At 45.5% G+C, this 277891-nt stretch overlaps 14 protein-coding genes, 17 non-coding genes and 7 pseudogenes across 56 annotated transcripts in view; 22 read left to right on the forward strand and 16 right to left on the reverse strand.

Moving 5' to 3' along the window:
* Nucleotides 1-1316: 1316 nt before the first annotated feature.
* SLC25A35 (solute carrier family 25 member 35) lies at nucleotides 1317-4960 on the forward strand. 3 transcript variants are annotated; one of them, XM_016154716.2, is made up of 5 exons: nucleotides 1317-2249; nucleotides 3130-3195; nucleotides 3637-3789; nucleotides 4068-4202; nucleotides 4362-4960. In XM_016154716.2, the coding sequence occupies exons 1-5, from the start codon at nucleotides 1875-1877 to the stop codon at nucleotides 4533-4535; spliced, it is 903 nt and encodes a 300-aa protein (XP_016010202.1). In that variant the 5' UTR covers nucleotides 1317-1874; the 3' UTR covers nucleotides 4536-4960. The 3 variants fall into 3 exon arrangements, with proteins under 3 accessions (XP_016010202.1, XP_016010200.1, XP_016010201.1); XM_016154714.2 differs by having other exon boundaries at nucleotides 3649-3789; XM_016154715.2 differs by lacking the exon at nucleotides 3637-3789.
* On the reverse strand, nucleotides 4933-6381 carry RANGRF (RAN guanine nucleotide release factor). Of its 2 annotated transcripts, XM_016154717.2 has the most exons (5): nucleotides 6169-6381; nucleotides 5963-6079; nucleotides 5593-5749; nucleotides 5421-5506; nucleotides 4933-5200 (listed from the first exon to the last, which is right to left on the reverse strand). In XM_016154717.2, exons 1-5 carry the CDS (start codon nucleotides 6243-6245, stop codon nucleotides 5077-5079), a joined length of 561 nt encoding a protein of 186 aa, XP_016010203.2. In that variant the 5' UTR covers nucleotides 6246-6381; the 3' UTR covers nucleotides 4933-5076. The 2 variants fall into 2 exon arrangements, with proteins under 2 accessions (XP_016010203.2, XP_036078485.1); XM_036222592.1 differs by lacking the exon at nucleotides 5421-5506 and having other exon boundaries at nucleotides 5060-5200; nucleotides 6169-6378.
* Nucleotides 6382-9225: 2844 nt separating this feature from the next.
* Nucleotides 9226-31458, reverse strand: PFAS (phosphoribosylformylglycinamidine synthase). Of its 2 annotated transcripts, XM_016154710.2 has the most exons (29): nucleotides 31346-31458; nucleotides 27245-27504; nucleotides 24267-24445; nucleotides 23897-24032; nucleotides 23342-23447; nucleotides 22777-22966; nucleotides 22564-22669; nucleotides 22072-22212; nucleotides 21846-21970; nucleotides 21548-21676; nucleotides 20916-21047; nucleotides 20656-20784; nucleotides 16447-16520; nucleotides 16168-16324; nucleotides 15838-15899; nucleotides 15562-15723; nucleotides 15212-15337; nucleotides 14952-15083; nucleotides 14455-14685; nucleotides 14106-14286; nucleotides 13940-14023; nucleotides 13558-13713; nucleotides 13222-13341; nucleotides 12748-12893; nucleotides 12423-12630; nucleotides 12192-12283; nucleotides 11998-12112; nucleotides 11099-11422; nucleotides 9226-11001 (listed from the first exon to the last, which is right to left on the reverse strand). In XM_016154710.2, the coding sequence occupies exons 3-29, from the start codon at nucleotides 24406-24408 to the stop codon at nucleotides 10691-10693; spliced, it is 4017 nt and encodes a 1338-aa protein (XP_016010196.2). In that variant the 5' UTR covers nucleotides 24409-24445; nucleotides 27245-27504; nucleotides 31346-31458; the 3' UTR covers nucleotides 9226-10690. The 2 variants fall into 2 exon arrangements, with proteins under 2 accessions (XP_016010196.2, XP_036078483.1); XM_036222590.1 differs by lacking the exons at nucleotides 27245-27504; nucleotides 31346-31458 and adding an exon at nucleotides 27166-27189.
* Nucleotides 24110-24228, forward strand: LOC118604557 (annotated as a pseudogene).
* Nucleotides 28854-28972, reverse strand: LOC118604166 (annotated as a pseudogene).
* Nucleotides 31459-31526: 68 nt separating the features above from the next.
* On the forward strand, nucleotides 31527-50326 carry CTC1 (CST telomere replication complex component 1). Of its 2 annotated transcripts, XM_016154713.2 has the most exons (23): nucleotides 31527-31635; nucleotides 34083-34246; nucleotides 38561-38795; nucleotides 38943-39154; nucleotides 39394-39553; nucleotides 42545-42835; nucleotides 42936-43064; nucleotides 43626-43858; nucleotides 43981-44158; nucleotides 44251-44451; nucleotides 44913-45039; nucleotides 45637-45751; nucleotides 45890-46217; nucleotides 46351-46440; nucleotides 46693-46886; nucleotides 47679-47767; nucleotides 47863-48037; nucleotides 48334-48411; nucleotides 48644-48788; nucleotides 48881-48945; nucleotides 49195-49360; nucleotides 49465-49591; nucleotides 49745-50326. In XM_016154713.2, exons 1-23 carry the CDS (start codon nucleotides 31603-31605, stop codon nucleotides 49882-49884), a joined length of 3675 nt encoding a protein of 1224 aa, XP_016010199.2. In that variant the 5' UTR covers nucleotides 31527-31602; the 3' UTR covers nucleotides 49885-50326. The 2 variants fall into 2 exon arrangements, with proteins under 2 accessions (XP_016010199.2, XP_036078484.1); XM_036222591.1 differs by lacking the exons at nucleotides 49465-49591; nucleotides 49745-50326 and having other exon boundaries at nucleotides 48881-48958; nucleotides 49195-49310.
* Nucleotides 50327-51293: 967 nt separating this feature from the next.
* On the forward strand, nucleotides 51294-51367 carry TRNAI-AAU. Its single transcript has one exon. It is a non-coding gene; the product is annotated as a tRNA-Ile (tRNA).
* A 453-nt stretch (nucleotides 51368-51820) lies between these two features.
* Nucleotides 51821-51902, forward strand: TRNAS-AGA. The gene has a single exon. It is a non-coding gene; the product is annotated as a tRNA-Ser (tRNA).
* Nucleotides 51903-52228: 326 nt separating this feature from the next.
* On the forward strand, nucleotides 52229-52302 carry TRNAT-AGU. Its single transcript has one exon. It is a non-coding gene; the product is annotated as a tRNA-Thr (tRNA).
* A 3093-nt stretch (nucleotides 52303-55395) lies between these two features.
* Nucleotides 55396-55467, forward strand: TRNAP-CGG. The gene has a single exon. It is a non-coding gene; the product is annotated as a tRNA-Pro (tRNA).
* Nucleotides 55468-56083: 616 nt separating this feature from the next.
* TRNAD-GUC lies at nucleotides 56084-56155 on the forward strand. Its single transcript has one exon. It is a non-coding gene; the product is annotated as a tRNA-Asp (tRNA).
* A 751-nt stretch (nucleotides 56156-56906) lies between these two features.
* TRNAG-UCC lies at nucleotides 56907-56978 on the reverse strand. The gene has a single exon. It is a non-coding gene; the product is annotated as a tRNA-Gly (tRNA).
* Nucleotides 56979-64041: 7063 nt separating this feature from the next.
* On the forward strand, nucleotides 64042-64670 carry LOC118603922 (annotated as a pseudogene).
* Nucleotides 64671-68679: 4009 nt separating this feature from the next.
* Nucleotides 68680-73166, forward strand: AURKB (aurora kinase B). Of its 6 annotated transcripts, none has more exons than XM_016154776.2 (9): nucleotides 68716-68815; nucleotides 69132-69204; nucleotides 70544-70646; nucleotides 70754-70793; nucleotides 71037-71228; nucleotides 71528-71666; nucleotides 71776-71924; nucleotides 72502-72676; nucleotides 72849-73166. In XM_016154776.2, the coding sequence occupies exons 2-9, from the start codon at nucleotides 69157-69159 to the stop codon at nucleotides 73020-73022; spliced, it is 1020 nt and encodes a 339-aa protein (XP_016010262.1). In that variant the 5' UTR covers nucleotides 68716-68815; nucleotides 69132-69156; the 3' UTR covers nucleotides 73023-73166. The 6 variants fall into 6 exon arrangements, with proteins under 6 accessions (XP_036079297.1, XP_036079298.1, XP_016010262.1 ...); XM_016154777.2 differs by having other exon boundaries at nucleotides 68766-68859; XM_036223404.1 differs by lacking the exon at nucleotides 70544-70646 and having other exon boundaries at nucleotides 68680-68859.
* A 7013-nt stretch (nucleotides 73167-80179) lies between these two features.
* BORCS6 (BLOC-1 related complex subunit 6) lies at nucleotides 80180-82032 on the forward strand. The gene has a single exon (XM_016154647.2). It carries the CDS (start codon nucleotides 80253-80255, stop codon nucleotides 81306-81308), a length of 1056 nt encoding a protein of 351 aa, XP_016010133.1. The 5' UTR covers nucleotides 80180-80252; the 3' UTR covers nucleotides 81309-82032.
* A 656-nt stretch (nucleotides 82033-82688) lies between these two features.
* On the reverse strand, nucleotides 82689-82762 carry TRNAI-AAU. Its single transcript has one exon. It is a non-coding gene; the product is annotated as a tRNA-Ile (tRNA).
* Nucleotides 82763-83449: 687 nt separating this feature from the next.
* Nucleotides 83450-83531, reverse strand: TRNAS-GCU. The gene has a single exon. It is a non-coding gene; the product is annotated as a tRNA-Ser (tRNA).
* A 447-nt stretch (nucleotides 83532-83978) lies between these two features.
* Nucleotides 83979-84050, reverse strand: TRNAW-CCA. The gene has a single exon. It is a non-coding gene; the product is annotated as a tRNA-Trp (tRNA).
* A 9576-nt stretch (nucleotides 84051-93626) lies between these two features.
* Nucleotides 93627-103259, forward strand: TMEM107 (transmembrane protein 107). 4 transcript variants are annotated; one of them, XM_016154718.2, is made up of 6 exons: nucleotides 93627-94194; nucleotides 94341-94513; nucleotides 94656-94723; nucleotides 94826-94926; nucleotides 95664-95760; nucleotides 95987-97195. In XM_016154718.2, exons 2-6 carry the CDS (start codon nucleotides 94427-94429, stop codon nucleotides 96054-96056), a joined length of 423 nt encoding a protein of 140 aa, XP_016010204.2. In that variant the 5' UTR covers nucleotides 93627-94194; nucleotides 94341-94426; the 3' UTR covers nucleotides 96057-97195. The 4 variants fall into 4 exon arrangements, 3 of the variants coding, with proteins under 3 accessions (XP_016010204.2, XP_016010205.2, XP_036079117.1); XR_004951459.1 differs by lacking the exons at nucleotides 93627-94194; nucleotides 95987-97195 and adding exons at nucleotides 101117-101245; nucleotides 101436-103259 and having other exon boundaries at nucleotides 94224-94513; XM_016154719.2 differs by lacking the exon at nucleotides 93627-94194 and having other exon boundaries at nucleotides 94223-94513; nucleotides 95664-95739.
* Nucleotides 96641-96775, forward strand: LOC118604424. Its single transcript, XR_004951732.1, has one exon. It is a non-coding gene; the product is annotated as a U8 small nucleolar RNA (small nucleolar RNA).
* A 3131-nt stretch (nucleotides 103260-106390) lies between the features above and the next one.
* Nucleotides 106391-110231, forward strand: VAMP2 (vesicle associated membrane protein 2). 2 transcript variants are annotated; one of them, XM_016154723.2, is made up of 5 exons: nucleotides 106391-106518; nucleotides 106990-107110; nucleotides 107586-107744; nucleotides 107828-107879; nucleotides 108544-110231. In XM_016154723.2, coding segments are annotated over exons 1-5 (351 nt in total). In that variant the 5' UTR covers nucleotides 106391-106516; the 3' UTR covers nucleotides 108561-110231. The 2 variants fall into 2 exon arrangements, with proteins under 2 accessions (XP_016010209.1, XP_016010208.1); XM_016154722.2 differs by lacking the exons at nucleotides 106391-106518; nucleotides 106990-107110 and having other exon boundaries at nucleotides 107117-107744.
* A 1891-nt stretch (nucleotides 110232-112122) lies between these two features.
* Nucleotides 112123-127973, forward strand: PER1 (period circadian regulator 1). 6 transcript variants are annotated; one of them, XM_016154731.2, is made up of 23 exons: nucleotides 112123-112225; nucleotides 117531-117951; nucleotides 118071-118169; nucleotides 118261-118415; nucleotides 118511-118632; nucleotides 118725-118926; nucleotides 119080-119131; nucleotides 119268-119410; nucleotides 119803-119881; nucleotides 119959-120065; nucleotides 120239-120392; nucleotides 120474-120582; nucleotides 120672-120803; nucleotides 121001-121106; nucleotides 121207-121378; nucleotides 121466-121596; nucleotides 121827-122003; nucleotides 122599-122841; nucleotides 123742-124352; nucleotides 124785-124971; nucleotides 125192-125381; nucleotides 125707-125857; nucleotides 126261-127973. In XM_016154731.2, the coding sequence occupies exons 2-23, from the start codon at nucleotides 117677-117679 to the stop codon at nucleotides 126441-126443; spliced, it is 3780 nt and encodes a 1259-aa protein (XP_016010217.2). In that variant the 5' UTR covers nucleotides 112123-112225; nucleotides 117531-117676; the 3' UTR covers nucleotides 126444-127973. The 6 variants fall into 6 exon arrangements, with proteins under 6 accessions (XP_016010217.2, XP_016010218.2, XP_016010215.2 ...); XM_016154732.2 differs by lacking the exon at nucleotides 112123-112225 and adding an exon at nucleotides 112299-114459; XM_016154729.2 differs by lacking the exon at nucleotides 112123-112225 and adding an exon at nucleotides 114778-116022.
* Nucleotides 127720-127793, forward strand: TRNAT-AGU. The gene has a single exon. It is a non-coding gene; the product is annotated as a tRNA-Thr (tRNA).
* Nucleotides 127974-128167: 194 nt separating the features above from the next.
* Nucleotides 128168-128249, forward strand: TRNAS-CGA. Its single transcript has one exon. It is a non-coding gene; the product is annotated as a tRNA-Ser (tRNA).
* A 292-nt stretch (nucleotides 128250-128541) lies between these two features.
* LOC107515671 lies at nucleotides 128542-129130 on the reverse strand (annotated as a pseudogene).
* An 8791-nt stretch (nucleotides 129131-137921) lies between these two features.
* Nucleotides 137922-137992, reverse strand: TRNAG-GCC. Its single transcript has one exon. It is a non-coding gene; the product is annotated as a tRNA-Gly (tRNA).
* Nucleotides 137993-139680: 1688 nt separating this feature from the next.
* HES7 (hes family bHLH transcription factor 7) lies at nucleotides 139681-142581 on the forward strand. The gene is made up of 4 exons (XM_036223757.1): nucleotides 139681-139869; nucleotides 140734-140829; nucleotides 141405-141492; nucleotides 141810-142581. The coding sequence occupies exons 1-4, from the start codon at nucleotides 139828-139830 to the stop codon at nucleotides 142256-142258; spliced, it is 675 nt and encodes a 224-aa protein (XP_036079650.1). The 5' UTR covers nucleotides 139681-139827; the 3' UTR covers nucleotides 142259-142581.
* Nucleotides 142582-142815: 234 nt separating this feature from the next.
* On the reverse strand, nucleotides 142816-142902 carry TRNAR-UCU. Its single transcript is given in 2 exon segments — nucleotides 142816-142851; nucleotides 142866-142902. It is a non-coding gene; the product is annotated as a tRNA-Arg (tRNA).
* A 503-nt stretch (nucleotides 142903-143405) lies between these two features.
* Nucleotides 143406-143487, forward strand: TRNAL-UAG. The gene has a single exon. It is a non-coding gene; the product is annotated as a tRNA-Leu (tRNA).
* A 422-nt stretch (nucleotides 143488-143909) lies between these two features.
* TRNAQ-CUG lies at nucleotides 143910-143981 on the reverse strand. Its single transcript has one exon. It is a non-coding gene; the product is annotated as a tRNA-Gln (tRNA).
* A 573-nt stretch (nucleotides 143982-144554) lies between these two features.
* On the reverse strand, nucleotides 144555-144627 carry TRNAK-UUU. Its single transcript has one exon. It is a non-coding gene; the product is annotated as a tRNA-Lys (tRNA).
* A 694-nt stretch (nucleotides 144628-145321) lies between these two features.
* On the forward strand, nucleotides 145322-165202 carry ALOXE3 (arachidonate lipoxygenase 3). 2 transcript variants are annotated; one of them, XM_016154648.2, is made up of 15 exons: nucleotides 145322-145946; nucleotides 146550-146754; nucleotides 147840-147921; nucleotides 148454-148573; nucleotides 148892-149017; nucleotides 150921-151024; nucleotides 151594-151766; nucleotides 152504-152647; nucleotides 152737-152940; nucleotides 153034-153120; nucleotides 153657-153826; nucleotides 154440-154561; nucleotides 159052-159152; nucleotides 159734-159904; nucleotides 164288-165202. In XM_016154648.2, exons 1-15 carry the CDS (start codon nucleotides 145800-145802, stop codon nucleotides 164465-164467), a joined length of 2136 nt encoding a protein of 711 aa, XP_016010134.2. In that variant the 5' UTR covers nucleotides 145322-145799; the 3' UTR covers nucleotides 164468-165202. The 2 variants fall into 2 exon arrangements, with proteins under 2 accessions (XP_016010134.2, XP_036079444.1); XM_036223551.1 differs by lacking the exon at nucleotides 153034-153120.
* A 6146-nt stretch (nucleotides 165203-171348) lies between these two features.
* Nucleotides 171349-182561, forward strand: ALOX12B (arachidonate 12-lipoxygenase, 12R type). The gene is made up of 15 exons (XM_016154653.2): nucleotides 171349-171495; nucleotides 172809-173013; nucleotides 175629-175710; nucleotides 175826-175912; nucleotides 176022-176144; nucleotides 176469-176572; nucleotides 176898-177070; nucleotides 177307-177450; nucleotides 178459-178662; nucleotides 178912-178998; nucleotides 179318-179487; nucleotides 179746-179867; nucleotides 181605-181705; nucleotides 181909-182079; nucleotides 182269-182561. The coding sequence occupies exons 1-15, from the start codon at nucleotides 171349-171351 to the stop codon at nucleotides 182446-182448; spliced, it is 2100 nt and encodes a 699-aa protein (XP_016010139.1). The 3' UTR covers nucleotides 182449-182561.
* Nucleotides 182562-182598: 37 nt separating this feature from the next.
* LOC107515642 lies at nucleotides 182599-209572 on the reverse strand (annotated as a pseudogene).
* Nucleotides 209573-211909: 2337 nt separating this feature from the next.
* GUCY2D (guanylate cyclase 2D, retinal) lies at nucleotides 211910-228700 on the reverse strand. Of its 3 annotated transcripts, none has more exons than XM_016154734.2 (20): nucleotides 228601-228700; nucleotides 227038-227779; nucleotides 226647-226951; nucleotides 224251-224602; nucleotides 223805-223889; nucleotides 223426-223528; nucleotides 222929-223030; nucleotides 221301-221381; nucleotides 219750-219956; nucleotides 219498-219654; nucleotides 218799-218948; nucleotides 218028-218176; nucleotides 217342-217505; nucleotides 217054-217246; nucleotides 216620-216794; nucleotides 216233-216331; nucleotides 215995-216089; nucleotides 215765-215850; nucleotides 215469-215578; nucleotides 211910-214916 (listed from the first exon to the last, which is right to left on the reverse strand). In XM_016154734.2, exons 1-19 carry the CDS (start codon nucleotides 228646-228648, stop codon nucleotides 215485-215487), a joined length of 3387 nt encoding a protein of 1128 aa, XP_016010220.2. In that variant the 5' UTR covers nucleotides 228649-228700; the 3' UTR covers nucleotides 211910-214916; nucleotides 215469-215484. The 3 variants fall into 3 exon arrangements, with proteins under 3 accessions (XP_016010220.2, XP_016010221.2, XP_016010219.2); XM_016154735.2 differs by lacking the exon at nucleotides 228601-228700 and adding an exon at nucleotides 227960-228182 and having other exon boundaries at nucleotides 226647-226948; XM_016154733.2 differs by lacking the exon at nucleotides 228601-228700 and adding an exon at nucleotides 227960-228182.
* Nucleotides 228701-245078: 16378 nt separating this feature from the next.
* Nucleotides 245079-255091, reverse strand: LOC118603923 (annotated as a pseudogene).
* Nucleotides 255092-264025: 8934 nt separating this feature from the next.
* The window catches only part of CNTROB (centrobin, centriole duplication and spindle assembly protein), a 27954-nt gene continuing 14088 nt past the window's right edge, over nucleotides 264026-277891 (reverse strand). For all 4 annotated transcript variants that reach the window (XM_036223277.1, XM_016154737.2, XM_016154736.2 and 1 more), the window contains 10 exons: nucleotides 269185-269318; nucleotides 268438-268563; nucleotides 268055-268217; nucleotides 267181-267439; nucleotides 266004-266161; nucleotides 265636-265699; nucleotides 265282-265452; nucleotides 264994-265126; nucleotides 264470-264542; nucleotides 264026-264215 (listed from right to left, as the gene is read on the reverse strand). In XM_036223277.1, the coding sequence (XP_036079170.1) occupies nucleotides 264090-264215; nucleotides 264470-264542; nucleotides 264994-265126; nucleotides 265282-265452; nucleotides 265636-265699; nucleotides 266004-266161; nucleotides 267181-267439; nucleotides 268055-268217; nucleotides 268438-268563; nucleotides 269185-269318 (1407 nt within the window). In that variant the 3' untranslated portion in view covers nucleotides 264026-264089. The remainder of the gene's footprint in view (nucleotides 264216-264469; nucleotides 264543-264993; nucleotides 265127-265281; nucleotides 265453-265635; nucleotides 265700-266003; nucleotides 266162-267180; nucleotides 267440-268054; nucleotides 268218-268437; nucleotides 268564-269184; nucleotides 269319-277891) is intronic.
* On the forward strand, nucleotides 275989-276107 carry LOC118604257 (annotated as a pseudogene).

Here is a 277891-nt window from a genome sequence, read left to right on the forward strand (position 1 = left end):
AGTTACTAAGGAAACTAGACGTGGGGCATATGAAACATTCATAGTATCTTTACAATTTTTGTATGTCTAAAACGTCTAAAAATTAAGCTTATTTTTAAAAATAACACTTTAAAAGTGGTCTATCCCTAGGCCATCTAATGTTAAAGGTAGAAGACTTAAGCCAGTGATTCTAAAACTTTAGCACACATCAGAATAACCTACAGGGCTTGTTATGTTAAATAACATATTGTCAGGCCTCACTTCAGAGTTTCTGGTGCAGAAGATCTAGGGTGGAACTAGAAAATGGGTTTTTCCGATAAGAACCCAAGTGCTGCTGTTGCTGCTGCTGCTGCAGGGATCACACTTTGAAAATCACTGGTGTAAACTCAAGGATTAAAACAATGAGTAACTCTCCCATTCAGCAGGTGGAGGTATTTGGGGAGCACTCCCTGGAAATTTTCTGAGGACACTTCCAGAGCCCAGGAGAAGTCCCATTATCTACTTTATTCCCCATCCTCCTGCCTCATCCTAAGACTCAGTATATTGGTGAGATAGAAATAACTCAGACCAAGTTAGCAGGGTATCCAAGAATCCCCAGTGTAGTGAAGGAGTCAAAGAGTAAACAATTGCTAATTAAAATGAGACACGTGGGTAAATCCTGAGAAGCAAAGCGGGATGAAAGCGGCTCAAAGGAGAATTTGAAAAGTTTCAAGGGTCAGGAGAGATGAAACTGAAAATGCGTAATGATTTGGAGATCAACAAAAGAAGTGGGCAAGGATATTTAAATCTGGCAGGGAACAGAACACACAACAGGGGTCCAATAGCTCTAGATTTTTCAGAAAATCTGAAAACTGAACACTTGGTAGAAGTCCAATAGTTTCACTCAGGCATGTACAATAGATAATCATCATTCCCATCTTACAAAGAAGATTCTGAAATGTTAAGTAACAGGCTGAGCTGCAGCCTCCAGGCATTCCTGACGCCAGAACCCAGCAGAGTGTGGATCTATAGTTGCGCAATTTCATCCGGCAATGAGCCGAAATAGGAGCCCTCTGCGCCCGTCCAGTACCCAGGGTCCAACCCCTTCTCCCCGTCAATAATAAAACCTCTGCACCTGGCGCTCGTTCCAGTGACCGAGGCAGCGACTCTAGCCGTGAACCTGACCGTGCGCCTGAGCCGTGAGAGCTAATTCCAACTGCCTCTTAGCCGGTTCGCCTGACTGAGTCACGGAGAGCCCCTCCCACCGGTCGCGGAGCCGTCTCGGCACTGATTGGCCGAGGCTCTCGGCCACGACTCTCCAAGGCTCCCCATTGGGCACCGCGTGCCACTGACTGGAATACTGCGGCCCGGCCTCCGCAGGCCATCCTGGGGAAAGCTGCAGCCGACTCCCTCAGCTGCCTGGGGATGTTCTTTCTGGACGGAGTCCCGACTTACTGATCTCGTTGCTGTTTCAGAGACGTTACTCTTCTGGATCTTTTTCCTCCATAACTAGATGGTTTTCCTTTTCCTTCCTCCCCAGCTCTCATTTCCCAGCTTCGCCTTTCCCTTCCCGACTTCCGGCCCCCAGTAGCCGGCCGTTCTCAGCTTTCCAGCTGCTGTCTTCCACCTGCCGTCCTCCTGGCTTTAGCCCCTCTTTGACCTCAACTCCTTTGACCTGTCATAACCTTCTCGCCAGACTCTTCTAACCCCCTCTTTCTATTCTCTTTGCCAGCTCCTGACTCCCAAATTTCATCTAACCTTTGACCTCTTGATATCAGCCCCTGATACTGTTGACTCCCCAGCTATAAAATCCTACCTCCTAAAATCTGGACTGCTGAAACTGAGGTCTTCCCCGTTTCTGAAGCTTATTTTGATTTTCTTACTCCTGGACCAGTTCTTGCTAACGCTACCCCACCATGGACTTCTTGATGAGCGGCCTGGCAGCCTGTGGGGCCTGTTTGTTCACCAACCCCCTGGAGGTGGTGAAGACCAGGATGCAGTTGCAGGGAGAACTACAGTCCTCTGGCACCTACCGGCGACACTACAAAAATGTCTTCCATGCCTTCATTACCATAGGCAAGGTAGACGGCCTGGCTGCCCTACAGAAGGGCCTGGCCCCAGCCCTCCTATACCAGTTTCTGATGAATGGCATCCGGCTTGGCACCTATGGGCTGGTTGAGGCTAGGGGCTACCTACACACAGCTGAAGGCACCCTCAACCCTGCCCTCAGTGCAGCAACTGGAGCCCTGGCTGGGATCACTGGAGCCTACTTGGGGAGCCCTATCTACATGGTGAGAAGAAGGGTCTTGCCTGAGGCCTTCCTTGTGGACCATTGGTGTAGGGTGGGGGCCTAGGCCTTCATAACCTTATACTGAGGTTGGAATTGGATTTGTGTGTAGGAAATGAGGAATTTGAGTATACCTCAACAAGTATAGGGATCAGGGGAAGTCTTGGGCATCACAGAATTATAATCTCACAGTATGCCCCTTTGAGTTATCTGGTTTTGGTGAAAAGTCTGTAGTCTGAGCCTGAGAGGAGAAGTGACAGCTCAAGGTTACATAGCTGCTTATTGCTAGGACTAGGCCTTGCTTGCTGCAACTCCTAAAAAGACACCGAAAGGCAGTGAGTTCTATAGAACGAGAGGCAGTCTGGTCTCACTCCCAGGATATGAGATTCCAGGAGAGTGACATCTCCAAAGTCATCTCATGCTCCCATGAGATGCTCCCATGGGGCTTGGAGACCAGAGAGCAAGTTTTGCAGATGACTCCTCATAACCTACCCCAGAGTCAGATAGTCGTGCTGGTGGCTGGAGGTCCATTCTGGGAATAGGAGCTGGCACGAGAGGCTAGACACCTAGGTTTTGCCTAATGTGAACAGTCTTAGGAAATGATTCTATTCTCCAATGTCTTTATCCTCAACTCCTACCCACAAGGGAAGGGTGATGTAGAGGGAGTGGGGTGTCTTGCAGTGCTAGGAGATCCATCCCCTGGGACTGGAGCCATGGGACACAGAGTGGCACAACCAGTTTGTTAAGTGGGAACAATAATTATTAGATTAAAGGATATTCATTGCTGAACACCTTCAAAGAAGCACGAAGGGGTCAGATATTTGGGTCTCTGAGGTAGAAGGATGGCCACTGGGCTATAGGTTGTGGTAATCTCTCACTCCCAGGTGAAGACACACCTACAGGCACAGGCAGCCTCAGAAATTGCTGTAGGGCACCAGTATAAGCATCAGGTAAGGTGTTGCCATCCCCACCAGAGTCCCTGCCCATTTGCCCTCAGCTTTGTGCCTGCACCCAACAGCTCTAACCCAGCCATGGTTCTGCCTGACCCATCAATTCAGCCCTACTCTGCCCCTAAAATCCACCCAAACCCTCTCTTTTTCTCCCATGTTTCCCAGTTCCTATAGTCTTCTGCACCTATTTCTCCTGCCCTGTTCTCCTAACCTGCTAATGTTCTCACCTCTACACACCCTGACGATATTCTGGGATGGCGAAGGAGGGAACAACGGGGTGGTAGACAACTGAGGGGCCACAATCTGGCACTAAACCCCACACAGAAATGGTTATCTAGACATCGGATGTCTCTTAAGGACCCACCTTCGGCAGTGTTATGAGATGGCAGACCCTGATGCCAAGGTGACTGAGCCCCACCCCCACGGTCTTCCCCCAACCAGGGCATGTTTCAGGCACTAACCGAGATTGCCCAGAAACATGGTCTGATGGGGTTGTGGCGTGGGGCCGTGGGCAGCCTGCCCCGAGTTTTCGTCGGTTCCTCCACCCAGCTGTGCACCTTCTCAACCACAAAGGACTTCATGACCCAGTGGGAGGTACTGCCTGGGGAAAGGGGTGGGGCTACCCTGAGAATGTGGGCAGGGGGAGTGAAAGCTGATAGAGGGGTCAGTGCCAACCTTAGTGTGAGGGAGTAGCTGGAGGGCTCTCTTGTCATTTCCCCCCAGAAGGTGTATCTGAGTTCTTCACTGTGTTAAAACTGGTCAAGTGGAAGCTCCCTAAGTTACCAGCTCTCTGCTATCACCCCAGAGAAGAACCTATCCCTTCTTAGTATTGATTGGCTAATTGACAAAGCTCTTCCTCCCTACTCCCTTAGATATTTCCTCCTCAGAGCTGGAAGTTGACTCTGGCGGCCTCTATGGTGAGTGGCTTTGCAGTGGTCCTGACCATGACACCTTTTGATGTTGTCAGCACAAGGCTCTACAACCAGCCTACAGATGCTCAGGGCAAGGTAAGGAAGTGCTCTGGGTACAGGCAGACAAGGAAAGCTGGTGGGTGGGGAAAAGCAGATTGCTGGGTGCAGGTGGAACAGCCTAAAAGGCAGCCTGCAGAGGTGAGACCTCTGGTACACTCTGATTAACTCCTTCCCTATGCTCTCCCTTGCTCTCAGGGCCTCATGTACCGGGGGATCCTGGATGTTCTGCTGCAGACCATTCGGACAGAGGGCATTTTTGGCATATACAAGGGTATCGGAGCCTCCTACTTCCGACTTGGCCCCCACACTGTCCTTTCTCTCTTCTTCTGGGACCAGCTGCGCATCCTCTACTACACATACGCCAAATAATAGCCACTCTTCCACAATCCACCAAATTGGCATCCCTTGGACACTTCTGCCTCCATTACTATGTCCTGGTGACTTCTGATCAGGTGACCTTTCATCCCTCAGAGGGAGAGAGCCAATCCCATTCCTTATCTTTTTTCTCAGGGTTGAATCACTACAAGGGATAGTTTCCCTCTTTTCTTTGAGTGTTGCTTTAAACCTTCTCTTCCTGTCCTCCTGTACATTTCACACCCCTTCCTCAGGGCTAAACCAGTCACGCCAAAGTGTATTTCCTCCCCTTCTTCACTGCCAGCTTTGGGTCCCTTCTGATCCCATGTACAACTTTAAACTCCCCCTCTAAGACCAAAGGGAATTGGGGGGACCCAGGTTTCCATTTAGATTCAAAGGCACAGAGATTATATTGGTTATAAAGCAAGTTTATTTCTGCAGAGGTGTCTTATGTTTATGCACAGGGAAGAAATTCAGGGAATACATCCAACCCTTTGTTGCCCTTGCAGAATAGGGTCCAAAGTCTTTAGCAACATCATGCAGCATTTCGGCATCTTTACTGGGGACCAAAGATGTTGGGATCGTGAAGGGTCATACTGGTTACCAGCTGTTCAAAGTCACCCAGGCTCCAGGGTGGAAGTAACAGGTCATCAGCACCAAGAGATGACCTATTGTCAGGGCTTGGGAGTGGGGGAACAGATGTAGAGAGAACATCATTCAGGCCTCAAGTTTGGAAGTTCCCACTTCCTGACCCCTGGAGGACTTGAGTATCTGTGACTGCAGACCTCTGGCCCACTCCCACTTCCTTGGAGGACCCCACCTTTCAGTCTTCCTGCTCTCCCCCTCCCAGCTGATTCTTCTGGGGACCCCAGATATGAGCCACATGCCCTTTCTCCTTACGGGGGCTGATTAAAGGTGAGCAGGAGATCAGTCTGGTACTGGGGCAGCCTCAGCAAGGCCTGGTGCAGTGTCACATCCTTTGCTACCTAAAATGATCAGTCAGGATTCTTACCTAATCCCCTAGGGCCACCCCTTTTACCCCTCCAGGACATCTCATTCCACCCGTCCTTACCTGCTGGCACTCTTTAGCTACCTGCTGCTTGCCAGAGAGGACCCAGGCTTCTTCACAGCAGCCCCTCAAGGCCAGGCTCTCCAAAAGGATGGGCTGTACAGCGTCCACTTGCACAGCCCTAGCCTCCTGCACCCCGCCAACGTCCTCAAAGTGGTACCTATAGTTGGGGAAGTAGTGTCACGAAGGGGTTTCTCTCACCGCACCCCCGCCCCCCAGCAAAGCTTTTGCTCACGTCTGATGATTGATAGTTTTGCCCTTGGAGTTCTCTTTGCCCTGATTAACTGTCCAGCCAAGACCCCCCCCGCCCCCCCCCCCCCCACTTCCTCAGATCCAGCCTTCCATTGGTCAGCCTCTGGCCTGCCTTCCTCACCTGGCAGCAGCTTCTCCTCGCACGTGGGCCTGCAGCTCTAGAAGTTCCACAATCAGGCTCTGGTCGGTCACCCGATGGCAGAAAACTTCTTGATTGTCCGGGACGGGTCGGAGGTCGCTGGAGAGAGACAAAGCAAACCCTAGTTGACCCTGGCTTGGTTCCCCAACCAACCCGGTTAGCTTCCATAGGCGCCTGAGCTTTCTCACCTTATGTCAATGGCCCCGGGAGGGAGAGTGGCGGAGAAGGCGCCCCCGAACAGTGGATAGTCTCGTGTGGGTTCCATGGGCCTGAGACTAGGGTATGGGCATTAGTAAGGTTTAAAAGAAACCTACATGAGACCATGTGGCATCACCTTCCAACGTTCCGCGGCAGCTACGAACACTAGCGCGCTTCCTTAGCTCCTGGCCCTTTAAGACTTGGCCCCACCCTGACCCCGCGCTGGCCAATTGGCGCCTGCGCCTTCGGCCACCGCCCAAATAGTGCTGCTCTCGGAAGCCACGCTTTCAGGAGCGCGCGAGGCGGGACTGAAGCGTCGACTAGGAACTAAATCTTCGGTTTAGGGTTTGTGACGTTCTTGTGGTCGCTAACCCGCGCCCGGCAGTCTCCTCCTTTTAAAGGGGTCACACATTCTAAGAATGTTGCTTGAGACCTTTCTTGGTTAGGGGTCGTTGCTCGTCTAAGGAACCAATGTCCAGGTAGGGTCTCAGAGTTAGGGAATAACAGTTTCAAGGCCACCCAGCTCCCTTCCTCCTGGCTTCTTAACAGCGAATGAGCTGCCTGCCGACCAGGCCGCTAAATCCCGGATCGGATGCAGCGAATTAAGGGAACAATGGGGCCAGGTGTGGGACCAGATTAGGATTCAGGCCTCACACCTTCCTGAAATGTACACCCAGTCCCCGGATTTTATATCTAATCCTGCTCAAATCTTCGTTTTGAGAATACAGTGAGGGAGCGGGAAGAGGGGGGTGATGCATATTGCTCCCAGCACACCTGGACAAAAGCAAGGATTAAACTCTCTCTCTCTCTCTTTTTTTTTAATAGATTTTCAGTGGACTTAAAGTTTCTGCTCAATTATATCCTCCCTGCTAATTTCTCTATTCATCTTTGATCCCTAGCACCTGGCAGTGTTTAGAACATAATAGATCCGTTATGTATTGAGTGATTGAATAAACCTAATAGTGTGAATTCTGGGACCCAGGAGATAACCCACGCCCTCAGGGGTTCTAGATGTCACCTAATTCCTGGGTAAGAACTGAGCAAGAGGACTCTCATCTTAAGGCCTCCCTACCCACGGGGTTCCAAGTGCTGACTATACCTCTGGACCCTAATAATTTAGTAACACTGGGGGCAGGGGACACTGGGGAATATCAGGAGTAAAGACTTGGAAATTAAAGGGTGTTTGTGGAAATGCAAGTACAGACACCACCAACTTACTGATTTTTTTTTTTTTAATTTATGATGGTGCAAAAGCCATATGTATTTAATAGAAAATACTTCGAATTTTGAATTTTGGTCATTCACTGGACTAAAAGCGATACGCAATATGATATTCTACAGTATATTAATTGGATCATTTATTAGATGATTTTCCTCAATTGTGGGATAATATAAGTATTTGGAGCACATTTAAGGTAGGCTAGTCTAAGCTATGATGTTCAGTAGATTAGGTGTATTAAATGTATTTTTGACTTAGGATATTTTCAATTTACAATGAGTTTATGGGACATAAGTTGAAGAGCAGTTGTTTATCACTTTGGCAATGGTACAGTGGGGAATGGGTGACAGGCAGGAGTGAATGATGAGGGTGGAGAAGTGGCCACGTGCAGGATTTTTAAAGAGCATACTAAGGAATTTGGACTACTCACTTCTGATGGCTAGCATCAAACTTCTCAACCTCATTCATCTCTAAAACATTGTTAGGATTAAAAGAGATATGAATATAGCTGAACCTGTATCTGTTTCTGGGCAAAAACAGTGGACTAGATTTGATCCAGGATAAATTCTATTGAGTAGGGGACTGCTAAAGACCCCAGAGGGAGAGAAAGAGCCCAGACTTGCGGAACCAAGAGAGCCAGGTCAGAGAGGTCTTCCCCAAGCTGCCCCTCTTTCAGATGTGGAGTGATACACCTCTCTGTCTCCCTCCCCTTTTCTGCTGGCCTGCCATCTGCTCCTGCTCCCCACCTGGGGCAATACCAGTTCTGGCTGCTTTTTTGAGCAGTAAAGTAGATAGGGAACCCTTGGAAAGGGAACTGCAAGGACAAAGATGTTAACAAGAGTCTTGGCACTGGGCACAAGGGGCAGGGGTCTCTTCATGGGCCAAGAGAAGTTCACACTCGATTATGGAGACTAAGGAGACAGCCCCCCAGCTTTCTCATTTTGGATCTCTGGCATGCTAGGCATCATGTTCTGCTATGAGTCTTATACAGCTGGGGACTCCTGGCCCTCCACATTTCTTGAGCTCTTGGGGTATAGGTCAGTTAGGCTCTTCCAGGTGGTAGGAAGCAGACCTCCACAAAGTGACAGAGGTACAGGGCCAGACCTCCTCTGAAGAGTAGGGTTACCTAATATGGTAAATTCCTACTCTTGGCTCCACTCTTCTCTCACCCTTCATCTCTCTCTTTGTGTCTGACCCTTCTAGCCCTCCCAATTGCTGACTTCCCCTGCATGTTCAAATTCAAACTCTCCAAGAGACAGGATCAACTGGGCTGATTAGTTGACATTCAGGCTGAAAGTGCCTATTTGGCCAGCTCTCCTGCTTGGCTACTTCCCAGGCCACTAGCCAGACATGTGAGATACCTGGTCCGGCTAGCTGTAACTAGGATAAAGGGTATCATGGAACAAATCTCATTGGCCAAGATGGCCCACAGCCACTTTTCTCAGGAAGGTATGAGGGTTTGTCCAGCTCTCAGCTCGCTGGTTAAAGCAGGCCTGCAACTGATTGATTCTGTACCCCTGGGATATGCCCTTATCCAATACCCTGCATACAGTTGATGCAGTTGTTTGCTTTGGGGACAGGTGTCCCAGGGCCGCTTCCTCTTTGAGAGAACTAAGAGGTGGACCTCCTGAACTCAGACCAGAGAGCTGGCTCAGTACAAGTCAATACAAGCATCCCCTTGGGAAGAGGTAGGGCAACACATATTTTTATCAAGCAGGAATTTTTAACCTTTTTTTTTACTTCCATTCACTCCCTTGGCAGTTTGGTGAAGCCCTTGAACCCCCACTCAGAAAAATATTTTTAAATTAACAAAATAAACATACAGAAATACAAATGAAACAAAAATATTTAAATATAATTATCAAAATTAAAAACCCAGATTTTTGACATAGTAAAAATGTGCTCCTTTGTTACTACATTTACAAGATCTAACAGCTGGTCTAAAAAGTGTAATGTCAATCTAGTGATGCACATAAATCAGTTCAAGAGATCTGCAACAACTCTTACATGAGGGAGAAAATCTGTGATCGCTATTGTGACAGTCTGGTACAGTGGATACTACTGTGCTTTGTTATCTACAGTCACAATGAAAGGAAATGCTAAATTCCAGTTAAGAGGTCATTGAAAATAAATATAATTTTTCTTCATGCAAGCTGATTGACTGGAGTTTAAGAAACCTGGCTGTGAATTATGTGCCCTGGCTATGCACTAGGCTCAAGGGGAGGATCCGAAAGCAAGTGAAACAGTGATTCTTTCTGAGCCTCCACCCTGAGTGAGGCAAGCAAGGGCATATGGTTCACATCCTGTAATGTGACAGATGTTAGCACCCCCCCGCCTCCCCCCTCCCACACACAGGTCCACTTTACAGCTGAGGAAACTGCCCCAGAGACATGTTCAGGGTCCTGGGGCAATCACTGGTAGCCACAGCAATTTAACCTCAATTCTTCCTTCGTTTAAAAAAAAAAAAAAAAAGGCTATCATGTACCTTGCTGAATTCTGTGAGAAACGGTTTAGATATATACAAGCTGCCTAGCACATGCTTGGCTCCTGGTAGGTGCCATATACAGTTATTGTTTTAAATTCTATTAGATATAAACTCCCTGGGGCAGTGATAGTACTTAACATTGTAGCTAATCACTCAACATGAATAATGAATGAATGCATGCATGCATGTATGCTTAAGGTTCAGTTCTCAGGTGAGAATGCTTAACCACTTGGAAAGGAGTTGTTAAAACAGGAGAATCAAAAATCAGGAATTTGAATTCAGAGGCCCAGATACTTTCAGGGAAACTTCTGCAAACAACTGCTTACACTTAACACAATGCTACCTTTTTAATGAGGAATCCAAAAAGCTTCTGCTGATTTTGATAACACTGACATCCTGACTTGCATTCATTTGTATAGTCCCACCCCTTAAACTCCAATGATGATGAGGAAGGAGGGCAGAAAACATCCCTTTGAGCCCAGATGAGTGACATCAGGCACAAAGTGGGTGAAAGAAGTGGAGCAATGGAACCTTTCTATGAATCCTAACTTTATACTGCAGGTTCTTTTCTCTGCACTACATGCTGCTTCCTGGGCCCATAAAGGACAAAATATGTTACTGCAGAACCAAAAACAGATCAAATAGCATAAGGTAAAAGTGGACAGATTAATAACATTAGCTGAGGTTTCTTTTGGCATTTTGGTCCTTGTCTAAAGGATACATTTGGAAATAATATGGGTGCTTCTGAAGGTGATAAGGAAGAGGTCAGCAACAAACTATGAGGCCCAGATGAGCCTTCCTGACCTGCTCAGCAGCCTCCCTCCTGGGTCCAGTTTCGGGCATTGATGAAGAGTTGGAGCCAGGGGGAGGTGGTCAGAGTGTCAAATGGAGGGGGTCGCCATGCCCATTGCCAAGGCCTCACAGCCCGTTCAGGGTGAGGCATGAGAGCCAGGTGGCGGCCATCAGGAGAGCATACACCAGCTACTCCCCCTGGGGACCCATTGGGATTCAGAGGGTACTGTTCTGTGGGGTTCCCATCATCATCGGCCCAGTGCAGTGGAGCCAAACCCTTGGCCTCAATCTGGGCTTGGAGTTCCGGAGAAGAAAATGCCATGTAACCTGGGAGGAAAGGAGCAGGGGAGTGAGAGCAAAGCTCCTTCATGTCCTCGCCCACCCCCACCTTCAGACCATCCTCCCTGCCTTCCTGGAGCCTGACCTTCACCATGGGCGCTCCACACAGGTAGCACGGCACCCTCCATCCCTCGCAGCATCAGGGCTGGCCCAGGCCCAACACGCACAGTAGCCCAGCGAGACTCGAAACGCCCAGACAGGTTGTGGCGCAGCAGAAGACCAGGCCGGGCTGCCCAGGAATCATGGCCCATCTCCCCTGTCTCCTCATTGGGGCTGCCTCCCACCCAGCCCAGCAGAGCCAGCAGTTGACAGCCATTACACACGCCCAGGCTGAAGGTGTCTGGCCGCTTCCGGAAGCGCCTCAGCTCAGCCCCAGCCTGGGGATGAAAAGTCACAGCAGCTGCCCACCCTAGGAGAGAACAGGGAAGTTGGGGTAAGACTTGGACGGCTGATTTTCTATCCCACTGTTATACTGCCCCAGAACTGCCCCGTCTCAGGTATAAATGTAAGAGAAGAAATGGGTTTAACTGCTTAAATTTGATGTTGCCAACTCCTGGGCCGGATATAGCCCATGTTAAGTATTTTTGCTTGGTCAACAGAGCATTATCAAAAATTTTACTTCCATTGCCTAACATTTAAAAATAAAGTTACATAGAACACTCTGGATTTTTGACTTTTCTTGAAACACAGATCTAGCCATGCCGAGCCAGCTTTCCAACAGGACAATCTGCAGAAGCTGAGTAGCAGCTGCCTCTTTAGACAGATGTGTGCCCTCCAGGTTGGCACAGCCCGACCCAGCTACCAACCTCATTTTAAGTTACCAGCAGGCCTTCTGTTGGGACATGGCCCAGAATGAATGTGCTCACTCTCTACTGGCCTTATGGAGGTGAAAGGCCAATCAATGCCCAGTCAAGGAAGAAGAGGAGCTAAGGCACCTCTTCAAGAATATGTGGTGAGGGAGTGAGCAGAAGCCTGTATACCAACCTTTGGCAGAGCCCAGGACATCTGCGTAGCTGAAGCCACCCACAAAGGCCACACCATGGAATTTGTCCAGCTTGATTGCTCCTGAGCAGAGGTCTTGCATGGTTACATCCCACACCTGGCAGGATGGGGAGGGGAAGTATAAGAGGACACACAGTCCAAGGCCCAGTCCCAGCTCTGCCACCCACACTGCTCACCTCAAACCCAGCCAAGTGGAAGGCATCAGCCATCTCCCTGTCTCCATTACTGCCCTCTTCTCGCAAGATGGCAACTCGGGGGGTGAAACCACCTGAGGGGAGGAGTATCTCTGAACCAGAGGGCTACGTCCCCACGCCAACACCCAGATACCTTTTCCAGGGTGCACCCAGGCATCCAAGCCCAAAGTACCCAGGAACCCAAACCTCTGCATACACTCTACACTCCCTTACCAGGCTCATGGAGCAGGGAAGCTTTGGGGAAGGTGGGGGGCAGGTAGTAGCTGGGCCCTGTTCGTTCCTTCAATCCCTGTTCCTCCTCTGCCACACAGCTTGGCTCTGCCTGCAGCCGGTCCAGCTGGAAACTTGTCTCTTCCCAGAAGGCTCGTAGCTGCCCAACAGGCTCCTCCAGAACCACAGTCCCGTTCACTGATACCCGGACCTAGAGAGGGACAAATCCACAAGAGGCCAAGAGCAAAAATACCCAACCTGGGCCTCTATTAGGCTAGCAGATGAACCAGATCTCCCCACCACATGCCACTTTTCCTTACTTCCTTACCATGGCATGGGGCCCAGTGTGGCCCGTGCAGCCCATCTCCAGGCAGTGGAGGCCAGCATCCCAGTAGCGCTTCAGCACTTGGGCAAGGTATGGCTCCTGCACCTCTAGTACCAGGCCTGGCTCCTCGGCAAACAGCACAGGCAGCACTGGGAGAGCCAATGGGGTGTCAATGTGACTTGTATGCTGTTAGGAACTCAGAGGTAGAGTCAGGGGAGTATGGCCAAGGGTTGAGGAAGTGGAGGTAGGGATCAGGGTGAGATAACGCCTGGGAGAGTAGGACCAAGGATGTGGCATCAATGTATACAGGTCTCGGAGGGGTACAGTTGGGAACAATGGGTGCTATCCGGCTCAGTGGTCAGAGAAAACAGAAAGGGACTTGGGGGAAATGGAGTTGGGGGCACTCCATTCGTTAATAGGACATGAGGACTGCAGGGTAGGGCAGGCGGCCATAGGTCTAGACCCTGGGCTCCTCACCATCGACCCCAGGAGCAGACACATCCACCTCTATCCCACAATTCCCAGCAAAGGCCATCTCTAGTAGGCAGGTGATGAGACCCCCATCACTGACATCATGGCCTGAGCAGAGGAGGCGATCTGGAGGAAGAAGAACAAAGCTCAGCGACCTCAGGGTCCAAACCTGATGGTTCCATGCCCCCTTCTTGATTGGGCAGAGTGTGTGTGAGAATATGGGCACATAGAGAACCAGGGAGAAGGGCATCTCCTCCTTCTTGCCCCACCCTCTCATGCTCAGGTGCTGAATGTCTGCCATGTTCTATCCACATGCAACATCTCCCCTGGGGCCTCACTTACCTTTCAGTAGCCCCTGGGTGATGCTAAAGGCACGCACCAAGTTCTCAGGACAGTCCAGGTTGGGAGGCTGCTCACCAAGCTGGGAGAAGCATTGGGCCAGAGCTGTGCCGCCTAGCCGGTGCTGCCCAGGGCTGAGAGGCACATAGAGCAGATGGCCTGGAGAGACAGGGAAGGGGTAAAGGAAAAGATACGCGTGGTTGAGGAGGACTCCTTCCTGAGATGCCCGCAAGCACTGAAGTTCCCAACAGTAGGACACTCAGACCGCCAGTCCCAGAAAGCACTGCAGCCCTAGTGCAGAAACAAGGGGGCCCAGCACCCACAACACAGACTCCAAATAAAGGACCAGACTCTGAATACACAAAGCAGTGAGGAGAACCCATACCTCTCCCTCTAGGACACTTGAGATCTGGGGTCACAGTGGCTGTAATGTCTGGACAGACAGCATAAGCTGAGATGACCAGCGATCCTGAGAAGCAAGGAATAAGAGAGTAAGGTGCCAGCCCAAACCTACAGGTCCCACCCCTCTCCCTGCAGCTCTCAGATCTCACCAGGAGCCAACACAGTCTCAGAGCCAACTCGGGCTGCCATGCTGAGGGAGTCCTTGCCACCATCCACTGCCACACCCAGGGCCGCCATCAATGCAACCATAGCCTCACAGGCATCAGCCAGAGCTGCACCTTCCCCCGGGAGCTTGGCTGCCCACATCCAGTTCCCACTGCACTTCACATCCTGGGAAGTGGTGACTTGGCATTAGTGGAGAGGATAGATGGGGAGTCTGGGGTGGGGACAGAGGGCCTGGGAGGCCACATGCATGAGGACAAGAAGAATAACTGATTTGTGAATATAGGCATGTCTCAAAGGCCTGGGGCTCCGGGGCAGAAGCTGTGGGGGACTTACCCGCAGGTCAGTGACTAGAGCAAACACCAGGTTGGTGAGGGCCTCAGTCACAGCCAGCCGGGAGGCAATCTTGGGGTCCAGCAGGCTCTTGACTGGCTGCTCTCCCAGGGCCGTGGCAGCCCCTACGAGTTCCTGGTGACTCAGTGCCACAACTGCCACATCTGCTAGAGGGGTCTGCAGGGGCCCGACACACTGCTGTTGTGCCACCAGGCCACTCACGGAGCGGTCCACCTGCAGAACCAGGTGAGGTTGACAAGAGCACAAGAGACTAAGAACACAGGAGTGGTGGGAGGTCTGGCTCACACCAAACATGCAAACAAGAGCTTGACTCTGAGGGTGAGCAGCAGGAGACCCAGGCCACCAGGCTTTCTGCCCTGCCCCTGCCACTTCTCCCCTAGTAGACCCCCATGGCAGTCCCCAAGAGTGGGAGATCGAGGTGGGTAAGCTGAGGGGAGGGGACAGAGGTCTGAGGAGCAGGGCAAGGCTTCAGGGAGGACCTTGTTGGTGAGGTAGCGCTTGCTGGCCACAGCAGGCAGCCTCAGAACCCGTTCCAGGGCCTGGCCCACGCTCAGCCCCAGGGGTAAGGCCAGAGGCTGCAGCATGGGGACATTCCTCTTGAGGAAGTACTCCTGCAACACAGATGGCAATAGGGGTGTGAGCACCTGGGAAAGGGCTGAGCACAGGGGTGACAAAGCACAACTAAAGTAAATGGACCAGGAAAAGAACAAACACAGCCTCCCCTTCCACTTCGACATACCTTACGAGGCATCTTGCCCAGCACCCAATCCAGCTCCAGGTCCACAGGGGTTGGAAGAGGTGTTGGGGGGGCATCTCCCTGACCATTTCTCCCCACAGGATACTCTCGATCATCCACCAGCACTATCTATAGACCACAGGGACAGTACCCAGAGAGAATGAGTCTATGACCAGCAGCAGGGACTACTTTAGAAAGCAGGGAAGAAATGTCCTTTCCACTCTTTTTGCTTCTCCTTGTAAATCCCTAGCCCTTCCCACTTCATATAGCCTGTTTCCTACAACATGTTTGCTACCAACTGTACCCATGCGGCTCAAGCCCACCCACAGTGTCTGCTACTGGGGCCAACTCACTCTCCTATCTCCGGTGATGGTGCCCACAAAGCAAGCTGGGCAGCGTTCCCGGATGCTGACACGACTTAGGAAGTCCCGGTCTGGGGGCCTGAGCAGAAGTGCATTCGACTCCTGGTACTCAGCCCCCCAGATTTCCAGGGCATTCAGTGTCGGGTCCCCAAGCTGCACATCAATGAGGAAGGAAGGAAGGAAGAGAAAGGTTAGTAGGTACTCCTAAATTTCATGTTCTTGCTAGGAGTGGGGTAAGATGGGTGGGCCAGCTAGGGTAAGACCCACCTGGAACCGGCTGGTATAAATAATGGCTCCAGCTGGGTCACTCAGCTCCTTCAGGACGTTGCCTAGTGACAGGGTTCCAGGGAGAGGTGGCAATTTGGATCTGGTTAACACCAAGTGAACAAAGGGCAGTCCCTGGCCTCCAAATTCTGTGGGTCCCTGTGTGAATCGCTGCTGCACCCTCACCACCAACTATTCCATGGCAGCAGGCTTCTACCCCCCAAACTTGAGCCTGTCCAGAATGTGCAGCGGATCGAGAATGAGACCTAGAGCTGAGCAGTGTTGCAGATTCTTGATGCCTCTCCAGTCCCTTGTCCCAGCCTCTTCTCTCACCATTGCCACCGGCACCTTGATCATGGAGGCTGCAGATGGGATTTCCCCTAGGGGCCTCCACACAAGCCCGAATCACACGGTTCATCTTCTGTTCCATCTCTGGGTCTCCTCGCTGCACAGCCCCAAAGTCCAGGTCACTGGCATTGTCTCCTTGCACCTGGGGAATATATGGCATGGCTTAGCTCAGGGAGGTTGGGAGCTCTTATACCCCACCCACACAAGGGGCCTGGAGATATCAAAGATAATAACTTGGTGATACCTGCAACTATTCTTACTTACCTGTACAGATGAAGCAGCTCCACCCCCAACTCCAATTCTATAGACAGGACCTCCAACCTTTACAACATCCATGCCTGCAAAGGAGGACAGAATCAGAACACTGAGGAAGTAACCAGAAGAAATGAGTATAACAAAGTGTGAGGATAAGGGGAAGTAATATTAGGAGAGAGAGATCAAAATTACAAATGCACATATTCTTTGGGTAAACACACTTCGAAAAATTTATCCTCCAGATTTATTTGCACATTTATCCTCCAGATTTATTTGCAAAGGTACAAAATCATCTATGTCCAAAATTAAACACTGCAGCATTATATGTATTACCAAATTTAGGAAATAATCTAAATGTTAACAACAGAGAACTGATTAAATAAAGTTATGGAATTATCTATACAATGAAAAATTAAGGCACCAAAGAAGAGAATAATTACACATGAAGATGATGAAGCAATATAATTTTATCTGAATGAAATGATCTCCAAGATATATTGCTAAGTGAAAAAAGCAAGGTACAGAAGTATGCACACCCATTTACCATAGCATTAAAAAGAATACTTAGGAATAAATTTAATAGAAATATAAGATGTACATTGAAATTATAAAATATCTTAGCAGAGCTAAATAAATTCAAAGAGATCTCATGTTCATAGATTGTTTTGAAGGCACTACTCCCCAAATTGATCTATAGAATCAACATAATCAGCTACCTTTTTCACAGAAATCAATCACCTGAACCTCAAATTTCTATGGAAAGTTGAGCTTCCTTGACAGTCAAAACATTTCTGCTTTTAAAACTTATTGCCAAGCTACAGTAATCAAGATGGTGTGGTACTAGCACAAAGACAGATGTATATACAGATCGGTGTACTAGAATCATTGACTCCATAAATGAACCCACACATTTATGGCCAACTGAGTTTTGACAAGAGTCTCAAGACAATTTAACAGCTAAGGAAAGTCTTTCCAAAGGTGGTATTAGGACAACCAGATATCTACATATGAAAGAATGAAATTGGACCCCTATTTTCATACCATATATAAAAATTGACTCGAAATGTCAGAGACCTAAATAAAAGAGCTAAAAGTTAATAAAAGTATTACAAGAAAACATACAAGTAAACCTTTGTGACCTTGGGTTAGACAATGGTTTCTCAGTCATGACACTAAAACCACAGGCAACAAAAGAAAAAGTAGGCAAACTATACTTTACCAAAATTACAAACACTTGTGCTTCGGAGGCCATTATGAAAAGAGTATAAAGGCAACCCACAGAATGGGAGAAATTATTTGCAAATCATTTATCTATCTGATATGGGTCTAGTATCCAGAATATACACAGAATTCTCAAAACTCTATCAAAAAAAGACAAATAATCCCATGTAAATATTAAAAAAAGGTCTATGGCCATGCTACCCTGAACAAGCCCAATCCCGTCTGATCTCGGAAGCTAAGCAAGGGTCAAGCCTGGTTAGTACTTGGATGAGACTATCTAGGAAGACCAGGTGTTGTCAAAAAAATATTAAAAAATAATAAGGGATTATAAGACAACAAGGTCCTTGCAATCAGTGAAGTCAACCAAAGGTTGCCTCACCTAAAAAATAAAATTAAATAAATTAAAATTAAAATTAAAAAAGGGCAAATGGCATTCATAGAAAAGTGGGGGTAGCGGTACTAATATCAGACAAAATAGACTTCAAAATAAAAAAGGTAAAGAAAGATACTGAGGGACACTTTGTAATGATAAAGGGAATCATGCACCAAGAAGATAACACTTATTAATATCTATGCTCCCAATCGGGGAGCCCCGAAATATGTAAAGCAATTACTAACAGAACTGAAGGGAGAAACAGACTAAAACACTATCATAGTAGAGGACCTAAATACCCCACTGTTGAAAATGGACAGATCATCCAAACAGAAAATCAATAAGGAAATAACATCCTTAAATGACACATTAGGCCAACTGGACATAGTTGACGTTTACAGAGCCTTCCATTCCAAAACAGCTGCTTATACATTCTTCTTTAGTGCACATGGAACATTCTCAAGGATCGACCACAAACACACAGAGATAGCCTCAACAAATATAAGAGGGTTGAAATCATACCAACCATATTCTCTGGTCATAATGCCTTGAAGCTAGAGATCAACCAAAAAAAGAAAGCAGGAAGAACCACGAATACATGGAGATTAAACAACATGCTACTGAAGAATAACTGGGTCAGAGAAGAAATAAAAAGAGAGATCAAGAGATACATAGAAACGAATAATGATAGTACAACAAATCAAAAGTTTCGGGACACGGCTAAAACGGTCATAAGAGGAAAGTTCATATCAGTATAGGCCTATCTCAAAAAAAAAACAAGAACAAGCCAAAATAAATGACCTAACGCTTCATCATAAAAAACTAGAAAAGGAGGAACAAATGAAGCCTAAAGTCGGCAGAAGGAAAGAAATAATCAAAATTAGAGCAGAAATAAATGAAATTGAAAACAAAAACAAAAAAAAAAAAAAGAAAGAAAAAAAGAAAAGAAATGCAACAAAGAGCTGGTTCTTTGAGAAGGTCAATAAAATTGACAAAGTCCTGGCTAGACTCACTAAAGAAAAAAGAGAAAGAACACAAGTAAAAATTTAAAAAGGATCTGAATAGACATTGCTCCAAAGAAGATATACAAATTGTCAACAAGTGTATGAAACAATGCTCAACATCAGGCAAGCAAATCAAAAACATAATGAGCTACCATTTCATACACACTATGACTATAATCAAACAGAAAGCTAATAACAAGTGTTGGTGAGGATTTGGAGAAATTGGAATCCCCATATACTGTAAAATGGTGCACTGCTTTGGAAAACAGTCTGAGTTTTTTTAAAAGTTGAACATGGTTACCATGTGACCCAGCAATTCCACTCCTAGTCATATACTCAAGATAGTAAGAACGGAAATACATAAAAAAAACTTGTACACAAATGTTTATAGCAACATTATTTGTAAGTCAAAAAGTAGAAACAACCCAATTATCTATCAACTGATAGATAAGCAAAATGTAACATATCTATCTATACAATGAAATATGTTTCAGCCATAAAAAGGAATGAAGTACTGATACACTATAATATGGATGAACCTTGAAGAGATCATGCTAAGGGAAAGAATCCAGACACAAAAGCCAAGTATTAAACAATTCCATTTATGTGAAATGTCCACAACAGGCAAATCCATAGAGACAGAAAGTAGATTAGTGGTTGTCAGAGGCTGAGGGAAGGGGGATGGGGTGTGATTGCTAATGGATACAGGGTTTTTATCTGGGGTGATGAAAATGCTCTGGAATTAGTGGTGATCAATGTACAACATTGAGAATATACTAAAAACCACTAACTCATACACTTTAAAAGGGTAAACTTTATGGTACATGAACTACATCTCAATAAAGTAGTTAGTAAAAGAAAAAGAAGTGTGCACATATGCTATTTATTATTATTTTTAAAGGGTCAAATATACATGTGGGTCTGTTTACATATGTAAGAAATAACTCTGGTGGGGTACAAAAGTGATCGATTAACACTGGTTATCTCTAGGGAGGGAAACTGGGTAGCTGGCAGTCAAGGGAAAGAGTTTTTTGTTTTGTTTTGTTTTTATTAGTTTCAGGTATACAGCACAATGGTTAGGCATTTATATAATTTATGAATTGATCCCCTCAGTTACTCTAGTAACCATCTGGCACTATACATAGCCATTACAAGTTTTCACTGCATAACCTTTTTTATCTATGAAATTCTGAACCATGTGACTACGTCACCTATTCAATAAATGAGACCTGGCCTTTATCTTGATTCTACCATAGCACTGAGCACAGAACCTAGCACACAGTGAGTGGGTGCTCAATAAATGTTTGCCTGATTTAACTGAGCTAGCAAATAAAAGCCCATGCACACAGCACATTCTGAATAAACACTGGACGCCTTGACTTAGCAGGGTAGGCCTTTGCCATGCAGAAGTAAACCAGGAAGTAGACAGAGGCAACATAGACTAAGATGACCCCTCTGGCATAAAGCCCTGTCCTGCCTTGAAAACCTGCATCAAGGAGAAGAGATATGAGCCAGGATATTAAAAATAAAACACTGAAGTGTCTTCTAAATTCCCCTTCTGCAGCTGCCACACGCTGGGCAGAAAGCTGGCTGGATCTGGAGAAAGCTGGTGGCTCTTACCTGGCTCTGGAGGCTCCTTGCTCACGTGCTCAGCTTCCATGGACCCAATGCCCCCACTAAACATGATGGGCTTGATCCACTCACGCCGCTGGCCATCTGGGAGCTGGAGGCCCAAAGAGCGGGCAAAGCCTGGAATATGGACATCACAGAGAGAGGGGATGGATTCCAGTCACCCAGTATCTTCAGCACTCACTCAGTCACCCATCCCATCCCACCTCTGGTACTAGGTATCTATTATTCCCAATGACTCCCAGCCTCACCGGCCAGCACTGGTTCCCCAAACTTGTTGCCATAGTCGGAAGCCCCATTACTGGCCTCAATGGCAATCTTCAGGGGCCGGGCAAGGTTCCTAGGATACTGGAAGCTCAGATCCTCCCAGGGCAGACTGTATCCTGGGAGTGAAAGAGAAAGTTAGAAGATAGAAGACAGAGTAGTCAGTCCCTCATGAAGAGTTAAAGTTACCAAGGACTACCTATATAGTGGAAGTGCTATTTTAGGAAGGTATAGAACTTGCCATAAAGCACTGGTCTTGCTCCCTACCTTCCATACCAGACTTTCTTCTGACTTTTAGGACCAGAATGCTTAAGCCTGTCTAAGAAATTAGATTTAGAAGCAGGTGGTGGTCATAAGTTTTAGTCAGTATCATGCTTTCTTGCTCAGTGGACACCAGTTTATAAAGAAAATTGTGGTTCTACAAAGCTCGTCTGGCAACATGGACCTCCCCTGGCCTATAGTCCTTCTGACCATGGTCAGTGAAAGGCCAGCTACTCTAGAGACCTCCTCCCAAGAAAAGATGACACAGGATGACCTGTGACCTAAGAGATAAAAATCTTCAGTGCCTGCCAGGACAAGGAATTTGGAAGAGAAGATGGCTAGTGGAAAGAGATAGGACCTGGAATGTGCAGGTTTCCAAAGCAATAGCCAGCAGTGCCAGCCACCACGTGGGCCCCACGGCCCGTGCACTGGACATCTCGAATCCGGCCCCCTGTGCCCGTGGTTGCACCGCAGAAGGGGGCTACTCCTGTGAAGAGAGGGGAACATGGGTACTGAAGAAACAAACCCCAGCTTTGACCACCCCATGGAAAATGAGGACAACCTGCCTACCAGACTATTTTTCCTAGGCCCGGACTAGAGGCCCGGGACTTTCACCCTACCCTATACTGACTTATCCCTCCTGGGACTCAGCTCACCTGTAGGGAAGTTGTGGGTCTCTGCGGTGAAGACAACATGTCTCAGCCCCTGCTGTTGCCGGAAGCAGCTTGGCTGTGTGGGGTCCTCAGGCCGCAGGAATTGGACTTCCCTCCCCTGGATTGCACTGTAAAAACATCCACTCTGGACCTTGCTTCCTTCCTGGGATCTGTGCTTACCCCACCAGGGCCTGGGGCCTCCCTGCCTCCAGCCTAGAACACAGCCCACCTGCTGTTATCACAGAACTTGAGGACATTGTTGGGGTTCGAGGACGCCTGCGTGCTCATGATGGACTCAAACAGCGACTGTGCCAGCTCCTGCCCATCCAAGTGAAGTTGGCCCTTGAAGAACCAGTGTCGGCTGTGCTCACTGCAGAAGGTGACGGGGTAGGGGAAGGCAGGGTGGAAATATGGGGGTCATTTCTCAGGCCTTGCCATGTCTCCTCACTAACATTAACGGCAGAGTTACAACCAACTCATACTTAGATAATAAAGTATATTCCCATAATCTTCAAACATTCTGTCATTGTGGATTGTCCAGATCCAAAGTAAAGAGAAAACCAAGATTTGAAAGTAGACCAGAAGATAGATGGGGAGCCCAGGCCTCAAATAGACTCAGGAAGGTCCCTAAGGCAAGACAGAACCATAAAGGCAAGTCCCTGTGCTCTTTCCTTCCAACCTCCACAGGCTCAGACATCAGAATGTCCCCATCCCTCCTCACCTATTGGACTGAGCCAAGTCGAAGGCCTCCACGATGCTAGGGTTCCGCTGCAGCTCCTGGAAGCGCTTGGTGTAGAAATCCAGGTCCCAAGAGTCTAGAGCCAGACCTAGAAGACAAACCCAAGAAAAACTGTTACGATCAGGCTGCCATTTCACAGGTCTCAGTACCCCAACAAACCTAGCTTGGGCCTTCCTCCCAGGGACCTCTGCTTACCTAGCTCCTGGTTGGCTCTCTCTAGGGCAGGCCGGCCCTCAGCCAGTATATTGATTGGGCCATCAAGGGGTGTTGGGATCCTCCCAAGGGAGAAGCTCTGGATGGGACAGGGGAAGTGCTGCTCTGTCATCCGGTCATGCAGGGTAGCCAGAGCAATAGTCTCCATCTCAGCTGAAGGTGGGTGGGTAAACTAGGGGCAGAGACACACAGAGAGGACAAGGGGTAGAGAGCTGAAGAATAGAAAGAATGGCCCACTCACCATCCTCCAAGCCATACGGGTCCAGCCCACTGCTAGCCCATGAGGCATCTGTGTTCAGATTAGAAACAGATACCCCTCCCAGGCATGATGTCAGGCTACAGGGATTAGTAATGGGAGCACAGGCTGGATCCCATTCATTCTTCAACCAGGTGCCCTCAGGCAATGAATAACCTGCAAACAGGGCAGGCCTAAAGCCAAGAGCTCCTCCTTCTGCTTCTCCCATTATTTCCTCGTAGTTCAGAACCCAATTTCTTGTCTCTGGCCCATCTCCTCCTGATCTCCCACCCTGATTGCCTACTACCTCACCGAGAGCAGGTAGCGACGAGTAATCTCTACACGGTCCACAGTGCCTAGCCCAGCAGCCTGGCACACTGACACGATGTTGGTGGATGCTGGGGTGGAGAAGTTCAGCCTGAGGAGTGGACCAGATGGTTAGGACCTGAGAGCCCCAGCTGAGAAGGTAGATCCTGCCTACTGCTAACCAGCCATGGCCCATCTCTTACCCGCTACCAATGGACTCCAGCCTCAGACCTGGGAACCAAGAAACCCGCTTTCAAAGGTCATTCAAATCAACCCATAACTGTCCTAGCATAAAAATGCTTTGATTTCAACTTCTCAGAATGCAACCAGTTTTACTTCCAGAATATGTCTAGTTCAGTCTTCAAAGGCATCTTCTTATGTGAGGAAGGCATACACATGGCTTTCTAGGCAGGGAGTGGGATGCAAAGAAGGATCAACAAATCTCCCAAGGATCACAAGAGGAAGAAACGAAAGAATGGAAGTGGAAGAGGTGGGCAGTGTGTTTGGAAGAGATTATGTGCCTGGAACATGGAAGGAGCTTGCCCCGGGAGAGAAGCTTGCCTGGGTCCGACCTCTAGCAGTAGGTCACTGGAACCAGAAATGAGCCAGGACTCCTGAGCGACATCATCCAGTAACAAGGGGCAGCCAAAGAGCCACATCAGCTTCTTCATCTCCTCGGTACTTGGAAGGGACTCAGCTACAGGGAGACAGGACAAGGCTACCTTGAGACACTGCCAATGGCACTAGGATACCTCATTCAAGACTCCAAAATCTGTCTACAACCATGCCACCCTGAATGGTCCTAATCTCATCTGATCTTGGAAGCTAAGCAGGGTCAGGCCTGGTTAGTAGTTGGATGGGAGACCACCTAGAAATACCAGGTGCTGTAGGCATTGAAAAAAAAAAGAAAAGAAAAGAAACCTGTCCCAACCTGTCCAGTTCACATTGTAGCACAGCTCGGTCTTGAGACTCTGCAGCTCTGGCAGTTTCCCTTGCAGCTTCCTTTGAGTGTGGCCAGAGGCTGCACTCTCATGGCCAGAGGGACGAACATAGAAGTGAAGGACTGAGGACATCTCTTCAGGTGCCCCTTGCTGGAGACGAGTTAGGTTCCTAAGAAATAACATTAACTGTAACCTATCTGTTGAACCAAGTTCAAGTTTCAAGAACAGCTGAGGCTTTGGAGGCAATAGGAATCAGTGGAGAAAATAGTAGGGGCATTCAGAGAAACAAGGGATCCTAAAAATGTAATTAGTTTTAACTAATCCTGCAAAATGTAGGCATTAGTGATGTGGGACCAGGGAGCACAGATATATCCATGACATTTGGTCCTTGTACACCTGCACTTTGCTGGGCCCAAGCAAGTTCTTAGGAACACAACTGTGAACAAGACAAACACCACTTTTGCTCTTATAGAGCTTACATTTTACTGAGGAAGACAGGTAAGTACCCATACATTTCCGATTCCGTGTGGTTAAGGCCAAGGTACTGTGTGTACCAACCTCATACTTTAGGAGTCGGGAATGACCTCCTGGAAGAAACGGCATCTAATTGTAAACCTGTAGGATGAGCTGGACTGGGCCTGGCTGGTGAAGTCAAATGACAGTTCCTTTATTTCAGTGCTTCAAAATGTTATGTCCCTGCTCAAGGTCAATCCGAAGCCTTTAACCTGAAATTCAAAGGCCCTCCATACCTATCCCCAACTACCCTTCCAACTTCTGATGCCACTGCTTCTCAGTAGGACCCTGGCATTACTCACCAAACCCTGCCTGGTCTCTTCTCCACTCCTTTGCATCCTCCTAGAATTTCTATGCCTACTCCCATCCTATCCAAAATCTCCCATTCTTCAAGATCCGTACAGGTCTCACCAACTCTGGAAAGCTCTCCTTGCTGCCCCAGTGCTCAGGGCTTCACATCTGTGCCAATCATTCAGACCTGATCATGCACAGGGGCTCACAGGTATACATGGCCTCTTCCCAAGGAAGCAGAAGGAAGAAAAAGTCATTGCCTCACTTCTCCACTTGGACAACTAATTCATATGCATCTCAAACCTAACTTACTCAAAACTGAATTTGACTATGCTGTCAAGGTCACCAAGGATTGTAATGTTGCTAATCCAGAGGTCACTTATCTTACTCAATCTCTCAGAAGCATTTGACTTATTTATTTCCTACCTTTTAAAACATCAGCCTCTCTTGGCTTCAACGACACCACTCTCTTGATACTCCTCTACCTTTTGGTTGCTACTGCTCAGTCACCCGTGCTGGCTCATACTCTTCTGCTCTACCTCTAAATGTTGGGTGCTCAGGGCTCTGTCCTTTGTTCTCTTCCTTCTACATGCTCTTCGTAAGTGATTTTATCCAGATCTGTGGTTTTAAATACCATTTAATAAACTGAACCAATGAAATTGTCAGCATTCAACCATTTTTGACAAAAAATGGCAATTTCACATGATTCGAGTTATTATCTGCCAAGAGTCCATAACTTTATTCAACCCTGACTCTCCCTGAAACTCCACACTACGACATTCAAATGTTTACATAATATCTGCACATAAATGTCTCATAAACATAGATGATAGCCTATCTAGGCTAAAACAGAAATTTTGATTTATCTTCTCCCAGTCTTCTCCATCACCATCACCTATTCAGTTGCTCGAGCCAAAGCACAAAAGTTAACCTTATTCCTTTCTCTGAGCCTGCTCTATACCTGACCCATCAGCAGATTTATTTCCAGACATATCCGAAATCTGTACACATCCTTTCATCTTTGTTACCATCACTCTAGTGCAAGTCACCACCACCACTCATTGGGACTAATGCACTGGTCTCCTGACCAGTACCCCTGATTCCATTCTTGCCCCAACTATAATCCACTTACCATGTGTCAACATAAATGAGATAATGGCCTCTCAGTACACATGGTAAAACATTCCAAGTCAGTACATTGGCTTACTTGGTCTGGCCACTGCCTACCTCTCCAACACTATCTCATGCCACTCACCTTCTCACTCAGAATACATCACCACACTTGCTTCTTTTCTAGTCCTCTAACTTGCCAAATTCCCTTCCCATAGGCATTTTTATCACCCTGGTATTTGCATGGCTAGCTCTTTCTGGTTATTAGTTTTCAGGAGAAATTCACCTTGGACAGGATTTCCTTGACCAACCACTCTGAGTAGTCACTATCAGATGGCTCTATTTTAATTTCTTATATAGAAATTATCTGACGTTTTATTTTTAGAACTATCTTTCCAATTAGAACAAAATCTCCACGTGGTCATTGACTGTAGCTGTTTAATCTCCACTTGATTCCAAGGTTTAGAACAATACCTAAAATTTATCCAAAATTTATTGACTGAACTCTTGATTTCCATCACTCACCAGCCTCCCTTGCCCTTCCCCCTTTCAGGCCAGGCCTCATTTCATTAAACATTACTTCTGCCAGATCAGTCCTGATTCCTCCCTTCCACTCCAAGCTGATCACCTTTTCTAAGGTTAGGCCCCTCATAATTGTCCTCCATATTATAATTCCTTCACGAGAATTATCACATCCTTAAATCATTTTATTAAACCACTTGATTTTCTTCTCATTCCAAGTGAAATAGAAGCTCCAAAAACGCAGGAAGAGATGTCTACATCAGGGCTGTAGATCTAACCACTAGCATGGTGCCTGACATAAAATAGAGGGGTCGACAGATTTTCTTCGTTGGGAGAGAGGGGATGAGTTTAAGCCGGGTCTCCTCTGTCGCGCGTCAAATATACGCCTGCATTAAAGTAAACCGGCGAGCCCCCGACAGACGCAGCTCGGCTTGGTGGGGATATGGAAGCCACCTGGATCAGGCTTGAGATGGGTGTCGAAGGGGTGCAGCGAAGAAGGGGAACCCAACCACCGATCGCTAGCCATACGCACGTGGAAACGGCTCTTCCAGTCCCGGAGCTCCTTGAATCGTGGCGCGCTAAACGCGTAATCTGCGTGCGCCGCGGCCGGAGGCGGAGCCTGAGGGTACCTGGCTCTCTTACTCACGCCAGGGGAGGGACTGCCGCCGAGTCGTCGTTTGATTCTTAGAGAGGCTCCTCCCGCATGTGGTTTATCTCACAACTCTGTCTTGAATTGACGTCTGTGAAAATACAATCAGCTCCATATCCCCGCCTCACTTGTTCCTGTGCAAACTGTAACAGAGACAGATACTCTGAATGCAGAAAACTGAATGAGAAGTACCTACCGTATCCAGGACTCAGTTTCCCTATCCCTAATCTTTTAGCTTTTTTTCTTCCTTCCACTTTTTTCTTAATGAACAAAATTACTTAATTTCTAACAGAGTGGGAGGTATAATTTTTTAGCTTCCATATTCTTGCTCGTTATAGTAACAATAACAATGATAGGAAACATTTATTGAGCACCCATTAAGGCGTGTTCTCTTTTGATCTTCACAAAAAACCTATTTTACAGATGCAGAAGTTGAGGCTCATTACAGTGACTTGTTTCTTAGTTTTGTAACTCAAACACTTAGCACTTTCTACTATGTTCATATTTTTGTGCATTTTGAAACCTTCGTAATACATAAACGTATGGGTGTATTAGTCAATATCCTATCACAAAACAGATGGCACACTGAATAGGATGTAATCAATAATAATTTAATAATCTACTTAGAGATATGAGCATGATTAAGGGACCCAACAAACTACAGTGGGGCATCGAGAACCTTGAAACAGCAGAAAATGGTTACCACCTGTAGGCTTGAACCAACAAAGGGAGGAATGGTATTATCAGCCAAGAGAGATGTGGAGCCATGAAAGAAGAGCATCCAATAGGGTAGAGGAAGCCATTGCCACAAATACAGCATTGAGGGATAAAAGGAATAAACAGGATTCTCTCTCCTGTCCTTGTGTCTCTGCACAAACTATTTTGTTTTCTATCAGCCAAAGCTAGCTCAAAAGGATGAGGGAAAGAAAGCTGAGGTAGTGTGCCAGGGAAACACAATACCCAGTCCAATGGTCTTTCTAATGAATCAGGCAACACAGAAGTGTTTGGAGTAAAAAGTGAAAGTCGTTATCCCCATCCCTCTGCCCTTCCCATTCCCCTCTCCAGTACAGGGCCAAGATTAGAATAAGGCAAGTAAGGCACCTCAAGTGCAAAATTAATAAATTTTAGGTGCCTCACTTGCCTCACCTTAATTCTAGCTCTACCTCAGGCATAACAATTATTACATTTGGTGTGTACAATTCCAAGCTGTTGAAATAAGTACTCTCTGGTTCACTTCTGACAGAGGCCACATGTTGACCCCTGGTATCTGAGCACTCCTGGATTTCTTTTCCTCCAGGAACTCCCTAACTTCATCTCATACCTGCATTCCAGCTCCTTCTGAAAACCCTTGTTTGCTTAGCTCTCTGTCTATCTGGTTCTCTCTCCTCTACATTTTTTTTTTTTTATTTTTCAGGTGAGGCAACCCTTGTTTCACCTCACAGATTGCAAGAACCTTGTCAGCTTACAATCCCTTATTTTTTTTTATGTCTTACGTCTACAGCATCTGTTCTTCCTAGGTGGTCACCCATCCAAGTACTAACCAGGCCTGACTCTCTTTAGCTTCTAAGATCAGATGGGATTGGTCTTGTACAGGGTAGCATGGCCATAGACTCTCCTCTACATTTTAGCACTTCCAGTGTACCATAACATTTCAGCTTTCACTTCCATATAGTGACTTCCAGATTCATCCATTTGGCCCTGATCCCTCTCCTGACTTTGGTCCCATATGTCTAGCAGTCCCCTGGACAAGCATAACCTGTTCAAAATCACCAGGTTTGAAACAACTGCCAATTCTCCACACTTTTCTCCTTCTGAAACACACCAGCTACTCTTCTCCATGCTTCCCTAACATCTTTCCACCATCACTTTCCTTTAAGACACTTATTAAACTAAGCCTGATTTACTTTAGTGGACTCCTGTTCTCTAGTGCCCCTCTCATTTGGTCCTGTATGCTTCCACCAGGTTGAGCTCCTAACCTCACATTTAAATCACACCAACTGGGGAAGTGGGGGGTTCCAGTAAACTCTCTCTGATCACTGTAGCATAAACTCAGCTCTGTTTCCTATGAAGTATCAAAAGTAAATACCATAATGGGGCATCACTTCATAAATTATATAAATGTCTAACCACTATGCTGTACACCTGATACTACTATAAAATAATATTGAATGTCAACTCTAATTGAAAAATAAAAATTAAAAAAGTAAATATCAGGATATAGGGCACATCTCTATGGATTTAATAAATAGAGAGGGTCTTCCAGCGTTGAGAAAATACTGAAAGCAAAAGGAATAATTAGGTTTGGGACTTTAACTAAGATTTCATTAATGTTCTAATAAGGGAGCCGGTGTGGCTGGAGTGGAGGGAGTGAGACAGGTTTCAGTTTCTTCTGGGGATTTCTTCTTGTTTTGGTGGGAATGGAAGGAACACATCTCTGAAGAAATAATGAGAAATAATTGCAAACATTCACTTTATAAAGAACTGGGCACCACAAGTGCATAACAAGTTCATGCAATAAGGAATAGAGATGAGAAAAGATCGGGAATATATAAAATGGCATCACTTTAACCAAGCTGCTAAAATTATTAACATTATGAAGGTTGAAGCATGAAGACTTATTCTTGTGCTAACTAGCCTGAAAACTTAAATTTTTTGAAATTTCCAGTCCTATGGCAATGCCTGGATATACATCTGGATATACATCTGGACACACTCTAGACTCGAGGTAACCCTTTGATTACCCCCTGAAGGTCTCACATATCCAGACCACCTGACATCCGTTATTCATACTACTAGATGTGACCAGAACTCCTGGCACCCATCTTCCAGACCACTTGGCAACCATTATCTAGGCCATTTGATGTCTGGTAACTATCCTGGACCAATCCTAGGGCTAAGAATGGAGAACTGATATTTCTCAAGAATGTACTTTTTACCGTAAGAACTCTTGACTTTTGTTTCTTCTTTGGAACACTTCTAGGTTTTTTGGAACACTTTCTAGGTTTAGCTGTGTTTCCAGTTTGCAAACCCCAAATCTTTGTCATTTATTTCTAGACAAAGCCTCCTGACTCTTTTTGAGAACATTTGACAGACATCTTGCATCAAAAGTGAAATTGAATTAGGATACCATAACTTGTAAAATGAAAGTTTTTATTTTCCTGTTAAATGACTAGAGCATTCTTTTTGTCTACAATGTTTATATGTACAATATTATAATCAATGTCTATTCTATCTTGGTCCAAAAATGATGTGAAGCACCCATAAGTGTACAATGGCCTTAAATTAAATACCCCTCTTTCACTTTACAGCTTTGATCTCCTCTCCTCCCCTGCAGCCTCACTGACTTCATTGCAATTCTTTCCACCACAGGGCCTTTGTGTTTATTGTTCCCACTGGCCATTCTTTCTCTTTGATCCCCATCATATGAATCTTTCATGTTTTTCAATTATTTACTATAAAGTCAACTTTTCAGTAAAGCGTTCTCTACATAAAAGAGACAAACCACTACCTGCATTCCCTATTACTAATGTTCTGCACATTTTACTTTTTTTTTTTTCAGTCAGTCTCCTTGTTCTAGAATTTAAGCTCCATGCGAGCAGGGATTTTTGTCTTGTTCACTACTGTATGCCCAGAGGCTAGAACAGCGCCTGCCACATAGTTGCATAAATTCTGTACACTCCACTGCCTACTAAGCCATGATATGATTGGCTAGTTGACTAAATTAGGGAGAGCAATGGCTTTCGTTATTTGATCCACAAATATTTATCGCGTCTTATCTAGCAACAAACACTATTCTTGGCATCACAATTCAAAGATAAATAAAATAAGTGGGATAAAGATCCTAGGTACTCACACCCAAGTGGGGAAAAACAGTTAATAATTACAGTAATATAGGAATGATATATTCTGGCTGTGTTAAAGAGGAAACACTTCTCTCTGGTTGACTAGATCTGGGAGATCCAAAGATGCTTACGAGTTACCAACCAGGCCGGTTGTGTCTGAGGTCCTGAGCTCCTCCTCCCCGTCCCAGGGACTGCCAGACTGCAATCACTGTGGAATAGAAACAGAGGTGCCTGAGGGCGGGGCAGAGGTGGGAGTGGAACAGAGAGGTCTTAACGGAAGAGCCGGAGGTGGAGCCGAGAACGCGCCCGTTGATGACGTTGCAGACGGGCCCTCTAGTGATCATTCTCGCCAGTGGCGCTTTGCTCACCTCGCAGGAGGACTAAGTCCTCTGGTGCGTCATGACGGCTCACCGGGCACAAGCTACAGGCTCCGTGAGTGCCATTCTCAGATCCTCGTCCTTTTTTCTTGTCTGTCCTGGATTTTCTGTTCTGTTCCCTCCACCTTGCCTCTTCTCCCTGACTTTGCTGGCCGCGCCGGGGCGAGGGGGAGCCCGTGAGGCTTTTCGTCCTGCGCTCTCACTGGTTCTACGGATATATATGTTTATTACTGCGGCGACTACTGTGAACCTTAAACACGTCTCGTTCCACTCTCTAGACTTCAAGACCAGTAGGAAGCCAGGAGCAGACTAACGGCAAACTTTGGGCTGTGGGTTCTTGAGGGAGACCCCTGATTCAACTCTAATGGGTAATCAGGAAAAGCTTTTGAGACCCAAAGTACGTGTAGGAGTGAGCAAAGCAAAAACAAACAAACAAACAAACAAACAAAAACACCGAAAGAGGTCTCAAGGTGGAGGCAAAAACACGTTCAAAGGCGAGATAGAGAAGATGTCTTTGAAAAACTCAGGATGGTGGTAGAGGGGTCAAAGCTGACAGTCTTATAAGTCTTGTTAAGCAGCTACTTTAACCCTAGGACAATTGGGAGTTATTAAGGGTTTTAAGCAGAAAAGTGGGTGACATTTTAATTTCCGTTTCCTGAGGTATCAGTGTAGAGAATGGACTGGAGTACCAATTAGAAGGCTTTTGTTGAAATATAATGAGAGAGGGTGATGACCCTGACCGTGGCGGCAATGTTGAGGTACCAGAGATGAAGACAGCAAAAAAAAAAAAAAAAAAAATTCAAGGCGATAGAATCTAAAGGACTTGGGTCTTGTGTAGGGAAAAGAAAGATGTTAAGGAATCAAGATAGAACTATTTGGTTGAGGATGCTATTTGCTAAGTTAGTGAACACTGGAAGAGGAGTGGATTTTGTGAAAAGTTTAATGTTGGGCATCATTGGTGCATTGGTGCATGGCCAGGTGGGGAATCCAATTGCACATGGTTATAACTAGAGCTCTAGAGAGAGATCAGCTAAAGTAGAGATATAGGAACAATCAGCTAATAAAGCCATCCAGTGAATGAGGTCATTGGTAAGAAAATATATAGTGTTCGAAAACTTCAGCCTATACTAGTATCAATCTAGGGAGCTTATTTAAAATACAGACTCCACTCCCCCCCATTCTGATTCAGTAGTTGAGGTCACCCAAAAAGCACCTGCATTTTAAATAAAACTGATGATTCTGAGGTACCACTTTGAGAAACAGTAGTGTTCAATGTTCCAAGCAATGGACAACCTCTCAGAGAAATAGGAGTTAAAAAGATGACCAAGAGAGAAAGACAAATGTATGAGAGCCTGAGCTTAGATTATATTGGTGGGCAGTTCTGAATGATGACCTGGTCCAGTTTTGACAACCATGACATGAGTGGGAGTGTTTGGCTGAGGTGAAATGAAGGTGAAGGTCAGTGGTAGGACTGTCCATGAGGACACTGAAGTCATCTAGAACTTGAAGACTGATTTTTCGAGCTGTTTCTAAGATGCTAAATATTCACCGAATGTGGATTATTGACCAGAAGGCTAATAGAAGAGCATTGGAGGAACAGGGATAGAACTGTAATAGTTTAGAATTATCGCTGGAGATCAAGAAGGATAAAGGACCTAACTCTAAGTTTTGTTGAATTCTGTTGGAATTTAAAAATAAAACTGCCTAGCACCAGGAGTAGGCCAAGCTGGTCCCACGTGCTAGAGTTATCTACATATAGAGGGAACTATGTGTCCACAATCTGTGGTGAATATACAAAGATAGTTCATGTCCTCCTTAGGAAGCTCACATCTTAGCCGAAAAGAAAGAACAGGAAACATCCAGTGGGATTGATTGTATCATATATGTATTTAGCTTACGGGAACGCGAATGTATTGATGACTAAAAAAGTCGAATAATTAAAAATTATACTTTATCTTTGTTCTTTTAATGTACTGTTTATTATTAGGTACATTTCCATTTCCATGTAAGTTACTATATAGTACTATGTCCAATTCAAAGGATTTTTTTCAAGGGTGACTTTTGACCAATTTTTTATTCAACTTGCTGACTTTAGAACCAGACCCTACATAAAATGGGATACCACTATCTTTGGTGATCATTGCTTTTAATAGAGGTATGTGCGAGGTGCTGTGGGAGTTCCAAGGATGGAGCAGCATTCTGCCTGGGATGGTCATAGAAGGGTTCATAGAGGAATATATATTCTAGTTGAGCACTTTAAGGATTGGTATAGGTTTATTAAAGAAAAAGGCAAGACCAAAGCTGGATGGCCAACTCTCTGAGCTGATTGTATGGCTAGACTAAAGACTTCTAAGGTTTCTTTAAGCTCTAAACTCTTTTACTTTTCTTCTTCATTTACATGCCCTCTTGATCTTTCTTTTTTGTATTCCTTTATTCTTCCCAGAATTTCCTTGGTGGGCAGGATTGTCATGAAGATGTTCTTACTAGATTTACTTTCCTCAGGAGCAAGCCTGGCTTGAGGCTGCCCAGGCCTTCATCCAAGAGAGCCTGTGGCCAGCTGGCAAAGAGTCTAACGTCCAGTTGACTCAGTTGGTAATTGACTGTGTGAAGACTACCTGGTTGTCCCAGGGAAGGAACCAAGGTTTTACACTGCCCCTCAGCTACAGGTAAGGAGAGGTAAGGTTCAGTGGAAAGTTCAATTTGGAATTAAAAAGGAAGGAACTGAGAAGAGTGAGGGGAAACTTGCTAAGGGGAAGAAAAGGTGGTATAAATACAACCGCCTTCTGCCAGACTTTTCCATTCTCCATCAAGCTACTTTCCTTTTCCTATAGTTCTCCGAAATTGGCTCAAGTTTAGAGACAAGGAAAGGAAGGAAGAGGATGTGGAGAAGACTGAAAGAAAATTTGGAAAAAACTCTCAAAGTGGGAAGAGAGGCTGATAATATTTCATTTTGTATATTAGGTAACTAAGGTTCACCAGGTGCAAATAGTTGTGTTTAAGAAGATCTGAGTTTAAGATCTTCTGAAGGTTTTTTTTTTTTTTAAACTATGCTAGCATTTCCTAAACTGTTTTAGGCAATATTAATAAAGTACCACAAGAAAAGGGCTCCGTGGCTAAATAAATTTGAGAGAGATTGGATATGATAAGCTTCTCTAGGAGAGTCATGAGGCTCTTTAACATTAAAGGCTGAAAAGTACTTCACAAAGAAGCCTATTTACCTTGTCGTAGAAGTATCCACTATCTTGAGTATGTATATTATTCCTGTATATATCTTTATATTTTTACTACATGCGTATATCCCTAAGTAATATATAGTAGAGTTTAGACTTTATATAAATGGTACTATACCTTATATATCCTTTGTTATTTGCTGTTTGCACTTAACATTATGCTTCTAAGATTTATTCATATTGATAGCTCTAGCTCATTTATTTTAACTGCTGTATGGTATTCTATTATGTGAATATACATATCAATATTTATCTTTTTAAAAAATAAAAAATGTAGAAATCTGTTTAGCTTTGTTTAATTTGTCATTTCCCAGACTTATTTGAGCACAGGATACTTTTTCCCTGGCACTCCCTTAACTTGCTTATAGCACTTGGGGAAATGCTTCACTCAGCCTAGCAATCTATCATAGTCTGTAAAGGCAAGGGATCTTTGGTGAGAAGACGGCTTAATTGTACTCCATGTTATCCAAAAAAAAAAAAAAAAAAAAAAAAAACCATTTAAAAAATTCTGTCTAATTTTCTTATCCATGGACTTTATTATGAACCAATGGGAAATAAACAGAGTTGAAGAAATGAGAACCCTCATCCACTGTTGGTGGGAATGTAAATTAGTACAGCCATTATGGAAATGGTATGGAGGTTTCTCAAAAAAATTAAGAATAGAACTACCTAAATGATCCAGTAATTACTCTTCTGGTTATTTACCTGAAAAATATGAAAACATTTATATGTAAAAATATATGTATCCCTATGTTCATTGCAGCATTACTTAAAATAGTCAAGACATAGAAACAGTCTAAGTCCATTGATGGATGATTGGATAAAGAAGATGAAGTGTGTGTGTACACACACACACACACAGTAGAATACTACTCAATCATAAAAAAGATGGAATATTGCCATTTGCAACAACGTGATGGATCTTGAGAGTATTATGCTAAGTGAAATAAGTCATATGGAAAAGGACAAAAATTGATTGATTTCACTTGTGTAGAATATAAAACAAAACAAACAAATAAAACAAAAATGAACTCATAGATAAATCAGAGTGATGGTTACCTGAGGAGAAACAGGACGGGGGGAGGATGAAGTGGGTAAAGAGGGTCAAATATACAGTAATGGAAGGAAATTGGACTATATGAAGAGCACACAATAGAGTATAAATGTTGAATTATAATTTGTACACCTGAAAATTATGTCATTAACCAATGTTACTTCAATAAATTTAATTTTTAAAAATAATTAAATTCAGCAAGGATCGAGGGGAAATCCTAAGATGGAATTCTGAGGGAAACAAATGAATCTAACAATTAAAATGTTATTTACAACTACACAGAACAGGAAAATTATATTTCAACTATATATTCTCAGAATAAAGACAAAAAGAATCACAAATGAAATAAATAAACCAGTGATAACCAAAATTTCTGGTCTTCCAGAATGTAAATCAACACACTGCTTCCTTTACTGAGAAGTCTCGTCTATGAAAAAATGTCAGCTGAACTAAACTGTGTTGTTTGGCTTTGTATTTAGCCAGGTACTTAACTCTCAGTTTTGAAAACCATAACATTTTGCCGTATTTGCTTCAGTTCTTTTTTATAAGAAGTAAAGTGTTACAGATTTAGTAAAGTCCCCTAAGTGCTCTATCCTGATCCAGTTCTCTACCCCTTCTCATTAAGTAATCAGTGTCCTGAAGGAAGGTGCAGCCTCATCCAATAAGCACACCATCCACTTCCCTGGCTGTTTTCGCATTGCTCTCCAATGGAGTTGTACCAGTTGACACACATATCAGCATATGTCTGTATCCTGAACCTTTTTCGTATCTTGTTTTTGCCGTTTAAAAAAATTTTGGGGGGCCTATTTGATAGGATTAAATGATATCGTAATTCCAAATTAATTTCTGAGAGCCCTTTTACCTGGGGGCTTTTTTGTTTTCCTCCTGTGTAACTCATCTCCTTTGGACTCTGTTTTTTCTTTCTTTTCCTTTAATTCATGTCCATGTTCATAACTTTTAAGATTCCATTGTTTATTTAAATATAAAATGAGATCTCATCTGAAATGTCCTACTAGTATGGGAAAAGCCTTGGGACAGGAGAGCTGTTTGTCAACCAGTCATAGTTGAAGAAATTGTGATTTCCATAAAGTCTTAATTGCAATGTGGTTGAGGTCTCCCACTGGTGAGTTGAGTGTATGCCTAGTGCCCTCGGTGATCACAATCTGATTAAAGGAAGATCCAAATCTCTCCAAATTCTGATATTACTAGAATAATTGAAAAGTGGTAAGTCAGCAATTTTTAGGAAACTTAGACCTTTTTAAAGTTTCTTGTTATTCAACATAAATATAAAATTGATAGTATAATATATAGACGTGAGGAGTGCATAAAGAATGGTGGATAAGGGTAAAATAGAAATTATTTGACAGACATAAATATTTATTTCTTCATTCTCCTTCATTGAGTGCCTGTTGTATGCCAGGCATTGTGCTAGGCCTTGAAAGTTGGAGAGCAATGATAAATGCAAAGGATTTGAGGTTATCACCTTCAGTTCCCGACCCAAACCCTAAAGAATCTGGGAAAAGTGACCCCTATTTTTACTGTTTCCTGTCCTGAAGGTGTCTAAGAAACAACTCTCTCCCATTGCTTTCGCCTGGGCATTTAGAGAAGTAGAGAAACACAGACAGAACCTAGACTTTTGAGTGAGCTGCACCTGGCTTTGCCACCTGCGCCACTGTATACCTGAACCTCTCTGTTTCCTCATTGGTAGTCTTACAAGGGGTTTTAGTGAAATTCTATACAATATCGAGCGTGAATGGACCCAGTATAGTATGTGCATAAGGGACTCAACACATGTCAGTTTCTATCTTTGCCATTTATCTACTTCAAAGCCATTTGAGAAAGAATGAAGCAGATGTGGAAGGGTAGTGAGCCATCTAGAACATTATTCCCACTCTTCAGTACTCATACATAGTTGATCTTTATGAGTACAATCAGGATAAATTGTGATATTTTGTAACCTTATCCTATTTCTTTTCTACTCAAAAAATCATAGGAATGCAAGTGTGGAATAATGGTATTACAAAGATATGAATCTGTCACAACTTTGATAATTTAACTGTTATCACATAATCTATGATATATCTCACAATAGTGACTGCAGTGTTGCAATACTTTGCTTAAGAATGGCTGATCTCATACATCTCTTGAGATTTGGAAATTCTTGATATTAACTCCCATCTCAGCCTCAGCTTCCCAGCTTGTCTCTAGTACTGTGATCTTCTAGACTAGGAAGGAAACTTGGCTGGGTCTATTGAGGTTGAGCCATTAGGCAGATGACTAAGTGGCCCCATTGGAGTTTTCTGTTTAAGAGCTCTGAGATGCTATCAAAGGAGCTATTTGTAAAATATTCTATAAAATGTTCTCCCCACATTCATCTTCTTAGACTGCTTTCGCATTCCTACTTCATTTCTCTTAGTCGTCTCTGTGGCTCTATCTTGTTCAAGGTATTATTCAGCAGACTTTCTTTCTACTTTCTCCCTTGGTACTACCCAGTCTTTGAACCCAGATTCCATACTCATTTTCTTAGGCTTTTCACCCCAGCTTTCCCCCTCCTTCAGTTAATCACACAATCTCCTTTCTTAGTCCGCATTCCCCATTGACCTTTCTTTGGGATAGTGGGGGGATTTGTTGGGGTTGAGATTAACTTCTTAGGTTTGGATATAGCTTTGTAAGACTTTGCTTCCTTCACTCTGCAGCTTTGTCTCAGTACAGGACCTCAAGACCCACCAGCACCTCCCATGCTGCAGCCACCTGTCTTGGAGCAGTACTGCGTACCAGGCTTGGGCCCAAGAGGCTGGACTAAGTGGGGCCCTGCCCCGGGAGAGGCTGTTACTTTTAGGAACACTAACAGACCTATCAGGGGACTTGGAACAAAAGTGCAGGAATGGAAATCTTTATGTGAGAGATAACACTGGTATCCTGGACTGTGAGGTGAGTAGGAAGGGGAGGTTAGATGCTCAGATCTCAACAAGAATAGTGCCTAGGAGTGAGGCAGTTAAGTCTCTGAGGGAGCAAAGGTAGAGGGGATTAAATGTGATGTGAGGATCTTGATTAACCCTTTCTCTTGGTCTTTTTTAGCTCATAGATCTGGACCTTTCTTGGTTGAGCCATCTCTTTCTGTTCCCCAGTTGGAGTTACCTCCCTCCTGCCAGGGGTAATTCTTCAGAGGAAGGGCACTTGGAGCTCTGGGGTGCCCCTGTGCCGGTGTTTCCCTTGACCATCAGTGCTGGCCCTCTCACCCCTATATCTGTTCTCTACCCTGAGGCTGCTTCCCGCCTGCTCAGGCACAGGTGATTCTTCCCTCTCTAGGGGAGGAGGGAGCACTCTGAAACTGGGAGGACAATGATGGGTCGATGGCAAGGAGAGAGGGTATTGAGAGTAATATAGATGGAATGTTCCAAATCAAGGGAACGATAGAGCCTCTTTTACATCACAACTGGATTTGTCTTTATGTGGGAGGGGAGGCATTTGTTGGGTAAAAGAAAAGAAATAAAAATGACTTTTTCTCTTTTCTCTCTACCTTCCTTAGGAGCAAGCTCAAAGTCGTGCAACCAAACCTGGCTGGGAAGCTGGTTCGATTGAGTGCCCTGGTGAAAAGTCAAAAGAAAGCTTACTTCGTCCTGACTCTTGGTGAATCATCCCCAGCTGGCAGCCAAACTGGCAGCTATGTGTCGTCCATCATTGTTCAGGTGAGGAATGGGGTCAATTCAGAGGCATGGAGATAGGGAAGTGGTATTAGAACTCTTAATAGGAAAGATAAGATCTTAGGAAGAACCACAAAGGAAAGGAAGAAAGCTGGAGAGTTGTTTTCTGGAACAGCGATGTTGAGGGAAGATTCCAGGTATCGTCATTTCTGTGTACAGGAGGTGGGGAATGGACTCGCCTGCCATGAGTTCATTTGAGTAGACAACTTTTGTATTGTGTGTGATATTTTGTAAATCTGTCAGAATCACTTAATTTTTTTCCCCTGCATTAGAAGGATGACCAAGGAAATTATTTATCTGAACATTCTTAAGACATTAAATATATACACTTTTAAAAAGTGTATTGTTATGTGACTTATAACTTGGTACTTATTGTAGACTCTTATCAACTGGTAAAATTTTTAAATCATTAATTTATATACCAATTATTATATGGCTCATAAATTATCTGAACAGGGTTCCAAAAGCATTCAAAACAATTAAAGAATGAAAAGGCTTTCTAACATGCATATCAGAAAAAAAGGAAACTAAAATTTATTAGCACTATTAGAATTCTTAACTGTGTCTGTGTGTGTCGTGAGTTTAAATAACAGTGATTAGAGTATGAATGAGCTAAATATACTAAAACTAAAAATTCCTAGAAGCCACCCAAATTTCTGTTCTTGCTTTTTGCTTCTGAGTTAAAGAGGAGCTTTTGTATTTTTTCTACATTAGAATATTTTAAGTCCCCTAGAGACCATTCAAATGGTCTATGCAGAGTGGGATTGGCTCATTCATGTATTATATGTCAAGAGAAAAATCTCTGAATTTCTGCAGGGTGACCAAAGTATGGTAAACCCTTTGGGTAGTTTCTCTTATTGTAGATTTTATATGGTATCGATTTATGAAATAAGCAGAGAAATGCAAAACAGTATGTAAGTTCTAAGATGTGTGGTATAGTTTGTAACTGCTGTAGCAGGTTATCTGGAGTTTATTATGTTGAGGGAAGCCTTATGAGAGAGTTTAGACTTGATCTGAGGCTTGAGGAGTGGACAGGATTTAAATCACTAGAAGAGAGGACTAGAGAATCACCTGTATCAAGATTCAACTTTTATTGAGTAGGTAGTATAATGCTAGGCACTTTGTTCAGTTCAGAGGCACAAAATTGAAGCTCTCAGCCAGATAATTAAGTCAGCAGTTACTGTTCAGAATCATAAGTGCTGTAGTAAGTACATGTCCAAGCACGAGGTTGTGAGGGTGCAGAGGTGGGCTTTGGAATAAGCCTGGGAGGTGAGGAGAGTAGTGGTCTTGGTGTGTTTGTGGGCTGCTGAAGGGACATACTGTCTCTCTAGATGACCCCAGGAAATCTCTTGTATGGTAGAAGAGTGAGGTCATTTCTTGAAAGAGGAGGACTGGACTCAGTAAAGAGGAGTAAAGGTTCAGGGTAACTACTATTTAGGTGGTCAGGGATAAGAGATTGCTAAGCAGTAATGGGACGCAGCTGGAGAGGGTCACCATCATTATTTGGCACTGGGATGGCATGGGTCTGTCTTCCTCAAGTAGGTTTTTTGCCTTAGAAAAGGAGTTGAGGAATTAGCCATGGCGATGTGATATTAGAACAGAGGAAGGGAAGGACCTCAGTGTCTGAATAAAGGAGAAGGGGCTGCAGTGTTAGAGGTCCTAGTGAGAGGTTAATGAGCAAAGGAGGGTTGGGGGAGAGCAGAAGCACCAGTATGCATTTGTTTGTTCAGTCCAACCATTATTAACTACTTGTTTTGCACAGTCAATAAGCTTAAGTGAGGTCTTAGCAATACCTTACAGTGAATTGTGACATCCAAGGTCTGATCGGTGATAGTCAGGTGGTTTTAGAGTAGAATTGGAGGTCTGTGAAGTTGAGCACAGGGGACTGAAGTTCAAGTGTCGTGACCATCATTGTGTTTTGAAGGCCCTCAGAATGGCAATAGTACCATTGTGCCTGTGGGAGAAGTATGCCCTAGAAGAATGGTATACTTAAGAACAGTCTCTTTTTACTTTGTGCTTAAATTTCTTCAACAACCATCCTTCCCCAGTCCATATAATGCCCTGCTGTCAGATATTTATTTTTATTTTCCTGCTTTGATATGTCTTACTTTCTTATAAAGTCTTCAGTGTGTTTTTTTCCCCCTCAACTTGGCTGTCTCATCTTGTCTCCAGCAACTCCCAAGAACATTCCTTTTTCTTTGTCCTTGCCAGTGATTTCACTGCCTTGCTTGATTTTAGTTCTGCACATTTCCATGTTGTTGCCTCCTGCTTGAATCACCTTTCTTTCTCTCCACTTCAACAAACCAGAGATGTCCTTCAGGACCCTGTTCAAGTTTTACTTCTTTCACTTGGGCTTCCTGATCATTCCAACACATCCTAACCTTCTCCCTCTTTCTCAGAAACCTTAGCAAATGTGTATGCTTTTTGCCACTTGATCATACATGGCCCCATAATATGACTTGGGTTCGTGTCTGTGTTTCCCAGTGGTTTGAAATATGTTAGAAGAAATATGTTATAATACAATCTATTATATTTCCCGTAACATCCATTTGCACTGGGTTTATAGATACATACCTATAAACCCAGTGCATGTTGATTAAATAAGTGAAAGTAGTTTGTATGTTATGGGGTGGAATAGGGAAAATTCAAAAAGGATCTAATTTTCTAAATGGAATGTTTATGTGTTTTGGAGGAAGTTTTACAGATGGCGTGTATCTTGAGGGAGGGATTAGGAAACATTTGGCATCTCCTTTGAGAGGAGAGATCCTGAAAGTTCTATGGTTTAAGATTTAATTTATAAAAAAGGAAGATGAAGAAGCAAGGAAAGCTCACGATGAACAGATCTTTGAGATCAAATTATGATGGAAAGGGACTCTGGCAAAGGGACAGCATTGTGGGAAGCATCTAGGAGAGAGGGGAGGATATTTAGGACTAGAGAATCACCTGCACCATGTTGCCTGCTTCTGCACAAGCCAGGTCCCTGCCCAGCTGGTCTGGTACCAAGCCCTTTGGCCTGGTAGGGCCTATGTGCTGACAGAGCTTCGAGTATCCAAGATCCATGGTCACTGTTACCATGTTTGGACAACTAGTCCCTCCTCCCATCTGTTGCCGCTGAAACCAGAATGTGTGCGAGAGCTGGAACTAAAATTAGAGCCAGACGAACTCCTCTTAGAGGCTGACCCCAAGCCACACACTAGGCCCAGCAACTCCCAAGACAGGAAGGAACAACAAGGTCTTGTCCGGGACTCCAGACTCTTATCATATACGGTGAGTATAGGGGAGAGATCCTAGAGTGTGAGGGGCAGGAAATGTGTATCTTGAAAGGGGAAGGAAATAGAGATCAATTGGCTCTTTGACCTTTTTGCAGGGAACGGTCACAGGTGTGCTGAATCAGCCTGCTGGCCTCTATGAACTGGATGGGCAGCTGGGGCTTTGTCTTGCTTACCAGCAATTCCATGGCCTTAGACGGGTGGTGCGACCAGGAGTCTGTCTGGAGGTACATGAGGGATCAGGGCTGGTGATAAAGAGAGTCCTTCTCAGCAGCTTCCTTTACCTTTATAGGCTGGTCTTTTTTTTTTTTTTTTTTTTTTTTTTTTTTTTTTTTTTTTTTTTTGTGGAAGGGTGGGAACCTTTATAGCAAAAATATATAAAAATAATAAGTGTGTATTGGGGTTGAGCTCAGATCAGGAAGAAGTAGAGTCTGGGGCTCATGGAGAAGGGGTTGGGACCAGAATGTCTCCTTCATAGAAGGGCCTTCTAACTGGAGGAGTTATAGGAAGGGCCAGAATGATGTCATATGGCCTGGTGAGTAGGTAAGTCACACCAGCTAGGAGTCCTCTGGCCCTCTGAGTAGGTAAGCCACACCAGCTAGCTGAAGCCTTACCCTAAGGGCAGTGGGTTGTGATGGAAGGTAAGACATGGAGGCTGAAAGGAAATCGCCTGTATAGGAAAAATTGGGTTTCTTTTGGAACTCAGGCAGTGGGAAACTACAGTTAACTGCCTGGAGTCATCGATTTGGCTTCACCTCTCCTTTTTCACTTTTTCTGCTTTTCTCCAGCTCCAGGATGTTCACCTCCTACAGTCAGTGGGTGGAGGAACAAGAAGGCCAGTGCTAGCCCCTTGTCTCCGTGGTGCCATTCTACTTCGAGGATTCTCTCGTCAGAAGCCTGAGACTCAGACTTCCCCCCAAGCCCAGGGTGCCTCCCTGTATGAGCAGCTGGTATGGGAATATCAGCTAGGACTTCCCCTCTACCTGTGGGCTACCAAGGCCCTGGAGGAGCTGGCTCGCAAGTAAGGAGGATGAGGAATCTGGGCCGGCAGTGGGAGTAGGACACCACCTCTGTAAGGGAAGCAGGATCTTAAAAGAAGCAGGGTCTTTGGGGGAAGTGACTCACTTTTTTTCTCTGGCCAAGGCTGTGTCCCCATGTGCTGAGACACCACCAGTTCCTTCAGCATGTCTCTCCTGGGAACTCCAGCCTGGGACTACAACTGCTGGCTCCTACCCTGAATGTTCTAGCTCCACCATGCATCCCCAGTCGGAATGCACATAAAGAGATCCTTGAAGAGCCACATCTCTGTCCACTCCAGAAGGTATGAGGAAGTGAGGAAAGTTGGGTGACAAAGCTAATATATGGAAGGGACAAATGGGATACACAATCTGATTTTTCTTCTTTCCCTTACAGTACACTCGGCTGCAGACTCCCTGCTCTTTCCCCACTCTGGCTACCCTGAAAGAGGAAGGGAAGTGCAGGGCCTGGGCCTCCTTTGACCCTAAGACCCTTCTGTCCCTCCCAGAGGCTTCACACCTGACCAGTTACCAACTCAATCAGCGCCTTGCCTGGTCTTGGCTCTGTCTGTTGCCCTCCACCTTCCAACCAGCTCATGTAAGTGGGCCTCCAGCAGGGCTCAGGGCATTTTCTCTTTGTGCTATCCTTACTACCACTACTGTAGTCATTTCTTGCCATTTTTACTGACTAGCCTTCTAACTAAACTACTCTATCTCTTCTTGACCCCTAGCGACAGCAACTAGAAAGAGTGAGGCAAAATGTGACTTGAATTACAAAACAGTCTTGCTTTAAATCCCTGTTTCTCCCAGTGCACATAAAATAAAACCCAAACCTCTTATTACATCTGATGCTTATTCTCCTACCTCTAACCTCGATGTGAACGCATGTATGTTTTTTTCACATATGTCTTCCTCACTTGAAAATAAATTCTCTGAGGTCAGAGACCATGTCTCTTTTGTTCACTTTGTAGTTGACGTTTAACACAGTGCCTAGCACATAGTAGATGCTCAATATTTGCTTAATAAATACTTGATACCTTGGCTTTTGTCTCCCTTTAGGTTTTACTTGGGATCCTGGTGGCTTCATCTCATAAAGGTTGTCTACAACTTCGAGATCAAAGTGGTTCTCTCCCCTGCCTACTCCTGAACAAGCACTCACAACCCGTCACTGACCCCCGGCTCATAGGTTTGAAGTCTAAAGGTGGAGAGGTGGTGGTGGCAGAGTGGAGGGTCTTGGAATGGAGGGTTTGGGAGGAAGCACCTGCTGAGATTTTCTATAGATGCTGAAGTTACATAGGTTAATCAACAGGTTTTGGGAGAAGTTTAGAAGACCAGTATTGGCAGGTAGAGAAAGGGAGCAAGGGGTTTCCTAGCCAGAACTCCCAATTCCCAATATTCATTTCTCCTTCCATAGTGCCTAATATGCACACCAGGATGGCAGCTCCCATTTCTTGCATTCTTAGTTTGGAAGAATAATGATGGAAATAATGATGGTTTTAATTGGCCTTATGGAAATTTGTAGACAGGAAAAACCTGGAAAGCATCTTAGATCTAAGAATGGGCATTTTAGGGATTTATGAGAAAGTAAAATCAAGGCCTTTCAGCCTAAAAACCAGGGGCAGGATTGGACATGCAGATGGAGTGGTTTCTCCTTGGAGGTGTCATCCCTCTAAACTGGATGTCAGGTCAGGCTTGTGCTGGGCAGCAAGACCTGCAGGGCAGTCTGCTTCACTTCCCATTCCACAGTTCTCTCTTGTCAAAATAGAAAACTTCCTTCTTCTAGGCTGTTTGGTGCGGGCAGAGAGGTTCCAGTTGGTCATAGAGAGGGATGTCAGAAGCAACTTTCCTTCCTGGAAGGAACTGAGCATGACAGACTTCATCCAGAAGCAGCAGGCCAGGTTGGCTTCTTGGAATGGTGGCTGTACGCCAAGTCTATAAGGGGAAGGGGAAGGGCCTGGTGCAGATATTAGAATGCTGGGGCCTGCACACCCAGTATCTGCATCACTAAGACACCTATTCCTTGTCTCTCCCAACAGAGTGTATGTCCAGTTCCTCCTGGCTGATGCCCTGATCCTTCCTGTGCCCAGACCCTTCCTTCTCTCAGCCACCTCCTCAACACCTCCTCAGACAGAGCCCACCCTCCCCAAGGATCCCCACTTAGGACAGAGCCGGTTATTCTTGTTGTCCCACAAGGAGGCACTGATGAAGAGGAACTTTTGTGTTCCCCCAGGAGCTAGTCCAGAGGTGCACAAGCCTATGCTCAGTTTCTACGTATCAGGGAGCTGGCTTGGGAGCACCCAGAGGAAGGAGGGACCTGGATGGGGCCCACTTGAGCTCAAGGGAGATGAGAACAAGAATCAGAAGGTAAGCTGGGACTGCAGGAGTGGTTTCTCCTTGGAGGTGTCATCCCTCTAAACTGGATGTCAGGTCAGGCTTGTGTTGGGCAGCAAGACCTGACCAGTCTGGAACCCCAGCATCTTGTTCTCCTTCCTTACAGGTTCTCCTCATCTTTCTTGGCTCCTCAGTTCGCTGGTTCGATTTCTTGCACCCTGGGCAAGTGTACCGACTTGTGGCTCCTGGCCCTCCTGTGAGTGCTCAGTTTCATTTTACCCTTCCCCAGAAAGCTTTCTTTTTGGTTTAGAGTCCGGAGAGGAAATGCAAGTGCCTGGTCACTGTCTGGCTCTCCTAGCAGAGGGGTAGATCTAGATCAAATGGAAGACCTGTCTATTTCTAAATCACTTCCTTCACCAGGCTCCAGAGGGAACACAAAATTGGGTCATAGTATTTTGTGAACCTCCTTCTGGATCAGAGACTAAATTATCTTCCAATTTCCTGGCAGACACCAATATTGTTTGAGGAGGGTAGTTCATCCTGCATATCGCAGCGTCCTCTGGAGTTAGCTGGTTGTACATCCTGCCTCAGTATCCGGGATGAGTGGACCCTGGAACTTGAGAGCTCCCAGAACATCCCAGATCTGTTGGGTATCAACAAGGCACTGCCTCAGTCCTCACTGACCGACCTGCTCAGTGGCAAGTAAATGTCTTCCAGCTTCTCCAGCTTATTAGACTGCTCTCTTTTCCTCTGCCTTGGTTAGGTTTGGTGCACTGTCCTTTCTCTGTTTCTGTGTTTCTTTCATGTGATTTAGATGTCAGTATAAGATGGGAATTGTGTTTCATACCTGATTTCCCCTAGAACGTTACTATTTTGAAATGATCATGAGCAGCCTTAGCAACAAAAGGAAATATAAGAAATTTTTTAAAAATATAAAGACAAAAGCTGAAAATCTATAGAGCAGGGCCTTCTTTTAATACAAGAGGTACCTGGCTTATAGTTTCAGATACAGATATACTCTCTTCATATAAACTTTTTGGGGTACCTGCAAATGCAAATGAAGAAGCTGCAGAGATATTTCCCTCTGTGTTAAACCCTAGTGGATTGTATGTGTAATTTTTATGAAACTGGTCTCTACTATAAGTGAATGCTTTTAAGGATCTAATTTGAAGGCGGGATCTTGAGCTCCAGCATATTAAACTACAAATGATGGACTGACAGATTATAAGCATAAATACAAGTGCAGATTTAACTCTGCTGGTGTACTTCTTGTTAAAGCCTCTGGTTAGTTAAAAAGTTGTATAGGTTTTGAGTGGTCTGCCACAAGTCTATTTTTCCTATAAATCCTGTTACTTTTAGTGTGTGATTTGACACAGCATGAGAATTTTTGAGATCTTAGATGATGTTCTAACAGATACTTTAGCTCCTTTTTCTGTCCTTGGACCTGACTCTCCATTCTGTCTTCTTATGCCTTTATTCTCACTGACCCTTCAGCTTCACCGATTCCTTGGTGTCCTTCTCAGCTGAGATTTTGTCACGGACATTGTGTGAGCCACTTCCGGCCCCTATCTGGACAAAGCCTGGTAATGACACTTCCTTGAAGGGAAGGTATGAAATGGAGCGATGGGACTTTATGGTCCAGAAAGATACCACCGACTCCTCCCCTTTCCTTCTGTAGGGAGCACTGAGGCCAGAAGACGGTGTGTGAAGCTAACCGTAGCTCTGGAGACTGCTCATTGTGAATTCCCCCCTCACTTGGACATATATATTGAAGGTCCACACTTGCCTCCACCACTAGGACTCCTTCCAGGAGCCCGAGTCTACTTTAACCAGCTGGAGAAAAGAGTTTCCAGGTGAAGATCTGTGTAACTGGCCTTGCCACCTCTCCCTACTGATATGATTCTTTTGAATGTTCACCCCTACCTAACTATGCTACAATGACACCTTCTTTTTGATAATTACATTTGATATGTTACTCTGGAGTTTATGCCCTCTACCCTCATGAGATGTTCCAGACCAGTCCTTTCCTCATTCTTCCCTCTGATTTGATAGAGCCTGGGCTAGGGTACATCCTTCAGAGGAGTAGCCTAGTTTGTGATAGAGTCTCAACGTCAGCTTCAAATTGACTTCCTTCTCCTTCCTCTTGCAGATCCCACAATGTTTACTGTTGTTTCCGGTCATCTACTTATATGCAGGTCCTGAGTTTTCCCCCGGAGACCACAATTAGGTCAGTGCCCCTGGCTCTGATCCCCAAATCTCACAGCCTCACATCTATATTCCACACATGTTCCTGGCTCAGGAATTTTTGCCGTAACTACAGTATTCTCCAGTCCTAAAAGAATGTGTCGAGTCAGAGTGATTTCCTCTGCCCCAAATAAAGTCCTTCCAGAAACACCCTGCCTTCAGCACTCCTTTGGCTGTTTCTTGACACAGTTCCCTCCCCCATCTTTTTTTTTTAGTGCTCCACTGCCCCACATCTACCTGGCTGGACTGCTGCAGGGTGGGCGGTCCCCATTCCGTGCCACTGCCTCTTGCCATATTGTTTCTGTCTTCAGCCTTCAGCTCTTCTGGGTGTGTGCTCACTGTACCAGCATCTGCCACCAGGTATGGGAGGGGAGAGGCTAAGCTGGGTGTAGGGTGCCAGAGGAATGTGACGAGACCAAGAGGATTTTTCCAACCACTTTTTTTTATCCCAGGGGAGGTGTACTCAGCAGGGTTCCACTTGCCCCACTCAGACGTCTGTAAGCCAGGCCAGCATCAGGTGAGAGCACAAGGTGGGCACCCATCACACCATTTACTTCTCTATTACACAACTTCACCGGTGTGCTGTCCCTGTATTAACATAATTCTCAGCTTGTGGGAATTGTTTGATAAATATTTTTGAATGAACTAAGGGTAAACAAGTTAAAGATGAAACGGCGGGGATGGAGGCATATGAGTTCAGGTGACTCACTACGTGGGTTTGCTGTGAGAATTTATGTTTTTTACCCCTCCCCCCACCCCACCTTAGGCTTCTAGTGGAGGATGGGACTGCTGAAGCTGTGGTGACCTGTAGGAATCATCATGTGGCAGCAGCACTAGGACTGTGTCCTAGTGAGTGGACCGCCCTCCTAGAGTTTGTCAGAGGGCCAGGGAAAGTGGCCTTGCAATTTACAGGGCCTGGAGCCCAACATGAGGTGAGATGTGGCTACGAGGTAGGTATCGGATACCCATGTTCCTGAGGGTTTGGTAGAGGACGTAGGAGTTTGAGTTCTGCTTAATCCTGAGTTTCCCTTTCTAGTCTTCAGCCAAGATCGATGAGCCCTTAATCCTCTTCCTCCGGACACTTTGTACCAGCCTCTCTGTCCTCCGCCCTATTGTGCTTTCATTTGAGCTTGAGAGGAAACCCTCCAAGATCATCCCTTTAGGTAAGGATGGAAGGGTGACGGGGTAGATAGATGGGTCACAGGAGGAAGAGGGATGAGGGATTGATAGAGGATCTGGAGTTGGGGAAGAGAATGGTAGATGCGAACTAAAAACCACATGGATAGCACATGTGTTTTCCTCTCTTCCTATCTCAGAATCTCCTCGGCTACAGCGATTCCAATGTGGGGAGCTCCCTCTCCTGACTCGTGTGAATCCCAGGATCCAACTGTCATGCCTCTCTATCCAGGAGACTGAGCACTACAGCTCTCTAGGGGCATTTGCTTCTTCCTGCTAACCTGAACTGCAACAATGGCCTGAAAGTTCTTTCTGTCTGCTGGAACCCTTGAGGCCTAGGCTCCAGCTGTTCCTGCTTGTCGTAGCCCTTGCCTTCTTTATGATTGAACCAGGATCCCAGAGCCCTGTATTCATAAACTGCTACCCTACTATAATTTCTCCTTCATATTCTGGTACCAGCCCACCTTGGGGAAAGTGTGGAAATAGACAAATTATGGTGATGTTGATATTTTATCTCTGCTTGGGGTCAATGCACCTGCATTCACAGGTGACCCTGACCTTGAGTTCTGCCGTTGCGGCAGGGGCCAGAGGAACAGAACACTCGCCTTGTGTTATAGATAGTTTCATTTACTTTTAGCAAGTAGAGAAGATGGAAATTGCATCTAAAGCTGTCTCAGGAAGGGAGGCTTAGCCATTACTTATATATACTATTTGGTTAATTATGTGTTGATTTTTTTCTTTGTTGTTGGTTGCACTTAACCTGTTGAGTTCTTGTCAAGTTCATCCTGTTTACAGCTGCATCTGCAAAATATTGTGCTACATTTTAACATTTAACAAAATTTTAAAATAATAGCATTTAGTAAGAGCAGCCCAGACCTTGAGACCCTTGTCCTATCTAACACTTGCGACAGGTCCCTTGGCCTGTGATAAAGCTCTGGTGATGTTTTGTAGTTTGGGGTCCCAGACTTTCTGACCTGGCAGCTGGCCCATCATTTACCATCATTTCCACCCTTGTTTTTCACCAGTGCCAAAACTGGTTTGAAGAGCTGGTCCAGCAGAAGAATGATACCAAAAGTCAGTTTGGTTGTTATCTACCCTAAAGGGAGTAAATTGGGGTGGTGGGGGCAGGGTAGATGGTCTCAGTCAGCATTGTTGGGCTGAGGAAGAAGTCCATTATGCAAGCCTAGAGTTATTGGGAAGTACAAGATGCATATAAGGGAGTGGGAATGAGGGGAATGCCAACCATTAGGAGAGGCTTTTAAGAAAACTATTATGGAACACCAGTCAAGTGGTCAGTACTGTGGGTTTCCCATGGGCTAGGCATAAGGCAGATCCTTGATCCACACTATGAGACTGGAAGGGATTCTTAAGTCAGAACCCGTAGATATAAGGGTCGCACAATCAAATATATGTATTTGGTTGGTGTTCTCCCATTTTTTTCCTGGGAGCTGCTTGCTCAATGGAGAGGTAGAGCCTAGCCACACCCCTTAGAGCAAGAATAGCATAGTAAGAAAATTTTGTTCAGAGGTCATTCCTGGCCCTTTAAGACATTGTTTCCAGTTTGTATTCGGAAAGCTTTTGAGTCATGGTTAATTCCCACAAAAAAAAAAAAATCTCTCGAATGTAACGATTTTGTTGATATACCTCGTGATATAGGTATGTGCAGCTGAAGGTAACTCTCCCATCACTGGCCGGTTAGCTCAGTTGGTTAGAGCGTGGTGCTAATAACGCCAAGGTCGCGGGTTCGATCCCCGTACGGGCCAGGAGTAAGCTGTTTATTTTGCTTTCCCCCCGCCCCCCCCCCCCTTCCCATTTCCCATACATGCTGTTACCAGGAAGTTTCCGCCCGGAGCCACTTGGCCTCTGGATTGCAAACGACCCAAGGCTTTTCAAAACCTGAATTGTTGAACACTCTAAGCTTTGGAAGGACATTCCCTGGGCTAGGGCAAAAGGAATGGTTCCCGGCATCTGCCGCGTCTTCTCTTTACAACGCGAGCGCGTTGGAGGCCGGTGAATGGAAGGGAAGAAACGAGACGAGGACCCCAAAAAGGCGGAGTGTGGGGCGGGGTCGCTAGTGAAAGCGCCAATACGATTCTGTTCTTCGATGTTTACACCCACCAGTCTCCTAGCCCCGGAACCACGAAATCGTAAAGCCGGTGGTTTGCCCGACACAAAAACAAAGAAGACTTGTGGAGTAGAGAACTTGTTACAACCGTGTAGTCGTGGCCGAGTGGTTAAGGCGATGGACTAGAAATCCATTGGGGTCTCCCCGCGCAGGTTCGAATCCTGCCGACTACGCGTGCTCCTTTAAAATTTTCTCCCCCGTTCCTATTCTACTGCCTTTATGCTCAAGGTAAGACAAAAAAATTTATTTCCATAAGTGTTCCAAAAATTCCCGTCTCGGGACTCCTAGACTCTGGGATGCTCCCAAACCAATCATTTTTGGCTATAGTTGAGATATTTGATTTATTTCTTTCAATATCGGGAATCCATGGATGGATGTCCGACACCAAATCTAATTACTTTGTCAAAATTAATTTTAGGAAAATTTGGAAAATTAATGTGGCCAGGTTCCAGGTTTTACATTCATGTGGTGCACCACCTGGACCCGCTAGAGCAACGTTGGCGCCGTGGCTTAGTTGGTTAAAGCGCCTGTCTAGTAAACAGGAGATCCTGGGTTCGAATCCCAGCGGTGCCTTACGTTCTAATCGGAAGTTTGTGTTACTTTTTGTCTCTGAATCTACACTAAAAGACGCGAGCGTTATATAGTTCCACCCTCAGGGCATTCAGAATTCCTGCTAAGAAGAGCTGCCAGTCCCGTGAGACCAACGCTTTAAAAGCTCACTCTGTGACCAGGGCAGGAATCCTGAGACCTACACCTTCCTCTACCCAGTTGATGCCACACCCCGTTGGTGCTGGTGGGCTAGTCAGGTGGGCCGCTCTATGCCTCACAGGAGGGGCATCCCCAACTCCCATGCCCTATCCCAGAATGTCCCCTAGAACCTGAGTCGGTTTGTTTTGTTGGTTCTTCAATATATTTATTTTGGTTTGGGGCCTCAGAATTATACATGTATATATAATAAATTTTAAATTTTAAAAATGGAGTAGGGAGGGTGCATTTTCTATATGTAGCTCTTATACCAGGCCCTTTATATTCAGTTATCTTCATTCATCTCCACAAGCTGGCAATCAGGGTTAGGAGTTAGCAGAGATGTCTGGCCTGGCACCATCTGGTTTCTTGCAAAAGACCGCTGAAGGGCTGGGACCCTGTGGACAGGGTGGGAGTAGAAGAGTATGTATTCCCGGTGGGATCTCCAGACCCTATGGAAAGGCAGTGCCCGTTTGTGGAGCACTGAAGCCAAGCTGATTAGGGTAAAAGTAAATGCGGTGGCGAAGGAGGCAAAAAGTAGGATCTATAGATGGTTGGCAGGATCTAAACCTCCTTGGAAGATAAGCAGAAAGGTCTAGACACCATCCCTTGGCCCAAGAACCAATGTAAGATATCTGAGCAAAAGTGTTGGCTTGAAGAAATTGCCATCTAGAGGTGACAGAAAAGTAAGTGAGGCAGCAACACTGAGACTGATTTGTGCCAAGCGGCGGGCTGTATCCTGTGCATAACCAAATGAAGAAGGCACAGCCCCTTTTCTCAGAGAGCTCATTGGAAGGAAGACACAATCACACCGCAAGATGTTGTGAGAATACGGAGAACAGAAGTGGCATCTCATTGGGCCTAAGGATAAAGAGTGGTAAAGAGAGGCTTTCTGGACTAAGTTTGAAAGACCACGTGGAAATTTGCCTTATGTTCTCTTAAACAACTACTGTACCACATAACAACCATTGTTCTAGGTCTAGGAAATACAGCAGGGAACAAAAAAACACAACAGGAATGTTTTAAAAATTAAATTATATGACATTCTAGATAAATGCTACATAGAAGAATGACAAGGGATCAGAGAGTATGTGTGTGTGTGGGGGGGTGGGGTTAGTTATAAAAATGTCAAAGGCTTGCACTAGGTTAATTGTAGGAGAGATGGAGAGAAGGGGATGAATTTGAGACATGTTTAATATAAAAAAATATAGGACTCAGTAACTGATAGGATGTGTAGTCTGAAGAAGAGGGAGAAGAAATTCAGGATGTTGCCAGGGTTCTACTTCAGGGAAGTGCTGGGGGTGGGTGTGGGGGTTGGTACCATCTCATATTCACCAAGAATATCTTGTCACTCTTTCTCATCCAATCTCTTTCAAACAATTGTGACTGTCCAAAGTTATACCTTGTGTCAAGCTTTGGCTCCTGTTAAAATGCAAAATATTGCACCAAATCGTAAACCATAATCATCTGTTTACACTTTAGTTCTTGGATTCCAAAAGTGGGGCTCATGGATAGGAGCTTCAGGATACCTGTGAACTCCCTGATATTGCATGGATTTTTCCAGGAAAAAAGGTCATAGCTTTCATCATGATTTGTAAGGGATTTAGGCCTCCACCTCTGTGAAGGTTAAGAGTCTATGAGATAAGATAAGAGAGAGGTGACTGGAAGCTTAGGGGAAAGCTGGAGGGAGACAGGAATTGAGAAAGAGTAATGGGGGGAGGGGGAGATGCCAGATCAGCCCTGAGGGCTGCTTCCTCACAAACCTGAAAGGCTTGGGACACTGACAGGAAAGGCCAGGCTGTTCTCTGCTGCCCTCCCCCACTGTCTTGCCGGCGACACCTGGGAAAGAAAAAGCAAAAAGCTGAACCCTTCATTGAAGTCGCCGCGACCAAAGCATCTATGGGTTAGGAATTAGGAAGGGCCAGGCCCCACAAATCACACGACTAGGGTATGCAGCAAGATGGTTCAGCCCAGAGATGCTCGAGTGTCGTGACAGGTCAGAACCCTGCTAGGAAGACTCCCCAGAGTAGGTACTGAGCTGAAGGAAGGCAGAACACGTGGCCTGCAACTGTCCCACCAGGTCCTGCCAGGGCTCTTGGTGAGAGCATGGCGAGTGTGTATTAAGAGCATATAGGTTCACCGAACAGTCAGGGACTACTGGTCTTGGACCATACCAAGTGGGCGCTTGCCTCAGAGAACCTTACCTTCCGGGGGTCTTAGGCGGCAGGTAGGAGGGAACTGGAGACAGAAGGATAGACAGGAGGGTAAGGGTAACCTGATTTTACAAGCGGAGAGTGCTGCTAGGGGTGTTAAGCGTCAGGATATAGCCTGGCGCCCCGCCCCACTCACGAAGGTTGGAAAGCCGATTCCCCTACCCCACCCACCAGCCGCTCATCTCAATGTTGCCCCTTCGGTGGGCACTGCCACATGGTCTGGCGAGACCGTGGGCTACTAAAGGGTCTAGGATGGACAGAATCAAGAACAGAAATACGGGATGGTGTTCACCTAGGGATTTTTGGCTCATTAATTGTCCCCAATCAGGCAACTCCATTATTGTCTTTAAAGCTCTGAGCCAGGGCACTGAATCCGATGACCGCGGGAAGAGACGGTAAGTGTCGAGACTACAAGTTATGGTACGGCGTCGAGACAGTAATTGGAGGGAGTGGGAACTCGGATGCTCAAGGTAGTCCTGGAGGGGCGTGCGGGGGTGAGGCCGAGACCACTCCCTTCCACTTCCTTTACGTTATTTCCTGGGAGGAGTCGGAACTTGCGGACCCCAAGCAGAGAGATTTCCAGATCCCTGTATCAAAGTATTCAGCGTCGGGACAGAGGGTCCCTGAGCACGCGCCAAAACTCATAGTAGCAGAACTGTAGCAAGTCTGATAAGTCTTCTAAAGGAATGGGAAATCGAGTTTCCACGGTGGCTCGTTGGTCTAGGGGTATGATTCTCGCTTCGGGTGCGAGAGGTCCCGGGTTCAAATCCCGGACGAGCCCAGTCTCAGTTTTTGCGGAGTCTAAAGCACTCTTAAGGTACTTAGTATCTGAATGGATCTAAGGAGGCTTCCCCGCAAATTGATTAGGGTGAGCTGATCCACTGGAGCGGATATACTGAGATCAATTTTATTCTGAATGAATGTCTAGGTGTCAGGAAGAAACTCACGATGCGTAGTCCTTCCTGACGTGCTAGGAAGAGCTCAGACAGATCCGGACTTGGCAAGACACTTTCTGCTTCTGCTCCCCACCTCCCTGCTCAATGCCTCTTCACCGCCGCCGGAGCCTGCTTTCTGTTCGATTGATGCTGGTCAACATATAGCTGTGGATGACAGTGAAAAGGGGTGGGACCTATTCAGGAATATGTTTGGGAGAATCCAGGTTCTCCCAGAACTTAGGTCCCTGCAGTCTCGGAGGCGTCTATTTATTTCTCTCCGTGACTCTTGCTCGTTTCTGCCCTTCTGGGAACTCGCGCTTAGATGTGGTTAGGAATGTGCATAGGTCTGAGGTTACCATTTCTCAGTGGCCTAAATAACAAAATCCCCAGAAATCTCTAAGTTAGCACGCTGAATTCAGTGAAAAAATCAGGTGCCGGGTTCAGAAACACCTTATAGCTTATTCCTCGTTAGTATAGTGGTGAGTATCCCCGCCTGTCACGCGGGAGACCGGGGTTCGATTCCCCGACGGGGAGAAGTGTGCCGTTCCTTTTTAAACACTAATTATTTAGGAAGTACCTGTCCTCGGCTCGAGAACGGAGACAAAAAAAGACCTGGCGGGTGGGGGGGTAGGACGGTGGGGGGGGGTAGGACGGTGGGGCGGGGCGGAGAGGAATAATTTGTCCCGATTCTCAAGCTCACATTCTAAATGTCGAGTTACTGTTGTGCTTCGAATAACTTGCATTGTTGCTAAACTGGCCATTATTCTCTCCATTCGTTCTGTTTATTATTATTTTCACCGTTTTCACGTGTGCTTATTAGACGTGTTCGTTAACGATAATTTAAAAAACGCATACGGGCAACAGCACAAAACTGACACAGCCGGCGTAATCCCGCCGCCAGCCAGCCTTGGCCTCCTGCCGAGTGCTTTCTCCTTGACATAAATACGAGTTTCCAGTCTCAACTTGAAACTGAACAAGCCTCTTTCTCCCGCTGCAGTGCTGAGTCCTGGGCCGGCGCCCCGTATCAGCCAGGGTGCCGAGACTGGGATTTTTGGTTTCCTTTCGTCTCTCCTTTTTTGTGTCTGCGGATTGGCACGGCGCCCAACGCCGAGTCCGCAATATCGGGAACAGATTCCAACTCGCTTATTTTGATATGAGAAGGTGAGGGGTGCACCCCACCGAGGTCACGGAAAGCTGGTCACCTCAAGCGACCTTCTATGAAGGTGACGCTGGGGGGGGGGGGGAACCAGGGAATGAACATAGGAATAAAAGTTTTAAAAGCACATGCGTTGGCCGGGAATCGAACCCGGGTCAACTGCTTGGAAGGCAGCTATGCTCACCACTATACCACCAACGCTGCTTACGAATCTCTTTTCCAAAGTTTTTTAAGCCTTAGTTACGCCGTCAGCGTCGTGACTTAAATTACGTGATTCTGGGGTTAAACCAGGGATAACGACGGGTGAACATGAACGAGACCGAGACGAAAATAACGTCTGTCGTCTACGGAGCACGCACGTGTGAGCAGCTTGACTCCCACGCCGCCAGTGAGGTCCAACCACCCCACGAAAGACTGGGTGATTATACCCAGTCTACAAACGAGGAAACCTAGGTCCAGAGAGGCTAAGTAAAAGTTTTCTGAGTCACCGGCAGGGCCAGGATTATAGCTCAGATTTGTTTAAGGTACCAGAACTGCAGGTGCCAGAACCGTGATGGCTTTATGATCCCCAGAAATAAATCCTAAAGACATAAAATCGCTTCTATAATGAGTGAGCTCAATATATCCCAAGGTTAAAGAATTGGGTTTTAAATCAAATGTGCACAATTTGTCCAGGGAAGTTTAACTTCTATGTGCGAGCGCGTCTAGCTCACTTGTGGCTCACAGAATTACCCTGACAAGGTCTTGGTCTTACCTGCAGGGCGGAGGATAAACTCCGCCCCTTGTTGTTGACGTATGTTCCCGAGACCCTTCAAGGAATAACTCCTAGGAGGTTTTTTGGTGTACTTCTGAGTCCATGTTCAAAAGGCTACGCTTTCAAATTACTATGAAGTCACGAAGATTGGCTTTTATGTATTCAAATTACGGCGGGGTCTCGACGATTGGCCATTTCCAGCACCTAATGAACTCGAAATGACGCCTTTCAGAAAAAAAAAAAAAAAAGACTTGTTTTGTTATATGAGAAAAACAAAAAGTGTTTCTGTAATTTTTCCCCCTAAGTGTCTGAATTTTCTCCTAAAATTCAAATTTTGGAAATTTTATTTTCACCTTAACTATTTCTGTCAAATCAATCAATTAAAATAGTAACACCTTTACTCTCATAGATATTTTAGGTATTCTAACACAGAAATTGTTCATGAACAGTCTCCAATTCTTGTTCACGAAATGTATTTGGAGCAATAAATGTTCTTTATTAGTAAGAATATAGCAATAATGAATAATTTTAAAGTAATAGTAATTTATATTCCTCTTAAACCACTGTTTTAAATTTTGGCGGTTTAATTTCTACTTGCCATTAGTGTCCATAATCTTGTAATCCAGTATTTTGAATTATCATTGTCATAGAACTACAATTCCATAGTCCTTATAATTAAAATTTTAATGCCCACCTAAAATTCGAGGGTAACTCTGTAAATTGCAGTAGTCCCCCGTTATCCACAGTTTCACTTTCTGAAGTTTCAGATACCCACGGTCAGCGGAGGTCTGAAAATATTAAATGGAAAATTCCAGAAATAAAAATTTCATAGACTTGCCCACCGTTCTTAGTAGCTTAATGAAATCTGGTGTCACTCACTCTGTCCCGCTGGAATGTAAATCATCCCTTCGTCCAGCATATTCAAGCTGTACAGTCATCCCTTGGTATCTGAGGGGGATTGCTTCCAGAACCCCCTTGGATACCAAAATCCGCAGGTGCTCAAGTTCCTTATATAAAATGGTGCAGTATTTGCATGTGACCTACGCACATTCTCTTATACATTTTAAACCATCTCTAGCTCACTCATAATCCCTAATACGATGAAAATGCTATGTAAACAGTTGTCACACTGTATTGGTTAGAGACAAGAATAACGACAAGAAAAAAGTCTGTACATGTTCAGTGCAGAGGAAACCATGCAACCATCTTGGGCAAAACTACATGGTACACATCAGCAACAATGTAATGTTTTTTCTAATATTTTTTACAAAGGTGAACATTTATTTAATGAGAAAAGAAATTACAAACTTAAATTCTCAAACATCACAACATTCTGAAAAATAATATAATTATAATAATTTTTACCCTAAGATACATTTCCTATGTTGTTTTTTTAATAATTTCTTTTTATTTCTTAAATGCAGTTGGCATACAATATCATATTAGTTTCAAGTGTACAACATTGTGATTAGACATTTATATTGCAAAATGATCACCCTGGTAAATCTAGTACCCATCTAACACCATACATAGTTATTACGATATTATCGACTATATTCCTTATCCTATACTTTACATTCCATAACTATTTTGTAACTACTAATTTGTACTTTTTAATCCCTTCTCCTTTTTCACCCATCCCCCAACCCTCTTCCCTTCCGACAACCAACAAAATGTTCTCTGTATCTGTGAATTTGTTTCTGTTTTGTTTATTTGTTTTGTTTTTTAGATTCCACATGTAAGTGAAATCATATAACATTTGCCTTCCTCTGTCTGACTTATTCCACTCAGCATAATACCCTCTAGGTTCATCCATGTTGTTACAGATGGCAAGATTTTGTTCTTTTTTATGGCTGATTAATATTCCATTATATATATGTACCACCTCTTCTTTATCCATTCATCCATTGATAGATACTCAGATATCCTCTATAGCTTGAATATTGTAAATAATGCTGTAATGAACATATGGATTCATATGTCCCTTCATAGCCAGCTAGATTTTAGGTGATTCTCAATGACCATTGTTCTGTAGTTTAGTTGTAATTTAGATGTGTTCATGAGAGGAGGCTTGCACAGTGTTAACCTGCTCTGCCGCCATCTTGACTGGAAGCCCCCTCCCCCAAATTTTTCAGACCCTCTATTGGTTGAATCTGTGGATGAGAAAACTGTGGATATGGAGAGCCAACTGTATCTACTAAGTTTTTTCTTATACATACATACCTTTTCATTTAAAGAAAGCACTTTACAGCTTCTCTTTGGAATATTTGAATTGCTGGCATCACTAATCTTAAGCTTTGGGGCCATTATGAAGTCCAATAAGGGTTATTTGAACACAAGCACTGTGGTACCACAACAGTCAATCTGATCACCAACACGGCTACTAAGTTACTAATTGGTGGGTAGCATATACAGTTGGCCCTCTGTATCCAAGGAGTTTCACACTGTGGATTGACCAACTGCAGATGGAGAGGGAAAAAAAGCTACAATTTTGCTGACATGTACTACATAGTTAGGCCTACAATGGTTGCATGGCTCTGTCTGCACTGAACATGTACAGACTTTTTTTTCTTGTCATTATTCCTGCTGTATAGGGTTTGGTACTATTAAACTATCTTCTAAAGGTACACATTTTTGTTGTCTGACTGTCTGCACTTTTCTTCTCATTATTTAAAATGTTACCATGAGCATCTTTGTGCATCCTTATTTCTCTGCCTCTCCTGAATTAGATCCGTGACAAAAATTCCTGAAACTCTAGTTCCAAGGTTAAAGGCTCTCCTTAGTTATATATGTGGCTGAATATTCTACTATCAAAAGGGCTGTGCTACTTTTTCAAGCAAAAGCAATCTTTCTTTTTATTCATTATAGTTTCTATTATCTTGTATTCAGAATTTCTCTCCAAATTTTTTTTGTTTTAGTTATCTCAGATGTTTTTTCCATGTCAACTTAAGTAAAACACAAGGATATTAAACACAAATACTACCTTTCTCCAAAGTTCTCAGCAGCCACTAGAGGCCCAGAGTCATGTGTATTTTTGCTGCTTCCAGTATATTGAAAACAAAACCAAAATAATCCAGGCCAACCACCCCATAGACTTCGTCTTTCCCAGTGTGAAATTTCTTCCTTGTCATCTCTTTCCTTAACTAACAGCATCTTTGTTAGGATAATAGGCTTGAACTGCTGGTGAAGAAATGGGCAGCCACCTGTCCAGGCTGGAATCTGTGCCTTACCCTCCTCTCCACTCCCTGACCCATGACCCACCTTCTGCCAGAGTGGTCACTGTGTCACATACACCAAGATGGAGACAGACAATCCTCCAGCCCTTTTTGCAGAAGATGTGTGCCCAAATTGAGAACTGCTGATGATTTAGCAAGGCAACAGCCCAGAAGTTCTGGTGACCTAATGAAGAAGGTGTGTGAGGCCGGCAGTTGGCAGTCCTATACCCCCTCCCTCACTGCTTTGGCCCACCCAAAGCAGAGCATCTTACCTAAATTATTTTATAAGGAAATACAAAACAATAATTTTCTAATTCTATCTTTCCTTCTACATTTATTAGTTGACATTAGTTCACAAAGAAGATCCTTTTCTCATCTACTGGGAACAGCTGATTTATTAGTCATAATAATAGCTAACACTGAGGGCTTACTGTATGCCAGGGACTGCGCTGAGTGCTTTAGCCACCTTACTTCATGTAATTCTGACAGTAACCCCACAAGGCAATATAACTATGCCCACTGTAGAGTTGATATGCAGAAAAACATTTTCCCAAGTCACGCAGATTGCAAATGGCAAGCCCAGAGGCAACCCCTGTAACAAACACATGATCTTTCTGCTATCCCCTGCTGCATGCTATTCTCTAAAAGCTGTTATGAGTGACTAGGTAAGGATAGAGTTCCTGGGGAGGAAAGGATGGTTGTAAAGTATAGTTTATGGTCCAGAAGAGCTCTGGGTGTATTAAGGATTGAATATTGCCAGTCTGCAGACCAAATCCAGCCCACAGACTTGTTTGATGACTTATTTGCTAATACTTACAACTCAGTAAATGTCAGATGTAAATCTAGATATCTAGCTTCTCTTTAAAAAATTGGAAGATCTGTCCATACTTAAGCTATACTTTCACATATAATAATCCAATACTGCTGAGTATTGGTAATACTCACCCATTCAGGCACATACTTTGCCACACCTCCCACTACTCCCTGTTGTTTTTCCAACACTGAACCTGAGCTCCAGTTTTTTACTCATGCCTGTCTACATATGCCATCTTAGCATACTTTCTGAAAACCTGATATTCAGAAAAGATCTAGATTTTTACTAAAAACAGACACTAGCCCCTTTTATTTCAAATACAAAATACTGATAGATAAAATATTTTAAAAATAGTGAACTAGAAGGCCAAAACCAGGCTTAGAAAAAGACAATTCAGTACCACAAATGCAAAGCCTTGAATGGGGCTGATGATACAGATCTGTAGGGCTCAGAGTCTGCAGGTTGGCAGCCCAGTGGGTGCTAAGGTCCTGCAGGGAAATAGGGACTGATCAAGGCCAGGGAACCGGAGCCGGAGATGCAACAATATCCCTGTAAAGAAAAAGAGGCTGTAAAATCTGCCAGCTCCCTGCCTGGAGCAACAGGCCCCACAAGGCAGGAGGACTCGAATGTAGTATCAAGACCAGAAACAGAACCAACTTGCCCTCTCCTCAGGGACTTCATTTGAGATACCCTCAATATTACAGTGAGGCAGGAGCACCAAAATACCATTATCGGACCTGGTTTTTAACTGGGAACAAGAAAGTGAGGTGACACCAATGACTAAATTGTAGGTCAGGGAGGGGTGAACACAAAAGAAGAGAAAATAAAATAAAAACAAAAAGGTCTCCCACCCAAGATGGAGTTACAAACCCAAATCCCAAAACAAATGAATAAATCATGATTAGAGCAGCAATAATTGGAACATGGATTTACTCTAGAGGAAAAAAATTTTATAGAGCAGTCTTACTTTAAAGAATTTAAAGTAAGAATTTAAAGACTTTAAAGAATTTAAAGTAAGATGATTAGGATATGTAAAAAGATAAATGAAGGAATACGTCCACTTTTTTAAAAAATCATGAAATAAAACTAGAAATTAAATAAGATAAATGGATATACAAATAACAAATTAGAAATTTTACACATGCATGGCAAATATAATAAACTAAGTTTATTTTACATTCTAAACTGGTCACAATCTGAGAGCGATTTGGCTATTTCAAAAATAGAACTCAAGAATTTACCCAAAATGCAGAACAGAGAAACAAGAGATTTCAAAACTATGAAAAGGTACGCTAAAAAATGTAGAGAATAGTAAAGGCTTTGAGGCTATGATATACCTCTAAGAGGAGTTTCAGAAAAAAGATAATAGAGGGAAATGGTAGAGAAACAGTATACATAGACTTAATTCTTAAAATATTACGCTAGAACTTCACCTGTGTCTTTTATTTCATTTAAAAAATCAGAGGTAAATATGGAAAATCATGTTAAGATTTTAATAATCAAGTAATAGTTACACAAGAGCTTTTAAAGAGTATTCTTGATATTTGATATATCTTATAATTTTTGTGGTGAAATATACTTAACATAAAGTTTACAATTTTAACCATTTTATAGTATACAATTCATGGGTTTTTAGTATAGTCACACAGCTGTGCATCAATCACCACTATTTAATTCCAGAACATATCACCACTCCCAAAGAAACTTTATACTTATTGGTAGTCACTCCCCACTCCCCCATCATCCAGGTCCTTTGAAACCAGTAAACTACTTTCTGTCTGTATAAATTTGCTTATACCATATATTTCATATAAATGGATATTTTCTGTCTGGCATAACGTTTTCAAAATTTATTCATGCTGGTTGTAGCACGTATCAGTACTTCACCCCTTTTTATGGCTGAATAATATTCCATTGTATGGCTTTACCTTATTTTGTTTATCTGTTGATCAATAGATGAACATTGCCCATGTCTGCCTGTTCTCCTTTTCTATACAACAGAATCTAGATGGCAATAAAAATAAATGAAGTACATTTGACAGTGTTGATAAGGAAAAATGTCCAAGGTAAATTGATTGATTAAATATGAGAGAACAATGCATGTATAATTCCATTTGCAAAGTTTTTAAAGGAGAGACATAGACTAATACACCCATAGAAAAGTTCTGGAAGGGTATAAGAAAGTGTTAGTGGAGTTATCTGGTTGGGACTGAGGACTTTCAACTTTCTCTTTATAATCATTCTGAAATTATTTCTTTTCTTCTTTTATTTTCTTTTTTCTGCTGGTATGAATCATTTTGAGAACAAAATACAGAGAGAGACAGACAGACAGACAGACAGACAGAGGGAGGACTTGGGATTGACACATAAGAACCTGTAGTTGGTGATTGCTTCTAGGGATGGGAGTAAAGGACTAGACAATTAAAGTTGTTAGAGAGTACTCTTGCTGCCTGAAAAGCTCTTAGCCCGAGATCTAGCATAATGAAGGCCTTTGTAGAGTTAGGAAGACTCATTTTCCTTGATTTTAAAGTGCTCTGGGCAAGAACCTGTGTTGATGGAATGCAGCCATTTTAATTTTTGTGCTGTAGCTAAAAGAGCACTATTTTATCAAGATGAATTGGTAGGCTCTAACAAATTATTTCTGGGGACTGGCTGTCAGGCAATTTGAGTGCAACCAGATGAACTTGAATTGATTATCCTGTTAATCTCTGTGGAATTGTAACTAAGGTTTTCTCTTATGAAGCTGTCATTTAATATTTGCTTACCTATACACCAAAGAATCAGTTAACTTCTGTTGAACTTCATTTGGAGTATATGTTGCAAGCTTCTATGTCGCACTTAATAACACTGAATTGAGCAGTATCTTCATTTTACCCTCATTTATTCAACAATGGTTCTTGGTATAGGACAGATATTGTGCAAGATGTGGCCATACCCACTTTGGAGAACAGGAGTCGGTACCATTTTATAGACCATGCAATTACTCACTTTCAAGGAATTTCACCCAGCCTTTCATCCATAAAATCTAAAAGTTTGTGCTCTTGGAAATTGAGCAGCAACACAGAATTAACCCATTTAACAATATCATGTGGCATTTTATTTTTATATAGTTACATGATTTTAATTCATTTTAATCTATTGTAATCCCCTTAATAATGCCTTTGAGAAAAGGTAATTTGTGTTTTTAACTGTCAATGTGGACGCAAATCCATAAATAAAATTTGACATATTTTGCTGTAAAAAATAAAGCCGATAGAGAAACTTACTTTTAAGTTGCCTGTGTAAATTTTATCATGTTCATGTATATTTAAAAGTCAGTACATCAACAGTATGGATAAATCTGACAAATATAATGTCAAATGAAAGATGTCAGACACAAAAGAATATATACTGTGTGATTCCATGTGTATAGAGGTCAAACAGGCAACACTAGTATATGGAGCTAGAAGTCAGGATACTCTTGGGAAAGGGGATAGTGACTAGAAAAAGTGAGGTGGTATATCCTCCTGGGGTGCTGGGAAAGTTGTGTTTCTTCATTTGGGTGCTGGTTACACAGGGGTGTTTAGTTTATGAAAAATCATCCAACTATATATGTTCTGTATGTATACTTCAATAAAAAGTTTTAAAAATGTATCAGAAGTGTGGTATAGTGGTTTGTTGTCCAGCCACTGAGGGAAGGACATTGTCCCTGTTGATCCAAGCCTTGAGAACACATAAACGGACCTGGCCTCAGTTATTTTGGCAGAGGCGCATTTAGTCCAGGCCTGTGGTTTGTGCCAAAGGCGAACACTTGGGCTCTAATAGCCAAGAGCAAGCCCCAGCAATGAAGTCTGACCTGGGGATGATCAGAGGAGTCTGGATGGAGGAGGACAGCCATGTCTAGATGTGCCTACTTAACTCCGCATTGTTGCCTCAGGTTTACCTTAAGTAGGACACCTTAGTTGAGAGACATTGGGGATGTTGGCCAGGATCTCACAACGAGCCTCTTCAAGACCCTTCTGGGTCTATTACTCACTCCTGGAAGGGGTTTATTGGCTGGTGATGGGAATTCATGTTTTGAAATATTTTTTTGGCATATTCCATTATCAGAAATAAAAGGAACTGATATCTGCGCCTCACAAACATTACTGTGCCCCAGCCCCACTGCTCTGACCTTTGGAACACAACACAATTCTGACCCTTCTCATTCACATGAAAATTCAGCCCTGGAAGGAGACCAGTGGAAATTCCCTCGCCTACACTTCTCACTATTACTTGGCCAGAAACCAGAATCCACACCTAACATGAACTGGGAGGCAAAAAGCAAAGCAAGATGAAAGAAGAAAAGAATTACTTGGAGGAACTTGCTCAATTACATCATTAGAAACCTGAGGAGTATAGGCAGAAGAGTGAATTTTGAGTGTGCCTCACCAAAAAGAGCAGAGTGTAATTTTGGATGGGGCTGCATTTATTGCTATGAGTGCAGTTTGGTGGTATTCGAAGTGTGGCCCACAGACTGGTGCCACTTCATGAACTGTTTCTTTCAGGTCCAGGATGAGTATAGAATTTAAGAGTAAGCATTTAAAAAACTCATACAGCAGTTGTCGGAGAATTTTTATATATGTTGATTATAACCAGAAAAAAAAAAGCAGACTTGTAATTTTTATAATTTTTAGATTGCATTTTTCAAAGAACTCCTTTTTATTGTATTTTATAAAAGTATCATCTATGATAGATTGAAAATAATCAAGACTGGTTCTTCCCCATAGATGGTTTGAGAAGCACTGGAGTGTATAACTGAGCTTTTGTATACTAACTGGAACAGGATAGTTGCCTAACTAATAGAACAGTTTTTGTTTTGTTTTTATGAATAATGCAAATCCAGATTTTATACTGGCGCATCAAATATTCCTGAAAAGCCAAATAGCTTCTGATGTAATGTGCAAGCGGGTATTTAAAGACTTCCGGGAACAGAGGATCTTTCAGGCATATCCCGCCCATGCACTATGTCCCCTGATAGGTTCCAGAAAAAGTCTCCTTTCATTATGTCTTGAGAAATAAAGTATACTGCAAGTGATAGACTTTTTATAAAGCTCATTATTGGCTAGTCTTTCCATGCCGAGTATGTTGATAAAGGCACTGAAATTGAAATGAAGTCTCTGATCTTAGAAAGTGAAAACTGCCAGAAGCAAAATGATTTTTCACAAATGGCAGCAGGGTGGCCATGATCCTCAAATCTGTATAGATACCTCATCATGCATAGATCTCTTATTTTTTAAATTAATCATAGGCTCTTCAGAATGAAACTAAGTGACTGTAGCACACACCTGTTTCTCCTACCACACACCCCGTTGTTGCTTTAACTGCAGTGGCTGGAAGAGATACTCACTTTACCAGCCCCCTTTGCAGTAGTCATGTGACACAATTCTGGCCAATGAAAAATCTATTGGGTACTTCTAGAAAGACTTCTGCTTTTCCTAGTAAGAGACAGAGACAGTTGGCAGCTACCTAACAATCATAAGGAAAATGTTAAGAGAATCACAAATGGGCCAATTCCGATCATTAATATTGTTCAGTTCTTGAACCAACTACCTACTTTTTGATTTCCTGCTACGTATGAGAAAATAGATCCTTGTTGTTTATGCCATTGTTAACTGAATTTTCTGTCATTTGTAGCCAAAAGCATTATGAACTGATCTAGAAACCCATAAGAATTTATTTGATTTATATTTGATCGAACTGTATAAAATTGGCATTTTTTCGTAGGTCAAATGATTCACTATCAACAATTTTGTATCATTCAGCCTAAATAACTAGAACATTCTAGGTCTGTAATGTGTGCTAGCTAGTATGCTCTCGGCAGCAAATAACAGGACTCTTTAACTCAATGCATTAGGGAAAGAGACCTATTGCTTCATGTGAGTAAAGTGCTGAAATAGGCATCCAGAGGCTCAACAATATTATCAAGGTTTTGGGTTCTTCCCAGTCCTCTCTTCTGCCTTTTGCAATGTCAACTTCATTCTCGGGCTGATCCCTTTAGGAGCACCATCAGCAGCAGTGCAGGCCGTGTGCTTCCTTGTCCACTTCCAACAGGAGAAAAGGAATTTTTGCCCAGCATTCTGAAGAATTCTAAAATTCCCACTAAATGGTCTTCTTAGGTTACATGCTTATCCCTGAATCAGTGACCATGGTCCCAGATTAAAAGGTGTTGACTAATGTAAATCAAATAGGGTCCACTCCTGGACCTGGGATGGGGTCAGCTTCCCTCTCACAAAATTCTAGGTGCTTTCAGTAAGTGGGAATCACCCAGAGAATGGACGCTGGCTAGAAAACGCAATGCCCACAACGATAGATCTTCATCAAGTTAGGGATTTGGAGTTGGCAGCAACAGAAACCAACAGCACGGCATGGAGAGACAGGTCGTTCCCTAAAGCAAAGTTAGGGTGTTATTATTTGAAGAAAGAGGAATGGTGCTGGACAGGCAATACTACTTACAAATATCCATTAGTCACTTCATAGAAGATCCTAGGATGTGTTTATTTAACTCCATAATGAAATTTGGGATTGGAAAAGCAGAGAAGTAGGGAGCATGGCAGGAAATGGAAAATGAGTCGGTCGGAATAATATGGCCTTCTTCAGGAGACCTGCAGAGAAAGGTCTGCTATTGAAAAATTCATACTAGGAATGTGAGCGAAAAACTTTGAGGAAGAAAATAGTAATGACACAAGAATAAACACACGAGCAAACGAACAAACAATGTAACAGAATAAAGAGTCCGGAAATAGATCCCAGTATCTACAATGACTTCATATATAAAGAGTAGCCTTTAAATTCCACAGGGAAGTGCTCGCTTCGGCTGCACAAATATTAAATTCCACAGGGAATGGTGTAGTTTATTTAACAAATGGTCCTGGAGTAACTGGCTCTCCATCTGGCAGAAAACAGGCACCAAATCCCACATACACACGAGTAAATTCCAGCTATATTAAAGATTTAAACGTAAAAAAAAAAAAAAGATATGAGAATATTTGGCTGGGTCATAAGAGAAACTTTCCTAAACCAGAATCCACGAATGTTGCGACTCGCATTCCGCCTCTGTTATTGGACCCCCGTGGGCTACAGCATGGGCCATCCAGCCAATGAGGATTGGGCATGGGAGGCGCCCTCAGCCAATGGGGCCAGGGCGGGAGATTTGAAAGGACCTTGGCGTCGGCGCAGCCGCTCCTATTCAGTTGTTTGCGGGCAGTCGGGAAGGTGGCAGTACCACGGGCTCCAGGTGAGCTGACCTCATTTCGCAGGCCTTGCGCCGGGGAAAAGCAGGTAATCAGGCAGGTTGGGGGTCCGTTGGGCGGGCCCGCGCGCACTCCGGCTGCTGGGCGCCCAAGGGTAGAGAGGGTCCTGGAAAGGAGTGGAGCGGGTAGCAGGGCTGGAGAGGCGAGGCCAGGGCCCGGGTGCGCCCTCATGCGGTCAGCTTGTTACCTGCTCCCTTTCACCAGTCCCTGGCCGTCGCTTCTGGCTAGTCCAGTCCGACTCCTTCCTTTTTCACTCCGTGCTTTTTCTGCTACTAACGACTGTTTCTCTTCTTTGCTCAGCTCTCCTCTTCCTTTCCCTCTAAGGATGACCCAGAAAGAGAACGCCTACCCCTGGCCCTACTGCCGACAGATGGTAAGGGCTTTCCCACTTACCCTACCCCCACCCTCATGGCGAGTTCCCGCTTGGAGATTTGAGGTCCTGCAGAGGGCGATCTTCTAAGTACTTTTTTCTCCATTATGCTCCAAGAGTTTGCAGGCAGAACCTGATCTGGTCATTTGCAGCCACATCTTGTCTGGTGCTGCCGTCTTGAATCTGATCAACCTTTTGAGGACCTCTACAGGGCTAAACCTACCTGTCATATACAAATTATAACTGAGACAGAGCAGGCAGTCTGACCTTCAGGCCATGATTCCCGACCCTTGTCCTGAAAAAATAGGCTTAATAATCTAGAACTTATTTTAATGACTGGTGGGAGATAAGGATCTAAACAGATTTATTTTCCAGTTGTCCAAACACCTTTCATTGAAGAGTCTATTCTCTGATTTCAAATGCCACCTTTGTCATATATATTAAATTGTATAAACATATGTTATATATATATATATTAAGTATGTGTGGGTCTAGTACTCTATTTTGTTCAACTTGCTTATTTTTAAATTCTGTACTAATATCGCTGTTTGGGAACAGGTTTGTAGGGGCACTGAGGCTCTCTTTCTGTCTTGGCTAAAGAGGAAGGAAGGAGCCCACACAGGCTTTGCTCTCTGTTTGTGGCGCTTGGGTATCCTGGAGGATCCATCTGTCCTCTTGACCACCAGCTCCCTCCCACACAGAGCACTGAGTGAACCTGTCAAGAGTGAAGACTGAATGAGAAACCATTGTCACTTCTACATTGGTCACTCCCAAAATAAAGTTGTGTATATTACCCAGAAGTTAAAAGTGAGAAGTGGGCCAAGGCCATCAGAGTAGCCCTCAGTGTCCCTAAAGCCTGTTTTTGCAAGGGATAAATACTGATATTTGCCGAACACTCAAGGCCTCAAGGACCTTATCTAAGCCCTAGTGGACTGAGCCTTTTAGGGGACTGTGAGAATACCCCTGTGCTAAAACTCCTTGAATTGTGGGTGTTCAGGGGTGGGCAGCTGGGTGAATGAGTGGTCCTATGGGCAGGACTATGGAGGTTGGACAGCTTCATGCCTGAGAATATGGTGTAGGCCAGGACCAAAGAGGTAAAATGCTAGATGTTAGACAAAGTCCTTTACTCCTTATCTTAGGCCAACTTAGCTTGTTATTAATAACCATTAATATGGAGTTCTGAGAAGTCTTGGGGCTGAGTAGCAGTATTGTGGTCTCAGTGCTCCTCTTTGAACCGGCGGTGGGTGGCTGTATAAGCCAGTACTGAAATGCTGCTTTCAGCACATTCCAACCCGGTCGGTGGGACAAAGGCACCCTCAGAGGTCCCCATACTCCTTCTCAGGCTCATTCTGGCCTGAACACCCTGCCCCAGAGAGTCCTCCAGAAGGAGCCTACCACCCCATCTTCACTTGTCCTCATGAACCGCTCCAATGCGCAGCCCACAGGTAACTGGGACAAGGGGAATGGATTGACTCAAGGGGACTAGACCCTGGGGAGGATGCAGGGATGAAAATGTCAAAAGACGGCCTCAACTTAACTGTTCTTTCCTTAGCTGCCCCTGGCCAGAACAGCAGTGGGACACCCAACTTAACGTAAGTGCCCAAGCCTTAGGGTGGCAACAGTGGGATAGGAGAGTGAATAGATAGGAAATGAGGGAGGTAGAAGTGAGGGGCAGGAGGAGTAGAGATGCAGGCAAGAAAGTCTTGTCCATTTTCAACTTCCTTGGAAGAGAAATGTACCTGAGGGCAGAATGGGCTGAGGTACAGGGAGAAGGCAAACACCTCAAGTGATCCAAAAACCAGTACTCAGCTGCCTTCTCCCCACTCTCTAATCAGGCGGTCCTTCACAATTGACGACTTTGAGATTGGGCGCCCTCTGGGCAAAGGCAAGTTTGGAAACGTGTACTTGGCTCGGGAAAAGAAAAGCCATTTCATCGTGGCACTCAAGGTCCTCTTCAAGTCTCAGATAGAGAAAGAGGGTGTGGAGCACCAGCTGCGCAGGGAGATCGAAATCCAGGCCCATCTGCAGTAAGGGTCAAGGCCTTCTAGGCCAATACTCCCTATTCCCAACCCCCAGCTCCTCTTTCCAACCTTACCACCTCCAGGCTGTTTTCTCTACAGCTGTGGCCACTTAGCTATTGAGCTTATAATCTGGGCCAAAGTCTTGAATCCAGAGAGCTGCCTCCACCACCCCCTTACTGCTGCCAACCCTACTGTCCCTGGACTGGCCCAAGTCTGAGCCCAGTTTGCCCCACATGAGACCTGTCATTTTTCCTATTTTCTTATACCAGGATGCAGATTGAGGCTTTCTCTATTTCCTCTCCCAGGCATCCCAACATCTTGCGTCTCTACAACTATTTCTATGACCGTAGGAGGATCTACTTGATTCTGGAGTATGCCCCCCGTGGGGAGCTCTACAAGGAATTACAGAAAAGCCGCACTTTTGATGAGCAACGAACGGCCACGGTTGTGAAGGGATGGGCACCTGGGGCACCAGCAAGGGCCCAAGGTTGGGGGAATATCGCTTTCAGTTAAGGTCCATCCTTGTCTGACTCCCTGTCATTGGCCTTCCCAGATCATGGAGGAGCTGGCAGATGCTCTGATATACTGCCACGGGAAGAAGGTAATTCACAGAGACATAAAGCCAGAGAATCTGCTCTTGGGGCTCCAAGGGGAGCTAAAGATTGCTGACTTCGGCTGGTCTGTACACGCCCCCTCCCTGAGGTAAGGTGGACCAGGAGGCCAGCTTTGGGTGTGAAACTGGGACATTCAGAATAAATCCACTCCAGATTTTGTTACCCAGAGACATTTGGGTTTGTCCTTGTCTAAATATATAGACACAGTAATATCTTTACAAAAATAGGAGACTCACATTTTTTTTGTTGCCCAGATTTCTATGAAATATATAGGAATGCCATATCATTGAGACTATTCCTACATCATTTTTAGTGGCTTCATAGTATTGCATAGTAGAGATGTAACCTGAATTTTTTAAGCAGGACATTCTTGATGAACATTAGAGATGTCCCCAATTTTTCCTTTAATTCTAAGGTGAACATTGCCTTTCCAGCTGATTATTTTAAGACATATCTCAGTGTGGAAATGCTGAGGTAGTATGTAAGCCCACCTCTGGGGCTTTGGTTTATATCTTCACCCCACTCCTACCCCAAGGCCCTATCAGATCCTGGTTGGAACACCCTCCTGGTGCATCCTGGGATCTCTTGGTTCCTTGCCATAGGGCTTCAGGAAAAGGAGAAGCCATCTGACTCTGGGATCCCTGCCCTCTACTCTCCGCACCCAGGAGGAAGACAATGTGTGGCACCCTGGACTACCTTCCTCCAGAGATGATTGAGGGGCGCACACACAATGAGAAGGTGGATCTGTGGTGCATCGGAGTGCTCTGCTATGAGCTGCTGGTGGGAAACCCACCCTTTGAGAGCGCTTCACACAATGAGACTTATCGGCGCATCGTCAAGGTGGGAGGGCTAGGTGCCTGGCTGGGGTTTTGTGCTGACCATAGGTCAGGGGCTGGGAGTATGAAGAACATAGCTGTGGGGTCTACATAATCCTCCAAATAGAATGGTGGTCAAGGAAAAAGCAGCCACGATGAAACTAACAGGGTCCTTCCTTCACCTTTCTGTATTGCAGGTAGACCTGAAGTTCCCCACTTCTGTGCCCACAGGAGCCCAGGACCTCATCTCCAAGCTGCTCAAACATAATCCCTCGGAACGGCTGCCCCTGGCCCAGGTCTCAGCCCACCCTTGGGTCCGGGCTCACTCTCGGAGGGTGTTGCCTCCCTCAGCCCTTCAGTCTGTCCCCTAAATCATCCCTGTCATTTACTCAGTTGTGTCCATGTTTGTATGCCTGTACATGTTTAGTTGGAAGGAGGGGTCCCTGGCCTGTTCCCTTATCTGTCTTCTACCTCCTTTTTATTTAATAAAGGCTGAAGCTTTTTATACTGATAAATGTAGATGTTTACATGAGTGGAAACTTTGCTTGGAGGAAGCTGTTCCCTGTGTGGAGGAGGCTAGAGATTTGCCCATGCTGGGTGCCAGGGATGGGTACTGCATCACTGCCCCTGGTAGTACCCTGTCCTCAGCTCTGACACTGACCGATTCAGCCCCCAGCCACCCTGCCCCCACTGTCTTTTCTTTTTCCTGCTCCAGCTCCCAGGGTCTGAGGGTACTGGAGAACTCGACTCGACTCTGCTAAGCCTTATCTCTGCCCTCCCCTTCTCACTCTCAATTGTCTGACCTCTAGTCTTTCCCTCTCCTGGTTCACTCCCTGGAAACAACTGAAGAGTGCTGTTCCCTAGAAGTTGTCTTTTTGTGTTTACTGCTCTAGTCGGGATCTAGTATAGGAGTGAATAGAAGCAGTACAGATGGTGTCTCGTCCCTGACTTAAGGTTTTACTGTTAAGTATAATGCTTGCTGTAGATTTACCCCCATTTTACAGATAAGGCAAATGAAACACAGAAGGGTTACACAATCTGCCAAAAGTCACACAACTAGTAAATGCAGGAGCCCAGTTTTAAAACTCCATATTTAATACCATGCTGCAATGATATAAAACTGCCTTTCCATAGCACGCATGTTTATTTTACATGTATTTATATTGCAGAAACAAAACAAGAATTATAGTTTTTTCCGTTAGTCTAAAAGTCCTTTAACAGGTTAAAGTAAGCCTATTCTCTTCCTAGCTTGCCAAGGGTTTGGGTTTTTTTTTTATATCATTAATAGGTGTTGAGTTTCATCAAATGCTTTTTCTGTACCTATTATTTGCTCTTAAACAATGTGGCAAAGTAAATGAAATAAATTTTCTTATTTTTATTTTATATCAGTTATTCATTCTGTATTCAATTCCTAGAGCTGCAATAATAGAATACCACAAATTTGGTGGTTTAAAACAACAGAAATTTACTCTGGCAGTTCTGGAGGTCCGAAATCAAGATGTCTGCAGTGTCACACTCCCTTCAAAGGCTCTAGGGAAAAATCCTTGCCTCTTTCAGTTCCAGGTGGCTCCAGGCAGTTCTAGACTTGTGGCTGCATGCTTCCAATCTCTGCTTCCGTCTTCATATGGCCTTCCCCTCTTCTCTGTCTCTCCTCTGTGTCATAAGAACACTAGTCTTCTGATTTAGGGCCCACCCAGATAACCCAGGATGATCTCATCCCAAGATCCTTAATTACATCCGCAAAGACCCATTTCCAAAAAACTTCACATTCATAGGTTCATAGGACATAGACATATCTTTTGGCGGGGCACCATGCAATTCACTACACAGGCCTATTGATTAAAATAATTGAATGATGTTATAAAGCTTTTTTTTTTTTTAAAGCAGTCTGCTCATTTTTCTCAAAGACATCCAGTCTTTTTGATGTTTTGTTTCATTTTTAGTATTTACCATCTCTTTCTAAATCACATGCTTCCGTTGCTACTTCATAAGTCTTCAATTTTAGGCATTAACCTAGTGTTTTCCTGCTATAAAATTTAGGGATTTCACTCTTTCACCTCACTGCTACCATATGCGTGTACATTTTCTGTCCCTGTGTCCTGATGTAATTAAGTCATAATTTTGGTTGGATTTATTCATTTGACAATAGTATTGAACTATTGAACGCTTTTGACATTCCAAGTGCTATTCTAGAGACTGGAGGTAGGGAATGAAAGTAGTGAATAAAAGAGAAAAATCCTCTGTGCTCAAAGACCTTATAAATCTAGAGGATCAATGTTTATATGTTGACCATGAGGTGGTAGCCAAGCTGATTCATGTGGCTTTCTATTGTTTTCCTTTCTAGTATAACTTTTGAACATCCCTAAAGTGAATAGTTTTATGTCATTTGCTCAGTCTCTTATGTACAGATCACTAATCCATTTCTAAGTTCTCCCCAGCTCTGAGTACTTAAAGCTATCAACATCTATCAGAGTGTCGCTTCATTGAGTCATACAGGCCTGATATGGAATATATTTTGTATTTTTCAGCTCTCAATATCCTCTAATTACCATTATGATTTCTTCTTTGATCCAGGAGTATTTCAAAGATGTTTCAAAAAGTCCACATGGCTTTTTCCTGCATGTGGTCTGCCCCATTTCTCCTTTACTCTTACCACCGAGCCTGCTAGACAACTGCTGTCCAGTACCAGTTGCAGCCCAGGGGTTGGGGACCCATTTAACATGACTTCTACATTAATATCTCTCACCTGAACCATCTCACCAAGCTCAAGACTCATATATACTTGGCATCTCCATTTAATGTGTCTAACAGGCTTTTCTCAAAGTTAGTACGGTAAACGGTACTCTCGATTTTTTTTTTATTTTCCCCCTATCTCAGTCAATAGCACTATCATTCACTCGGTTGCTGAGGCAAAAAAAAAAAAAAAAAATCACCCCTGGTTTTCTCCCTCTCTGGCAGGCCTGCCCTTCCTACGTACAGTCAAATCCACTGAGTCCCAGCCCCACTCTCCTTACACACAAACTCCTTTGCTCTTATGCTAGTTCAAGCCAAACATCCTTTCCAGCTTAGATGATGGCAACAGCCTCCCAACTGTATTCACAGCATCTATTCCCAACCTCTGCAGTCCATGCTCCACACAGTGAAAATTAGAGAATGTCATTTCCCTGTTCAAAACTCTTCTTTGGTTTTTCAGTGTAATACTGGATTAAAACTCAAACATTGGCTTTCAACCCTAGCTACACATCAGAATCACCTAGAGGTCTTAAAAAGATAATAGAACTCTCAGACCCTTACCCTGAGAAATTCAGATTTAATTGACTGGGTTGCGACCTAGGCATCCAGAGATTTTAAAACCCCCCAGGTGATTCTGAGTTTTAAATCCCTGCTTAAAGGGATCTTTCCCCTCCCTCCTCCAAAGTCATCTCCCACTGCTCAACCCCTTCTATCACTGGTCTTGTTGTTCCTTGAACATGCCAAATTTGTTTCTACCTCAATGCCTTTGCACTTGCTCTTCCTGCTGTCTAGGACGCCATTCCCAGCTTATTTTGGGCCTAGTTCTTCAATGATTTCGATGAATTGCTAAGTTAACCAAGCCTGGCATCCTTGGCCATTTTTCCATTGTATGTGTCTTTTGCTGATTTACTTATAAAATCAAGGGATATTAACAATTTGTCACATAGTTTTACTTTGTCAACTTTTTTTTCCTTTCTGCAATTTGTCTTGTTTAGGGTAGTTATTCCATGCTGAACTTTTCCAGTTTTATGTTGTCAAGTCTATTATCTTTTTCCTTTACGGTATTTGACTTTTGGTCTTTCTTTAAAAAACCTTCATCACTCCAAGCTTATTATTAAAAAAAAAAAAAAAAAAATGGACCTCTGTTTTCTGTTAGTACTTTTTTTTTTTCATTTAAAATTGTGATCGAAATGGAATTTTTTTTTGGAGTAAGGAATAAAATAATTATTTTTTGTTTTTGTTTATGTTCAAATAGCTTGTCTCATACCATTTATATAAATTGATTCAAAATGTCATTTTCTTCATATACTAAATTTCCATGTACAGGAATTGCATAATTTGCAACAAAAAATATATGTACTCATGGGGTAGCTAAGGAAAACATGGGCCTTTAACAAAACACTCGTCCCTGATTGCAACAAAACTCATCTATCCCTAGCTCCCTGTACTATATAGTACAGGGCTCTTTGACCAAAAAACAACAACAACAAAAAAATTTATAAAGTATTGGAAAGAGTATTCCAAAGCCTAATGAACACAGTGAAAATTATGAGTCACATCATGCCTCCAGAAGTGACCAACAGTTGATAGGCAAATAGGAGAAGTAAGCACTCCCTGAGAAGTGAGCCACTACCCAGCAGCCTGCAGTACAAGAGATGGCAAACTTTATCTGTAAAAGTCTGGGAAATAATTATTTAAGGCTGCAGGCCACATGGCCTCTGTTGAAACTACTTAACTTTGCCATTATGGCACAAAAGCAACCATAGACAGACAGTACATAAATGAGTGAACATAGCTGTATCCCAATAAAACTGAACATTGAAATTTGAATTTCATATACTCATATAAAGTTTCATATTCTTTAGATTATTTTTCAACCATTTAAAAGTGTTAAAGCCATTCTTAGTTCACAGGCCATATAAAAACATGTGGAAAGCAGAATTTGGCCTATAGGCCAAACTTTACTGACTCCTAATATAGTAGACGCTATGGTAGTTCCCCCACAATTCCTCCTCCCACCTCCATCATGCTGAGTTTGGAGGGAACTCACTCAACCCTAGCTCCAGGAGGAGCATAATTGTTTTTAACCCAATCAATTATTACCACCTTGCTAGAGTGACTGCTTCCAGACCCAAGCCAAGGTCAATCAGATATGGTATTACCCTAGCCAAAGTGACTGCATTGGACATATGAACCAGCTCAGCCCAATAAGATGTGAGGAAAATTAACTGTGGCTTTGGGGAAAGAGGCATCCTTGTTCTTCTGTGAAGAGTAAATGGAAGATACTTCTATCTCCTCTTCTGGAAGAGGGTTCCTGGTTGCATGTGTGAAAATTAATAAACAGAAACTTCATTTAAAATGGAATTGGGAGATTAGAAGAGAGAACTCTCATGCACGTGTCTCTCAACAACTCTTACAGAAAGACATATTTTGTACCTCAGACAGCAAGTGATACTTTATTATCTTAGCTGGAGGAAGAAAAGATTTCTCCTTGCCCACTAACAGCTCAGTCAATGGAAGACTGCCATAACTCAGCCAAGGAAAAGTCACTGTACTTCGAACTTTGTTTCCTCCAATGGACTCTTTTTATAATAGCCCCTCCCACATCGATAAAAGAGCAATTACTCTCCTTTGTTTCTCTGGATTTGCATGTGGTTCGCCATTGTAATTCTTTATTGTTTCCAAATAAATCTATTTTGCTAAAGAAATATCTATTTGTTTAAGGTCAACACATGCAACAGAAAATATTTAGGCTTTTTTATGCAGAAAAGGACTTTATTATATGCATCAGGGTAATCCACAGAATCTCTGTGAGGACCAGGCTTGGAGTCTACAGTCAGGAAGAATTTCACTGCAGAAGTGGGCCAGCAGACCATGGTGAGTCTGAGCCATGTGCTAGGGAAGCTGGGGAAAGGACTGCTTGGTATCTATATGTTGAAGCCCTAACATCATGTGACATTTGGAGGTGGGGCCTTTGGAGGAAATTAGGTTGAGATAAGATCATGAGGCTGGGATCCTCATGATGAGATTAGAGTCCTTATAAGAGGAGTGCTAGCTTTCTCTCTCCACCAAGTAAGGGACATATTAAGAAAATGTCCGTCTGCAAGCCAGGAAGAGGGGTCTTACCAGGAACTGAATCAGTCGGCATGTTGGACTTCCCAGCCTCCAGAACTGGGAGAAATAAATATCTGTTGTTTAAGACACCCAGTTTATAGTATTTTGTTATAGCATCCCAAGAAGACTAATATAACGCCCAAAGGATGACAGGTGGCATTTGGCCACCATGAGGAAGCCGGCTTGGAATGAATCTGCCCCACAGACAGAAACCAAATCCTACATATGACACCGTTAGGGTACTGAATGCAGGCTTCTCTGACAGGTACTCTGTCTTGACACCATTGTTGCATGACATGATAAATTCCCTCCCCCCTCATTTTTCCTTGTTGGTTCAACTTGTGTTTTCTGACACTTGTTGAGTAAAAAGCATCTGCTGAGTGGTAAAAAGGAGATGAAGGGTCTCAATCTCAGACAAAGGGAGAAAAGCTTAGAGTAGACCATTGATCTCATGGTGTATTGGTCAGGACTTTGGGTGCAAGTGACAGATACATCTTGAATGAATTCAAGCCCAAAAAGGGAAATTAATGACTTGGGGTTATTTACTTAATAAGTATCTGTTGAGTACCTACTATATACTACGCATTCTTCTAAGCACTAGAGATACTGATGAACACAAAACAGACAAAATGTCTTACCTAATGCAGCTTACTTACACGAGCAAGTAAGCAAAATATATAGTATGTCAGATGGTGATAAGTGCTATAGAGAAAAGGCAGGAAAAGAAGATTGGGAATTGCTGGAGAAAGTAGTGCAATTTTACATAGATTGTAAGGGGAAGCCTCATTCAAAAGGAAACATTTGAATAAGAACCTGCGGGGGAGAAGGGAAGGAGAAATATTCAAGTTGAAATTTTTTCTTGGTAGGCTCAGCCTCGGAGGGCGGGGGAGGGGGGAAGAGCAAGTGTAAAGCCCTGGGGCTGGGGTGGGGAGGCAGGGGTGACCCGTCAGAGGAACAGTGAGAAGGAGGCCAGTGTGGCTCTAGCAGGACCAGTGAAGGGAAGGGAAGGAAGCAGTGAGATCAAAATAGTACCAGGGCTCTGATCTTCATTTATTGAATATTTCATCTAGTGGCAAAATCACATGCCATCCTCTCAAGGGGAGGGACTCTCAAACCTGTAGGGAGCAGGGGAAAGAGAACAGAGTGACAAAAGCACAGAAAAGCACGGTTAGTTGCTCTAGGCAGTTCATCTGCTAGGTCTGTGAGCCGAGGACGATGGAATGAACCATTCTTGTTCTGCTGAGAATTCTGGTTTCATCCTTCCCAATTAACTAGATGCGGTTCAGTCCTGATGGTCCAAGCAGGATATACTATTTTCATCCAAAGAACCTCTCTTAGGAATCCCAAGTCTAGTTCCTACCCGATCTATTTGCCAGGCAAGAATTGTGGGCGGGACGACTTTGGGCGGGACGACTTTGGGCGAAGAGTCTTACCCTGGCTCCAAGTGGACTCCGGCATTTCAAGACCTTCATCTTTAAGATCCGCCCCCTCAACTTTTTGAAAGGGCGGGGCGACCAGAGCAGCTGTCACCTCCTTCTCTCCACCCGCTGGCTCTCACGTGTGCCTGGCTGTTCAATAACAGCTCTCCTTTCGGGACTTCCTGGTCATTGCAACCAATCATAGCGTTGTTCCCGTCCTCGCCATTGTCAGCTCGCTGCCAATCGGCGCACCTTTACCAACGCCCCTTAAAGGCGCCGCCTACGCCTCTCGAGCTGCAGCGAACCAGTTCCTCGGTTACTGTCCTTAACTGCAGTATGGAGATGTCTCCGGGGCGGCCTGGGCCGGAGGCGGACCTTTTGGCTCTGAGGGGTCAGCAAGCTGTGGTCTTCGGCGGCAGGCCGGGCCGAACGCCCTCCGAGACGCCCTCAGGCCTCCGTGTGTCGGAGGAGGAAGAGGCCGAGAACGTTGGGGCTGCGAGCCGCCACCCCAGGGAGTCCCCGAACACTTCGAGCTGCAGCGTCGTCCACCCGTCGGAACGGGAGACCACAGAGAACGAGGCAGGCCGCGCAGGGACGCCGTCTGGGGTCGGGAGCCGCCGAGGGGCGCCGGGTCCCAAGCACACCCTGCACGGGTCCTCTCTGCGCAAGGACCCTGAGCCTCCCGAGGACAAGCCAGCATCCGAAAGGGTCCGTCGAGGCAGCCGGGGAGGCAGCGGGATGGATGTTGAGCAGGAGGTGGAAGAAGAGGAGGAAGAGGCGGCGGCCGGCAGGGCTGGCCGCTCGTTCTCCAGCCGCCTTCAGGACAGCCGCAGTCTAGACGGGCTGAGCGGGGCGTGCGGCGGCTCTGGGTCGGCAGGGAGTGCGGAGTCTGGCACAGGTGGTGGGCGTCGCGCCACCATCTCCAGTCCCCTGGAGCTCGAGGGCACGGTGAGCCGCCATGGAGACCTCACCCACTTTGTTGCCAACAACCTGCAACTCAAGATCCGTCTGAGCGGAGCCCCTCAACCACCGCCCCCTGCCCCGCCCTGTTCAGCGCCTGCCCCCACTCCAGCCATCCCCCCCATCGACCCCGACGTGCTGCGGGACCTGGAGCGGCTGAGTCGGGAGCTGGGCGGCAGGGTGGACCGTCTGCTTCGCGGGCTGGGTGGCGCGGTGCAGGAGCTGACAGCGCTGAGCGTGGGCTGTATCCAGACCTACCGAGACGCCGTGGACTCCCTAGGCGAAGCCGTGGACATGAGCATCAAGGGCATGTACACCCTGCTGGCACGCTGCGAGGAGCTGGAGCGGGCTCTGCAGCCGGTGCAGGGGCTCGCGCGCCAAGTCCGGGATATCCGACGTACCCTGGAGGTGTTGGAGGCCCTGTGCAAGTGACCGGGAGGGCAGGAGAGGCCAGGCCAGGCCAGAGCCCAGCAGGAGCCTAAGGACTCTTCAAAGAGCCCTGATGGGAACTACCGCTGAGGAGAGGCCTATATATTAGGGGCTCTTTTAGATGCATTTAGGAAGTCTGTGACCACTTCCTTGGCCTTATGCAGGTGTATATGGGGAAGTTCTAAAGTCTCTCCTGGTGGGAAGAGATGATGCTCTGCTTCTATTCAGTTGGCCATCTGTAGCTACCTTGTTCTCCCCAACTCTCTTTCCTAGCTAAAGCACCGTCCCTGGAAACTCAGGGCTTCAGGTCTTGGCTTGGGACACCTGACTGCCATCTGTGATCAAGAAAGGAGAACAGAGGAGGCCCCAGTCCCCCACTGTGGCCACCTTGACTCCAGTAGCCACATCTCAGGTGCCAGGGGCTGTGGGAGTTTGAGTGGTCCTTGGCTGCACACCATGCAGACAAGGATGCACACCTGCAGAAGGATAACCTCCTGTTTCTGCCCTCTGGCCCCCTACCATCCCACTTCTTCAGCCAGAACCAGGGTGAAGCTAGAAGGAATGCATTGCATGGTAGAGGGAGTGAGTTGGAAGGGGTCTCACTGCTCTCAGGATTCAGTAGAATTGTTGCTGGTTTTGAAGCCTACCTGTTGTAGAGTGTTCTAATCAGTTTTGGCTTTCTGAGTTTTTGTGGAATTAAAGCTGCTGCTGCTGCTGCTAAGGCTGAGGCTCTGTCTGTGTGGCATCACAGGGATTGATGAGCCAAAGGGATGGGGAGAAGGGTTTGTCTTTTTCATGAAGCTCCCTTGGGGTTGATGGTGGGGAGTGGCGTTGGGGGTCCCAGGCTACATAGGGAAGGATATGGTTCCTGCTCTTAGGCAGCAAGTCTGAGGGGAAAAGCAGAACACAGATATGGGCTCAGAGATTCAGTAAAAGCAAAACAAGGAAAAGGTACTGCAGAAGAGAAAGAGAAGGGATTGTGTTATCAGATCTTAAAGGGGACAGGCAGGGACTGGGCAAAGTGGACATCTCAGCTGTGGAGGAAGATGGGAAACACTTGTTAGCTCAATTCCTGGCCCCATTTCCTATACTGCACTGATCAGTGCCATATGTGTGGTTTGAGACACCATTTGAGTCAACCACTGGCAGCTGTTTATAGTTCCAGCATTTGACCCTATTATGGTCAAAAGATTTAGAAAAAAAGATCACAGAAAGAACATCAGTTTTCTTGAAAATTTTTCCTCTCCCTGAAAATACTAGCACTTTAGACTGAGTTTAAACACATTTCTCTTTTTTATGGGACGAGTCCCGGGATTGGAAATGGTGCTCCACAAACCTTTCCCAGTAAAAGAATACAAATATTCTCAAAAGGTTCCACATCACTGGCCCGTACGGGGATCGAACCCGCGACCTTGGCGTTATTAGCACCACGCTCTAACCAACTGAGCTAACCGGCCAGTTTGCTGAGTCCCTTAAATACAAATTAATGTAGAGTTCACCATACTGATTCGTTCTTTTGAAAGAATGTATATGATTGTTTTGGAAGGCATGAACGGAATACGAAAACTGAATCACTGAACATTTCTAGAAGTACTAGCCACGCCGCAAAACTGACAAGCACAAGTAATGTAACAATGGCGTTTGGCGGCAGGCCAAGGAACAAATCAAGTGCTCAGGACTGATGTATATGTAGCATTCAAGAACAGAAACAGAAATGAAAAACATTACCTGATAGCCCCCAGTGGATTCCCGGAAACAAGATGAATGGATTGTGAGAAATTATATAGGCCGGATGCCCTAAGAGTATTATCTCGTAAGGTCTTTGCACAGCTAATGAGAACTCAAGGAGGAACCGCTAGATTCAAAACTAGGGTCTCCTACTTATTAGGCAGGCGCTTTAACTAAGGCAAAGTAAGAAATGTTTGCACCATTTCCCTGGTCAGGAGAGCCCTGTGACAGGTTAGTAAATGTGCAGGGGCATTTTATAACCAATATTGGAAAAATAAGTAGAAAGAAATGGAAAGTACTACCGCAGGTGAGAGAGAATGAAGGTGTGATGCAGAAAATTAGTGCGAGTAGGCCAAAGTTCAGAGAGTAAAGTTTAGGTTTACAAAACCTGAGACAGGCAGCAGGAAACTGCAAACCGACGAGGATGGGATTCGAACCCACGCGTGCAGAGCACAATGGATTAGCAGTCCATCGCCTTAACCACTCGGCCACCTCGTCTTTGATTGCAACGTTCTCAGACACGATCTCTGTAGTCTCGATCCTACTCTTCAGTGAGAATAGGTCCAACTATGTCTCAAAGGAAATTCATTCCTTAAGATCCTCCTGCCCAGTACTACGAAAACAACTCTCGGGGCGCTGGCTGACCGAGCGAACTTCTCGCGCGTGCGAGCGCCCGACCTTTCTTGCTCTGAGTTGAGCGTGCGCCAGTCTTCAGGAGGACCGCAATAGGCCCAGATAGATCTACGGTATCTGATCGGCTGCAAAACACTACCGCGAGATTGCTGGCTTCCTCCCGCGGGTGGGCGCGGGACTTCGAGCTAGTAGCGCTCCCTTTCGGTGCCTACAAGATGCTTCGTTTTCTACCTGGGCGCTCGAGCTCGAGTATAGTTGAAAATAAGGGGAATAAATAAAGGCCACTGAAGTCGCCAAAGGAAAAGGTTGCGTTGACCCCGACGTGATTTGAACACGCAACCTTCTGATCTGGAGTCAGACGCGCTACCGTTGCGCCACGAGGTCAGCCGGCCAAGGCGGTGGTCAGGTCCACTCATGACCACTTGATGGCTACGCTTACCTTACTTTACAGTGTAGTGCATGCGCTTTCCCACCCTCTTCGCGAGACTAGCAGAGCTCACTGCACGCAGTTTGGGCGGTGGCTTTGCGGGTTCTTGGCTCAGTTGTCTCCACCGGCGTCCTGCTAACGACCAGGTGGCGCAGAGCTGGTTACTTGGGAGACCAGAGTTCACAGCCCAACAAAGTCGTCGGACTTGGTGCAGAAACGGATGGAAGGCCGAACGTGATGGAGTCGTGCCAGACCCCAGGGACCCTGAAGGGGTGAGAGATTAGCTCCTCCCGCGGTACGATCCTTCCTGGCTGCATGTTACAATCGCTGGCGGAGCCTTCCAAATAGCCACGCACAAGCCACAGGTTTGGAGAGTCTAATATTAAAGTTCAGGGTAGAGCCCCAGGATCGGGAATTCTGTCACATTTTACAATTTCGAGGAATAATTTACATACAATGAAATGCATAGATCTTAAGTATATATTTTGATGAGTTCTGACAAATGCAACCCACGGCCTTTTCAAGATATAGGACATTTCCTTCACCCTGGAAAGTTCTTTTATGTTCCTTCCCAATAGATCCCCGCCCTTCCCTTCCTAGGGGAAACCACTATTCCGATTTCGATCACCATAAACATCAGTATTTTTTGAAGTTCCCCAGGTGAGACAGAGCGGAAACCTCTAAAGAGTGATACCAGAAGCGGGCAGAGACCTCTCCCCCCGCCCCCGCCTTTGCTTCTTGAAGGTTAAGAAGAGTTCAACAGGCCAGTATGGCGAATGAGGTCGTGCTGTATCTCAGTCTTTCTCTTCCTAGCCAAATGTCTGAACTTACTGCACAGAGGCTCTCCTGAAAGATATCAAGGACCACAAGGCTGTCAAAGCCCGCGGCCATTTCTCAGGCCTGATCTTCATTGATTCAAGACAACATTTTCTTTAAGAGCTTTATCCTTTGGTTGTCCTGTCACTATCTGCTGGTCTTCCCCTAGCTGTTACCTACCTCCCCAACCACGCCATACACACAGGTTTTTTTGTTTGTTTGTTTTTTGGTTTTTTTCTGTCCTTTTCCTCAAAGTTCTGTCTTCTCTCCTCACTCACCTCCCCTGGAGTAAGCAAGCTATCACCTGTGGTGCTGAGAGCTCCCACCTCCGGTTTGGATGACCAGAACCTGCTGCATAGCTCTCCTTGACCCTGTCATTCTTCTTTCCAAGTATTTCTGCACTCCCAGTGATTGGCCTTAACTCTTCCCTCTCCCTCAGTGCCCATTTCCGGTTATCAAATCCTGTCAATTACATTTCCTTTATAATTTTTCCCTCAGCCCAAATTCCCCATTCCTATTGCTATCTCCTAAGTCTCTCTCACTGCCTTATTGTAACAAACGCCTCTGATCTCTCTGCCTCAGAATAGTTGAAGAGAATCATCTTTTAAAAATGCAAACATGATCCCATCACGCTGTGGCTTAAAATCGGGATTAAGTCCTAATATACTGTCTGGGCCCCCAGGGCCAACTATTCTTTAAGCATGTGGACTCTAAAACCAGTTTGCCAGGGTTCTCATGCAGGCTTTGCTACCTTACTAGCTGTGTAACTTGGGCTAGTTATTGAACCTCCCTGTGTCTCAATGTCCCCATCTGTAAAATAGTAAACATTATAATAGATCACTATTACTTTATTTACTATAGATAAAATGCTCAGAGCCTGGATGGTAATAATCACACGATTATTATGGTGGTTACTATTATTAACATCTGTTCCTTGCCTGCTTCTTCAGCCACTGCCTTGTCATTTCCCATGTACAACCATCCTGACTCATTTACAGTTGCCTAAACTCATCTTAGTACCAACTGTTTCTGTGCCAGTGTCCTTGGTAGTATTGCTTGATGGTCTTCCTAATCCTTCCCTACCTGGCTGACCCTTACATACCCTTCAAGACTCAATTTAGAAGCTTCCTCCTCCCCACGTCCCTGTCCATCTGGGGGAAGAGGCCCTGCCTGTGTCTCCTCCAAGATAACACTTAAAATACTACCTTTTAATTGTTTCTTGGTGGTTTCCCTTATTACACTCTAAGTTACTCAAGAGTAGAAAATATGTATTCCTAGCACTCAGTACAATTCCTGGAATATAGTATGTATTCAGTAAGTGTTCGTGAAATGAATGAGGGATAGATAGCTTTAGTAAAAATATTAGCGTGGGCAAGAGCCTGGCTTATAGAGGAAGGAGACATGCCTTGGTAGCTGAAGAGTGTGGGGTGAGGTGGAAAATTTTGCTAGAAAGGGTAGTTGGGTCAATGAATATGGTACCAAGGAATACGGACTTGATCTCTAGGCTTAGAGAGATTATGCAGCAGGCATGAGGTATGATCAGCCCAGTGTCATCATTCACAATATTCTCTGATGGTTAACTCCCCTCCATTCATCTCAATAGTTTCCAAATTTTAGAAACCAAAATATAATTCTTTCCAGAGCTGCATTGCTCACTAGGGTGGTGGCTATTCAATATGAGACTATTCAAATTACATTAAATTTCAAAAATTCAGTTCTTTAATCCCACTAGCCACATTTCAAGCCACATGAAGCTAGCTGGCTACCATACTGGACAGAGAGAATATGAAATATTTTCATCATCATAGGAAGTTCTGTTGCGCAGCTCTGATCCAGAGCCTGAAAGCTTGTAACCTGAGGCCTGTATGCTATTACCATAAGGGTTATTTTTTTCCTTCTCATTTTTTTCATTTTTAAGTAGAATACTAACATTTATCATTGGAATAAGAATCTGGATTTATGGTCTCTCTTTTAAAAAGCATACACACATACAGGAATCCTGCAACACTGGATTTTGATTCCCTCAAGACAATTTACCAAAGGTGAGTAGCTGCTGTACCACTCCACTCCCCTACTCCCCTCAACTCCTACCTAGACTTGAGAGAGGGCATGGGCTCTCCTGAGTTTTGTTTTGTACCCCCTTACTTCACCCCCCACCTCAAGGAACCTAATTTATATGTTGCATTCATTTGTTGTGATCTAGTAGAAGAGACAATACTGAGTAAAGTAATAAACCAAATGTTTACAGATTATAATGAAGACTAGTGAGAGGTCATAGACTGGTGTGAAGAGATCATATTCTTCTCAAGTCAGCCTGAGTTTGAAGTCTGGTGTCATCAATTACAGGATCTGTGACCTGGGGCAGGTATATATGTTGCTCTGTGCTTCGGTTTCCTTATCTGTGTCTCAGTACTACTGAATTGTATACTTTAAATGATTAATTTTATGTTATATAAATTTCACATAGAAAAGATAAGCAACACTAATGAGCCAACTCGAAGAGGTTCTCACTGGCCAAAACAGACACTTTGAGCATCAAAATGAATAACGACTGCCATGAACCAAAACATACAAAAGATGACAAAAATTACACGTTCACAATGATACTAAAAACAACTAATTTTTCACTTTTGGAGGGTGCTAGGGAACAAACCCATTATACTGAAAACTGGTAAATAATGGTGGTGGTGGGGGAATCATACATTTATCCAGTCTTTCTCTTATGACCTGTAAACAACAAGTTGATGAGGGCACATTCTTATTATAGGAGAATCCAACTGATAAATGCAGGAGAAATGATAGAATTAGGATATCCACATTTTGCAACCTTTCATGAAATAAGGGAGCTAGGCAGTGGTGATCAATTAAACCAGTAGGTAAAAAAGTGATGGGGCACTTTATAATGGCTGCCTCAGTCTGAACCTACTGCTCAAATTTTACCATAGTAAAAGAGAGGCAAATAGGCATTGAACCCTCTAGCTGTGGTGGAATAAGAACTACAAGCCACCACCCATGATGTATTTTTACCAGAAAACTGAATGTGAGACAGGGCATAGAGGAACATGTTAAATGACCCAACCAGAACATAGCCTATAAACAGCCCAGTGTCTTCAACAGATAAATTGCAAGAAAACAAGGAAGAAGGAGGAGGAAGGAAGAAGAACTTAAGATTAAAAGAGACTTAATAGACACGTTTACCAAGTATGATGTGTGGGCTTTACTTGGACCTCGATTCAAAGAAACTGTAAAAAATCTTATGAGTGGGCAATTTGAACTGTTCAGTGATGTCTAGGATTTACTTCAAAATAAACTAGTAGGGCTAAGAGGGAGAGTATAGAGGAAGCAAGGTTGGGCATGTGTTGTAATCACTGAAGCATAATGGTAGGCTTAGGGGATCATTATACTATTTAAAAAATTTTTTACATATGTTTTAAGTTTTCCATGATAAAAAAAAATTTTTCTAAGATTTTTTTTATGACCAGTTCAAATATTAGGACATGCGGATTCCAGCCCTAGAGTGAGTGAAGGACAACTGGTCACCAGCAGTACCTCCTATGACCACAGGCTGGCTCCAAAACTCAACGTTTTTGACACTTGTCTACCACTACCACAGGCTTCTGTGAACCAAGGTCATGGAAAATGACAGGACAGAACTAAATGCCTGCTCACTATTTATTAATTCACAGTATAAAATGTGACTACTCACTTCTTACTCTCTAGTTGTTCCCCCAGACAGGAAACCTACTATAAGCAGAATGCCCCAGACTTCCAGCTTCTGGAGCCCAAAATCTGTTATCCGTGACCCCTCCATTTTTCTCACCAACCCACAGCCCCATGTTCAGACCTTTTTATCTCCTAATGATCTCTTGTTTCCTTCTACTTTATTCTGCCTTCTTGAATACACCCTGGTTCCATCTCATCCTGTCCTTCCTGGACAACGCTATGGCTTCTTCACTGGCCTTCTGCTTAAAATCTTAAAATTTGTTTTCCATGTTGCAGCCAAAGTCATCTTCTAGAACAGGGGTCCCCAGTCCTCACACCATGAACCGTTACTGGTCCATGGCCTGTTAGGAACCGGGCCACACAGCAGGAAGTGAGTGGCAGGCCAGTGAGCAAGTCTTCATTTGTATCTGCAGGTTTTCCCCAGCACTAACATCACCACCTCAACTTCACCTCAGATCATTAGGCATTAGAATATTATAGGAGCATGAACCCTATTGTGAACTGTGCATGCAAAGGATCTAGATTGCATACTCCTTATGAGAATCCAATGCCTGATGATCTGAGGTGGAGCTGAAGGCGTGACGCTTCAGCTCCACCTCAGATCCAGGTGGAGAGCGGCTGCAAATACAGATTAACATTAGCAGAGAGCTTTGACTGCACAGAGACCATAATATATCAATTGCTTGCAGACTCATATCAAATCTTATCAGTGAGACCAAGCACCCTTCATTAAAAGACAAGCCTTTGGAGTTTTTCAGAAGAAAAAAAAAACGTGAACACAAAGAACAGAACCAATTATTGAAGGCCACCACTTCATCAAATGTGTGTGCACTGAGAGCATCATTCTTAGTGGCTAACAGCATTGCTAAAGCTAAGGAGCCCTTTACTATTGGAGAAAAGTTGATCCTGCCTGCTGCTAAGGACATCATTTGTCATGAACTTTTAGGAGAGGTTGAAGTTCAAAAGGTAGCACATACTCCTTTTTCGGCTAGCACCATAACTAGATGAATTGATGAAATAGAAGAGGATTTTGAGGTGTAATTATTAGGATGAATGAATCACCATGGTATGCAATCCAGGTTGATGAGTCTACTAATATTGACAACAAGGCAACAATGCTTATTTTTGTGTGATATATTTTTCAGGAAGATGTGCATGAGGATATGTTACGTGCACTTTTGTTGCCAAACAACACCACAGCAGAACTATCCAAGTCTTTGATTACATATCAAGAAAACTGAATTCGTTATTTTGTGTCAGTATATGCATGGATGGAGTGGCTGCCATTACTGGACGGCTTTCTGGTTTCACTATTTGGGTCAAAGAGGTCATTTCTGAAAGTCAGTCTACATACTGTCATCCATAGAGAAATGCTGGCTAGCTGAAAAATGTCACCTGAACTTTACAACATTTTGCAGGATGTGATTAAAATCATCTGCCACATTAAAGTACATGCCCTTAACACACATCAATTTGTGTAGCTCTCTGAGGAGATGGACACAGAACACACACATCTTCTCTTATACACAGAAGTGAGATAGCTTTCTAGAGGTAGATCACTGGCCAGAGGTTTTTCTTTTTTTAAGGTGAGGCAACCCTTGGTTAATCTCACAGATTGAACGGAACTTGTCAGTTTACATCCCTTACTTTTTTATGCCTACAGCACCTGGTCTCCCTAGGTGGTCTCCCATCAAAGTACTAACCAGGCTCAATCCTGCAGTTTTTGAGTTATGAGAGCTGCTCCAGTAATTTCTTTTACAAAAACAGTCGCCACTGGCAGCACATTTCAGTGATGCAGAATGGGATGCAAAACTTGCTTACTTGTGTGACCTATTCAACCTGCTTAACCAACTCAATCTTTCACTTCAGGGGAGAATGACAACTGTATTCAAGTTAGCAGATAAAGTGGCTGCATTCAAAGCCAAAGTGGAATTATGGGGGCAATGAGTAAACATTGAGATTTTTGACATGTTTCAAACATTAGCAGAGATTTTGAAAGAGACTGAGCCAAGGCCTTCTTTCTCCCAGCTGGTGAATGATCACTTATCTCAGCTTTCAAGTGTTTGAACATTACTTCCCAACCACAAAAGACTCCCAAACTTGGAAAGAATGGATCTATGACCTATTTGTGAATAAGCCAGGTGAATCAACTTTGTCCATGCTAGAAGAGGATCAACTGCTTGAGATGGCAAATGATAATGGCCTTAAAAGTAAGTTTGAGACAACTTCAAACCTCTATACATTCTGGATTAAAGTGAAGGCTGAATAGCCTGAGATTGCCACAAAAGCACTGAAAAGCCTGCTTCCATTTCCAATGTCCTATCTTTGTGAAGCAGGGTTTTCTGCAGTGACAGCAGCCAAAACTAGATTACAGAGTAGACTGTACATAGTAATACAGTTAGGGTGTCACTGTCTCCCATCGCCCCCGGATGGGACTATCTAGTTGCAGGAAAACAAGCTCAGGGCTCCCATTGATTCTGCATTATGGTGAGTTGTATTAATTATTTCATTATATATCACAATGTAATAATAATAAAGTGCACAATAAATGTAATGCACTTGAATCATTCTGAAACCACCCACTCCCCTACCCCCCACCCCAATCTATGGAAAATTTGTCTTCCACAAAACTGGTCCCTGGTGCCAAAAAGGTTGGGGACCATTATTCTAGGATATAAACCTGACCATGTCCCTCCCCATAGCTGCAAGGCCTTACATGATTTGACTCTTGTCTATATATCCCATCTCACCTTGATCTTTTCTCCCTCTTCTATTGCTATACTTCAGACACACTTAGCTTCTGTTCTGTTCAACAAGCATACCAGGCTTGTTCCTACCTAAAGACTTTTGCACTTGCTGTTCCTCCACCTGGAATGCTCTTCTCCCAAACTTTCACATGATTGACTCCTCTTCATTCTCTTTATTCCGGGGACCTCCCTTTTAAAAAAGCAGGGCCCACTATATGACAGTACTTCCTTTGTGTGCGAACAGTCAAGACTTGATAAACTGTTGCTGGGGAAATTTGGCTCTGAAGGCCTGGGCTTTCTATTCTCAGGAGAAAAGGCATGTATGTAAGTTATAGGAAGAAAGAAGAAAAGAATGGGCAGCCTTCAGTCCTTGGATCTTGACTATGTGCTAAGAATGCTTCTATGCTTGCTGTGCTGTAATTTCCATGTTGGAGAGTCAGAAATCCCACCTCTCACTGTTCTTTAGCTATCATCACTGTTACTCATTTTAAGGATCTCATAGCGATGAGGTTCACCTCAAGGGAGAGGAGCATTTGAGTCCACTATATTGATGAGTTTGCCTGTCTGGCCTGAGATGGGGGAGGTTTGAAAATATTTTCAGAACTTTGAAATGGTCCAGCAATTAAAAGAGAGAAACTCCCCTACACACCTGAGCCCTGAGAAACCTGTGTGGGTAATATTTGATTATAACCTGATATTTTCCGAGTAGAAAATAAAGAACCTTACCCTTTATAAAAATAATTCCTCTGAAAAGTCTAAATGATTGCAGTTTTTATGTGTTTTGGAGATCACATTGTCTCCATTATGAGGAAAAGGCTGTGCCGTCCTCCAAAGAGATGGTTTTATCTGAAAATGTCATTACATGGTTTCAATATATAGTAGTCCAACATTTAGGGATCTTCAATCTTAGAAATCATTCCTTCATTTTATAAAGCAACTTAATGTCTCAATGATAATACTGGATAAGACCTAGAAGGAAAATTTTAAAAGGGCTTATCATATGACACTTTATTTTTAAATAATTTTATTTATAGAAAAGTTGCAAAAATACAAAGAATTCTCATGTACCTTCTTCAAGGCCATGTTTGCTTTATCAGTCTATCTCTACAGACACACATTTTTTATAAACCATTTAAAAGTAAATTGCAGCCATACCACTTTATCTCTAAACACTTTAGTATTTTCTAACAAGGAAAACCTCTTCCACAAAGGCAGTAGAATTATAAAAAATCAGGAAATTAACACTTACTATTATCTTAGCTAGAAATCTTATTCAAATTTTGTCAGTTGTTCCACTAATGTCCTTTATAATAAAATAAATAAAGTTGTTTTTTTGTTTTCTGGTCCAGGATCCATTATAATAATACATTAAAAATATCATGTTAAATTTGTCATTTCTCTTTAGTCTCTCTTACCTGGAAGTGTTCCTGTCTTTGTCTTTCATGACCTGTGAAACATCTTTTGACTATCTCTTTGAGTTTTGAATTTTTTCACCCACTGGTTTAGAAAACGGAAATCCATTTATTACACTTGGATCCTGGAAGAGAGAAATGGGTTTCCTCTTAATTTTTTTACCACATTTCCTAACACAAAGGTTAACATACAATCCATTTTCGAAGAGCTTTTCCCTTATCAATATTGTCTCCCTTTAAAAAATTTATTTATAGCCCATATTACCCTGTAGATTTATTATCTGTTTGCATGTTTGTTGTCTATCTTCCTGACTAGAATATAAACTCCACGAAGGTAAATATTTCTTGTCTGTTCCTCAAGAACAGGAGCCCAGCTCAGTGCCTGGCGCTTAACTAGCTGGTCAATGAATATTTGTTGAATGAACAAATAAATCAGAAATGCCTCTTAGACTCGAAGTTCAGACAGGCTTAAAAGCACGGAGACAGGGAGTGAGGAGAGAGCTGGTTCTTCTGGGATGTAAGCAGGGAGGTTCCCGTTAGGATAGGATTGGACTCTGAGCAATAATCGCAGAACTTTCAGTTCTTCAGGGATCCCCTTGAGATCCAAAGGTCAATGAATTCGCCGATAGTAAGAAGTTCTTGGGCCGTGGCTGGGCAAAGTTAGATGTCCACACCTTGAAATCGGAGCAGAGTCTGCGTCGCCGCCCGCTCCTTGCCTCCCAGAGACGCTGGGTACCATTCCTTTCCTCCACTCCCGGTTTTCCAGGCCCACGTGGTTCACTCCCTTCCCAAAACACATCCACATCCTAGTTCTAGAGAGCTGGCCATTTTCTCTGCACTTTGCAAATCCTGCACAGAACTGAACAAAGCTATCTGGGCAGTCGGGTTGGGCAGAACCAGAATCAAGGCAGGCTCAGGTCTGAGGTCCTCGAACAATCAGGGGCTCCGTGACAATAAGTAACTGCTGGACAATCTAGGGACATCCACCTCTCCACGTTCCGTTCCTTTCGTCTCCTCTGGCCTAGGGCAGTGGGAAGTTAGACGCGGAGGGAAGGGGAGAGACCATGCATGCCTTGGGTATGACGGTGCCCTAAGTCTGGGGAGGTGGTGACAATGGTCTGTGGCGAGCGACTCTTAGGCGGAGGGTCATCCTGGAAAACGTAGTGCGGGATGGGGCCCGCCCGCTCTGGGCGTGGACATGGGGGAAGAAGGGGTGTCCCTGGGTTAGGACAGAGCGGATTTCCGTTCGTAGGCTCTGAGTGGGCAGATTCTGCGGTGCCGGGCCCCGTCACACCGCACAGTCTCAGTTGCCGACAGACAGCTCCGCTGCGCGAGGGGACGTAGCTACCGTTAGGAATCCTGCCGGGACCACCCCCAGCGGACTAGAGACTAGCGTTCACCAGGTAGTCCCTCGCGGCACGAGAACTTCCTGCGATCGCGAGATTTTCAGGGATCCGGTTCGAGCTCCCCCTTACGCGGTTGCTAAGGCAACTGGGCGGTGCCAGCGCGAGCGCGAAAGGCGTATGTTGAATTTTTGTTTGCTATCCAGGGCTACTTCAGGAGTGGCCATCCCTGAGCTTCTAGCCCTAGAGACCACGGCTTCTGCTCCAGGAGGTGCTTCCATCCCTGGGGGCCATGGGCCGGATCACGGGACTCGTGCCCTCTCGCTTCCTGACGCTCCTGGCGCATCTGGTGGTCGTCATCACCTTATTCTGGTCCCGGGTAAGACCCTCCTGTCTCCATTCCCACCTAGGGGTAGTTCCAACTCAACCCCGCTCCTCCCCCAGGGCCTGACCCGGTAGGATCCTCCCATCCCCCGCCGCCCACCCCTTTCACTTCTTTTTCTTTGTGACCTGCTCTCCAGGACAGCAACATCCAGGCCTGCCTTCCTCTCAAGTTCACCCGCCAGGAATATGAGAAACAGGACGTTCAGTGAGCACTTGGGGCCGGGTGGTCAGAATTAAGTAGTAGTGGGAATCGAGGGGTCTTAGAAGAAGTCCAGAATGTCAGAGCCAACCCCCTTCCTCTCTGCAGGCTGGTGACAGCACTCTCTGTCACCCTGGGCCTCTTTGCAGTGGAGCTGGCCGGTTTCTTCTCAGGAGTTTCCATGTTCAACAGTACCCAGAGCCTCATCTGTATCCTTTCTGCCTGCGTACCTATCCTACAGGGCCTATTTCCATCACGACTCCCTTCAGCCACCTGACTAGCCCTTTTTGGAACAATAGTGTTTGCCCTAGCAGGCAAACATCTCTCTAGTTGAGAGAACTTATTAGATAATGCAGAAAATTTAATACAGTCTGCAATCATTTGTTAAGCCCCAGCTATGCACCAGGCACTGGAGATCCCAAAATGGTATTAAACACAATTTTGTCCCTTGAGGAGGAACCTGTAATTCAGTGTGATAAACACTGTGCTATCAGAGTGTGTAAAAATATAAAGCAGTGTGGGAACTCAGAAGAGACAAAGTGAGGAAGATGGATCAGGGAAAGCTCTTGACAATTAAAATGTGGACCGGGAGGACCAGGGCACTGGAGAATGATTCTAGCAAGTGTATCAAGTCACTGTGAGCATTCTTGTGTTTCCTGGAGTAGATAGGGAGCCTACTCCTACTCCTACTTATCTGAAGGGTTCAGGCTTGCCCCTAGATTTGGCATGCGGGTAGCCTGAGGCCTCAGCTTTGCAGGCTCAGCTCTGGCCTCTACTCATAGCTGTCCTGAAACTCAGAAGGCAGGTCTGCTGGCACTGTGCCTTTGCAATTGGCAAGGGAGCAAGAAGTGAATTTTATGTAGATGCCAACCCCACCACTGGCCTTTTCTGGCTCATCATTACCTGTGGATCCCAAGGCTTTCCTTGACTCAGGTGTGTTCTCAAGCCATCGGGGCTCACTGTAGTGCGTCTGTGGCCCTATCCTTTTTCATCTTTGAGCGTTGGGAGTGCACCACGTACTGGTACATTTTTGTCTTCTGCAGGTATAGTAACATCCAATGCTTAGGCATGGGAGAGGAAAGTCTACTCTAAATCCAAAGGTTTTCCCCATCCAGCCCTTTACTCCATGTGTAAGATGTCAGATCTACTTCGCATCCTGTAGTCTTTTGAAGTCCTGCCCCACCTGAACTTTGGGGTGGAGTCTCTGGTTTGGGGATTTGGATATTTTTATTGGAAGGGGCCCTGAACCCAGCACTTTACTTTCCACAGTGCCCTCCCAGCTGTCACTGAAATGGCATTATTCGTCAGCGTCTTTGGGCTGAAAAAGAAACCTCTCTGATCACCTTCATGGGAGCGTAGGGAGGAAGGCTAGAGGAACGAGGGACCTTTCACTGTTCCTGGAAGGAGGAAAGCAAAGTCTTGGGCCTTCCCCCTAAAACTTCATTTGGTGGAGAATTTTAGTGTTAATTATCTGTCGAGTTTGGGATTATCAGCGTTTTATTTAGTGCTTTGTAATAAAATCAATTTTAGAGTAAGATTAAGTCCTACAAAAATTTCAGGGGAGAATTGGGGTAGCCAAACTACTAGGGAAATGGGAGGCTGTTTTCCATCCTTGCAGACTGTATCGCTTTTATTTTGGTTATTACGGTAGGTGTGGGGCGGAAGGGAGTGGGCGGAGATATGTAAATAAGAAATGCTAACGCGCGTAAGCTCATGGAGTGGAGCATTCTGGGAAGAACTAGTTTATTTACCATTTTGGCAGGCAAATGGTAAAAAATGTGTTAAAAGAGCTGCAAATAAATGGAACAACAAAAATGGAAGAGACTAAGTACTTTAGATTGCTTAGGCTACGCGTTGTAAACTCACCCTAACTATTAGCGGAATCTTTTCCCCTGAGTTTGGAATGCCCCTGGCTTTCTGGTATCGTCAGGTAGGATAATCCTTACCTGTTCCTCCATTGGAGGGCAGATTAGAATATGATGATTGGAGTTTGCATGAATCGTGATTATCGTTTCTGCGTGATCAGGGCTTGCAACACTCTGATTACTCCTATCTGATTCTTCCTGACGATCATCTTATTGTGAATTAACTGGAGTGAGTGTGTGTAGTTTTTTGTCCTGTACGATGTGAAGCTTTCCTTAGTGAGAGTTGTCAGTTATTATCTGGGCTGTCTTGAGCGGCGTTTAGTGGGGTTACGTTTCATATTCAAGTGGTGGTTTTTCTATTACATGTTAATAGTATCCTTTAACGTCAAAAAAAAAAAAAAAAAAGCTTAGATGAGCAAACAATGTTTTGAGTATCTCCAAATTGCTACCCATAAGGTGGTAATTAGTGTTGGTAATACTTGGTGTTAGAGATGGTTTATTATCCTCACCATAGCAAGAAGGGCCACCTCCCCCAGAGAGTGTCTCCTTGGTGGGTGGAACTCCCACCAGAAACGTGACAAACCAGTTTTTCTCAGAATACCCCCCACCTCTGTCAGCTAGCACATGAAAAGAACATATTTAACAGAAAGTTATTAAAACACACTATTAGGCATTATACGCACAAAGTACAAGAGTTTAAAGTTCTAACATGTCACAGGATGAATGTTCTTGGGGTCATGTTTCCTGGTTAAGTGTATGTTGGGAAGGTTATCTGTATACTTTTTAGGCCTAAATGGTGGAAGCCAGGCTGTTCTAAATAAGCTAAAGTCATCCAAGGAAATACTTTCTGGTGATGTATCCCAGGTGATGCCTCACACATGTATAACTTTTCTCTGATTATGTTTATTCTCCTGGCAGCCCTTCATCTTGAGCATTCATTAAGTACTGCTGAGCATTCATTCAATACTTATTGAACACTTACTATAACCAAAGCACTGTAGTAGGTACTGAGGGGAGTAGATGTGAATATGATCCATCACAGATATTATGGCTCACAGAGACAGAAAAGAAACTATCTGGTACTACCAGAGTAATTTAATAGCAACTTGTGATAAGTGCTACAAAGGAGACTTATAGATGCTATAGAGTAGGGATTAATTTGCCCAAGATGGCAGAAATGTTGCTTCTACAGGAGCAGTTTGAGTAGCTGAAGCAGAGAGATAGGTAGGGAAGCAGATTATGAAGAAAGGCAAAGAAGGTGGACATTGCTGGCAGTGGTTAGGAGGCCTGATCAGGAAAGTCATACCCACTGCAGTCTGTTTTACCAATTTAGTGTATTCTACCAATTTGTGAAAGCCGACTTTTCGTTCTACAGGAACATCGTGGATTGGTTGTTAAATACAGCTATTATCAAAAAGTAAATTATGTAAATTTATAACTAAATTTTATTTTAAAACAGAGGTAGTAAATACTCAAAATTCATTAGTTCCTGCTTATTTTACCGTTACCTGCTCTTCAGGTTATTTACATTTTTTGTATCTGTGTGATAGAAATACTGTGTATCTCTTCTGAACTCATTTAGTGACATGTAGTTGATAGTTTGAAATTGGCCTTGGTGGGAGTATTTACACCACAGAAATTGGCAAACACAACATACCAGGCTTTGATGATTGTCTAAATTTTAAAAAATGATAGAGAAAATGTCTGTACTGTTGCATTGTGAATAGTACAAAAAGTCAGGGAAATATTCTCCCAGGGTTTGTAAACTATTATCAGATTTGACCAGTGCTTTCCTATGATTAGGTTGAGATTATGCATTTTGGGCAAAAATACCAAAGAAGTCACTCAAGTCATTGAGGAACTGGAAGTTTTGCTGTATCTTCATTCATTTTCTTTTGTCTTACTTTAAAATATAAATTAAAATATCGACCAGCATTTATGTTGGAACTATTCCTGTAGTCAGGATACTCCATTTATGAAATCATGGATACAAGAGTAGAATTTACAATAAAGAATATTATATATATTATTTGTGCATTTTGTGTTATGTATGCTTTATATCAGCAAAATTTGTAAAAAAAAAAAAAACTTATGTACATAAATAAATGGATACTTTTTTTTTGAGAGTTGGTTGTTAAACATTTGCAAGCATGTCCTGCCCTTAAAATCCCAAGAAACTGCTCCCTTGTTCCTAAATCCAGAGATTACTTCTCAGACTTTAGCTCGACCTTTTTTCAGCATATATGTTGACCACTCCCCTCTTTAGAAGATTTTTTCCCTTGGCTTCTAAAAAATGGTTCTCTTCGTTTACCTCCCACTGTTCTGGCTATTCTTTCTCAGCCTCAACCAATAAATAACTGATTGAGCACCTACAATGTGTCAGTCCCTGAGGACATAACTGCTTGGTTGTCTCCTCCACTTGCCCCTTAAATGTAGATGATCGCTACTCTTTTGGTGTCTTCAAACACCAACCAGATGCTGCTGGTTTCCAGGTCTTGGCTCTCTTCTGTGAGCCCTAGCCTAGAGCAAAGGCTATGGGAGCAAGCTGTAGAGTCAATTCTGGGATCAAAGTGTACCTTCTACCTTTGGCTGTGTGATCTGAAACAGGTCCTTAACCTCTCTGTGCCTAAATTCCCTCATCCACATTCCATAAATAGCTACCACAAGCACTATTTGTTTCTTGGTCAACATCAGAGGCTTTGTCAGTTAGCTGCAAAGTAGGTTTTCATTTTATTGTGAAATGAGTGGCTTGTTAATCAGCATAAACCAGTCACAAAAAGTAATGTTACTGTTTGCACTTACACGCGATACCAAAGGTAGTCAAATTGTACGGACTGAGAGTAGTAGAGCAGAGGCTAGGGGAGGAGAGGATGGGGAATAATTGTCTAAGAGGTACAGAACTTCAGTTTTGCAAGGTGAAAAGAGTTCTGGAGATTGATTGCACAACAGAGTGAATATATTTAAGACTACTGAACCATATACTTAAAAATGGTTAAGGTAGTAAATTTCATTATGTATTTTTTTTACCTTATTTAAAAAATGTAAATTGATTTTAAAAATTAAAATATATGTGGGGAAAAGAGGGATTGATCAGTAAAAGTACTCAAAGAAGGCTTGATATTTTTAACCTTTTTATTTTAAATCATTTTAGAACTACAGAAAAACTGCAGAAATGGTACAGAATTCCTGCGTACCCTTCACCCAGCTTCTCCAAATGTTAATATCTTGCATAGCCATGCTATAATTACTGAAACCAGGAAATTGGCATTGATACAATACTATTAACTAATCTACAGGTCTTATTTGAATTTTGCCAGTTTTCCAGCTAAGCCCCTTTTCTGATTCAGGATCTAATCCAGGGTTTCACATTGCATTTAGTTATCATGTCTCTTTAGGCTTCTCCAATTTGAGACATTTTCTCGGTCTTTTTTTTTTTTACCCCCGCTGACACACGTAAAAAGTATTGGTGAGTTATTTTGCAGAATAACCCTCTATTTGGATTTGTCCAATGTTTTCTCATGATTAGGTTGAGGCTTTGCATTTTGAGTGAGAATACCACAGAAGTAGTTTGGAATGGGGAAGACATTTCTAAGTATGATAACAAAACAGAAGTCATAGAAGAATGATACATTTAAATACATATTTAAAATGTTAAAAGTGTGCATGGCCAAAAAGTCATTAGCAAAAATTAAAAGGTGACAATCTAGGGAAAATATTTATAATTCATATTGCAGAGAAAGTACTAATTTTGACATATAAAAATCTACATATCTATAAGAAAAATACCAACAACCCAATAAAAAAAGTACAGAAAATTGTGTATGGACATTTTACAGAAAACATAAAGAACTCTCATATATATGAAAAGATGCCTAACTTCCTTTACTATTAGAAAAATGCAAATTGTGTTTAACTTATATTTGTAATGACCAAAAAGTTTCATATAGTTGGAGAGGGTATGGGTTTAAGCAAACAGGCCTTATCTGTTTGCTGGTGGGAGTAAAAATTGGTAACATATGCATAGAGAGCAATTTGGCAATATCCATTAAAATCAATAAAAGTCACAAAGACCCAAACCCTTTGAGCTAGGATTTTGTTTCTAGGAATTAGCCCTATACATTTGCACATAGGTGAAATGGAAATTGTAAGTTGTTTTTTGCAGCTTCGCTTTTGTTGGCAAAAGATTGGAAACAATCTAAATGACAATAGGGGGTTGGTTAAATTATGTTACAGGAAAATTGGGAAGAGGAAAAAAGCAAAACTTCATACACTATTATGGAATGATATCTAAGTTACATGACGAAAGTAAGGCACAGAACAGTTCGTATAATTTGCTTTCATTTGTGTAAAGAAGTGGAAAGCTATGTGCACAGAACATCTCTGAAGGAGGCATAGGGAACTGGGAGGACTGGTTGCTGAGGGGCAGAAGCTGGGTGGCTGGGAGAGTGGGAAAGAGACTTCCTACATATGCTCTTTTGGATGTTTGGAATTAGAACCACATACATTTTATTTAAAAAAAAAATTTTTTTTTAAGAATATAGGCCTGCAACTGCTTATGTTTCCTGTCTGGAAATGAAGCTAAGTCAAAGGCCAGCAGAGCTAGAAAAAGAGAAACACTCCTGCTGACATTCTGTGAACACCTGGATCTTGCTGCTCCAGTTATGTGAGCACTCAGATTCTCCTTTTATTTTAAATCTGTTTGAACTGTGTTGGCGAGTGTCTTGATTACCATGTCCATCAAAGATCTTAGTGTGTGTGTGTGTGTGTGTGTGTGTGTGTGTTTTTAAGGTTTATTGATATATACATGACAAACATGCTGTTTTAATTATCTCTTTTCTTGTGTGTTATTGCAGCTCCTGATGCCAGCAAAATGCTTAGCACTGTAGAATGAAAGAGCCCTCATTTAACAAATAAGGGAAATGAGGCCCAAGGAGGAAGCCATTTGCTTCAGGATATCATGCAAATAGGGAGAGCTGGGACTAGAACCCAAGTCTCCAGGCTATCAGATCAAATCAACTGACTTAATTACAGAAATATATTAAGCACCCACTACCAGCCAGGTTCTGAGCTTGACATATGATATGGATTAGGAAGATGTGGCTTCTTGCCAGCTACATTATCTGGAGTGGGACTCCCCCCTGCCCAATAGAGGAGCTTGTCAACCCTAGTGAATCTCTAATGAGTGGAGGAGAGTTGAAGAGTGAAGGTTTGGAACCACAAGGCATCCTGGTCTCCTAGTCCCAGAAGACTGACCTGCCTGTGTCTCGTCCTGCCCACACAGGGCTCTGGAATGTGGCTTCCCCACTGTCACTCCCATGCTACCTTGCTTCCCAGGGGCCTTGAGGACCACACCTATCCTGCTGCATTAACAGTTGGCTCCTGCTGCATTAACAGTTGGCTCCCTGGTCGAAATGGTAGCAAGTAATTGGGGCTTCACCAACCAAATCAGAGCTGTCTTCACAGAAGCATTGGGCACACAGGTCTTGCCCAGACCTGTCCTCTTCAAGCAGATATCTGGGAGTTCACCATTAGCACTCCATTTTGCAGGTTATGCTGGGCAAAAACACTCCTCATTGAGACTGTAATTCACCATCTTTCATTGTTCATTTGCCTGCCTTGTGTCTGGCATTGCTTGGTACTTGTACAGGGAGAATCATACAGATTAAAGAGGCACCTCTATGTATATATTATGTTTTATACAAAAACAAAACAAACAAAACTAAGAGATATTCTATATGTGAAAAAACAGTTTATTAGCTAATTTACAAAAAGACCCATCAAGGCATTTCTCTAAGCCTAGTTTTCCCCAAATGTAAAATCAAAATAATACCTGACTCATAGGATTGAGGGTCGATTGATCATGGCAGGTATTTACAATGATGTTCCTAATAGCACTGTTGTAATAGCAAAGAAAACAACAAAAACTCGAAACAAAAGGTTAGTCCTTGAGAAACTAGTTAAATAAACTGTGGTAAGACTTCTGTTTAAACATGAAAGATTGGTCATGAGCATTTGTCATCTCACCTTTCCAAAGATTATCTAAATAAGAGGAGAGGAGTCAAAAAGGTGTAAATCTACAAGGACAAGAGATCAGGAGCGAAGATAGCAGTGGACAAAAGATTTCATTTCAACAAGACTTTGGAGTTTGGACAGGGGCCAAAACGTACTGACAGACCAAGCAGGGCAGAGGTTGTCAGGACATGGTGTCCAAAGATCCTGTAGGTTCTTAGACCCTGGGTCCACCCTGGCTGAATGCAGGGGTAACAGTCTATGTTCAGTGTTAAGACTCCTGGGGCTCCCTCACCTCTCACACCTAGGTCACACACACTGCCTCTCCCTCCGCATGCTTATTTTTGAGGAGTCTTTGAACTTGGGGACACCAGGCCCAGTAGAGGTGAGGATTGAGGCCAGAAACAGGAGTAGTTCCAGATCTACTCCCCCTTTGAGAACAAGGGATGGAGAATGGAGGATATTGTTCTCTCAAAAAAATAAATAGCCCCAGAAAAAATCTGCTATCTATCAACACTTGGGAGAGTCCACCTAAAAAGGCTCCACTGCTCCACATCAAAGCTGACAGCCAATGAATGCCTCTGCACACACAACCTTCCAGTCATCCTCTTGGTAACTCCCTATTAAATACAGAGAGCCAAAGACCAGCCAACATTTGAGGAAAACCTTTAAAAAAAAAAAAAACATGTCCATATATATATATGTATATATATGTGTATATATATGTATATATATGTGTATATATACACGTGCGAATATATATTTAATAACATTTTTAAAAAGCCAATGGGAGGGGAAAAAGCCAATGAAATAAATTTGGAAGAGACATAGGAATACTAGGGAGAAAAAAAAAATTTAATTTATAATTGGAAAAATGGAAGGGGCAACAATACATAAGGCCTGTTAGCATTTGTATTTTAAAAAAGAGTCTACAAGTATTTACAAGACTAGAGACAGCTGTGTCAGGTAGGGGTCCTAGGCAGCTCAGAACCAGGGTTTGCTGTACACTCCTTTGTACCTCTTGAATTTCAATCGTGATACCTATTACCTAGTTTAAAATCTAATATTGAATTTTAAAAATAGTATCCATAGAGAGGATATTGCATTTTGGAAATTCAAACAAACAAACAAAAAAGACAAATGTAACAAAAGGTTTTTCTCCCCTGAAAAGAGGATACGTGAAAACTTCCAGAAAGAAAAGCAAAAAGACAAATGAGGTGCGGGAGGGGGGGTCCACTAAGGGAACCTCAGCTTAATGTGTAATGTTTTAATATTTTTCAAGGAGAATACAGTCACATTATTTGTGTAATTAAAAAACTGAGCACACATGGCAATCCCTGTAAAGCCTCTGGCACACAGTAGGTCCATACTACTTTCTTTTCTGTTCACGAGACCAGAGCTTGGCAGGCAGCCCCAGAGCCTTCCTTATTTGGAGGGCTCAGCCAGAGGTTTGAACTTGGTTGGGATGGTGGTGGGGCTATCCCCTTCAGCCCCCATCCCAGGCAACATTCCCAAGGGCATGTTTCTGTTCCTAATGAGAAGGCCTTGATTTACAAGCTGCCTTGGGGGGTAGACAGTCTAAATTTAATTACTAGTTTGGTAGGGTAGAACTGTGGATGGAGCAAGTTCATGACTCAGTGTGGAAGTGACATAGCCCTGTTCCATCCCAACTTCTCAGTCAGTTGTGTTAGAAAAAAAAAAAATGAGAAAACTTTAATAAAGGTTTTCTGTGCCATCTACACCAGAAGTGTGCTTGGGCCCCCTCCCACATCCTTTGAATGAGCCTTGGAAGTGGGGTCCAGAGATTCAGCTGCCAACTCCAAAGCAGATAAATGTAGAAGCCAGAACTCAGTTATGCACATATGTTACTTGGCTCCCCAAATTTATTCTGAGTTCTGTCCCTTCCATGTCCTGAATTTGGTCCTCTGGGGGAATGGGGATCACTCCTAAACCAGTGTCTCACATCTTGTCTGATCCTCTACTAGCTTCACCAACTAGTGCAGGGTGTTGGGGCAAGGGGCAGGGGCACTCTGCCTGTTTGTACTTCCTTCCAATCTTCCCAGTCTTAGACCCAGACACTGCTGGCTTTCGAACTTAAAAGCTTAGAATTTGGTATTTTTTGTCCTCTGGCTAGAGAGTAGTCTCAGCCACTAAAAGCAAGAGCTAGCACCCCACACTGTGATCTGAGGCCCTCATGGAAGCTGCTCTTTTCCTTCTTTTCACATAGGCTGAGCCACCAGACATTTCTGTGTCAGTGCACAAGGACCTGGGAAGTGGCTGCTTCTCGGAGGAGAGAGCTGAGAGCATCTTAGATCTGCTGAGTTCCCACACCCCACACACACACTCTCCCAGGCAGCTGGGAAAGGACACCTCTGGTGACACAGCCAGTACCCAGGCTCCTGCTAGGAGGGGGTGGGGTGCTGCATTGGGGAGGTTCTCACATCCGAAGGCCTGGGAAAGCTGGGAAGCCTGGATGGGGGAGGGAAGAAACTGGCTCTTGTTTGTCTCAGTGACCAAGACCAGAGCCTCCCCTCCTTCCCTTTCCAGGGATACAGTGAGCACCCCTAGTAGGGGTGCCCTAAGATGCCTCCTTCATTCTTGAAACTTGCCTTCACTCACCACAGCTGATAGGCAGCTCACCTAGTCCTGTCTTCTGGCTGCGATGCCAGGCATGCTAGGAATGAGCCGGGTGGGCATGTACAGCTGCTGCCTCTGTTTAGAGGAACTAAAGAGATCAGTCAGGGCCGGAAGGGGCCCTGGGTAATCTTAACCATGTTCCACATCAAGCCAATTAAGAAATATATATTTAGTGCCTACACAGCTAACGCATTTTGGGTCCAGAGGCAGGACAGGAACTGAGAAAGGTCACATCTATGAGGCTAATCCGCATGTAAAGTAGTACCATGTAACCTGGTGCTGCAGTCAGTCGCCTCCCTTGCCTACTGTTCTTGTTCTGCTTAAAAACAAACAAAACAAACCCCGTCCCTTTCAGCCCAGCCCCTGCACCTGGGAAAAAAGGCTGAGCCCCCTTCCTGAGGCCTGGGTAGCTAATTCAACTCTGAGCAAGAGCTAGGTTTTAGCCAGTCTGCAGCCACCACGTGAATCAGCCCCATGGGGCAGCTTCATGCCCTCCTGCCTAGAGTCCTAAGCTTGCCCTACGTCAGTACGGCCTGGCTTTCCAAATACCCCGGTCTGAACTCTACTTGTGAGGTGACGCTTTCACACCCACAGTGACATGTTTGGGGTGTGGAAGAAGAGCCTACCTTATCTCCTTTCCTTCCTAACCCCCTACTCAGCGGCCAGGCGCCTTCGACCTTTGAAACATCCACCTACGGGGTGACAGATTGGTTCCCAACTACCACCACGCCACTGCACCTCAGCAGCAGGGGTCCAGCTTTGTCCTGGGACCAGTACTTGCCTTTCTGATTTCCCACCTTTAGCGCATGCCAAGGGCTAACGGTGGGTCACCAGGCATTGGAAGCTGGGTGCAGTGTGAGATCTCGGGCTGTGTGGAGTCCAGACTGGTTTAGAGGTTTCACGATAGGAGGGAGAACGTGGTTTGTGGATGAGAGGTGCCATAATGAGAAAGTGACAGAGGCGTGGGGGTGGCTGTGCAGGCTCTGCTGAGACAGGCAGGCTGGCGGTGGGTGTGCGGAAGCCGCAGAAGTCAGGTTGCGGAAGATGCAGAAGGCTCCGCGGCGCCAGGCTCGCGGCCCCGCTGGCACGCCCCCCGCCCGCCGCGCCCCGCCCCGCCCCCGCGGCCGGGCTCCCGACCAGTCGCCACTGCGCCCCACCCCCGCCCGCAGTGCCCGGATGTGGGTGACGTGCAGCCGCCATCTTCCCGTCCCCGGTAGCCAGCGCCAGTCGGAGCCAGCGCGAGCCGCCATCCCTGTCGCTGCCAAGTCCTGCGCCCGCTACCCCCGCCATGTGAGTCGGCTGTCCTTGCCCGCCCCAGGCTACCCTGCGCCGGGCGGTCGCCCTGGGGCCGGGCTTGGCTCGCGCTCGGAGGCCAGGCCAGCGCCCGTGACTGCGCGCAGGCAACGGGAGAACCCTGCCACCCGGGCTGGTCGCGCGGGCGGTGGCTGCAGGAGGAAGCGGACCCGGCGTCCGCCCGCCCCTGCCATCACAGCTGCTGGTCAATTCGGGTCCACCCCTGACCATATCTGTTAGGTCGCCCTCATTCGACAAGCGGGGAAACTGAGGCCTGGAGGGGGGAGGGGGCCCGCACTCAAGGTCACACAGCGTGTCGGCATCGGACGGAACCCGGGGCTCCCGTCGGGTGGCCTTCCGAGAAGGAGGAAGGGGAGGGACGGATGGATGGACAGGCGAATGGGCGGAGTCCTGGCTGCGGGGCCGAAGGCTCCAGGCCCTGGGTCTTAATCTGTCCCTACCCCTCAGGTCGGCTACCGCTGCCACCGCCCCCCCCGCCGCCCCGGCTGGGGAGGGAGGCCCCCCTGGGCCCCCACCAAACCTCACCAGTAACAGAAGACTGCAGCAGACCCAGGCCCAGGTGGATGAGGTGAGTTGTGTTTGGGTGGGGGCAGCTAAAGACAGTCGGAAGGACACTGAGGGTTGGCAGACCAGTGCGGGTGTCCATCGTGGGCTGGAAGTGATCGCAGTTCACGCTTATGAGTTTTGGGACAAAGATATACTATGCCCTATCCCTGTCAGTGTGCACTTGAAAGGGTCTTGAGGTGTTAGCCTTTCTAGCCTGGGGTGTTTCAGCTTAGGCAGGTTAGTAGTACCGGGCAGGCAGCTTGAAACTTCATACATAGAGGGTGTTGCTATGACATTTGAGATATCTGACTATCCGCATGCCCCTGATGTGTGCTCCTTGCATGTCCCCAGGTGTGCTAGGTATGTTCTGTATGTGTCCTTGGCATGGTAGCCTGGCAACAGCGGGGTGCATGTTCTTTATGTGGGCACGTGGTCGAGGAGTGCCCTCATTGAGGTGGGCCTTGGCACACCCCCTGCTTCGTGGGCCCCTCCTCCAGGTGGTGGACATCATGAGGGTGAACGTGGACAAGGTCCTGGAGCGGGACCAGAAGCTTTCGGAGCTGGACGACCGTGCAGATGCACTCCAGGCGGGGGCCTCCCAGTTTGAAACAAGTGCAGCCAAGCTTAAGCGCAAATACTGGTGGAAAAACCTCAAGGTAAGTGGAAGCAGGTAGAACTGACTGGTGGATGAATGGGGGTTTCATGGTCTGTCTCACTGACCCTCCCCTCTTGCCCCCAGATGATGATCATCTTGGGAGTGATTTGCGCCATCATCCTCATCATCATCATCGGTGAGTAGGACGGGAGTGGCTAGGGCCCTTTCTTTGGAAAGGTTTCCCCTATGAGTTCTGGGTTTTGAAGGTCATTAAGCTAGTTTTTACTATTCAGCAAAAAGCATATATAGCCTCCCAAATGATGCAAAGAAGATTCACCTAGGGAGGCCTGGACAATTGCTTTTTGTCTTTTGATTCATTGGTAGTTTTGATTCATTTAGAGCCCAAAACCTTGATGTTATTTAGCCTGTCCTTTGCCTGGTTCAGGGCAATTCTGTTAAGTATTTGGAAACAGGAAAGCTGGTGGATTCCCACTGCTCCCTTGAGGACCCTTTAGGCCTAAGAGCCCAGTCTGGGAACCCTGGAATTGGGGGGTAGGAGAGCAGGAAAAGCCCAGGGGCCCGAAACATGGCTAGGAAGCTAACCACCCAATTGTTTAAGAGCTTGTGGTCCCAGACGATTAGGGGTCTGTGGCCCCAAGGCCGTACTGTGGGGTTGAGGAGACCTTGGAACTACCGTCCAGCCCCCTTGCTTTATAGGTAGAGAACCTGAGGCCCAGAGGGGTAGGGATGTCAGCCATCTGGGGAGTGGGGAGGATGGGAGCAGGGCCTGGCCTGACCCATAGCTTTCTCTCTCTCTTTCTCCCCTCTCCCTCTTCTTCCTTCTCTTCCCTTCTCTACAGTTTACTTCAGCTCTTAAACCCCTGAGGAGCCTGCCCTGCCCAGAGAAGGGCCTCTCCCCCCCATTCCCAGCTGCTCCTCCACCTCTCAGCCATATCTTCCAGCCTCCCATCCATGTGTGTGTTGTGTGTGTGCCCCTCTGTAAATAGCCAGCTGTTATTTATACATATATAATATTATATATATTTGGTCTGTTTGTAGTTTTATTACTAGAAGATTTTTCCGGTTGTCCTTAACACCCCTTCCTAAGGTTCCCATCACCTTTCTTTTTCCCTCCTTCCCCTTTCCTCCTTTTCCTGACCAGCCCCAAGTCCATTCATTTGCATCTGCTATGCAATAGTCCCTCTTCTTCCCATCTTTCCTTGGATTTAGCTGATCCTTCCTCCCATCCTGGCCTTCCCCATATCTGCACCCCCCTACAAAAAAGACAAAAAGCAATCGTCCAGGCCTCCCTAGGTGAATCTTCTTTGCATCATTTGGGAGGCTCTGAGACTCGCCCCACTTTGTCCTAAGAATCCCAAGGTCTGGGAGCTTCCAGCATGTTAATTAGTAACCATTTGCATATTGACATCCTTTTTGGTTTCCTTTTTTGTTCCATTGCTCCTCTGTTCATTCTTTCAACCAGTGTTTGTTTGTTTGTTTTTACACTAAGTAGTTAGTCTGCATTGGTCCTTGTATCACACTTTCATTTGCATGACATTACTTGTAGGTGGTGGGGAGCCTGGGCTTTTGGGGAGCCAGGCAGTTCTGGCCCCCAGAATCATCCCCTCCTAGCTCCTCTAGTCCAGTTTGCCTCCTCTATCCCCATTTTCCAAACCTCTTGTCCCCTCCTCTCCCTCCCCCCAGCTGGTGTGTAAGTGTCTTGGAGTTCAGTGTGTTATGGTGGAACAATAATTCTGCCACTTGGAGTTTCTCCCCACATTCCTGATCCCCAGTTTTCATGTGGGGCACTCAACTGACATTCCCATGAGGTTTCCCTCCCTCCCATCTGCCTGATCTTCGCCCTCCTCCTCCCACCAGAAGAGTTGGGGGTTGGCCACAATCTGATCTCTTTTGGGAGAGGTGGCTGCCAGTGTGTGAGGGGTCATCACTGCCTTGGAGAGGAGTGGAGCAGGACAGAGAATCTCCCCAATTTCTGCCTGAAGTCTCCTCTGGCCCCACCCCTGCTGGGGTTTGGACTGAAAACCCTCCTCCCCAGTTTGGGAGGTGTTGCCTCCTTCACTGCCCAGCTCCTCTGACTGCCCCCCGCCAAATTCAGGGCGGGGGTACTAGTCACTGCCAATGTGTGTGCGGGACTTGCTAGAAGATAGGGGTTCTCACCCCTCTTCAGGGTGGTCAAACCCAGAGAGAGCTGTCTCCTCCTTAGGTGAAGTGATAAAGGAAGGGTCTAATGTCCTTTTAAATGGCACAATTTTAGGGGTCTGAGGGTACATTCCCTTAAACTGTCGCTAGAGGGGACCCCCAAACTCTTTCCTCCCCCACACTCAAGGTGTCTGTGTGGAGGGGGAACAGAGAGATCTAAGCTGTGGTGTAAAAGGGTAGGGAGAGATGCTGGGGGTGGGGGTGTTGTGCTCTAGACCCCCCATATTTTCCCAGTGTCCCCTGCCCCCCCTTCCCTCACCCCATGCCCCCAATTCTGTGGCGCATCCAGATTGTGAAAATGTACAATAAATGTGTAATGAGTAACTAAGTGTTGTCTGTTTTAAGATCTTTTCTTAACCAGTGGAATGGTATTATATCTCCAGGTTTAACAGGAAAGTTGAGAAGATATATTAGGAAAGGACTGAGCTTTGCTGGAGGGCCTGACCTTTGGCAGGGCAAAGTGTGATTTCCAAGGTGGCCGTGGGGGAGGGGGTGGGCAGCAGCACGAAGGGTAGTTAGACTTGTTCATGATCCGGGTATTTCACCCCAATGAACTCTGAGGTCTAGGTTTCCCAGCATTCCTACCCTTCTCTCTTAGCCCTTGATTTAACTCCCAGACACTGTGCAGTTGCTCTTGCAGTCTTTTACTCATAGGCTTGAAGTAGCCAACTTCTGTGAAACATCTCTTCCCCTTTGTGCCTGACATAGTGCCAGCATCCAGAAGGGGGGTTAATAAATAGTTACTGAACAAATTGCCCCAGGCAGACCCAGCTGAGTGTGGTGTGGAGCTGGCTATAGATGGCCTGTTTTCCCCTGCACTCTGTTGTGGACAGATGACTCTAGTCCACAATATCCTTGATGTGGTACCCTAGCATTCCTGTCTGGAAGTGCTTCAACAGTGAATGGAGAGTGCTAGGAGAGCTCTGGAGGGCCCACTTCTCTGAGTTGCAGCATGAGGATTCAGCAGTATTGGCAACCTAGATAGTATTTCCCAAACTTGTGGGCTCCTAAGAACTACCAGGAATGCTGTTTATTATTATTACTATTTTTTACACCTACAGCACCTGATATTCCTATATGTTCTCCCATCCAAGTACTAACCAGGTTGGACCCTGCTTAGCTTTCAAGATCAGTGAGATCAGGCACATTCAGGGTGGCATGGCTGTAGACCAGGAATGCTTTTTAAAATGGATCTTCAGGCACCTTCCCTGGAGATTTCAGCAGTACTAAGGGGCCAAGATGATTCTTAAAATTAGGTACACAATTGTTATGTCTCCCATTTATTGAAGGTTTACTGTATTCCAGTCAGTGCTCAAGGCTTTTTTTATATTTCATCTACTGAATACTTTCCAGGTAGGTTTAAGGTTCCCATAGGCTGTAGGACTTGCCTTTATAGTGTCAAATCTGGGGTTCAGATCGTGGCCCTGTTACTGACTAGTGTGTTAATCCTGATGGATTATGTAACCTTTCTGGATCCCGGTCTCATTTTTGAGATAGTATTATAGTAAATGAGCCGACCTCCTCCAGGTTTGTGAGGCAAAAAATAATTTAGCAGACTGCTACATCTTCATAGCCCTTATCCTCACCGGGGCACTGAGGTCTGAAGACCGCATCCCCCTAATGCTCGAACTTTCCCAGCTTCAGGGAGCTTCAGGGAACCACGGCCTAGGCCCCAGCGTCGGGGCGGGGCGGGGGGGGGGGGCGCTCTAGTCACACTTGGGACGGCTTGCCCAGGTCTTGCCACAAAACCCCTAACCGAGGCCACCGCGCTCACATCTGCGCTTGCGTGCACGTCACATTCGCTGCGCCTGCGCAGACTGCATCCTTGGGTATGAGTGTCGTCAAGGAAAATCCCCAGCTTCTAGGTAAACAAGTTGCCACGTGAGACCGCCGGCACGTGTCCTCTACAGCTCCGAAACCTCTCAGCCTATAAGAAGGTTTAGAGGGTTGGGCTGGCATTTGCGTCACTGATCTAGGCAGGTCCGGATGTTGCCACAGCCAATGTGAACTTCGTAAGTGGGTGTGGGCGTGGCTTTCTGCCATTTCCAATCAGTCCGCCAAGACAGCCCCTCCCGCACGTGGATATTGTCACTGTTGGTTGGCAAGCTGACCAATGAGATGATGGTGGCAGCAGGCGGCACCAATCGTGGCTGTCCTGGGGCGGGGCAACTGCACGAGGCGCGGGGCATGGACCCACGCCCTTAGGCCAATAAGCTTGAGGGGCGTGGCATCCCAGCTGGTAGGCTGCCCGGAGCAGCAAGTCCGAGTCTCTGGGGTCCTAATTGGGAAAAGATTGGATTCTGCATGCTTGCAGAGCAGTGAGTGAGTACTCAGGGATGGGGGGAAATGAGCGGGGGGTCGGTGTGAGTTTTTCCGGGTGGTGTTCTGTCAGGAGGGGTGTTAATGGAATGCGTGTGGGGGTGAAGAGGGAATCCTGCGACTGCGTGATCGCTGCGGCGGGAACCCTGATGATTGTGCGGAAAGGAGATCGAGAACTCAGCGGTAGAGGGACAGGGGACGGGAGTCGCTGACTTAGATCCTTCACCGCCCTAGGGTACCTGGGGGGAGGGGCTTGGAAGCCCTCAGCGACATGAGCGAGCTGAGACCCCTGGTCCCAAGAAGGTACAGGGATGGGATCCCTGAGAGCGGGTAGGCGACATTCCAGTGCGTGGCTGCTGTTTGGGTATGTGCCTTAAGCACCTGAAAGAGGCAGGGGTTCTGAGGCTGGAGGGACACCCTGGTAGGGCAGGTGGGAGGGTTCCAAAGGTTTGACATGGTGGTGTGGTTTGTGTGACTTTGAGCCAGTTACATCACTCTCAAGATGTCTTATGTGTAAAGAGTAGAAGTTGGGCCTCGGAGTTATCCTTGGACGTAAAGGTATTAGATCCTGAAAGGGAGGATGGGTTGATGCAGATTGGCTGTGCATGTGTTTTCCTGAGCCCTTGGAGGTGAAGAGGAACCAATAGGGTGCCCTGGTATCTGTCTGTACAAACAAACAGGCCTGTGGTAAAAGGACCTCTGGAGTAAGGTGGGAGAGTGAGGAAGTGGAGTTCCTAGGAAATCACTGGGGCTGGTAGCTGCTAGGATGAGCTCAAGGACTTCAAAAGCATATGAAAACTGGTCTATTATGATTCAAAGTGTGTGGGGAGTGCAAGAAGAGGGATTGGATGAAGTCTGTGTTCCAGGCACCAAACTCAGAATCAGCTGGATATTTGAGAGACCCAGATTCTCCAGTGCTGAGTAACACCTCATACATTCCAGAAGGCTAAGAAGCCAGAATGACAAGCCATTATCAAAGCCCAGATTTGAACCCTGGGTTCTATTTGTTAAGAGCCTGAGAACATATTATGAGGCAGTATAAAGTTTAGTAACTTATGAGCCTTAGTCAATCCTTGTGGAATAGGGATAATACCTATCTCACAGGATTGTTCTGGGGATTAAATAAGATAATGTACATAAAGTGCTTAGCATAATGCCTGGGTCATGTTTTAAAAATCATTTAGCTAAAAAAAAAATGCCTATAAGATGACAAAACAACAGCAATGGGGTGAGAGATTTATGTGAATGCTATTGTTGAGAACTATTCTCACATTCTCAAGCTTTTCGGTTTTGGTGGCTCCCTCCTCATTTCCCTCTTCCTGGTTCTGATCTTCAGGCACCAGCCCAAAACCCTCATTTCACTCTTTAATCCCTCTCCCAGGATCCAGGCCCTAGGATGGACCACTTGTTCCCTCCCAGTTCGATTTCCTCGTCCTAGACCTATTCTCCTCCCCCTCACTCCTCCCCTTCTCTGCTGCCATAGTAACAAGAGATTCAGGCTCTGAAGGGGGCCTCTGAAGGAGCAAAGGTGCAAGTTCTCTTACAGAACCTGGGCCTATAACTTCTTCGCCTTGGCTCTTTGGGATCCAGTCAGCAGATGTGTACAGTTTGGGAGAGGGGAAAAGCCAGTGCCAGGAGCTGTAGGCATAAGCTGAGGGGAGGGCAGATGCGAGTGTGGAAAGAGAACCAGGCATAGGGGCGGAGGAGGGGACCCTTTTCTTCTAATCCTCTCTCCAGGAATCCCTGGCTTTGGGACAGGACGGCTATCGTTGTGTTGGGGGGAGGCGCCTGAGCTGGGAGCATGTCCTGGGCCACCAGCCAAGAGAACATAATGTTCCCAAGCGCGCTGGCCACCGCCCTCTCGGGCTGGCCGCCTCCCAAACCGCTGCCTCTCCAGCCTCCCTGCCCCACATTCCCTGGCTGCCTTGTTCCGCCCCCTTCCTCCGCTTTGACGTCACCGCTGTCTCCCGCCCCCTCTTCTCCACTGACGGCAGCAGGCCTGGTTACTGTGGGGACCGTGAGGCAGGACAACCAGAGAGAGTCTTGGGAGCAGGCGAGAGCTGCTGGAGCGCTGGACCCCTTTGTCTATGCAAGAAATAGATATGGAGGTGGAGGTGGGACAGCAAAGACTGCCTATATCAGGGGAGATCACACCTCAATCCCTGAGGAGAGCTAAGGACGAAGAAAAGTGACGTTTCTGGAAAAGATATCTGAAAATGAGACGAGATGGGGCCATGGTATGTGAGTTGGGGGTGCATTTTCAGGGTGAGACTAAAATCCGGGCTCTGGAATCCTTTGTTTCCTGTATTTTCTTGCTTTGGTTTTTCTAGGTTATCATATCCCCCACCCCCAGCTTTTCCACAGAGTCTTCTCCCTGCCTCCTCCCCCCAACGGGGAACACCATGGTTAAAGAAAGCTTAGGCCATGTGACAGTGAGGGGAGTGCACCCATAACTGATTATGTCAGCATCAGCTTGGGGGCTTCTTCACTTGCCACCCACATCTCCAGGGAGCCCTGAGAGAAACTACTTCACAGTCCTGGATGCAGAGGTTTGTGTAACTGCAGCTCTCCTGGGCCCAGCTTGGCACTTTATCCCCCAAATCAGGCCCCTATCTTTTTTTTAGAGCTCAGTGATGTGCTCCCCCTTCTTTTAAAAAAGTTACAATTTCCAGTCCCTTTTCCAATGCTGAGGCCCCTTCCTCTCCCCTATTAATCCTTGTTAACGACAAAATCACCATTTTTATTAATCACCTACTATGTATCAGGTTCGATTCTGGGGGCTGGGGAATAGCGAAGGAGACAGATGATGTCCTTGGTTTTCTCTTTTCCTAGTGGTAGGGATCTGAAGCCCTTGCCACTCCACCTTTCTCTAAACTCCCAGTTGGTCTTTTCTCTCATCTACTCCTTTTGTTCCCCCGTATCCCTGACTTCCTAGCCCCCCACTTTTGGGGCAGCCTTAACTGTAGGTGGCTGCTACATAATCAGGAGAGAAGCACTAGTCATCCCCCGACACACCCCCAGACTGCTGGGAGACCTTTTCTCTGATTGGCCACAGAAGCACCTGCCATTGTTTCCTTTTACAGCCCGTATTGGCTCTTGCTGCCCCTTCTATTGTTTGTATCCCCCACTCCATCATATGTGAACCCTCAATTGCCCTCCTCCTAGCTGTCCACAGGATTTGAAGTGTCAGAGGAAGGAGATGGATAAAAGGGATTTATTATGATGACAGGCTGGGGAAAAGAACCCAGTAAACTCCAAGTCAGGTTTCTGCTGTTCCCCGCCTCCTAGGGACCAGCCATCTCACCCAGTTTGGCCCATCGCCCAGGGTCTGCATTCCTTTTCCCCATCCCGAGGAAGGCCAAATTGTCCTGTTCTGCAAGGCTGGTCAGTTCAGAACGTAGACATCTCTTAAGCACCTGCGGTGCCCTGGGCATTTTCCCCGGAAAAAGGGCAGCTTCCCTTCCCCTCCTTCCCCTCCCTACCCTTCACTGTACAAGGCGTCCTGCGCCCATTGGCTGGGCGGTGGTGTCTGGGGCCCTTCAGCTCAGTGCCAGCACCCAGATCCACGTGCGCCCGTGTGTGTGACACAGCCCTGACCTCAGTAGGGGCCAGTAGCCAATCAGGCGCCAGGACGAGATCCCCAGCCAATCCGGGGTGGGGCCTGTGGCTTCGCCGTCAGGAGGCCAATGAGGGGCAGTGCCCGGCATTATGCAACCCGCCTCCTGGCCCCGCAGAGCTTCCACTCCTTTGCGGGCTGCAACAGCAGCGGTCAGGCGGCCCGAGGGCGCTCGCGCGGACAGGTAGGCGTCTCCGTGGCCCCCGCCACTTCCACTCCGCGCCAGACTGCCGCCACTTAAAGCCTGATGTGCCGCTTTAGGTCCAGGCGCTCAGACGGCACACCAGTAATCTATCTTCCTTGCCGTTATCCTCCCTCTCCGTACCCCCGGGGACCCAGGTGTTCCTTGCAACCCTGCACCAGGTGTCTTCACTCCTGACCCGCTTATATTACCTCCCGCTTTGCCTCCCGCTCCCAGCTCTCCTGGCCCCACGCCCCAACCCTCAGCAAGCATGCCCCTTGCCGCCTTTCTTATCACTCTGGGGTCCCTGGCTTTGACTGCGTACCACGACCCCTCCAGGCTTTCCACGCTTCCCTCTCAAATTCCTGGCCCGGCGCCGGCCGTGATGTCAGCCTGTTTCGGGCTGGAACATCCCGTTCCCGGCGCTAGTTCCTGCTGTTGGCTACAGCCTTCCTTTTTCTCCTGGCGCTCAGAAAATGCTCGGGGGGTTGGAGGTGTGGTTGAACTGGGAGTAGGGGAGGAACTATATGCTGGCTGTTGTGCGTCCCTTGCTCAGAGCTGAGTGTGTCTGCTTCGGATGGGGGTGGGGTAGGGGTTGTCTGAAAAAGTAGAGGACTGAGGAGAGAGGATTCCTGTGTCCCTGACAATGGCAGGTACCAGCTTCGGTTCTGGGGATCGGGAGAGGGTGTAAGGGCCGGAGAAGGAAAGGCTGTGTCGTCTTGACCAGAATGACTGAGATCCAGGCGAGCGCCAGGCTGCTTTTGCGCGGAGGGCGGTGGCGATTGTGTTTTGCCCTAGGGAGCAAGGCCCGGGAGTTGGGGCCCAGTGGAAACCCTATGGGCCGCCCCTCTTGCGGCCACGGGCTCTCAGGGGACTAGGACTGTATTAGAGGTGGACGACCCCTGGCCACACCCGCCAGTGTGGGAGTGGGTCGATCCCCGCTTCCGCCGGGAAATGGGGGAGGGGTCGTGCCTCTCGCCCTCCTGTAGTCCCTCCAGCAACCGCTGAGCTCAGCTGATGACGTCGGTTTCCCTGGCGACTGCGACGGCGGCGGAAGCGCGTGGTGGGGCTGTGCATGTCCCCGCGCATGTGCGGCGGGGGCGGTGCCGTCCCCAGATAAAATTAGACCAGAGGCCTAAATATAGGAGGCGAGAGCCTCACTCCCTGCCTAGTGGCCTCAGAGTGCCCCGCAGAGTTGGCGGCCGATGGGAATTTGGGCATGGGACGTGTCTGGGCTTCGGCCCACAGCCATAGTTATAGTGGACTGTTCAGGCTCTACTTACCCAGGTCACGCTGGCAAGCGTTGTGGGGGATGGCCAAAAAGAGGCTCCTTCCTACCTACAACCCCCCATACGGGAACGGGAAACAGAACTTACCTAGGCTTCCTGTTGGAAGCCCGGTTCCCAGGAGTGTAGGAACAGGCAGAGGGGAGGGTCTGAGTGAAGCTGACAGGAACTGTGAAGTTAACAGCCAGTTTTCTTTAAGCCCTCCTTCCTTGTCTTCCTCTTTAGGTGCTGGCTGTGATCGAATTTCTCAATCCTCAGAGGCTTGGGTCTTCCACTTCATTCCCTCAGCCAGGCCTCCCGGCCCCCCTTGTGCATCCGTGGTGGCCTCTCCGCCATCCCTGTTCTCTGCTTGCCCTCCCCATGGACCAGACATGAGTAACCCCCTAGAAGGAATTGATGGGGGAGGGGATCCCAGGCCAGGGGAATCCTTTTGTTCTGGAGGGGCCCCATCTCCTGGGCCTCCACAGCATCGGCCTTGCCCTGGCCCCAGCTTGACTGATGACACGGATGCCAACAGCAATGGCTCAAGTGGGAATGAGTCCAATGGGCCTGAGTCCAGGGGTGCATCTCAGCGGAGCTCACATAGCTCTTCCTCTGGCAATGGCAAGGACTCAGCCCTGCTGGAGACTACTGAAAGCAGCAAGAGGTATGTATGGTTGTATGTTATAGGCTTGGGGAATCGTCTTGTGAGCAGGCTGAACTAGGAGATAGGCCCATGCTGCTGACCACTTTTTCCTCATCTTGGGCTTGTTGCTTCTCCCTTAGCACAAACTCTCAGAGCCCGTCCCCACCCAGCAGTTCCATTGCCTACAGCCTCCTGAGTGCCAGCTCAGAACAGGACAACCCATCTACTAGTGGCTGCAGGTTTGTGGGGTGAGGGCTGGGGGAGAAGCTGGGGACCTAGGCCATACTCTGGGGGCTAATGCTTATGCCCCCTTTTCCTTTGGTCCTGCAGCAGTGAACAGTCAGCTCGGGCAAGAACCCAGAAGGAACTCATGACGGCGCTTCGGGAGCTCAAGCTTCGGCTGCCACCAGAGCGTCGGGGCAAGGGCCGCTCTGGGACCCTGGCCACACTACAGTATGCTCTGGCCTGTGTCAAGCAGGTGCAGGGTGAGTGATGTTTCCTAGGAGGGCAGTGACCTGGTCCTGGGCTGCTATAGTGTGTCAGTCTCCTCATTGAATGCCCCACTGCCCTTTCCCTGCAGCCAACCAGGAATACTACCAGCAGTGGAGCTTGGAGGAGGGTGAACCTTGTGCCATGGACATGTCTACCTACACTTTGGAGGAGCTGGAGCACATCACATCTGAGTACACACTTCGAAACCAGGTCAGTCACAGCCTGGCCTCTCCATCCCAATGCACCTCTATTTCCACTCCCACGGCTCCTGAATCTGCTCTTGTCCTCACTCTCCTGCCCAGGATACCTTCTCCGTGGCCGTCTCCTTCCTGACAGGCCGAATCGTCTATATTTCGGAGCAGGCAGGTATCCTGCTGCGCTGCAAGCGGGATGTGTTCCGGGGTGCTCGCTTCTCAGAGCTCCTGGCTCCCCAGGATGTGGGCGTCTTCTATGGTTCCACTGCCCCATCTCGCCTGCCTACCTGGGGCTCTGGGGCCTCAGCAGGTGAGGTCCCCAAGTGCTGGGGGGAGGGATGAGTGGTCCCAGGAAGCTCCTGCTGTAAGGAGCCAGGGGACCCAAGATTTTCCTTGCTGGGTTCTCCTCAGCTTAGGGAGAATGTTGAGGGGCTGTGCTTACCTCTCTTCTGGTCTGTCCCAGGTTCAGGTTTTAAGGACTTCACCCAGGAAAAGTCTGTCTTCTGCCGTATCAGGTAGGTGGGGTACATGGGAGCAGACCCCTCCTACCTTCCATTCCCCCTTTCTTTACTGTGTGAATCGTGACCTTGAGGAGGAGGGTGGGTAGCCCTTCATCGATAGTTCCTAACTCCTCTTTTTCTCCCTTGCTAGAGGAGGTCCTGACCGGGAGCCAGGGCCTCGTTACCAGCCATTCCGCCTAACCCCATATTTGACCAAGATCAGGGTCTCAGATGGGGCTCCCACACAGCCATGCTGCCTGCTCATCGCAGAACGCGTCCACTCGGGTTATGAAGGTGCGCAGGCTAGGGCCTGGCCTGGTGGGAGTCGGAGGAAGGGTGCTTTATCCAGGCTAGGGGTGAGGCAGGACCTGAGTCTGGGAGGCATGATCCCGTTCCTCAGAATTTTGAAACAAAGAAGGTTTTATAAGGATAAGGGTTTGAGATCTCCTTTAGAGGTATAGTTGGATAAGAACCCTGAGCTAGAAAAGGGTAAAGAAGAGTTTCTTGTTCTCAGTTTCATTCCTAGTATGGGGCACAAAAATGGTCCAGACTATCTTTGTAGGCCAGAAGGCCCAGGATAGAGCTGTAGGGAGGACTACCAGCCAGCCTGGACCCCAGGCAGCATGGAGGGCTAAGGAACTGGACCATTCCAGATGAAACCCAGTGGCCACACTTTCTTTGCTCAGCTCCTCGGATCCCTCCTGACAAGAGAATCTTCACCACACGACACACACCCAGCTGCCTCTTCCAGGATGTGGACGAAAGGTGAGGTCAGGACCTGGAGGAAAAGTGAGTGGCCAGGACTTAGACCATGGTCAGACTGATGCTTCCTCCCATTTCAGGGCTGCCCCGCTGCTTGGCTACCTCCCCCAGGACCTCCTGGGTGCCCCAGTGCTCCTGTTCCTGCATCCCGAGGACCGACCCTTGATGCTGGCTATCCACAAGAAGAGTGAGTTCCTCTCACATTGCTCTTCTTTTCTGGCCATCTTCAGGGCTTCTTAATGGGTGCCATTGTAATTATGTCCCTCAGTGCCTTTGTTTCCTGGATCTCCAGTGGGGTAGCTCTCTATCTTATTCCGCTCTCCCTCCTGCTGATCCTTACCTCATTTCCACTCCCTTCAGTCCTGCAGCTGGCTGGCCAGCCCTTTGATCACTCCCCTATCCGTTTCTGTGCCCGTAATGGAGAGTATGTCACCATGGACACCAGCTGGGCAGGTTTCGTGCACCCCTGGAGCCGCAAAGTAGCCTTTGTGTTGGGCCGCCACAAAGTACGCACGTAAGTACCCCAGAGCTGGCATTGGGATGTGGGACAGTGTGGGAGGGGGCAGGGCTCGACTTAGTCTTCTCTACTCTGCAGGGCACCCCTGAATGAGGATGTGTTCACTCCACCAGCCCCCAACCCAGCTCTGTCCCTGGACCCTGATATCCAGGAGCTATCTGAGCAGATCCACCGACTGCTCTTGCAGGTGAGAGTTGAGGGGAGGAGGCTTGAGAGATGAGGAAGGGGTGGGGCGCAGGGCTATAGACACTTAACCCGTTTTTTTCTCCGCCTCAGCCAGTGCACAGCCCCACCCCAGCGGGGCTCTGTGGAGTCGGCCCTGTGACTTCCCCAGGTCCTCTTCTCAGCCCTGGCTCCTCCAGTGATAGCAATGGGGGTGATGCTGAGGGGCCTGGGCCTCCTGCCCCAGTGAGTGTCCTCCCGCTTCACCTTTCTATCTCCCCTTCCCCTGTCCTCAGAATCAGTATTGCCCATCCCAGAGGAGCTCTGCCTCTTCCCCACTCCTCTTCCTGCCTCCCCACTGGTACCTTCTTGTACTGTCCTTTGAGCTCCTGACACTGGCCAAGTCCCTCCAATGCTGCCCGCTGCCCTGCTTTGTCCCATAGGTGACCTTCCAGCAGATCTGTAAAGATGTACATCTGGTGAAGCATCAGGGGCAGCAGCTTTTTATTGAGTCCCGGGCTCGGCCTCTGCCCCGGCCCCACCTCCTTGGTAAGTTGGTGAAGGTGTGGTTGGGGAGTGAGACCTGGGGGGTCCCCTCACCTTCACCCCAACCCAGAGGAGCTTTCCTTTTTTTTTCTCCTTGGCACAGCTACAGACATATTCAGGGCCAAGACCCTTCCTTGCCATTCTCCAGACCCAGAGCTGGAGGCAGCCTCTGTTCCAGTCCAGGCCCCACTGGTCTTAGCCCCTGAGGAGACTGAGAGAAAAGAAGCCTCCAGTTGTTCTTACCAACAGATCAACTGCCTGGACAGCATCCTCAGGTAAGGCCAGTCCGGGACCTTTTCCCGCTTGGACCCTGGCCCCACCCACCCCAGATCCTGCTCTCATGTTCTCTGCTGTATCACCAGGTACCTGGAGAGCTGCAACATCCCTGGCACCACCAAGCGTAAATGTGCCTCCTCTTCCTCCTGCACCACTTCCTCAGCCTCTGATGATGACAAGCAGAGGACAGGTCCAGTCTCTGTGGGGACCAAGAAAGGTAAAGACCTGGTACAGTTCCTGCTCCTACTGCCCTGTCCTGGCCCACTGGCCCTGTGTCTCTACTGTTCTGTCTTTGGGACCCCCACCTTGCTCTGCCTTGTCCCCTTCTCAGCCTCTAGATCTTCAGACTCCTCCCTGCTGTCTGTCCTCCCTCTTTCTCCCTGGGGTTTCCTCTCCTGACCTCCTGGTTGGGGCGGCGGTGGTAACTGGTGCCATCTCTCTGCACAGATCCGTCGGCAGTGCTGTCTGGGGAGGGGGCCACCCCTCGGAAGGAGCCGGTGGTGGGAGGCTCCCTGAGCCCGCTCACCCTGGCCAATAAGGCGGAGAGCGTGGTGTCCATCACCAGTCAGTGTAGCTTCAGCTCTACCATCGTCCATGTAGGAGACAAGAAGCCCCCGGAGTCGGGTATGGGCATGGAGTGAGGGGGGCAGTGCCCAGGTTCCCCATGGTCCCCTAGCCAGAGCGCCCTCCTGCTTTTCCCCTCCCCCTCTGGCCCTAATGGGAGAGAAGGAGGCCTCCATCTTATGTGGGGGCTACCGCTTTTTGCCTCCACCTCCACCAGCCTTTGCTGCTTTCTTTCCCCCATTTTGCTTCCTATGTTGTTATTGTCAGTTCACACACAAAGTTTGGGGTGGGGGGTTCAACCCTGAGGTGCTGACCATAGAGGGTCTAAAGGCTAGGACTGTTGAAAACTCCTGAAGGGTACTGACTTGAAGAATGTGGGAGGGAAGGGCAAGGGGTAGGCTTCCCTTCCAATGAGAGTCATGGGTTATCCTAGGGTAGTGCCACTGGAGGGGATTAAGTATCCTCCGTATCCTGGGACAGCTTTGCCCAGAGCCATTCCTTATCAGGGAGGAGGTCAAGAGATGCACATGGCCCAGGCTTGGCACTGGGGCAGAGGCCAGGGGTTGGCTAAGCTGTTGTACGGGGCGGGTGTGGTATGGATGTGTTAACTCCTCAGGTGATTCTGATGACCTTTCCCCAATCTCGCCTTCCTCAGACATCATCATGATGGAGGACCTGCCTAGCCTGGCTCCAGGCCCAGCCCCCAGTCCAGCTCCCAGCCCCACAGTAGCCCCTGACCCAGCCCCAGATGCTTACCGCCCCGTGGGCCTGACCAAGGCTGTGCTGTCCCTGCACACACAGAAGGAGGAACAGGCCTTTCTCAGCCGCTTCCGTGACCTCAGCAGGCTGCGTGGACTTGATGGCTCCTCTGTGGCCCCCTTGGCCCCTGGTGAGCGAGGTAGCTACCTGTTACCTCCCAGAGCCTGCCCTCTGCCCAATCTAGGACCGGACTGTTGTGGGGAGGGGATTCTTGAGAGAGATGTTCCTGCTCCAGGGACCCAGGCTGGGCACTGCCTAGGGACAGGCAGGCCCCTTACTAGCCTCTCCCCATGAGGCTGGGGTTCCAGGCTGGAGCCAGAGGAGGGCAGCCTGGGGGTTTGGTACTGAGAAAGGTAGGCAGAGGTGCTCTGTTCCAGGTAAGCTATTTCAGGCCCAGCATGGGGGCCGGAGCATGAAGTATGCCCACTTAGGACTGACTCAGTTGTTGCTGATTAAGAGATCTATACAAATTCTGTGCCGAATACAGGCAAGGTGGGCTGGGATGACTTCAGGTGGGGTTGGGCTTCAAGGGCAGATGGCAGCCCAGCAGGTGCTTGAGGGGAGGCCCCCTGCAGGCAGAAGCAGGGCTCAAGACTGGGCTTTCTTGCCCATCTCTTCACTCCATCATGAGCTAGGCAGAGCACAGCCTTGACTGGCAGAAGGAACACCAAACCAAGGCTGGCAGTGCCTGCGGGAGTTTGGCAGATGGACCAGAGCCTCCTGCCTGTTCATCCATGGACCCACCCTGCCTCCTCCCATCTGCCAGCATGCCTCTCTCTTCTGCACATCCCCAGCTTGACCCCTCATGTAACCTGTGCCCAGCTCCTTTCTCAATAAATCCCCTGTCCTTGCCTCCTGTGATTCTTCCCTAAAGATTTCTATCTCCCCACAATCCCCTCTGTTCTGTGTGGGCGGGGAAGCCAAACTCTCTCCTTGGCCTTTGCCTGCCCTCTCCCTGGTCTGAGTGGCAGGACGTTGGGGTGACAGGGGCACTAACTTCCAGGTTGAGACCCTCGCTAATCCTGGTCTCTCCCCACAGGCTGCCACCATGGTTCTGTACCTCCCAGCCGCCGCCACCACTGCCGATCCAAAGCCAAGCGCTCACGTCACCACCAGACCCCACGAGTTGAAGCGCCCTGCTATATTTCCCATCCCTCACCTGTGCCACCTTCTGCCCCCTGGCCTCCACCATCAGCTACTACTCCCTTCCAGTCTGTGGTCCAGCCCTACCCACTCCCAGTGTTCTCCCCCCGAGGCAACCCCCAGCCTCTTCCCCCTGCTCCTACATCTGTGCCCCCTGCAGCTTTCCCAGCCCCCCTGGTGACCCCAATGGTGGCCTTAGTGTTCCCTAACTATCTGTTTCCTACCCCATCCAGCTATCCCTATGGGGTACCCCAGACCTCTATCGAGGGGCCTCCTACCCCTGCCTCCCACTCCCCTTCTCCATCCCTGCCCCCACTGCTCCCCAGCCCTCTCCACCACCCGGACTCTCCGCTATTCAACTCAAGATGCAGCTCCCCACTCCAGCTAAATCTACTGCAGCTTGAGGAGCCCCCCCGTGTTGATGGGGGTGCTGTTACAGGGGGCCCTGGGAGCAGTTCTGGGCCCCTGCCTCCCAGTGAGGAGGCTGCTGAGCCAGAGGCCAGACTGGTGAGCACTGACTCTCCTGCATCCTCTTACGGCCCCCACGAAGCCCCTATCCCCTCACCCCTCCTCCACTTTGCACTTCCTGTCCTCTGTCTACCTGGCATTGTCATCTCCAGAAGATAGTGTCATGGGGTGAGATCCCAGGGGAATTTCTGAATGAGGCAGAAATTAGCTGCTTCACCTGTGAAGTGGGGACAGTCCTGTCTGACAGGCAAGTGAGGACATCCCAATAACTTCTCAGTGTGCATCTGCCACTTGAAAATGGTCCAGTGTTATGTTTCTACTCTGCTAGGTCTCTGCTCTTTCATTCTGGCCTCACTGTCGTGGAGAGGGGATCAGAGTGGGTTGGGTGTGCCCTCCAATCAGTGGAAGAAGTTGAAGGGAAACCCAGGTGTTAATCCTTTAATCCCTCCCTGTCCTTCCAATTCTCTCCAGGTGGAGGTAACTGAGTCTTCCAATCAGGATGCGCTTTCGGGCTCCAGTGACCTCCTAGAGTTGCTGCTGCAAGAAGACTCTCGCTCTGGCACAGGCTCTGCTGCCTCAGGATCCTTGGGCTCTGGCTTGGGCTCTGGATCTGGTTCAGGCTCCCATGAAGGGGGCAGCACCTCGGCCAGCATCACACGTGAGTGCCCCCCACTACCACGTCCCAGGGTAGGACAGTGACTGGGGAGTTGGGAGGTCAGGCCCCACCTTGGCTGAACAGCCCGGGCCCACAATCTGCTTCCTAAGGCCAGTGGGCTGGACGTGTGGCATTGAGGAAGTCCTTGAGGGAGGCCTTGCGAGGTCCCAGGGGTGGAAACACCAGCCAGCCTGACTCTGTTGGCTGGCCCCTTGCTTCACAGGCAGCAGTCAGAGCAGCCACACAAGCAAGTACTTTGGCAGCATCGACTCTTCTGAGGCTGAGGCTGGGGCTGCCCAAGCCAGGGCTCAGCCTGGGGACCAGGTCATTAAGTACGTGCTCCAGGATCCCATCTGGCTGCTTATGGCCAATGCTGACCAGCGTGTCATGATGACCTACCAGGTGCCCTCCAGGTGAGGAGTTTGAGGCCTCCTCTGCCTCCCTTTCAGAGGGAAGGGGTAGGAGGCTGGCCCACCCTTATTCCCCAGGTAACTTGGGGTTTTCTTTTCTGGGGGTGGCTCTTTGGCTTCCTATTCTATCCTCTGCTTGTTGGAGCCCCTTTATTAGTTCCTCCCAGGCTCAAGGCAGCTTTCCTGGTCTTAGAATCCCTGAATTCCCAGAGCACTGGTTCAGGGGATGAGCATGAGACAGTGGATGAGGAGTTGTGGTAGAGGAAGAATGCCAGCCTCACGGGCCCTGGCCCCTACTTCCAGCCTTCTGAACCTTTTCTCCGGGCAGGGACATAGCCTCAGTGCTGAAGCAGGACCGGGAGCGGCTCCGGGCCATGCAGAAGCAGCAGCCTCGGTTTTCAGAGGACCAGCGGAGGGAACTAGGTGCTGTGCACTCCTGGGTCCGGAAGGGCCAGCTGCCTCGGGCTCTTGATGTGATGGTGAGAGAGAAGTCTGGGCCAGGAGGGAGAAGAAAGAATTGAGCTCAAGTTGAAAGGGTAGAGGCTAAGGGCTGATCCCTTTATTGTCCTTGGATCATTAATTCTGAAGGATGTTAATTCCACTAAGTTTGCTGCTGGGTTATATAACATTAAACCACATGAGTTTTCTTTTCTGGGCCAATTCTGTGCTAATGTACATTGTTACTGCCCCATAGTGGGATCTGGATACAGGGTACAGAGCATTTTCAAATCTTGTCGGCCCCATGTGCATCTGTGTGGACTATTGTTTCTTCAGAGTACATTTTGGGAAGTACTCTTGGGCTAGGGGATAAGGGAAGCTGGGCTAGGAGGTCAGCAATGAGAGAATTTTGCCTGACTCACTCATCCCTTTTCTCCCTCCAAGGCCTGTGTGGACTGCGGTAGTAACACCCAGGACCCTGGCCACCCTGATGACCCACTCTTCTCGGAACTGGATGGATTAGGGTTGGAGCCCATGGAGGAGGGCGAAAGCGGTGGTGGTGGTGGTGAGGTTGAGGGGGGAGATGAGGCCCAGGCCCAGTTTGGGACCAGGGTCTCAACCTCTTAGGACCTGGCCATGGAGGAAGAGGAACAAGGTGGGAGCTCATGCAGTCCAGCCATAATTGCCACAGATAATGGCACCAGCTAGACTGCATTTTGGGGCAACTTCCAGGAGTACATGAGAAGCTTCCTTCTCCCACGTCCCGACTCTCAGAATACAGATGTGGCTGGACCAACCAATAGCAAAACTGTCCCAGGTTCTCCCACTGTAGGGGGCTGGACCCCCATAACCAGCCCAGAATCCTGGGGCCGCCTCTAGCCTCTGAGAGAACAGAGAGCGAACTCTTCAGCCCAGCCTAGAAAAGCCTCACCTCCCACCCCTGGTGAGGAATCTTTTCTTCCTCTGGACAAGGCTGCTGAAGTGGTCTCTCCAAGTCTCAGCTGTGCTAGAGTCCTGTTCTGCCAGGGTTGCGAACTGTACTTTATTTATTGGGAGAGGCAGCTCTCTCTCCCACCTCCTCCTCAGATGGGAGGAGGAGGAGGGCCTGAGGCATAAGCAGAAGTGCGTGGTCCAAACCCTTAGCTGCTCCAAGGTGGGGAAAGTTGGTGGACCATGGAGTCCCTGGTGCTGCCCCTCAGGTGGGACCCAGGTGTTCTCAGCTGTACCTCTACTGATGATATTTGTGTTTTTGATATTGTGTCTGTTAATATTTTTTAATACAAAAAACAACAAAACAAAATACAGGACTTTGTGGAATGATATTTGGGGGTTGGGTGAGGGGAGATCTTTGTGGGGAGGTGTGGCTGACTTCCTAGAAGGTTGTAGTGAGTGAGCAATTTCCATCCCTCTTCTCCCCATACCCTTCCAGCTGAAGAGCTTTGCTGAGCCTGCTAAATCTCCACCTAATTCAAATCCTGCTCCCACCTCTAACATCACCTCAGCTACATTTGTCCTGGGAAGGAGTGATGAGAAGCAACTTGTGGCTAAGGGCTGTGTAACCTCCAACATGGGTCATAGTGCCTGAGGAGGGGAAAGGCTGACTTAACCTACTAGTGTCCTGAAGCAGTTGAGGGTATTTGACTTTGTCACCACACGGGAGAAGCCCTGAAGGTGTTAGGTGGCTAAGGGACTGGGAGTAACACACCCATGCATGGTTAAGTCGGCTTCCAAAGGTGTGGAAGAATGAAGGCACAGACCGTTAGCTCAGAACCTGGGAAGGGAAAGGAAGGGGGCAACCCTAGAAAGCATAAATCATTGAGGACTTGAGGCAACCATTGTCTTGCATTTGCCAATGGTGCCTGTAAACAGCATGATCTATGTATACAAAACTCAGCATACCAACGGCGCCGTGGCTTAGCTGGTTAAAGCACCTGTCTAGTAAACAGGAGATCCTGGGTTCGAATCCCAGCGGTGCCTAGGCCGGAAGCAGAGTGGTATTAATGTCACGAGGCAAACACATTTCCATGGGAAGGGTCTTTCTGTCGTGCCCTCGCCCCTTCCTTGGAACTTATATTCCGATCCTCTTTCAGTGTGCATTTCTGTTCTCACTGTCCTTTGCTTTCAAGGGTGTTATCCCCCCAGATTTAAGTTTATTTTGTTGTGGCCTTACTGTGCCTCAGGGCGAGGAGGGAGAAAAGTTGCTGAGCATCGCTGAGCTGGTAGGGCTGCTGATGACCAATACAAGGTAGGCGCGGCCTGCACTGCGGTGGCGCACGCGCACAGATATTTCAAGACAAGTACAGGCATTATTCATAGGCAGCTATAGTTGCACGGGACCCAGCATGCACGTGGCTGTGATGGCCGAGTGGTTAAGGCGTTGGACTCGAAATCCAATGGGGTCTTCCCGCGCAGGTTCGAATCCTGCTCACAGCGTTCGCGCTTTTGGATGTAGGTATTAGAAAGAAATAGTGTTTTTCTCTTGCTTTCTTCTCTTGGAAAAGATTCCTTCTTTAGTTTGGGATTCTCAGGGGCTCAGCCACGGCACTCCCTCCGCGAGCGCCCTCTTGCGGGGCTCAAACTCAACCTACACCTCGGAAAGCTGTGTCCTGCAGAAGCCTTCTCGCTCACAAAATCAACACACAATTTTTATTGCATCTTTAAAATAATCACAAAGTCTAAGGAATCATGTAACATCTTGCCGTTTCGGTAACTGATCAACTTAGACCTACTCATCATCCTGCTGAATTGTTCCTTTTCCAGAAACATAAATACTATCCCAAAATTTTCTAATATCCTTGTTTTTAACTGTTGTGGCTTGTAGAATCAAAGCAGCTGAATTTGATACAAGTTCAGTGTCGTTTCCTTCAAGAATTAACTCATCTTTTTGGGCTTGAGATACTGAACAAGCAATACCTGACCTCATCCGAACCCTGCGGTTGTAGTTTTCACCCAAGAAATTTCAAATTTCAAAAAGAGAACCATTCTCCTGAAAAACAATAGGAAATGAGCATACACAGACCTCATCTTGTAACGGAATCCCAGTGGAACACCCTTGATCATATTCTGTACACAACTACAGACAGTGAGAACAGTAGCCAGTTTCCTTCTAGTTCCCCACCATTTGTCAACCTGGAGCCTCTTCTGTTTCTTTCCAAGGAGACTGAGTTCTACATTGATGTGATTGAAGTCCCTCTACAGGGTGCCCTGGGGCCCTTCATAATTACTGTGTGTCCCTTCAGAGTGATATCCACATTTGCTGGAATGTCAACAGTCTGATTGCTGAGAATTGTCTTCATCCTTGCAGTAGATGCAGCAAAGAGCCCTTGCAGAAGACTTGTAACTGCCAATTTGAATTACTCAGGTGATTCTCAGTGCTATTTGGCGACCGTATTACATTTCCTTAATCCATTGGCCTGCTATTCTATACTATTTCATTCTTTCTCCTTTCTTCACCTCAAACCACAAATCATTTTGTCCTCCATCAGCTTTACTTCATTTCACAAAGAATAAGGCATTCTGAAGAGATTTTTCCATTGATATCCACATTTGCACCTACCTACCTACCTACCTGTCTGTGTCCACATACTCTTCCTTTCCCTCATTACTGTAGATGAACCCTTCCACCTAAAGCCTACACTTACTAGAGCTCCCATTCCTTCAGGCAGCCCACAAGGGCTCAAGGACATTGTTCACTTTCCCATGCCATCAAAATTTCCCTCTCTAACTGGATTATTCCCACCAGCCAAGAAACATTCTGAAATGCATTCCAATTTAGAACAACCAAAACAACAAAAGATATCTTGACCCCATTACCCCCTCCAGTTACCATTCCATTTCTGTTTTCCTCTTCTGCAAAACAAAGTATACCCACTAACTTTAATCCCATCTTCCCATTCTCCTTTGAGCCTTCTCTAATCAGTTGCCATTACGTTGCTAAATTCATTGATTACTACTTAGCAGCAGTTGCTTACTCTCCCCTCTTAGAAACACTCTTTGCTCGCCTTCTAGGACACTACACTCTTCTGATACTTCTATGTCATTAACAGTTCATTCACAGACTCCTTTGCTGGCTCATCATCTTCTGGATCTCTAACTGTTGGTGGGTTCTCAAGGCTCAATTTTCCAAACTCTTCTCTATCTGTACTCCTTTAGTTATTTCTAGTCTCAGGGCTTTACATAGCAACGAATAATATATTACTACATCCCAAATTTTCATCTCCAGCTCCAGAACTCTTCCCTGAATTATAGATGCCTATATCCTATTGCCTACATGTCATTTGCACTTGGATATTTAATAGACAATCATAAACTTAAAATGTCCAAACCAAACTCCTAGTTCTTCCCAGAACTTGCTTCACCTGTAATCCTTCTGTCTCAGTTAATGAAAATTCCATTTTTTCAATCGGTCCTAAAAACCCTAGGGCAATCATTGATATTCATCTTTCACGCAGTGAACATTGAACCAGTCTGCAATTTCTTATTAAAATATGTAAAAAAAAAAAAATTGACTACTTGTCACTATTTCACCACTTCACCCTGGTCCAAGCCACCCTTATTTTTCACACGGATAATTGCAATAGCCCCTAAATTATTTCCTTGCTTCTACTATTGTTCCTTGTTCCTTTACAGTCTACTCTGAACACACCGAGCAAAGTGATCCTTTAAAAAATAAATCAGATTAGACCATTCCTCTACTCTTTCAATGGAGTATCAATATGTATTCTTGGTTTTTAATGTGTATAGATATAGAAATAAATGTATGCACATACACAACATATACACACATACATATATTTTCTAGCTCTGTCCATAGAGAGAGCTTAAAAGGTATGATACACAAGTCATGATAAGTACACAAGTGTCCAGATCTTAGTTACTAAATATCATTTCCTACTAAGAGGAACCAGGGCTCCTTGGAAATAAGGTTAATTCCAGGGCTGCAGTTGGAGAATTACAGAATGATTTTGAAACATTTTGTTGCATTAGAAAGTACAGAGGTGAGCAAAGAATATTGGGTATATATCAAAAAGAAACAGCAACTAGAGGCTGCAGCCCGCCGAAAGGGTTCTCATTGGCTAAATCTGAAACAATTTGGGCATTAAATAAATAATGATCGTGGTGGATTATAATTCATTGAATCAAGTAAGAATCCAAAGTTCAAATCGGTATAAATAAATGGGAGGAAAAGCAAAAGCTCTGTTTATAGTAAACTGTCAACTAATAAATATGGGAGTATTGCAGTTAAAAATCATCAAAGGACACTAAACTAATGGGTAAATTTTTGATGAGATAGTAAAGAATCTCAAAGTATCTTCTCACAAATTATTAATTATTGCTAAGAGGAAATAATAACTTTACAGTGGAGAACTCTGGTGGACACCATTTTAACCATGTCATCAAAGTCAATATTGCAATATTGGGACAAATTGATATGGGTCTTCTGATGCGATGCAATGAGAAGGACACATCACTTCTGTGGTGACATTCCTGACAAAAATGCATAACCTGAATAATTTGATTCTACCCATGGAGAAACATCTGACAAACCAAACTGAAGGACATTCTACAAAATAACGATCCTGAACTCTTCAAAACCGTGAAGATCAAGAACAACAAAGCTGCTTCCAGATTAAAATTTAATAACTAAACTATCGATTAAATTAAGGAAAGACATTGTTCAGACATACAATGTTAAAAAAAAAAAATCCCATCCATTCCTTCTCAAAGCAGACTAGAGATTGCCCTGCACCAAAACAGGAAGTAAGCCAAGAGGACACGAATTTCAAGAAACCCAGGGTCCAACACAAAAAAGGCCTGAAGAGAATTCTCCAGATGATGATAAAGTCCCAGGAGCAGTGTAGCAAAGACAGGGAGAAACCAGTCCAGGTTGGAGCAATTAGAGTGCTCCAGAAGGAAGACTCTTTAAAAAAAAATTTTTTAAAGCTGAAATTGATGGATTAAGTGACCTGATTGCTCACACTTGAGAGCTTAAATTGAGTTTGGGTAAAGAATTATTAATACATCATAGAAAATATAAACCAAAAAATAAAGCAATTATTCACTCTAAAAAAAAATAAAACTACACAATAAAGGTGACTCAAATGCAAAAATATTTACCTTACCATAATAATAAAACACTAATTATTTGTTTAACCAAAAATTACAGAACACCTGAAACAAATACAATATTTATGTTAGCTATATTTTAATAAAAATATTTTTAAAAATTACAATTACAGAACTGGAAGAATGAAGGAGAAATAAAAACATCTGTGGACAGAGGTCTGGAGAAACAGAGTAGAAAGCCAGTAAAAGTGTCTGAACTGGGGGAAAGGAGATCAAGTAGACATGTACATTATTCAGAAGTATGAAGAATAGATGTAAATGGTAGAACAAACAACTATGAGCTGTTGAGTAGCCACTGAGGAGTAGGAATCAGGGTTGTGGAATGGGAAGACAACTAGAAAAAATCTAGGAAAACTAAATAGAAGCCATCTGGAAAAAGAAAAAAAATCAGAAGCGACATTTTCAATAAGAGCAAAAGTGGGTGTAGCGTCAAAAAATGGCAAAATAGGAGATGAAAGCACAATGGAAGGTTGGGAAATCATGAGATAATGGACCCGTCTCCAGAATTTGACATCCTAGAAAGCATGCATAATCAGTTTACACATGGCCAGTCTCTGCCAAACTGAGAGCCAAGTAAATACTAATCTTTTTCTACTTTTCACAGCCACTGTCTTTGTCTCACCCCCACCATCTCCTTTCCAAGCTATCAAAGCACCCTGTTTTGTTATTTCACTTAGACCTAAGCTGAGAGAATACCTTCACATGTTCCAAAGTTACTCACTTGCTAATCAATATCCCACTGAAATCTCCAGGTTCTAAAGTAAATGATTTCTCCTTGTTTGAAGAAAGCTATCTGATTAAAATAATATTCTTTAAATGCTAAAAAAAAAAAAAAAAAAAAATCAAAAAGATTCTTCCAGATTAAATGATGCTAAAGAGACATAAAAATTATATGCAACATGTGATCCTAGATTGGGCCTAAAGACCTATAAAGGACATTACTGAAACATTTGAGGAAATTTGAATATGGGCTAGGGATTAAATAATAGTATAATATTAACTTTAATATCCTGATATTGATCATTGTACTATATTATGTATCATTATGCTACAAATGTCCTTCTGCTTAGGAAACACGTACTGAGTAACTAGGGACAGAAGGGTCTGATGTTCCCAAATGGTTCAGAAAACATATTTTTTATTATATTTGGAGAGAAGTGATAAAGCAAACGAGGCAAATGTAAACAATTAATGGACTTGGGAAAAAAGTATGCAGGTCCTTGTATTATTCTTCTAACTTTCCTGAAAGTGTGAAATTACATAAAAATTAAAAGTGCCAAAAACTAAAATGAAAGAGCAAAGGGAAAAACAGTCTTCCAATGGCTTCTCATCTCACTCAAAACTGAGTGAATCCTGACAAAGTCCTTGCAGTGGACTAGGTAGTCCTACATTTTCAGGTTTCTTCTTTATAGCTCCCATTTCACCTTCTACAACTCCTACGCTGGCTACCTCCATCCCAGCCCCAACCACTCAAGCCCTTGCTGCTCTTTTCCTCTGACAGGCCAGGCATGTTGCCCCTCAGGGCCTTTCTGCCAGTCAGTCCCTCTGCCTGGAGTGTTCTTCCCCTAGGCTTCCATGTAGCTTGCACCATCACCTCTTACATTTCACCTTCTTAATGAGTCCTTCTCTAAGCATACCTCTAAAATTGCAGGTCCCACTCTCCACTTATCTGCTTCACATTCCTCCATAACATTTATCATCATTTAACAAATGATAAGTTTTGTATAATGTTCATTTGACTGTTTTTCCCACAAGAAGTGTATGACTCATAAGGACAAGGAATATTGTCTGTTTTGTTTTGGGATATACAGAGGACTTTTTCCTGATTCTTCCCTTGGCCCAGGGGTCTGGTCTTCCTACTTCCTAGCCCCCAAAACCCCAGGATCCAACCCTCCAGGCACTTCCCCTACCCAGGACCCAGGGGGTCCTAGGAAACCGCCTTCCCTTTGAAGAACAAAGAGGGAGGAGTTGAGCCTTGGAACCCAAGCTTGGGGAGACATCACAGCAGGGGAGAGGAAGCTCAGACAACTGGACCAGCTGTGTTGTCTCAGTTCCTTTCCAGCCCCCTGCCTCCCTAAGGGCCCAGCACGTGTGGGACACGAGTTCCCCTCCCTCGAGCCCAGATACAGCCTAGTGTTGAGAGCATGGCTAAGAAGAGGCTGGAAACCCAGACTTTCATACACACACTATGTACGCAGAGATGCACACAGGTCTACGCTGACACAGAGGCATGCCAACCACGCAGAGACCCCCATCTGATACCCCTAGAAATGTTGGGAGTGGGGGACGTTCTCACAACCACATCTGCACAAAAGCAGTGGCTGGAGAAAATCACCCAGCCCAACAACTGGTTTAGGGAGAATTTTTAAAGAAAATAATACAAAATTAGGAACAGAAAGTAATATTTAGAGTGAAAGAAGGGATCACAACAACTTATAAATCGAAAAAACTGGCAAATGCCACAAATGCCACAAAGTTCAGAAAAATAACTCATTTGTATTAATTAACTGCCTGCGCACCTCTTTTACAGATTAGCTCCTGGCTCTATATATTTCAAATCTTGTTTCTCCTCTACTATCCATGTACTTACAGTGACAGGAGCCACGGGACACATTCATATCACATGTGCCCTCTGGCTTTGCACAAAGCTTGGTGAGTGGGCATCACATGATAGGAGTACTCCTGGAAGACATTCCTACACTAAAATAGCTAGGCTAACTTAACCACATGTGGAGTGACTGGGAACTATATCAGCACATCCCATGAAACCTTAAATTTTATGTCTCTCTAACTCACTTTCTCCATAACCAGTTCTCCCAAAATGGTCACAACCACACCAACACCAGGGGGTAAGTGTGACAGAGGGAAAGCAAAGTGGAAAGTGACAGTGGCCTTTACCATTTACAGTTAAAATATTTTACATTTGCAAATTTTACAGAAGCATATATGGCTGTGTAAAGGTGTTGCTAGGACCCTCCCAGGGGCCTGTGTCAGTGAGGAGTCCTGAAGCATGAACTTCATTAGATTCACAGTGATTTGGCCTCTGAACTTGAAATGTTTTATCCCACATCTCAAATGGACTCTCGACCTGCCTAGAAATCCTATTCTCTTGCCTAGGTTTGTTTTTCTACTCTCAGAAATGAACATTTCACACTTTCTTTCTCCTCAAACGATCTGTAGCTCTCTCCTCTACAGCAACGAGCTTGATTCATTCTTCTTTGAGAAAATGAAAGAAATCTAGACAACTTGCCTCATCCTTTCTCTACCCAACTGACCCACGTCCTCTGTCTCCCCCAATCTCCCTGTGCTTGAAGAGCCTTCTCTACCAGCTGAGATTGATTTCTTTACCTTGCGGAGGTGAAGTCTACCCAATTCATTCCTGCCTTCCCCAAACCTCTCAGATTTTGAGGTCCTGGTTATTCCCATGAGCATCAAACCTGTTCTAGCAACCCTCATCTCTTGTGCTCCTACACGCCACATTGTTCTGCTCACCATTTACAGCAAAACTTGATGGAGTTGTCTATAAGCCACTTCTGCATACATTCCCATCCTATTTAAGCTCAACCCACTCAGTGAGACTGCACATAGTCACTCCCTGTAACTCAGGTCATCTGCGACTTCCAAGATGCTAAACTGAATAGTTGTTTTTCTCTTCTTACTTGATCTCCCAGCAATGTATCTAGAGCTTACTGCCCCTTCCTTCTTCATACACTCTCTTTTCTTGGTTTCCAGGACACCTCACTCCCATGGGTTTTCTGCTACTTCTCTGATGACTCTAGATCCCTTTGACAATCTTTCCTTCTCAACTTGACCTTGTGTTGGGGTGCCCCAGGGCTCCTTGCTCAGTGTCTTTTCTCTCTATCCTCTCTCCCACCCTTAGTCTTATAGCATTAAACACCATCTATCTTTCAATGACTCCCCTATATTTACCCTCCAGCTCTGACCCCTAAACTTGTATATCCCTGGCCTACCTGGATAAGATGTCTAAGGGAATCTCCACTAACCTGACTAAAGTATAATGGTTGATTGCTCTCCCCAAACCCCTTTTGTACCCTCCCCCTTTCCATCTCAGGAAAAGGCACCACCGACTCCGGGGTTACTTAAGCCAAAAACCTAGTTTACTTTCCCTCTTCACTTCAGTACAGGTTTCAATCACGTCTTGCCTAGATGACTACTCCAGCAAGCTAGATGATGTCCCTGCTTCCATCCTTTGCACAGCAGCCAAAGTGTTAATTTAAAGTATAGGTTAGTGAATATAACTTTCCTATTAAAATTATCCACCGGCTTCCCATTGCACTTAAAGTAAAATCCAAACTCCTTCAGGAGCCTCCAAGGCCGGATTTGAAGGGCCATACCTGACTCTCCATTTTATCTCTATCGTGCTCCAAATTCTCCGTCTAAGGGACACTAGCTCTCTTTCTCTAGCTCCCACCAGCAAAGCCTGTTCCTGCCTCAGAGCCTTTGCACTTGCTGTTCTTTTTGTTTGAACTCATGGCTAGCTGCTCTGGGCTGAAATATCACCTCCTGACAGAGGATGTCTCTGACAGCCCAGAGCAAAGTAACATTTCACTCTCAAGTCGTTGTGGTGCCCCGTTGTTCCTCATCTCGCCCCCAGTCTTATAACCATTTGAACTTATATTATTTTCTGCTATCTTAGTTATTGTGTGTCTCCTGCCCATCCCCAATGTACCATCGAAGCCTAACCATACTGAGCACACAGGAGGCACTTTGTAAATATCTGCTGAGTGGATAAATACAGCGGCTGTGCACACAGATACACAGATGCCCAGATTGCTGTACATTTTCCTTCTGGAGGTAAACTGTTCCTGCTTAGAGTTGAGGAGACAGCATTCCCAGTCACCGACACGATCAGGAGATAGGAAAGACCCAGACCTCAGCCCAGGTGAAACAGATAGTCTCAAAGAGACGGGAGACAAAAATCAGAGATGCAGAGACACAGACCCAGGGCGAGTTTCAGAGAGAGAGAGTGACCAAGATAGATCAAGATATCAAGATGGAGACCCAGACGCAGCGAACCTGAGACCCGGACAGCAGCAAGAGACAGTGCCGTGAGGAGCGGGGCGAGGGAGGCCGGCCTAACGCGCCCCGCGAAAGACCGCTGAAAACCTGTGCGGCAAGCCAGGGAGCCCAGCTGCCCCCGACGCTGCTCACAAGTGGCCGCGGCAGCTGGTGGGTGCGCCCCGCCGCCCGCCGGCCGGACGCGTGCGGGATCAAAGGGGTCGGGAAGGGGCGGGCGGGGAGGTGGCAGGAACCCGGAGGTGTGAGCGAGCTTCCTAGGGGATGGGAGGAACGTGGGAGCGCAAAGTGCCGCGAGGCGACAGAGACCCAGAGAGATCCTAGAGACCTGTAGACACCCAGAGACACGCAGAGACCGAGACACAGGCGCAGAGAGAGATGGAGAGGCCCGAGAGATCTGGAGTCAGATACAGAGACTACGAAAGGCCCAAAGAGACCAGCGCAGAAGTTGCTAAGAGATCTGGGAAGAACATGAATGATATAGACACAGAGACACCAAGAGGAATGCAGGGACACAGAAAGACCGCGAGACAAAAAAAGGCCGAGATCCCTGGACTTGAAAAAAGAAAGCGCGCTTCAGAGGAAACAAGAGGTAAGATAGAGAACAAGGCAGAGCCATGGAAGGAAGAGCAAAGGAGTCAGAGCCCCTCCCCGCGGAGGGCCAAGAGGACCCCTGGGGTAGGAATCTGAGCCCGGTGTCCTTTCTCAGGGTCACGCCTGCGGAGGTGCGGGGCCGAGGGCAGAGGGCGGGGTAAGGAAGGCGGCAGGACACCCAGGTTGGGAGGACGGGCTAGGGAGGATGTATGGATTCAAGGTCTCGATCCAGAGCCTCAAACTCTGCGATAGAGTAAAAAAGTTAAATATTAATACCTCGTGGAAACGTAAAAGAGCTCAGATACTTCAAGAGACTCTTTTTTAGGGGGGAGAAAAAAGACTGCACGTTGCATTGGCCGGGAATCGAACCCGGGCCTCCCGCGTGGCAGGCGAGAATTCTACCACTGAACCACCAATGCGTACGGCGAAAAAGCCCGATGATTCTACCAGAGCTTGTAAGAGGCTGAAGCGGCCGCTGTCAAGCCGACTCTGTAGGCAAGATGCCCAGCGAAGGGGTGGCCCCGAGTAGCTGACGTGTGTGGAGCACCAAGCAATCCTTCCTCTATCTGGGATCCGGCCATCCGACCATAAAGTCGCCCCATATGGCAAGGGGCGGCCCCACACCCGGGTGCGAACAGCCTGGGGCCCCCCAAGCCTCGCGTGCAGGTGAGAAAAACTCAGCCTGAGCCTAGGTTCCCAAGGAGGGGGGCAGTGGGGGCTGCTGGAGCCACACATCTGCACTCCCATTTGGCCCAGATAGAGGGAGGGCCCTGAACCCAAATGGGAGCACCCACCCGAAGGTCTCTGTCCGTTCGGGCTCGGGCCTTGGCAAGGCAGGTTTCATGGAGGCGGGGGCGGGGAATGAGTGAGAGAGAGAGAGAGAGAGAGAGAGAGAGAGAGAGAGAGAGAGAGAGAGAGAGAGAGAGAGAGAGAGAGAGAGAGAGAAGAGGAGAGAAAGTGTGGAAGGGCACTGGGTGGGCTAGGAGTAGCCCCATCCGTCTCCGACTCCGCACCTATCTTCTGACTCGTTCTGCAATCTTGTCTTTACGTCTTCTTGCCCCTGGTTCCCTTATAGTACCACCTGCTAAATCTCTGATTTTATCTTTATCTTCTCAGACATTTTGTCCTGAAGACTCCGAGTGCTCACGCATCATTCTGCAGAGGGTCATGGTCTTGGTTTGAGGTGGGTGTTTATCCGTTTTTGTCCCTTTAAGAAAACTGCCTGCTTCCTGCTCCTCTACAGTTACCAGGGATCTCTGGGAGCAAGCAAAGCGAGCACACTTGTGTCAGGTGTCCTGGCAGCCTTAATCTCCTATTGTTTTGATTTAAATACTAGTAAGTGAAAGATCTCTCCACCTCCTACCCGTGCTTCAAAGCTTTGCTTCCTCTTCCTTGAGGTTTCCCTCCCGCCCTCGCCCCCACCAGTCCAGCTATCCTTCAGGATGATCCTTTTCCCGAGCACGTACTGCACTCTGATTCTATAATAACTACTTGATAACACATCGGTTTTTCACTAGATTCTGCAGGGATGAGCTGGGCCTCTAGTGCATATCTCAATATAGACGGTACAAGCCTAGACCAGTGCCCAGTGATCACAAGCGCGAGTGACTAACGCTTCTTCCGATCCTGGTGTGGACCGAGTCCCTTTCCCTGTTGGAGGAATTGAATGTGACTGCCTTAGATAGAATAGAGCTTCTCTTCCACCTCCAGACAGAGCCTCAGTTAAATTAGACAGTTTCACCTCGCACACTCAGGTCGCTTTCTATTTCAAGTACGAGGTGAACTTTGGGGGAAGATGTATAAGCCCCAGCCTCGGGGCTGAGGGGTTGCTGACTTTTATTTTATGGTGAGTGGGGTACAGTGACCTCCCAAGAAAGCTGCGATTGTGAGGCGGGGAATTCTGAACTTCACTCCTGAGTTCTGTTCCCAGATTCCTCAAACTCCCTCTCCCGCCTCTAATAACCTCCTCTCTTCAACTGGGACCCGCCTCATTATACAGCCTTATGGTCCTTAAACCAGCTGGTGCTACATTGACCCCTCATTTCCCACACTCCCAGGCCAGTTCCACTCCCTCTCCTCCTCCTGGCGCTCCTCCCCTTTCCGGATGCCTCGTGCCCAGGGCCGCGCCCGGCGAGATCTGGGTGCCTAAGGGGGCGGGTCCGGGTCTGGGTCCCCCCCATCACACCTGGGAGCCTGAGGGATATAAGCCACAACCCGAGCAGGAACTCGGTCTACACTAGGGTCCGGAGGAGCGATGGTCACTCGGGATCGAGCCGAGAATAGGGACGGCCCCAAGGTGAGAGGCGGGAGAAGAGGGAGCAGAGGTCCCTGGGCCTGGGAAGAGGCTGGAGACGCTGGGCTGGAAGGGGGAGAATTGAATGGGGGACGCAAGGAGCCAGGAGCTGGGGAGGAAGTTGTTAACTATGAAGAAGGGGACGGGGTCAGAGCAGGACCTGAGTGGGCGGCAGGAGTAGAAGTCTGGGGTTTGGGTAATGGGAGTTGGCACCTTGCGGCCTGGAGGGCGTGGGAGGGGGCTGGAATTGAGTGAAATAAGCAAGGGGAGAGCAGAGCTAAGGGAGGAGGGTGGAAACAAAAAGCGGAGACATGCACTTGCTCCACGCGGGCTGGCCCAATGGGCATTGGTTCCAGAGGCCCAAGACTGGGTGGAGGATTTTAGAACCAGTTGAGAACCGTGACAGCTTAGACGGGTTAGAGGGAGAAGAGGAGGCGCGGTCGCGCTGGGTATCTCCCTTTTTACACTCAGGGCCGCCAACTCTGAGTCCGGCACCTTGCGGCCCACGTGTCTGGGCTCAAAGAGGGCCCCCAAAGTTCTCCACTGAGACAGAGAGTCTGCACGAGACGGAGACGTAGAGAGAAAAAGAGATGGAGAAGGAGAGACACAGAGTGGGGAGGAGGGAGGACAAGACTGAGAGAGGAGAATGCAGAAGACCCGGGAGAGAGAGGAGGCGAGCTACAGAAATTGACCCTAGGGGCGTTGGGAGGGGGAGCGGAGAGGGATCGAATGGGCTCGGCCCTAGGCTCTCAGGGGTCCTGGGAAGGGGTGGAGGCGGGCCTATCCCAGCGGCGGGATCCTGATGCCCGCGCGGCCGCGCTGAGTCTTGGTCCGGTCGGCCCGCTCTTCCTTTCCTGCTGGTCGCAGATGCTGAAACCGCTTGTGGAGAAGCGGCGCCGGGACCGCATCAATCGCAGCCTGGAAGAGCTGAGGCTGCTGCTCCTGGAACGAACCCGTGACCAGGTCAGTCCTTCTGCCATCCCTGCACTCCTCAAGCACCCCATTCTAGCGTCCCAGGGCTTCCCACTTGGGTGGGGACATATCCTCCACTGGCGACCCTGGCCCCAAGGCATCCTGACCTGATTCCCGTCCTTGGAATCCCATCCCAGACCCCCTCTTGCTCTCAGAACGCGATCTTCGTGGCCACCCTTCCTTCGGGTCTGTAAGTTTCATACCCGGGTTTGTAAATTTCACTCCCGGGTAGGTCAGTTTCAACCTTTGAGTCTAAATTCTTCCATCTCTCTCCATCCCACCCCAACCTCGAACAGCCAGCAGTGTGGTTAATTTCACTCCTGGGTTTGCTATTTCAATGCGGGGTTGGCGTCATCTCCTCGGATTGGACAGTTTCGTGTCCGGGTGGGCGAGGACTGTTCTTGGTCATCTCCACTCCGCATTCGGTAGCGCGCTCCGTGGTCAGAGCACAAACGTGATCCGGGGGCACCCCCAGCTCCCGCATTCCCCTCCCTTCTTCCCCCTGCCACTTTCCCCCCTCTCTCCCCACCCCTCTCTGTCTTTGCGCCCTCCCCTCCTGTCTGTAGAACCTCCGGAACCCGAAGCTGGAGAAAGCAGAGATACTGGAGTTCGCCGTGGGCTACTTGAGGGAACGAAGCCGGGTGGAGCCCCCGGGTACAGCGCGGGGGTGGGGCAGCTGAGGGAGGGAGGGGGGATTCACTGAGGCCCGGGCCGGGGTTGGTGGGGTGGACCCTGCGGTGGACGGTGGGCTTGGGGAGCAGCAGGCTCTGCTCCGAGGCGAGGTTAATAACACCCGCGCGTGTCTGTCTCTGTCTCCCTCATTTTCTCCCTCTGTGCGTCCATCTGGCTTTCTGCTTCTGTCTGTGCGCCTGTCCGGCCTTGGTATCTCCGCGCCCCTCCCCTTCCCTTACCCGCGTTGGGCTCCTGCCCTCCTGTCTTCCCGCCGGCCTTCCCCTCCACCGCGGCTCCAGGGGTCCCTCGGTTCCCAGCCCAGGACGCCGAGGCGCTCGCCAGCTGCTACTTGTCCGGCTTTCGCGAGTGCCTGCTTCGCCTGGCAGCCTTCGCGCACGACGCCAGTCCGGCGGCCCGTGCCCAGCTGTTTTCCGCTCTGCACGTCTACCTGCGCCCCAAGCCGCCCCGGCCAGAACCGGTAGATCCGAGGCCCCAAGCGTCGCGCCCACCGCTGGACCCCGCCGCCCCGCCGCCTGGCCCCGCGCTGCACCAGCGCCCCGCAGTGCAACAGGGCACCCCTAGTCCTCGCTGCGCCTGGTCCCCGTCCCCTTGCTCTCCCCGCATCGGGGATTCCGGCGAGCCGGCGCCCCTCACCGGACTGCTGCCGCCGCCGCCGCCTCACAGACAAGACGGGGCTCCCAAGGCCCCGCAGCCCCCACCGCCCGTTTTCTGGAGACCTTGGCCCTAAGCTTTGGGGGGTGGGGGCGGGGGCTGGGGGTAGGGTAGAGACTCCAGCCTGAGGGCGGCAGAGGGACCCGGGCGTCAGGGCGAGGAGGTATTGGGGAGGGCGGCGGGGCGCGCGGGCGCAGCGCGCGGGTGAGATGTGGTCTATATTAGAGTATCTATATAAATATATATTTCCCTGGTTCCTGTCCCTTTTCCCTGCCCCCATTGCATCTAGGATTGTACCCTCTCTACCCCTGGCCTAGCCCCAGTCCTTTCTCGAGTCCCTAGTGCATGGAATAAAGTGGTTATTAAATCCCGGTGTGTCCCCGAGCCAGGGGCCTGCCTTTATCTCGGCGTCCACGCCCACTTTCCCTCCCCTTCTGTCTCCCGCCCCCCAGTCCTGCTCTCCATGGCCCGAGCCCCGGGGCAGACAGGTAAGTAAAGAAGCAGCGGAGACTGAGGTTGGAACTGAAAACTGGTGGAAAACACAGAGATAGGGTAGAGGGAGAAGAAAGAACGGGAGCCTTTAAGAAAAAGCCAGATAAAAAGGAAAGGGAGGGGGGAAAATTTAAATAAAACCGACTCTGGTGGGATTCGAACCCACAACCTTTGAATCGCTCTCTCGTCACTAGAAGTCCAATGCGCTATCCATTGCGCCACAGAGCCACCTGGCGGGCGGAGGCATCTCACGGCTTACGGGTACTAGCATGGGAAAAAAGGGGTAGGGGAGGGGGAGGGGAAGCGGGGAGGGAATTGAGGGAATTGGGCGGGCGTGCCAAGAGCGTGTGGTTTGGATTTCAGAGGCCTGCCTCACAGAGGTAGGGGGCAGGTGAACCAGGTGGGAATGCGGGCGCTCATGGGTAAATGAAACAGGGAGAGAGTAACCGAATATGAGCGAAAGGGCGAGTACAGAGCTCCGGCTGCCCTCTTGGGAGATGTTTCCAGCCTAGGTGCACCCTCCTCCCAAATGTTGCCCCACCCATCCAAATAAACTCGTTCGTTGTAAATTTCTGTGTCTCTATTTTACTTTGTCTATTTGCTCTGCCGTCATTTGATCCACAATCCTGAGTCTCGATGGTTTCTAAAGACCAATTTAATACGGCTTTCCCCTACCTTACTTTTTCCTCGACTGTCTTAGGAGGACTGTGGAGAAAACACTCCTTCACGCAGGTAGCGTGGCCGAGCGGTCTAAGGCGCTGGATTTAGGCTCCAGTCTCTTCGGAGGCGTGGGTTCGAATCCCACCGCTGCCAGACCACAGTTTTCCTCGTCATCTAAGCACCCTGTAAAAATTCATAGAGGGACCTTTTAGAATATTTAGTTTTATGGGAACTGCTGTCATGGGTCTGAACACTGTCTTCCCTCTCTGGTATTCCAGAGATATCCCAGGTCTGCATCCCATCCACAAATCAAGACTTAATGGAAGCTACTGAGGTGCTCATTTCTTAAATTAGCTCCATTTAACACGTCCTCAAAATATTCTTATCTCAAATTTTACGCAATATGTTGTGTATTTAAATGATTTACTGTGCGTTCTCAGAGTGATACAAGCTCCAATTACCTAGTCTGCAAAACTCAAAAAATAGCATCTTAGTTTTTTTTCTTTTCACATCCTCTCGGATCATAAGGGAACCTCATATATGAAAATAATAAAGCATATTCAGTGAAAAGAAGAAGGTTCCACCGAGATTTGAACTCGGATCGCTGGATTCAGAGTCCAGAGTGCTAACCATTACACCATGGAACCTCAGTACCGGACCTCCTCTGAAACTTTGTACATTACCGAACTTCCTGTTTTGTGCATCTTCATACTGTATTATTCATAGAACTTGAAACAACGTAAAAACTGCTGTCGGATAAGGGAAACACCGCTGTCGAACACTTGAAATAGAAATTGAGATATAGACTAAGTGTAAAATAAAAACCATCCATAAAAGACAGTACAAAAAATTGTTATAATTTCATTAATACTGTAAAACAATTGATTATATGTTAACAGGCTAAGATTTCGGATATATTAGGTTAAATAAAATGTATTTTTAATATTAATTTTGACTTTTGAGTTTTACTGTTTATAATATGGCTACTAGAAAATTTAAATTAGCATAAATGGTTTGCATATAGACTGTTCTAAAACATCTCTACTTCCCTTCTACGTACTTGTTCTGCGTTCTGAAAACTAACACCCTGCCGCACTTTGTAAAACTTATTAAAACCAAGTAATAGTATACTTGTTATTCTCCTTTGTTTTGTTTGAAGGAATACTAATATTAATTGCACTCAAAAGCAAACAGTTATGTTCAGATTGGAAAAAGTGCGACGCCCGAACAGGGACTTGAACCCTGGACCCTCAGATTAAAAGTCTGATGCTCTACCGACTGAGCTATCCGGGCTCTTGTGTGTGTTTTTCTACCTAGTATTTAAGAGTATTGTTTTTGCGAAATTCCAAGCTAGCAGAACAGATAGGGAATTCTATATACGGGCGAAGAGGACTCAGGCATAGACCCGGAGGAAGCAGGAAAAGCCGGGCGACTGCTTATCGTGCTTCTTATCTGGCCTCTCTCGAAGACAGCTTCTGCTAAGTTTGAGACTCTGCGGTGCCAGGACTGGCCACGCGGGGCCGCTGCTGGCTGCGGGCTTCCATCATGGGGAGATTCCTTTCCCAACCTGGACCACCTAAATCTCTGGCATCCCGGTTCCCGCCCACCAGCCAGAAAGCTGAGCGCGGACCGGGAGTGGAAAGAAGGCCACTTTGGACCTTCAGGAGAAGTACTCCCGAGTCCACTTCGGTCCCCTGACTGTCCCCATTGAAAAGGAGAGATTGAGATAGGGCGTGCCAAAGACCAGGGACACAGTGGGCCGGGAGTGGAGATGGTGGTGCAGCGTACGGGGTAACAGGAGAGTTGTTTCTGACCCCTATACAGTGTTCAGGTTTGGGTGTGCGACCCTCCTGCGTGTGGCTATAGTCACGTGTGATTTATGGCTGAGTGTGACTCACTCGTATAAAATGATTCACATGGATGATTCACAAGTAGGAATGTGGGTGCTCTGTGCCGAGTTGTTGTTGAGAGAGGAAGAAAGGGTCTTGTGGGGAAGTTGGGAAGTGGGCAGATGAACAAGGGCCCCAGACCATCATAGGGCCCCTGAGCAGGAGGAGGGCAATGTACCAGTCATACGGTCGTCACTTACTCTGTTTCTTTCTCAGCACTTGGTTCCTCCCTTCCCAATGGGGCAAGGGCTCCTGATATCCATCTAGGCGAACCCTGTCCTGTCAGCCAGAGGGACTGGCTGTGCCAGAAGCAAGCAAGCAATTATTAGGGTGCAAGTGTGGGCGAGGGGAGGGAACTTGCAGTGAGCCAGGGCAGATACCGGGAGCTTCGGGAGAGGGAGATCATCCCAGAGAGAGCTTGGCCTTTCCTCAGACGTCTACCCAGCTCCCTATATCCCTTCCCCAGTGGCTCAGAGCCCAGCAACCCAGTCCTGCTCGGCCTGCGGCTCACCTCCAGGCCGGCTGCTGCTGGGGCTAACCTTGCCGGGGTGCGGGGCGTCCCTCCTTTCCTGCATCATGGCTGTTTACCGCGTGCGTGTGACCACTGGTTCGTACCTGAGGGCCGGCACCCTGGACAATATCTCCGTCACACTGGTGGGCACGTGTGGTGAGAGCCCCAAGCAGTTGCTGGATCGCATGGGCAGGGACTTCACTCCTGGATCGGTGAGTACAGAGAGGGAGGAGCGACCCCTGAAGTGCAGGGCGGGCAGAGGACCCTGAGGGAGGGGAGTATGTTCTCTTCAGGGCTCATCAAATCTGGATGCCGGCCCTGACCTCCTCACCATCCCTATTCTAGTCTCGTTCTTTCCTGCGTATGATAAACCGTATCTAGGCAGGGCTGTTAAGGAGCCCAGGGCAGGAGGTCAGAAGAATTTTGCTGGCTTCCTAGCTTCTCCTCTCATAACTGAAGGTAGGCTTTGGGCAAGTAGCTTGAACTCCCTGAATCTGGGTTTCCTCTTCTCTGGAGAGGATCTGCCTGCCTCTGCCAGGCCTCAGGATTGTTTGCTGGTGGGTCTTGAGGGGAGGTAGGAGTGGGCCCCCAAGCGGGCTAGTAAAATCCAGAACTCGCTCTGCCTGTGGTAGCTGTGGTTGCTTTTGCCTGGATGAGGAAGTGGCTTCTTCTAATTCACACAAAGGCACCACATGGGTTAGAGGTAGCTCAGGTTTCTATGCCAGAATAGATGTAGGTGTAGATGCACCTTGCAAAGTGCAAGGACAGTCTTGGCAGTTCTTTGCCTCTAACCTGCTTGTTCTCTTGGTCCTCAGGTGCAGAAGTACAAGGTGCGCTGCTCAGCGGAGCTGGGTGAGCTCTTGCTGCTGCGTCTGCATAAGGAACGCTATGCTTTCTTCCCCAAGGACTCTTGGTACTGTAGCCACATCTGTGTCACTGGCCCTGATGGTACCCTTTCCCACTTCCCCTGCTATCAGTGGCTCGAGGGCTACTGCACCGTAGAGCTACGACCGGGAACAGGTAGGCCAGAGGCAGGGACTGGCCTGTGCTGCAGAAAGTCTGTTGGGATTGGGGGTGATGTCTCCCAGAGCCCGAGGTATAGGGAACAGGGTTGTGGTTAGGGTAACTGGAATTCAGGGCACCCTAGTAGATGCTTTTTGAAAAAAAGTGAGCCTCTAAGACCCTGAAGTTCAGGAGCTTTCTGGGCAATATTTACCCCTCTGGAGACACAGAGACTAGACATGTACTCATATACACTCACACCATCCAGACACAGACACAAGCACACACAGATGGCCATTTGCTTTCCGCTGACTCCCCCTGTACTTCCCCAGAGTGAATTCCTCTGGGCCCCAGAGAGGAGCTAACCTGCAAGCTGAGTAATTGGATTTCAACAGCTGGAGAAACCCTGAATGTTGAGAGAATTTAGCTAAAAAGGCCCTGTCCACTACTACCGGCTTTTCTGATGTGGAAGAAATCCCAGTGAGGTGCTGTTAGGATTTCTTCTTGGATTTGAGGGCCTTTCAAGAACACTGGGCTTGAGCTTTTTCAGCCTCTGGACTTCATATCTATCTCCTGAGCTGTCTGATCTGAAGAGGCAAGACTAGAGTTACTCTAAGGTTTGAGATAAGTCTTAAGGGTGAGAGATGCTATTCTAGGTTAGGGTGAAGTGAACATTATCCCTCAGCCCATAGTGACTTATTCCTAGACCTCACTCTGAACCCTTATCTATCATAATAGTAATCCATCCATCACCTCAGAAATTAATTCATCAGTCATTTGTCAAGCGCATGCCACGTGCACAGTGCCAGGCACAATGCTAGATGCTGGGAATACAAAAAATGAATGATGAATGCAGTGTGACTTCTGCCTGGAAAGAATTTATAGTCTTGGGAAGGAGATATAGATGCAAACAATTAGGTAGATTGTTATAATTTGGAGGTAAGGTTGTCCTGAATCCCTTCTACTGATGAATGCACAGAGAATATGGGGCATCCATGTCACTGAGGGATTGAGTTCAAGGGTTAGAGGGTTCAAGCAAGCTTTGCTGGAGAAGATGTTATTTGAATGAAGACTTATATGATGGTATTTTTCATTCTCCACAGCAAGAACTATTTGTCAGGACTCCCTTCCCCTCCTTCTGGAGCACAGGAAACGGGAACTCCAGGCCCGTCAAGAATGCTACCGGTGAGGGTGACCTAATTTGACTTCTTTCTCCATTATTATTCTGACCTCAGACTTAATCACCCTGTTACTAACTCTGACCTCAGTTCCAACGTTGTGGGCCAAACTACGATCAGGACCATTATTCAAACCTCAATCTAATACTAACCTTGAGTTCAGACCCAGAACACCGGTACCAATAATTGTCCCAATATCATCAGTGAATCCATACTCATCCCTAGCTGCCCTTCATGTGACCCAGATGTCAGATATAACGTTAATATTGATGAATCCCAGCCCATCCTTAGCCTCACCCCCAAAATAGTTATGATCTTACTCTCAACACAAACTCTACTCTAAACCAGGCCTGGACATTTATGTCATCCTTAAATGCTACCCTGATCTGAAGCCTCAGGGAGAAGATTCTGATTCTTTGTTACCTACCCAGAAAGTCGGTGTTTTCTAGGAGTTTTATTTTCAAAGCATGTCTTTATAAGTTAAGGTTTCTGTATACCCTATGTTTGACTTGCCACCTCTAAACTCTTTCCCCTGAAAGTTGGAAAGTCTATGCCCCTGGCTACCCTGGCATCGTGGACGTCAGCTGCTTTGAGGAGATGGAGTCAGACAAAAAATTTGCCTTGACCAAGACAACGGCTCGTGCAAACCAAGATGACAAGTGAGGGAGGACCCAGGCTTGGGAAGAAGGTGGAGGGGTATGAAGTGAAGGGTCCATTGGGAGGATGGGACCCCAGGCCACCTGGAAAGAGAAGTTGGGTTCTATGATAAGTGCAATTTAATTTAAATGTCAGGAGCAAAATGGGCAAGGGTGGCCCAGGTCCCTAGTAGAGAGGAGGAGGACAGGGCAGTAAAAGAGCCCAGAGAAAGGGAGGCCTGGGGATTCTCCGGGAGGATAGAGGAAAGGAATTAAAGGGAATGAGCTTAAGGTCTCTGACTGTTCTCTGTTCTTCTGCCCCCACTCTCTCCCATCCCCCAGCAGTGGGAATCGGTACCTGCCTGGCTTCCCCATGAAAATTGACATCCCATCCCTGCTGCACATGGAGCCCAATATTCGATATTCAGCCACCAAGACTACCTCGCTGATCTTCAATGCCATCCCTGTGTGAGGCAACTGCCCTCTCTGCACTCCTGCTCTCTCTCCTGTCTGCATCTGTCCTTTTAATGCACAGCCGCATCTCTGCCTCAGTTTCCTCTCTCCCTGCCCCCAGTGTCCTCTCTCTCTGCCCCTCAGGATCTTCTCTCTCTCTCCTTAGACGCAATCTTTGAGCCAGGGAGAGGAGAGAGAAGGGGAGAGTGGGTGAGGTTTTGGCAAACCCAGGTCACCTTAGCAGGAGGAGTGGGAGGATCAGCTGGTCGTCTGTGCAGTGGCTGCATTAGAAGGCCCAGAGGAGGTCAGGGCAAGGAGGTGGCTTCTCATCTTCTGGACCTCTGTGCCGGAATGATTCTTTTGGAGAAGGACTAGTGGGAAGGGATGCAAAGGACGGGAGATACTCCAGAGTGTCTGCAGTAGCTTGGAGCAGGCAGGCAGCCACAGGTGGCTCAGGCTTCAGGACAAGGGCCCCGTGAGAGGCCCTGGCAGGGCTGAGGGTCCCTAGGAGCATCTCAGAAGGTAGAATCATCTGAGTAGGTCCCCAGATGGATATGTAGGTCTAGCCAGGGGAGGGCCTGGGAGACCACCAGGATAGCTGGCATGGGGCTCATAGAAGGGCCAGTGGTAAGAGAGAGCTGGCATTTTGCAGCTACTCATGGAGAGGAGGGGGCAGCAGTTGGGCTTTTGTGTGAGGCTACTACGGGGTGTTGTGAAGGATATTTGTGACAGGCCTTTGGAAAAAGGAAAGCCTTTTCTTTCTCCTTTATTGCCTCCTCCTACCCAGTTTTTCCCATCCCCTGGGTCCTGCTTGGGCAGGCACTCAGCAAATGCATGTGGAAGGAAAAGTGAATAGCTTAGTGAGAACACAAAAAGTTGTCCCTGGGCCTGTCACGTTGTTAATTCCCCTTTGCCCCCTGCCCTCTCCAGGTGCCCACACTCTTCACAGCACATCAGCATTCTTACACAGCCTACTTTGTTGACCAGTTGCCACAGACCTGCCTGCATTCCCTTCTGTTTGGCTTGGCCCAGTTAGTCAATGATTATTATGAACTAGGTATGTTGGGGCATACAGAGCCAAGTCATGGCCATAAGAGCCCATAGTATAATGGAAAATGATAGGAGTACATTGGTCTTATAATGTAACAAAGGGAGTAAAACGCATTTTGTGAAAGATACACAAGAGGTATGCATTTGAGAGTGATCAGACCATACTTCATGAAGGATGTTGCAAGTAAAATGCACACAGAACAGATAGATTTGATAGTAGGTGGAGATGTAGGAGATGGCTTTCTGGAAGAAGCATAGCTTGAGCAAATCTCTGGACAGGAGGGAAAGCAGGCTTCACTTTAAACATTTTTTTCTGATCATGAAATAATATCTGCTTCTTGTAAAAAAAATTCAAACCGTACAGACATCTGCAAAGTGAAAAGCGCATGTCCCTTGGGTTGCTAATCTCACCTTAATCAGTCCAGTGTATAGAGTATATCTATGGTTGTATTTAGCAAGGAGGTGCTGGTTAGCCTTATCTAGTGCACAGGGTGGGAGAAAAAGCTAGAAAGATCGATAGAAACTGGCTGGCAGGAAGCTTCCTAGCCAGCCTTAGCAGTTGGGGCTTTGTTTTGTAGGAAAAGCGGAGCCAGTGAAGGTCCATAACAAGATAGAAGCTTGAAGAAAGCAGCCCAAAACACCAATGGCTATTACTTTTCTGCACCACGTGGCTATGTGTGCCACCTTTGCATACACATGTGGAGTCACCCCTACAAAGCCTCAGCTGGCCACTAGACATTTTGTCCCATGTGGATTGTTAGACACTCTGCTCTGGGCATTGACCTTGTCAGTTTCCTCCAGGCCTTTAGGCTGGGGACACAGTGCCCTGGCAGCCTCAGGCCCCACCCTTATTCTTCCTCCTCCTCAGGTCCTTGGGCATGAAGCTTCGAGGACTGATAGACCGAAAAGGGTCCTGGAAGAAGCTGGATGACATCCGGAATATCTTCTGGTGCCACAAGACTTTCACTTCAGGTGTGCAGAGCAAGGCAGATGTTCATCCTCCACTCTATCCCATGCTCAGACCCTCTGCTTACCCTGGGAAAGCACCCTCCTCCAGCCCTCTCAGAGAGACTGCTGGGTTCTAGTGGGAGGGCCTCCTGGTTTCACTGGTGGCAGTTTCACAGATTGCCCTTAGGACCACACATCTCTCCTTCCTCTGGGAAGACACAAGAATAGGGGAGTGAGGATGGATAGATATTATATTTGCCCGGGAGAGGTCAAAGGTCATTTAGGGAGTCCTGATCCTGATCAGGGGTACAAACCTCTTTTCCTCTAACCATACCCCTCGCCCCACCCCGCCAATAGTTCTGGGCATTGAGGCCAGACTTAGGTCCAAATCCCTGTTCTGCCAGTCAACTGAGCAAGTTACTCCATCTCTTTGACTCTCAGTGTCCAGTGTTGAATTGAAGATGGAATTATACCTACTTCATAGGGTTGCTGTGAGGAAAACCTAAACCATAGTGATGAACAAAAGGCTGAGCAGGAGCAGGATCTAGGGAAGTAATTTCCAGACCAATCAACTCCTGTCTCTTGACCCCTAGAGTATGTAACAGAGCACTGGTGTGAGGACCACTTCTTTGGGTACCAGTACCTGAATGGCGTCAATCCTGTCATGCTCCATTGCCTCTCCAGCTTGCCCAGCAAGCTGCCTGTCACCAATGACATGGTGGCCCACTTGCTGGGACCTGGCACCTGCCTGCAGACTGAGCTAGAGGTGGGTGAATTGCTACTATGGACAAAGGATGGGTGCAAAGGGTAAAGATGGGAAGGCTGGTGCTGCATCCAGCCTGCAGGCCTAATCTTCTGTGCAGTCCTGACCCTGTACCTTTTAAGTATAGTAGATGTGAATGAGGGCTAATGGGGCTTGGGATGGCTTGAGGCCTGACATGGGGTCCAGTAAAAAGATATGAATGAACGGGACAATTTGGAGGAGGAGGCTCTGCCTCTGTTCTGGGGCTGCCAAAATCCTGAGTGCTGAGGCTGGAAGAAAACTCTTTTAGGACACCTCGAAGGCAGCGCCCCTAGATACAGCAGGAACGATCATGCAGAACTAGGAGCTTTGAGGGTGTGGGAAAAGTTGATGATCCAGTCTCTCTGGGGCAGCCAATCTCTCAGGTAGCCTCCAGAAGGTTGGAGGTGTGTTCGGTGATTTTGCTGTTGTTGGATACACTGAGGTCATCTATGTTGAGAATAGGAAGGACCAGATATGGGTAGAGGGGAAGAGGGTGCTGGCTTGTCCAAGCCGGGAAGCCAGGTGAGAGGTTGCACAAGAAGGGACTCTGCTGGACCTCATTCCGGACATTCTGGGAAGGGTGGGGTACCCAGTGTTGGCCATTAGTGCAGGCACCAAACTTTACTGAGGCCGGTGCTGGGGTAGGAGTGGGCAGAGAACAGGGAGGAAAGTGGAGCGCGAGTGGGAAGGGTACTCTGAAACTGTTGTGCCTTCCCCAGAGGGGGCACATCTTCCTAGCCGACTATTGGATCCTGGAGGAGGCCCCCGTCCACTGCTTAAACGGTCGCCAGCAGTACGTGGCCGCCCCGCTCTGCCTGTTGTGGCTCAACCCGGAGAGGTCGCTAATGCCCTTGGCCATCCAGGTGAGCCTGGGGCAGGACTTCTGGGGGCGGAGCCTCAGGGTGTACACAGGCTGTCTTGAGCCTCATTACTCCATTATTCTTGAATGCAGCTCAGCCAGACCCCGGGGCCCGATAGCCCCATCTTTTTTCCCACTGACTCGGACTGGGACTGGCTGCTGGCTAAGACGTGGGTGCGCAACTCTGAGTTCCTGGTGCACGAGAACAACACGCACTTCTTGTGCACGCATTTGTTGTGCGAGGCCTTCGCCATGGCCACGCTGCGTCAGCTGCCGCTCTGTCATCCTATCTTTAAGGTCTGTGTGACCCCCGGGAGGGGCCAGAGGGAGCGGTGTCAAGGTGGCTCTCTCCCCTGACCTTCGGCTCCTGTGAATTCATCCCACTCGCAGCTCCTGCTTCCCCACACTCGCTACACACTGCAGGTGAACACCATCGCCCGCGCCACGCTGCTCAACCCCGAGGGCCTGGTGGACAAGGTGCAGCCTCCCAGTTTCTGATGGCCCACCCCTGAATACTCTGCCCCGCCTTCAAGCCCTGTTGAACCTCCAATCCCATTCCACAGTTACTGTTAGCCAGTTCCCGCAAGCCCCGCCCCTCCCCGCAAATCTCCTATTTGTCCTGCCCACAAACCCTGTCCCCGCCCACCAATCACACCCAAAGGGCCCCACCCCCTCAGACCCTGTTCCAAATACTCTTTGAGGTGGTTGGGGCATCCTCCGCCTAAGCACTGCTCCTTGCTGACCCTGCGCCAAGCCCCGCTCTCGTCCCTCTGCCTCCCTAACATCAGTTCATTCTTTCAGTTACTAAATACTTAAGGATTTGATTACCTCCTATGCATGTAGGGCGGCAATCTGCGTAGCTCATGTCAGGCCCCTGTGGGTGTTTGATCCGTGGTCTTGGACTGCCCGATTAACTGAAAAATCCCCTCCTCTGAGTCACTTGTCCCATCTCGTCCCCAGGCAGTGGGTTGGGATTGGGAGGGCCTGGGAGTTGAGCTGTGATGTGTCCTCAGGTCACGTCCATAGGGAGACAAGGCCTCCTCTACCTCATGAGCACCGGTCTGGCTCACTTCACCTACACAAATTTCTGCCTTCCGGACAGCCTGCAGGCCCGCGGTGTCATGACCATCCCCAATTACCATTACCGAGATGATGGTCTGAAGATCTGGGCTGCGATTGAAAGGTACGGACCTGGGATGCTGTGGTCAATCTGGCTCCAAAAGGTCCTCCTTCTAGCCCAGGGGCAGTGTGACCTCTGTGCTCATGCAGACTGGGGTGGTTAGTGCTGGGGGTTCCCGGTGTTCTCCTGCTCAAGCATGGGGCACGCCCAAGGGTGAGAGTTGGGGTTGGGGTACCCTGTGAAATGGGAGCTTTGGGCTGGAAGGGTCGGGCTGTGTGTGAACACAGTGGAGGAAGGGACGGGAAGGACAGGGTGTCCAAAGAAGGTGAAACATCTAGGTGTAGACTGGGGCCTCCAGGCAGGCAGGTCTTCCTTTCTTTTGGGTGCTGAGTGGAGAGGGGATGCAGCATGCGTCGGGCTCTCCTCTGTGTACCCTCTTGCCCCTGTGCAAGAAGAAGGCCCAGAGCACCCATGACTCAGAAGTGGGGGTGAGACTTGAGAGAAGCATAGGCACTCATGTTCCAACTGCATTTGAGGGTCCTCACTGAACCCCTGTGAACTCTCAGTAGACTGTGACCAGCTGGCTCTTCCCAGCCTGAGTGGCGGTGGACTTTGGTTTTCTGGCCAGGCCTGAGCCTAAGGTCACCACCATGGCATGGGCATCTCTTTCCTGCAGCTTTGTCTCAGAAATCGTGGGCTACTATTATCCCAGTGATGCGTCTGTGCAGCAGGATTCGGAGCTGCAAGCCTGGGTCAACGAGATTTTTGTTCAGGCGTTCCTGGGCCGGGAAAGCTCAGGTATCCCCCGACCACAAGCTCCCAATGACCCAGTACTCCTGCTGGCCCTACCATTAATCAGTTCCTATTTATTGATCAACCTTTGAAGTATATCTTACTATTAGCCCCACTGAATAGATGAGGAATAGGCACAAAGAAGGCTATGCAGCAAGTGGCAGAGGCAGGATTCAGAGCCAGCTCCCATCGTCTCCAAAGTGCTTGCTTTCAACCACAGCCCCGTGCCCCTCTGGTCCCTTCTAGACTTTCACAAGCCCGAGCCCATCCATTCACTTCTGCTTGCTGAGCTCTCTCTATAGATGTGTCATATCATGTGATAGGAACCATCTTTGGCCTCAAACACAAAGGATTCTGGAACCCTCTCTCATACTATCTCATGACTATCCTGCCAGGTGGCCCCTCAAGCCATCAACCCCTCTCACTTCCTTTGGCTTCAAGGAGTGAGTTGGTTTTGCTGCTGCTTAATTCTTCCTTATTTACTCCTGTCACCTAACCCTGACTTTCTTCTCTCTTCTAACACTGGCTGAGAGGCTTTTATGGCTCACCAAACACCAGTGGCTCCCTCATAGACCTACTTTGCTAAACCTCAGTGCCAAGCAGACCACTCTACCTTTCTAAAAGTGTTTCCTTAGCTGCAGGGAGAATACATTCTTCTGAACCTCCCGCTTCTTCTCAGATCCCTGCCGTCTCCCCATCCCAGGTGTTGGCTTATATTGTATCACTGTCTCCTCTCTCTACCCCTCCATAATGGAATAATCCTTTCTCCTGTTTCTCCTTTGTAGATAATTCCAGGCTTGGAAACCCCCCACTCCCCATTCCCTGAAAGACTTTTCTTGTTAGCTGCCTCAAAGTCACTCTTCAGACCAGCACATTAAAACTATAAGTCATCCCACTACAGAAGGACTTTAGGCCTTGCTTGGTTTATACATCCCATTGCTACTCTTCATGGCCTACTTCCCTAGTGCATCTGTACTGCGGTCTGTACTGGAAAATGCAGAAGAAGCCTCTATCTCTGAGTGTAGTGGAAGAGAAGGAAAAGCTTAAAGTGGCACAAATGTCCACTTTCCAGTTCCCCCAACCCTGGCCCAAGGGCGAAAGACTCACTGCCTGGTACATCTCCTTTCAGCAGGGATGTGGCTTTTAGCTGACGTAGTGCTTCTGGTGGCCACCCAGAGGAGTTCCTGTCTAGGGAGTTCCTGGGAGGATGAATGGCTGCAGGTCACCCACAAATAGAATGAACAGCCCTACCTGTAATTGGTTCCAAGGCTTTTTTTTTTAACAAAAATATTTAAACACATAGAGAAATAGAGTATAATATAATGTATACCTATTTACTCACCACCCAGATTCAACAATTGCTAACGTCTTTGCCATATCTGATTAATCTGTTGCTTTTACTTACTGCCAGTCTTTTAAAGTAATTATATATATTTCATATAGGCATTGCAAAAAATGACATTTTTCTACACAACCACAATACTGTCATTACACTAACAAAATTGATAATAATCTCCAATATCGCCCTCTTTCCTAGTCTGTATTCAAATTTACTCATTTGTCCCATTTTCCCTCAGTCGATTCTGTTGATTCTGGAGTCATTCAAGGACGACATGATATATTTGTTTTGACTCTAAAGTCTCTTAATTTAGGACAGCATCCCCCTTCCCTTTTTAAATTACATGGCATCTGACAAGAACTATTAAACAGCCAGGACTAATTCCACAGAATGTCTTACCTTCTGAATTTATCTAATTGCTTCCTCATAATGTCATTCACCTTGTTCCTCTAGCTCCTATAATATCTAAAGGAAGTAATATCTAAAGGTTAAATACTTTTGGTGAGACTATTTCTCAGGTGATGCTGTGTTCTCCACATTGCATCATCTTGGGAGGCTCATATATCAGGTTGTCTCACTACTAGTGATACCAAGAGTGGTTTCTTGGTAAAGGTGGTGACAGACAGATCACTTTTGGATCTTTTAAAGGGTGGTCCCTCCCTATGCTTTGCAAGCCTACTGTTAATCATGGGCAGTTCTGATTCTGACTGCTCTCTTTCTAGAGACAGTTCTCTTTGGGGTTGTCTGTTTCCTATTTAAGACCCAGAAAGGGATATAATTACTCTTGGCTCAACTCTCCTATCTTACTTTATTAAACTTGTCTCTAATTTAACACATCAAAACATTCTTCAAACTGAGAAACATCTCTCCCAACCAATACAAACTTATCCTAGATTCATATGTTTTAAGGTAAAACTCATTCATTAACCTCAATCAGTATGCCTTTTGCTACATATTTTAAGGGGGGAAAATATCATGAGCTATAGAAAAATTCCCATAAATGATCTGACTGCTTTACTTTTTTATCCTTATTCTCAGCTCTCGAGGTTAGAATATCAACAATGAACAGAACATTCAGAAAATTCCTACATACCCCCAGTCAGATACCCAGTTCTTCCTCCAAACCTCTCCGTCTGCTCTGTTGCATCAGTCTCTGTCCAGTCTTCCTAACTCCAAACCTTGGAGCCATCTTTGACTCATATTCCCCTCTGTCTTCCTCTCTCCCTAAACCCAGTTGGGTGGCTAACCCTATTCCTGTTATTTTTCACTGCCACAACCCTAGTTTCAGTCCTCTATTTCCTGCATTGTGGCAGCTGCTTCTCAACCAGTCTCACCTCTCCTAGCCTTTTGTTGCTTGCCTGCCAAGCCTGTGGAGTGCTGCCTTGGTAATCCTCTGAAATAGTGCCCATAAACCACCTGGCTTGACACACTGCTGCAACTGCACCCCTAAGTACCCTCCTTGACCTTTCACCTTGTTTATGCCCCATTCCTTCTCACTGTGGCTTCTTACCCTCTCATGCATTCACTTCATTCAACCAGTCATTCTTGAACTCTTAATATGTATTAAGTGTTGTGCTAGGTGAACATGACAGACAAAAATTTCAGCCTTTATGGAGTTTAACATTCTTGTAGGGAGATACAGATCACAAACATATGTCAGGTGGTTATGAATGCTAAAAAGAATGATACAACATCAGAAATCACTAATGTGTCAAAGTGAGAGTGTAACTTCCAATAGGTGGTCAGAGAAGGCCTCTCGGAGGAGGCAATGTTTGAGTAGGGATGTGAAGGAAGTGAGAAAGCTGGTTCTGTGGCTAGCTGGCATAAGAGCATGAAGGGAGAGGTGGGAGAGCAATGCCCTGAGGGAGAGCATGCTGGTTGGCTTGAGGAATATCAGGAAGGCCTATGCGGCTAGACTAAAGTGAGAGGGAAAAAAGTCGAGAAGCGAATGAAGTTAGAGAAAAAGTCAGAGCCAGATCAAGTAGGGCCATGGTGAGGTAAGTGAGATGGGAAGCCTTTAGAGGATTTTAGCAAGGGGTGACATAATTGGATTTATGCTTCTAAAGGATCACTCACTCCAGCTGTCAGTGATAAGGGTGGAAGCAGTCAGATTCATCCAGGAGCAAGATGATGGAGACTGGGTAGTGGTGGAGTTTGGAGGTAGTGAGATGAAATCGACTTCTGGAAGTATTTGCTGATATTTGTGGTATGAAATAAAAAAAGTGAGTGCACAGGATAAAGAGTATCAAAATGGGACCACTGTGGGAGGGATGGGTGTGGGGAGTGGGTGGGGTTTAGCTAGTCAGGCATTAGGTTTTGCAGATGTTAAGTTTGAGATGCCTCGTAGACACTTGGGTGGAACTGTCAGGTAGCAGCTGCAGATTTAAGCCCACTGTTGAGTCTAGAGTTCAGGGGTCAGGGGAACCAGGGATGTGAACTTGTCAGCCAGTGGGAGGTGGTTAAAGCTGTAGACTTGAATGAGACCAGTGAGGTACAGAGAGAAGAGAGCCAAGAACTGAAATGCCTTCCTCTGTCATCTTTTTTTCCATTCAAAGCTCACTCATTCTTACTCAGGGAGGCCCCTTCTCCTCCTCTGGGAGAGTGCCCCCAAGTAGATTAGCCTCAGTGCTCTGCCTGCCTGCCTGTTCTCTCCTCAAAGAGCCAAGCCCTGGGCCTTAAAGCTTCCCTCTGCTTCCATCACTGTCAACTTATGAGTAGCACATTCTGGTTGACTATTCCTGCTGCTAAGTCCAGTAGCAGATGATCCACTATTGGGTGCTTGGACAATCTTGGTGAACTGAGTAGAATTAAATCATTAAGTGCCAATATGGGCTGCAGACAGAAGTGCTTTGATGGTCAGAGAGATGCAGCTTGGATATCAGCTTGAGTCTGACTCTTGCTGTGCGAGCTCTGCTGGCTGGGCATTTCTGGTCTGATCCCAGCACTCAGCTCTTATCCTTACCCCATGTAGAAACCATGAGCCTTGGTGATGACCATTTCTAACCTCAGCCCAACCCTAATCATAGTCTAATAACAGTGGTGGCCAATTGTTCAGCCCTCACTTCCTCACTCTCCCCCTGTGCTGAGCCCCAGCCCTGAGCTGCCCCTAGGAATCCAGTTCTCTCTATCCACACCCTTTCCTTCCTCCCACACCCAGGCTTCCCAAGCCGTCTGTGCACCTCAGGAGAGCTGGTGAAGTTCCTCACTGCAATCATCTTCAACTGCTCCGCCCAGCATGCTGCTGTCAACAGTGGGCAGGTAAGGCCTCAGAGGGCAGGCCTGGGGGGCATTGGGCCACACGAGATTAGGCTCAGCAATGCACGCGAGGCCAGAGTTTGGGTTGAAAGCATGGGTGGATCAGGGTTGGGATGGGTTTATAATTAGGGTTGGGGTTTGAGTAGCAACTTGGTGGAGTAAAAGTCTGCCGTTGAATGATGATTGAGGTGGAGCTGGATCCAAGGTTGTAATGGTACCTTGAGCTGGTGTTTTGTAGGGAGTAGGATTTATGGGCTCCTGTCAGGTTAGGACACAGCCAAGTGGAGCATCAGGTTGATCTGTGTGGTATGCCAGCCCAAGGCCCATTTCTAGGATTACCTCCTCTCTGGGTCCTCCTCTTTCCTTTGGTGATTCACCTCACCCAGTTCTGGAACATTGGGGTGGGGAGTGACAAAGGATGAGCCAGGCTTCTGCCCCACTTCTAGAACTTTCTACCCTATACCCCTCCCTCTCTTTCCACAATCCCCTAATTTCCCAAATGCAAAACCTGATGATGATGATGATGATGGAGCTGGTCCTTCCCCTCTGGCCAATTGACTCAACTGGGATGGGGGTCTCCACAGCATGACTTTGGGGCCTGGATGCCCAATGCCCCATCATCCATGAGGCAGCCCCCACCCCAGATCAAGGGGACGACCACCCTGAAGAGTTACCTAGAGACCCTCCCAGAAGTGAACGTCACCTGTAACAACCTTCTCCTCTTCTGGGTGGTCAGCCAAGAGCCCAAGGACCAGGTGTGTATATAGGGTGGGGTGAAGGGGTTGGGGTTTCCAGGGTCTAGGCAGTGGTGGTGGTAGCAGCTGTTTCAGGGGGGGCTTGGGGATTGACCATGGCATTTATGTGTATGCTGCTGAACTGCTCTATGTTCTTCAGTTTCTTCAGGAAATTATCCCAAGAGACATATATTGAAGCAAATACCAGTTTAGTAGCTAGGATACAACATTCATTCAATTCACCAGTTTATCCATCCATCCATCTATCCAACCATTTATTCATCCATCAGTCATTCATCCATCAACCACTCATCCATTCATCCAAACAGTCAACACACAATTTTTGTATACCTTCCATATGCCTACAGAATACTGGGCACCAGGCATATGAAGTTGAGTTAAGCATTTCCGCTTCCGAGAACTCTACTGTCTAGCTGAGGAGATATATACACAAGTGAAAAAGGATACTACAGTGCTGTAGGAATTATTAATGTACTTATTCTTCCATTTGAGCATGTACTTCTTGAACACCTGCAATGTGACAGACACTGATGGGAAGATGTGAACCCTGTCCTAATGAGGGTGGAAGGTTCCCTCCTCATGGGCCAGTGGTAGAGGTGAGGAACCTGACTGAGTCTGGATGAACCCAGTAAGGCTTCTTGAAAGAAGTAACATCTCAGCTGAAACCTGTAAGACAAGTAGGAGTTTGGAAGACAAAGGAGGGGCAGGGATAATTTTTTAGGCCGAGGGAAGGAAGATTGAACTGAAGTGAAATGAAGGCAAGAGTCCGTTGGTGTGTCTGTAGGATCAGAAATGGTTCAGTGAAGGCATAGTATTCATTCAGAGGACAACAAGAAGCCACAAAAGAGTTTTAAGCCTGGAGTGACATGGCTAAATTTGTGTTTTAGCAAAAGTGCTTCTTTGGCTGTGTAGATGAACAGGAGATGCAACTTTGGAGGCAGGAATGATAGGGAAGAGGCTGTTACATTGGCTGAGACTTATAGGGCAACAGCCATTTAATCACCAATTACCCTCATCTCAATTTATACATTGAGTTATCGGCCATGCTTCTGCCCTCCTAGTCTTATTTACAAGTTCTCTGATGTTATACGAATATCTTCATTTCTCATGCTTGACTTCATTTGCTGCAGATGTTTTATCTCCTTAACAAGTTTTAACTTACCATCTCATAGCCTGGGAATGCTAGGAACTCGTCCCTTGTATCCTGATCCTTTCCAGTTCCAGCTTCCAAGGATTTGGAGACATTCATTTCTGTTGTTATAAAGGAAAAATTCTGTTTTATGTCTTCTCACAGAATATTCTATTACTACTCTCAATATTCTCACTCAATATTCCTGGCCACTAAATGTGTGTGGGGGGGTGTTCCCACACCAATCAATTCTCAGACACTACCTGAGTGGCCTATAATTTAACTCAATTCTGACACTATGTACCTGGAAATAGTGTCAGATCCCACAGGTTAAGGGCTCAGTCCTACAAGACTTTTCAGATACAGTTGCCAATAGGAAGTCCCGGTTGTCACCAGTGCTTCTGACCAGCCAACTAGAAATCAGAGATTTCTACAGCCCCCTCCTCAGGTTTGATCTTTTACTGGAACAACTCCCAGAACTCAGGAAACTGTTTACTAGATAACTGGTTTATTATAAGACGATACAACTCAGGAACAGCCAGATGAGAGAAATGCACAGGGCAAAGTGTATGGGAAGGGGTGTGCCACGCTCTTACATGTTCGCCAACCTGGAAGCTCTCTCAACTTGTACTTAAGGGATTTTTTAATGCAGGCTTCATTACATAGCCATGGTTGTTTAAATCATTGGACCTTGGGGATTAATTTAACCTCCAGCCCTTCTCTTTTTCCCAGAGGTTGGGGGGTGGGACTATAAGTTCCAACCTTCTTATCTCGTGGTTGATTCCAGTGGCAACCAGCTCCCATCCTTAGGGGCTTTCCAGAAGTCACCTCAATAACTCAGGTTAAAAGGTGCTTATTTTGAATAGTAAAAGATACCTGTAACATTCTATCACAAAATTATAAGGGTTTTAAGAGCTCTGTGCCAGGAATGGGAGGAATATCAAATACGTATTTCTTGTTATAAACCACAATATCACGGTGGAGAGGGATGAGTAGGCAAGAGGATGAGGGTGGAGGGTTCCCTCCCCATGGGCCAGTGGGAAGTTTAACCTGGAAAATTGTAGTAACAACTACCAAATAATAGCAGCTCTCACTTCTTGAGGATCTATCATGTATTAGTCATTAAATCAAATATCACATGTCCACTATTTTAAAATACAAAATAAATTAGTAGCTATATTTAAAATGCTTAATAAAGTGCCTGGTAGATAAGTGTTCGGTAAATGGTAGTTCCATTTTATAGGGGAGAAAACAGGTTCAGAGATATTAAGCAATTTCCCCAAGGTCACACAGTCGGTAAGTAGGCTTTCAAATCAGTCTGTCATGTTTCTATGTTCTCCTCTTTTGACAGCTACACTATAGTTTCAGAAATTGCAGGTCAATTTGGTGAGACATAAGCCATAAAACTGATTCTTTGAAAAAACCAATAAAAGTAAGAAACCAGAGAAAATCATAATCATGAAAAAAGAACATAAATGTACATTAGGAATGAAAAAGGCAGGTAGCCATTAATACAGAGAAGATTGAAAAAATTAGAAGAAAATACTATTTACAATTTTAGGCAAACAAATGTGGAAATATAGATGAAATAAATGATTACATAAACAAAACAACACCAGAAGAGATGAAAATCATACATGAATAGAAAAGGTTGTAAAATATCTATTCTCTGTCTTTGCAAAGGATATTCTAATAAACCTTCAAGGAACAAATAATTTCTAAGTTGTTCAAACTGCTTGAAAGTATAGAAAAAGGTGGAAGCTTCACAAGTCATCTTACTGGGTTCTGTTTTACTGGGGACGCTGATACTAGCACTTGGCAAATGTAGTGCCTTTCGGAAAGGAGGTGAGTTCAGGTATAGGGTTCTCATCCTAGATCTACATGTCCCACATATATGACCTTGGGTATATAATTGGGCATCTCCAAGCCTCAGTTTCTTTGTCTATAAAGTGAGAATGATAAGAGTACCTGTCTTACAGGATTGTTGTGCCATTGTGATAATCCATGTAAAGTGCTTGCAACATGTTAGTTGTAATTAAGAAAATAAAATTATAAACTTGTTCCACTTAGCTACGACAATCTTAAAAATATATCAGCAACCAATGAAGGCCAACAGTAAATAATAAAACAATAATACACCATGACAAAATCTAGTTTATTCTAGGAATGAAAGGAATGAAAGGTTGATTCAACCTTATAAAATCTAACAATATTATTTGTTACATCAAAAAAGAAACACACCATATAATCATCTCGACATAGGCAGAAAAAGCATTCGAGAAGTATGAAAAACCATTACTAATAAAAAGTAAACTAAAACTCGTTTATAGAGTTTTGATAAAAAGTATATTTCAGAAAATAAAACACTGTACTTATGGTAGAACAATAGAAGTCTCCTCATTAAAGTCAGGGACAAGAAAACAATGCCACCGTTACTGCTGTTATTTAATACTGTTTTAGGAGGCTTTGCCAGCGAAATAAAACAAGATGAAGAATTTTTTAAACATCAGTGTTGTTGGCAACAGTTATATTGTATGAAGGTTATATTGGATGGGAAATGTGAGCTGGTTAGGAGGCCCACCCCATGAATTATGTGATTATGGAGAGGTGGCAGTCCTGTACTGTCACAAGATGGCATCGACTCAAGCTTATCGCAATATTTCTTGATTGTGGTTGGCCATGATATATAATGTGGCAATGTATGGTGATGGCGATTGTGTTGGCAAAAGTTTCATTATGTCTGGTGATGGGGAAGATACCTCAGACCTCGTTGTCTTCAGGGGTTGACTTTTGTGAAATTGTGAGGTAATGGGGCATATAATAGGGCTGAAACATGTTTACATTGATTTCAGTAGTGTTATGAATGTGATTGTGTTCTTTTAGTTCACAGAACAGTGGACCAGACACTGGAAGGGACCTTTAAAGATTTTCTAGTTCAATCCATGCATTTTCCCATGCAGAAACTGAGTCAGAGTAACAACAAGCAAAGGGTTCCCAGCAGAGGGAGCATGAACTTTAGGTTGACAGGCTTCTGGCCCTACACTCCTCGGGCTGTGGGTGTCAGGGCTGCTCTGTGCCGGTTGCTTGGAGTGATGATTAGATGCTGTGGTTTGAAGGGTTTGCGTTTATAGTAGCCGTGGCTGATTCATGTCCTTAGAAGCAACTGTGACTTTATTTGTTGGCACATGTGGTCTCTCATTATTTTCCATCCCGTCCTCAACATCATCCCGACCCCGCATCTGATTTTCTCCCAGCGGCACCTGGGCACTTATCCAGACCAGCACTTCACCGAAGAGGCTCCACAGCGGAGCATCGCAGCCTTCCAGAGCCGTCTGGCCCAGATCTCACGCGACATCCGGGAACGGAACCGGGGTCTGGCGCTGCCTTACACCTACCTAGATCCTCCCCTCATCGAGAACAGCGTTTCCATTTAATCCCCTTCTCCTACCACCCTGGAAGAAAGGCCCAAGCATGAGGAGAGCCAGCTTCTACGGATCCTCCAGGCTCTTTCACCCTCTCTGTTCTCCATCAGCCTGAACTGTCTCCTCTGCAGGTGGGGACTTTTTCCACCCAAGATGGCTCTAGCATCATATGAAGTAGACCCTTAGCTCTGAGAGACCAGTACAGCAGTGCCCAGGGTGAGAAACTGCTGACTAAAATGAAACGCACAATAAACACTCCAAAAGGAAGGAACCTCATTTACCCCTTTCCCTATTTTGGTCAGCTTCATACTTCCTTCTGTCAAAATCTACCTCCTCCCATTGGGATCCCCAGCTCAGGACTCTGAGCTCTCCTTGCCAATCCTCCCCCATTCCCAAACTCTTTCTCTTTTTTCTTCCCTTTTTGTTTCTATGGTCCTCCAAGCCTAAGACTAACCAATCCAACTTCCTTCTCTGGAAGAGCCTGGAAGCTGGGCAAGAAATGATGTATGCCCTAGATCTGCCATGTGGTCCTCTCTGACCCCAGCATCTTTAAGGAAAGAGTTAGAATTAGATCCTAGCTTACCTGGACCTCTAGCTGCAGTTCTCAGGACCAGGCTTCCTGGCTTGGGTGTGTACAGGGTCTCTCCCCAGCTCTTGTTCCATCCACACTTCCACCCACCCCTTCCTTTTTTTGTTGCTGTTCTTGAGCCCAGTGAGTTCAATAAAAACCAACATATTTGGCTCCCATCTTGTTTTTGTTTTAATATATGCATGTGTGTATGTATGTAGGCAGGTGGAGTACAAGGGGGTTGGAGAAGGATGGAGCAGCAGTGAGTTCCTGGATCACCTGTTCTGGAGACAGGAAACCCCTCCTCCGTTCAACCCACCACCTAGCCAGGCCCTACCTTCCTGCTCACTTCCTAGAGAGCGTCATTCATCAGGGAGTGAAAGAATATTCAGATTCAAGGGGCTGATAGGAAAAAGTAGGTATTTTACAAAGCCTGAGAATCCAACTTCTGAGTGAGGATTGTTAGTGTTGCCACTAAGATTCGGTTCCTCTTCTGGACTCATGGAAGACTCAACCTCTAGCTCTTTTATGGATGGGTGGAGTCACAGATGAGTTTTGGCTAATGAGCTATGAGCAGAAGTAATGCAGGTCATCTCCAGGCTGGAGCATTTAATTACTCTCATGACCCCTTCATAGTTTTCTTCTTTCTGCCTCTGCTGTTCTAGAACCATGTGTTGAGATGGCACTTCCAGCAACTTCTGCCTCTGAGGGACTGATCAGATCAGAGGTCCCTGCTGACCTGAGTTGGACATAGAGCTGAGAAATTTTTTTGGGTTAAATTATTGAGATTTTGGGATTGTTGTTGCAGCATAATCTAGCCTATCTCGACTGAAACAGATGGTAATCTGGGGAGTCTTACGTTCTCCCTTCTGGCCCTGTAACCCTTAAATATAGACTTGTGCAGCCCTCACGTCAGTTATCGGTATCTTTCTCTCTAGCCACTCAACACCTTCTTGTTTCCTACTTCCCAAGACTTCAGATCCAGCCCCCTTACCTCCTTTGCCTCTTGTGTCAAATTCTGTGACTGACCAAACTCTGCTCATAGGCTCTCTCTGGCCAGTCACATTACCTGGGATGGAAGTGGGGGCAGTTAAAGGTCCGATTTTACTTCTCGTACCTGCATCCTGGGAGAAGAGAATCCCCATGTCATGGTGCTTGAAGAGGTATGTTTAGTGACATCTCACTTGCAAATTCTAACCTAAGTATGTAGCCCAAATCACCAGATGTTGTCCATTTTAAAAGAAAATCAAAGGACTAAGTGCCCCCTAGTGCCCAGGAAGACTGCAGCAGAAGCTGGATTTGCGTACCTTTCAAATCTGAGCTTTAACTTAGACCAGTAGGACCTGCATATGCTGTAGGGATGTCAGGGCACACTTAGGCATCCCATGCCTCTAAGAGGATAAACATTCTTTGGCCTGCACCAAAGTGAGCATTAGGAGGCATGTCCATCTTAAAAACTCCCAAGAGCCGGAAAGGGAGGGCCCAGGATGGATCGCTGTAATCTGGTTTCCCAGAAAGCCAGCTTGGAAGGAGATTTATTGAGGAGACACACGCAGCAGCATGTAGGATTCTGCCCAGGCTCTGGGCACCTCTGGGAACGGATGTGGGGAAGGGGCTCATGTAAAGCTTGAGCCCTGTCAAATGGGGGTGCTTCCTCTAGCTTCTACTTTGACCTCTCTATGCTTTTTGGTTAGTCTGGAAGGCATAGTGAAAAGCACACCAGCCCTCTTTCTTCAGCTGGCCTTGAGCAAGTCCTTCAGCCTCAATGGCCCAAGTCTGTCAGATAAATGTGAGAGACAAGAAGACTTGAAAAGTCCCTCCGACATTTACATTCTAGGATCTGCTTGTCTCATGTCTCATGACACTGTTTTTGACATTGGGGAAGCAGCCATGAACTCCCTTGGCACTATGCCAACCTCCACTGGTTTATAGAGGGTCAGACAACAAATGCATAAAGAAACACACAAAGAAATAATTCCTTTCAGATTGTTGTAGTGCAGTCAGGAGATGAAACCAGTGAGTTAGCATGACTGGGGGTGGAAGATAGGGGGAAACTTTAGATCTGGTGGTCAGGGAAGGCCACTCTGAGGAGTGACAGTTGAGCTGAGACCTTGATTGCAAGAATAAAACACTTGGGACAGCTTGGGGGAAAGGTGTTACAGACCAAGGACAGGTAAGCACAAAGGCCCTGATGAGCATGTGTTTGAGGAATGCCGAAAAGGCCAGAGGGGCTAAAACAAGGAGACCAAGGGGGCTGGATAAAAGCTGGGTCATACATGGTCCTGTAGTCCACGGTAAGTCCTTGGACTTGATTCTAAGGGTAACATTTTATTAAGCTCTGGTGAGTTTTAAGCAGATAAGTGACCTGATTTGATTTTTTAATCTGTGTCCCAGGGGTGTGGGGCTTCAGGGGTTTCTCTTTGCTTTGCAGAGCTTGGGGTAGGGCAAGGTGTGTGTATGTGGATGCCCCAGCAGTGAAGACTCGACTTCCTGTGTGGGTGGCCCATTGTGAGCCAACCCTGAAAGTTCTCATCCTTTCCAGGGGCCTCCCCTGCTCTCTGGGTCCACCCCTGGTCCAGGAGAACCAGTTCTTCAGCCCAATGAGCACTTACCCGGAATCATGTGTCCACATTTTGGTTGTAATGGGGAATGCCCTATTGACATCCTCATGCCTAAACCCCTTCATGTCCCTAGCCACGTTCAAAACCCCACCATCCCCATTTCCATCCGTTTCCCTCAGGAATCTAATTCTCACTCCAGACTTAAGTATAGCCACCACTCCTCTTTGCTGGGAGAGAGGGACTGGCTGTGGGGAGACTTACTGACAGTGAGTTATGACTTGAAGAGGCAGCTTTTGGGGGGCGGTGGTAGATTCCCTTCCCACCATTCGTGGTGACACCTAAACTCTTCTACACCATCAGCTCCCTTTCCTGTTTTCTCAAGGTTCTCTCTCCCCCTACCCCCTGGTCACCTGTGTGTCCTTGCCTCTTCTCTATTCCTACAGAGTGATCTTACCACTAGAGTAGAAGGTTAAAGCTGGGCCTCTTACTCCTCTACCTCAGGACCCTGTGTCCCTGAGAAGCTTGGAGGTAAAGTTTATCAAGTCCCTGACCCTCTATTTCCACTCCACTCCATTCTGCTCCTCACCAAGCCTTAGCAGCTCCCTGGGGACACAGTCTCTAGGGAAGGAAAGTGGCTAGAAAGCAGGAGTCTGGAAGAGTTTGCAAAGAATTTGCATCATTAGGCTCCTAGCATTCCCTAAGAGTCATCAGGATAGCTGAGCAGAGCCCAGGAGGGTGGGCCTAACCATCTTGACAGCTTCATCCTCAGCGGGACCAGTACAGTGCCAAGCGGATGAGACAGCCTTGCCAGTCACCCAGAGTGGGGGCATGACCTTCATCCCTTTACCCTTCATCCCCAGCCTTCTCTCCTATCTTGCTGTCATCCCCCTTCACACACATACCACTCCCTGCCCCTCGACTCACCTTTGCCCCAATCTACCTCGCCTCTCTGAATCTTCACCCAAATTCCAACCCAATTGTTAATATAGTTCATAATCCTGACCTTGTCCTCATTACTAACCCATCTAATCATTAAGAATCATGTTTCAAGAGTCTCCCATGTGCCAGGTATTGTGCCAAGAGTTGTGGAGAAAACCAAACCAAACGACAAACTGTCTAATCTAATGGGGAAGACAGACATTAGTCAGACATGTTAGCTACGGTGCTGTGAGAGCCATTACTAGTTAAATTTGACCTTCCTTGATGAAGCAATTCTCAAGCTAAGATTAGAAGGAAGAGGAAACATTAATCAGGTCCAAGAAGTAGAGGAAGACAGCATATGCAAAGGCCCCGTGGTTGAATGGGGGTTGACCTCACTTCCTTCACATCTTAACTCAAAAGTCCTTTATCAAAAAGCTCCTCCCTGGCTCTAAAGTTTGCTTCCTTATACTTTATATTGTCGATCCCTGCTTTGTTTTTTCTCTTCAGCACTTATAACTATTTAATAAACATTTAATTTACTTGGTTATTAGGTAATATTGTCTGTTCCCACACTACAATGTAAGCTCTAGGAGGGAGGGCAGAGACTTGCTTTGGTTACATTGAATTCTTAGAGTCTGACACAGTGCTGTGCACATAGTAGGGGCTCCATTAGGATCTGCTTATAATGAATGAAAGGCACCTAGTCCCAGACAGAAGAGAGCAAAGGGGAACGTGGTGGGGGATGAGACCTATAAGGTAGGAGGCTATGGAGGAGTCATATGAAGGGATGATATCATTATCTCAAAAGCAAGAAGGAGCCACTGCCAGTCTTGAGTTAGGCTTGGAGGGGTTGAATGGGGGTGACACAGCTTTTGGTCGTAAGAGGGTGATTTCACTCACTCACTCCAACCATAACCCTATCCCTAAGCTCAACCTGAATTGCAATCTCATCCCTATTCCTTACTCAATCTGGAACCTACTGGAACATTCTCTCCATCTCAGAATCTGAGCTTCCATTGGCCCTGACTTGGCCCAGGCACTTTGTGACCTTCCTTTGATGGTGAAAGAAGGGTGCCAGCAGGGAGGAAACCTGGGTTGGTGCTTCCTGGTTGGCAGGAGCTGCCCCGGGAGGCAGAAGGAAAGAGGGCAGGTCTGGAAAAGGGGGATGGGAATGTGACTCTCTCCTTACTCTCCGTGGGTCCCAAACGTTATCTGCTGAGAGTAGAACTCTGAGCCTCTCTCATAATATAATCTTAGTCCAAACATCTCCCTAAACTCAGATCTATTCAGTCCTCATGGCTCTGGCTTCTGTGATTCTATCAGAAACTAACCCCCAATTTCGACCCCCTTTCCACTCCACATTTATTTTCTTTAGAACACTTAATATCCAAACAAATTATTATTTACTGTTTCTTGTCCTTCTCTCCCAGCTTCAGTAAGCACTGTGTGTATCTAGAACAGTGCCTAGAACAGTGCCTGAAATGCTGTCTCCTGAATGAATGAAGACATAGAGGAATGAATGTCCTGGTTCCTGACAAACCCAGTTCTATTGGAGCCCAACCCTGATTCCAACCCTTTTCCTAGCTTCATTCTTTTTGTTTCTTTCTTTGGAGATGAGGTGGTGGAGGTGAGTACTTTATAAAATTGAGGGATAACATAGAGTAAAATGCATATAGTTCCCTATATACTACCCATATCAAGATAGAGACCATTTCTAGCTCCCTACATGACACTCCCATTCCAGAACTACTCACTAGTCTTACTTCTATAAGAATCACTTGGTTTGGCCTGTTCTTAAACTTCATATCAATGGAATGATAGGGCAGGTACTCTATTATGTCAAGCTTCTTTCATGCAATATAATTTTTGTGAGATTCATCCGCATCATAGTTCATTTTTTTAATTGCTGAGTAGGATTCTATGTTATGATTATACCACAAATTACATATCCATTCTTTAGCTTAGTTCTTGTGTCCCGAATATATTCCAACTGTCTTTTCCTTTTGTTGTCAACTCCAACCTCAACTGATTCTGGCTCAGCAGGAAGCAACAAATCCCCCTACTTCCATCCTGATCACTTCTCTCTGGAGCCTCTCTGCTTCCTAGGGTCTCTGAGCTCTAGCTTCAACACGCACTACCTTTCACTTCATGGGCTTTGGGCCCTGGGGCAGAAGGATGGGCCACTCTTCCCACTGCTGCCACTACCTGCTCCATTTCCCATAGAGAAATGGCCAGGCAGCAGGCCGGCTGCAGAGCGAGTTTGTGCTGCACCCTCCCCCCTAGTCCCCGCCCACTGGGGGCCCCAGAACCAATGCAAGTAACCCACTGCCCATGGCTCTGCTTAGCAGAGGTACCCAGCTCTGCAGCTCATGGGGGCGGGCAGAAGGAAGGAGCTTATTAGACCAGATACAGATCTGGGGGCCCCACCCAGAACCCTCCCTCTACTTCCGTGGGGCCCTGACTCAGGCTGGATTGGCTTCCCCACCCTGAAGTCTCCTTCATCCAAGGCATCTTCCATCCGCCCTCTCAGAGGCAGGCCCAGCTCTTTGCCTCCTGTTCCTCCCTGCCAACTCCCAGAGGGCTTGTAGCCCAGAAGCCTGCTCACCCGCCAGGAGCACGGCCTTGCGCCAGCCTGCTTGGCTGCCATCAGACCCGCCAAGGGCAAAAGCTTCTCCACGCTCTGGGCTGCTGGGGGCCAGTCATCCTTGCCTCACCTTGCTACCTTGGGAGGCTGGCCCTTTCTACTCCTCTCTGTGTTTGGCTTCCTATACCTGACTCGGATCCCTGTGCAGCACCCCAGTGTTTGGGATTGAGCTCCCCCTCCTGCTTCCTGAAGAGCAGCCATGGCCACTTACAAAGTCAAGGTGGCCACAGGTACTGACTTATTTTCAGGAACTATGGATTCCATCTCACTGACCATCGTCGGGACCCAAGGAGAGAGCCATAAGCAGCTGCTGAACCACTTCGGGAGAGACTTTGCAACTGGGGCAGTGAGTGTGTATATGTGACTACATATGAACGTGGGTGGTGTACGTATGTGAGCATGTGTGTGTGTGTGTGGTCTATGTGTGTATATGTGTGAGTGTGGTATATGTGTGTGTGTTGTGTAAATGTGGTGTATGTGTGACTGTGTGTATATGTTAGTATGTGTGGTGTATGTGTGAGTGTGTGTGAGTGTATGAGCTGTGTGTGTATATATGTGTGAGTGTGTGTGTATGTGTCTGGGGAGCATGAGGAGGGATGGGCGTGTATAGAGGAGGGGGACACAGCTCGGCCAAGAAGGTCGGGGAGCTCTGGGAGACATCCGAAAGCAGTGGGGCTCCAATGATGGCTCTGGATGTCCCTCACCCTAGAGACCTGGCACCGCATCCTGTCTGTGGGTCATCCTTCTTCATCCCTGGTCTGTCATTTTTCACCCTTTTTTGGTTATTCCTCATCTCTCTCCCCTTTTCTTACTTCTCTCTTTCTCCCTCTTCCTCTCTCTCATCACTCAACCCACATCCCTCATCTCTCAACCTGCTCTCACTCCCTTTACTTCTCCTTCTTCCTCATCCCTTTTCCACTCCCACTTCCCTTATCCTTTCTCGTTTTCTCTCCCCCCCGCCAACCCAATTCTTCTCTCTCCTATTCTTACTCAGTCTTCCTAAGTAAAGGTGCATCATAACTGGATTAAATTCATATTGGAGTCTCTGTGATTTCAAATGACATCAGACCAGTCTGTCCAGTGGGAGCTTGCCTGTTCTATGATGGAAGGTGCCCTTTGCTGAGCCCTCAGCCCTCAGACCTGATTTTGAGTCAGGTCCAGTCATCTGTTGCTATGTGACCTCAATAAGTCACTCTGATTATGTGGCCATTTCTGAATCGTCGTATCTTTATTGATAAATGGTAGAAAAGAGCTAGCTGGACCACATCTGCCCACTCTAAGACTAGGAGTCTACAGGAGACCTCATCTTGCCTCTCACTTGCACACATTCACTTGGGCCCCGTTATACAACAGCCCCAGGGGGTCTGCATGGCTCCTGCAGCCTCAAATGGCTGGGGATGTGGGTGGGAAGATGGGACTTCAGGAGCTGAAGGTGAAGAGAGGGAGGTTCTGGGTCCTGCCTAACCCTGAGTAGATGGGTCCATTAGGGGACAGTCAGTTTAGAGGGGTGGGGGAGAAGCCAAAGATCAGGTCACCCCAGTCCAGGGAGGTGAGCATCTCCTAGCATGAGCAGGGCCTGGATCAGGGGCCAGACCAATAGGAGGCCTGAGAAGCTGAGGTCAAGTCCTGCATACTCAGTTGGCCCTGTGTCCTGCCCAGGTGGATGAGTACACTGTCCAGTGCCAGCAGGACCTGGGGGAGCTCATCATCATCCGCCTATACAAGGAGCGCTACTTCTTCTTTCCCAAGAACTCCTGGTACTGCAGCTACGTACAGATCTGTGCACCCAATGGCCGCATCTACCACTTCCCCGCCTACCAGTGGATGGATGGCTATGAGACTCTGGCACTCCGGGAGGCTACAGGCAAGCCCTCACCACCCCATTTCATGTCATTTCATGTCAGGCCTCTTGCCCTAGCTAAGCTACCCTAAGATGACCACTCTGGGCTCCCCACAAGCCAGCCAGGTACCAGCTCCACAGGGACTCCCAGGAACGCCTGCTACTCTTACACATCACTTTAGTCATTGCTGCCTTTCTGGGTCCAGCCCAAGCTGTACCCTGAGGAACAGAAATGGATGAGGCATGGGGCTACCCTTGGGATCTCAGGCCCCCAGGTTCTGCCTGAAGACAGGTGTGCTCTCCTTTACTTCTACCATCCTTCCCGGGACTCCCATGGGCTGCCCAGCTCTTCTAAAAAGACCCCTTGCTACTCTGGGTATAGGCCTCAGGACTCTGATAGGGTGCTCTATTTATGTCAAAAGTGTGTCCTCCTACTCCAAAAAGACTCCATGTTACTCCAGCAGGGGTCTGTTACCGTAATGAGATGCCTTGTTGCTCTAATCAATTGCCTGAGTACTCCAACTGCTTGCTGCCTTGTTGTTTCATTAAGAAAGCTGTTAGTTCAACAGTTCTTCACAGTACTATAACAGGAGGCCTTGTGACTTGTTATAATGCCCTGGGTTTCTAACTGAGCATCTTTTAGACTGATGGGATGTTCCATTGCTCCAAAGGATGCCCTGTTACCACAATAGGACACCTAATTTCCCTAACAGGACTCACTGCTCTCTCAGTCTCTTCTTTATCCAGTAAGGCTCCATCTCGCTCCAGTAGGAAACCTTGTTACTCATACAGACTGTTGGTGTTTTCCTTGGTGGCCCAGCTATTTTCCCAGTTGCTTGGTTCCTATGGAAGAAGGACAAGACCTGAGTGCCTGAGCTTCTTATGTCTAATTCTGCCAGAGCTCTTGTCTGGCAGGCTTGGCCAGCTTCCTAATATGTGGCTGCTATATGGGGGTGAAGGCCTGTCCTCTTTTGTCACTCTGGCTCCGCCACCCGAGCTTCTGCTGGCCTCCCATGAGGTGGGTGAGAGGGAAGGGCAGAGCTGCGGGGGGCCCAGGGTGCTAGAGCTCCATCCTCCCCACAGCTGACCACCCCTCTTCCAACTCTCATTTCCCTGTGGTGAGAGCCTTTCCTTGGGAGCAGGGGAATTGGGCCTGAGGTGGGGCAATGAGAGGCAAGAACAGAGGGCAGCAGGCTTGGGGGAGGGTGGGGAATCCAAGGAGAAGGTCTCACAAGGGATACTGAGCATCTTCCCACAGTGATAGGTCTGAGTGGTATTGAAGCAGGAGACAGACAGGCAGGGTGACACTGGGGTGGCTGGGCAAGAATGGGGTTGGGTGGGGCAGCTACCACGTAACACCAGGGCAGGGAGACTTGAGTCACCTGCTGGGTCCTTGGTAAAGTAAGGCTCCCATCCTGGGGATGAGGCTGAGCTGGTGTTCTGAGTTTCACAACTCCAGGGGGTACTGTTCACCTGGAATACTAAGGCAGCTGGAGGAAGGAGAGGCTGGCTAAAGAGGCCTTGAGGGAAAATAGCGGGGCTACAGTGATAGGCCCCTTCATCCTGGATTACCAACCAGGATGCTGAAGGAAGACAGGCCTGGGTTTGGATCTTAGCTCCCCCATGTACTAGCGGACATCTGGGTCCACTGCAAAATTCTTCTAAGCCTCAGTGTCCTCATCCCAATGGGGCTAATAACAGAAGCTACTTCTAGGGGTGATGTGAAAATCCAAAAAGACAACCTCTAAAAGGAGTTTTAAAAAGGCTTAACAACTATTGGTGGTTATTAGTGGGTGGGATCAGAAGTATATTGCCTTGGTTCAAATCCGAGTTCACTGCTTTCTATGTAATAGTAACTGTTTTCTCCTTGTAAAATGAGCATGACGATGTTGTCCCTTAGCTGAATCTGTGAGGGCGAGAGGTCTTTTGAAATTCAGATTTTATTTTGAAATCTGTGTAAACATGCATACATATAAATACGTACTTTATATATTAAGATACATACATATCTTTGTCTCTCTGTATCTTCTGTATATACTCACACACCACATATTATGTGATATATCTACCAGGGCACCCTTTAATCAAATATAATAATATCTTTGCAGCAAAAACTATGAATAGTTGCACCAAATGAGTTAAATACTGTCTATAGCCTCAACTAAATTTTGAGCAGGTTTTTCTGACCAGGGAATTTTTGCCTAACTTTGGAAAAAACCAATCAACCTGACATGCATAGCCTTTGGATTTTGGAATTGTGGAAAGCAGTTTGTGAGCCTATAACATTTGTCACCTGCCTCATAAGGCTGCTCTTGTGTGACATAAATTATTAACATAAGGAAAGTGTTTAGAAAGTGCTCCAGACCTAGTAAGTGCTAAATAACTGATATTTCAGTAGATATGGAAGAGGTACCTCCCTACAGCAGCAGGGCCCAGCTTGAGGGGTAGAGAGAGGGGGAAGAAGGTGGTACCTGATCCTTTCTTCTGAGTTTTGGGGAGGAGACTCACCCTCCCTCTCCCAAGGTGGACTTCCCAGACCCGACCTGGGAGACAGAAACGGAGTTCTGATGCCTGAAGTGGGCAGGGACAGGCAGAGGCCAGGGGTCTGACCTCGAGCCCCCTCTTTGGAATCCCCGCAGGGAAGACAACGGCAGATGACACACTCCCAATCCTTCTGGAGCACCGACAGGAGGAGATCAGAGCCAAGCAGGACCTCTACCAGTGAGGGGAGGGTGGCAGAGGCTGAGGGTGGTTGGGGGCCAGTGATGGCTTTGCCTTATGTCACTCAGTTTGGTTCATTGGCATTAGGGCCCATCGTCTTGGCTTCTCTTTGCAGCTGGAGAGTCTTTGTTCCCGGCCTGCCCAACTACGTGAACATCCCCAGTTACCACCCTCCTGTCCGGAGAAACCCCAACCGGCCTGAGTAAGGACCTGAGGCTGCCCTGGGGCTCCCTCCCATGACAGACTCCTGGGCTCTGCCCCCTTCTCAAGCCCTGGACCCCAGGTTCCCAGCTTGGCACTCTTTCTCCCAGGTGGAATGGCTATATCCCTGGATTCCCGATTCTCATCAACATTAAGGCCACCAGGTTCCTGAACTCAAATCTTCGCTACTCCTTCATCAAGACAGCCTCCTTTTTTTTTCGCCTGGGACCCATGTGAGTGTGTGCGGGGTGGGTAGGGAGCAGGGGTGAGGGCTTCTGTGAAGATTGCCCCTCTTCCTCTGCTCCAGGCTGGCATCTACCATAGCCCCAAAGGTTGGAATTAGCCAGGAAGGCAGAGGGAGCTGAAAAGATATGCCAGAGAACCTGAGAGGTAGAAAGACCTTGGGCTGAGGGCTTGGGAGACCCTGAGGCCCAGAGATGCAGAGAACAGTGACTTTGAGACTCAGAGACCTAGGTGGTATAGGGCACCTCTGCCGTGGTCCTAGTGGGCACTTGGCAACCTCTCTGATGGCCTTCCCATCGAATTCTATCTCCTAGGTCACTGAAGTTGAAACTCCAGGGCCTGTTGGACTGCAAACAGTCATGGAAGAGACTGAAGGACATTAAGAAAATTTTCCCTGCCTACAAGTCTGTCATCTCCGGTATGGGGTGGGACATCCCGAATGGAATATGGGGAGTCCAGTGATCTCTGGCGGAAGGAACTCAGAGCAGCATCCGAGAGGCAGGACCGTGACTTTGGGGGGCAGTAGGGTGGGAGTTGCAAGCAAACCTGAGGTAAGAGTCGCCCTCTGGCGGCTCCTTGGAAACTGTCACCCTGGGCCCCTCCGGCCGCTCAAGGGGAGGCTGGAGGCTTCATTTTCCTTGCAGGTGTCCACTGCCTTCCTCAGTCCCGGGCCTTGGCCCTATGCCTTTCTATCCCAGAGGGGGACCAGGTCGCATCATGACGCTCCCGTGCCATCTCTCTAGAGTATGTGGCGGAACACTGGAGAGAGGACAGCTTCTTTGGGTACCAGTACCTCAATGGCATCAACCCAGGCTTGATCCGCCGCTGTACACAGATTCCAGACAAGTTCCCGGTCACTGACGACATGGTGGCCCCATTCCTGGGCGAGGGAACTTGCCTCCAAGCAGAGTTGGAGGTGAGGCCTGGTTGGGGAGAGACCCCCACAGCCTCCTGGCTTTCTCCTTTTTCCCAGGTATCCCTGTTTCTCCCCACCTCTGCTGCCCACAGAGAGTTCCACTCCCACCTGCATACCCCACTTAGTTCCTAGCCAACCCCTGCATCTGGGGGGCCAGGGCACTCTGTACCCAAAGTGTGGGCCATGGGTGCCCTGTGTTGGTGCCTACCTGCCCACTCATCGTGGTTCTCCTCCAGAAGGGGAACATTTACCTGGCAGACTACCGCATTTTGGAGGGCATCCCCACCGTTGAGCTCAATGGCCAGAAGCAATACCAATGTGCCCCCCTATGCCTGCTGCACTTTGGCCCGGAAGGGAACATGATGCCCATTGCCATCCAGGTGCCTGGGGTGCAGGGGCCACCACTATGTGAACGTGTTGCCAGTGTGTGACCATCTGTATGTGCACGAATGTGTGTGCGTACTTATGTGAGTGTGTGGGCCTGTGTGTGTACATGTATGCCCCTATCTGTGTGTATGGTGACCAGGTCAGCCTGTGTATGTACGTGTGTGTGCGCATGTCAGCCTTATGTCCTTGTGTGTGCACCTATTTGTGAGAGTTTGTCCCTGTGTCTGCATCTGAGAATATACTTATACTTACGTATATCCCTATGCGCGTGTGTGGCTAGTGGTGAGCTTGGTGTGTGGCCCTGTGTGTAAGTCTTGGTTTGAGTCTCTGTGTGTCCCTACATGTGCACATCTGTGTGCTGCCCATGTGCTACCCATGTATAAACTTGGATTTCTATGGGTGCACCTATGTATAGAGTGTGCATACTGTATTTATAAGCACAGATTCACTGAGCTAATCAGACTTAGCTGCTGCTTTGAGAGTCGGGTCTGGCAGAACTGAGGTGCTTCCTTCCCAGAGGTCTCCATTAGGGCCATGTCCAAATTAGAAAAATCACTCTTCTGGAGGGGATCAGTCAAGCCCTGATGCTCCTGACTTGTTAGTAGAACAGCATAGGCTAGATTTCAGTGACTTCCCCTGCCCCCAGGGAGCTGGGTACCCTGTGCAACGTACAACCTGCACAGCTGAATGTGGCAGCTGTGGGGCTGAGATAAGAAAGGCTTCTCAGAGGAGGTGGCTCGTGCGCTGGTTCTTGAAGAATCAGTGGGAACTGCCAGGTAGAGAAAGGGATAGGGGAAGGTACGATAGGCAGTGGGAATAGCAAGAGCAAATGTGAAGAGGAAGAAAAGGTTCTGGTATGTTCAGGGGACCAGAGGGACTGGAGTATAGGGGGTGGAGATTTTTACCTCCTCAGAGTCCCCTTGGTCTCCCTCCTGTAGTGGGGGCCCTTGTATGTGTGTGTCTCTGCCCTCACCTAACCCTCCCTCCTTCCCCACCCCCAGCTTGGCCAGACCCCTGGGCCCAATTGCCCCATCTTCCTGCCCAGTGACTCCGAGTGGGACTGGCTGCTAGCCAAGACGTGGGTACGCAACGCTGAGTTCTTCTGCCACGAGGCCATCTCACACCTCTTGGGGACCCACCTTATTGCTGAGGCCTTCTGTCTGGCTGTGCTGAGGCAGCTGCCCATGTGCCACCCCCTCTACAAGGTATGGACTTGGGTCAAGGGACTTCTGTGAAGCATAATGCTGTCACCTGGCCACAGAAAGCCACTGCTTGCTCAGCAGTCTGAGGAATTCTAGTTAGACTTGGGGAGACAGCTGGGGGCCCACAAAAGAGGGCTTAGGGTAGGGACTTTTCAAAGTGAAAGGGTCTCATGTTGCAGAAATTGGGTTGCCGAGGTCCTTTTGAGGGTAACTTCAGTTTTCCCTCATTGTTCTCCTTACTTTCTCTCACAGCTCCTCATCCCCCACACCCGATACACCATCCAGATCAACAGCATTGGGCGGGCTCTCCTGCTCAATGATGAGGGCCTCACCGCCAGGGTAAGACTTCAGCTCCCAAGCCCAGCAAGATATTTGGTTTCCTTCTGGCCTTTATAGTTAGACTAAAACCTGGACTTCCCACTTGCCTTTAGATCATGCAGGGGCATGGACAGAGGGGACTGGTTAAAGTGGCTGCTACGTCCACAAGGGCACTGAGGCAGGGGCTGGGTCTGCGGGCTGGCATGTGAGGATTCCTGGGGCAGGGCAGGCTGGGAGGGGGTTAGAGGAGCACTCACTATGTGTGAGGCAGGTGTGAGCCTCAGCGGGGAGGACTTGCAGAGACCTCGCCGGCACCAGTGTCTGCTTCCTCCCTGACCAGGCTACATCCCTGGGCCTGAAAGGCTTTGCGGAGGTGATGGTTCGGTCTCTGTCAGAGGTTACCTATGACAGCTTCTACCTCCCCAATGACTTTGTGGAGCGAGGGGTTCAAGACCTGCCAGGATACTATTACCGCGACGACTGCTTAGCAGTATGGGATGCGCTGGAAAGGTAAGGTCGGGACAACAGTGGGTGGCACTCAGGGTGGATACCCTGGGATGTTGGAGGTGGCACAGGGACCCTTTAAGTACCTGAGCTTGGGTCTGGCGCCATCTTCTGATGTTGGCAAGCCACCGCTGCCACCTCTGCCCCACAGGACTTGTTTATGCACAGGCTTGGGGCAGCTCTGGGGCCAAGGCATTCTGGGGAAGGCGGGAGCAGCACAATCGGGGAGGTCAAGGTCCAGACTGAGGCCTGTCCTCTGGTCAGGTATGTGACAGAGATCATCACCTACTATTACCCATGTGACGCAGCCGTGGAGGGTGACCCAGAATTGCAGTCCTGGGTGCAGGAGATATTCAAGGAGTGCCTACTAGGGCGTGAAAGCTCAGGTATGGGCCTGGACACATAGGCATCCAGCAGGGGCCTGGGGCTATGGGGTGGGCCCACCTGGGCTGGGCTGAAGCATGTCTTATTGAGGGCTAAAAGAAGCCAATCACTACCTGAAAATTTTGACAAGGCCCTTCCTTGTCCCTTGGAGCAGCGCCATCTCAGAGAGTTTGGGAAAGAATGCATGGCTGGCTATTGGTTCCTGTCTGAGCTCAGAGGCTTTGGGTCATCTCTGTAGAGACTTACAGAGGTCCCAGTTCCCCACCTCAGAAACAAATCTTTGTGGACTGGGGAGCTGGTGGAGAGCTAGCAGGCTCTAGAAGGGAAGGAGAGCTCCTGAGGTCATGCCACTTGGGCACCCACTCAACAAGTATTTAGTGAGCATCTGTGATGTGATGAACACTGCTGGTTACTGGGGAGGCAAAAGGGAGCAAGACAGGTGAAGGTGTTGTCCTCAAGAACTTCAGTCTTGGGGAGGGTGGTCTGCTCAAGTAAAGGCATAGTTACACTATAGCAGGACTGGCGCAGTTTGTGGGGAGGACAAGAGCCCAGGGGAGGTACCTAACCGAGCTTGGGGAGGGGTGGTGGGTAGAGTGGAAGAGGGGTAGCAGTAAGCTAAGAGTTAGCTGAGATCATAGCTAAGATCTGCAAGATGAGGAGATTAACAGTGAGATGACAGAGGTGGGATTGGAGAGTTCTGGGAGCTGCTGATAGGTCCCTGCAACTAGAGCTGGGGAGCCCAGCAGCTCCCCAGTCCCAGTTGGGGCTAAGGCTGAACTCATGAGTAGTGGCTGGGTTGTAAAATGGTTAAGGAGTTTGGAATTACTCTGAGTGCCAGAGGGAGCTATGGAGGCGTTTGCAAGGAGATCAGATTTGTATTTTAGAGTATCAGGCTGCACCGGCAGTCAGGAGACAGTTTGGGGAGCTGCTGTAGTGTCCAAGGGGGAAGTGACAGGAACCCGGCAAGGGTGGGGATTGTGGGGACACAGAGAATCCCAGAAAGAGTTGGGAAATAAAAATGACAGGACTTGGTGACTGGTTTGAATTTGGCAATGGAGGCTAGATTGGGGGAGGGAGGGGCCAAAGGTGACTCCCAGGTTTAGAGTTTTTGCAATTGGGTAGATGGCACGTGTCACTCCTTGAGCTGGGGGCCTGAAAGGAGGAGCAGTTTGGGGATGAAGATAATGGGTCTGGTTTGACTGTGTTGGACTTTTAGATCCAGGAGTCACCATGGCAATCAGGGCTGGCTGCTTATGTAGGACAATAGGGAGAGAAGTTAGCAGCTTGGTTAGGTATCAAATCAAGAGTCAGGTTACTGAGAAATCTATATGAAGTGAGCAGAGTCTCAAAAGAAGTGTACATGTGACGGAGTGGATGAGGAGCTGTGCGGAGTCAGGGCAGGGAAGCTAGGATTCTTTCAAAGCCTTTCCCCTGCTGAGACCTGGGACCAGAGAGGTCCCCCTAAGGAGCTGGAGGAGAGATCTGAGGGTCTCATCTCAGGCAGGTGCCTTGAGTAGCCCTGTAGAACATCTGAACAAGGCCAGTTGAGGCCCCTCCCCAAAGCTTGTGTTTTGAACTGGGTTGTGGCCACAGGAGAGCCAAGCAGGCAGGATGGGGGCAGGGATGTAGCAGCTTGAAGTGTTGGCAAGACAATTTGAGCTGAGTTTGGTTGAGTCCTTTGCGGGTCAGCCAGAACCAGGGCAGGACTGATGCTGCCCAGGCCTTCTCTTTCCCCTCAGGCTTCCCCGTGTGCTTGCGAACAGTGCCTGAGCTGATCCGATATGTTACCATCGTCATCTACACTTGCTCTGCTAAGCACTCAGCTGTCAACGCAGGGCAGGTACCTGTGCTCGCCAGCGCCTGCCCCAATCCCTGCCCCAGACCTAACTTTAGTCCTAGTCCTAACCTCAAACCCAACCTCTGCCATGATCCCTAGCCTAACCTGTCTCAATCTGAGTCCTAGCATCAATCCCAACCTCAATTTAAACTCGAGAGACCCCGGGTGCTCTCTGACCCAGAACCCCTCCTCTACTGCACCTCCAGCTGGAGTTCACCTCCTGGATGCCCAATTTCCCATCAAGCATGCGGAACCCACCGGTGCAGGCCAAGGGGCTGACCACTCTGGAGACCTTCCTGGACACATTGCCAGATGTGAAGACCACGTGCATCATCCTATTAGTGCTCTGGACACTCAGCCGGGAGCCTGACGACAAGGTGACCTGTGGCCTCAGGGTGCAGATGGGGGTGGGGGAACCCTGAGCATAGGCAGGGGGCCAGAAGCTGGGGAGCCAACAAAAGAGGAGGGTGTCAAGGGAGAGAGACAGGGGCAAAGAGGCTCCTGAAGGGGAAGGGCAAAGGGGTGGGGGCCTGCTGTGTCCCAGTGGCTTGTTTCTTTGCCCGCAGAGGACCCTGGGCCACTTCCCCGACATTCACTTTGTGGAGGATGTCCCACGGAGGAGCATGGAGACCTTCCGCCAGCGCCTGGCCCAGATATCACACAACATCCGCCAACGCAACAAGTGCCTCCCCGTTCCCTACTACTACCTGGACCCCGTGCTGATCGAGAACAGCATTTCTATCTAGGATGGCCCTTCTCTCCTCACCTCTCCCTGTCCTGCACGCAACTATTTTCAAAAAAAAAAAAACAAAAAAAAAAACAAAAAAAAAAACAAACAAAACAATAACAAAAACACTTCAAGCAGAAGCCTTGGGTCTGTCAGTGGGCTTGGCTGTTTAGTGGATGGGAAGGTGAGGGTTAGGGGAGGGAAGGGGTGGCATCGCGGGACATGGGCAAGCTAACAAGGCAATGCTGTTCACCACTGCAGGGTCTAGGCAGGTGTAGGGCAACAACAGGCCCTGGTTCATTCCCTGATGTCCTGTGGGATTTGGGCCGGGTGGCTCTGGAAGGCAGTGATGCTCCACTGAGGGGCTTCCTCAGTGAAGCGCTTGTCAGGGTAGGTGCCCATGTGTTGCTGGGGTTGGCAAAGAGAAGGCTGGGACCTCCACTCCGCCGTGCCGTGACCCCATCTTTCACTCCAAAGTGATTCTTGTCGATCTTAAGTCCCCCTGCCTAGGCACCCAAACCACAGAGGACCCCAGTCCACCAGAAAATTCTCTCAATGAGACACAAACCACCGCTGGAGCCCCTATCCACCTAGGAACTTAGACCACTCAAGACATCCCCTACTTGAAACATAAACCACTTAGCCACCTAGGTAAAAGCCCACCCTAAGCCCAACCTATGACAAACCTAGACCCATCTGAGCTCCACCTACTAGGAACTCACATTACCCTAAATCACACCCTAGAAACCTACATTACTCAGGGCCCTGCTCAGGGATCCAGCATGCTAAATGCCCCTCCAAGTAACCCATTGTTTCCAGGACTCCTTCTTCACCCTACCCTCTCCTGGACCCTGAGACCCCCTCCCATCCCCACTCTGGGCCTTGCTTACAGTATCCTTGGTTTCATTGGAGATACCCCAGACTAGCATGGCAAGTGGTTTTGACCTCAGGAAGTGAGACCACCACGTCTATCTGGCCTTTGGCAGTGGGTGGAGGGAGTCACATGGTGGTAGGAATATTAGGCATCTAGGCACTGAATTCAAACTGACTCTTCACACTCAGTAAGCACAGGACTGCCAATGCTCCTGCTAGGTTCACTCCTCCCAGGTCTGGCACTGGCTCACCTGGCCACTCTTGATGGCAGCATGGGACCCCTAAATGAGGGTAGGGTGGAGAGAATGGGGCTGAAACCCATGGGGCTGCTGCCCTGGGGAAGTGGGGTCTAGAGGATGGAAGACTGGGATGGACACCTTACCTGAGCTCATGCAGCTTAGAAAACACTTCTGGAAGATCTCCCTGACCCAGACCTGCAGCTTTGAATCCCTGCTCACTGCACTGTTATCTAAGTAGTAGATGCCAACGATATCAGACATAAGCTGGGAATTCAGAAATACATGGTGACTAACTGTCGGGAGGCTATGCAGCCCATGATTGCAAGTGAGAAAAGCCACTAAGACCGGCTGCCCCAAAAGGAGGAAACTGAGGCCAGAGAAGGAAAACGGCCAGCCACACATTGTATAAACCACTGAGCTGAGCTTCAAACCTGGAGGCTTCCATATCCACCAGGAAGTGCCAACGAAAGGCCTGAGAGTCAGTGTTGGTTTGCAGGTGTGTTTTGATGGGCTGCCAAGTTTTTTCGTTTGTTTCTTTTTCAAATTGAGTCGACAGCCAACATTTAAATATTAGAAAATGCCTAGTTTATATTGGAAAATTTAAAGATCTGGCTATAGTCATAGCCGAGTCACCATTGTCTCCATCAGAAAAACATGAGTCCTCCATCAGCCACAGTCCCTGCGCATTCCTCTTCCTTAGCTTTTTACTGCTTGCTTGCCTTGCAGGCATTTATGTTTCAGCCTTTCAAGCTAGATCAAGCCACAGTGAAGGGTTAGACACTAGGCCCCTACTTGTTAGGACTGGTGCATTGGGTCCATCTCCCCCACTGGTTCCCAAAGGGCAAGGCTGGGTTTGTCTTGTTCACCATGGTATCTGCCCCCAGACATAGCAGGGCTCACAAAGGTGGGTGGATCCATCGCTAAGAAGGGTTTTGATACAGGCAGCTCCCGCTATGGGTGTTTATAGGGGAGAAGGGGCATGAGCTAGATTTGAAGAAGAGGCAGTGGTTGGATAAGGAGAAAGGGAGAAATGGGGTGCCTGGACTCCCTAGGCTTAGTGTGTGCTGAGGAGGAAGAATGGGGAGAGGCAGATTCCAGAAGGGCTGAGACACCATGGTAAACACTGCATTTCATGTGGCAAAAAATGGAGCCATGTGAATCTCATGAGCAGTGCTGCCATAAATCCCAGTGCCTGAGGAAGTTTGTTATGCAGGTTAATGGCAGGAGATAGGAACCCACATCAAGGAGTTGGGGAAGCTGACATTAAAAACACCTGGCCAACAGGATGGTGGCCAGAGGTACATCCCATGAGATGCATTTAAAGGGAGGAAGATTTAGAAGGAAAACTTGCAAACTTTATCTATGGGGTGAATACTAATAATAGCTAATGCTCAGAGAGCATTTCCTATACACCTGAGGGTTGTTCCTAGAGCTTTACATTTAATCCTAATAATAAGCTATGGGGTAGTTGTTATTATTCTCATTTTCAGATGAAGAAACAGACACAGAGGTTAAGGGACTTGCCCAGGGTTACACAGCTGGAAAGGAAGAAGAGGAGGCAGGAAGGGGCTTCGAGATGGTAGTGTGTTTAGGTAGAAGGTGAGAGGACGTGGGTGAACAAGTCAACAAACATGTAGCCAGGGGTGAAGCTCAGGGCCTCAGGCCCCAGAGGAGCTTCACCTCTCCATGGTCACCCAGACCTGGAGCACATCATCTCAGTAGTAGCAGTGGGCGAGGTCCTGAACCCCACAGTCAGCCAATTGGTGGGGCAGGCAGAGGGAGCAGTAGGTGACAGCCTCTAGCCCTTTGGTGATCAGCCCCAAGCAGCCCACCTTTCCAGCAATGCTGACTGCAATAAGCAGAGAAGCCACTGTTGACAGGAACAGGGGGCTCAGGCCCAAACCTCAGCCCACTCCTGGCTCCCTCTGCCAGGATCTCAGGCCTCCCAAGGCTCTGACCTAGTTGATGAGCTTTCCTGGTGCCAAGAGTCCAGTGTGGGTCTGGATGTTGATGTGGAAGGTGTAGCAGAAATGAGGAATGAGCAGCTGGGGAGAATTATTGTCAGAGGTTAGATGAGGCAGCCCCACATACCCCACAGCTCTGAGGCCTAAGAGAAGGGATCCTCCCTACCTTGAATATGAGGTGGCACATGGGCAACTGCCACAACATGAAGAGAAAAAAAGTCTCTATCACAAAGTGGGTTAAAAGCCGATGAGAGACTATCTTGTGCATCAGGAACTCTGAGTGGCCAACTCAGATCTCGCTTGGCCAGGAGGCAGTCCTCAGCCTTGTCTCTCTACCTATAAAAACCAGAGATGGGGATAGGAGCAAGATGCTGATGGCTGGATCTCACCTGTCAGGACTGGAAAGGGGAACAGCAGCTGGGTCCCTGGGCCTGTCTGTGCAGGAAGGGCTTTGGGAATGGGAGCTTATGAGGGAGCACTGTGCCAGGAGCTTGGGGCTCCTCACATGTCCGCTGTTCTTGCTAGATTTGATGCTTGGCTAACCTCAGCATGCAGGAGCAAGGAATTCCTTTGTGACCAGAAAACTAAGAAGTGGAGACTCTAGGGTCTACCAGCCCCAAGATCCCCTTAGCTGTTCACAGATATTTCTGCTGCCTCTCCTTAATCTCTGCCTGGCACTGGGCACAGAGGAGAGGGGGGCTGTTCTGCCAGATTACTTTGGTTGGAAGAAGGAAGGAGTGAGGGGGACCTGCCTCCAACCCTCAGTACCTCAGCAGTCCTCAGACATGGTATGGGGCATCTCTGGACTGGAATGTCAGCCAGCTGCTGGCCTCCTGGTCTATTTTACCTATTCTCCACTCCTCTCATTCAAGGCAGACTGCCTCAGCAGTACTCTCCTATTTGCTGACTCCCAACTCAGTAGCTGAGGCCAGAGAGGGCCAAAGAGCAAAGCTGTAGAGCAGAGAAAGGAGAGGCAGTAACCATAGCCTGCACCCTTACCAGATTTGCCTGCCTGCCTTCCCCTCCCCTCTGCTTCACAGTCCTGTCCTTTTTCCACCAGGTCCTTCCTCCTCCACTCATTGCTTCTCCCCAATGTCCACACCTGATCTTCAGGGCAGAACCATCCCTTCATCCTCACCATTGGCTCCTCCACCAGGTCTTCACCACTAAATACGATTCCTTCTAATCATTCCTCCTCCTTCTCTGTGTCCCTCTTGTCGTGCCCGGCTGGTCTCTCCGTCTCCACCTCCCCCTCCTCCCGCTCTGTAGGCACACCAGTTCGCCAGTGCGCTCCCCTGATCCATCACTGCACTAGCCTCCCTCTTTCTCTAGTTCCTTCCAGCCACCTATAGCAGCGGAAGAGGAGCCGGCGCCCCGCGAAGGTGGTGGGGGGATTGCAAGGATAGGCAGGGGACCGGAAGAGGACCAGCAAGAAGAGATTGGGGCTCTGGGCACTGCAAGGGTGGGACATGGAGCAAATTGAATTTCATGTTACATTCTTTGCCCTCTGTTCAACCTGTCAAAATATAATTTTCAAAAAAATTAAAAACATCATTTATACAAATTAGAATGAACAAGAGTCAAAGATTTAACTCTACTCAGCAACCAAGAATAGTTGAGGAGGTAGGTATTTATAGGCAATTTTATAAAGGAATGTACCTGCAATTGCCAGGTTAGATACAAAACTAGTTAATATCCTACAGAATAAGCTATAACCTTTCAGGTTATCTACACACACACACACACACACACACACACACACACACACACACACACACTTCCCTGAACAGAAAATTAAATATCCTTGAAATATCAAGCAGTTGTCCCCTTGCCTTTATCAATTTGGGATAATTTTTCTTAACAAGGCTGTCTTCAGGCAATCAAATAGATGTTTTTCCAGGTTCCTCCTCACTTTTTCTCTCAAACCCCCACTTCCTTATTCCTCACATGGACCTGCTGTACAATCCCACTTCATTTCTTAAACAACAGATGGATATGCATCCTTCCAGACCTTTTTCTTGATATTGGTATTGATTTACACACTTAGCTTATTTTTCTAAGTATAAGAGGGCTTATACCAGACATCACTGTGTGCTTTGTTTTCCACCTGTGGAAACAATACGTTGTGGGTGTTTTTTCCATGTTGACAATTAGAGATTGACTTCATTAATGGCTACATTATTTTTCACAGTATGACTATATCCTAATTTAAGGTTTCCTTTCTGATAGACATTCAAGAACATCATTATAAACTTGTCTTTGGGCAAATGTGGAAGTTTTCCGTTGGATACTTTCTTATATGTGGTTTACCGGATTACTTTTTTTTTTTTTTTAATTTAGATTGAGACTACCAAAGAGTTCTCCTTCAAAACAAGGGTAGCTTAACACCCTTGACAATTCTGAATACATTTAGTTTAACACACTCGACAATTCTGAATACACTTCTCTAAGGATTAGTGAAATTAAATATCTTTTTGCATATTTATTAGACATTTAGGTTTATTTTATGACCTGTCTCTTTTGAATTTCATGTAATATTCTTTGCCCTCTTTTCTTCTAGGTTTTGATTTGTAGGCACCTTTTATATATTTCAGATATTTCCTGTTCGTTGTAATAGTTTCTTTCACTGGTTGCTTGCCTTTCATTTTCATGTTTGGTAACGCTTGGCTTGGCATTGTCTCATCAATCCTTCAGCAGAAAGAGTTCATCGTCCTAATAGTTAATTGTTCTAACGTGTTAGCATCTCGTATCTCTGTTTCTATCCATTTTGCTGCTACCTACCCATACCCTAGTCTTCCTCTTTCTTTGTTGACTCACTCCACCTTGTTCTGGAACATTAGACAGGGAGTGGCAGTAAGCTGGGGTCCTGCTTACCTTCCACCTTCCACTCTACACTCCTTCCTCTTTTCTCTTTCTATGACTCTCTCATTCCCCAACTGAAATACCTGGGTTAGTAGAGGCAGAAGTCAGAGAGCTGGTTTTCCCACTCTGGTCAGCTCACCCAACTGGAGCAAGGGTAGCCACAGCATGACTTTGGGGCCTGGATGCCTAAAACCTCATTGTCCAATGAGAAAGTTCCCACCCTGGGCCAAAGGGACCACCATCCTGAGGAGTTAACTGGGTGTCCCTAGAGGTGAATGTTACCTGTAACAATCTTCTCTTTTTATGGCTGGAAGGCCAAAAACCCAAGGACTAGGAGTGTGTGTGTGTGTGTGTGTGTGTATGTGTGTGTGTGTGTGAAAGAGAGAGAGAGAGAGAGAGAGAGAGCGAGAGATAGAGATAGAGAGAGAGACAGAGACAGAGACAGAGAGACAGAGAGACAGAGAGAGAAATCAAAGGAATTCACGGAGCCTGGGTTTCAGAGGTGGTAGAGGCTTCCCCAAGGAAGTTTGGGGACTGACTGCTGTGATTTCCACTATTGCACTGCCTCGGGTTCTCCAATTCCTCCAGGAGATGATAGTTGATCCCAAAAGACATGCATTGAAACAAATATCAGTTTATTGATTGGGTAGAACTGCCCTCCAACTCACCAGTTCATCCATCCATTCATCCATCTATCCATCCATGCATACATACATACAATTATTTATTCTTCCCTCATCATCATTAAACATTTTTTGGTATCTTTCATGTGTCAGTACAGCGCTGAGCATCAGGCATATAAAATTGAACAAGACCCAGTTCCTGCCTTTAAGAAACTTGTGGTCTAGTTAGGGAGACACACAGGTAAATGGAAAAGGGCACAGAAAAATTTTAGCAATTACTCGTGTATGAATTCCTCTATTCAATACCTACTTACTGTGATTACGAACCCCGTCCTCATGAGCTTACAGTTTAGTGACAGGGGTAAGGACAGATATCATGCCTTCTGGAACATGCCTCCAAGGCAGCCTCAAAGGCAAGAGAACAATTAAAGAGGCTTACCAGTTCTTAACTGTCTTGGAGGTTATATACATCACTTCCTCTCACAGTATATCACCAGAATTGGTCAATTAGGCCCAACCTAACTGAAAGGTAGACTGAAAAATATTGGGAACACCTAAGATATTTGGTGAGCACAAATTCTTTCTGCCATAGCAGCCAATGGTTTCTGCCACTCCAAGGTAAGTCAAACAGCCTCTCCTTCATGGAATTTGAATATTAAGGCAAATAATTCAAGAACAATAAGAACTGTATGATTTCATTCACATGTGGGATATAAAACAGGAAACAACAAGCAAACAAACAAAGACTCAAGCTCAGACAATGGTATAGTGGTTGCCAGAGGGGAAGGAGTTTGGGGGGAGATACAAGAGGGTAGGAGTGGTCAAATAGATGGTGCTAAAAGGAGACTTGACTTTGAGTGATGCACACACAATGCAATACACAGATGATGCATTGTAGAATTGTATACTGGAAATTTATATAACCTTATTAACCAATGTCACTCCAATAACTTTAATAAAATTAAAAAACAATAATTCAAGGACAAAAATGGTAGGAGCTTCATCATTCCAATGGCAGTGCCTGAAGGGAATGCCCATTGGTTCCTATGCCCAGAACTTTCTAGGTCCCAGTCCTTCTTGAGGACTTTGTTGAACTCTTTTGTTGATTCCTCAAGGCTCTCAGTTTCTTTTTAATGCATTCTTTTATTGCTTGAGTTAGCAGACATTGTTTTCTGTTGCTTCAAACCAAATAAGTTTAACAGCTACATATTTCTAAATCATTTTTGGAACACTGAACCTCAATAAAAAATGAACAGTTCAAGTGCTGCCTACTGATCAACACTATCCTTTCTGAAGCATTGTTCTATTTATTTCAATAGTCATGTTTATGCAATTATTTGAACACGTATTTTGCATTTTGTCCACATTCTTACATAAAAATAAGTGAAACTAAAAACCCAAAGTATTGACACTTGCAATATGAGACAGAAATCATTAGGTGAATTCAGAGGGACACATCTTTGAATTTTTGGGCTTAATAGATGCCCACAGTATTGAAAAAAGGAAACAAAAAGGAATGTATGTGGAATGCTGTAATTTCATCATTAAGGATAACATCTAGAATTCAGCAATATGGTTAGTGATATAACATTCTCTAATTCTCTGGAAGTAAAAACTGCTTATAATACACAAGCCTTTTGTCCAACTTTGTGGCAAGTTTTTAAGAAAGTATATGTGGGCACTACCTACATGCCCTGAGCAGCATGTCCTCCTCCTTCTGCCCTTCTTCCAGTGGCTCTTTCTCAGTGGGTTGTTCATTTTAAAGCGAGGACCACTGGTCGCGATCAACCTCTGCCACAGTTTTTGGATGGGCAGCTTCTTGTGTTGCTGAGCAGCCTATGGGAGGGCTGCACTGTATCAGGTGACCATTAGGTCCAATGAGCTGTGGTCAGTGAGATTAGGGGCAAGATTATGTGTTTCCCATCCTCTCCTTTGGTAATATAATATAAAAATGTGAAGCAAAACAAAGTCGCAAAACCCGTCGAGGGGGCTGTAGGTGTGCAGGCACATTGAGGCCTGGAGTCTTTAAAAGGCATGAGGTGCTGTCCTGTGAGATTCTGTTCTTTGTGTTTCCATTTTATTGTGTGTGTGTGTGTGGGGGGGTGTTACAAGGAGACCTGGTTGTCCTAGGAGAGGCATATGGGAGCCCATTTTTCTGGGTGACAGTCAGCCTATAGCTATGCGGTCAAAATGTTATTGCTCAGGGTCCTGCTGTCCAGGGGATTTAGGTGGAGACACTGCTCTCCATGAAGGGAGGGTCCAGGTAGGTATAGGGCAATGGTAGGCTGCTGGGCTTCCTTGACAAAGTACCCATCTGGGTAGGTGCCCATGGGCCACTGGGGACCAACCACAAGGTTGGGTGAAGGGGCTACTGTCACCTGCCTTAGCTCTCTACCCAGAGGAACCTGAAGCAGCCCTGTCTGAGCCTCATTGAAGCCCCCTCCCCAGACCAGTGACGATTACTGTAGGCAGCTTATGGGAAATGAAAATTGAAGTCAGAGTTTTAAAAGGTGGCCAGTCACCTGGAACATGATCACACTTTGCCTTTGCAGCTAAGGGTGACTCTGTATCATCTCATTGGGCCATTTGACCCTCCTGGTGAGATATCCAAGGCTCATGTGTCCAAGGTTTAGTGAAGTGAGGGGACCTCACCTCTTGATGGAAGAGTGGGGCTTGGACCAGAAACGATACCCCTTCCCTTACTCCAGAGCTGGCCCAGCTCCCAGCTCCACAGTCACTCTCTCTCCAGGCTCATTATTTAGTAATCAGAGGGTAATGATGATATCATATATGGCATTGACAGGTGGGAGGGTAGCTATGAACCCCTCCAGCCTTGCCTGGCTTTTGAAAGTGGGTAGTGACAGCTGCATGGTGGACGGCAGGTTGGGCATCCAGGCATCAAAGTCAAATTGAAAGCCGTGAGGCCAGAGTGAGGCCTAGGAGCCAGGCCTCCTTCATCCCACCACCCCTGGCACTGACCCTTCTCACCTGCCTTGCACTGATACCAGAGCGCTTGGCTAAATATCACCATGGTGACACAGTGCACCAAGACTTCTCAGGTCTCCAGTGAGGAGGGCATACCTGCAGGGAAAGCTGGCTTGGGGTTGGGACTACCAGGGTTCTCAGGACCATGCTGCAGAGGCCTGAGGGTGAGGGCGAGGTGCCTGTACCTGCACTCTCCAGGCCTAGAAAGCCCTTAGAGAAGATCTCCCACACCCAGGCCTAGAGTTCGCTGTCATCATGGATGGACACATCACTAGGGTAATAGATGCTGGTTATTTTGGAGACAAAGCTTTAAAGTGCACTTGGTTTCTGTTCAGTCTCAGTCATCACTCGACCCTCTTTGAGGAGTACCCTGTCCAGTGTCGTTAATATTCAGCCCTCTTCATTAAGATTCTCCCTGGGCCCTCCCTCTCCTTTCCAGTCTTCTTGCCTCCCTCCAAGCCCCCACTTCTTTGCGGACAGCCCCCTCACCACTCCACCTTATCCCAGATCTGCATTCCTGTAGTAGTAGCCTGGGATGTCTTCGACAATTCGGTTTCTTGGGTAGACACATAATAGACTAGTTCAACTGTTCTATGTTCCTCTGTATCAGCTTGGAAAAGCCCCCAATTCCAAAGCCTGTGGACTAGGAGATGGGACTCCTGGGTACCAGAGCCCCTACCCCAGGAGCAGGAGGAGACAGGTCCACTCCCAACCCAGAACCCAATATTCTTCAAAATGAAGGACTTGCCACCCCATCTTCCCTAAGGCAGCTCCTACCCTGTCTACTACCTAGCCAGGGGCGATGAGCAGTTTGCAGGCAAGCACATTGATATGCAGGCTGTACTGTGTGTGTGGGATTAGCAGCTATAAAGGCTGGAAAGGACAAGCTAGGGGAGGTCTGTGTGTCTCTGGCTTCAGAGCAACCCCTAGAAAGGCATCTCATTATGTAAATCACTCATGAAAAGAGATGACAGGGACAAAAGGGGTAGACCAGGACAGAAAACAGGGCTCCAGACCCAGTGACAGAGCTTGGGCTTCACCAGCATCTTGTTCTGTGATCTTAGGCCTGAGCCTTCCTTTCTCTGGGCATCAGATCATTGAGAAAATGGTGGGGGTGGGAGGGGGGCTGCTGATTCAAATGAACACCAGGGGCCTTCTAGCTTTGGGACCCTGTGATTTCTTAACCCCAAGGCAGGCAAAGCATTGTGACAATCAGGGCCTGAGGGTCTGGCAATGTGGAACCGTTGTCGTGGAACTGTCCCGCAGAGCCTACCTCTGAGTGCCAGGCCCTGGGAGCTGCAGATGGTCAGAAAAAATCAGCCTGGGTTAAAAAGGGCAGAGTAGGTCCTACAGTTGGGATGCAGGCTAGCTAAGCAAGAATCAGAACTGAGCAGCCATGGACTCACTGTGGGGGAAACCCTGACCTTCACAGAGGAGATGCTTCAGGTACCTGGGGGAAATGACTCTGGGCCATTTGAAATTTGGCAGAGCCTACAAAGCTTACCTTCAAGACATGAGTCCTTCTCAGGGCTCCCTTAACCCTGCAGAACACCTGTTGGTCCCTCGAAGCCATATTCACTCCCTGGCATCTGCCAGCTCCTTTCTTAGAAGCTGGGCTTCTGTGATGGCTGTTAGCTATTGGTCTGATCTTCCATAAGATGGGAACCTCTCTGGGGCACGACCTACTTTCACAGGTGGTCCCCTCTCATGCCCCAGTCCCTGTTCACCTCAGCTCAGCTCAGAGCCTGCTAGACAGCAGGCTTCTAGGGGAATTGTGCATGGAGATGCAGCAGGAGCAGGATGGGGGCTCTGCAACCCAGCCTGGAAGGATAGGGCCATATGTGGACAGGCTGCTTAGAAAAGGCATTGCCGGGGCAGACTAAGCCTCAAAAACCTGAAAGCTTAGGGCATAGTGTAGGCCATCTTGCTGACCCACTGACCTTGAAGTGTAAGTGGCAGTAGGGCAGCTGGTGCAGCATAGCCATGGTAAAGACCTTGGGCAGCAAGCAGTCATGCAACAGTTGTGTGAGTGCCTCATGGACAGAGAACTCTGCATTGCACACCCATGTCTTGGCCAGCACCCAGTCCCACTTCTTGTCAGTGGGCAAGAAGATGGGGCTGTTGGGTCCATGGGTCTGGCTTAGCTGTAGGAGAGGTCAGTAGGAAGAGAGGCGTCCATGAGTGTCTGCCAACCACTCAGTTGGACTCTTCCCCACCCCTGCTATACCTCACTCCCTACCCAGCTGCTGACCTGATGGCAAGGAGCAGCAGGGATCCACCCATCCTGGGCATGGTATAGCAACATCATTGGGGCTGCAGAGAATGGAGGCTTTCCATTAATGACATTGGTATGGATACCAGAGAGGATGCTATGATCCACCAGGAATAGGGAGCCTCTCTGAGAATGTGAGAAAAGGAGCCGTGGTTGCCATTTGGCTTTCCAAAAGATGAGGTGGGGGAGTATTCAGGGCCAGGAGAGGAGTGTGCATGGGAAAGGGCACACGGCATATGATTGGTCCTTAGCAAATGTTAATGCTGTCCTTTCTAGCAGGGAATGGGCCTAAAGGCACTGAGGTGCGGGTGTGCAGAGCCTGGACCCCTGAACCCTTCATCCTAAGCTCAGCCTGCAAGACTGGTTCTGAGGCCCAGCATGGAGGCCACTATGGTATCAGTGATAGTGATAGGTCAGCATGGGGTTGAGACCATTCAGGAACTGGGAGGCAAAAAAAGTATCTTCCTACCAGTGCTCAAAAATGTACTCTGCAGGAGAGTAAGAGAGATGGGGACAGGGTCACCCCAGTCCCCAGGTCTCCCCCTGAGTTTCACAGCAGAATTGCTCCTGAGTTCATCCTGGGACCATTCTCTTCTCAGGGTGACCTCTTCTCACTCCTGGGCTTCAGGCACTGCCTAAGAGCAAATCTTAGCCCCCATCCCACCCATCACACCAAAAGTCAAGATGCCTAAGAGGTCAATCTGGATTTTGGTTTGGATCTTACTCACCTAGTAGAACATGAATTTTTTATTCTGGAAATTTTGAATAGTTTCTCCGGGAGAAAATTAAAGTCAATGGAAAAACTGGAAATCTTGGGAATGTTGTTCACATTGAATGCTTCAAAAATAAAATCACAATTGTTTCTGAGAAACAGTTCTCAAAAACATATTTGAAATATCTTACCAAGAAATACCTTAAGAAGGACAGTTTTCATGATTGGCTTTATGTAGTTGCATCTAACAAGGAGACTTATGAACTTGTTACTTCAGATTAGTCAAGATAAAGCTTGGATCTGAGTCTGAGGGCTAGGTAAAGCCCTTTTTAGGGTTTTGCTTACTAATAAAACAAAAAAGCATCTAGAAATAGATTTCTAGTGTATCGGTGAATAAACAACGCTCTACTCTGTAATGAATGAATGAATGAATGATTGAATCAGCATGTAGGGCGATTCTTCTTCAGAACCACTGTCCTTGAACATTTGTTTACATTCTGACCAACAGCCCAGGATGATCTGAGCTGACAGAGTCTTCTGAAAGTTGTCATCTAATCCTTCAAGATATAGTTGAAGAAATCAGAGCTCTGAGTGGGAAAGGAAATTACTTGATATTTAAAAATGTCAATCAGATCATCTGAACCCCTGAATGATTAGCTCTTGCCCATCTTTATTTTCCTCCCATCCTTCTTTCCTTTCTTCCTTTTTCCTTCCTTCCTTCCTTTCTTCCTTCTTTCCTTCCTTCCTTCCTTCCTTCCTTCCTTCCTTCCTTCCTTCCTCCCTCCCTCCCTCCCTCCCTCCTTCCCACCCTTCCTTCCCTTTTTCTTTCTTTTAAATTCTAAAATATTGATCAAAGCTATAGATACACATGATTTAAAGAGACAAATAGTTCTACAAATTTTTCATCGCCAACAGCTATCCCATGCACCATTCCTGACGTTTCCTCCTCATTGAAGACAATAACTTTTTCTCTTTTAGTTGATAATCTTGGTATTTACTGCTGAAGAGGAATTTTCACTCAAAAGGTTAACTTTATAATCAGCTCTTTGTTCTGCTTCTGTAGATATGCTTGCTACATAGGTCCTGGAGCAGGGTGACCTCGAAATTAACTAAAGACTCATCCTCCCTTCTGCTTGTTCTGTCTAAACAACAAATATAACTGCCTGTAACCCATAGCAATTCTCCTGCTTTGTAACTCTGTAACTGCCTGCAACACAAAGTAACTCCTGTGCTTTGTAACCATCTGAGGACAAATTAACCAATCATCCCATTCCAACTAAGCCCTATAAAAGCAAAGTTGCACCTGAGCTTGGAGGCCAGATCATCAGAGTGCTAGCTCCTCTGGGACTGCCGGTGCAATAAACCTGAGTTCTCCAACTCTTTGAGTTGTGCTTGGTTTCTCGCCAGTCTGATTTTTCTGCAACATTTCTGCAACACTGCTGCATCTCAAAATAGCATGAATGTATCATCTGTTAATTGACATTTCATTTTTAGTCAGATATTGGCTTCCTACTCTGAAAGACAGGATTGCATTCATTCTCTTTTCTAGCTTTGCTCCTGTTACACTTGGCAAACCTTTCACATCTCCTATCCTTCTACTCAAGTTTCATTAGGACTTTAGGCAAACCAGCACTCAGCGTTTGTGTGACTTTATGTACATGCTATTCATAGGGGAACTTTAGAGTATAATGTAATTATTTTTCCTTCTCTACAAAACCTTTTACTGTCTCTCTAGGTAATAATTACATATTTATTATCATGATTTGTCTAGTTTTCTATATATTTTTATTAATTAACCCAGAACTTCACCACTTGTCTAGATCCCTTCTCAGCATTTCAGACACATAGAATACTCCCAAACGATCTCCAGTCTTCACTGTTCCCCATCTAGCCTGCTTCTTGGCTGTCATCTGGGCTCTTGCTTCCTCACCACCCTGGAGGTTCCTTTTCCCTCTCTTCTGTGCTACAGCGCCTATGTCCTATACCCCATATTTTCTTCTTTCTTGGTTTATTTATTCATTTTTGTGGTGCATGTCCTTCAAAAGCTACTCCAGAAAGAGTACATGGAAAGGAGAAGTTTTTAAGAGTCTGCACGCCTGGAAATGCCTGTCATCTACCTACACACTTGAATGAAGGTTCGGAAATAATTTTTGTTCAGAATTTTGAATGCACTGCTTTACTAGAAGTAGTGTTGCTATAAAGAAGCATAAAGCCATTTGAATTCCTGATTGTTTCCACAGGACCTTATACTTGTCCAGTTTTTAGAATCTGTAACTTCACAGTTATGCACCATAGTAAAGTTTCTTTTTATTAACTGTGCAGTGCTCTCAGGAGGTCCTTTCAGTCTTGAAATTCTTGTCCTTCACTATTGGATTGTTTCATGATTGCTCCCTTCTTTTTATTTTAACTATTGTCTCTTCTTTGAAATCCTATGATTTAAATATTGGATCTCCTGAAGTGGTTCTCCATTTTCTTCTATTTTCTTTTCTATTTTCCATCACTTTGCCTTTTGTTTTGTTTTCTAGTAGTTTTCCTTGACTTTCTCTTATAATATTTTTATTGAATTTTTTATTTCTTCTATATATTTTTAATTTCAAGAGATATTTTTTCTGTGTATATTTTTTAAAATAGTGTTCTGTTTATATTTCATGGTTATAATATTTTCTCATATTTCTCTGAGGGTTTTATTTTTTAATTTTTATGTCTGAGATTATTAATGACAAAGTATTTTGGATTTTTATTTCTGATATTTATGGTATAGGCTGGTTTTGGTTATCTATTGCATAGTAAACCACCTCAAATCAGAGTAACACAAAGAATCACTTATTTTTTAAATAATTTTGCAACTTGGGTTGGGCTCTATGTAATGACCAAAATGTGTTTAAGCTATATTCACCTGAGAGGTAGGTTGGGACTAGAACATTTATACTGGCTCCACTCACGTGTCTGAAATGGTTGGCTTTGGTGGGCCTTTCTCTTTCCACATGGTCTCTCATCATTCACTAATCCTACCTCAGCTTCACTACATAGTGCCTGGATCTCAAGAAGTTCAAAGCTATAATTGCCAGGCCTCTTAATACCTAGGCTAAGAGCAGGCACAACATCAATTCTGATGCATTCCATTGGTCAAAGCAAGTAACAGGCCAGCTCAGGGTCAGTGTGGGAGGGAAAATGGACTCTTGATAGAAGGAAGAAGAAAGAATTTGTGGACATGTTTAATCTACCCCAACACCATTTAAAAAAATTTTTGTAGAGCCATTTTAATAGGGGTTGGGGAGGAGGCAAAATCAATCTTTGTGTTAAGTCTGGTTTTACCAAGAATAACTTAGAAGATCAATCTGTCGCTTTTCTCCATCTCCAGTTTCCCACTGGTTTCATTTATAGGCCCCCATTCTATTGCCTTTCATTGTTTTCTGTGTACTTCTGCTGAAGAAGGGTGTACTTTAAAGGAGCAATTTTGTGGGGAGTCATAAGAAGATAGAGCTATAGCAAAAAGAGGTGGGCCCTTGTAAAATATTTGCATTCATTTTTGTTTTATTTTTGTTCTTATTTTTGTTTAAAATTTTTTTTTTACTTATTTGTGTTTTTCATTTGTTCTTATTTGACTTTTATTGTTTGTCCTAGTTTTTTTTTTTTATTTGAAAAATTATAAAAAGAAGTAGTGACCAGAAGGTAAGGGAGAGGAAATAATAAGGGTGATATATTCTTTTGATAATTTTTTCTGGGAAGGGGAGCAGAGAAATGGGACAATAACAGGGAGTATGGGATCAAAGGAGAGTTTCTTCCAAGATGAGCAATTCTTATAATGCTGACTTCACATTATAATTTCTAGGGACATTTGAAAAAGCAAAGCCCAGGTCTCTCCTCAGAGTCTGGATATTGGGCCCAGGTAATTGGTATGTTTTAAAGACTCCTAAGTGATTCTAATGTGCAGCCACGGTTGGGACCCACTACCCCTAAAGCATGTTTATGTTGTTGGGAATGAGGGAGGGAAACTGATGCAGGAGAGACAGGTATTAATCTCAAGTAAAATCCTGAGAAAGTGAAAAGGGTAGGACCCAGGGCCCAAGCGGGAACACCGGCCTCTCATGGGTGCAACAAGTAGGACCATAATTATAATTCAAGTGTTTTTTAGCAATATACTTGGCTATTACAACTGAAGTATCCAGGGGAAGAGTGTGTGACAGACACAATGAATTATCCATCCAATATTTATTCTCCCTTCTCCTTTTTTCATATAATCCAAGTTTGTTCAGGGCAGGAAGATGGTCAGCCTTTGGTGTTAAATCCACACCACAACAACCAGGAGAAGAGAGGGACTTTTTGTTTTGTTTTGCTTTGCTTTATTTTCAGGTAGCACCTGTTGTCGAAGCCAAATATGACGATTTTATTCTCTGCCTCCTCAGCCTTGTGATTTCAATGTGGCTGCTCCAGATATGACTAAGACCTACTTACTATCTGTCCATTTCTTCTCTCTGCCTTCTGCAGAGTTGGCTTCATCCCTGGGATCCATGTGGTACTGCTATTCCAGACCTCACATCCTTACACCACACCAACCAGAAGAAGAGAGGGAGTTTTATTTATTTTTGTTTGTTTTATTTTCAGGTAGCATCTGTGAAAGAGAGTTGATACTTCTCTTTCCCCAAACCTTGGCAAATGTCTTCCCATTTCCTCCTTGTTCATCGCTCTAGATGGGTAACACTGCAATCCCTAACCAATCAATGTGACCTGTGGATAGGACACAGTGGGTGGCTTAAGCCAACCAAGGCATACTTGGAGTTGGGGATGGGGTCATTTCCACTCCAATGATACAGCTGACAATGGGAATGGGTGATTTCCTGAGGGAAACATGAGGGGCACGTACGGGAAGGAAAGGAAATGAAGGCTAGGCTGCAAAGCACAACACAGCGGGGACAGACCTTCTACCGTAAAAGACGGGGGTTAGGGCTGATGGGTGCAGTCACAGAAGGGTCTGTTGTCTGGGTAGAAGATAATATGGGAGCTCCTTCGTGGTTATTTCGCTTTGTCACTGAGGTAGGAATAAAGACATCAGTGAAGAGGGGTGTGGGAACTCTTTTGTATTAGGACCTGCACTGAGGGCTGGGGACAAAAAGATAAACAGGACAAAGTCCTTACTCTCCAGCAGTTCCTGATTTTATGGGAAAACCCCAGGGCCTAAAGAAGGGTGTGTGGATGGCAGCACCCGTGTCCCTTATTCTGGTAATAACATCCACATTTTCACGTAGAGAATAATCCCTTCCACATTCTCAGCTCACATGGATACAGTGGAACTGACTTTACCTTCTGGCTCCAGACGTAGGCATATGGTCCAGTTCTACCCAAACAGATTTGGGCGGAGTTTGGGAACTGATTCAGTAAAGAATAAGTCATCTTGTCCAGGCCAGTAAGAATCAGCCCTGGGATAAGGAATGTAGTCAGCAGTAATATAATGACTATGTGTAGAGCCAGAGGAGCATTTAGGTTGCTTCCATATCTTGGCTATTGTGAACAACACTGCTGTGAACATAGGGGTACATATATCTTTATGCATTCGTATTTTAGTTTTCTTTGAATAAATACCTAGAAGTGTAATTGCTGGGTTAAAAGGTATATTCATTTTTAACTTTTTGAGGAACCTCCAGACCGTTTTCCATAGTGGCTGTACCAATTTGCAATCCCACCAATAGTGTATGAGGGTCCCCTTCCCCCACATGTTTGTCAACACTTGTTTTTTGATTTACTAATGATAGCCATTTGGACAGGTGTGAAGTGATATCTTATTGTGGTTTTAATTTGCGTTTTTCTGATGACTGGTGACCTTGAGCATTTTTTCATATATCTATTTGCTAGCCATTTCTGTAACCATTTTGGGATAGCATACTTGAGAATGAAGACAATACAGATGAAACCATAGCTGAGTAATAGGGATAACTCATATGTGCACCTGCAGTGAGATGTAATACAGATGGCCTTTTTGGTTACATAAACCAAAAGATTTTTTTTAAAAAAAGAAAATTGAATTCTTAGTAGAAGAATCCTGATTAATACAGAGGTCCATCTCAAACACGGGAGTGGAACATGTCGGAGGAAGCTTCCTTCAGGCAAGAATGCTCATATTAAGTTTTGTAGGGTTAGCAAGAGTTAGTCAGATGGAGGTGAGGTAAGTGCTCTGTAAATCCTACTTGCCACCATACCTGTGGATTTGATTTGTGAACTGAGAACATCAGATTCCTCTCTCTCTTCTGTCCCACTCATCCTCACATCTTCCACTTCTTGCTCCCCTGTCACGCATCCCACTAAATGGATCTCTTAGGTACAATCATTCTTGTCAGGTATTTATTCAACAAGTATATTTTATGAGGCTACTCCAGGTGATGCACTAAGCTGGGCATCGCATAGGAAGGGAAGGATGAGTGACAAGTTTAGAGAGCAGACATGGCAAGCACTCAGTCCTTTTCCATTCCACACCCACAGCAGGCATTGTTAACTAATTAGTTAACTAATTGTTAACTAATGTGTTTTTCTTCTTGAGCCCAGATGTGGCCTCAAAATCTTTGTCATCATAGCATCCCAGACAGGCACAATCAATGGATTGGAGTTGGCATTTAAGATGAAACCTAGAGTGCTCCTTGGGGTAAGCTGTGGCCTAGGGCAATGTGGATCCAAAATAGAAGGGAGATAGGACCGAATTACTCTAGAGAATGGGGAGATTGGGTTAATTAGGACTCTTTTATTTGTAAGTAGCAGACACCCATGAGAGAGAACTTGAGCAAAAAGGAGAATGTATTATGAAGACACAAGGCCAGGGATACAATTTGGCCTCAGAGATAACCTCAGGGCAGAGACTGGAGCACTGCAGGAACTAAAGAAATTCTCAACCTCTCTTCTCTGTGTGTCTGTTTTGTCTCTCTCTCTCTCTCTCTTTTTTTTCTCTCTCTCTTTCTCCCTCAACCAGTTCTTCCTGTTTCCAAGTCTATATGCAGAGATAGCTGCCACAGAGTTCATAATGTCTATATATTCTTTATCTAAAAGAGTAAACAGGTTTCGGAGTGTCTCGGTTCAAATTCCAAGTTCCTCAGCAAAGGGTTTTCATTGACCCAGTTTGGGACAGGGACCCACTCCTGGTCCAATTACCCCTGTTCAGGAGGAAAGGGCCACACACAATGCCATGCTGGCTGTGTCCACAGAACCATGTTGGTGTCGCTGATGAGCTGTGGAGTAGTGAGGTTTTTTCAGAAGTGTCTACATTCCATTGGTCAAGCAAATCACTAAGTCCAGTGTTGATTCAAAGGAGGGAAATTAAATTCCACTTTTAGTGGGAGGAGTAGCAAATAATGTCATTTTTGTCTTCCGAAGTCCTTATAAACAGTCTGATATCACAGCATAATGACAAAATACTGGAAAATGGGAGTTAAGTGGGAAGAATCTGTCCATATTTATTTGTTCTGCCTACAGGATAGTGGTTATGTTAGGCAGGTTCTTTTGGGTGGTGCTAAAGAGACCTACACAGGCTATTTCAGATAAGTAAGGGTGTATGAACACAGGAACACAAGCAGAACAGGAGCTCAGGAGGAGTTTTTGGACTTTAGTCTCTGAATTCTGGCCAGTCCTGGGGTCTCAACATCCTGAAGGCATAGTTGTCTGTGTGACTTGTTCATTACAGTGACTCCGCTCCTCATTCCCTCCCCATCTGGATATCTTTTCCTGCCTCATATCTTTCCATTACTATGATCCCTTAGTGCCCTGATTCTAACCACTGACTCTTCTCAACTAGCCCTTTTAACTTCATTTCCTTGCTGCTGACCTGTGCTATGCACTCTGCATTTCCCTGTTTAGATTTCCAAAAGAGAATCCAACTGGCCCGGTTCATCTTTCTGGGACTAGGGACCATCACTGGTCACACATCGACCAATGGCTTAGTTGGGCTTCAGTTAGGTGGCAACCACTGATCCAGTCAGCTGAGGTTGGATGAAAGCAGGTGATGCCCCCACAGAACAGGACTTAAGCAGGGCTGTAGATGAGACATTTTCACTCGATTGTGGCCTGGAGATATGCTTGGTCAGTAGCATGTGAAATGTCTAGGACAGAGATGTTGACAGAAAACCTGGAAAAAATATTTCTTTCCCTCTGGTTCTAGCCATCAACCAACCCCTCACTAACATTTGAGGAGTCTGACCCCTATCACTGATGATGTGTAGAAGGTTGGGAGTGAGCAAGGGTGAAGGTAAACCTGATGAAAAAAGCCTCACTGCACACAGCTCATTAGTCTTTCCAAGACCCATTCCTTGTCCTCCTATCTGAGGTACCTCATAACGTTCCCCACAACACCCTGAATCTTCTGCCAGCCTGTCTTGTACCAGATGCTCTGCAAACATAAGTACTCCTATCCCTAATGAAAAGCTACGTCCTCTAAGCTGTCCGGTGATTCTTTTATACATCTTCTAACAGACAAATCCAAGTCATTCAAAATCTCAGTCACCTTTGGCTAGTGTGGGGTCTGTCCTGATGGGAGAGGAAGTGGGCCTTGTCCCTGCAAAAGCTGAACTGGCCGCAGCACTGATTGTAGGTCCCAGGCCTCTGGCCCACCCCTACCTTTCCTGAGCATTCACCTCCCCTCTGCCAGCCCTGTGACATCCCTCATCTCTGTGTGCTGTTTGGTTTCTTGGTCCCCTCTGGCACTGCATGCTAGGTCCTCGAGGTCTGAGAATGCCTGACACAGGGAGTGGCTCTTTCCTTGAGGACTCCATACTCAGGGAATCAAGGAGGCTGGAGACCTAGATGATCTGGGACTCCCTCCAAAGAGACTCCCTTCTTCCTGAGTTCCCTCTCTGATCCCACCCAACCTTTGCCAAAGCTATCTCAAATCTTCACCTGACTCCCCACCCACTCATCTTGCTATTAACAGACACATGACCATCCTTGTCCCTGGCAATACCAAGGACACAGGAAAGGAAGCTCTTTAGCAGTCTTTTTTTCCCACTAAACACCTGTGGGCTCCACTTCTCCTACTCTTGCTTCCTGCCTCAGAGGAAGAGGCTTCTGCTCTCTAAAGCTACTTCCATTTCTTCAGGAACTTAGTCCCATCCGTTTTTGCCTCTTTATTAATAGCATAGAGCTTAAGACCTTAGGAAAATTATAATCCTGACTATCATTTAGTAACCAGGTGACCTTAGCTAGGTAATACTACCTTGCTGAGCTTCAATGTTATTATCTTTAAAATGGAGTTATAATAGTATCTGACTCATAAGGTTGTTGAGGGTATTAAATGAACTCTCATAAGTAAAGTGCTTAGTACAATTTCTGGCACATAGGAAGCACTCATTAAAACAGTGCTCCTTCCTCTCTTCCCTCCCTCTTCAAGCTCTGAAGGTGACCTTACCTCCTATTTTACTGTGAAAACAGAAACCTCCAATGGAAACTCCTACTCCTTGGCCATCTGTCTTCCTTGAATCCTTATACAAGCCCCTACAATCCCACCCAAGGAATTCCGTTCTGCTGTGCCTGGACCTGCCCCACTGGACACAAAAATTCTGCTCTGGTCACTATTTCAGTGTCTCCCTCTCCACTCGCTCCTCCCCATCAGCTATTAATGGGCAAAAATCTCTCCCTTCTTAAAAAAAGAAAACACAGCACCTCTACCTCTCCTGTCTCCTTTCTGGTTCCTGAAGGAATGTCTTGTATAGCTGTTACATCACGGGGTATATCCTCTGGCCTTCTCTGGGAGGCACTGACTCCTGGAAAGATTGTTTTCTGCCACCAGCTTTGGTCTTGGGATGATCCACGATGGTCCAGTCCAGCTACCTCAGTGTGCTTGGGTGTTACCCTGTGCTCAGGCACCAGGGCCAAGGGAATCCACCCAGATGGAGACAAGATTGGGGGCCTATTCTCTAGGGGCCAGGAAGGCCTCTATGACTTAGGGGCAGTATAGAGGATGAAGTTCTCAGTACTGGTTCCTTCTCTTCCCCTTTCAGGGCCTGCTGAAGTTGTTCTGGGGGGTTTTGGTGCAAACTTCAACACTACTATGAAATCCTTCAAGTTTGTTTCAACTAGGGCTACCACCCTCCCTGGCAGTGTGGCAAAAACTCTGGGTGCCCATCCATCCTGAGATAAAAGCTAAGCCCTGTGGGAAGTAATTTCAGGGATCATGGTGGAGGATCTGCCAGTGACATGAGAAACCACGTGGCCCCAAATCAGACAGTCTGTGATGGTAGTAATAAAGAAGTGCTCGAGGAGGCACATTGCTTGGGAGTGAGTGGTTAAGACAAGGAGAGAGGCCTAAAGATGCTGTGCTGCCAGCTGTGCCAGCCAATGATAAAGAGAATAAAGGCTAGACAAGGCTATATATTAGGTAGTTGTGGACATTTATATGTGTGGTTTGGTGGTTTGGTAGAGTAGAAGGGAAAGTCCTCTGTTGAACTTGCAGTCAAGAGCACATTTTAATCAAATGAACCAACGTTTTGTCATAATAAAAAAATCATGAGAATTTTATGGTATAAAACAGAAGTTAATTTTGCCAACATTAAAAAACGGTGTGTGGTCTTCAAAAACGAGAAAAGGAAAAACAAATGAAGCCTAAAGTCAGCAGACGGAAAGAAATAATCAAAATTAGAGCAGACATAAATGAAATTGAAAACAAAACAAAAAAAATAGAAAAAATAAATGTAACAAAGAGCTGGTTCTTCGAGAAGGTTAATAAAATTGAAAACACACTGGCTAGACTCACTGAAGAAAAAAAAGAAAGGACACAAATAAATAACATGAGGGATGAAAGAGGGGAAATTATGATACACACTGCAGAAATACAAAGAATCATACAAGAATACTATGAAAAAGTATATAACATCAAATTTAGTAACCTAGAAGAAATGGACCAGTACTTAGAAAGACACAACCTTCTTAGACTGAATCAGGAAGAACTGGAATATCTAAATAGACCGATCAGCAGTATGGAAATCGAAACGATCATCAAAAACCCACCAAAAAGCAAAAGTTCGGGACCAGATGACTTCACCAGTGAATTCCACCAAACATTCAAAGAAGACTTAATACCTATTCTCCTCAAATTCTTCCAAAAAATCAAAGAGGAAGCAATACTTCCTAACTCATTTTATGAGGCCAATATTACTCTGATACCAAAACCTGGTAAAGATAACACAAAAAGAGACAACTACAGACCTATATCTATCTCTCCTGAACATGGACGGATGCAAAAATCCTAAATAAGGTACTAGTGAAGCGAATACAGCAACATATTAAAAAGATTATATGCCATGATCAAGTGGGCTTAATCCCAGAGGCACAGAGATGTTTCAACATACACAGATTGATTAATGTGATACACCGTGTAAACAAATTAAAAAATAAGAGTCATATGATCCTATCAGTAGATGCAGAAAAAGCCTTTGACAAGAATACAGCATCCATTTATGATCAAAATACTTAACAAAATTGGAATAGAAGCAAAGTATCTTAACATAATAAAGGCCATCTATGACAAACCCTCAGCCAACATTATACTGATTGGTGAAAAACTAAAAACCTTTCTTCTAAGACCAGGAACAAGACAAGGCTGTTTACTATCACCACTGTTATACAATATAACATTGGAGGTCCTAGCAAGTGCAATCTGGCAAGAGAAAGATATAAAATGCATCCAAACAGGAAATGAAGAAGTCAAACTGTCACTATTTGCAGATGACATGATTCTCTATATAGAAAACCCTGAAGACTCCAAAAAAAAAAAAAAAAAAACACTACTAGAAACAATAAGCAAATACAGTAAAGTTTCTGGATACAAAGTTAATGTTCAAAAATTCACAGCGTTCCTATACTAATAATGAATTGTCAGAAAAAGTGGAAAAAATAATTCCTTTTGCAATTGCAACAAAAAGAATAAAATACCTAGAAATAAATCTAATGAAACATGTGAAGAACCTATATAACAAAAACTACAAGACCCTATTAAAAGAAATTGAAGAAGATACAAAGAAATGGAAAGATATTCCATGTTCTTGGATTGGAAGAATCAACATAGTTAAAATGACCATATTACCTAAAGCATTATATAGATTTAATACAATCCCCATCAAAATCCCATCAACATTTTTTAAAGAAATAGAACAAAAAGTCATCAGATTTGTATAGGAGCACAAAAGACCCCAAACTGCCAAAGCCATCCTAAGAAAAAAGAACAAGGCTGGAGGCATCACTCTGCCTGATTTCAAATCATACTACAAAGTGACAGTAATCAAAATGGCATGGTATTGGCCCCAAAACAGATACATGGACCAGTGGAACAGAATTGAGAGTCCAGAAGTAAACCCATATTTACATGGGCAAATAATTTTTGACAAAAAAGTCAAAAACATACAACGGAGAAAGAAAAGCGTCTTCAATAAATAGTGCTGGGAAAACTGGAAAGCCACCTACAAAAGAATGAAACTAGACTGTTGTCTATCACCACACACCAAAATTAACTCAAAATGGATTAAGAACCTGACTATAAGACCTGAAACGTTAAAATGCATAGAAGAAAACAGGAACTAAACTCAAGGACTTTGGACTTAAAGAGGATTTTATGAATTTGACCTCAAAGGCAAGGGAAGTAAAAGCAAAAATAAGTGAATGGGACTACATCAAACTAAAAAGCTTCTGCACAGCAAAAGAGATCATCAACAAGGTAAGGAGACAACCATCCGATTGGGAAAATATATTTGCAAGCAATGCCTCCGATAAGGGCCTAATATTCAAAATATACAAAGAACTCATAAGTCTCAATAACAACAAAAAAACAAACAATCCTATCAAAAAATGGGCATACTACCTGAACAGACATTTCTTCCTAGAGGACATACAAATGGCCAACAAATATATGAAAAGATGCTCAACATCGCTAGCTATTAGGAAAATGCAAATCAAAACCACAATGAGATATCATCTCACATCTGTTAGAATGGCTATAATCAACAGGACAAGTAATAACAAATGTTAGAGAGAATATGGAAAAATAGAAACCCTCACACACTGCAAATTGGTATAGCCACTATGGAAAACAGTATGGAGTTTCCTCAAAAAACTAAGAATTGATCTACCATATGATCCAGCAATCCCTATACTGGGCATTTACCCCAAAGACTTGAAAACCCATACCTGAAAAGATATTTGCACACCAATGTTCATAGCAACGTTCATGGCCAGGACATGGAAGCAACCAAAGCGTCCTATGATAGATGATTGGCTAAAGAAGCTGTGGTACATATATACAATGGAATATTACTCAACCATAAGAAGAGATGGAATACTGCCTTTTACGACAACATGGATGGACCTTGAGATAATCATGCTAAGCAAAATAAGCCAGACAAAGTTAAAAATCACATGTTATCAGTTATATGTGGAATATAAACCTTAAAGCAACAAATGAAAAGGACAAACAGAGACTCATGGACATAGTCAATAGACTAGTGGCTACCAGAGGGGAGAGGGTAAAGGGGGTCAAATATGTGGGGACAGAAAGAAATTTAACTATGGGAGGTAAACACACAGGGTAATTATATATATGCCTTACTGTTAAAGTGTACAGCTGAAACTTATTGGATTTTGTTAACCAATGTTGCCATAAAAATTAATTAGTTAATTAATTATTTTTAAAAACCTCAAAAAGAAAAAAAAATGGTGTGTGGTAGCAACCTATGTACCTGATTGTGTAACCCATTCATGAAATCCGTGTTAATTCTATAATAAGGTGTTAAGTGAAACTTTTCCTGTGGCCGCAGAATTATAACTAGCTAAAACTATTAACTACTAAGTAGTCCACATTATAAAGAAGTCAATAAATGGCTCGGCTACTACCACCTGACCCCTATCCCAATGCTTTTCTGAGAGTTTGTGCAACTGTCTCTGCCATAATCTAAACTCCCACCTGCCACTCCTCAGGTCACCTAACAGATGACTGGTGGGAGAAGGAGAGAGTAGATGTTGGTGGGATACAGCATCTGGCATGGGGGCTACTCACTAGAAATGTCAAGTTCTCTAGAAAAATCATTTATGGAGACTGGAGGTGCCTTCGGAGGTGGGAAGCGGGCATCTCATTGCTGGCTGGGTGGAGCTGGGCTGCAGAACACAGAAAGGAGTCACAGTGCAGCAACCTGGGAAGAAAGCAGGTAGCCCCTGGCCCAGTCCCCTGTGGCCTGAGTATGAAAAAGATGGTAGTTCCTGTGGCTCCTCTTGAAGGAGGCTGGAGGTCAATGGATGAACTAAACCTAGTTGCTGCCCGGGCTTCCCAGGCAACCACGGGATACACAGGGGCTGTAGTACCCAGAGAAGCACATAAGGGTGCCTACCACTGTGGGGCTAAAGAAAAGCATGGCTGCTGCTTTCAGAGGGGTCTAGTGATGAAGTAGGCTGGGTGGGAACTGAACGCCAACCCCCAGGGGATCACACCGATTCATCCAAATGTTGTGGGAACCTGAAGTTTTCTAATTTTGAAGCCCTTCTCTAAGAAAAAGCAAACAAAATTGGCTAGAGGGGCTCGGAAGGGGATTGCATGAGTGAGGGGCAGTGAAATTTCAGCTTTATTTGCTTCATAGTGAACTCACCTTTGTATATGGCCATGTGGGCAGGGACCCCCTCCTCAGTCCCCATCCTTAGCTAATGTCAGAGAGATGAGGAAAGCTTTCCCAATGGAGACCAGTTAAGCTTTTGCTGTGTTCTCCACCTGAAGAGTAAGGGGACAGGTTTCCCAAGATTAAATTATGCGCCCTTGTTCCTCCTTTCCTGACTATGGAGCCAGAGTTGGGGGAGGAGGAAAGAAGTAGACATGCAGTCCTGCTGCCCTCAGGTCCCTGAAAGATGTGGTGAGGAGCAGTCATTTAGAGAAGATTGGAGATTGGATTTTTCAACTGGACTAGAATTTTAAGGGCACTGTTTGGCGAAATATAAAATGTGTTCATGTTCATATTCCGCCAAGTCAAAACTCTTTAATAATCTGATTACACAGATGTTGATTTGGAGTTTAAATTGCACTCTTGCAGAAAAGAATCAAGGCAGCATGAAGCAGGACTGCCTGTAAGGTAAACATCTCCTGAACACCGTTGAAAGGCACCAAGCCCAGAGTCTGAACTCCTGGGTTTTCTTCTTGATCTCAAGATTGACCAGATATGGAGTCTTTGACAAGTCCTTTCACTACTAGGACCTCAGTTTCCCTGTGTGCAAAATGGTTGTATGAGGATTAGAGGATTAGAGGCGTGTGAGAATGTGCATTTCAAATGGCAGGATCAATGTTCCCTGTGAGCAGAATGGGGAAATGCTTGAACACCACGCCCTTCTCTGGGTCCAGAGCCAAAGACCTAGGCTCAGGGATGGGTGGTGAGGTGGAATGTCCCTGGTGGAGGTGACAAATGAATAGGCAAGTCTCTAGAGGTGACAAACAACCCCCGCCCTGCAGGAACCTAGGTTTCCCAGACATCATAGCATTCTCAATTTCTCTACTCCCTCCCCCCACACCCCTCAGAGAGCAGAGAGAATCACCCTTAAGCTCCCTGTCAGAGTCTAGTCACTTAACTCATAAAGATGTTGACAGATAGTGCCATGCTGAACTCAGAGAACAACCACACTCTCATTTGCATCATCTCCTCTGAGGCAGGACCTGATTCCTCCCCCTTCTAAATGCTGAGCACAAGAGCCCTGACAAGCCTACGAGACTGTGTGCATTTTCTCATCCCAGATCCTAAACTTTCCCTGAGTTAGGTTCCCCATAAATGGACTTTTCAGGAACAGTCATACCTGAGGGGAAGGGTCCAGGCTGACTCTCTGGGGAGTCGTATCTTGGAAACTATTGTCCTCTCTCTCATTCATTTTCTACTGTCTTCCTCCCTCCCAAGCCAGTCTAACCCCACTGCACTCCATAAAATTGTCTATCAGGACAATTTTGACTATTAACAATAAAAAACACAATTTAATCTTGCTTAATCAAAGAAAACAACTTGCTAGTCCATGGCACGACTTAGTCTCTGCCTATCAGTCTGTTCTGCTCCTTGTCTTTGTGGTGGCAAAACCATTCACTGTCCCATCTTCTCAGCAACCCCCAAGAAAAAAGACTTTTTCATTTGGCTTCCAGCAACATCTCTGCACTGAGTCTCTTTTGGCTGGCCCAGGTCACTTGCCTGTTCTTGAAGAATCCCTGCTGCCAGAGGGATGGAATGATTGTTCAGATCTGGAAGGGGAGGTTTGGGGTTAGTTCTACCCAGTTCCACAGCGACTAAGAATGGGGCAGGGATGGTTGCCCACTATTGAGCAGGATGGATTCTGGGAAGGCAGAACAACCAATGTCCATTATGAGCCATCATATCAGAAACATTGGGCTTAGAGCAGGAACAGCTGGGCTCAAAGAAAATGAATGACTAATGAACTGGTCACCCGTTGGTGGCTTTGGGATGATCTGTCCTGCTCTAATGCCCCTGTGGCTGGCTGACTCTTGAAGGGTCAGAGGTGGAATGTGGGTTGTTGGTGAGGTCCTAACCAGAGACCAATGGACCTTAACTCCTCTATTTGGGGACCCTGCTCCTTTAGTCTTGGCCTCTGGCTTCCATGGGTCATGGGTCATGGCCATAAAAATTTCTGTCCTTCTCTTCCTTTTTCTCTCCTGCCTACTCTTGAGGGATGAAGCCATACCACCCATTTCTAGAGCCTCAGAGTCCCTGGTGTTTTTTAGAAGCCTAAAAGGCCTGAGGCTTCCCTGCTTGGTCCCCACAGGTAGACCCCTGAGCAAGGGAGTTTCTAGGAGGGAGTTGGCACAAGCTCACCTCCCCCTGTATAGGTCATCTCTAAGATTCACCCCTATCTGAAGCCTTCCTTGGCAATGCCAGGTTTAAACACTCCAGGAATGGGGTGTTTGGACCTCCCAGGCCACAAGGAGCACACCCCATGAAACAGAAGCAAGTATGTATTTATATTTATTTCAGCCCCCATCCTCCCAGGACCTAACACCACAGCACATGGCCTGGTGTACATAGTGCACAGTCCAGAAGACCCTGTTGAACACAGCCTCACAATTCAGCATCACAGATCCCCCAAAAGGCAGAGCCTGGGGTCCACTACAGGTGGGATGGGGAGCAGGGTCCAGACTCTAAGGAGCAGCACAGAGAAAAGGTGCCATGTGAGCCCCGGGACACGATGTGGAGTCCTGGATATGGGATTGAAGCAGCAGGTGTGGGAGATGCCTGCTTTGGCCATCACTGGTCCCAGCTACAGAGCCATCCCAAAGGCCAGGACAGCCCCAACTGTGGACTCCTGGCACTGGCCAGCTGGCGGAGGTAGTATAAACACATCTGAAAGTGGGGAGTGCCTAGTGACCAAGCCAGGTGCTCTCTGGGCTGGGGGCTGCCCAAGTCCCAGGAACAATAGGGGGTAGTAGGTAGAGAGGACTCTAATCAGAGGTTAGCAGGGATCTAGGATATTGACTGAGCCCAGGAAAAATGGATCTACAGAAAAGGAGGAAATACAGAGAAAGGCAGGAAGAAACTGCCGGGCATAGAGAGGACCCTAAGGACAGAGAAAGAGACCAGTGGTAGAGAGATGGGGAGAGTGCAAGGGGGAGAGACAGGGAGAGAGAAAGGGGGAGCCTGAGGGACAAAGAAGAGACTGAGGCTTAGTTTTTCCCCTTCTCTTCTCTCACACACTCTGTGAGCTCTGGGGTGGGTGGTCTCTGAGATGTCCTATCTGGGGAGGAAGACAGGACTATCCTCTAGCAGGCTCCTTCCCCAGTCACGCCTGCTCATTTGAGACTGAGGCCAGGTAGCAAGGCTGAGCTAAGGGTGGGAAGGGACCTGCTCAGCCCTGCCCGCCCCACTTCTACCCCCAATTGGGTTTGGGCCCCAGCTCACCTTCATCCTCCTCTGGGCAGTGCCCTACTTCAGCCTGCTCATACTAACCCCATTGCACCCCAGGTCGACTCTTCCCAGAGACTGAATCACAGGCCATTAACTACCTCAGGCCCCTCACAGGCAGGAAGAAGGGAAGGAGAGGGAAGGGATGAAGTGGAAGGGAAGAGGCTGGGGAGTGAGAGCGACATCCACACTGTCAGGTTGAGCACCAGCAATGCAGAGTCCGCCCTCAATCCCTGGGACCTAAGTACAGAGAAAATCTGAAGAGAGTAGTTTAAAGATGTACATAATATAAAATATTGTGTGTACATCAGGGTTAAAAAAAAATCTTTAATTCATCATTTCCAAATTCAGTTAAAATGTTTTTTTAATTGCACTAAATTACTCACTATAGCAGCACCACCTTAAATAACCAGGACCTACAAGTGCTGAATTTTAGATTTCTCATACATTCTTTCTCTACCTTTAGGAAGAAGGGAAAACCACTAAGCTTGTGAATTTTACAAATCAGGTAAAGCAACTTCTAGGAGCACTTGCAAGCCTAATATCAGTTACTCCAGGAATCCTAAGTTCAAATGCCTGCAGGTGCTGTACAGGTACAGAGATGTTTAGAAAATTTGGTGTCTTGGAGTCCATGGGGAATGGTGAAGACGATGAGAAGTGAAGAGTGAGGCCCTGGAGAGGGAACAACCGCTCTTTTGCTCCTGCAGAAAGTCAGCAGTTGCGCCTGTGCGGTGCTTTTGATTTCAGAGAAGAGGGAAATTTGGTATACATTTTTAAAATATGGTATCCCTTGATTTTTAAATGTTAGCTCAAAATAAAATCACCCTATAGGCCAAAGAGAACAAGTCTCAGGGCAAGTTTCTGGCATAGTTTTTATGAAATCTTAGAGATTCTGAGATTTTAGGGATATAGGATCATTTAGTTCCATAATTCAAGAACTTTAATGGGCATATAAGCACTCTGAGGGAACTTGTTAAAGTGTAGATTCCGAGTTAATAGGTCTAGGCCTGAGATTCTGCATTTCTAACAAGCTTCCAGGTGATGTCCCACTGCCGCTGGCCCACCAACCACACATGGCATAGTGTGGATTTAGTTAATCATCATTCCACCTAAGAATTCCCTCTGACGGTTATATCCTTAGTTAAGGATGTCTCTGGTTTTACTTGTATACCTCCAGAGACTGGACGCTCATTACCTGTAGAAGCTGCCTGCATGGATACAGCTGCTGCTAACTTCTACCCCAGTCTGCAGCAATAGGGATGGACACCCAGTCAAACATGCCAAGGCTCAGGCTCTGGAACATCAGAGTTCCACCAAAGAAACTTCAGCTGGGGACTTACAAAGATGGGGGTTGACACTCGCTGCAAAGATCTAAGCTGAGAGGATATTCTGTCCAACGGCATGCTCAGCAGCACCCACTTAAACAGAGGATACTACTATTCTTTGGCTGTTCTGGTTAGTAAAGGTTTGGTGCAATTTGTTTACCTTCCTTTTGCCAAAGCCCTCGAAGCAAGCTTTTCTCTGCACTTGGGCAAGTTACGTGGTTATCACAGATGAAGTAGCCAGTTTATATCTGGTGGGGGATAAAGAAGGGATGGACACTTGAGGCTAAACCAAAGCCCTTGCATCCTCAGGCCACGTGACAACCCCTGTTCTGGTGGAACAGGAGGTCTCAACCTCTGGGAGTGTGTCCGATCCCAGATCTTCCTTCCTGGGGTCTTGAGAGGCCCTGGAAAGTGGAGAATTCCCACTTCAACATGATGGGCTCAGAGTCACTGGAGCTGAAGGTCACAAGCCCAGTGCCCCATATTCCAAGGCAAACCATTCTGAAGCCCAGCTGTCAGTGTCGGGTGTTGTGGAAATCACCTAGGCCACTGTTCGTTTCACCATAGAAAGGAACCCAAGCCCAGAGAGCACATGAAGCTTTCCCCAGATCACATGATTGGTTTGCAACCATCTCTTGTAAAGGCCTTGGATCTTTTGAAGCAGAACTGCACAGAATCCACTGGTATTAGCCAGATTATGGTCACCTATAGCAGCAACTTCCAGGAAGAGGACCTTCCGGAATAATCCTGAGGGAAAGAGAGAAAGTTTCTGTTCTAAAAGAACTCTAAAAAAATTTAAATAAATAGATGATAGATAGATAGATAGATAGATAGATAGATAGATAGATAGATAGATAGATAGAAAAGAAAAGAAAAGAACTCTAGGGGCAGCAGTCATCTTATCCTCTGATGAATGTTGCTCCCTAGACTTCTCTCTTGTGCAGTGCACTGCCTGAGGAGGGGGGGATAATGAAGTAGGTGTTAGAGGAGAGGTCAGAGAAGGTCATGGTTACAGGGGTTCCCCGGTCTGAATTCCTGGACCATTCCTGACCTATCAAACCAGAATCTGAGCTTCTGGTGCTTCCCAATCAGGGAAAATCTCTGGAACCAGCCTGGGCTCACTAAGTCTGAGAGAAACCAGGACACCTGGCTTGGGTGGGAAGTTCTGCAGGCAAGGCTAGCCCTTAGGCTGGGGAAGAGGCGCCTGTCCCCAAAGAAGCACCTCCCAGAAGTGTGTAGTCCCCAGAGTCTGAGGGGGAGATTGGCAGCTGGGCTTGTGATCTGAGAGCCAGACAGCACCTGTCCCAGTCGGGCCTCACTTCCCAGAGAACTGGCCGGGCCTCGCCTTCTCCAGTTTCCTGCGCCTTTCGGGAGGGATTTCCTGCAGGTCGATGCCATGATTGCTGGCCCTGTGGGGAAAGAGTGGTGGCCTCAGGGATCCGGAATCGGGGGTGGGAGGGTTGGGTCCAGTTTATTGCTACTTTGCAGCTAACAGCATCTGGCACAGGACAGAAGGCTGGGAGTAGGGCCCATCCGGCCTGTGCCCATCCCTCGTAACTCGCCCCACCCACCGATGCCCGTTGCCAGCTCCTCACCCCAGTTGCAAGTCAGGCGGCTTGGGGATGGGCTTGTCGAAGCCTCGTCTGCCCACCAGCCAGTACGTGTCCTCTGCGCCCTTGCCCTGAGAAGACATGAGGAAGGGGAAGACTTAAGTAGGCTGGAGTGAGGGAGAGTGGATCTGGAGGTCTAAGTGGAATTGGAGTCAGGAGTGGCAAGCTGTGACTCCCAGCCTAAGCCCAGGACACGGCGTGCCCTGCCTCCTCACCTTTAGCTCCGTGAGGCCTCGCACCTCAGTCTGGAAGCCCTCATTGAGAGCGTGGAGGATCCGTATGGTGCTCACGTTCACGTGGATGCGGTAAGCTGGGACAACAGGGGATGCATTAGCTTAGCACACTCACCTCTCACGCTCCCCTCCCCGCTGTTCCCCCCCACACACACACACACACCAGGCCCCGCGACGTTGCCTTACCTTCCCCAGCCCCTACCAACCCCATTGCACTCACGCAGCCCTGTGGATTCCATGCGCGAGGCTGTGTTGACCGTGTCCCCAAACAGGCAGTACCGCGGCATGGTGAGGCCCACTACACCCGCCACGCATGGGCCTGTGGAGATGCGTAGGGTTGACGGGAGGGCCAGGCTTGGGCTGAAGTTGGTGGCTGGTTAGCACCTAGGGCCTCGGGAGACTTTAGCACCTCATAATCTCCACCAACTTCCCAAAGAAACACTCTCAAGCATATCCTCTCAATTACAACGGTGTGCCTGGTATGCAAAGATGGCTTCAAGACAAGCCACCCTACCTCCCACTCCCCAAGTCTGCCTACTGTCTGGGAAATTTGGAGCTGGGGCCTGGGGTGGGAGCGGGACTCGAGAGACCAGAGCTGGAGAATTACCCGAATGCAGGCCAATACGGATGCGCACAGGCACCTCGGGCATGTGGCGCATGCGGAAGGAGCCCACTGCGCTGAGGATATCCAGTGCCATATTGGCGATTTCTGCTGCGTGTCGCTGCCCATTTCGCTGGGGCAGCCCAGAGGCCACCATATAGGCGTCCCCAATTGTCTCCACCTGAGGGAAGGGGTTGTACGAATTCAGCACTGAGCACACCTCTCCTCCAAGGTGATTGATTACTCCTTGTCAAAATGCCTAAACTGGGTTTAGTGAAGAGATTCTGGGGAACTCTCCAGCTGGAGGACTGAGCTGAGGACTGGCAAATGAGATAAGGAATCGGAGGGCGTGGACAGGGCTGATGGCCTGAGGGCTGAGCAGGAAGGGCTGGGCTGGAGGCTGGTGAACCTGAGGGAGGGCTTGTTTCCACACAGCCCACCTTGTAGACATCATGAGAGCCGATGATGGCATCGAAGAGTGTATAGAGGTCGTTAAGCAGGTCCACTACTTCGATGGGCTCACTCATGGCTGAGATTGTGGTAAAGCCCACTATGTCACTGAAGTACAATGTCACCTCCTCAAAATATTCAGGCTCCACAGGTGTCCCCATCTTTAGAGCCTCAGCCACAGACCTAGGGATGGCAGGTAGTGAGGTTATCTGGAGGTCACCCTAGTCTGGCTAGATTCCAGCTGCCCTTCCTACCCACCTCTCCCCATTGGCACTCACGGAGGGAGCATCTGTGTGAGCAGCTGGTCTGTTTTCTGCTTTTCCAGCTCTAGCTCCTCCGTGCGCTCTCTGATCAGGTCTTCCAGGTTACTGGAATACTGCTCTAGCATCCGCAGCATTGAGTCAATGATGTTGGTCTTCCGGCCCTTGTTGATGCTCTTGAACTAGTAGGAGGAGAAAGCTGATGGGACTCCTGAGGACCTAGGCTGCCATGCCCCTCTTGTGTTTGTATTATGCCCGTTTCTCTCCACAAACCATTCATCTTCAATTCATCCAGCCACATCACCCACTCTACCCCTCAGGTTCTGGACACTGTGTTTTCACACATTAGTAGCAGGCACACAGGAAATTGGGGCTCCAAAAAATCAGCTGTTCTTAGCTAGTAATAGACAACCCAGCCTTTGTACTCCCAGACCAAGGTCTTTCTGCCACACTAGGCCAGGCCCATACTTGGTTCTCAATAAATGTTGAGTTGAATTAAATATTTCTCTTGCCCAGAATTCCACTCTTGCTCCAAAGGCCTCCATAGCGCCTGTTCTAACTCTGCCCTCACTAAACTGCCAACTTGAGGCTACTTCTTAGCAAGTAACCTGGCAGTCAGAAATCCTGCCAACCTGCCTTCCTGCAGCCTCCCTAGGTTGCTGAGAAGTGGCCAGCCCAGCCCTTGCCCAATCCCAGCCCCTAACCAGGTCGAAGGTGCGGTCCATGGAAGGCCGAAGGTCCGGCTGTTCTGCCCAGCACTGTTTCATCAGCTGGATGCACTCCATGGGCGCCTGGTCCATGGAAACCAAAGGCCGACACAGTGGAGGAGGGCTCTGCACTTTCTGCACCACTTCTGGAGGCATGAGGGGACCATGAGAGGGAGTTTGCCAGAACAGAAGCCACCTCTGACTCTGGCCTGATTATTGAAGCCCAAGATGGGGGGACTGGAAGGGGGTCTTTTTAAATCAGAGCTTTGGTAGGCGAGAAAGTGTAGTGTGGAAGGGGTTGCTGGGAGACCCTGAATCCTGGGAGGCAGGGGTCAGTAACAGGTGACAGGCAGAGACTAACATTTATTACACATGAGAAAAGTGAGAATTAGGGTGATCAAGTAGTTTGTTGAATCCTATAGATAAGTACTATGGATTTGAACCATATCCAATTGTTCTATTCCTCCCTTCCCCTCACCCTGCTGCCTCCTTGAGGCTCCTAAGAACCAGAGAAGAGCCTGTTCCATCAGTTGGGGGAGCAGGTTGAAGTCCAAGACCAGAAGAAACCACTGAGGTCTGAGGCTCCTAAGAGCCTCCTCCTCCTATCCTGATGCTTGGCTTTCTACTGCCCTGACCCTTCAGATCCCATCTTTAAGGGAGGACCACATATTTAAGTCTCAGCCCTGGACTTTAGGGAAAAGAGGGAGACCGGGCCGGGCTCTGCCTAACAGCAGGCAAGCCCAAACGCCAGGCAAGGAGCGGCCGTACCCTCGGGAGTCAGCTCCAGCATGGCATAGGGGGCGCTGCGGCACACGACCTCCTGCATGATGATGCCCAGACTGAAGACGTCGCCGGCCAGCGTTCCCCGGCGCTCCAGGGCCGGGTCTCGAAGCAGTTCTGGGGCTGTCCATAGTTGGTCTGGGGTTGGGGAAGAGGGCGTGGGCACTCAGAGGGCCTTGGGGGCTCTGGGGACAAACTTTCACCCCTCACAAGAAAGCCCAGGCTCGCACCCTCTCACCAATCTCCCAGCCTGAGTGTGGCCCTGCTGCCTGCAGCTGTCTCCAGAGGAAAGTACCAGAAATCCAAAGGGGATCTCAGAAAAAGCCCAGCCTTCACAAACAGGCCCCGCCCTTTAGACAATGCGATGGCCAGAGAAGACTCCACCCCTTGGGCACAAGCCCCGCACTCAGGCGAAGCTCCGCCTAGAGCAGACCCAGTTGAAAGGGCAGGAGCTCCGCCTCTCAGGCACAAGTCCCGCTCACTAACGTGCCTTCACCTTCCCAGTCATACAGTGCACCCTCGTTTCAGAGGTCACAAGACCTTTTCAGTAGCAGAAGTCGTGTCCAGTGGTTGCAGGATAGAGAGAATGCGAGGTCAGAGGGAAGAAGGGAAGGAAGGAAGGGCCCTTGAAATAATAGAGATCCCGGGGGATGCTCGTCTGCGACAAAGACAGCGGAGGAATCATACCTTCTGCGCTGGGAGGCTCTGGTAACACCTTCTGGGCTTCCAGCAGTCGCCCGTGGCCATGGTCGGTGACTTTGAGCACGAACCTCCCGTCCACCACGCAGTTCCGCGACTTAAGTCGCCCATGGGCCACACCTCGATGATGCAGATATCTCATTCCCTGGAAGGGGTGAGGTACGAGGCAACCTCAGCCGGCGACTGCCCTGCCCTATCCACCCTGCATCCTACCTGCTCCACCCCCTACCCCACAAGCACCTTGATAAGATCCAGTAAGAGGGAGGACTTAAACATCCAGTCCAGCTTTATATCTCTCTGGGCGAGTAGGTCATGGAGGGAGCCCCTGGCACAGTGCTCTGAGACCACAGCCAGCATGCCTTCCCCGGGGGCCGCGGTGCTGTCTGCTCCTCCTGCCAGGAAGAGCCCCAGGTAGAGGGCCACGTTCTCGTGCCGGAGCTCTCTGAGCTGAAATGGGGAAGTTAACAGGCATTTTCTGCCCTGGGAGCAAGATGGGAAGGAGGCTATTATTCAGGTCTATTTTTGAGTATCCAGACTTTGAAGATGGGATGAAAATGGTGAATGGAAGGTCTATAGGGCAAGCAGTGGGGCTTTCTTCTACAGATAACTTCTCTCTCTGGAAGACAGCATCCTCAAAGGCCACTGCTCAGATACTGAGTATGGTTTAGTTTAAAGTAATGAATGAAAAGATACCCTTGCACTAGTCTTCAGGATCCAAGCAGGTCCTGATTTATTAACCACCAGACTTCGAATTGCCCTGGTCTTAAGGAAAAATACCTCATGTAGAAGAAAGCCCTAGCATCGCCACCCTCCCATTCTGATGTAACAGCTTTTGAGGGGAGAAACAGGGAGAAGTTGCACTGCTTCTAAAAAACAATGTCGTGTGCTGGTTACTTGGTCCAAGGCTGCTTCACTTATTACATCATTGCATCAGCTATGTCTGAGACTCCCACTCTCCCCAGGCTTGGGAAGTAGGCACCGAATAGTCAAGCTCTCGTCCTAGAGAGCCATCAACAAGGCCATGCCCATTCCACCGGACAGAGACCTTCACTATCTGGGCATGCTGGGAAAACAGGGGCTAGAAGGCGACTGGTGCCTTTTCTTGCTTTCCTTTAGTTCAAGAAGAGGCTTCTTTTCATTTTAAATGCCTGCTGGTACATGATGATTTAGTCTATTAACTCATCCAGGTAGTCACTTAAGTTATTCTGAAGCTATGACCAAGAGTTTCCATGGAGGCTTCAGAGAAGGAGGGCAGGCCAAGGCTGCATGGTGTTGGGGGTAAGGGTCGGAAGAACTAAAATGAGCCAGTTTATAGCCTCTTTGCCAACTTTTCACTTCATTCAGTATGCATCAATTAGGCCATTCTGCACGAATCGCCTGACAGAACTGGAAACCCATTTTTTCTTTTCTATCATTCACTCACCAAACATTCAATGGGTCTTTCTAATGTTCCAGACACTGTGCGGGGTACTGGAAATACAATGGACGGGGCAGGAGGACGGGGCAGGGGGAAGACCTCAGTCAGCTTACAGTCTAGTTAGGGAGGCAGATAAGAAATAATCAAGCACACAGATGAACATACAATTATAAATTATGACAGGTACATCAAAGGAAAGAACTAGTGTTATGAGAAAGCATAATAGGAAACCTGCTTTAGAGGGAAGGGGACACTTCACTGAGTCCTTTTGATTTCTCCCATGTTGGTACCTACCTCTGTACCCAGCTGCAAAGAGAAGGCAAGGAGGGAGAAATGATGGCCACCCCACACCCCATCACTGGCTCAACTCTCACCTTGGAAAAGGCTGTCTTGGTTGCTGGGCGGATGGCTATGTGCTGATCCCCTGGGAATTTCTTCAGCCAAACCCAGTCTCCCTAAAGCAGAGATGGGAGTAGTGAACTCAGTTTCTTAATACACCATGATGCAAAGAGCCCTAGAGGCCCCATTTCCACTGGCCCACTGCCCTAGAACACATCTTCCATGTGACAGAGGGCATCAGGAGCCAGGGGTTTGATGTCTGTCAGTCCACTTCACAGCTAGCTGGGTGAGAGTGTACTCCTGGGTAAGAGATACAGAAAGCCCGAATGGCTATCCTCCCACCCAAGATGTGCTCACCAACAGTTAAGCAAGACATGACCACCACAAATGCCATCATCGTCGTCTGTTGCAAAGAGAGAACGCTATGCTGGGAGTCAGCAGTTTGAGTACATCAGGCTTTATTACAGACTAACTGAAGTATAGGCAGCTCCCCTCCAGGCTCTGAGCCTCATTGTTCTCAGCTGTTGGCAGGGTCGGTTCATGGGCATGCAATCTGTGCAGTCACACAGGGCACCAAAGGCTCAGAGAGACCTGAGTTTGGTTCAAAGATCCAAACAAGGGAAACTTCATTTTTATTTTGTCTTAGACCTTGTAGCTGGCCTTGTTTGTTGATAAGGGATTTGGATGAGAAAAGAATTTTGGGGGTTTGATCCTGACCCCTAAAAAGCATTTGGAAATAAATGTGAAGAATTTTTTTTGTCACAAAAGCTGAGAGCTATGTTTAGTAAACAGAGCCAGAGACAGGGGATATTAACACTCTTCAAGGCACAGGGTAGTCACATACAGGGAAAAACAATCTGCCCCAAATGACAATAGTGCTCCTCTGAGAAATGGCTGTGCTGGCCGCTAGGTGACATACTAGGAGTCTCTGCATTTTCGCTGTGACCTGACACACAGGAGCTCTAAATCTTCCCTCCCCTCTTGATTAGCAAAGCTCTCTCTCAGCTCTCCCTGAATTTGTTCTCATTATCTCCCCTCTATCCCACCACATTCAGATTTGCTAACCCCCTAGTTAAAGTCCTCATGCCCTTTTATGACTTTCTTTTTCCCCTCTAAGGTTTGTTCTCCCTGAATCTGGTTGGAATTGGGTGGAACTGCTGGGTGGGGCCAAGATGTGGGTCTGGCTTGAGTGCGGGGTAGCCCCTCCTTGAAACTCCCCATGCTGAACAAATCATGTCCTGGAAATATCCTTTTTGTGACCAGGAGGCCACATCCCAGATGCTCCTCTGTCCCAACCTTTCTAGGGAGGCCTATGCCCTTCAGTAATCTGAAGGCTTATCACTGAGAGGGCAGGGCCAGGGGCTCCCAACATGGTGGGGGATGGTCTCAGTGGCCACACCAGGATGCATGCCTCTCCCAGTAGGCTCCCCACCAGTCAGACCTCCAGCCTCTGGGCCAATGTGATCAGCCTTTGAGGAGCCCTCACCTGGATAATGGCTAAGGGAAAACCTTGGGGCAGGAAGGATTACCAGATGTTCCTCATTGAGAAATCCATGACCTCTCCCTAGATCCTGTTCTGGGCTCCTATCCCCATCTCCTGGAGCCTGCAGGATATGCCACGACTCCAGGAATAGAGCTCAGTCTAGTTAGGGGTCAAGCTCACCTCATAGAGGCCAATGGTGGAGCTCTCCGGGACCTGGCTGGGGACGCTGCGAATGTCTGACACACTGCGAGCAGTCAGACTCGACCGACTACCCTGGGCCACCTGGAGGGTAGAGGTCAACGCAAGGGGTCAAAATATACTCAAGAGTCCTATGTGGTCAGGCAGAGTTCTGGGGATTAAAGAGGGAAGGGGAAGAAATTTTAATTAAAGAAAGTGATAATGACATTACTTCGCAAATGCACAGCACTTTGCATTTTACAAAACATTCGTTTTCTTGTTGGAGCTTCACACTGCCCCAGGAAAGCAGTCGGGACAGGGACTGTTAACCTCATTGCCCACGTGATGGTGCTGATCTCCAGAACTCAGACCTGGGACAGGGTTAGGGCAGAAATAAGACCCCCTTCCCAGGTGAGTCTGGAGTGAGGGCTGGTCCAGGCAGAGGACCAGATAGATATACGGGGGAGGACAGCTGGATCCTGGCTCCCTGCCTCCCCTACCTTTCGAGAGCTGCCCCCTTGCGGGTGGAGGAAGGTGATGTCGTCCAAAGTCAGGATGATCTTGTTGGGGCCGGAAACCATTTGAATGTGAAGTAGCCGGTGCCTGGTAGAGGAAGGAGGTTGTCTCTGCAAAGGGGACTGAGGTCCAGGAGAGGAGGCCAGCAGTGGATAATGTTGGCTCAGAGGAGGGCAGCCATCCCCAAACCAGACATCCCCATGGGGACTCTGCCTGCCCTCCTGGACCCCTTCCCTTCCCACCTTCCAAAGAAATCTCACTTCTATGTTGAGTAGACCCAGCCTGCTGTCTTTGCTCCACGGTTGCATTTCTGGCAGGTAGAGAGCCAAGTTCATTTCCTACTTACCTCAAATCCCTACTCACCTCACATAATGGGCCAGGAAGGCCCCTGTCAGCCCCATCCCAACCACAAGGAGGAAGCCGATAAAGACAAGGCCAGGCTCCACTCCTGGAGGGGCAGTGAGAAAAAGGAAGCTAAGGATAGACCGTGGAGGAGAGGAGGCACCCTCCCTAGGGAGATATGCAGTCATGTCAATTCCTGGAATCTCCAGGAAAGGGAATGGGAGCTGAGAAATGGAACTAGAGAAAGGTCATGGGTTTTGCAAAGGGGAGCATCTGGGAATGCTAGCAAAGTTTTAAGAGAGCTTTGGGGGCTCAGCAAGAGAGGGATCCTGCACAAGTCTTGGGTCTGAGGAGGACCTGAAAGGGCCTCAAAGGAGAGTTATAGGAAGAGAGTTCACCCTCTTTCACCACTTTGTGGAGGGGCCATGGTGACTGTTCCAGTGGGGGATGGGGTGTTTTGGCCTTACCTCCATTGCAGATGATGTTTGGGTCAAACCAGCAAGAGGGGTCAGGCCCAGGTCCCCGTCCCCCTCTGGGGAAATGCACCGGGTTCCCAGCAGAGCGGAAGGAGCCCCGGGTGGGGTCGAGCACGTATGTAGCAAATAGCCGGTCCCCCGCCTCATCTGTGTCCAGCACCACAAATGGGGCCTCTTCAGCTCCTCCCAGGACGCCACAAAAGCCTGAGACCTGGGCATTCTGGACGTGGTGGGCCACGGCTGCTCCGGACACCCAGCTGCCACCTACAGCTGCCCGAGCTCGTGCCACACCACCGGCCAACAAGAAGACCGCATCATAGATGGTGCCAAAGAGTGGGGATACCTGCGGAAGGAGAGAAGAGAGCCCAGGGTTTGAGGTCACAGCCCATAAATAGACAGAGATTTACCGGCCTTCCTATTCTTTTACTGGGCTCTTCAAGCCCTTCAAGCCCTAGGATATTGACTGATCACAGCACCAGGTCCCCTGTATTCCTCCCCATTGGCTCTCTCTTCCTCTCTCCCATAGGCTATCCTACCCCTTTCTCCACTGGCCTTCCCTCTTTTTAGGATTCTTAGGCTCTTCTTCCCATTGGTTAATTCTAACTCTTTATTACCTGCAGATCCTCTCTTCTCTTTCCTGTTGGTTACCACTGAGTTACATTTTTAATATTACCTACCATTCACCTAAAAAACCTTCTTTCCCATCTTTTGGTTAGCTTCTATTTTCTCTTTTTTCTTCTTGTTGTTCCCCAAAGCCTCATTGAGCCTATTAGTCCCAGTTCCCATCTCTCACAGTGCCAGGCACTATGTAAAGCACTAAGGATATATCAGTATAAAGACAGAGTCCTTGTTTGGGAGAATCTTTCATCTAATGGGAGAAACAGACAGGGATATTAAGGCAATGCAATGTGTAAGAGTGGAGGTAACTGAGGGAGCTACAGATACAGGAAAGAGGGACCCAACCCAGGCTGGGGGAAAAGGAGACTTCCAGAAGAAGGGACCACTCCTCAAGGGATGAGTCAGAATTATCTGGGGGAGAGTTGGCTCAAGAGAGAGGGAACAGTATGCCTGCATCTATCTAGGGAAAGAGAAGCCGCTGGGATCCTTTGAACAGAGGTGTGACACAATCAGATTTCTGAAGTTCGATCTGATTGTTGGGTGAAGAAAGGCCGAGGGCAGGTACATGTTGGAACAGGGACCATTTGGGAAATTCTGTTTTGAGATTTGGGCCAGGATGCTGTGGCCTGAATGAGGGCAGTGACAGTGAGAATGGAGAAAGCAGGTGGATCCCAATGACTTTTAGGAAGTTAAAGTGACAGGACTTGATGTCTGCATGTGGGGCAGGAGGGAGGGTTAGTGGATGTGGGGTAGGAGGGAGGGTTAGAGGAATCAAGGGTGACTCCAGGTCTCACTCGGACACAGAGGTGGAGAAAGGCTGTGCTGCTTACTGAAGAGTTTTTTTTTCACCACTTTCTCCACTCTCTTTCTCCACCTTCCATCCCACCACTGTTCCTAACTCTTGCTTTCCTCCTCTTGTTGACTATTCCTATCCTTTCTCCCCATTGGCTACCCCAGATCCTCTTGGAGGAGACCAGGGGCATTGGTGGGGAATATTTTACCTCCCCACAACTCAAAGCCCTCTCTCATGTACAACCCTTTGAGTAGGGCCTTTGTAGTCATTAGTTTACTGCCCACTGACATCTAAATTCCCTTCTAAGTGGTTTGTAGCCTCTCTTTTATGAATAGGGAGGAGCTAGATAGTCTGAACCGGGATTCTGGGTTCTTAGGAAATCCTGAATATTAGCTTACTGTTGGGAATAAGCTATGAATCTAAATGATTATGGAAGCTCCTGGCTCCACCTAGGGACCGTTCTCATCTAAAAGTTAAGACCACTAGATGAAGCCCCAGAGGGAACACCTCTGAACTGGGCATGGAGATTTGTTCTGCATGCCCCCTCCTTCCTACTCTCTTAAGAACATGAGTTGTTTATTATAGACTGTATGTTGTGGTGATGCTGGAAGGGAATTTCTTTGAAGTAAACTGCAAAAGATGTTGTTGCATAGAATTGATTAGAATTTGCTCCCTGGAGCTGGATGTGAGAGGTCTCATTGTAGTCTCTTTGGAAGCAATCCCAAGACACTAAGATGCCCCAAGCAAGACCAGAAAATCTACATTACCCAGGAAACTCCAAAACAGGTAATGCTGCTAGTTATTCTCTCCTTATTGGCATCCTCCTACTCTCTCCCATTGACCCCATCCTCCTCTCATTCCATTGACTTTATCAGCTTCTCTTCCCATTGCCTCCAGTCTCTTCTCTCCTTTTTGGCTATCCTCTGCTTTCTTCCCCTGCTTTCCTCCTCTCTTCTCTCCTCCCTAGTCCCTCTACCTGTTGCAGATTAAGGTCAGGGGGCAGCTCCTGATGCTCTTGGGCCCTGCGCAGGCTGTCCAGCACACTGCCCCCAGGGGGACAGTGGCGCGTAAGGGTGAGCACCGCATCGTGGGCCCTGCGAAGCTGTGAGCTGTTGGCTAGCACGGCCAAGGTCTCCGGGCCTGGGGACAAGGCGTAGTGAAGCGTGTCAAAGGGCAGGAAGACCAGGGAGCCGTCGACCAGGCCCAGCTCCTCTGCAGCCTCCAGCAGGCAGCGCTGCTCCTCGCCGCCCAGAAGCACCGAATGCATCACCATGATCACTGCTGCGGACGGACACAGAGACTCCGCTTGCTGCTCTGCCCTCTGCCGGCCGGATCTCCGACCTCCCCGTCCCCTTCCTGGAGCCTACCTCGGACTTTGGGCCCATCTTGGACCCTTCTCAGGGCCTCCCGAGCTCCAGACAAGTCCGAGGGCTCCATGGCGGTCACCAGGGCAACGGGCAGCCCCCGGGCCCTGAGTGCAGTGGCTAGGGAGCGTCCAGCTTCCACCCACAGGTCCTGGGGGGAGGTGATCAGGGCCACACGCGCCCAGCGGAAGCCGCGAAGGAGGGCGTAGAGGGCATCCGCCGCGGGCGTCACTGCGGGGGCGGTGGTGCCCGCCGCTCGTGTCCCCGGGCAGCCCCAGGGCACCAGCGCAACCCCCGCCTCTTGGGCTAGTAGTTCAGCCGGCCGACAGGCTGCAGGGTTCACCGGACCCACGAGACCAGAGACATGGGCCAGAGCAGACGACACTGCCCCCAGCGAGCCAGGGGTCCGGCACGGCTCCGGCAGGAGTGCGACCTCGAAGCGGGGGCCGCCTTTCAGGGCTGGGTCTTGGTTCAGGCGGGAGGCGGCCAGGCGGGCAGCCAGGTCTGGGCGGGCACGAGCGAAGATGGGGTCGCAGGCCCAGGGTCCTAGCACCCCCACTGTGAATACAGCAGAGAGGGCAGAGGGCGGCAGGAGCAGCAGCAGCAGCAGTAGCCGAAGCCTAGGCCGGGGCCAGGGCAACGCCTGGAGGAGGCGGGGCGGGAATGGAGCCCACCGCTCCCGGGCGCAGAGCCGGGGGTTCCGAAAGCCATCCGCAAGGAAGATGCAGACGGTCATCGCCAGCGTCTGTGAGCATAAACGCAGCAGGGAGAGTGGATGAACCGACCCTTCCGCCTCGCTCAGCAATCTCTGCAAGCCCCAGTTTCTCAAAACCCAGTTAACCCATGGAGTAACTCCACTTATACAGCCCCCTCCTCAGGCTTGGAAGACTAGATGGGGGGTCAGGGGCATGACCTGGAAGCCTACCGCATCCCCGTCTTTGTCCTGCTTCCTGTTACTCCCTTTTCTGTCCATCCCCTCTCGTCAGAGCCGTTGCGGGTGAGTGGGTACACGTCCACGCCCTCCTTAGACGCATTTCAGGCAGAAGGGACCCGAATCCATGCAGAGGGGCATTTGCCACTCACCAAAAAGTCCGTGGCTCGGGCCCAAGGCCAGGGTGAGGGGTCACACGCCCTCCCACAGGTCTCTTTTGCAGTCAGGCCCAGGGTGGGGGGGTGGTGTGTGGGAACAGCTGGCGGGAGCCCTTAATCTCCCCAAGCTGATTAGGGCCCCATAATCAGTCAGGGAGGGGCTGGTGGAGGATGGGATGCCCTGGAGTGGCAGTGAACCGAATTCTTTTCCTCCCTTGCCTGCCAACCCATCCCCACCCCTACCATCCACAACCTCCAACAGAAAAGCAGCTGCAGGTTCCCCTTTCAGGCTGCTACAACACTACCCTGGTCAGTATGTAAAACCCATGGACACCTGAGGGTGGTCAGTCCTGGAGTGGGAATTCTTTCAGTCCCATTCCCTTCAATCTTCTGTTGCCAATTTTGCCAGCCAAGTCCAAGCCCTGTCTCTTGACAAGCAAAGTCTATACCCCAGAGACCAAACTCAAACCATTCTACCTGTCCATCTCCTGTCTGCACTTGATCCTCTGACCCCCACTTCTTCATGCCTAGAAAACCACTGGTTAGGCCTTGGGAAGGCAGAACCCCAGGAAGTAACAAAGAGCTCTGGCCTTGGGCAGACCTGGGTATAAAATCTTTGTCCCTGGCTTTGTGACCTTGGGAAAATTGCTTAAACTCCTGGATGTTTATGTGTAAGTTATTTGTAACAATGAAATATAATTGCCTGGATGACAAAAATGAAAGACAATTTTAAAGAAGAATATGATGGGCTACTTGTGCTATCATATATCAAACTTTATCCCAAAGCTATAATAAATACTAAGATACTATAGTATTGGTGCAGAGATAAACAAATAGACCAATGGAACAGAAGAAGAGGGCACTGAAACAAACCTAGCAAATTTGATGTATGGAGAACTGACCATTTCTCACCAGTGGGGCAAGAATGAGCTATTCCACAAATGGAACTAATTAGTTAGCCATGTGGGAGGGGGAGAAAGGAGATAGGATTAGATCCCCATCTCACACGATACAAAATCAATTCCAGGTTAAAGACATATAAAAACACAGCTCAAAAACTTTTAAGTGATTCACTTTTTAACCATTGTGGCAAAAATTGGATCAGGCAAGAATCATCGATAGATGCTGAAGCTGGGGAGAAATTTTGCTGAGGAGTAGATTATTTTCATGTTTTAAAGTGTCTCCCTACAGATTGCTTATGAGTTGGTAAGAGGGGGGAAAAAAGCATTGGAAAAATTGGACAACACTTTGACTAAATAATCAGAATTAACCACTGAGGGCAGATAGATATAGTGTGCCTCCAGATATGATACTCTACTACATCTTTATAATACTGCATAGGTGCAATACTGCACCATACTGCATCTATGCAGTGTTCCAGCCAAGAATACATTTCATCAATCTAATCATGAGGAAACATCAGATAAACACAAAATGAAGGAAATTCTACTAAAACAGGGACTGTTTTCTTCAAAAATGTAAATATCATAAAAGACAAATCAAGGTTGAGGAATTCAGATTAGAAGACACCAAAAAGACATGACAACTAAATGTAATACATACTCCTAGTTTGGATCCTGCACTATAGGGTTTAAAAAACTTCTATAACAATATAGGGTTTATAAGGTTATAAATATGCTATGAAGAACATCAACATCAAATCCGTCAACAGACAAAATAGGGATCTAAATGAGAGATTTGATAAAAGTGTTTCATCAATGTAAATTTATGAAGTTGATTACTGTAATTAGAGAATATCTTATTTATAGGAAATATACACTAAAGTGTTTAGCTGTAAAGCACGATAATGTATGTAACTTACCTTCAAATAGTTCAGAAAAAATATGTATATATTATATATATTACATATGATATATATAATACATATCGAATGATAAAAAAATGGGTTAAATGCTAACACTAGGTCAGTCTGGGTAAAGTGTATATGGGTGTTCTTTTTACTATTTTTATTTTTGCAATCTTTTGTAAGTTTGAAATTATTTCCAAATTACAAGTTAATTTAAAAACTTTTAGATAATAAAAGAGAATGTCTATATCAATTCAGGGTAGGAAATGATTTTTAAAACAAGACACATAAAATACAAATCATAAAGGAAAATACTGATAAATTTGGAAACATTAAAATGAAATTTTCTGGTCAAAAAAGCATACCATAAAGAGAAAATATATGCCAAAGACAAGAAGATATTTGTAAAATATTAACAAATGGTTAGTATTCAAGATATGAAAAAGATAATCCAGTAGATAAATGAGCAAAGGATATGCATATGCCAGTCAAAAAAGTCTAAAGAAAAATGTCCAACCTTACTAATAATCAAGGAAATGCAAAATAAAACTATGAAATACTATTAACATCCATCAGATGGCAAAAATAAAGTGACAATACCAAATGTTGGTGATAGGAGAAAACACAAACCCTACACACTGGTGAAGACAGCGTCAATTGGTAGGCTATTTAGTAAAGCTCAGTAGAGTTGAAGCAATTCCTTTTGTAGGAACTACCCTAGAGAAACTAACATTTATTTGTGAATGAAGAGACTTGAATAAGAAGTCAGTCATCCATTTAAAAGACACTGAATTTCTGCTGTTTAACAGGCACTGTTCTGGGCTCTGGGGATAACAACAGTGAAAAAATGTTAAAATCTCATGGGATTTTCTGTATATTTAAAATCTTTTATAATTTAAAGATTTTTTAAATTAAAAAAAAAATGTAATGTCTGACCTATAGTAGAGTCTCAAAATCTAGTAGGTGTCAATGTTCATTTATACAGACCTGGCATCTTACTTTTCATAAGGGTTATTTCCCTCAAATCTCTTCTCTACTGACACAACATTTCTATTTGGAATTACAAATGCTCTACTCAGTCCTTCTTGGGCAGGGTAGTTAGCCTAGAGAATTTCCTCCTCCCCTCCAAGATGAGGCTCCAGAATTTTTCCTCAGTCCCTTACTCAGTCTTTTCCCTGTGGCTCTAGAGTTCTCCCTTATCCCTTACTGAGCCCTCTCCCTGTTTTGATTTCCAGCTGAGACCCCAGCATGAGAAACAAGCCAAGGCCAAGCGACAAGATAGATGACCTTGGGCTACCTCCTCCCCTCCCCGTGGCACAGAAAACAAGCTAAGACCAGGAGGCAGGCTAGTAGCCTTGGGACACCCCCCACCCCCAAGAAAACAAAAGCCGGTAATTCAGACAGCTCAGGGCAGACTCCTTCTGAGCTGCCTGTGCTTTTCTCTTAAGTGTGTATTTTCACCTGAATAAAACTAGTGCTTTCCTGCTTGCTTTTTGTGGTGCCCTTGAATTCTTTCTCGTGGCATAAGAAAACAACCTGGTCAACAGAACTCCGGGTGGGGGTCCCTCTTTGGATTCCCACCACATCAAGCTCTGCAGCAACACTTCCATTTCACAGATGATGAGACTGAGGCCCAGAGACTGCTTTGGCTTAGTCCATAATCTCCTGATTTTCTTCTATGATTCATGAAGAGACAGGTAATGTAGATAGGAATGAGGAACAGAATTTTTCAAACTTTTATCTATTGTGGTAAATATATATAATATAAAATTTACCATTTTAGTCATTTTAAGTGTGCAATTCAATGGCATTAAGTATATTCACATTGTTTTGCTATCAGCGCCACTCTGCATCTCTAAAACTTTTTCATCATCCCAACCTGAAACTCCATACCCAATAAACAATAATTCCTCATCCCCTCTGCCCTTTGGTATCTACTATTCTACTTTCTGTATCTATGGATTTGTCTGCTCTAGAAACCTTGTATGAAAGGTATCATACAGTATTTGTCTTTTTGTGTCTTGCTTATTTTACTTAGCTGTAATGTCCTCAAGTTTCATCCATATTGTAGCATGTATCAGAATTTCTTCCCTTTTTAGGGCTGAATAATATCCCATTTTGTTTATCCATTCATCCAACAATGGAACTTGAGTTGCTTCTACCTTTTGGCTATTTTGAATAAAGCTTCTACGAACACAGGTGTACAAATATCTGTTCGAGTCCCTGCTTTCAATTCTTTTGGGTATATACCTAGAAGTGGAATTGCTAGATCACATAATAATTCTATATTTAATTTTTTGAAGAATTGCCATATTGTTTTCCGTAGCCACTGCACCATTTTATGTTCTAGGGGCTGAACATTTTCAATCCATCTTGGTCCTTGTGCCAAAGTTACACAGCCAGACTCCATCCACCATACTGCCCCTCCCTTCCAGTGACCCATACCAGAGCTTGTTTATGTTTCTTGCCTGTTGCCTGCTAAATTTGTATTTAGTCTGCAATGTACTGAAGCAAAAACAGCCCTCACATACAGGGCTGGCAGCTCCTAAAGTAGCAGTTCCTCTGGAGTTACCAGAGGGCAGATTTATATTTAAATCCAATTCCTATAAATAATCTCAACTACAGGTGGATGTCCCCTGCTAGAAGGTTTTGGTTTCTCACCTATGAGAGGAAGGGAAAAACATCTTTCTTTTGGGATTTTTAGTCCCTTTCTTGTCTTCCATAAGGTCATGAAATTGGGGTTGTCAGAAGGAATTAGAAGTTTCTATTTGTGGAATCACTGCAGCAGTAGGCAGGAAAAAAAATGTTGTCTTAAAGTTTAAATGAGGCAAAGGACTTTTTACCTTTTTTATCCAATCTGGCCTGAATCTGAGAGTAGCAAAGTCCTAGTGGCATCTGATTCTTAAAAAAAACATTTCAAGTTGAGTTACGAAAAAACAAACAGAAGGCAAAAGCCTTAAACTGCAGTTTGCGATAGTTAAAGAATAATGAGAAGGGAACAGAAACATATCATGTTTCCCTATTAAATTAGAAAATAAATCCTAAATCACCATTTTTGTTCTTTCTGGTTACAGAAACAATGCTTTTACAAATTAAAGCATACAAAAGTATGTAAGTAAAAAATTAGAGCCCTGCAATTATACCCATTGTTAATGGTTTCTTTTAATGCATATAATAGAAGATAAATCATTTTATGTACTGTTTTTCAATTTGCTTCCTTTGACAATATTTTCTTTTATATTAGTTTTATAAAAAGGTGATACATTTATGTGATTAAAGAATAAAAGAAATACAAAAGAATACAGGGAAAAGTCTCCCTCCCATCCTACCCTGTCACCTCAGTGCTCCCAAAATGGCAACCACTAATGATTCTTATGTATCCTCTGGAGATTCTTCTGGGTACACAAGCAAATTAGAACATGTTTTCTTACAGTAATCTTTTCACAGGTAACACCGTTCTGTACCTTTCCGCTTGATTTTAACAATGACCTTGGAAATCTTTCTATTTCTTGTTTCATAGTTGATTATAGCAGCACGGTATTCCATTAAATAGAAGTACTGTAACCTGGTTAACCTTAGAGAGGAGAGGAGGCATCTGAAAAAATGCAAAGGAAAGGGCCTGCAGAAATGACCAACTCGGTCAGTTAAAACTGCTCTCTCCCCCCATTCTGCCATATGCTCTCCAGCTAACATGTTTTTCCATAGCTACCTCCCCTACCTTGAGGACTCTCCAGCTCACATCTGTTGATTCATGGCTTGCCAACCAACTAATGTTCTTATCTCTGTAGCTGTGTAGGAATAGCAAGACTGTGTAAAACTGCTTGTGGTGTTATAATTAGAGTTTAGCCTTTGGATAGGAATTCGCTGAGCAGGAGCAAGCATCAATAAGTGCTGCTCCCTGCTTATAGCCTAGGAGTCCCATCTCTCAGTTCAAGAATCCTATAATTAGAACTTCTGAACCGAAATGGCATAGATGATAGAGGCTCTGTTCATCCCTCTGGCGACCAAATCGAAGTTGTGATAGAAATAAGGAACAGCAGCAAGGAAAAATCGCCTGGGATCTTGATGAGCAAGCCATACAACTAACTAGGGAGAAATCCAAGAAAGCACCATGCAATGGCAGAAGGTAGGTCAGGGTGAGGACGCAGGGCTGCCCAGTCTCCAGCGGCAGAGTGAGACTGAGGCTGCAGCTACAGCAGCGGCAGAAGCCTCTTATGGGGCCTCCTCTGCAAGCGGATTCGCAGTGATAGACTAGCTCGTTCTAAGCACCAGTACAGATTTGGCTGCGCACAGGGGGCACCAGGAACTTAAAGGGAGACATTGTCGGAATGAGAGCCAAAGCAAGACTCGCCAGGTACAGAAGTGCTGGAGGTATCCATTGTTCCCTGTTGAGCCCTCCGCTGTCAGAGTACACAGACACAGTGCATGGTGAGGTCATCAGACTGCCCAGAGGATTCCCAGAAACCCTGCCTCCCCCAACTCGGGGCTCCACCCAAGCCACATCCAGGTGTATCCTCAGCAAGTTAGGTGCTGTTTGCTGAGCAGCGCCTAGACTCACACTGGCCTCGGTTTCTGGCATGGCCTTTTGAAGCAATTGTAAGCACAGCATCTGTGGATTGCTTGCTGAATCTTAACAGGTGGCTCCGGAGGGGCAGAGGCTTGAGCTAAATTTGGCCTGTAGCTGAGCCCCTCTCAGGACGGTGGCACTGGACACCTACTTCACAAATCCACACTAATAAGACCAGGCGACTTAGGAGCTTTGCTTAGTACATAGACGCAGACACAGAAAGACAGCCAAAATGGGAAGACAAAGAAACAGAAACCATATGAGAGACCAGAACAGAGATCCAGATATAATGGAGTCAAGTAATCTAACAGATACAGAGTTCAAAACACTGGTTATAAAGATGCTCAATGAACTTTTGGTTAAATTCAGTGAGAACTTCAACAAAGAGATGAAAATCATAAAAATGGAAATGGAAATTATAAAAGAGAATCAGTCTGACATGAAGAACACATTATCTCAGATGAGAAGTAGATTAAAAGGAATAAACAAAGGCATAAACAGTGAATAAAGAAAAGGATCAAATGCCCTATCTAGAGTATGGGAAAGCCAAGGACACTCAATCAGAATGGCAAGAGATAAGATGCCAAGACTATAAAAATTATTTAAGGAGGATGTGGGACACTATTAAGGGTCCAAATATCCGTCTGATTGGCGTAACTGAAGAAAATCAAGATGTTGAACAGCTGTTTGAAGAAATAAAGATGGAAACTTCCCTAACCTGGTGAAGGAAATGGACATAAAACCCCAGGAAGCTCAGAAGATCTGTAGGAGACTGGGGGGAATTAAAAAAAAAAAAAAAAAAGAATATGACATTTATATTGATTTGTTCAAGTTTACTCTTATGTCTTCCAGTGTTTTAAACTTTGCTTTAAATAGGGTTAATTTGTTTTTTTGTTAAATTTATTAGAAAGCATTTTGTCTTTTAATTGCTCTTGTAAGGTTTTCTATTGTATCTTCTAAATGAAACAATGAATGTTGTTTAATTTCTATTTTTCTCTTTATAATATACTTTGGACATTTTTCCATGTTCTTAGATATAGATTCACCTCATTTTCCCATGTTCTTGAGTATAGATTTACCTCATTTCCTTAGTGCTCCTCTGTTTTAATATATAGAAAGGTAAGGATCTTGAGATGGGGAGATTCTTCTGGATTATCTGGATGGGCCCTAAATGCCATCATGAGTGTCCTTATAAAGAGGGAGGCAGAGTGATATTTTAGACAGAAGAAGGCAAAGTGAGGACTGAGCAAGATACTACATTGCTGACTTTGAAGCTGGATGAAACACCATGAATACCAGGAATACAGCTCTAAAAGCTGGAAATGTCCAGGAAATGAACTCTCTGGAGAGCCCTGGGAGAGTGTCCAGAGTGCAGCCTTGCCAACACTCTAATTTTGGCCCAGTGAAACTGCTTTTAGACTTCTGACTCCCAGAACTGTAAGAGAATAAATATGTATTGTTTTAAGCCACCAGGTTTATGATAATTTGTTACAGCAGCCACAGGAAAATTAAATATAGGCTTTTCTCTACTTTTGTATATATATGGCACACCTGGAAATGTAGACTCTGGTTCTAATGTGAGAAAGTTTGACTTACAGGCTATAAGGAACGTTCCCAAAAAGCAGAAGTATGTTATCAAATATATTTGATATCAAGTCTTAATAATGCATTTCATTTTAGACTCGATCTCCAATGATGTATTTCTAGACTCTTGTGTGTTCTGTTCCTTTTTATGATAACTGAATGCACAGTGCACCAGTTCCCCCAGCTTAAACATCCTCTGATAGGTAAAGATTTTCATTTCTGTCTCAACTGAAGAAGTTTATGAAAATTATATTCTCAACATTTCCATTTTCCCATTTCCCATAAGACAAATATCAAAAAATGATAAAAATGAGGATGTAGCCAAAATGGAAAGTGAGGTTGGCTGGCAGGACTGTGTGATTCCTCCAAATATTTATCAGCTGATATTAAAAAATCTGAATACAGCATGGAATCTAGCGATGAGGTTTGAAAGTTGAATGTACTAAAGTTAAGGAACCTGAAGGAGGTTCCCACAATTGGGGATGACATCCAAGCAGTGGAACCAGTTCACTCAATGGCAGCCACAGAGAAAAAGGCTAGACCATAAGCTTGCGTTGGCAGATTCTGAGCCTTTCTTACTCATTCAGGTTTTCCATAACTTAACACATGTAGAAAGTATTCATGGACAACCAGTAGAATGTTACCATGGTAGACTCCAAGGAGAATGGTTGCTCTCCACTCAGGGCTGAGGTGGTCTCATTTTAAATTCAGGACAGGTAACCTGAGAGCTGCAGAAAATGGAGCCTCATCTACGTCTGGGCCTGATTTTGTTGATAAAATCCAAGACTTTGAGTTGATGACAATAAGATGAGAACCAGGGTTACTTGTGAGAGAAAGGGAGTATATTTTCATGTGGGAGGAATGTGAATTGTTGTGGCTAGAGGGTGGGCTGTGGCAGATATTTCCTGAAGATGGTCAAAACAATATCCCTCATATTACGCAATGTGACTTTAACACTCCTTCTATTGAGAAGTAATATCTATGTTCCTTTGAATCTAGGTAAGCTTGTGATTATGGCAGAAGTGACATTATGTGCCTTCTTAGGCTAGGTCATAAAAGCCACCATGCAAGCAGTCTGATTGTCCCAAGGCTGCCATCCTGTAAGGAAGCTCAGACTAGCCAGCCCACAAGGAGAGACCACACAAAGATATCTGAGTCTACATGAACAGAGAGGGAGGGGAGAACTTCATGTTTTTTTCTTTTTAAATCATCAATATAGAGCTATAATTCACAAACAATAAATAAACCCATATAAAGGTACAGTTTGATGGGATTATGACAAACATATACAACTCTGTAACCACCACCCCAGTCAAGATATACAATATTGCCATCAACTCAGAAGGTTCTCTGTGGCCAGTCTGCAATCAGTTCTCTCTCACCCACCGCCCTGGGGAACCACTTGTTAGATTAGTTTGGTTTGGCTCTTTTAAAAAATTGATGTATAATTGACATATGACGTTGTAACAATTTTAGGTGCACAACATAATAATTTGACATGTATTGCAAAATGATTACTACAATAAGTTTAAATATCCATCACCACACATAGATACAGTATTGTTAACTATAGTCACTGTGCTGTCCATTAAATCCCTAGGACTTATTTATCTTATAACTAGAAATTAGTACCTTTTGCCCACCCTCACCCATTTAAATGCCCCCCTCCCTCCTCTGGCAACTACCAATCTATTCTCTGTGACCGTAAGTTTGGGGTTTTTTAGATTCCACATGTAAGTAAGGTCATATTTGTCTTTGTCTTTGTATTTGTCTTTCTCTGTTTGGCTTATTTCACTTAGCATAATGCCCTCAAGCCCCAACCATGTTGTCACAAATGGCAGGATTTCTTTTTCTTTTATGGCTGAATAATAGTCCATTGTGTGTACGTGTGTGCGTGTGTGTATGTGTGTATGTGTGTGTGTTTTCACATTTTTAAAAATCCACTCGTCTGTTGATGGACACTTAAGTTGTTTCCATATCGTGGCTGTTGTGATAATGCTATAATGAACATGGGGGTGCAGATATGGTTTCCAGAGAGTGATTTCATTTCCTTCAGATAAATACCAAGACATGTAATTACTGGATCATATGGTAGTTCTATTTTTAATCTTTTGAAGAACCTCCATACTGTTTCCATAAATGGCTGTACCAATTTACATTTCCAGCAATAATACACAGGGGCTCCCTTTTCTCCATATCCTCACCACTAGTTGTAATTTTTTATTTTATTGATAATAGTCATTCTAACATGTGTGAGGTGGTTATCTCATTGTGCATTTCGTTGTTTTTTTTTTTTAATTATTTTCTTCCTCTCCACTCACCTCACCCCCAATCAGAAAGTTGAAAATGATCTAGATTCTAGAATCTTAGTCTCAGATTTTGAAAAATTATTGTTTTTTATTTAAGAGTATGTCTTTTTTTATTTTTATGATTCTGTCTAATCAGTTATGTTGAGTTTCTCAAATATTTAGGAAATGCAGTTAAGATTTAACCACATGTTTCGCTAGTTTCCTTTCTCGCCATTATTTTTGTATCATTTGCTGTGTTCTTAATTCTGATTCATGTTTATGTAGCAAGGTTGTAAATTTATACCCACACAGTCAGATGTGCATATGATGTAGATACTTTATGTCTATGACTGGTCTTTTTTCCCTTTCTTTCTCATACTGGAAGTAGGAGAAAATACATTAATTCGATGGTTAATGGAATCTCTTGTTTCCTCAAGATCAGATGCTCTTTTTGAAGTACATATACAGTCATTTCCAAGTTCATCTTCTAAACAGGGCTGTCCTTCCCCTTATTGCTTTTTCCAAGGTAGCATCTGGGCATGGTGAAAGAGGTGGCTGTCTCTATGTTGTCCTCAGCTGGTTCCTGACCCAGACAAGGCTGGACTGGTCTCTGGACAGGTGTATGCTGGAAGCAACAGGTCCCACCCGGCCTTGGACATGTCATGGCATCCACTGTTGCCTGCTGACCCTCTATGCCCATGGCCTTCAATGATGTCTCTCTTCAACCCCAGACATTAGATGGCTGGGCCGGGGGACTAAGCAGATTGGCAACTCTGTACTGTGTCAGACTGGAAGTGCTGGACCTCCTGCATCTCACTACATCCATCATGAGACTCTTCTCCTTCCCCTTATTGCTCTGCCTCTTTTGTGCTCTTGCCCGAATCCCTGTTGGGTGCAGCTAAGGGACTTCTGGTTTGGAGCATCCCCTAGTCTATATCCATGAGCTCCTGCATACCAATCTGGATGCTCTTACCGCAACAAGACTTTCCAATTCCAAAACAAGAAGGGAACACAAGAACATGTGGGCCTGACTTCTTCCACACATCTCTTTTTTACCCCTTTTTCGTATCCTCCGGGGCCTGAAAAATTGGGCTTTGCTTTCTTAAGAGGAAAAGTTAAGCCCTCTTTCTCTTAGCGGGGGTTGCCCCTATGCCTCCCTTTTCTCCTCTTAGGGACCCTAAGCCTTGCCACTCAGTCTTGAGGTGAGGTGGAAGGGGCTGTCTGCTTTGTACTGTGGAATGAACACTGGGCTTTTGCATTGATAGCCCTGATTTTTGCTATTGGAACCACAGCTTGTTTGGAAAAAAGACTTATTAAGGATGAAAATAATTACAAACCCAAAGAGTCTTTAAAAGTGTTCCAAAAGAGTTCCTTGGCTGGCCTAAATCACAAGGTTTTTTCAAGCAGTGTTCATTACACTGTTTTCTGCTTCTAGACTTCTATTGAGTTTATCATTTTTGTCATTATATTCTGATTTTCTAAGAACTCTTTCTCTAATTGCTGCTTTTTCTATATGAGGTTTGTTTGGGGGGGTATTTTTATTGTTGTTAAATATACATAACCTAAAATTTACTATTTTAACCATTTTTAAGTGTACAGTGCAATGGGATTAAGTACATTTACAATTTTGCTTACCTATCACTGCTGTCTACTCAAATTTTTTCATCATTCTCAACAAAAACTCTATGCCTATGAAACAATAACTTCTCCCTTCCCTCTAGCCCCTAGTAATCTCCACCATTCTACACTCTGTCTCTATAAATTTGCCCATTCTAGGTACCTCATATAGGTGGAATCATACAATATCCATCCTTCTGTGTCTGGCTTATTTCTCTTAGCATACTATTTTCAGGGCCCATCCATGTTATAGCATAGCATATATGAAAATTTTATTACTACTTTTGACTGAACAATATCCTGTTGTATGCATATACCACATTTTGTATACCAGTTTATATATATATATATATATATATATATATATATATATGCTATATTCTGTCATAAATAGTTTTGAGGATGTTAACTTGAATATTTTAAAAATATTTGTATTTCCTCCATTTCACTAGGGACTGTTCTTTTCCAGATTGCACTTCCTGAAACACCTTTCTCAGGATGGTAATGGTCCTTACATGTGAAGTGATTCTCCTTTGTCCATTAACACTTAGGCGCGGTAGAAGGATAGAGGCTTGTGTGGGCTTCCTGGGTATTTGCACAAATCATCTTTTACTTCCTCCATCTGGCCCTCTCTGCTCCCCAGTACCACCTGAGCACAGCAGAGGGCTGGGACCTGGGCTTTCATCCTGCTGGGTACTATGTGACTGGAGACGATGTAACGGGCACTGTTCCCTACAGGGATGGACAAACTCGGTGTCCCCCAAATAAGTCAGGGACTGAAGCGGTTGCAGCAAGACAGACTCAAGAGCATCTGGGGCTACTCTGCTCACCTCTTTGTGGAGCCAAGGTGGAATAGGGCCATTGTCTCCCCAGCCTCCCTCCCCTGGCCTCAGCTGCAGACCCCAAAGTCATCCTTAAGTAACAGGATCTGATAACTGTGGAAGCAGCCGGTTTGGGTTGGTGGCTGCTATTTTCTGGAAAGCTGTGCCCGTTGCCTCTCTGGCTTCCCCACCCACTTCTTCACTGGCCTGGGCAAGTCCTCACTGGCTTAGTGATGGGAGAACAGTGCGATGGGCTACTGGGCACCAGCACAGCTCAAAAACCCTCTTACCTGGGCACGTAGGCCATGTGCTCAGCATCGAGTCTTTGCTATGCTCTGTGCACAATGTGCTCACCTTCTTCCCCGGAAGCTCTCATGTGTGGCAGGTTCTCGGCTCAGCACTGCCTGACCTCTCAATGGAAACAACACGTTCCCTCAAATCTCTCAAATAATCTCTTCTGTTGATGGCATTCTCTCCAGGTGTTTGCTTTGCTTAAACAGTTGTTTTTTTCTTTTTCTTGTTCCATTTCTCTCTGATCATTTCTGTGGGATGTAGAGAGAAAAGAGAGGTGGGTTTGTGGGATAGTCCTTGAAACCAGAAGCTAGTGGAGTTATACTTGACTGGATTTTAAAATTCTACCACATTATAGTTTTCCCTTCTGTCTTCTTTTTTACTTTTCCCTTTTTAGATAGTTATAAAAATTGGCTCCTAATGATCTGGCTCATTCTAAATTCACTGCATGATTTTGGGACATTTTATTCAGGATTATAGTTCTGAACTATAAAGTATTATGTGAAAGATTGTGATCGGGATTATACATATTAACAGTTATATATTTTTTGAACTAGGAAAGATGTTCTAAATCAATCTAGATATATGCAGACTATTGGGACATGTGGTGGATTGAAATAAAGACATACGATCAAGACTCTGAAAAATAATGTTTCCACAAGGGGGAGCTGTAGGCTACGGCTGACTTTTTTTTTTTTTTTTTTATGACAGGAATGTTTTTTGTGTCTTGTGCCACTTTGAAACATGATTCCCCTGATAGATTGACAGCCAAGAGGCGAAACAGGCTAAAGCATTCTTATTACTGAAATCTTGTGCAATAGGACTGACTTCGGGCACAGGGATTCAGGTGTAGACACCCCCTGGGTTCACTTACTCTTTGCTCTCTTTTGTGATTGGCTATATTGGCCAAAAGGCCCTTCTCTCTAGTGGCAATGTGGCTGCCTCTGTTCTGGCTTCCCATCCTTCCAGGCTTAAGTTCAGCAAAGACTCCACTTACCTAATGGCTTCCATGAAAGTATGACATTTGAGTCTCTTGACTCTGTTTACCACTCCTGAGTCTATCTCAGTCACTTGGCATCATGATAGATTGGCAAGGCTTTGGTCACATGAGGCTGAGGGTGGAGCCTGCCTAATCAGATGACATGGATAGAGGGTGAGGGCAGAGGTGTCTACAGACAAAATCAGGCTCAGCAGAAGCTGGAAGCTGGGTGAATGGGTGCTGGGCAGTCTTCAGAAAACATGATAAGGACACAAGGGAGATAGATGGAGTGAGGTCATGCAGAGCTGCAGGACAAAGGGTACAGAGCACAGCTTGCAGGAGCAGCTTTAGACAGGAAAAGAGACTCCCTGGTAATCCACTGTAATGGGCAGACCGTGCTGAACTAGTGACTACAGACGTGGGGTGGTTCAAGGGGATGACACAGTTGGCGTTTCGTCCTATGAAGGGGCAGCTGAGGCAGTATCCTCTACATGACACAAGGAGGTCAGGGAACTAAGAGGAAGAATGATGGATGGACTGATCATGGGGATGTCCAAGTCACCAAAATGAGATGAAAGAGAGGGTGTGCTTGCTGGCCAGTGGATGGTGGTATTCATCAAGGATGGGAATGAACAAATGTTCTGCTCCTTACAGAAGCATTGGGGAGTGAGGAGGACACCGAACTCAAACCTCCTAACTTTAGGGAAGAGCCTCTGAGCAGAGGACCTCTTAAGGAGAAAAGGAGAGGTAGAGGGAAAATTCTGTGACTATGTTAAAGATGCAGGGGAAACTTTGAATTAAACAGGATATATTAAACAGATCTATTTATTTTCTCTCCCTTCCAAGACCCCACTAAAATTACAATAAAGAAATAAAAAAAACATTAATCCATAAGGTCAATAAGAACAGGGGAGGAAGTAAGAGCAGACAAAGAAGTCAGCATTCTGGAACCTGGGGACGGATGATCTATGACTGACTCAACAGAGAAGGGAGAGCTCAAACCTAAGTGCTGGTGGGAACAGACATCAAAAAGGAAGAATCCTGGAAGCATCGGGAACTAGAAATAACAGGTGTTTTGTCTGTTGATTGCTAGGTAATAAAATACTCCCATATTTTGTGTCTTGAAGCAATAATCATTTGTAATTTCATGACTCCGTGCATTGATGAGGGTCACCGGGGCAGTTCTCTTACTTCACAAGATGCTGTTTGGGCACCCACAATGGCTTATAGGCATGACTAGCAGCCAGTGCTGCTGGCATCTACGTAAGGTAGTTAAATCTTAGCAATGAGTTGAGTGTTACACCATGTTGGTATGGCAGTAGGTATAACCTGAAAATAAAAGTCAAAAGTTACTAGCCCATCACTAAGTCCTACTCAGTCATTAACAATCAGTCCAGCCCATCATCACATGGTTTAACCACAGTGTCTCTCAGAGTGATGCAACTCAAATTTGCAGGCTTCCATTTGACATGTCGGGTTCCAAAGCAGCACCGGTCTTGGTAATATATGACTTCGCCGCTTCGAGCATCCTATATTATTGATCTAAGAGACAATGTGGTCTCTTACTCTGAGTTTCTCTTGAGGCATCATGTAATATTGGATTTCCCTCGCTGCATAGACCATTTAAAATTATTCCTTTATACACAGCTACCCTTTCTCCTCTCCATTTATATCCAAACTTTTCCACCTTTGGAAGGGATGTTAGATTTAACATTGTGCTGGTTCAGAATGCCATCAGCAATACTATTCTAGCAAATGCCTCCCTTCAGTCCACTCCCATTCATATAGGATAGGGTTATACAGATACAGGCTATCTTGACCCACTAGGCAATATGGCTGTATTCAGTGTTAATCCCTATTTTGCCAGATCAGTTAAAGACAAAAATCTATCCCATCAGGTCCTTATGGAATTCTGACATAAATATTTAAAGGTGTAGTTATAGTAGTTACAGTTTCCTGCTTTGGCATCATCCCTCCTTCTGGCACCCACAGTTGCAGCCCTGGTCCTGGGACCACGGCATCAGGTAGAGATAAAGAAAGTAAGGTGATATATAAGTTTGCCAGCATTCTCCCCCATCCTCTTTTCTCCAGATCCCCCCAGAAAAGTGGAGAAACCTACCTGGTGGCAACTCTCCCTTGGCCCTGCTCATAACAAATGTGAGCACACACTTATGAAGGTGTGTAAGCCAGCACTTCATGCCTTTGTCTCCCCATTTTAGACAACAAAGTCTCCATTGTCTGTTCCAATTTCTATCAAGCCATTATTCTGAAGATGAAAATTGTGTTCCTCGGTGTCAAGAAGTGTGACTCGGCAGTACAAATTGGTCTGATGTTTTCCATTTCAATCTTTTCTAGTATTTTTAGCACTTGCATCTACCACCAAGTACCCAAAACCCTGTCCAGTGTCCATTCATTTCAGGGTCCATTTATAACCATCTGTGGTCCCTGTCTCTCTTATTAGCAAAGAAAATAGTTCTTGTTGGCATTTTGTGCCTCAGAGGGTACAAGACGAACATGTCTAGACTCAGCCTATTTCTGCTTTGCTGTGGTACACCCATGTCCACTCATTTTGTGGACCTAGGCAGCTGCCTCAAACAAACACACCAGGATATGTACATACAAATTCCAATCACCTACCAGTCCTGGAAGGGAGCCCTTCTGGTAGGCATTGACACATCTTACTGTAATGCAGGCCTTACATTCTCGGAATGATTTCTATGGAGCCATGCTCCATATGGACATCCCTTCAATAGTCCAGTTTTCCATTACCCTTTTTGTTGTTGTTGATTTTCAAACATAACCTATTTTATTATAAAGGAACATAATTCTCTGAAAATTAATTCAAAATTCTGTTTGTTAGAGTTTTAAATTATTTTTAACAATTGGTCACTAATAGAAAAAAATAAAGGCAATTTTGTTATTATAATTGGAATATAAATCACATTTAAGCACAAATATGAAAACAAAGGACTTATTTTTTATCTTAACCTGTTTTCTTGTTTTAATTGGTTTCTTCCATATTGAAAGTGAATGGTTTGTCATAACCCATTAGATGGCATGGTCTACAGGGTTTGGAAAGAGACCTGGATTAACTAACAATTATTTTGTTTTAGCATAAAATGTGCTAAACATATGTGTGCTGTTTGGAATCTTCATATCACTCTGGTGAAACACCACTCGTTTCTGAAAGCACAACATAAGTAATGGCTTTATAACTGCTGAGGCCTCATGATAACCACCAAATGACATAGCCTTTTGTGACAAAGTGAAGCAGGGCTGGAGCGATCACTGTAAAGATTCCTATGATGCCTTAAAATAAGATTTGCAAAAGAGGACTTCCAAATATGATATTATTTTGTTCAAAAATATGTTGCAGAAATGCAAGTGTTGATCACACATGTAGGATACGAGAAACATTTCACATCAAATACTATTCAGGCCAGATTGCCAGTATAAATCAGCCTTCCGTCTTCTGATATTTCAACATTTGTCTGTATGTAAGCATCGATCACATCTTCCCAAACAGGTGCCTGCCTGCACTCGCACTGGCCGAACGCGGGAGAGGAGGCGCTGTTCCCGCAGTCCTGCCCTCTGGCTGGACTGCCAACAGGCCCTGAGGAACCTCCCTGCGGGAGGTTGCCTGCGAAATGAGAAGAGTGGGAAGAACACCACGGGACTTCCCAGCGCAGAGGCTGCCCTCTTTCCGCTGAGCCACGCTCTAGCCACCTACAGCCGTCCAAACCTAGGAGCACCCTATGCGTGACAGGGAGGGCTGACTGCACTGCGGAAGCAGCCAGGAATCCTGAGGGCCAGCTCCTCACCAGAAGGCCGGGAGGGGGGAGGGGGCGGTTAAGAGCTGCGCCCCTCACACCCACTGGCCCTTCCATTGCATTGCCCGTTTGCATACCTCTATGGCCAGGCCATTAGCCACTACCTGTGAGTTGGTAAAAACTCAAATAACATCAAACAGCATGCAGTTTGGCCTACTGAGCCGAATTGAGTTTGCCTTCTTCAGTCAGAGTGGTAGTCCTCCAAACAGGATGCTGTCTGTTCATCTTGGAACTGCCATCCATAAACCAAGACTCTTTGTTGGTCAATAGAGAGCTGTTGGTAGGGCAACTTCCAAGTGGCCCAAGTGGCCATAGGATCCACCAGCATTGCAGGTGGTTCCAAAGTTGCCCCTGGGAGGAGAGAGACTACTTCCTTGCATCCCCCTCTTGCATGTTCCTGTATAAATCATTTCCATTTTGTAATGGAATCCTTCTGGACACTGCCCTCCCCAGGATTAGAGTGTTTCTCCAACATTAACCAAAAAGACATTATGGATGTTTCGGGTTCAAAATAACTTTATATCCTCAGTCATAGGGGTAGTTTCAATTAATGTCCAATAACAAGCTAGTAATTATCTCTCAAATGAAATATTTTTAGTCCAAAATCCCCATGGTCATTGTTGAGTGTTGCTTTTGCCATAGCCCAAGTTTGCACTGCACAATCTGCCCCCGCCAGCACTCTAGCTTCTAATGGGCATTAATTACAGTAGTAATCTCCTTTTGTCCACCAACTATTCCATATTGTTTCAAATTAACAACCTACGTGGCCTCAGGCAATTTTACTGGTTCCCATTTAGCATGACCAATCAATATTGTCAGAGGGCAGATTTACATGCTTTGTTTTACAATAATAAATAAGGGAAGCAATCTTTCAGACACACTAGCCATCCTGTACAAGTAAAGGAGACAAAATCACTTTACATAAAGTCTGTTCAAACATAACAATATTCATTTCACTTTAATCCCATCCACTGTTGCATTCCCATATGCTTCCAATCTAACTGTAGCCCCCATTATGACTTACGAAAAGGTTTTGGAACCACTGTGTACAGAGCTTCAGTGTCAAGGAGTACCAGGAATGTTTCTTCTCTATCCCTTGAGAAGGGGCCAAGGGACTCAGGGCTTTTCAAAAGTCCTTATTTGACTAGATGTTGGGACAATGGTCTCAGGCTATTTGAAGTACGGTTTCTCATTGCCATCTTTGCCTCCTGGATTTTTAAAATCCTCTGAACTATGTTGACAAAGCAGATTTTTTTTTTAGGGTCCCTCGGTGTTGGTGGACCAGTTGGGGCTCTCATTGGTCCACCCAAATTCCTCATTTTGATCTGCCAAGATTCGCTCTACTTATCCCATTTCTTAATTACCATTTAAAGATTTCTACCTTGCTAGTCCAGTCCCTTAACTCTCTTCTTTCTCTTTCCCTATTCTCTTACAAATCAGTCTAACTTTTGTTGGTATTGGCTCTGAGCCTAGCAACTATAACCGAGACTGGCTGGAATTTAAGCTTGGCGCAGTAAGATCCACCCCAACACTCTTCCTTACTTACATTTTAGCTATTGTGGAAAAGAATAACCAAGAGGTTGTTTCTTGTTATTCTGCATTTTCTTATGCATCCAACAAGCAAGCTGTGGGGAAGTTAGATCCATCATTTCTAAATTCCATTGGTAACCTTTACTTCCAGTAACTGATCATAGTACAGCTGCAGTTTCATACTACGGGTGACTAGGTAGTCACCTAGGAATCAAAAGTTCAACCCCCATTCTTTCATCTTTCTTCTTTCCAAACCACATCTCAGTGAGTCAGGGTCATTCTGAAGAATGCCATTTCTGATGACAACTGTGTAGTAGAGAAAACGGTCCACACCACAGGACTGCTCTCACTAATAAAATTAATTGCAAGTTCAGGGGATTCCCCAGACTATCTTCAGTTTCAATAATTCACTAGTGAAACTCACAGAACTCAACTGAAAGCAGCTAAACTCATTGCTACAGTTCATTACAGGGCAAGAACACACATTAAAATCAACCAAAGGAAAAGATGCACAGGGCAGAGCCCAAGAATGGTCCAAACATAGAGCTTCCATTGTTCTCTCCCTGAAGAGTCACAGACAATGTTAGCTCCTTCCAGCCAAGATATATGACAATATACATGGAGTATTGCCAGCCAGAGAAGCTCACCCAAGCCTCGCTCCCCAGCGTTTTTACTAGTACCCAATCACATATTACCCACATATTAGCCCTTCTGGAGATCAGGCTGATACCTTTAGTCTCCAGTCCCTCCAGAGGCAGAACTGATACCACTACCTCTATCGAAAGGCCCCACCATAAATCACATTGTTAGACCATGCCTTTGCTACATATACAGGCAAAATTTTCTCAAATAGGACAACAACAAAAATGAACTGTAAAAACAACTGGTAAAATCTATTTTATCAAAATAAAAAATCATGCTCCTTGAAAGACACCATTAAGAAAATAAAAAGATAAACCAGGGACAGGAAGAAAATATTTTGAATCTGTATATCTGACAAAAGACTTATATCTAGAATATATAAAGAGCTCTCACAACTTAAAAAGAAGACAAACAATCCAAATAAACAACGGGCAAAAAATTTGAACAGACTCTTCACAAAAAGAGATATGAATGGCCAAAAAGTATATGGAAAAAATGTTCAGCATCATTAGTTACCAGGGTAATAAAAATTAAAACCACTCTCAGATACCACTGCACCCATTAGAATGGCTAAAATTTTAACATTTGACAACACCAAGTGTTGGAGAGGATATGGAACAACTGGAACTCTCATACATTGTTTGCAGAGGGAAAAAAATGGTCCAAAAACACCTTGGCAAGAAATTCGAAAAGTTTGATAGGTTCTTTAAAAGTTAAACATACACCTACCATAACTCCAGCCATTTAACTTCTATGTATTAACCCAAGAGAAGAGAAAATACATGTCCATTAAAAGACTTGAAAGAACATAGTGGCTTTATTTGTAAAAAGAATTTTCATAGCAAAAAAAAAAAATTGTTTATAGCAATTTAATTTGTAATAGCTAAAATTGGAAACAATCCAATGTTCATCAACACATGAATGGATAAACAATCTATGGTATAGCCATACAATGGAGTACTACTTATCAATAAAAAGTAATGAACTATTGATACATGTAACAACATTAATGAATCTCAGAATAATTATGCTGAGTGATAGTGATCACTCACTATCAGTTTTATGAATATGTATAAACTTATCAAATAATACACTTTAATTATATGCAGTTTATTGTCCATCAATTATATCTCGACTAAGATGTTTTAAAACATGAATAAACTATCGATACACATCAACATGAATGAATCTCAAAAACATTATGCTGAGTGAAAAAAGCCAGACACGAAAGACTACATACTGTTGGATTTCATTTATGTAAAACTCTAGGAAAGATCAGTTAGTCTATAAGAACAGAAAACAGAAAGGTTACCTGTAGCTGGGGATGGGGAGGGTGAGGATTGACAGGTGGAACACAAGGGAATTTTTCAGAGTGATGAAAAAGTTCCATATCTTTATGTGGCTGTTGTTACACAAGGGCATAAATTTATCAAAATCTATCAAAACATACACTTAAAATGAATGCATTATTGTAAATTATACACTGATAAAGTTTATTTTTAAAAATTATCTCCAAATATTCTTTCCCAGGTAGCTAGTGGAGGATTTCCTTTGCCAAAACAAGAGATTAAACCAAGAAAGAGTTAGAAGTGAAATTTTAAGGAGCAGGTGATACGGTCCAGAGAGAAGCTAAGAGAATTTCTGCAATGATGGTAAAACGAAGCCCTAAAATAATAAGTGCACAGCAGACCTAGAAAATAAAAAATCTCAGAATAGATGACAGAGGATCCCAGAAGAGAGATTATTGGAAAACAATATATAATCTGCTGTGTTTTATCATGTGTAAAAATTGAGACGTTGTAGGAAGATTAAGGAAAGATTTAATAATAAGCACATAGAAGACTAAGCAAAAGAAAATACAAAGCAATCACTAACTCTTGGAAAATTAAAATGATGAAAAACAAAAGAAATGAGACCATAGAACACTTAAATACTGAATATATTACCGCAATAATAAAAGTAGAAATATATAATATTAACTTGTCTAAAAATTAGATTAAACTAAAAAGAAAAAGAGAGGAAGATCAGTGTGTGTGTGTGTGTGTGTGTGTGTGTATAAAAGAAATAACTCATCACGTGCCATATTAGGAAATCAACAGATAATTTTTAAAAATAATAAAAAATAACATTTGCGTATTATTTCAAATTAAGAAAAAAATTCAGGAAGTAGCAGCCAGAAGACCTCTGTCTAAACAATGGGTCTGGGGCGTAGGAAGGGGTGTGATAGAGCAGTGCTGTTTATAATAAGCCTTTAAATACATTTGATCATTTTAGTTATGTATATGTATCACCTGGTAAATATGAAATTAATTTTTAAAATCTTTGCAGAGAAATATGTTTACTTTGGGCGGAATTCCTGAGACCACAGCATAAAGGTTTGGGAGAGAGGGAAGGCTGTGTGGGAAGCAAAGAACGAAGAGCAAGCGATAGAAGGAAAGTAGAATAGAGGAGTGATGACTAAATGGAGATTACATTTGCCCTGAACAAGGAGTGATGGCAGCCAAGCAAGGGAGCAGTGAAACCTGATCAAGGGGAATGGAGAAGATTTATGGAGGCTGGGACTCAGAAAGACCCTGAAAGAAGACCAAATTTTGCACAGAGCAGAGATTTTCTCACTCTCCAAACTTTCAGTGATTATAAGGAGGGATGACAAGAGGGGAGTGTTGGGAAAAGCCACCAGAGACTCAGGCATGGCCAGGCCAGGTGGATGGCAGCTGAAAGAAAAGACAGACACATCATAAAAAGCAAAGACAAGCTCACAGAAGGAAGAGCAATGTATTTCTTTAAGGGGCAGAGACCTTACCTTCATTCTGCAGGAGCCCCTTGCCAGTACCCAGGGTAATTTATTTATAATGATGGTCCTGCATCATTGGGAAAATTAAAATATGTTCAATAGGCTCTGTTTTTTAAGGAAAGGGTTTTAGGAATATTTCCATTAAAAATGATTTAAATTATCTAAAATGTGTAACCCCTGATGATCTGGAAAGTCTTCTTTCCTCTCCTTCCTTAACAAGTGATCTTGGCCCCTCTCCCCTTTCCATTAGTGAGTGAGCTGTCCCCTCTGCTCCTGTAGCCTCCCCAGGCTTGCCGGGTCTGGAGGAATCAGTCCCATGTCTGGCACCTCGAATGTGTGGCCATTCAGCAATGCCTACCTTCTGGCTCTGCAGGCCAAAGTGACCAAGATGCTGGAGTTATATCCCATATAGAACCTGTAACACAGACAGCTATGAGGTGACTAGTTGTGTGGCTTCTGGGCAGCTGTAATCACAAAAAGGAACCCATTTTACTCCCCTGATGTGTGCTGCCTCTTTCTTCAGTGAGATGACTTATTGATGAAGAGTTATTTCCTCAGAAATGGAATGATCTGGGCTCCAGACCTTAATTTCACACTATAAACTATGGATACTTAGGCAAGTGAATTCTCCACTCTGGACCTGAGTCTCCCCTACCTGTGCAAAAAATAAAAATACAGAACTAGATGATTTTTAAGATTGTGTCCTTCCCTAACATTGCCAAACTCTGCCATTCCAACCATGAATCCCTGAACTTGTCTTTCACCCAAAGGTTGGGCGATAGTTCCATGCTTCTCTCCTCTACTGACCATCTCCCAGTCTTGGGAATCTTCCCCGCACTCCCCCGCATGGGTAATACACTTACAGAATTAAAAGTCACAACAATATAAAAAGGCATCACTGGCAAACCCCGCTTCCACTCTTGCCCTCCATCCTGTAGAGATATCATTTTTACAAATATGTATTCTGATCCTCCTTTCTTTCCTCAGAGACAGCATACACATTATACTGTACATTGCTTTCTTCACTTAGCAATAACCCAGAAACTCTATATCAATACATAAAGATCTTCTTGTTTCTTTCTTATAGCTTATATTGTAAGTTGTCTATTATGTGGACCATTGTATCCAGTGTTTTGCTATGACTGTCTCAATGAAGATCCTGTGCTTATGTCCTTTCGCTTTTATGCGTGGATCAGTATCTTATGCACATAGCCTACATATGTATCTCAGAAGTGGCATTGCTGGGTGAAAGAGAAAATGCAGACAGAGTCTTGTTTCCCTAAAGTCTGACCAACAGAATGCTGTTCACCTTTTGGATATGGAGATTTTTGTGAGGTAGGAAAAAATGGTCTCACTATAGTTTTAGTTTGAATTTCTCTTTTGAGGAAGTTTGAGCTTCTTTTCATGTAAAGACATGATATCTCTTTTTTTGTGAACTATCACTTCATGTCTTTTGATTACTTTTTTAAAATTGGATTTGTGGTCTTTTTCTTCTAAATTTTTAGAAGTTCTTTGTATATTAGAGTTATCCCTTCGTTTGTGATATGAGTTGCAAATATTTACTCTAGCTTCTTATATGTCTTTTGACTTCATGTATAATTTAATTACACTTTTTATTTTGAGGTAAATGTAGATTCACATACAGCAGTAAAAAATAATACAGAGCCATCTTGTGTACCATTTACCCACCTTCCCCAATGGTAACATCTCGAAAAATTATATTGCAATATACTTCTGATCTTTTTCCACACAAAAATGTAAGGTTTTTGTTGTGGTGGTGGACTTTTTGTTTTGTTTTGTTTTGTTTTAAGTTAGTGGAATTTATCAATCTTTTTATGTACAGCTTCTGAATTTTGACTGTTACAAAGCCTCTTGTAATATTTATGTCACCACTAGAGAGAGCAGTTACTTCCATAAATCTCAAACTTTGCAGGGCAAAAAGGTATTCCTAGAGAGAGGCTCTTTTCCTCAGGAGTTGTCTCTGGTCTCAAATCGTGACTTTTGCTCTTCCCTACAGAGCCTGCTTCTCCCAGTCCCAGCCTCTGATTTTGGCCTGGGTAATACAGTTCCTGGCCACGTGCTACTGCGCTCAGCTGGAGACACTGCTGCTGAAGGCTCTTTATGGTGCCTGGAGATCTCACTCATGAGCCCCTCTGCCCTGTGAGTCTCCACAGTCAGGTCAGTAACTGGGCAGGCAGGTATGGGTGGCAGTACCATTTCCAGTGCCCTATCTGTCTGGTGTCCCCTTAGCTTGGGCAAACCTCTCAGTGGTTTATTCTTCAACTCAGGAGACTCTTCCTTTCTGTTGCTCTTCCATCTTTTTTTTTTCCCCACTATAGATTCAAGGGCTTTGAAGTCAAACTCTTCCCCAGGCTGCCATCAATCCCCTGTCATTTCTACTGCTTAAACCACAATTACTGGGCTTCCTACACTTGACCTGCAATTGAATTTTCCTGGGAACTCAGTGACAAGATTGATTCAGCCTAATTGAGTCAAAGATCAATTTTCCATGCCATTCATCTAGTCCCTATTTCTGCCAGGGGCTCTCTGAACTGAGGCTATGTGACTTTCACAGTTTTCATTTAAAAAGTCAAGACCAAACTGACACCTTTTAAGTACCATTTTTTTCAAATGATCCTAGGGAACATTGCCTTTGTTTGCCTTCCCTTGTCTTGGCCAGCTGAGAGTAGAGGAAAATTCTGCTTTTAAAGTTACTTGTGTTCTCATCACATGAATGCTAAAATGCAATTCTAAGAAAAAAAAAAGTCCAGTTTCATTCGAAAGCAGGTTTGGAAATGAGTAAGGAGTCAGCTTTTAGGTGGTTCAGTAAATTAGCAATTTGTTCTTTTGAATTTTCATGATATGACTCAAAAATAATAAAAAGACGAATAACCCAATTTTAAAATAAATAAGATATGTAAATGGCTAATAAGCACACGAAAAGATTCTCAACATTATTAGCCATCAGAGAAATGCAAAATCAAAACCATAATAAGGTATCACACCTACTAGGATGGCTATACTCAAAAAGATAGATAATAACAAGTGTTGGTGAGGTTGTTGAGAAACTGGAGCCCTTACACATTGCTAGTGGGAATGTAAAATTTTGTAGCTGCTTTGAAAACAGTCTGGCAGTTCCTCAAAAGGTTAAACATAGATTTACTATATAATCCAACAATGTCAATCCTAGACATATTCCCAAGTGAAATGAAAACATGTCACACAAAAACTTATACACAAATATCCATAGCAGCATTATTCATAATAGTGAAAATTGGAAATAACATTAATGTCCATTACTGATGAGTGAATAAACAAAATGTGGCATATACATATAATGGAATATTATTCAGCTATAAAAAGAAATGAAGTGCTGATACATGTTACAACATGGATGAACCTTGAAAATATTATGTTAAGTGAAAGCCAATCACAAAGACCATATATTGTATGATTCTATTTATATGAAGTGTCAAGAATAGTCAAATATACAGAGACAGAAAGTATATTAGTGGGTTTTTAGAGACGGAAGGGATGGAGAGTTGGGGATTGTGGGCTAAAAGGTACAGGGTGTCTTTGGGGGTGATAAAAATGTCCCAAAATTGATAGTAGTGGTGTTTGTGCAACTCTGTGAATAGACTACTAAAACCATTGACTTGTATGCTTTAATGGGTAAATTGTATGGCATATGAAATATATTTCAATAAGTCTATTAGAAAAAAATAATTACTACCAGGAGGAAACCTCCTGAGGCAAAGCCTCAATAAATGAATGAATGAATGAATGAATGAATGAATGAATAGGATTGTGTCTTTTTATTTTGGAAACAAATAATCTAGTTGGGTGGAGTGGTGGGGTAGAACTCACCAGAAGGCAAGAAGTTTGTTTTCCATCTTTGTCTAACTTGAACTTGAAGTGGAAATTTAAAAAGTCCCCTTTCTCACCTGTTTTCATCTCAAGTAGTTTTGCATCTTGCATGAGTGCAGTTGATAATCTCCAAAGAAGGTTGCCCTCAGTCCCTTCCCTCTCTATACCTGCAAGTTGCACTTCTCATCAAGAGGTGAGGCCAGTTCTCCTCCCCTTTAATCAGGGCTGACTTTATTGACTTCCTTGACCAAAACAGTGTGGCAGAAGGGATGTGTTGGGACTTCCAAGACTAAGCCACAAGATGCCTCGTAGCTTCTGTACGGGTCTCTTGGACTCACTCACTCCTGCCATGTTCCCTGTCAGAATGCAGTGAAGCCCAACTCTGCTCCCAGCCAACAGCCAGCATCAATAGCCAGTAATGTAAGTGCACCATCTTGGATGTCTAGTTTAGCTGAGGTTTTAGATTTTATCTGGGTGAGAACTGCAAATCCTGGGCAAGAACTGCTCAGGTAAATCCTGTCAAACCACAGCACCACAAATGACAGTAATACTTTTTTTGTGCAAGCCACTAAGTTTTGTGGTGGTTAGTTACATAGCAATATATAACCAAAAACCAAAACAGTGTGTTAGCCTTAGACTAGCCGCCTGTCAACTGCCTGAAATCAAAATCGTGGTTTAGCAAGAAGTCTATAACCAAATCACAATCGTCTAGTGCTGTGTACCAGGCACCAGTGATTTGTTTTATTACCTAAATTTAAAACTCCTTAATATGCCTCCCAGGCAGTTACCTGGTTCAGGATATCACAAAAGGAACTGAGGAGAGGAAAAGAACAATAGAACAATGGAAGCAGCTTAACAACATGAAAGCTAGAAAAATAAACTTCTAAACTTTCTTAAACAAGGCTTTGTTACTACATTCATGTGATGTGCTTCTATCAGCAATGTCTATAAGTAACTGATGCTTGTAATAGAAAAACAAATGTAAAATAAGTTCAAACGCTGTTATAATCAGTGAGTATAATAAATACATTATTGAAAATATTTAAGAATAAGAAAGTAAACGTAATGACAAAAAAGATTCTACTGACAATAGCAATAAAAACTTACACACTTGTGAAAAAATTAATGTGGAATGTGCAGGATCTATAGGAATAAAATCATAAAGCTTTACTAAGATTAAAAAAGAAATAAATAAATTGAAAGAAATAACAAAGATGAGAGATACACTATTGTAAAGATAAAAACTCTCTTAAATTAATTTGTGGTATATCTTGTTTCTTCGATGACTTCATTTATTATCTCTAGTAATTTTGAGGTGTTTTTCACTTCATTTATAAAACATGATAGTTTTAATTCTTCCCTTTATGTATATCTTTCTTTCTCTTCTCAAATAGCTTTGTCAGAATTTTTGGAGCTGAATTAAATAGTGCTGATAATGTGTCTTTGTCTTGTTCCTGTTTTAAAAAGGAATAATTCATGTTCCTCCATTAAATATAATTTTGGCTTTTGGTTTTCAATAGAGCCTTATTGTCATGTTAAAGAGGCAAACTTTACTGCTTTTAGGTAGAGTTTCAATGAAGAATTCCCTTTGGGCATTTATGGAAATAATTATATGAATTTTTACAATTTTTTCCAATAATGTTATTGGTTATGCCAATGACTTGAGCTTTAGAGGGGACAAAAAAAAAAAAAAACCCTGTAAATGGTTAAAATATACATTCGATTTAAAGTTATATTCTGATTGCTAAAATTTTACCTAGAATTTTTGCCTATCTGTTAGTTCATGAGATTACCATAAAAACTTCTTTTTATTAGATGTAATGATCAAAAATCTATTTCATCAAAGGAAATAAAACAATTTACAAAAAGGTAATATAAATTGCAATAAAAAAATTTTTAAGTCTAACTTGCTAGGAAAAAAATAAATGCTATATAAACCACAATGAGATACCAAAATAACAAACTGACAATTTAAAAAGTAATTCAGTTCATTGCTAGTGGGAGTGTGTATCAGTACAATCTTAAAATTGTACGTACACACCCCAAATCCAATAAAGTCAGAGAAGAAGAGAAGAGGATGGTAGGATATGAACGATTCTAGTTTTTTCTTTCTTGTAGTTTCAACATTTTCTCACAGATATAAATATATTACTTTCATAATAAAACTGTGCATTCCAAATTAAAACCGCAATGAGACACCACTACATACCCACCAGAATGCTTAAAATGAAAAAGATTGACAATACCAAATGTTGGTAAGAATAGTAACTGGAACTCTCGTATATTACTAGTAGGTATATAAACTGGTTCAACCTCTTTGGAAACCATTTGACAGATCCATGAGCAGTTTCATCTTGGTATATACTTAACAGAAGTAAGTGCACATGTCCACCAAAAAATGTACATGAATGTTCACTGCAACTTCATTTGTAACATTCCAAAACTGGAAACAACCCAAATGTCTATTAAAAGAGAATGAATAATTTGGTATATTCAAACAACAGAATACTATACTGCAGAAAAAATAAAAGAGTAAATTACTGATATGTGCAGCAATATGGGTGAATCTCACAGACATTATGTTGAGACAAAGAAGCCAGACATCGAAGAGTCCATGCTGATGATTCTATTTATATAAAGTTCAAGAATAGACAAAAGTATTCATTGATGATGGTAGTAGCGGCTATTTCTGTGGAGTGGGTGAGCATTGACTGGGAGAGGGCACAAAGGTGCTTGCTGGGTAATGGAAATGAAAATGTTCTATTTTGGTTTTGATAGCATCTGTGTGAGTGTTCACATATATAAAATTTCATCAACCTTAAAATTTATGCACTTCATGTAAGTTACACTTCAATGAAAAGAAAAGTTTAAAATGTGTATATTCTCTAACCTGCTTTAGTTCTACTTCTAGGAAATCTCCCTAAAGAAGTAATCTGGGATCTTAGCATAAAGATTTCTGTACAGAGATGTTTAATACAACCATCATGTATCAAAACCGTTAGAGAAAACCTTACTGCCCAAAACTAAGGGATTGTTTACAGACAATTATGGCACATCCATATGATATAATATTCTGCAACCATCAGAACTTAGGATGGATGAGAATGTTTAATGACCTGAAAAATGTTCATATTCACAATATAAACATATTTAACAAATAACATAAGTTAAAGGTACAAAACAATGACATTAGTGTGAATCCAACTATGTAGAAAAAAGTAGATAAGCATGGGGAAAAAATGGCATTGTCTTCAGGTCTGGAAATAACAGGGCATGCATGCAAACATTTCCACTAATGTCTTCTTTCTCTAGGATTTGGGCTCAGGTTGCCTCAGCGTGCCCTGAAACCTCGGGCCTCCTTTGTGACTACTCTTTGCTTTAAAGCAAACAAGCTCAAACTGTAAAAAGCATTACCTATGAGAGAAACCATACTACTGTAGTGGGTTGTCTAAGTCTAGAATCCCTCCATGAGAGCCAGAGTCCCTAACTTGAAGAAAATTCGAAGTTAGCTTGTGTTGAAGAGGAACAACTTTTCCTCTACCCTCTTAAGTTCAGTATTAGGGTCCTGTGAGTTAAACTGACAAAAGATAGATTAGCAAGAAAAAAGACAAAGTTTATTCACATACATATGAGGGAGCTCACAGAGAAAATAACTTGACTCAGTAACTAAAGATAGAAGTTTATATGCCTAATCTAATAGGGGAAGGGAATGGAAAGGAAAAGACTTCTACAGGAAGAACAAATGGGTTTCTTTAGGAAAACAAATGAGCTTTTATGGAAATAAGATGGAGATAAGAGAGTTTGTGATAAATGTTAGTTTATGTAGGTGCAGTGGTCTTCTTTGTCTTCTTTAAGGCCATGAAACTCCCCTAAGGAGGAGATTTGTGGTAATTTCACTCTTGGTATCCTTCCCAGGGGTGAAGCTGTCCTCGAGAGGGAATTATGTCAGTTTCACTTCCAGTTTCTGCTTTTAGTCATGTCAAGGAGGGTTCAGATAAAGCTCAAATGTCTTCAGCTCAAAATAATTTTTATGTCGCTGTGATATAATTTGGATCTCTTCAATTTCATAGACAGAATATTTTAAAATATTATCCATCTTTTCTCCATTTTTCCTGTTAAACCTTAACCCTTTCCTCATTCATTCTTTCGAGCATTCTGCATTCACAGCCTCAGGGAAAGGGTGGCACTATATGAACTTAGAAGAAAAAGAATGTCTAAAGCTAACTTTTAAATCTCCAAAGTTCAGAGTCAAGGCCCTGTAGGGAAACAGGAAGGATTCTGGTAAATGGAATATAGCTAGGCTCTTCACTCTCAAGACAGGAAAGACTGAGGAGGTGAGTGGTGCTGAGTGCACTCTACCGTCACCCCAACACCAGACTGAACCCCAAGGTGGGGGCACAGAATCAGAAATCTCAAGTTTGAGGATGCTTGGGATGGAGCCCAAGGTGGAGAAAGTCCGCAGAGATTGGAACTAGGGGCAGAGGCCTCATGGAAGTCCCTGCGGCCCAGCCTGTGACAGAGGAACAAAGATCTTGGGAGCTCTACAGTCTCCCTCAGCCCAGAGGGCCACAAGAACATGTGACTCAGGCCTCAGGGTAGAACACAGAGATTCCAAGGAGAATCATTAGCTCCGAAGAGGACTCTGGGAGGTACATTAAAAATTAGAAGAAAATGTGATTCTCATTTATAATTTTGCTTGTTTTCTAAAACTTCTATAATAAGTAAGCTTTGTAGGAGAAAATAAAATTCTTAAACTTCAGTTAACAAACACCAATTGATCAAATACTCTCCGCCAGGCTATATGCTTGCATCCCAAAATACAAAGCTAAACAATGTAGACCCTGTTTTCAAGCTGCTTAGGATCAAGGTGGAACAATAGACATAAAAACAAGCAGTTAAATCCTGGAGATAAGTGGCAGAAACACACAGTCTTCGGCTTAAGTCCAATGGAGGTCCATTTAAAGTTACAGGTTTGTTCCTTTGAATTCATCTAATGTTTTTCATATTTGTCTTAGTTGTTTTCTTGACAAAATTGTTTCTATTGTTTACTCTTTTTTAAAAAAATCAAAAGTGATATTATTCATGTATACCACAAATTAACACCTCTCTATGACCTTCATAAGATAACTTGAAATTTTGGTTCACTTGGCTTTAAAAGGCAGTTTTGGGGTGCCAGTGTCTAAATTATACATGGTGGTCTAAATAAAAAATACACATTAAAAAGTCAAGGGACTATTTATAATGGAGACATTTCCTGTCTTTTCTTGCCTTTCATGATCTTGACAATTTTGAAAATTGCAGGCCAATAATTGGTGTCTCTCAGTTTGGGTTTGTGTGATGTCTCTTCATTGTTAAATTCAGGCTATCGATCTTTGCCGGGAATCTCACAGATGTTGTATTCTCCTTGCATCCTCTCAGGTGGTGCACAATTTAGATTTGACTCATCTTGGTGATGTTCACTTTGATCATCACTTAATTAAGGCGATTCAGCCAGAATTCTCTACTATTATAATTACTATTACACTTTCCCCATTATAATTACTGTTTTGTGGGACATACTTTGAAACTATATCCTGTACCTCATCAAACTCTCAATTTACTTATATTTCTATGAACTCATGGTTTCTTATTTTATTCAATCAATTATAACCCCTTATTATAATTTATTTTGATGCTAAAATTGTAGTGTCCATAGAGCCTCTCAAGCCAACTCCTGTGTTCTGTTGCCATGTCCTCACAAGTCTTTAAGCACATCCTTACTTTTTACCTCAGGATTTTCCAGGTTTATCTTGTACTTTCCCTGATCCAGACCTGGAATCAGCCATTTCTTCAAGGAACCTTGGTTCCTTTTTAGTAGAGAATGATATTTAGAAGGAAAGAGCTGGATGCTAGGTGTGTTCATTGTTAATGGAGTTATTATGGATCGAACTGTATTCCACCAAAAGATAAATTGAAGTTCTACCCCCGGTGCCTCTGAACGTGACCTTTTTTGGAAATAGGGTCTTTGCGTAGTCAGTTAAGACCAGGTCATACTGGATTAGGGTAAGCCCCAAATTCAATCACCGATGTTCTTATAAAAAGACCATGTGAAAACACATGGGGACAGAGAAAAACCCTCTGTTCAGAGTGATGTGTCTATAAACCAAGGAATGTCAAGGATCGTGGTAACCATCGGCAGAAGCTAGGAAGAGGCAAAGAAGGGTCCTCTCCTAGAGCCTTTAGCGAACACAGTCCTACCAACACCTTGGTTTCAGACTTCCAGCCTCCAGAACTGAGAGAATACATTTCTGTTGTGTAACGTCACCCAGTTTGTGGTAATTCATTCATAAGATATTTACATATTTGATTAGTCCCTCATGTGTAACAATCTCTTACCACATCCTCTCTCACACAGATGCCCTCTTCTCACCTTACTCTTGCTCTGACACTTTTCTAGGCCACTTTGCCAAATGTACTCGCTCCACACCCCCAACACTGAGCAAGTCTGTCTGCTGTGAAGGCCCTCTCTTCCCATGCTGAACTGAACTGTTCTGCGCTTGTTTTCAAACTTCACATAAATAGTATACCGCATATTCTGCGATCTGCTTTTTTCCGCTCAACATCATGTTTGCGAAATTTATCCATATCAGTGCATGCAACTTTGGCTCATCCATTTGTGCTACTGTGCGGTATTTCATTATATGAATCTACTGCTGCCGGTGGTCATTCATTTGCAGGTTTCTGCTCTGACATTCTTACACTTGTCACACATAGTCAAGTTTTACTAGGGCATCTCCCTAGGAATGGATTCACTGTGTCGTAGGGTGTGGGTATCATCGCATTTACTAGATTATGCCAAAATGTTTCCCAAAGTGATCTACCTTTCCTCTCCTTGGTCTTCTACCAGCAGAGTGTAAGTAGAGTTTCTTTTGCTTGACATCTTCGGTGATGCTTGACATACTTAGACTAATTTACGCATCTCGTGTAGTTTTTCATTATTTGCAGTCAGTACTGATAACTGCATGGGTTGTCTCAGCAATTACTAGTTTTCAAGTTCTCCAAGGGAGGTCCCAGTCTCTGTAGGGCAGGGTGCTAGTTGTCCACCAAAATTATCCTTCCTTAGTTCTTGAGTAGTAATAATCATAGGTGCATTCATGGCAGCCAGGTAGGCGACATTTCTGAGTCTCTCTTGCAGTCAGATGTGGCCATGTGACCAAGGTCTTGCCAATGAAATATGAGCAAAATTGATGTGTGGCTTTTCCAAGCATGGGTTAAAACATTGGACATGGCACTTTCTCCTTCCTGCCAGCTGAATGTTCTACATGACAATGATCTTGCTTCAATCACACAAAAAAACAACATTGATCTAGGGAATAGCAGAGCAATAAGATGGAAGGAACCTGAGACACTAGGAGACCATATGCAGCAGGACCACTCCACTGCTCTGGACCATTATCAGGGAAATAAACTGCCCTGAAGCCACTGTACCATTGGGTTTCTCTGTTGTAACAGCTTAACCTTTTACCCTAATATTTTCTACCACCAGAACTTCCCCCACCAAATGGCTATGAGAGTTCTCAAGAGACAATAGTCCCATATCACATCCTGTCTGCACCAAGTGAAAGGATGCATCCATCTCTTCCGCTGTGGGCTTTTATAGAGCTCCCAAATCTTTTTTTTTTTCTTCTTCTTTCAGAATATCCCCAAGATGATTATATAGGAAAAAAGTAGGAGGCTGTTTGATTGTGGGTTTTCTCTTCCTCCCCAGATTTCTTTATGGTGGTTGGCGAAGACTTTTAATCTGGGTATATGTATATATATATATATTTTAAATCATAGTTGTCTTACTATAATTAGCTCACAAAATGGTTAAGTCACCACTGTGTCCCTTTCTGATTTTGTTCTGGAGAGTTGGGAAGTATTCTCCAGACTGTCCTTCATGTTAAAAATGTAGGACATGTTGACTGATGGTGGCAAGTTGGAATCCAAGAGATAGTGAGATAAGACTGGGTGTTCATTTTGCTAGCTTTAAAAAATGGTATAAACCCCTTTCTTACCAATAATGATAGTGTGCCATAAGTCACAGAGTTTGGTCAATTCAATTTTAGGCATTTGAGGTAAAAAACAGAAAAGCAAACATTTCCAAAGGTGGCCAAAGAGAGCTAGCTTGAAAAATCCCCCCAAACTTACTGCTACTCCTACATGAGTTTGCCTCTTGTTTCTTTGCCAGTGAGAGCAGTCCTGAGTGAAACTGATGACCGAGCTGTCCTGGCCAGAGTTGGGGGTGGAGAACTCACACCCCTGCTGGTCATAACATGTTTATCTTTTCTTCCTTTTTCCCTCTCCCAGGGGCTAGAAAGTTATCTTTAGGTGGAAGGAAATAAGACCTAAACATTTATTAATATGGAATAGCATGTGAGTCTATATCCTATCCTGTCCTTTCTGGATCTAACCAAATAATTCAGGGGCAAATACAAGGGCCTCAGAATCTAGTAAACTCTCTCCCTCCATGCTCACCTCGGGCCAGGCCCTTTGGAATTGTATTTACCACCATCACCACCCTGTACTGTGCCCCAGAGCTGGAAAGCTGTGTGTGGGTCCCAAGGCATCACCCTTCAGTATAATCTAAATTGTACAGTATATTTTTCAGTGTTTGCACTATGAAGTTGGGCCTTTCTTAGTTTCACACAGATGTCATTTTCTTCTCTATTTCTTTTTGTTCATTTTGGTGAGTATTAGGATGGAAGTTTTTGTAATCATGGATTTTACTTTTCTTACCACCACGCTAATCTTTTATATATGTTTTAAAGCCATAAAAGTGAAGATTACAGCCATAATATGTCTTCTAGCTGGAGTGGAATCTATCAATCAGAACCCTATTAAAGCAATCTGAAATAACGGTCCACTCTTAAAAGAGAAAACTGTCTCAACAATCAAATTTTTACTCAAACTCTTTAAATAATAATCTACTTTTATTAAAATTTTGTTCTTTTCTGATTATTAATACATACTTTTAGAAAATTTTGAAACTACAGGAATGTATAAAGAAAATAAGAATCATCTATAATTATACTACCAACCAGAGCTAATCACTCTGTGATTTTTATTCTTAAAACACTGAACTTAAGTTCACTAAAACTTCTCCAACCTAGCCATAGACTGTCTTCAGGTCTTTTCCACAGAATATAAAATAGAAACATATAACATATAAAAAACATACTCAAACAGAATAAAATGAGGTTTCTTTACAAAGTAGTTTCCTACAAAACCTCCGTTTAGCAAATTCCTATGAGTCAAAGACTCTAATACAGACTATCAAGCATTTATTAAAATAGTATTAAAAGAACAAAGAGGAGAAAGGGCAAGGGGCTTATCTCCAGATCCCCCCGCGACTCCTCATGCTACTAGGGGCAGGGTGCCCACTTTTCTTGCGTGCTGGAGGTTTTTCAGTCTTAGGGGCTGTGGCAAGGCGGCGTGGGAGAGCCTGGGAGGGAACCTGAGAGTTGAAGGAAAGAGAGGAGAAAGTCAGCATCGTGTACTCTGATCCCCAGCCCCACTGAGGAAAGATGTCATGCACGGAGAGGGCCAGAATCATTATGCAAGAGGGAGACACCATGCTACAAATTATGGTAATAGCAATCAGAAGGGTCAAGCAATAGAGAACAGGGCCAGCCAGGGAGTGTGCAGGGCTGGAGGAATGGGCCGGTGAGAGCTCTTCCATCCCCCTCATCCTGCCCTGCTTTCCCTCACCTCTTTCCGGGGAATCTCACAGAAGCGAGAGTCTGTGTTCCTTCTGGGGACATTATCTCCTTGGCTATCAGTCCTGCCATACAAATCAAGGGATGAACATGGGGGAACAGTTCCCTGCACTCTCTCAAACATTGGATAAAAGAACTACTCCCAAACTCTGTCTCTTAAGAATGAGAACAAACAAGATAGACCTGGGATCAGACAGGAGGAAACATTAGTGGAACCAAATACTAAGTTATACTGAGTAGTCACAATCCTAGGAGTTAGAGTTCTGAGCTACAGGATAAAGAGAAAAAAACTAAGGTAGAAAGGCACAGAAAAGAGACTATTTTTAGAAGCAAAGAAAAACACAAAGTAGAAAGGAAGAGACAAAAGAAAGGTGGGAGGAGTGAGAGACAGGAAGAAGACTTGTTGATCTACATTTTACCCTCATTTTCTTCCCCAGAAAAAGACAAAAGAGTATTCAATGGTCGACATACACTCATACACACACCCCTCTTCTCGTTTCCCCCCCAGGCTGATACCTGCTGTGTTCCAGCTTCTTCAGGTAGAGCAGCAGATCTTCAGCAGACAGTGCCCCCCAGCCCCGAGCTTGGTATAGTCGTAACAGCTGAGACACCTCCATCAGCTGCCTTGAGGATGCAAGCCCATCTCCACCTGACAGACATATCAGTAACGGTCATCATTCTAGGGCCCCACTCCCCAGCCCTCATCCCATTTTCCTAGGACTTCAGAAGGGCCTTAGTTCCAAGTTCTGGCTCCACACCCAGCACCTTCCCTCTTTATCTCCCAGTAAACCATGGCCTGTTTACCTCTCTCTGGGGAGCCACTGCTAGGAACACTGCTCTGTGAATGGGTTGAGGGAAGCTCATGGACCCGGAAAAGACTAGATGCCATGGCTAAGGGCACTTTAGTTTTATGGACAGGGGGTGGCAGGTGCGGCACTTGATGGGCTTCCTCCCAAGATGGGACAGTCAGGGAACCTAACAAAAGGAAAGAGATCAAAGAATCAGGAAATGGGTTAAAGAGCCATGGAGGTCCTACCACCGGGCCTTCATTAGGCTTCATCACCTAATGAAGCTTTTACCAGTTTCTAACAATCCATTCCAGATAATCCACTCCCTTTTCCAGGCCTAGCCCCAACCTTCTTCAGAGTTAGCACTCACCAGACTTAGGGGGCAACAGATCAACAGATGGGTTCTCGCTGTTCTGAGGTACTGTGTCCAGCAGCTGGGGGAACAAGATAGAAAGGGTTCCCAGAGGACTAATAAAGAAAGAGACCTAGATATCTGCGAGAAGCTGAGGCTGGGAAAGTAAGAGAGTTGGTCGCCTAAGTTGCAGAGCTAGAGTCGGTTGCCTAAGTTCCAGAAGCAACTTATGAGATAGGAATAAGAAAGACTGGAAGAGTAAGAAGCTAGGATAAAGTATTACTTCTAAAAGGAAGCTGAAGCCAGAGTCCTGGACTCCTAGAATAGAAAGAAAAAATGAGGAAGGGAAGAAGAAAATAAGGTGGGATGGGTAGGCCCTCTCTTACCTGGTGTAAAAAATGCTTGAGGCCCTCCAGCTGAGAAGGGGGTGGCAGCACTTGCTTTAGGAAGCCATCCCCGTCAGATCCAGGTTCTTCCTCAGGGAATGGCCGTTCTGCTCTGTGATTGGGATGGAAGGCCCCGACTGCAGAGGAGAAGGCCCCAGCTGTAAAGTAAAATGTGTGTGTGTGCATGTGTGCATGCACACCCATGTGTATGTTGTAGGGTGAGGGGTTCCTCCACAACTCAACTCACCAAATGTCCAGAAGAGGTCTATTAAATATAAGAGGGACATTGCAACAAGGAGATGATAACAAAAGATTAAAATATCTGGAAGGGGAAGGTTAGAAAGGAACTGAGAAGTGGAACAGCTGAATTCTAAGTGTAGACAAAAGAGGAAAGCTGTGGTCCTCAGACTCCAAATAAATAAATACCATCATAAACTCCTTAAAAAGAAGAAACTAATATTCAGAATGGTTTGGAATTAACAAACATGTTCTAGCCCCTTCACCAGAAAATGTTCTCATTCTTTTTTATTACTATTGCATAATTTTTATATTTAAAAGTGTGACATAATTCTTCCCTCATTCTTAATTCAACCTGGGTTGTCATGTTTGCACTACACAGTGCACCCCATCCACCGAAGTTACAGATGACTAAACGAGGGGTAGACACCACTCCCAGGGCTAGCCAATCCAAAGGATGGTTGCCAACCCATCAGACTGCCTCTCTTTAAACTGGACCTGAAAAACAGAGACAACAATGTCTCTTTAAGGTTATCTAGAGTCGGCTGGAGTCAGTGTCATGGCTGGTCAAACCCATGTGCAAGCCAAAGTTATGAGAGCTAGATCTTTGAATGAGAGAGTGCTGGTCTACCAAAAGGAGCAGATGTGCAGGGAGAGGTAGAATCAAGAGCCCAAAGAAAAGAGGAGTGTTTGCCTCTGTTTCTAATAACGCTCCTGGATCCAAACTCCAGTTCTCATCAGGTCTAGCTACATCATATTTCCATGAGATCTCACTCTCTTTATTTAAACCAACTTGAGTAGATTTCTGCTCCTTGAAACTTATAGTCACTAAGACATCTGGGAAATTAAATGCTCAAGTCCCAGAGAGAAGAGAAGGTAGGTAAGAGGGAGCCAATTAGTACATGTAAGGCGATCCCCAGAGATGTCTGTCCCTGGTTACCTGAAGATGAGGTGAGATCTGGCTTTGGCTCAAGGGGCTGGAAGGAATGTTGGTTCTGGAAAGTGGGGTCCAGTAGGAGGCTAAAATCTGGTGAGGCGCTGCTGAGAACAGGTGGCACTCCAGGCAGCTCATCCCTTGCTTCCCGGCTCTTTTGCAATACAGGCTTTAGGGCCACAGCCGTGGGAGGCATAGTCCAGATCCTCCTCTCTCCCTTCTCTGGTTCCTGAGGCCCGGGACTAGAGGGGCTGACAGTAGGGACCTGGGCATAAGAGGCAGTAAGAAGGATCAAAGCCCAGTGCATTTAGAGATAAGACATGATACAGACACTTTAGTTGTTTCTGGGGAGAAGAACCAAGTGACTGAGGTGTAGATATGGGATGGCAATTACTCTCTTCCTTTTTTGAACTGTTTAGGTTTTTTCCTTATCATGTGCATATTATCATCTATTCCAAAAAATATTTTAGCTAATAATAAAAATTTCATAACTAAAAGAAAGAGGCAGGAGATACCAACATAAGAAGGGGTGAGACTCCCAACCCTACTCTAGGGTAGAACTTGGCAAAAATTTTAGTCCTTACCATCATAATTAATTCAACTGCCATTTGGCAAAACTAGTACCACGTATTCCTCACCAACTCTTGGGCTGAGAAAAGAGTTAGGCCTAATATAATGAGGCCAGTCTGGGTGAGCCATGACCACAGAATAAAAGATTTCTTTTGATGAGATAGTTATTCTTTGGGAAAGTCTATGGATTACTTTTAATGCAGGTCCAAGGACCTGAACGTAGGCCTTCCCTTGGGAGGAAGCTAGATTTCCAAAGAAGGAATCTATACACAAAGATTCTGGGCAGCTTAACTTAAGGGGCAATGCCTACCGGGGGGTTAGAAGGCAAGGTAGAGGTGCCGAGCAGTTGGTTTGCTTCCTCCCAGTGGGCCTGAAGCATGGCTTGGAGTCGATCTACCAGCTCAGCTCGCTGTTCCTCCAGCTGCTGGTTCCCACTCTGCAGTTCCCGCACTCGCGCTTGCTCCCGGGCCAGTCTGAAGAAAAGACAGGAGAGATGATGTACGGAGAAATCAGAGACTTGGCAAATAAGAGAATCCAAAACAGAATGTCAGATAGTGGAAGTTCTAAAAGGAGCTAAGGCCAATGTAGAAGAGGACAGATCTATGGAGGGGGCAGCTCTTCACCATTCCCAGTTAGGGCTCTACGTGCAGGAAAGGGACTGAGGCCTAAAAGAGATACTCCAGGAACTAGTACCTGAGCTCATAGTCCTGAGCCACCTGTTGCTGCCTTTCCTCTCGTTCTGCCATTTCCACCTTGAACTGAGCCAACTGAGTGGACAATTCCTGCTGGTGTTGTCCATTTAGGTCCTGCAGCTGCTTCCTAGGAGGACACAGGTGAGAAAAGAGGACTGAATCTGGAGAGAGAAGAAACCAAATGAGGAAGAGCCAGAATGTGTACACGTGAGAGATAAACAGACATAGGCAGCCAGCCTGGCCACTGCACAAGTGGGCCCTGGAAAGAGTAAGGACAAAGCTAGTGCCTTAGGATGGGTTCACCAGAAGAAGAGACTGACATAAGGATTTATGGAAGAATGATTCATTTAAGAAGCATTTCCAGAAAAAAAACTGATAGGGAAGTGGGGGTGAGGAAAGTGATACTTGGATGGGAAAGAGGCTCGGTCCCACAGGACAGCTCTGGAGATGGTATAGGTCATAGCTCAGCATTGTCCCCATCAGGGGCAAGGGAGCTGAAAAATTTATATTCTTGCACCCATCAGTTATTGGTAAAGCTACTTCCTCTGGTATGAAAATTCCAAAGCACTCTGGCTGTCTATGTGTACCTGTAGGGATCTCTCCCACAGAGAGACTTAGGTTCTAGTTAATGGGAGCCAGTGGAAGCCAGCATGTTGGAAAATGGTAAAGGGATCCAAGAGGATATGGACAGGGCACTAACGACACCTGTGTGGCGGAGGAGAAGCAGCATCCAGTAAGACCCAAGTACCTGTGATGTTCCCTCAGGGAGGCTGCTTGGCGCAGGGTGCTCTCCTGAGCCTGCGCCAGCTGCTCTGTCACCCGCTGTTCCAGCTGCATAGCCAGCTCTGACTCCAGCTGGATCCTCTGGCTTTCATACCGGGCCTGGGAGTGAAGGAAGGTAGGGCAATAGCTCAATTCTATTTGAGTTTAGAAGAGAATGGGGGATATAATATAAACAAAAAATCCATGTGCCAACATTTCCCCTCATAAGCCTAAGGGTTAAAGAACACGAATTTTGTCACAAGGAGTGAAAAAGTTCTTTTTCTTTATTAGACCATGAGGTACTCAAACCTTATACATACACATAAGTAAAAATGATTCTGGACCAAAGAAAAAAATTTTTTTAACCAAAAGAAATGTTAGGTAGAACAATCAAATCTGTTACATGTATCTGAGATAACAGTACCTGAAATCAATAGACATTCAATAAATGTCAGTGTCCCATCCTCCAAAAACAGAATCAGTCTATATAACACTATCTCCATTTTCTCACTTCATTTTCCTTTTTCAAATCACTGAAATCTGATTTCTATTTATAGTAATTCATGGCAAAAGAACTTAATTTCTAAATCCAATAGTGGTGATTTCTTAATCATATGTAATCTTGCCGCAACATCTGCCATCTACACAATCCTTCTTTCTAAAACCATTTTTCCTTAGTTCCCATGATGCCACCATCTCAGTGTTCTCATTCTATCTGACTGCTCCTCTGTCTCAGCTGTCTGCTTCTCCTCCAACTGCCCATATAGGCTGACTGCTTCCTTGAGTTCTGTCCTCAGTCCTCTTTTGACCATGTGCTAACACTCTGGTCACTGATGCTTTTTACAGTTGTATATTAAACATTCAGCATTTAGGTCATGGTTTGTTTTTTTCTGCTACCATTTATACCCTAAAACACTTTCTATATCTCTCCCATTAGCCTAGACCTTTCTTCCAGGCTTTAAGCCCATATACCCACTAACCTAACGAAATGCTCTGTTTGGATACACCTCAAAAAGAACACATCCAAAATGATCTCATTTGGATTTTTACCCTCAAATCTTCTCTTCCAATTTTATTTCTTGCCCTAGTCAATAACACCACTCTTCACTGAATCAGCCAAGCTATATGACCCCTGGAGTTTCCTTGATTCCTCCTACTCCTTTACCCTTTTCAACTGGTCATTCCATTCTACTTCCTTAACATCTAATTTACTCTTCCAGTCACTAATTCATTAATTCAATATTATTTCAAGTCTAATAGATCTCTCTATTCCACCCTTTGCCCTCTTTTTTCATTTTGGCCCCAAAAGACCCTCCATGCCTGAGAGAATATTCTAAAATATAAATATGCTCAATTTATTCCCTTGTTTGAAACCTTTCAATGTCCTCATTGCCTAAAGTTCTGGCTATTTAAAATGGCTCACAAGGCCCTTTATGATCTCCCACCTCCTATCAACTTCATTCTCCCAAATAGGTCCCAATCATATCAAACTCTTGTAGTAACCTAAATTTACAAAAAAAAAAAAAAAAAAAAGTATTGTGGTAAGAAACACATAATTCAAAATTTACCCTCTTAATCCATTTTTAAGTGCACAGCTGAGTAGTGTTAAATATATTTACATTGTTATGCAGATCTCTAGAACTTTTCTATCTGGTAAAACTGAAACTATACTCACTGAATAACTCCCTATTTCCCCCTCCCCCATCTTGGCAACCACCATTCTACTTTCTGTTTCTGTGATTTTGACTACTCTAGATATCTTGTTAATCTAAATTCTTTAATGAAAAAATTTAATATATACTCCCTGTAAGCCAGTAAGTCCACTTTTAGGAATCTGTCCTATAGAAGGGGTGTCAAAGATCTATGTACAATGATGTTCAGTGCAGTACTATTTATAGTAAAAAACTGGTATTGATACAAATTTTTCTTCAAAGGGAAAATGCTTAAACTATGATTCATTTGTTTATTGCAATATTATATAACCCTTAGAAATAATGATGTCATCTGTATGTACTGACATTGGAAGATGTCTATATTATGACGTTAAAAAACAAGCTGTAGCAAATGCATAGCATGTTCACACATATGCTCACATATGAAAAGGTTCTGGAAAGACACACACCAAGTGGTGTGATAAGACAAAGCAACAAATACTTTTTACTTCTGTATTATTTGAACTTCTGTATTATTTGAAAATATAAAAACTTGTATTTTCAGAATATTTTTTAAAGTTTTCTGGGAAGTCTACCTTGACCCATTCACATGGGTCTTTTGATATTTACCTGTGATAAATAAACTATGGCAATTTAAGTATACATGTTATTATTCCTAAACAAGAAAATAAACAAACAGAAATTGAATTTATGACTTTGAAACTAACTGAAGAAAAAAGTGTAAATGAGAAAAAAGAGAAAGATGAGAAAAAAGTAAAAAATCTGAAAGATGACAAATAAAATATAAAGTAAGGCACAGATCCAACTATGAATAAATAAATTAAATGTAAATGAAAACGCTTTGGCTAAAAGACAAGTATATAAAAGTTGAAAATAAAAAGATTAGAAAAATGTTTGCTAGGCAAACTCCATTTAAAAAAAAAATGGCTGGTAGGGCTCTATTAATATTAAGCAAGAATAGACCAAAGAAAAAGAGCATTATAAGAGATACAGAGTCACCATGTGTAAGGATAAAACATTCAACTGTCAGGAAAGATACAACAATTTAAAAATTTATATGCATCTAATAACATAGCTACAAAATGTATAAAGCAAAACTGACATATAGGAAAAATGGACAAATCTACACTAAATGAGATTTTAACAAAAAAAAAATCAATAAGGATTTAATAGTTTAAAGAGAACAATTAACAAACCAGACACACATACAAATAGACACATATAAAACTGCACCCAAACACTATAAATACATATTTTTAAGCACATATGAAACATTTAGAAAAACTGACCATATATTAAGACATAAAATAAGTCTCAAAGAATTTAAGTAATAAAAATAGCATATTCTTTCATGATGTTCACAAGAAACTCTCAAATGATCGGAGATGGGAAGAAAGCAAGAGGGAAAAGGTGGGGAGAATGAGAGAGAGAAAGAGGGAGGTACAGACAGACAATAGACAACTATAGCAAAATGCGAAATTGGTGAATCTAAGTGTATTCATTATACTATGATGCAACATTTCTTTAAGTCTGAGATATTTCAAAACAAAAAGTTGGGTAGGAATATACATAAATAAGGATTTTTTTTTTAAAAGACCATGCTCTTTAATCACAAAGCAGGTGAGCTATAAATCAATAAAAAAATAATTAGAAAAACCCTACATGTTTGAGAATAACCCAAGAGATAAAAATAATATAAAAAACTGAGTATTATTCAGAACCAAACAATAAGGAAAATACTATATAGGATAAGTTGCAGGATGTACTTAAATTAATACTTATGGAGAAATTTATAAAAGAAAGCTAACATGAATAAGCAAGCATCCATCTTAAGATTGCAAAAAGAACAGAATAAAACCAAAGAAAATGTAAGGAAAAATATAAAGTACAGATATTAATTGAAAAAAAGGGCAAGTCAAAAGTTAATTCTCTGAAAATATATTCAAATAAACTACAAGCAAAATGGTTTTTACAAAAGGTGAAAAAAATGACAAGAAATATGAGGAATGAAAAAACAGAAAACATGCCATAGATATTAAAAAGATCGACTTTAAGTCAATAAGTCAGAAAATGTAGACTAAATGAATATATATGGGGCAGGAGGAGGACAGAGAGAATGTGAGTGCACCAAAAATAATTCAAGAAGAGAAAGCCTAAATATTTCCATAAACACTAAAGAAGCAAAATCAGTAGTCAAATATTCAAGAAGCAGATATTAATGCCAACCTTACAAACTATTTCAGAGTACGAGAAAAGAGGGAGTAGATTTTCGTGTTTCTAATACTAGCAGATTAAATTATTCAGGTTACTTCTGCTGAACAAAAACAAATAAGTTGAATGAAATTTAATTATATACATATATAAAATCTTCCTAAAAAGTATCAAAGAGGTAACCAAACAGTATGGAATCACTATGCCAAAGTAAAGGAAAATGACAGCCTAGACAGGTCACAAGCATGGCAGATAGCCATTTTTACCCTGGAAGTATTTACCTACCCTAGAAAATTAAAGCCTTTGTGTAGACTGCCTTTCAAGGTCAAATGAGTAGAAGTGAAAGTCCAAGGCCAATATAAGTTGGGAAGTCTAACTGGAGACCTTACCCACAATAAATTGAGACTACAAAGAGCTTCACCCCCAGGGTGAAAGTGAACCAGAAATTAAAGTTCAAAATTAAAGCTCGGCTTGAATTGTCCAGGAATCTTAACCATAAAAAATTTGGTTTTAGGCTTGTAGTGTCTTTCAGGACCTGGTAGAAGCAAATGCAAATCTCCTCTGGAGCAAAGTACTTTCTCTGTAAGCCTCAAATTATTCCTACAACTTTTCAACTACAAGGGCCAATACATGGTCAAAAATAACCAGAATCCAAGGAAATAAGATTCCATGTGAGCCGGCCAAAACAAGAGACAACAGAAAAAGATTATCAAACATTTCAGATACTGGTATTAACATCTACAGATAATAAAACTGTGTTTAAAGTAATCAAAGACAAACTTGAAAATATCCAAGAACAAGAAACTAAGGAAAAGTAACATCTGAAAATAAAAACAACAGTACTTTGTAAAATAAAAACAAAACAAAACATAAAATTGAAAACTTAGTGAGGTGGGTTCATAGATTAGACAAAGTTAAACAAAGATTTAGTGAACTGGAAGGTAGGAAATTACACAGAGTGAGCATGAAAACACGAAACCTGGAAATTACAATATAGAGAGTGTGCAACATAGATACAGGGTCAACCATACAATTAATCGAGTTCCATGAAGAGATGGCAGGGACAATGGAGCAGAGGCAATGGAGCAGAGATAACAACTTAGCATTTTTCAGAATTGGTGAAAGACGTCACTATTTCAAGGAGCTTAAAGAATCCCCCCAAAATTTATTAAAAAATAAAAAAATCTATTCTAAGTACATCCAAATAAAACTGATAAAAACTAAAAAGATAAAAATTTTATAGCATGAGTGGTCAACTGACATAGTTGGCTTCTCAACAATAATGCAAACCAGAATATTTTCAATATGTTGAAATAACTGCCAACCTAGAATTCTCCCCCCAAGAATTCCTTCAAAAATGAATGTGAAATACATTTCTAAACTAAAATAAATGAATGCATGAATGAATAAATAAGAGATTTTGACATGAAAAAGATTCCATATAGAAGATCTAAATTCAAAATAAGAGCAAAGAAAGGAGTAATTATATAGCTACCTCTAAAAGAATATCGATTTTATAAAACAATATTAATAATGTTTTATGGCAGTGTTTTATTTTAAAAAAATAGAATTCAAAAACATAAATAATGTCACAGAAAATGGCAGAATAGGAAACTCCAGTAGTTGGTCCTTCTACTGACCAAGCTGGCAAAAAATTATCAGAATGAACTATTTGGGTTCCCTGGAACCTGATCAGATACTGAAAACCAGAAGAGTGCTTGATAAAGAGAGAGGCTGCCGAACTTTGGTAAAGGAGCCAGGTGCATAAACCAGCTACCCTCCCCCATCCCTCAGTCCCTCTGCAGCCATAGGAATGGCAGCCTATGTTACTAAAGTGGCTGACTGAAGCGAGGGTGAGCAGTAAGGAACTTATATCCTCCCAAAACATGGGATTCTGTATTTTGGTCAGTCTAGCAATTCCCTGAGGAACCAGAGCAGACAGTTGTCCTTTTACAGGCCCCTTGAGCTTCAGAGGTTTCCCTAGCAGCATCAGAAGATTTAAAGAGACATATACATTTTTTTGGTGGGTGTCTGTCAGATCACAGGTTAATCAGAGATAATAGAACAGAAATGTCAGTTACCACATACATCAAGAAATACAGACTTTGCAAAAATAGTTTGGAAAAGTTACTACACAAATGGATGGCTACAGCCATCAAATGAAATCCTTGAGGAGGGAGAGAATATGATTTCTGAAGTTACTACATTATAATACTCAAAATGTCCAATCCCCAACAAAAAATTACAAACATGCAAAGAAATAGGAAAATATGACTCATTCAAAGGAAAAAGAGAATTTGATATGAACTACTCAGACATTGGGATTACTAATCAAAGACATTAAATCAACAGTCTTAAATATACTCAGTGAGCTAAATGAAACCATGGACAGCAAACTGTAAGAAATCATAACAATGTATAAATAAATAGGGAATGCCAATAAAGAGAGAGAAATTATAAAAAGAAACTAAATAGAAATTCTGGAGCTGAAAAGCACAATCAGTGATATGAAAAAGTCACTAGATACCATTACGTATCTATTAGAATGGCCCAAATCCAGAACACCAACACCACCAGATTTTAGTGAGGATGTGGAGCAACAGCAATTCTCATTCATTGCTGGTGGGAATGCAAATTGGTAAAACCACTTTGGAAGACTTGTGGCATTTTCTTACAAAACAAAACATACTCTTACCATATGAGCCAGCAATCATACACCTTAGTATTTACCTAAAGGAGTTGAAAACCTATGTCCACACAAAAACCTGCATGTGGATGTTTATAGCAGCTTTATTTCTAATTACTAAAACTTGGAAGCAACCAAGATGTCCTTCAGTAGGTGACTAGATAACCAAATTATGGTAATCTAGACAATGAAATGTTGTTTAGCACTAAAAAAATGAGCTGTCTACAGCCATGCCACCCTGAACATGCCTGATCTTGTCTGATTTGGGAGGCCAAGCAGGGTCGGGCCTGGTTAGTACTTGGATGGGAGACCACCTAGGAAGGCCAGGTTCCGTAGGCATTAAAAAAAATAATAAAAAATCTTAAAAATTTTTAAAAAATAAAAGGAAATGAGCTATCAAGCCATGAAAAGAAATGGAGGAAACTTAAATGCATATTACTGAGTGAAAGAAGCCAATCTGAAATACCTACATATTTTATAATTCCAAATATATGACATTCCGTAAAAGGCAAAACTGTGGAGACAGTAAAAAGATCAGTGGTTGCCAGGGGTTTGGGGTTTAAGGGAGGAAGGGATGAATAGGTGGTACACAAAGGATTTTTAGGGCAATAAAACTACTAAATATGATACTGTAAAAGTAGATACATTATAAAGTTGTCCAAACCAATACAATATACAACACCAAGAGTGAACCCTAACACATGAACTCTGGATGATAATGATGTGCCAATGTAGGTACAGCAATTGTAAGAAATGTACTACTCTGGTGGAGAGCGCTGATAATGGAAGAAGCTACGCATGGGGGCAGGGAGTATGCAGCAAATGTCTGTAGTTTCCATTAAATGTGGCTATGAACCTAAAGCTGCTATAAAAAATAAAGTCTATTTTTAAAAAATTCGAGAAACATGGCAGAGTGAGAGATGTCCTTAGATCACTCCCTTTGAAACAACAAGCTAAACATCTGAAACTCAACAACAAAAAAAACGCCCAACCAGCACACAAGCACGTCTGAGCGTGAGATCTACAATAAGAGCTACCACAGGTTAGCACTCTGGGTGTCGGGAGGTAGACTGAAAGAAACATAGAAGCTGCTCCTCGCGGCTCGAGCTCCTAGCGGGAGGAGGGGGAAGGGAGAAGGTGCAGAGGGTTCCCTGAACAAACCTTACCTGAGAGAGCTGTAAGCTCCAGATAGTGGCAGTGCCCAGGGATCAGGGAAGAAAGCAGAGGAGTGGGGATGGCAGATAAGCAACAGTTGATTATTACTAACTACAGTCGCAAAACGCAAGGCTGAGCCACAGCCCCCATCCTCCAACCCAGAGGGCCCCCTCCTCCATATCCTCCAAGACCTAACACCTGCAGAGCCCCAGGGGGAATCTGAGCAAATGCTATAGAAAGTGTCACTAATACTGACAGAGACTGAGACTGAGGGTGGCAAGTGTGATTGAATATTTATAAGAAAAAAAAGACATTATTAAGATTTTATATAAAGCAAGGATCCAAGAGGCTTAGATGCAAGCTACTGGAAACCAAAAGAAAAATGTCATCTTAGCAACAGGCTAAAGAGAGCCCTTTAAACAATAAATCTTTCTGGGAACAACAACAACAAAAAAAGCAGAATACACTTCCATTAATGCTCAGGTGAAAAAACAGTCCATTAAACACCATGAACAACCAAGGAGACAAGGCAGCTCAGAAAGAAAGAGAAAAATCTCCGGAAAATAAGCTTAAAGACATAGAAATATGCAACTTAAATGACAGATAATTCAGGATGGGACTTCTGAAAAAACTCAATGAGATCCAAAATAATTTATATCAACAGTTCCAGGAATTGAAAAAAAAAACAACTAGATTAGCAGAATGAGTTTTTTAGCAAGGAGACTGAAACCCTCAAAAAGAACCAAATAGAACTTCTGAAGATGAAGAACACACTGAAAGAGATGAAAAATGAAATAGCAAGCTTAAGAAATAGAGTCAACCAAATGGAGGAAAGGATCAGTGATAATGAAGACAGAAATCTAGAAATAAATCAGAAAGAAGAAGAGAGAAACCGAAGAATGAAAAATAATGAAAGAGAAATACAAGAACTAGCTGATACCAACAGGAAAGAAAACATAAGAATAATG

This window comes from Rousettus aegyptiacus, unplaced genomic scaffold, assembly GCF_014176215.1.
Source record: "Rousettus aegyptiacus isolate mRouAeg1 unplaced genomic scaffold, mRouAeg1.p scaffold_m13_p_6, whole genome shotgun sequence".
In the NCBI taxonomy this organism is placed as follows: Eukaryota; Metazoa; Chordata; class Mammalia; order Chiroptera; family Pteropodidae; genus Rousettus; species Rousettus aegyptiacus.

Bases quoted from the DNA above. Each gene is read 5' to 3' on its own strand.
- SLC25A35 (XM_016154716.2), top strand. From the start codon at position 1,875: ATGGACTTCTTGATGAGCGGCCTGGCAGCCTGTGGGGCCTGTTTGTTC. The intron at 3,196-3,636 runs GTAAGGTGTTGC...TCCCCCAACCAG, and splicing joins GGCACCAGTATAAGCATCAG to GGCATGTTTCAGGCACTAAC. The intron at 3,790-4,067 runs GTACTGCCTGGG...CTACTCCCTTAG, and splicing joins ACTTCATGACCCAGTGGGAG to ATATTTCCTCCTCAGAGCTG.
- RANGRF (XM_016154717.2), bottom strand. From the start codon at position 6,245: ATGGAACCCACACGAGACTATCCACTGTTCGGGGGCGCCTTCTCCGCC. The intron at 5,507-5,592 runs GTAAGGACGGGT...TGATCATTTTAG, and splicing joins TAGCTAAAGAGTGCCAGCAG to GTAGCAAAGGATGTGACACT. The intron at 5,201-5,420 runs GTAAGGAGAAAG...CCCACTCCCAAG, and splicing joins CTCACCTTTAATCAGCCCCC to CCCTGACAATAGGTCATCTC.
- PFAS (XM_016154710.2), bottom strand. From the start codon at position 24,408: ATGTCCTCAGTCCTTCACTTCTATGTTCGTCCCTCTGGCCATGAGAGT. The intron at 14,024-14,105 runs GTGAGATCTGAG...CTTGCTTCTCAG, and splicing joins TGAGACTGTGTTGGCTCCTG to GATCGCTGGTCATCTCAGCT. The intron at 12,631-12,747 runs GTAAGGAAGTAA...GTCCCTCTCTAG, and splicing joins ACACTGGGCCCCATGCCATG to GTCCGGGTATCAGTGAACGG.
- CTC1 (XM_016154713.2), top strand. From the start codon at position 31,603: ATGACGGCTCACCGGGCACAAGCTACAGGCTCC. The intron at 46,218-46,350 runs GTAAGCTGGGAC...CCTTCCTTACAG, and splicing joins ATGAGAACAAGAATCAGAAG to GTTCTCCTCATCTTTCTTGG. The intron at 48,412-48,643 runs GTCAGTGCCCCT...TTTTTTTTTTAG, and splicing joins CCCCCGGAGACCACAATTAG to TGCTCCACTGCCCCACATCT.
- AURKB (XM_036223404.1), top strand. From the start codon at position 68,692: ATGGGAGGCGCCCTCAGCCAATGGGGCCAGGGCGGGAGATTTGAAAGG. The intron at 70,794-71,036 runs GTAAGTGCCCAA...CTCTCTAATCAG, and splicing joins AGTGGGACACCCAACTTAAC to GCGGTCCTTCACAATTGACG. The intron at 72,677-72,848 runs GTGGGAGGGCTA...TCTGTATTGCAG, and splicing joins CTTATCGGCGCATCGTCAAG to GTAGACCTGAAGTTCCCCAC.
- BORCS6 (XM_016154647.2), top strand. From the start codon at position 80,253: ATGGAGATGTCTCCGGGGCGGCCTGGGCCGGAGGCGGACCTTTTGGCT.
- TMEM107 (XM_016154718.2), top strand. From the start codon at position 94,427: ATGGGCCGGATCACGGGACTCGTGCCCTCTCGCTTCCTGACGCTCCTG. The intron at 94,514-94,655 runs GTAAGACCCTCC...CCTGCTCTCCAG, and splicing joins TCACCTTATTCTGGTCCCGG to GACAGCAACATCCAGGCCTG. The intron at 95,761-95,986 runs GTATAGTAACAT...TACTTTCCACAG, and splicing joins TACATTTTTGTCTTCTGCAG to TGCCCTCCCAGCTGTCACTG.
- VAMP2 (XM_016154722.2), top strand. From the start codon at position 107,406: ATGCCCCTGATGTGTGCTCCTTGCATGTCCCCAGGTGTGCTAGGTATG. The intron at 107,745-107,827 runs GTAAGTGGAAGC...TCTTGCCCCCAG, and splicing joins ACTGGTGGAAAAACCTCAAG to ATGATGATCATCTTGGGAGT.
- PER1 (XM_016154724.2), top strand. From the start codon at position 117,239: ATGGGACGTGTCTGGGCTTCGGCCCACAGCCATAGTTATAGTGGACTG. The intron at 118,633-118,724 runs GTCAGTCACAGC...TCTCCTGCCCAG, and splicing joins AGTACACACTTCGAAACCAG to GATACCTTCTCCGTGGCCGT. The intron at 125,858-126,260 runs GTGAGAGAGAAG...TCTCCCTCCAAG, and splicing joins CTCGGGCTCTTGATGTGATG to GCCTGTGTGGACTGCGGTAG.
- HES7 (XM_036223757.1), top strand. From the start codon at position 139,828: ATGGTCACTCGGGATCGAGCCGAGAATAGGGACGGCCCCAAG. The intron at 139,870-140,733 runs GTGAGAGGCGGG...TGCTGGTCGCAG, and splicing joins AGAATAGGGACGGCCCCAAG to ATGCTGAAACCGCTTGTGGA. The intron at 141,493-141,809 runs GTACAGCGCGGG...CCGCGGCTCCAG, and splicing joins AAGCCGGGTGGAGCCCCCGG to GGGTCCCTCGGTTCCCAGCC.
- ALOXE3 (XM_016154648.2), top strand. From the start codon at position 145,800: ATGGCTGTTTACCGCGTGCGTGTGACCACTGGTTCGTACCTGAGGGCC. The intron at 151,025-151,593 runs GTGTGCAGAGCA...CTTGACCCCTAG, and splicing joins CCACAAGACTTTCACTTCAG to AGTATGTAACAGAGCACTGG. The intron at 153,827-154,439 runs GTACGGACCTGG...TCTTTCCTGCAG, and splicing joins ATCTGGGCTGCGATTGAAAG to CTTTGTCTCAGAAATCGTGG.
- ALOX12B (XM_016154653.2), top strand. From the start codon at position 171,349: ATGGCCACTTACAAAGTCAAGGTGGCCACAGGTACTGACTTATTTTCA. The intron at 173,014-175,628 runs GCAAGCCCTCAC...GAATCCCCGCAG, and splicing joins GGCACTCCGGGAGGCTACAG to GGAAGACAACGGCAGATGAC. The intron at 178,663-178,911 runs GTATGGACTTGG...TTTCTCTCACAG, and splicing joins TGTGCCACCCCCTCTACAAG to CTCCTCATCCCCCACACCCG.
- GUCY2D (XM_016154734.2), bottom strand. From the start codon at position 228,648: ATGAAGAAGTGGGGGTCAGAGGATCAAGTGCAGACAGGAGATGGACAG. The intron at 223,529-223,804 runs GTGAGTAGGGAT...TTCCTCTACCAG, and splicing joins TTCCTGGCCCATTATGTGAG to GCACCGGCTACTTCACATTC. The intron at 219,957-221,300 runs GTGAGAGTTGAG...TCCCCATTTCAG, and splicing joins CCAAGACAGCCTTTTCCAAG to CTCAGAGAGCTCCGGCACGA.